Source organism: Camelus dromedarius, chromosome 5 (genome assembly GCF_036321535.1).
Source record: "Camelus dromedarius isolate mCamDro1 chromosome 5, mCamDro1.pat, whole genome shotgun sequence".
NCBI classification, from domain to species: domain Eukaryota; kingdom Metazoa; phylum Chordata; class Mammalia; order Artiodactyla; family Camelidae; genus Camelus; species Camelus dromedarius.
Window position 1 is genome coordinate 19,493,150 of NC_087440.1, and position 214,670 is coordinate 19,707,819.

A 214,670-nucleotide genomic window follows, 5' to 3' on the forward strand; every position below is an offset into this window, starting at 1 on the left:
GATTGAGATGCTGGACATTTGATTTGAAAAGCCTTATAATGTCCACTAGAAAATCACTTCTGAGAAGAGGTTCATGGGAAGGGGTTCACTGGGTGGCTTGGATCAGGACAAGAATTAAAAGCATTTGAGAAGGTGCAGGGAAGCAGGAACCAGCACCACCATGTGTAGTAGTATTCTTTATAGTCATGTTTATTTTTTTTTCTGCCCATAAAGTAATATATGCACATGATAGAAAACTGGAACAATCTAAAAACTATAAAGAAAAAAACTAAAACCATGGTGATCCTACAATCCAGGGAGAACTCTCGTAAAATGGTTTAATTTGTGGAGTTTGAAGATGGTTGCTTGCTTAGAAGTCTATCTTGGTTGGATCTGTTTGGAGCCTGGAAATCCTCAGTCTTTTGTGTTAAATACCATTAAATTCAGCCAGTATCAGTTGAGTGCAGGCTTTGTGGCAAATGTGCTGTAAGGCCAAAGCAGAAGTAGACGCCAGATGACCCACAAAGAGATTCCAAAGAGATTCCAATCTGGAGTTAAAAATCAGCCCAATAATTAATTAATTACCACCTAAGTTGTTCATGCTAACTGACTTCTCAGATTTGTGCTGTTACATAACAGGCAACAGACCCAAAGGAAATGGGACAAAGAAGGGCTAGTTGTTTTGTTTCCTGATAGTTACTAAGTCAGACACCATGTAAAGGAAGAAAACACCCCACAAGATCCCGATAAGGTAAGTACTGTTATCACTAACTGAGGGAGAATATGTGGGAAGACTAAAATTTGAGAGCGTTGCAATATCTGGTTGGTGGGGAATCTCTGCCTCACAGGCATGTGTGTAACTACCAGCCTTTTCCAATTGCTTTTATTGGGAAATTGTACAGACTTGGTATAAAAACATCAAGTAGTACAGAACTTCAAAATCCTAATGTCTTTCCAGTCCTCTTCCCAGTAGTAACCATAGTGTTTCAACTACTTTAAAAAAAATTATGAGTCCAATACTTGAATGTATGTCTGTAGTTAAAATGCAAAAATTATAAGTCTACAGAGTGACAGTAAAGTTCCCCTCCTGTGTCTCCTCCCATCTCTCTTCTCCCCTGGGAAACCATTGTTAAGCTTTCCTGCCTTTCCCTTCATGGGTATATATTGTATATAGTTTGGAAAGTGAAGAATTTTTAAATTATAGCCACAAAAATTATAATTATCTGTCTAGAACTCAGCACCCACTAAAAGCGTAAAAGGAATTAGAGGTAGCAGCAGTCCTCAGCTTAGATGGAGAGAGGAGTTAGGTAAATGCTGATACCAAGATTTCCTGACAGCGTGGGGGCAACAGGACACTCTAGGAGCATAAGGATTGGGCACTGTCTTTGGGGAATACTACACCCAGTGACAAAGTTACTGGCACAGCCTCCCTTCATGGGTATTTTTCCCTCACAGGTCTTTGGGTCTGCATCTCAGAACCTACCTAAAACTACAGAATTCTAACTTTGATTTTCTGTCCTACCTTGGATTCTATGCAACACTATCAAAAATTGACTTTCCTTCAAATACCCTTTATCCCTTTTTGCAAGTTCCTCTAAGCCCCACCTTCCCAGTTTCCAGCTTGCTTTGCTGACGCTTGCCTCTGGCCAGTTAGAGTGTGTGGTCATTCTGGCTGTCCCCTGCTATGCTGAACCTGCATCAGATCCTTTCCTCTCTATTCTCTGGTGTCCTAAACCTTTCTAAACTCTTCTCCTTAAAGAGGCCTGTGAGGAAACCAGGAAGAATTGTTTAGTAAAGAATCAGAAATTTAAAACAAAATAAACAACACGGAAATGTGAGGAGATATATATATATATATATATATATATATATAGGAGCCACCAAACACATAGCAGGGGCAGTCAAGGTTCAAAGGAAGTAACCAGTAAATAGGTTAGTGACTTTGTGATAATTGTTCCTTATTTCTTTACTTTTTATCATTGTTGTTATTGTTTTAGCTGTAGATCAACTTGCCACAAATGAGTCTGCTTATCATTTGTCAAATTAGCCAAAAATCTACTTACCTAATGACCAATGACAGCAAAATGTGAGGTGGGACCTCCCCCTCTGCCCATCCTATGCCCTGAGGGTGTGAATGGGTGAGGTGGGCTCCACCATCTCCTCTCAGAAGCCAGGACATGACAGGTGGGAGGTGGCTCAAAGAGCATTCATTCAGCATTTACTGGCAACAAGGGAGTTTCCACAAATTGAAGGTCATTCAAACAGTACATGTTTACTGAACTTGCTTATTTCCATTTCATAATATATCATAGATATTTTCCATGTCCTTATAGACAAACTGCCTACTTATCATTAACAATATTAGACTTCTCTCCATATCATACCTTGTAGTAGGGAGAATAATGCCTCTCCCCACCCAGAAAAGATGTTCATAGCCTATTCCCTGGAACCTATGAATATATAACCTTACATGGCCTAAAGAACTTTCCAGGTGTGATTAAGGTTAAGGACGTTGAGATCCAGAGTTTATCAGAGATGACTGGGGTCAGCCCAGTGTAACCACATAGATCCTTAAAAGCAGAGAACTTTCCTTGACAGAGGTCACAGAGATGCAGTGTGCTGGCTTTGGAGATGAAGAAGGGGCCATGAGTCAAGGAATGTGGGCAACTTCTAAAGCTGGAAAAGGCAATGATATGAATTTCCCCATAGTCTCCAGAAAGGAAAGCAGCCCTGCCTTAATTTTAAGCCCAAGAGACTTGTGTTGAACTTCTGACCTACAGAACTGTAGGATGATAAATGTATTGTTTTAAATCATTAGGTTTGCGGTAATTTGTAACAGCAGCAAGAAAAAAAATCCCATTTGTGCTGTTCCAGAATCATATACATTTGGGCCCTGGTTGCTAGGAGCCTAGCTCAGTATAAATGTTTGCCTTTTCATTGTTGGCTTTACCTGTTGGTTAACCCATATCTCACCACACGGCATATTTTGTGTGCTCTCATGTGTGAGGCAGAATTATCATCAGCTCAAAAGCCTAGGGGATAGGTGTTTTGCTGAAGCCTGACTGGGTCAGGAGCCTTGGTCCTTCCCCTCCTGTCACTGCTCCAGCTGTGCTAGGTCAGCCCCAGTGACATGGGCCTAGCTGGCACTGCCATTTCTGAACTATTTCTCCGGTACCATGGACCCAATGGGCCAAACCATTCCTGCTCTACTTGCCAATGCCAGTGTTGAACAGGGAATGAGAGTAAGAAGAGGAATCCTTTACTCCCCAAGACAAAGGTTCCCCAAAACTTTGGCTTCTTTCTTCTTAGCCTGGCCCAGCCTATCCATTAGTGCTCACAACAATCAGTCAGGTTCAGAAAACCTCTACTGTCTTCTTGCTAGATGCTGGTCATGGGGCTGGTCTGGGGAAAATTCTTTCCTCATGGAGACGGGCTTATATACCTCTAACAGATTATGATTACAAGAAAGCAACCTATTTCCAGGAAAGAGCCTGTAAAGGACTTTGGTGCCAAGAAAAAGAATGTGGACTTTTAACCTTTAGACTATGATGCTGATGCTAGCAGAGCTTGGGTTTTGTTTTTGTTTTTTCCTTGTGGTTTTCTTTTGGGAATTTTTTGTTTGATATTTTAAGAAGCTTTTCCATTTAGCTTAATTTTTTTCTAATTATAAAATTCATACCAATTATGAAAAGTTCACACAATATAGGTAAGAATAAAGATAAAAATTTAAATTGCCTATTATCCTACCAACCAAAATTAACCACTGCTAATGAACTGATGTTTGTTCCCAGACTTTGTCTATTCATGTACAAATATAAATATGGATGTAAATATTTTAAAAGATGTGATCATTCCCAAATGTTTCTTTGCAAACAGCTCTTGTTGTTGTTGTTGAGGGGGTAGGTAATTAGACAAACAGTTTTTTATTTAATGAGGTGTCATAGGCAGTATATTTCTATAATAAAAGAGATCTGTGTAGTTTTTCATACTTCATAATATTTCATTATATGAATATTTCATACTTTTACCCAATCCAGTACTGGAGACATTTCCACTTTTCCTCTATTATACTTCATCCTACTCACCATGAAAATGCCGTCTGAAGTCTTTATACCAGGTTACACTCCACCACTAAATAAGAGAGGGTGTTCATCTCCCCCCACCCTCCCCCAAGCTGGTTATCATCATGGAAAAATTTTACCTCCTTGTTTTAACTTGTATTTTTAAAGGCAGTTATGTTGAGCAGTTTTTCATGTTTACTTTTGTTATCTGTGCTTCTTGTTCTGTGAATTTCCTGTTCATAGTCTGTCAGCCAAAGTCTCTAGTCACTGGGGACAGAACACAGCCTGATGTAGCAGAGGAGTTTATTTTTAAAATATTGCTATGCAAAATGTTATCAACTGCTAAGTGAAGGATACATAGAAGTTAATTTTATCATTCTCTCAACTTTGTATAGGATTAAAAATTTTCAAAATGGGGGGAGGGTATAGCTCAGTGGTAGAGCTCATGCCTAGCCTGCACGAGATCATGGGTTCCATCCCATTACGTCAGTTAAGTAAAAAATAAAAATAATAAATAAATGAATAATACTCATATGTAGAATCTTAAAAAAAGACAAATGAACTTATTTACAAAACAGAAACAGACTCACAGACACAGACTATAAACTTATGGTTATGGGGAGCAGGGAGGAGGTAGAAAGGGGTAAATTGGAAGTTCGAGATTTGCAGATACTAATATATATATATATAGGAGATAAACAAGTTCATGTTGTACAGCACATTGAACTATATTCAATATGTTGTAGTAACTTATGGTGAAGAAGAATATGAAAACAAATATATGTATGTTCATATATAACTGAAGCATTAAGCTGTACACCAGAAATTGACACAACATTGTAAACTGACTATACTTCAATAAATATATGTATATATACAAAACAAGAGAGAAGATATTAAAGCTGCTGCATAAATTCTCCCAAGTATAGCACTGGCCTAGAGGCCCATTGACAATAGTGCTATCTCTGTACTTTAAGCTGCTGATGGTCTTCATGCCATCAGCTAACTCTGGTTTTGGAGAGCATGGGTAGGCCCACCCTGCCACCCTCAGGTGAGGGGCTTAGAGAACAAAGTACTAAGGGAACAGCTGATCATCTTCAGGCACAATAAACCAAGGCAAACCCACAAGCACAGATGTGAGTGTACTGTGGAGGTTTGCAGAGATAAGACCCTGAGAAGTATTGAGCCCCATAGCTACTTGGCTTAGGAAAGACCTCCTAGAACAAGTATCGAAGGACCAGGGTTAGAGATGATGGACTCCATCCAGTGGTGACAGGCCTGGTGGGTAACCTGACCAGGAAGGGGCCAGAGGCAGGTCAGCAAGGAAGGAGGATGAAGGTGAAGTTGTCCAGGAGCCCGAGAGAGGTGCTTACTGACCTCCTTGCAGGCCCTACAAATGTTATTCAAACCTCTGGGCAAATGTATCAGTCACCTGACCTTCCACGAACTCCTCCAAGGGCTTCAGGGACTCGTCCTGCTACCACCTGGCTCCTCGGAGCGTCCAGTCACTGTGGTGCTTCAGAATCAGGTAGCACAACTGGGAGGCTCTTCTCTTTCCACAGCTGGCCTCCAGGTGCTTTCGCTGGCAAGAACATGTCAAGGAATGTTCTCTCTCCTTCCTGCACTGCTTCTCTAGTGAGCACCAGGACCACCTGGAGAGCCTGTTGAACACCAGTACCATGCCCCCACCCCTAGAGGGGCTCACTCAGTGGACCAGGGTGGGCCCCCTGCTCTGCTCTTCACATAAGCTCCTTGATGATGGTGCTGGTGTCACCTCTAGAGCAGAAATCATCAATTTTTTGATAGTGAGTCCCTTTCCTTAAAAAAAAAAATTCTGAACCACAACACCTATGAGTTTATCTGTAAATCATGTACATGGAACACTATACTGATATATGAGGTACATAATAAATACGAGACTCGGCTCTAGATGTGAAAGGTCTGCTATCTTCTCATATCCCCGTGGATAATGACCATTTGCTTAGGTGATTGTGAACAATAACCGTCTAGAGTTGGATTAAGTGCTGTTTCCCTTTTCTTTTACCTGCTTGTGTGATGTTAACAGAATAAAATTTACCAACTGTAAACCTGTGACCATTGAGTTTGATATAATATCCTTTTGTTTTATAGGTATTCCCTTATTATCTCTGAGAATTCTGTCATTTCATAGTAACACATCGTTATTGTTCATCAACAAGTATATCCTCCTACATGTTATATTTCCTGAAAGAGATGCTGAGATTAGGTTACTCAACTGTTTCACATTACCCTTGCCTGCACAGGCAGTGGACAGGATTATTGACACGCAGCTCTGCAGAGGAATTCTTTTTGTGCTGAGTAGTGTAGGCAGTATCTGTGTCCTTGGATGTAAAGATGTTGATTGAGAGGGAGGAGAATACCAAAAAGATGAGACTTTTTAGGCTTCTAGCTATAAGGACTGGAGTATAGGCAGAATGGTCAGTTTTTCAGTAAAACGTTCAGGGAAAAATACATTCATGAACTTAATCAGCTATTTTCCTACATGTACATATTTACCATGTGTTAGACTTGCTTCTTATGTGGCACAGGGTGACTGCCTTAGGGATCACTTTTCTCTTAAAGGACTTTGACAACGTATTTAACCTAATTTTGTCTAACTGAGAAGATTTCATCAGGTGTTTGCCTTGGAGGGCCCACACTTGCGGCTTTCTAAGTAAAACTGAGTGCTCTTTGTGTTCCTTTTTGACTTAGAGCTTCTACTTACTTCTGACTTTTTTTTATGTTTGAGAGGAATAGGTGTGTATGTGAGTGTGCACACAAAAATACAGCAGCCTGTTCATCGCAACTTGCTTATTTTTTGTTGTTTTGTTTTGCTTTTTGGGAGTGGAGAGGAAGTAATTAGGTTCATTCATTTATTTACTTTATTTTAGTGGAGGTACTGGGGATTGAACCCAAGACCTCGTGCATGCACTCTACCACTAAGCTATATCCTCCACCCCAAAATTGCTTGTTTAAAAAATAAAGCAGTCTACATTTATGACTTTCACTTTTTAGGGCCATTGCAAACCATTATTACTTTTGGTTCTAACTTAACATTAATGAAATAAACAAATCCTTGAGTAACTGGGATGCACTTTGATGGGTTTATTGCTTATTATTTGGATCACCAAAAAAATGGTTAATTTCATCTTCACATATCAGCCAGAACTTATTCCTGTAATCTTTTCCTTTGTTTTAAATGTCCTTTTCACCTTTTTTTTTTTTTAAGCAGGGTACATAACACATTTTCAGATTGTGTGCTTGTGTATCAGTGGGCCATGTTTGCTGACTAAAGCATACCCTGTATGTGTAGAGTTACCTCCTAGTCATCTTCCTTGGAAAACGATTTGACAGGTCAGAAGGGAGAAAAGACTACTCAGCTACTCTGATCCTTGAGTGTAGGGTTCTATTCCTCTGGTTGTTTTTGCAACACCTCAGGATAACTCTGAGGAGAGCAGCAGGCACATTCCTTTGAACAAATTTCATTGAACTGAGCCCCTGTAACATCAGCCAATGAAAAGGTTCTGTTCTGTTCCAGGCAGTGAATTTAGGGATCTGTCCTGTCAACTAAATAAAGTGATCTCTATTTGTTGATTATTTTAAATGAATGCTCTTTGATTAGTATAACTTGTCTGGAGTTGACTGCATGTTTTATTTTCTAAGTGTGCTCTGAAATATAAAAGTGTTTTTATCTTTCCTGCCTCCTGACCCTGGTTCTTCTTTCCCTGGATACAGAATGACACCCCCTTTTCATTTTATCAAATCCTGTTCATCCTTTGAGATCTATCTCTTTCATGAAGCCTTTCCTTATTAAATCTCTTCTAGTTGTAAATTTATACTTATCTTTATTTTCCTCCTCTTTGAACTTGTGTAGCACTTCTGCTTTGCACTACAGTTTAGCACTTAATTGTATAGTCTTGTATTATTTCTCTAATTTTTTGTGTGTGTTTCCTGCAGAATCTGTAAGCCCCATGCAAGTTCCTCGTGGTTTGTTTGTTCAGTTTACCACTGTGAGTTTTCCTTCCAATTCAACTTCCCAGTCTATTCCCATAGTCATATACAGGGCTTTGTCATTATATGAAACTGCTCCTCTCCTGAATCACTATTCTACACAACCCACTCTGACCACAGTTTGCTTACTCAAGTACCCACACTTCTGTCATCTAAACTTAATGGAATTTCCAATTTCTTGACTTTACAAGTGAAGAGAGGGGTCCCTTCTTTCTTCACATCCCTCCTTTTGCAGCATAGATGCTGTGACACATCATTTTAGTCACTTTCTTGAATGAACTCTAACTCCTGCTCCTGCCCTATGGTACCAATTGGTCTGACAAATCTTTTTTTTTATTTTTACCTGCCTTTTTAGTCCCTGCACCCAAGTAACTGAGCACTTGTGAGAAAACTGCAAAGGAAAATGAATAGCACTATAAGTTCACACTCACTACTTTCAGTGGTCTCTCGTGTTGCCTGGAGATTTTGCAATGATTTTTCATGAGTCCGTTCTTTACAACAGTGTTTTTAAACCTCCATTTTCCTCAAATCTCTATTTATCTCTTTCTCCCCAGCTGTTCTTGGATGATTTTACCTCCTACTTTATAAATGAAGTAGAACCATCTAATGGGAGCTCGTTCAGTTTCTCACCTTAAATTTGCAAACCTACTTTCCTGACTCATCTTCTCCAGCTTCCCTGCTGTTACAGTGGCGGGATTCCCTTGTGTGTGCTCTGGATCCCATTCCTTCCCTCCTTCTCAGGGACTGGTCTCCCTTTCCTCTCTCATCTACATCTCCAACCTCTTTTAAGTATTAGATCCACATCCAGTTAATCACCAGGTCCAAGCCATTCTACCTCTTCAGTGTTTCTTGTATTGTCCACTTAACTCCGCTGTCATCACTGTGATCCATGCCGCTTTCATCACTTACCTGAACTAGCTTAACAGCCCCGACCTTGGTCTCACATGTCTGTTCTTCTCTCCTCACATCCATCTTCTGTAGGGCAGCCAGAAGGGTGATGCTAGAATGCACATCTTATCAGACTATAGCCAAGTATGAAGTCTGGGGACAGGATCTGTATCTTGTTGGTGGAGGAACTTCCTTCTCCATGGGTCATCTTTCTTTATTGTCACCTTCCCTTCTCTAACTTCTTTTCATCATCTCCTTGACAAATGAATATCAACCTGTTACCTTCAAATTGTCAAAAGGATTAATAGTTCATAATTTAACTAAGTGCTCAGGGGGGTTACGTGCTCCCTTTCTCCCGCCATCTACTCTTCTGCTTCTAATCAGATGGCTTCTGTGCTTAAACCATAATTTATCTTCCTTCCCACTGGCACACTCCCCTGACCACCACCACCATATAAAAGCTGAAACTCCATAAAGCCCACCCCCAACTGTCTCTGCTAACTTCTCCAGCCTCATCTCACACTGCCACGTTTCTCATTCCCTGTGTTTTGGCCATCCCAGTCTTCTTTGTGCTTCTGAAAAGTGACAGCCCTATTTCCACATGCACTCTCCATCTATGCCTGCATTCATACTTTGCTTTTCTAGTCCTTACTCATTCTCCTTGTCTCAAGCTAAGTCTTAAACTTTGTGTTAGTGGTATGGTGGGTAATTAAGAACCTGGGGTTTATGGTCAGGTAGACAGAAACAGCTGGTCTGTTTCTGTGTGTCTTAGTTTCCATATCTGCAAAAGCGGCTTACATTTACCTCAGGAGGTTGTTGAAAGGCTCAGATAAGTTAGTTTATATAAAGTTTTCAGCATAACATCTGCATTATAGTAATACAATAAATGGTCTTATCTCTTTATAAAGCTAACTGCCCTTAACATTCAGATTATTTTTAATTGAGCTATTGACATATGATATTAGTTTCAGGTGAGTACGTAATGATTCAATATATGTGCATATTGCACAGTGATCACTACAATAAATCTAGTTAGCATCCATCTCCACACATAGGTGCAAATCGGTCATATTCTCAAGGTTGACTTTATCACTCTGCCCTAAGCAATGGAGATAAGAAGTCCAGGTCAGGGAAGCTTATTGTCTGGACTCTTCCTACTCTGTGATACCTCCACCCCTTACACGCCCCCACCCCCATTTTCAACAGGAACGCGGGTTTGGGGTTGATCATCGGTTTTTGGCCATTGCTATTATTTTAAAACATAGGCAATACCCAGGACACCTACTGTGTGAAAGATCTCTAGAAGACGTTCCTGTTGAAGGCCCTGAAGGCATAGATGAAGATGATCCTGTTAATTCTGACTACAACATGAAACTGACCAAGTTTTCCTTCCAAGTTGATAGGTACAGAAACCTCCTTTTTGGATTTACTTTATTATTATGATTATGATTATTAATTATTTTGTCATTCTGACACAATACCTTTTCACTAAAGGTCTTTTCAGGGATAGACATGTTTATTTTCTTAAGTGCGTCTTTGCCCTGGTTTAGTGCTTTACTTAGTGCCCTTCACTGTAACAGATGTGAGTTCTGTCCTATCTTCCAGGTCTTGGAAAGCCCAGCTGTCATCACTGAATGAAAGCATAAAGAGCTCCAAACTGGAGGCTTCCTGTTGTGCTCCATGGTTCCAGGATATTCTGCACTTGGAGTCCCCCGAATCTGGTGACCAGAGTGCCAGTGTGCCAAGCTGGGCCTTCATTCCCCAAGGCCTGCCGCACAGGCAGTACAGTTTTCCATGGAAAAGTCCCGCCAAGACCAGGGATCCAGGAAGATTATGGAAAAGAATGCACATCAGTGAGCAGGAGGAGCCCCTTGAGCTCGCATGTGTGTCTGTGACAGGATTCACTGCACTGTTTACTTGGTCAGTAGAAAGGACGGGCTGTTCCATTGCCCTCTGGGATTTGGAGACCCAGGCCATGCAGTGTTTTTCCCTGGGCAAAAAATGCATCCCTGTAGACAGTGATGGAGACCAGCAGCTGTGCCTCGTTTTGACAGGTGAGAACGTCTTGCGTCAGGTTGGAATCCATCGCCGAGAGCACCTCTCTTACCTGTTTTACTACTGCTGCCCGGGTGATGTAGTGCCTACTCACTCCTCTAAGTGTAGTGTTTTATGGAGGAAATTTGGTGTTAACGTTGGTAATGTTGCCTCATATGTTTGATTTTTAATTAAGGTTATTTCTGCTCAGCTAAGTACTAAGATACTGAGTCAGAAAAAGTTTAAGTCTAAGAAGAGTTGGTTTTAACCCAGGGAGTCTTCACAGGACTTTGGTTTGTACAGAGTTCGTAAGCTGGCAGCTCATAGGCCATATGAGTTTGGATTTGCTTGGCTTGCGCTATGTAGGCTTTTAAAAAAGAGATTTGTGTCTCACAAGCCTGTAAAATTAGAGGGTTTCAGACAAAATCTGTATTTCCAGTTATTACTGTAAAATTAGAATATCTGGCAACACTGGCCCTCATTCCTGCATAGTAATTGATGGGTTGGAGCTGAATTTCAGTGCTCCTAGATGGGCTGCTTTCTTTCAGGTTTGGTTTTCTTGCACTTCTCTCACCACCTGTTTTGCCTGTAGGCATTTGGGTTTGATGTGTCAGATGCGCATTGGTTCAGCATAACCATGCCATAACCTCCTACAGAGCTACTGAGTTCTGATTGAACTAACCATGTGTTTCTTCTTCAGTGTCCTGATTTTGGTAATCATGTATTTCTATGTGTCAAGAGCATGCTATTAATGTTTCATTTTAGTAAACCAGAAATGTGACATCTCAATAGTTACAAGTTCCAAGTATTGATAGTACAAGACAGTACAAAGTAGCAAAGAGAGGTTTCCTGCTAGTCATAGGATACATTGTTCCTATGAGAATTTGCCTTGTGGTTAGTGTTTAAAAGATAAAGCTCTTCTTTGAAAAAATCATGATGAATTTATTAATTAATGTCATAATAGTTACTGGTACCCAATAAATCTATTTATACTTACAGTGCTGAAGTATTGCACAATTAGAGATTAATTCCTGTCATAATCCTAAAACCTACGTCCTAATAATTTACTAAAGTCAACTTTTGTTTTTCTTATAGAAAATGGACTCTGTCTGATTTTGTTTGGTCTGACCCAAGAGGAGTTTTTAAATCGACTAATGATCCATGGAAGCGCCAGAACTGTGGATTCTCTTTGCCATCTGAATGGTTGGGGGCGGTGCTCCATCCCCATGCACGCCCTAGAGGTAACGGAGTTAAATGTCTGGAGAATTCTGCTTGATAATCCTTCTGTCCTATACTCTGACTACAGATTATTGTAGTCGGTACAACTGGGAGAATTTATTTAACCTTGCACCAAAAGATCATCCATTTGCTTATTGTTGGCTATTTCATTACCCTAATCCTGCTTAGCAGTTTTTCGTTTTTGACATTAAAAGATATAAGGTTACAATAACTACTATTTAAAAAAGAGAAAGTTACAAGCACTGAAGCAACAATAAGCTGAGGAGAAGAAATGATGTGGAAACAAGCTGTGGGAACCTGAAACAGGAATGATCCCTTATTCCCACTTTGCAGTCCCCACACTTCTAATCCAGCTGTAGTAGTGTCAGAATGGAATTTATATAGCATTTTATAGTTTACAGATATGCATTATCTAAATTGTGCTAAAATAACCACATGAGAGTTCTTTATACATTCTGGATACGACCCTTACGAGGAACATAATTTGCAAGTATTTTCTCCTGTTCTATGGGTTGCCTTTTCACCTTCTCCATGGTGACCTTTGAAATACAAAAGTTTTTAATTTTGATTTAGTTGGTTTCCTCTCTTTTTCTTTTTGGTTACTTGTGCTTATGGTGTCCTAGCTAAGAAACCAGTGCCTATTCTTAGGTCACAAAGATTTACTTTTACAAGGGTTTTATAGCTTTAGCTCTTACATTTAGATCTTTGATGCACTCTGATTAATTTTTGTGTATGATAAGTGGAAGGGACCCAACCTCATTCTTTTGCATGTGGATATTCAGTTGTTCTAGCACCACTTGTTGGAAAACTTATCTTTATATACTACAGAATATCATTTTAGAAAATGTAGTAATAGGGAAAGAAAGAAAATTTATCACTCATAAATCTATTACCCAAAGTGATATTGTTTACTCTTAGGGTTATTTCCTTATAGTTGTTTTTCCCTATTTATCAATGTTAATAATCAGGTATTACTAATATTCTTATCCATTTTATAGGTAAATATTATTTCCATTTTATAGATGAGGAAACAGAGAGAGGTTAGGAATTTTATTCTAATTTAGCTATACTTGGGCAGTACGTGGTAGCACTAGATGTTTGAACCCAGGCAGTGTGACTACATAGCCTGTGCCTTACACAGTATGTGTATGTGTGTGTGTGTGTGTGTGTGTGTGTGTGTGTCTATGTAGTGAGTTTAATTAAGCTTGTGTGGAATATACTGCATTTTCTGGCCTTAGTCTCCCCCATATACAAATGATGAATATGTATGATTTAAGTGATAACAACAACAATAATAAAACACATACCCTTATTCCCACCATCCAGGCAAGAACTCGATTATCTTTGAATGTGCACCCCTCCTGTTGCATGTGTCCATCCCAGTCCTGTTCCCTTAACTCCCCCAGCCTCAGAGTTAACTACCATTCCGAAAATTTATACCATTCCCTTGCTTTTCTTTTTCTTACTCCATATAAAGATATACTCAAATAATGCTATTTAGTTTTAGCTACTGTACATATATTTGGGGGGGGGGGGCTTGCTGGGGTTTTTTTTTCATTCAAAATTTTTTTGTAATTCATCCATGTTAAATTTTATAACTACAGTTTGTTCAGTTTTACCCCTGTATAGCATTCCATTATCTGAATATGTCTTATTTATCCAACTTTAGATTGTTTCCAGTTGTTTGCTGATGTAAACAGTGTTGCAGTAAATAGTTTCTTACACATCTATTGTAGCACGTTTGGGAGAGTTTTCTTGGTAGTGGTAGAATTGCTGGGTCATAGCGCATGTGCATGTTTAACTTTACTAGAGTACTCTAGTTTTCCAAAGCTCTTTTATTAGTTTATGGTCTCACCAGCAATGTAATCATTTCTAATTGTGTTATGTTTGGCAACACTTGGCATATCCAGATATTTTGGCAATCTGATAGTATGATGGATTTTAACTTGCTTTAATGTTGAACACCGTACATATATATACATGTGGCTTATTTTTGTAAAGTGACTGTTCAAGTCTTTTGCCTTTTTTTCTCCAGTGGTGTTTGCCTTTTTCTTAGTGGTCTGTAGTGTTTCATATATTTTAGATACCTATCCTTTGTTAGAGGTGTGATGAATATATTCTAATCTGTGGCTAGTCTTTTTACTGTCATGGGGGTTCTTAATTTAACGTAGTTCTAAATTTTAATTAGTTTCATTAATCAGTTCTTTGCTTTATGAATGTAATTTGTGATTTCTCCTATGTTGAGGTCATAAAAATGGTTTTATATTTTTTCCTATGATTAAAATTTTTGAGTTTTGCATGTAAGTCCTTTTTCGTTGGAGCTTGTATTTTTGCACAGGGTGAGGTAGGGACCTACTTTTCCCCTACATATTGATAATTTGTCTCAGCATCTTTTTTTTTAAAAAAAAGTCCTTCCTTTACCACTGATCTGAAATGTCTCGTGTATGTATATATGCGTGAGTTTGTCTCTGGGCTGTACGCTGTTCCTTTGGTCTTTGTCCATCCCTGGGCCATTTCCATTCTGTTTTAATTATAAATCTCTCATTTTATTATTCTTCAGTAGTATCTGTCATTCTCCCTCCCTAAACCTCTTCCATATTTTAGGATCAGCTTGTCAAGTTTCATGAAAAACTATTCAAATTTTTAACTTCCCTATATATCAAGTAGGGAAGAATTGATATCTTTAGGATATTTAATCTTACTATCTATAAACACACTCTCCCCATTTTTTAAAGTTTTCATTGATTTCTTTCAATAAAACATTGTAATTTTTATCATTTTTCCTGTAAAAGCTTGACATCTTTTGTTAGCTTTATGTTTGGTGTGTATATTTACATTTAAATGCTGTATATATTTAAATCTGTATATATGTATATTTAAATACTATATATTTGAATATACATAGTATATTTTTACATATTTGAATACCATGTATATTGCTATTATAGATTATATATTTTTAGTTTACATTTGTTACCAGTATAAAGAAATACTTAACTTTTATATGTTGATATTTTTGTTCAGCAAATTTGTTAAATGCTTATTAATTCTAATAATTTTTTAGATTTTATTGAGGTTTCTATATAGTTAATCTATATGTGACATCAAATTAATACAATTTTGTTTCTTCTCTTCAAAACTTTATTCTCTTTACTTTTTTTCCATGTCTTAATTTTCTGCAGGGACCTCTAGTATAATATCACCCAGAAATAGCAATGGGCATCCTTATATTATTTCTGATCTTACCTGTAAAATACCTGTAATATCTCTCTATTAATGTGTGTCTATTTATGTATGTTAAGAAAACCTTTATATCTAAGTAAATTCCCATTTTTCCCCAGCTATGAGGTTTTTTAAATCATAAGTGGATGTTGAATTTTACTGAACACTTATTCTAAATATATTGAGATAATCATATGAACCATTTCCTTTAATCTGTTACTGTAGTTAAACCACATGAATCAATTTTATTATTTTTATTATGAAATATAACATTATTTTAAAATGTGAAGTACATATCATTTAACGAATAATTACAAAGCAAAATTTCTTGTAACCATCATTCAGGGCAAAAAATAAAACATTACTAGCACTCCAGAAGCTCCTGTGCCCTCTACTAGTTAGACAGTAAATATTCAGTTTATGTTTTTTTAAGAGGATACCCTAGGAAATATAATGTACATGTTTAAATTACCAAAAAAGTTTATAACTTTACCCTTCTGGGTAACAGAAGTCCACTGAATGCTTTAACATCACTTGCTCTTTCTATACTTACATAATTGTTCTGGGTGTTTTGTTTGTTTGTTTTTTACTACATTGGCATTCATTATACTTAAGTATTCAGGCTTCTTTCTTTTTACACAGAATTGATACATTTCCCTTGCTCTTCACTTCTCACATTGTAGGCCTTCCCTCTGCGTAAGGTGTATCATTTAGAATCTCCTTTAATGAGGATCTGACTGGTGCTGATCTCAGTTTTCATCTAAAGTGTCAATTTGCAGTCATTTTTGAAAGATATTTTTGTTGTGCATGGAATTCTAGGCAGGCAGTTGTTTCACCACATTCATGATCACTTTCTACTGTGTTCTGGATCCCACTGACATTGAGAAGTTAGCTATTGTTCCTCTGAGAAGCTGAACGTGTTTTACCATTTTTTTTAGTGAAACAAAAATATAATCAACATAGACACAACCATATTGCACTCTGACACATGTAAGAGGTAAATATGAATTTTATATGGCAGAATGTTTCACCCACTATCACAAATTTCCATAATTCTGATAAATATCTTTAAAAATTTTCCCAAAATTCTAAGCATAATTATAAATTGAAGGTTTCCTCTAAACATGCATAACTATCATATTATCCAGTTTTGTGTGCAGAAGAGACAGAAGAGTTCAGATTTGATGCAGATGTTGATGTTATACATGGAATTCCCTCCTCTACACCTCTAAGCTACCAGCGTCCCAAGTCAAACATGGAGACATAAAGTGGTATTTGTGATAACATCAATATAATGCCTGATTTATGTGTATAAAGCCTGAAAGTATATTAGTATTAAAAAGCAAGAAAACAGAATTTGGAATTAGTCCAATCCAAATGAGACATCTTCAAACCTAAAAAGGATAAAAAGGAATATTAGCAAATACATTTATTTTATTTGGATTACACATAGCACCACCAAACTTATCTAACTTGTGCTGTATATATCACTGTTGGTAAAAGAAGTAGCTGCAGACAATTTACCAGATCCATTAAAAAGACCATCTCCAAATATTTACCCCAGTGGCTTATCCCATTGGTTCTCCCACAACCTTAGAGGAAAGAACGCTGGTATTAAGGTTCAGATCCTGGCTCTATGACTTAGAGTAACTGTGTGACTCTGAGCAGGTCACTCAAACTCTCTGATGCTTTCTCAAATTAATTTCCAGGCTAGAATGTAAAGGAAATTTGAGAAGAATTTCCCAGAAAAGCTGGATTTTCTGCCTCTGGACTCCAACTGAAGATGCAGAGAAGTCCAGTTCCTCCCTGATTCATGCTGCTAGAGCTCCTTGCAAGCTACATCTGTCATAGAATGTTTACACTGAGTTACAACAATCAGCTTCCATTTCTCTCCTCTATTGGACTGTGAGCTATAGAGGCAAATACACTGCCCACACACAAAGGAACGGTATGTCTACAGAGCCATGTCACTCCTCTCTTCTGGCTGAATAATAAAGCAACTGCCACGCAGAGGAAGGGACAGTTCACTTTCGAAGGCCCAGAGATGCCCAATGTAGAAATAGCAGAAAAAAGAGCAAACTCTTGCAGGTGCCATGGGTAACCGCTGCCTCCGTCCTGTCAGCCACACCTGCAGCTCCTCTGTCCTCCCTTTAGAGGGTCAGAGCCACACACCTTCCTCATGCCACTCCACAGAAGGAATGTGACCCCATGAGTTTCTTCTTGCCTGCTGAATTGCTACCCTCATTAATGTCCTCCAGACAATGAGGGTGGTCATATTACAGCTGTCAGTATCAGTCCCCAGGATAGTGAAATTAAAGAGGATTTTCTTAAGGCTAGAAAGGCTAGAAACCCACCTCCATGCTGCTGCTTACTGGTCTCGATCTATAAAAAAGAAAAGGGAGAAAGAAGAAGAAAATCAGTAAGTTTTACCTTTAAATAAGGCAAGCAGAAGAGCCCTCCGTCCCTGCCCATGAATGTCTTGTTAAGAACAACCTGGTAGGACCTAACCTTGCCTGCTAGCCTCAGATCTTCCCCCAGCCAGAGAGTTCCACAGGAGTCCAGGATTGGACAGTGCTACCCTAACAAAGGCCTGTGCCTCCCTGGGACTCTCCTTGGTGCTAAGTATCCCTGAGGCTGTCAGGAAAGCCCAAGGAGGCCACAAGGGAAGAACAGTTCAGAGGGTGTGTGCATTTGTGCAAGTGCTGCTTCTGCTCCCTGCTCTTGCTGCAGGGAAAGCACTGTCTCAAGGACCATGCTGTGCAGAGGTCTCTCAGAAGGTGCCACCAATCAGAGCTTTACTAACATTCACTGATCCTCCTAGGATGCAGATATTTTTATATCAAAGCAGCTTTATTCTGTGGCTGTAATTCAGATACAACTGTCAGCAGCCAAGAAAAGCACTTGAACACTTACCCCACTTAACTATCTTGGGTTCCTGGAGAGTCACGTGATTCACGCGGCAGCTGTACTCATCTCTTGCGTTGGGCGTGAAGTTAGTGTGGACCAGGAGATAGAAAGACCAGTCCTTGCTGAAAGACAGGTCAGACTGCTCCGCTTTCATCTTCTGCCCGTTCTTCAGCAAATCAATTTCAATCTGTGGTGGGTGGAACCCAGACACATAGCAGTTCAAGAAATTTGGCTTCTCATTCTCCGCTGGGTGACGGGAGTAAACCTGAATCTTCGGAGTACCTGAGGAGTGTCAGGGAAAGAGAGATGAAACTGCAGAGTACTTCACTTGGGGCTGCCTTGCTCTAAAGCCAGATCGGGCACCAAGCATTTAAAGCTGATCATCTATTTCTCCCAGTTCCATTTCAAATTGGGCCCAGTGAGCTTCCACTTTTCCAAAAGGCAGCCTCGATTTTGAGGGATAAACCATGACTTAGTATCTTGCCCACATAATTTCCCTACACATGCCTTTGGGCTTTTCCTAGCAGATGTCTAGTGGGATCTTTTTCTGTCACTGGACATTGTGCTGAATCTTTAAGAAGCTTTCTCTGGAGGCTCTCAAGAACTTTTCATGGCTTCTCAGCCCCCACAGAATTCTTTATCACACATGAGTTTACATGATTTGGCTCCACTCTACTTGTCAAGCTGCATTTCTCACTTCGCACAGCTTCCATAATAACCATATCAAACAACTCACATTATTGTACCCCGTTCCAGCCCCATCCATTTTTTTTTTATGTTTACGCCTTTCTATTTTTGGCTCCTGCCTAGATCCACACCCATCAGACCTCTCAATATGTATTAAGTACCTCGTGCAGTGCCTGGCACACAGCATTTCTCTGCAAGTGTACGGTACTATTATTATTACCTCCTTGTTCAGAGACCTGAGAGTCAATTCAAAGTACGTTCCTACAAAACACAGCCTCTTTATCCTGCCCCGAGTTTATACACCAAACCCCTATCCGATTGTGTACCTCATTTCATGAGCTCAAAAACAAAGACACAAAACTGAAAAGTCTACAGAAGATGGCAGATACCTTAAATGAAGTAGTTGGGCTGGGTAAGATAAGAGGGAAGAGTGAGGACTGTGGCAAATGGGAGACAACTTACTCTCCATTAGGACCAAGGGGAGTAGTGCATGTGAGAATGGGATTCCTATTTCTAATTAGCGCTCTCACATGATTGCCATAATCTGCCAGGTTGAGAGTACACATAATGCTACAGAACAGTGGCTTCCAAAATGGGATGCATGACTAGACCATCCTCAGGGATGTGGAAAGAAAATGTTATAAGCTGTATTTCTGTATTTTTCTTCCAAAGTGAAGATAAGTGTTACTGCTACTAAATATACATACTGACTTGTGTATAATCCACCTTTAAATAGAAACACCTTCAAGGTACATGGTTATAAAGGGCAGCTCCTCCTCCATGTCTGGGAGGTGGTGGGGTTAGGAGGAGTACCAGGCCACTCTGACCATACGTATCTGTCTAGAAACATCCTATCATCACCAGTAAGTCACCAGTCCCACCAAGAACTGGACTGAGAATCCCAATGAACCCTACTTTTTAAAAATAAGCTTAAAAATGAAGATATATAGAAAGCTCTTTGCATTTGCACTTCTGATAATTCAAACATAAATGCCCCAGGAGTTAAAGCACAGGTCCATTCAGCCTGAAATTCTCTTTGAGGGACAGGCGAGTTTTTGCAAGAATATCACAGTAATCTCTTCCAAGAGCAAAAGGAGCATTATATATGCCTGGGTTTGAATCTGGCTGCAGCCAGGTACTGGTTCTGTGACTAAGGGAGTTATTTGAGTTTCTGTAACTTAACTGAAAAATTAATTTATGCCCGCCCAGAAATAAAACTCACACAGGGAAAAGAGGAGAAAATAGACCCTCAAAGGCAATCCGCAATTCTTGTATGTCTCCCAGACATGGTCTTGTGTATCTTCCTATCTTCTAGGCGTGTATTACTTCGGAAACTTTCAAAATAAGGTAGTTTTCAATGCTAGCTTGTTATTTTTTTGGAAAACTTTTATAGTCACCATCAAATACCAGTAATAGTGATGCTACATTATGCTTTATTTTGTAAATAAATTTTAAATTAAATTCCGTTTTTTCTATGTTCAAACCTGCTTCACAGAGGCTTTGTGAGAGAAAAATCTGAGGGTGCCATATATTGCGGGGGTATTTAGAACGTGCTCAAGATCCACAGTGTCCCCGACAGACTGCGTGGGTAAGCATGTTAATTACTCATCTCTAGTTTTACAAGCTTTCTCTTATTCAAAACTGAAAGTAGAGACTCAGTTCATCTTGGAAAGAACCAGGCAAGGAGCCAAAGAGGAAGGCCTCTGTGAAGAAAAGGCAACAGGGGCCCATGACCACCCAGCTTGCTCCCAAGAATCTCACCCCAGAAGGTAGGGACGCGGTTCTGAAAAACGCACAGATTAGAGACAACAAAGGGCGCACACCCTCTCCAAACTCTGGTCAGGCTCCATTGTCTGCCGTTTACCCCCTGTGTGATTATGTTACTTCAACTCTTCGTGCCTCAGTTTCCTCATCTGTGACACGCTATTAATAAGGCACCGTGTTTACAACCTAGACGCATTTCACAGTTAAATGGCATATAGCGCAGAGCGTCCCCCGCACACAGTGAGCTGTCAATAACGAGTAGTTCTTATGATAATTATTAAAAGCGACATGTAATGGGAACAAGAGAATTAACGATGTGAAGCGCTTTGTAGACACCTCAAGGCATTCCACAAATTTCCGGTGGGGATTCGTCGCCGTGGTTTGGGCCCATGTTTGGGGAGAGAACCGAGGGCAGGAGAACCTGGCGTAAGCCTGGGGTAAGCTCGAGGCCCTCAGGCTCCTAACTAGGCGGAGTTGCTCGGGACTAACTTACCCCGACAGTGCCTCCCCCAAAGCCCAGGTGTTGTCTCCACGCATTCACAGCCCCCAAACCCTCGCCTTTGGGGCCCGCCTACAAGCCCTCGGCTCCAGCTGTGCCCTGAGCCAAAGGTCCCGCGAAGGAGCGGAAGAGAACCCCTCCCCCACCTCGGTTGCTCTGAAGCGTGTCAACACCCGGAAACTGTCTGGACCCACCCGGCTCGAGCCTCCCAGAGGTTTCAACCACCAGCCCCCGTCCCAGAGCAGCTGGCCTCCCGGCCTCTCACCCCGTCCCCACTCCTCGGCCAGCCAACCGCTTCCCCATCCCAAGACAAGCCCGGGGGTAGTGCACCAAGCCGGGAAGGAAACCTCGGGGAGCGGAACCGAGGTGTACAGAGTTAGTGCCAATAGTGCCAAATGGGTTGGGTGGGACCCGATGGGCTGGAGGGAAAGGGAGGAGGGGAAACTTACGCTGGATGGCGTCCAGGCTGGACAGCGAGAGCAGTCCGAGCAGGACCAAGGGCACCAGACGAGCCATCGCTACAGCAGCAGCGCGGGCGGCAGAGTGAGCGCCGGGTTCCGCGCTCGCATTTATATTGCGCGTTCTCGCCGCCAATCAGAACCCTGCCCGCGCAGCCGTCACCCGTCTCCTAGCGAGCGATGCCAGAGCAGGTTAGACAAGGGACTTCCCCGTTTTCAGTTTCGTTTTCTGATTAGTCTTGTGATCTTTATGAAGGCATGGGTTGGACCGGGCAATTCGCTGTCTGTACATAGGCCCCCACCCAACCTGGGGTGCGCGCCCAAGCTCGGGGCACGGGCCGCCCATTGTAGAACCTCAGTCTGGACGCACCCTTGCTTTTCCAGGCAGCACCAGAAATGCTAAGGAACTTGCTGACCATGCCCCAGCTAGTTAGGAGCCTGCGATTTTCATTCAGTCACAACCCAAGAATAGGCAGTGGTTTCTGGATTCTTTGGTCAAGAAAAATAGTCCAGGAAACTCGAGGACTCCTGAGGACGGCTCAGAGAACCGTCCAAGGTGAAGGAGGACTTTCTTTCTGAATCCTTTCAGGGAAAACTTCCTTTTTTGGAAAGCCCTGTGTCAAGAAAGTCTGCACTGTATTTTACCGCTGTTGTTTAGGTAATTTTCACTGTTTTATTGATTTGTGGGGAAACGACCTCTGAGTATGAAAGCAGTAATTGCTTAGAGCATTAGAGATCATACCCGTTGAGGGACATCATTCCCTGCGAGTTACCGCCCTAGAATGGTGGTGGGCACGGTATTCGGTAAACTGAATTAATGATTGAATGAACAAGTAAGTGAATAGGTGAATAAACTTTTGGATGTAGGAATTACCCTGTTAATTTTTTAATACAGGAAAATAAAGGCTTAGTAGTAGGTTTCAAACTGGCTTGATTCCATTGTCGTTCATGCTTCAGACACGTGGGGGAAAAGGCTCAGCAATTTTAGTGAAAATTTGGGTTGCATATGCCACGGGCTCAGCCAAAGATGTTAAATCTACAGACTCTAAGACTATCAGTGTTAGAGAGACTCGTTAAGAAAACCTATACTCCAGAGATAACATAAAAAGTTGCTGCCATCCAGGAATCTTTTCTGAGTGAAACTGAAGAAGAGGAAGCGGACCACGGGGGCGAGAAGGGCAGAGATCATGGAAATCACCCTGGTTTGCAGTTAGGGAGTTGGGTTGTGCTTCCCCCAAAGATCACAACAAATGTCATCTGGATTTCTTTTACATATTTTTTTAGACCTTTTAATAATCCCTGTTGTGGAGTCTGCATCTAAACTAGAGAAAGTAGAACACTCTAAACAGGCTTAATGAAAGGAGATAAAGCACAGAAAGAGCCTCAGGAAGTCCCCAGCACATAGTGAGTGATCTGTAATATTTAACAAGTGTGCCTGTTAAACATTGATGATGATTGATGTTATTTACCTAGTTTTGCTACCAGCTCTACCTATAACTCTCTTGAAAATGTAAGAATAATTGTTAGGCATAAAACAGAGCTTGTATAAGTAAAGATACTCCTGGCCCCACCATTGTTATTTGTTTGTTTTTAGGAAGAATGGGGAGCCTTTACTACACCTGGTCCTCAAGAGACAGGAGGAGAGAGCAGATGCCAGGTCTCAGAGAGAAGGGCAATGGTTAGGAGAGGGCTGCCACACTGGAGCTCAGAGGACTCAGATGCTGAAGTTATCTGCCAGCCAGGCAGCCTCCTTTGTGTCCAGGTGCTGGTACCACTCCATCCTCTTGCTCTTGCCCTAAAGTGGTTACAACCAACTATTAACAGTCTAAGGGGGGTGTACTATTCCTTATGATCATACTGCATTCTTTTTATACATTTATAGATACCCTTTCATTAAAATTATATCTTAATAAATTTAATTTTAGTAAAATTCTCCAGTTTGAGTGTACTATCTATTTCCTGCAGAAACCCTCACTTATGTATGTTGTTTTAAAAAGACTAATAGGTAAACTCTGGAAAAAAAGGGGGAAAGGGGATAATATATAAATAAGGTTAGAAATAAAAGGGACAAAGTATAGATACAGCATGGATTTGAAAAATAGTCTTACACTATGAATGATTTTATGCCAATAAATTTGAAAACTTATATGAAATGGACAAATTCCTGAAAGATATATAATTGAACAGCTTCAAGAAGAAATTGAAAACCAGAACAGATCTGCAACCATCAAAAGAAACTGAAGTAAAGGATTAAAAATCTCCCCATGAAAGTGAATCAGTCCTTAGGTGTTTTATTCAGCAAATGTAAACATTTCTAGTGTATCTTTTATCTGATTCAACAACCCAGTTAAGCTGCCTGTACTACTTATTCTATTATGGGAAATTCTAAGAAGCTGTGGGTGACATTGCCTCATTCACTGCTGTGCCCCAAGACTAGAACAGGTTTGGCTTAAATTTAGCATGAACTATGGCAGAAAGCTAGAAAATCTAAAGGATCAGTAGACATATAAGACTTCAGGCAAAGGTAGGGGAATAAACATCTCTAGGTCCCAAGTGAAACTGCAAACAGCCAAGTGAGGGCTGTGATCTTGCAGACTGAGCCCTAGTCCACCCGCTCTGGTGCTGATTGGTATAGCAGGTCTCATCAGAATGAAGATCTGTATGCAGCAAGTGGCCTAATGAACATAACAATAACAGCCTAGTGAACCATCCCTGGAACACTGAAAGTTATCATTTGGCCCTTTGATAATAATACCAGGGTAAATTATTAGGAAGTTTTTGAGAGAAACAGCTGAATGGCATTACCAAAAAGGCCTGAACCCAATTCAGATATTTGAAAAGAGTTTCAGTAACTTTCAAGCTACTTAAAATTTTTCCCTCACCCCTGTAGTTCTGACCTACAGCAAAACTTCTGAAAAGAATTTTTTTCTTGAGAGGCACCAAGAATCAAGGCCATACAACCATGATGATGGGGCCCTAACTAGCATTTTTGATGTAGAAACATAAGCTTCATTTTTAGTTTTATTCACGAGTCCTACAAAGTCACATGTGGTTCAGCTGAACACAGGATGTGGGCACAGAACCCAGAATCGCTCAGGGGCTTGATGAGGCTCAGATGGGTCTTAGCTGTTGCTACCAGCAGTCCTGAAGTCCTGTTTTTTGTGGGGTTTTTTTTTTTTTTTTCCTTTTCTTTTACTGCTGAGCATCAGAACCAGTTTTCCATTACAGCATCCAAGAAGAGATGGGATTATCTGTGTAACTCATGCAAAAGTGTTTTTACCTTGAAGGTCTGGCTTCTACATTCACAGGGGTCCCTCGTCAGGAGGAATGGGTAGCAGACTTAAGCTCACAGGACCAAGTGAAGGTCAAGCATCACCAGGTGGACCTTAGATCTGGCCTGAAGTGCTGAGAACTCGGCTGCTAGGTAATCGACACAGGACCCACCCAGGGATTTCCTATCAATGTTATTGAGCAAAATTTAAGGGTTGAAGAGAACATAACCTCACATAGTTCCTATTAAGTGTATGAAAAACAGGGATCCTCTTTTTAAATATCTACTCCCAAATATCGATCCCATTAAACTGTATTCACAACCATGAATGGTTAAAAATGCAATTTCTTTCTTTTGCCCTTTCAAAGGTTTTCTTTACCATAAGATGATGTTCTTACATTTCTACCAAGATGCAGTGGTTGGGGATGCTGGCCCTTTAACAGGGGAGCAGGGGAGGGGCTGGGACTCTTAAAGCCAGGGGCAATGAGCCCACACTGGCCCAGGCTGCCATGACTAAGCTAAGGAGAAAGGACAGCCACAGTTCTGGGGTGGGTGTTGGAAGCAGGCAGCTGTGAGCCCCCTCACTGTACACAGATGGAGGCTGGTGGTGTTGTGTGGGAGTGTTTCCCCTCCAACTCCTAGCCTTGTCCCTCATTTCTGTTCCTCTGCAGGACAGCTCCCTGGAGCTGGACTAGTGAGGTCAGAGGGTGGGGGTTTGGGGCATTCTGAGAGCCCAGCATCCTACTCCTTGAGATCTGGGCCAAAACTTCTCTGACAATCTTGCTGGGGGAGACCTTGGCTATTTTGGGTGCAGGGCCATTCTTACTGAGGACAGTGTCTCAAGGTATCTTCACTATCCTAGGTTAAGCTTCTAGAGGCTGACAGTGCTCTCTCACCAGAGGAAACAGCCATGGAGCAAGTCCACCAGCCTGCAAGGATGAAGCACCTTCAAGGTAGTATCACCAAGCGGGCTCTGGTATATGGATAATTGCCCCAGAGGGCAGAGGCTTGCTGTTCTGGTTCAGTGGATGGACGTGGGTTTGAGTGTCCAGAATTGGGATTGATCCCAAACTCTTTTACTTACAAGCTACATCATGCTGGACGAGGGTGACTGGGATCGCTTTTGCAGGCCCTGTATTCCTCATGTTCAGAAAGAAATTATCAATACAGCCTTCTATGATTGCTGTTAGAGTTACATGAACATATACTTGTAAACTACCTGGCACACTAGGGTTAAATCGCCCTGAGTCAGGGCAGCTGGAACTCAGTTGATTAAAGAGGCACAGAAAAGGCTGCAGAAGTTGGTGAGCAGGTGAAGAAGCCTGCAGTATTAATGAGGCAATGAAAGAGGGGATGAGGAAACTGAAGATGAGTGACACCTGCCAGGTTGGGTTTGCTCTGGAAGGGGATGCTTAAGGGTCCTCTGGGGTAGCAAGGCTGAGTTGAACCCATAGAACAAGAGACAGTGTTCAAAGGTGGTGCTGGAGACGCCTTATGAACAGAAGTGCTACAGAGAAGCAGCCTCTCTAGAGCCCCTGTCTACTTCCTCCTCAGGCCCCCACTTAAACCAATGCCCAGGCAAGTCCTGTGACCCCTTGGCTCTTGAGGAAGAGCTGATGTCTGCTTCCCAATTGGAGGAGGAGGAAGAAAATGGAGAGGGGGGAGAGGAGCTGGATCCAGACCTAGCCCCAGAAGTGGAGGAGGAGGAGGGAGGGGAGCAGGAGGAGAATGATCTCGGGGATCCGGCTGTCCTCAGCGCTGTCCATAACACCCAGGTACCGGGGCAGGGGGTGGGTTGGGGGATGGTTGTCCTGAACGGTCTACATCTCACAGACTCCTGCTACACATCCCTCTCCTCTTCTCCACCCCTTTCTAGGTGGGTTCTGGATTAATATTTTCCATTTTAGACTTGAACCAGAATAGACTCTCTCTTTCCTTGTCTCTTTGCTCCTGTCTCCCACGTGTTTCTAGTGCTGCCTTCACCTTGAATCCAGGTCCTAGCGGGGCTGTGCATCAGCCATAGATGCTGGCCCTGCTTCTGGTAATGAAAGTGAGCCATCTCTGACCCTGGGCTGCTGTGTCTCTGCAGCTCATCCCCAGTATTTATTCCCTCAGATTCCCACAACCAGTGGAGAGACGCAAGGGATTTCCATGTAGAAATGGGGTTACTCAGACCCTGCTTCAGCTTGACTCCTGAGATGCCAGTCTGGCTTCCCTCCCATGGAAGGAGAAGGGTCCTGACCCTGCTGACCTTGAAATTAGGGGAGGGCCAGACTGCCTCTGTCCTGGGTTTTGGAAATGGTTGGTCTTGCTGTTCCCCTTCCCCCATGAACACAGGTGAATGTAGAAGATGCCACAGGGGCTCACTTGAGCCTGAGTTTTCCTCCCTCCCATTCCAGAAGGGTCTTCTTGGCTCCCCTGGATTCAAGGCCCCTGCTGTGCTGGGGATGTCACCTGCCTCCTTGCAGTTTCTGTGGCAGGTGAGTCACTCCAGTCTCCATCCTGTGAGAATGAGGCTGGATGCTGAGAAGCAGCATGTCACCAGTCCCTTATTTTCATGTTCAGCATGCCCTTGACATTGCTCTGGCGATGAAACACCCAAAGTGAGTTGTGGGCATGGAAGAGGGGAGATGCACACCATGCAGGGAAGCTTGGGAAATGACAGAGGTGGTGCTGGGGGAACAGGCCTTCCTGTGAAAAGGGCAAACTAGAGCCCTACTTGCATCTTACAGAATATTTCAGCAGATGAGCTGCACTGAGCTTAGGGCAAGAAAGAACACCTGCCCTTTAATTAACTGCATGAGGGGCACATGGTCTGGGGTAGAGGAATTGCATGAAATTCAGCAGGGAGAAGAGAAGGGAATTGCAGCCCTGAGAAGGGCTTCAGATGAGTCAGAAAAGGGACACAAGCATTGCCTCAGTACTGAAGACAAGACTGTCGGAGAGCAAAGGGGGGAGGAGCTGACTCACCACACCATGAGAAAAGCACAGGCCCCACCAGGTCAGGGACAGAGGAGCTGCTCCATAGGAGGCAACAGACCTGTTGGAAACAGGAACGGGGTCCACAGTCTAGCGTCCTCACAACTGGCTTGAGGGACCCCCAAGATGGCAAAATGGTGAGGGAGTTTCCTGAAGGAAAAGGCAGGTGAGACCATGGAGGCAGAAAGACAGCAGCAAAAGCAGGCTTGTGCTGGTGGAGGTGCCCTTCTCTCAGACCTGAGATTCCTTTCCCAGGCCCCGGACTACCTGGCACCACTTCCTTTCCGGCCTGCCTTTCCCAGCGCCCGCTCTCCAGCCCGGCACTTTGGACCTCGGCTGCCCTCCCCTGACCCATCTCTCCTCTGCAGCCCATCCACCTCCTGGCCCCTTAGGCTCAGGTACTGTTTCAGGGTGCTGGGCGCCCCAGAGTCCAGGACAGGCTGAGATCTTCTCCACAAGTCTCAAGAGGCAGTGGCTGAGGAGGCCTGGCAGCTACTCTACCAGCTGCCACAGAAAAATGCTTAGAGAAGTGTGAGGTAGAGTCCAATCCCTTCTCCCTCACAGACAAAGATATGGAGGCCCAGAGACTCTGAGTTCAGCTGACATGGCAGAACTGAGGCTATGGCTCAGAAGTCCTGAGAGCCAGGCCAAATGGTCTTCTATTGTGTCAGATATCCTGCAGCTAAATTCCAGGGCAATATGGAGGGGCTGTGAGCCTCGCTGAGCTGGGATGGTGATGCTCATGTGGCTGAAGCTGGGGAGCCACATAAGCAGGTAGGGTCCCTAGATGTCCAGCTGAGGTTCCCAGAGGCTAAAGGGATGGAAGGGTGGGGGCGCTGAGAGCTTCCTCCCACCCAGCCCAAGTTTCTTTCTAAGTCTTCCCAGTCATCTGACCCAGCTACACCCTCAGCACCAACGTATCCTGAAGCAGCAGCAGCAGCAGGAGCAGCTTGGTCGACCACCAAGGTAAAGCCTAGAGGAGGAGCTGTCTGAGGGGAGCCCTCTGCATGCCAGGTTCTCCCTTGTGAACAGATGCCTCCCTCAATGCCCTGCAGAGTTACGCCTCTCACATGAGGCGCCCCCTTTGCAGTCCCTCCCAACCTTCCCAGACTTCCTGCTCCTTGGGGAGTTCACTGTGGCAGGGGTGGTAGGTCTAAAGAGACACTCCTCCTGGCTTGAAGCCCCTCAGCCACGAAGCCTTGGTCTCAGCAGCCAGACCCCTATGCTAACCTCATGACCCGAAAAGAGAAGGACTGGGTGGTAAAAGTGCAGATGGTTCAGCTGCAGAGTGAGAACCCCTGCCTGGACGACTATTACTACCAGGTGAGCCCCAGGGGCTTGGCCCAGCCTCTGATCATGGGGACAAATGGGCCTGACTCCAAGGCCTTTTTCAGATTCTTCCTTCAGCTCAGAGGGCCATGCTCATTCAAGTGGGAAAGATGAGCTAAAGGGTGGGGGTCATATTTCTAAAGCTGACATTGAAACTCCTTCCCCTTATTCTCCAACACTTCAGGCAAATGGGATTATTTCCAAATCCCCAAATGCACACTTAGGTTTTGTCTCCTTCCTTTGTCAAGAACTTCCCCTATTCAGTCTGGAAATGAAGACTTTCTCATCTCTGTAGACTTTGGTGGGTCTTAGAAAAGACTTTGTGATAAGCATTCATCTAGTTATCTTTTACTTTTTTCCCATAACATTAATATCTATTGCTTTATATGAACACTGTTTTGAAAGCCCAAGCATTCAGTTTACACACAGGAAATTACACAATTATATACTGCTTCACAAAGGCAGTGAACACATTACATTCTACAAAACCTACTTTACATAAATTGAAAAATTCTAAATATCAAAAGGTACTGCTGAAGAAACAGGTATAAATTTGGCAGCCAGTAATTTAGACAGGGAAGTTGCAGCTTGCATGACTTTAAATATGTGAATTTGAAAATATTCAGTTTAGAAGTAATCATTGTGCTTTGTGTTGATCCTGAAAAATATAACACTAGCTATCAAAAAAGCATGTTCAAAAATATTCAATTCACTTTGAAACATCATCCAAATTATGGTGGTTTCTAGGCACCTCTAAAGCTTTAGTCATTTAGCTCTGGTACATTACTAACGTAAGATATTAATTCTTCCACTGTAGTGGTGTTTCATACCATTAACATTTGCATACTCTAGAATAATCTAGAAAGAAATATGTAATATTCAGTGTTCAGAAAAGCAAGCAAAAGTAAACTGCTGGGTTCTTCTGAGATGGTTTCATGTCAGCTTTATAAGCATTCATTCTACAAAAGAGTAAGCTAATGTTTGAACACAATTTCCAAGATAAACCACATTTTCTCATAAATAATGAAGTCTTTTTCTCAGGCACCTCAGAAGTATACAAGAGAATTTTAGTTTGAACCAGATCTCTTGGAATGTGTTTAACCTGGTATCTCAACAGACTTAAGATTTCCAGGGTTTCAAAGGGCCAGATTTTGTCTGAATTGGGAAAGAAAGAAACTGTCTTCTGAAAGAGGTGAGCTCAATCATTACCAATAGAAAAAGTATCCACGGTATTCACTTCTTAAAGAAGCAGAAAAATAGAACATTTTCCCCCTTAGAATTATATTTATATGTATATATGACTTAAAGTTCCATCAAACACAGTCAAACAATAAAACCTGGAAAACAACATGAAACCCTGTAATTCACATGTTAAAATGTGGACACTATGACCAAAATATGAAAACTGCTAGAGCTGTCAGAAAGAGACAAGACAAAAAGCGTTCTTGCATATGTATAAACTAAAAGTGATAATCTCCAAAAAAAAAAGTTTTCAAAATTATAATTATCTTCCAGTTTAAAATTTTTAATTCTAAATTTAAAAATATATATATACACAAACCACTGATTTGACCAGATCAAAAAAGTCAGCAGTAGGCAGGCCCCAGAGGAGTTGATATTCACAGTTCTTACATGTACAGCTCTTTGAGGAATTATCCCATAAAGTACTTTATTTTACAACCTGCTTCTCTTGTAAAACTAAAGGTCCACTTTATTACATAAAGTTTTATACAGTGTAAAACCAGAACTGTATGTAAAATATTGCATCTAAATGTTTCTGAATAGTTAGTCTTGTTCCATTGATTCATCTGTGACTTCTGTGGCTTCTTTATTTTCCATGTATGATTCTGAGAGAATCTCTCCAGTTTTACTGGAATTGTATGCTACTAATTCCTCTGTTTTATGGCAATCAAAACTACTACTTACAGGGCTTGTATTTTCACTGCCTTCAGAATGTAAATCTCTCTCAACTTGAGTCAGATCTGATTCCTCCATTTGATTATTTTCCTTAGAAGTCTCTTCATTCATAGTTAAGGCATCATCAGATTATTTTTCTTGATTTTTTTCCTTTCTGGGATCATTTTTTTAAACATTTTTTATTGATTTATAATCATTTTACAATGTTGTGTCAAATCCCAGTGTAGAGCACAATTTTTCAGTTATACATAAACATATATGGGATCATTTCTCTTGATGTCATAAAAGACTCTTCTTCATCCTCTTCATCCTCCTTTGTACAGTGATGCCTGGTACAAATACTTTCTTTGTCTTTCTCCTGAGATGAAGATGGAGCTGCTGTTTGCTCTACCATAACTGAAGAAATTTCACTGGAAGATGTTTGGCCATCTCTCTGACCACACTTTCTTTGTCAAACCTGTGTCTTTTTACTTTGTGCCCCTCAGCTTCTACAGCATCTTCATCTAGATGTTTATTTTTTATAGGGCTCACTGAGGAAACTTCTGATTCAAATGCTGAGGAGTCATTGTGATTTTTGTCCTTATTTTGCTTTAAGTTTAACTCTGCTGTCTGTGCTCTGAGGCAAGCCATTCGTTGTCATGGGGACTGACAAAGAAACCTTTGGTCGATTAAGTGCCCTGGGCGTTCCAGGTCCATTTATATTGGACCTCTCAGTGTAATTTGGTGAATTTCCAGGAAACATGACATCATTAATTCAATTTAAACTATTGGAATTATTCTTCTCTGAAGAAGGATAAACACAGCTGACAACCATCACAGTCTTATCTACTCCTCTGAGAAATTTGTTCCTGTATAGTTTCTCCTTGGATCTGTTAGCAATTCACATGGTCACTGAATAGTAAAAGGTATACCATTAAATTCAGTGATAATTTTCAGTGTTCTTTCCTTCATTTCATCAGAGGGATATCTTTTACTTTTTAAAATCTGAAACACAGGGAACTTTAAAATAGTGGGTCAACTTGGTGAATCGAGCAAATGCTGGCAGTGACTCTGAACTCCGTTCTGCCTGCTTCCTATTTGCCCTTTGTTCACCGGTTTTGGGTTGTCTAATTTGTTTTACTTTCTTTCCTCCATGAGCCCCATACCAAGGTTCCCACCTTTATCTCCTTCCCATTGATATTAGTTTCCTTCATTTCTTTGCATGAGTCTTTAAGAATCCTCTTCCTTATACCATGATCACCCGATTCGATTATTTTATACTCCTGTATTTTCAGCATTGCTCCTAAATGAAGGAGCTTTATTCAGATCTTTCTTTGACTGTCAGTCAGTGGCTTTATTTCAGTTTGGGATTTCAATTTTCTTTAAGAAGATATTAGAGCCGCTGCACAAATTCCCACAAGTGTAGAACTGGCCTAGAGGCCCACTGACATAGTTCCATCTCTGTATCTCAAACTACTGATGGTCTTGGTGCCATCAGCTAACTGATTGTGGCGAGCACAGGTAGGATCACCAAATTAAAACAGGGAGGGGGAGGATAAGGCTGTGTGTTGTGTACCTTGGAATAAGGAATGCAGGAAGGTGGCAGACACTGGGACAGGTTTGCTTCCTGGCTGTCTGCTTTGCTCTCTGCCTTTCCATTAGATCTGGAGGTGGTTCTATTTTTTCAAGTCCATAGTATGGAGCCCTCAAGACAGGTGGCATGAGGCCCAGCATGCTTAAGATGCTTTAGAATGGCTGCTAGAAGTGCCTAAGGTGCCAGGAGCATTTTTGGAACGAATGCTGTAGGAAAGGAGTATTAAGAGGTTGCACTGGAGAACCTTAACTCCAAGCTCAGTAGATGAGTATAGATATGTCTGTTCCCTGGACTCCCAGGAATATTATCAGAAATTAGAGAAGAAACAGGCAGATGAAGAGATACATGGACGAAGGAACAGGGTTGAGTCCCTCAAGCTGGTCACGCCTTACATTCAGAAGGCAGAGGCTTATGAGTCAGGTAGGACTGCGGCTGACCTGCTGGGTTGGGCTGGACATCTGGGTGGACAGAGGTGGAAGAGGGAGGGTCATGTGCCTCTCCCGACTTCTTTTGTGCAGTGGTTCGAATTGAGGGTTCCCTGGGCCAGGTAGCTGTATCGACGTGTTTTAGCCCTCGCCGAGCTATTGATGCTGTGCCCCACGGAACTCAAGAGCAGGTAGGAGCATTACCTTCCTAGAGCCTTTTTCTCTCCCTTGTTTTGGAGAAAGGTCTGGAGCACTCTCGTATTTGAGTTCAGATTGTGACCTGAGAATGAGGAAGAGGGTGGTCAGACTTTGTGTTCCAGCCTTTCCAGCTCACTTTCTAGGTGGCCTAGGCCTGGGCTGTGGCTGTGGAGGTGTGGCTGACAGCCAGGGACTTTCTTCCAGGAGACAGGAGCTGCAAGCAGTCAGAGGCTTCAGGTACTGGACTGGATTGAGAAGGTGAGGTATCAGCGACTTAGAGATGAGTTCCTTACCTCCCTTGAGAATAGACAATGCTCTCATTGACCCCTTGCTTCTCTCTCCCCACCCTCACGTTCCCAGATGTTTCTTCAGTTACTAGAGATAGAAGAGGGCCAGAAGGATGGGCCCCTACAGCCCTGCGACTCTGAGCAGCACAGCAACCAGGTGGAGAAGCTCTTCCAGGCCTTAAAGACCCACAAGCAGAATACTCAGGAGTGAGTGTGGGAGGGTCACACCAGGACTCAGGAAAGGAGGGCTCAGCAAAGACCTTGGCTTTGCTTCTGCCTCTCCTTTCTGGCATATAGCCCAGTCCTCTCTGCAGAGCCCTGCAGTGCTCTCCTGTCTCACCTGTAGGGAGGCAGCAGATGGCTTCCTGCAGGTGCTCTCCGTGAGGAAGGGGAAAGCCCTAGTGGCCCGGCTGCTCCCCTTCCTGCCCCAGGATCAGGCTGTCAGCCTCCTTCTGACCATCACCCACCACCTGCCCCTCCTGGTCCGGAGGGATGTGGCTGATCAGGTACTGTGGCAGTGAGTGGAGAAGAGGATGGGTTAGGGATGTTTCCTCCTCCTTTACTCCCCACCCCTAGAGATGCCAGAGAAGGTGCTGGGCAGTGAGGGGTGCCCACCCTGTGAGGGGGTTAGAGAACAAAGTACTAAGGGAACAGCTGATCATCTTCAGGCACAATAAGCCAAGGCAAACCCACAAGCACAGATGTGAGTGTACTCTGGAGGTTTGCAGAGATAAGACCCTGAGAAGTATTGAGCCCCATAGCTACTTGGCTTAGGAAAGACCTCCTAGAACAAGTATCGAAGGACCAGGGTTAGAGATGATGGACTCCATCCAGTGGTGACAGGCCTGGTGGGTAACCTGACCAGGAAGGGGCCAGAGGCAGGTCAGCAAGGAAGGAGGATGAAGGTGAAGTTGTCCAGGAGCCTGAAAGAGGTGCTTACTGACCTCCTTGCAGGCCCTACAAATGTTATTCAAACCTCTGGGCAAATGTATCAGTCACCTGACCTTCCATGAGCTCCTCCAAGGGCTTCAGGGACTCATCCTGCTACCACCTGGCTCCTCGGAGCGGCCAGTCACCGTGGTGCTTCAGAATCAGGTAACACAACTGGGAGGCTCTTCTCTTTCCACAGCTGGCCTCCAGGTGCTTTCGCTGGCAAGAACATGTCAAGGAGTGTTCTCTCTCCTTCCTGCACTGCTTCTCTAGTGAGCACCAGGACCACCTGGAGAGCCTGTTGAACACCAGTACCATGCCCCCACCCCTAGAGGGGCTCACTCAGTGGACCAGGGTGGGCCCCCTGCTCTGCTCTTCACATAAGCTCCCTGATGATGGTGCTGGTGTCACCTCTAGAGCAGAAATCATCAATTTTTTTGATAGTGAATCTCTTTCCTTAAAAAAAAAAATTCTGAACCACAACACCTATGAGTTTATCTGTAAATCATGTACATGGAACACTATACTGATATATGAGGTACATAATAAATACAAGACTCTACTCTAGATGTGAAAAGATTGCTATCTTCTCATATCCCAGTGTTATGCCTTGTGAAGATCTTTGCCTAAAGCAATGCCTCCTAAGTGGGGTCCATAGACTTTCCGCATCAGATTCCTGGATACATTTTGATCTACAGTCTGTGAGTCCCGGGGGTAGAGTCCTGTGCATTTAATCCACTCTGAGAGGAATGTTTTGGAATGTTGAGAGCATTGATTTCTTGGAAAGGGTTGAGAGTTTCTGGGCCAGCCCTTGTAAAACTTGATGGTTTTATGAGTGTTGGACTCTGTTTGTACCTGTGAACTTGCCCTTTTAGTTGGGGAACAGCAGAGCCAGGGAAGCGGTCAATGCCTAGGATGAACTCATTCTACTCAGACACTTTATCACTTGCAGTTTGGAATATCTTTGCTCTATGCCCTGCTGAGTCATGGAGAGCAGCTGATATCCCTGGATTCTTCCCTAGAGGAACACAACCGAGACCGTACAGCTTGGTAAGATCATAAAGGCCTTGTAAATACTATTTGAGTTCTCCTGTGGTGTGTAGGCTGAGCCAGATGTGTGTTTCCTGAGTGGTGTATTCAAGCATTGGACAGAGAAGGGATGACTAGCAGAGTTGTGGATGTTCTGCCTTTTTATTTCTATAGTGCTCTGGAATGTTGTCCCCACTCTGGGAGGCAGTGTAAGGTAGTAGTTAAGGGGCAAGCTTCAGAGTCAAAGACCTAGGTGTGAATTCTGCCCCTGTCACTTACCAGCAACATAATTTGGGGCATAAGAAATCATTTTCCTTAGCCTGTATCCTCATGTGTAAACTAGGGATCTAAGGAAGACGGTACCAACCAATTAGCAGTCACCAGATTAAACGAAATGGAAGATGTGACTAAACATTGCCTGGCACACCAAATATGCAGATGTTCGCTCTTAAATGCTACATGCACAGAGGGTGACAGTGGTGGGTAGCATGATAATGATAAACCTGAGGATTGAGTCTCTTTCCTGCATAAATACAAAGACTGATGTATTTCTTCTTCTCTGCCTTCCAGGACAGACATGGTCATTCTCACTGCCTGGGAGATAGCCCAAATGCCCACAGCCTCTCTGGCAGAACCCCTAGCCTTCCCCAGCAACCTTCTTCCCCTGTTCTGTCACCACGTGGACAAACAATTGGTTCAGCAGCTCGAGGCTAGGAGGGAGTAAGTGATGGAGAAAACAAAGTTATAGCACCCTGTTTAAGCCCAAATGAGGTTCTGTCTCTTAAATCTCTACTACTTTAAAACCAATAAGAATATGGAGTATAACTTGTTTTCCGGAGTATTTCTAGACACTGGCATGTACTGAGTAACCAGTCTGCTCCAATTTAGGGCCCTCTATCCTGTGTCTGCAGCCAAACCTTTCTGTTTATTTCCAGGTGCTTTGGTCATTTATCACACTATGTTATTTGAGGGAAAGAATTAATTTTAGAAGTTGGACTGTTCATTCAAGAAATATTTGAGGGAAAGCTCTTCCAGGATGTAAACACACAAACATCATCTAGATCATCTGTCTTCAAAATTTACCATCTGCTGGGAAGAAACATAATAATCACACCACACTTTAGAAAAAGGAGTTGTTTGGATTTAACATCTCTTCTCTTTGTAGGCTTGCCTTGATATACTGATCCAATTGTACTGGAACCCATACTTATGGGAAGAGTTTAATGATGAGACACTATCTGTGTATGGGCTCTGCCTACAAGGATCCAGAGAGTCTGAAGACAGTTCTTAGTATATTGGAGAACTCTTCCCAATATATTTTCTTATGCTTTCTTCCAGCATCTAAACTATGTGCCTAAAAAGGCATGGCAAAATGTGGTATAATTAAAAAGATAATAGAATGATGTGTTGCAGCTTTTTTGTAAGTTAGGGGGTATAATGAAAGCCTTTTTCTTATGTGTGAAGCTACACAAGTGTCTGAAATACAAGGGAGAAGGCCTTATGTCTAATGATCTTTGAATCTGTTCCGGTGTTGCCATTTTTTATAAGTATCCCTAGTTGAGCTAAGATAGTCAGGTATAAATCTCTCTTTTGAGATATGAAATGTTTGGTATACCTTAGCAAACAAGGCCATGGATTCATCCAAAAATACCAGAGTACCTTTTATGAACCAGCTACTATTTTTGGTGGTTGGGTAACAGTGATGACAAAAGCCCCTGCCCTTCTGAAGCTTATATTCTGGTTGGACAGGGACTGACAAAAGACATCAAGTAGTGGTGAATACCACGGTGAAATCAAAACTAGATGAGTGACTGGAATAGAATAGAGGGCTTGTCACTAGAGGTTACAATTAAGCTGGAATGAATGAAATATTCCAGGTAGAGTCTCTAATGAGCAGAAAGCCCCCAAAGTGAGACTGAACTTGGTGTGTTTCAGGAAAAGAAAGAAGGAAAGTGTGGCTGAAGTATACAGATAAGGGGGTGGTGATGAGGTAGGCAGGGTACATATCTGTAAGGCATAACCATTTTTTAATATGAATTTTTAACTGTGATGGTAAGTCAGAATTTTATCCTATTTAATAGAGGTACTGGGGATTGAACCCAGGATCTCCTCCATGCTAAGCATGCACTCTGTCACTGAGCTACACCCTTCCCCCACCCTCTCCCCAATCAGAATTTTAAACAGGGAAGTGAAGTGATGTATTTTGTTTTTGGAAGATCACTCTGCTGAACAAGAGAGAAAGCAGAGAAGAATGTTCAGAGGATTTTTTTCCCCCCAGTGCTCAGGAAAGAACTGAAGAGCTGTGGGGACAGAAAGCAGAGAAGAGATTTGGAATAGGTCTTGGAAGTTAGAGTTGACAAACATGCTGATGGGCTGGATGAAGGTGGTGGTGAAGAATCCAGGATGACTCCCGGGTAGAGTGAATGGTAGGTGCCCTGTACTGATGTGGGAGAAATTGCTTTTGGGAAGGCGACTATAATCAACATTTCATACACTTTAATACAAGCCCTGTTAGAAATCCAAGTAGATATATTGAGCAGGCAAAGAAGAGTCTTGGGTTGGAGCAGAAGGTCAGGGACAAAGTGCGGGCTATCATGTAGATGTATTAAAAAGTAGGAGAGAGGAAGAGATAATGTAGGAAGAAAAGCCAACAGAGGGGACTGAGGAGTTTAATGTCAAATAGGTAGAAAATTAGGGGAAGTGGTGTTACCAACTTTGTAAAGAAAGCACTTCAAGAAAGAAATGAGGAATGAGGAGAGAGAGTGATAGCTGGTTGTGGCAATAAGATCACTGACCTTGGAGGGACAGTATTGGTGGACATGGTAGCCTGAATACAAGGGCTGAAGGGAGGGAGGGACTTAATACAGAAAGAGTCAATTTGGAATCTTCTGAAAGGGAAGCACAGAAATTTGACAGCAGGTAGTGGTTCGTGCAAGTTGGAGGATTTTTTTTTTTTTTAATTTTAAGCAGTTACATTATAGCATGACTGCCTGATAATGAAAGCACCCCAGTAATGTGGGGCAGGAGAGTAAGGTAGGAGGAAATAGAAGTTTACAGACAAAAGTCCTTCAGCAAGAGGAGGATGGGAATTAAAGCACAAACCGACCTGTTGGCCTTTGATAGCTCTGTGACCCCATGTGATTGTGGAAGAGGTGTTAAGACAGGCACTGCTGTTTACTAGGAGACCTTTCCAAAACGCCTCTTCTCATCCTCCTGTGCTGCGGATCTTGAATCATACTTTTAGGGAGAAAAAAGTGGTAGGAAAGGGGAACTCTACCACCTCCACCCCTTACCCACCCTGCTCCCCTGCCTGTTGTTGTGGACATCATATGACTTCAGCATTCACATCAATTCTCTGATGATGGCTTCCAAGGAAATTGCACTACCCAGGGCCTATAAACCAAAAGAATCGCCCAATAAGAAATGGGAAGAAGAGAAGCAGGAACCGGCTCCAATAGGTAGGCAGCCGGAGTAGAAAGCAAAAGGTAACGCCACAGAGTGAGAACAGCTGCTAAGGCTCGCTTTGGCCGCTAATTGAGGCCCTCAACTATCTCAAGGTTGTTAAGCAAGAGAGTGGGCTTAAAGCAAAGGCAGAAGTGGCTCTGCTGGAGTGGGTGGTGTCGGCCTCCACAGGACGGGAATGTAACTCGGCAGCGACAATGCAGCTGTCCCTCCGGGAATCAGGAGCCTGAACGTGGTGAACACTGCGCATGCGCCTGACGCAGCGGAAGCGGGTGGGGGGAGGGCGCAGGACCGGAAATAACGCGAGAACCAGGATAGCTGCGGAGAAGGGGGCTGGAATCGCTGGAGCTATGGAGCGGGTTCTCCCCATTTTGTTGGTGCCTCTTCCCGCTGAGGCAACGGGGTGCCTCGGATGTCGGGCGCAGTTGCACAGAGAGCAGGAGGTTCTGGGAAGCCTGACGGCTGCAGGCAGCCTTCACGTGCTTTCCTTGGCGCCGGGCGGCCGGGGCGGGGGCGGCTGCCATCTAGACGGCCCGTTTCGGCAGTAAGTGCTGCGGGCGGGCCTGGCTGGTATTGTGGGGGTAGTCCGCAGCCTTGGTCGGTCCCTCTATTCCCCTTCTGGCATGGAGGTAGCAGGAGAGGAATGCCAGCGGCCGGCAGCGCCCTAGAGGCGGGCCTGGTTCCTTCTCAGAACGTTTTCCTCGCTTTGGCGCGTCCCTACAACCATCCTTTCCGGTTCTTCGTGGGTGGAGACTGTATCCTGATCCTTTGCTGCTGCGGAGAACCTGGAATGGGTCCCCGCTTTGGTCGCTGTCTTTTATTCATTCAACACAGGTTGATTAATCGTCACTGTTACGTGCACAGTGTCCATTTTCCAAAGTTAATTCTATCGAGGATGCCCGCTGGTGGGGAAAGGGGGGAGATCATCTCTTATTTGAATCATCTGTTTCCTTTTTCTTGTCTCCGAAACAAATGGCTGTTTCCTTCACATTTGGGCTTTCCCCCGCTTTTTCAGGGACTGAGCCTAGTTTTTCCACCCGCTTATTCGTTTATTCATTCAGCAAATACCTATTATGCACTTTCTGTTCGTTTCCTAAAGTAGCGCCTGAAAAGTTTAATAAGACCGTTCTTAACATGTGAGGGTTGTATGGTTGCGAAAACAGAAAAGAAACGTAATTTCAATCGTGTATTATTTTCCACATATGTAATTCTTAAAATTTGTATCATTAAGTTAAAGAGTGCCCTCTGAGTCTTTGACTGGACTCTTTAATACAGAAAACACATTACAAATGTTCTCTTTACGACTCTGAGTAGCCAGAGAGGAGTCTTACCTTGGAATCTTCAGATCCTGTAACAGTGCTTGACAGTAAATACTCGTTTGTTAAATTAGTGAATGCTTTAATCTGCTTTGTGTTTCTTTATTCCTGATCTCTAGTGCTAGGAAGAGAAATCTCTCTCTACTAGGAGTTAGATATTCAGCAGTATTAAGTACATATGAACACAGTGCCATAAAGAAAAGAATGAGGTAGGGAGAAAAGCAGAATTCTTAGTTGTTTGAGAACCCACATGAAAGTCGAATATACATGAAATAATGGGGCTTTCATAAACTATTGTATGAAATTAGTAGCAGGAGAGGATCAAGAAGTGCTTTTTAGCTTTTTAAGCTGAATTAAATTTTAATTCAATTAAAATACTTCGTAGGGTTAAAATAAGGACAGGTTTATAGTGTGCAGAATTTGCTTCCTACTTTTCTCAAATGGTTCTTTGTATATTGTTGAAATAATGTATTCTATTCACTGAAAGGTTTGCCTTTCCATGTGACAATATAGTCCTTGTGTTATGATGTTACTCGTTTCATACTATTCTGCCATTTACGTGTAGCTTAGTTTAACCTTTTCCATTGTTGACATCTAGATTTTCAGATTTTCATTGTAAATAGTCAGGACTTTGGTGTTTATGGAAAATTCTAGGTATAAAGCCATAAAGTGTCAGTATTTTTCTCTAATAAAATAATAGCACCAAGTCCACTGTTTTTAGATACAAAATTACTGCTTCTGTAGAAAAGAGCTTTTGTAAAAATATGAAACTTTATTAACATGGTAGCCTTATCTCTTTCTATTGATTTGTTTTCAGATTTGAGGCCCTTTAATTTTATTTTTTATATGTGACTTAATTTTATTATTTAATTTGAAGCTGTAGCATTATTAGTCTTTTTCCATCCTCATCAGCCATGTTTGTTTGTTGACTTTATACTGTTAAAAAAATGCTGCAACAGTACAGTCCATGAAAGTAGCCATTAGCCACATGTGGTTAAAATTAAAAATTTAGTTCTTCAGTTGCACTGCCCTCATTTAAAGTGCCCAGTAGCCACATGTGGCTGTTGGCTGCTATATTGGACCATGCAGATATGTTGAACACTTCATCATTACAGAGTTTTGCTGAACAGAGCTTCTGTAACATGCCATTTGAGTCATCGAAGTCTCTGAATACAAATAATCACTTTAAAAAATCATTGATAGCATTTAAGTGAACAGTCATTTTGTTAGTTGTGAGCACCACCTCTTATAAATATTAGATATATTTGGTTGTTGAAACTTATCCTTTGATCATGACAGTTCCATTAAATATATCATCAGTCAAGATTTAGGATGAAGGAATGAAAGCAACCACCATTTATTGCTCCTGGCCCCATTTTCACTAGCACTCCTATATACTAATATTTTTAAATGGAAGTGCTGGGGGTTGAACCCAGGACCTCAGGCATGCTAAGTATGCACTCTACCACTGAGCTATAACACCCCCCCCCCCCCCCCCCCGCCAACGCCTATATTCTTGTGTTGCTGTGAAAGGGGTTGAAGAGGAAGAAGAAAGTAAGGGAAGGGGGAAAAGGTGGGAAGTCCTGGAGCAGTTTGCATTTCCTTGGGTTGCATAAAGAATTAATGCTATTAGGTGAACTAATGAGTTGTTTGCTACTTACTTTGTCCTTTACCCTCACTATTGTGGGTAGGTAGTGTTGTGGGTACAGAATATAATAAATAGTCTAATCTTTTTTTTTTTTTAGGTTTATATGGGAGGATTCTCCCAACAGTGGGACACCAACAGATAAGCCCAGACTGCTTGCTCTTAGTGAAAATTGTGAACTGCTTATCTATGAATTTAATTTGAAGGATGAAAGTTGTGATGCAACCGTTTTGCATAGCTATAATGAGGAGACATTGCAAAAGCTCATTGAAGATCAAAATATCAGTAAGTATTTACAGGTGGTCTTTAGCATGTTTAAATCTGTAACATTACTATATAAATTTATATATTTCAGGAAGAATTCTTACAGAGGTGAAATCAGGGAGGGAGATACATCCAGTACACTAGACACTAGCTACATGGGGCTATTGAGCACTTAATATAATTAATAAGAATTAATATGTCTTTTAAATGTCAAATATACTATAGATTTGAATACTTAGTACTAAAAAAGTAAAATATCTCAGTAGTTTTTGTATTAATTACATGTTGATATATTTTGAGTGTGAGGTAAGTTATATTAAACTTAGTTTTACCTGTGTCTTTTTTCATTGCAGCCAGTAGAAAATTTGAAATTACATGTGTGTGTTTCACATTTGTGGCTGACAGTATATTTCAATTGGACAGTGCTGATCTAGACTGGTTACAAAGCTGTCTACTATGTTCCATCCTGAGGGTTGCAGGGAGCAGAAATGAAAGCACACAGGTTTCTGTTTTTAAGGCAGTAGCATACTCACAACCCTTGATTATAAGGTTCCCTCTTTTTCTTTCTAAAGAGTCTGTGATCATTCTTGTGAGGCCCCATGGATAAGCAGGCTTTTTTGATCTTCCAGTGTGCTCTCACACTCTGGCCATAAACAGAAGGCACAGGGACACCGTACACCATCTTCATTTATCACCTTACCCACCTTCCAATGACCATGTGGTTAGGTGATTTTGAACAACTGTCTAGAGTTGGATTAAGTGCTGTTTCCCTTTTCTTTTACCTGCATGTGTTATGTTAACAGAATCAAATTTACCAACTGTAAACCTGTGACCATTGAGTTTGATATAATATCCTTTTGTTTTATAGGTATTTCCTTATTATCTCTGAGAATTCTGTCATATCATAGTAACACATCGTTATTGTTCATCAACAAGTATATCCTCCTACATGTTATATTTCCTGAAAGAGATGCTGAGATTAGGTTACTCAACTGTTTCACATTACCCTTGCCTGCACAGGCAGTGGACAGGATTATTGACACGCAGCTCTGCAGAGGAATTCTTTTTGTGCTGAGTAGTTTAGGCTGGATCTGTATCCTTGTTGGTAAAGATGTTGATTGCGGGAAAGGAAAATACCAAAAAGATGAGTTTTTTTAGGCTTTTAGTTATAGGGAGTGGAGTATAGGCAGAATGGTCAGTTTTTCAGTAAAACTTTCAGGGAAAAAGATCTTCATGAGTTTAAAGTACTCAACTACATTGTTTTCTATTTCATTCAAATATTTTTCAGTTTATAAATACACATTTTTTCATAGCCATAATAGTGTTATCCAACTTTTTAATGTTTTTAAATTGTGTATGTTCTGCATTACCAATTTATTCAGAATATACTTATTAAATATCTACTTTGTGCTTGTTGCAGGAAGGATTTAGATGACTGCTTATGATATGATATACACATATTTTTCATGTATGAATATAATCTACCTCTTACCATCTCTAATGATACTTCGATCATATTAGTGAATCATTGTTTGCATAACAATTTTTAATTTGTTTTTGGAAACTATCACAGATTTTTTGTCTTTAGCAGATCCATAGGTCATCAGCAAAATTATTCTGAAAATTATTTGACAATTATTTGAAGAATGACCCCTTATTTGTTTTTGGAACTTTTATTTCAGCATTAAAGGAATAGTTTTCCTATTTTACATATATCATAGCCTATATTAAAATTTCTTTTGTAAAAAAAAAAATTCTTTTGTAAAAGATGTTATGTGGAATATGGACAGACCTGTGCTGTCCAACACTGTAGGCAGTAGGTATATGTGGCTGTTGAGCACTTGAAATTGGCTAGTGTGACTGAGGAACTGAATTCTTAATTATATTTAATGATTTTAGATTTAAAATCTGATTCTTGATTCAGTTATTGGAGAACTTTTGAGTATGTTTGGAACAACTTTGGCTGCTCCAAGTTCTTAAATATAAATTTTTGTAGTCTAAATACAGACCAGGTATTTCCAATGAAAATTTAGTGTTCAAATTGAGATGTGCTGTGACTGTAAAATAACCAAATTTGAACACTTACATGAAAAAATGATATAAAATATCTCAATTTTTATATTGATTACCTGTAGAGATGATAATGTTTTGGATATATTTGGTTAAATAAAATATATTCTTAAGGTTAGATTCAGGAATGTGGGCATAGCTCAGTGGTAGAGTGCATGCTTAGCATGCACGAGGTCCTGGATTCAATCCCCAGTACTGCTATTAAAAAAAAAAAAAAAGATTAGGTTCATTGGTTTCTTTTTACTGTAGTAAGGGCTACTAGAAAATTTACAATGACAAATGTGGCTCATATGTTTCTTTTGGATAGCACTGTTGTAGAACATCAGTGGAAAATACTATGTCTCAATATTATTAACATCATAATGTTAACAATATAATAATAATATTAAGTCTCAGGGCCTGGCACAGAGTGGATATTTAGCAAGTATTGTTGAGCGAATTCTCTATCAGGTTGTTTATTGGGTCACCAAACTCATAGTTACCTGGTTAATGTGATGGGGTTGTTTTAGTGCCATCTTCCTTCTGCTATTATACCTTCAAGGTTGGAGCAATGAGATCTTTAACTGTCTTGTCCTATGTTTTAAATGGTTCAGCATACTTCAGACTGGCATTTTCTTTAACTCTAACTCAAAGACATTTTTGACATTGTGGACGGTAGACGCATAGCTCATGTGGATTTAGCACTTCACCAAGAAGATGTGTGTAATGAGCAACAACAGGAGCCAGCCAAGATTTCTTCCTTTACTTCACTGAAAGTATCTCAAGACCTAGATGCTGTAGTGATTATCAGCTCCTCCAACACTGCAATTGCTCTTAACTTAAATTTGTATTTCAGGTATGTAGATTACTGCATTCTCTGATTTGAGGTAAATAATTAGAGCCATAAGAGGTTACAGGTGTGCTTGTTAGGTTCCCCCCCACCCCCCCTTAACCTTTAAACAGTTTTCTTTCTCTATTCAGTTAAATCAGGTTCTACCTGCTACATAGTGAGCTTGTTACTGTATAATAATGTGTAGAAATAACTACTGGCTACCTTTTTATTACTGGATACATCTCCAAGTTTTGATTTTGTTTTATGTGTATTTTGATATATATGGCTTATATCATCATGTAAGTAAAAAGTATCAAGCACAATTTTAGAAGCCCTTGGCTGTTATACATTGTATTATACATACATCATACATCTGCTCACCTCTTCCCCACATTAGAGTGAGGAGAAATAGGATTTACCCTGTGTTAGAATGAGGCTTCGGATCCTGGCTGCCTAGGGGATCACTTTTCACTTAAAGAACTTTAACAACATACATTGACCTAGCTTTCTCCAGTTGAGGATTTCCTCAGATGTTTCCCTTGGAGGGTCCACAATTGCAGCTTTCTAAATATATTAATAAAAATTGACTGCTTCTTTGTGTTGCTTTTTGATTTGGAGATTATAGTTGCTTCTGATTTTTTGATGTTTGAAAGGACTATGTGTATATGTGAGTGTGCACACACACAGCAGCCTGTTTATTGCAACTTGTTTATCTCAAAGTAGACCAGTCCACTTTTATGACTTTCAGTGTTAAGAGCTGTCCCAAACAATTAGGAATTTTGGTCCTAACTTAATATGAGTAAAATAAACAAATCCTTGAGTAATTAGGATGCACTTTGATGGGATTATTGCTTACTGTTTGGATCACAAAAAAGGGTTAATTTCATCTTCACATATCAGCCAGAACTTATAACTGTGATCTTTTCATTTGTTTTCAATGGTTTTTTAATACTTTTTTTTAAAAAAATCTTTGAGCAGGGATGATAAGAACATTTTCAGATTATGCGCTTATGTGTCAGTGGGCCATGTTTACTGACTAAAACATACTCTGTTCTTGTAGAGTTACCTCCTAGTCATCTTCCTTGGAAAACAATTTGACAGATCAGAAAGGAGGAAAGACTTCTCAGCTACTCTGATCCTTGAGTGTAGGATTCTGTTCCTCTGGTTGTTTTGGCAACACCTCAGGAGAACTCTGAGGAGAGCAGCAGGCACATTCCTTTGAATAAATTTCATTGAACTGAGCCCCTGTAACATCAGCCAATGAAGAGGTTTTGTTCTGTTCTGAGCAGTGAATTTAGGGATCTGTCCTGTCCAACTAAATGAGTGATCTCTGTTTGTTGATTATTAATTATTTACATGGATTTTTTTTATTAGTGTAACTTCTTGAGGGAATTGACTAGCACGTTTATTTTCTAAGTGTGCTGTTAGATGTGTTTTACCTTTCCTGTCTCCTGACCCTGGTTCTTCTTTTCCACAATACAGAATGTCAGTCTCCTCACTACTTTTCATTTTATCAAGTCCTGTTTATCCTTTGAGCTCTACCTCTTTCATGAAACCTTTTCTTACTAAAACCCCTTTCACTTGTAAATTTAGACTCATTTTATACCTTTTCTCCCCTTTGAATTTCTATAGCACTTCTGCTTTCAACTACAAGTTAGCACTTGATTTTATAGTCTTGTATTATTTCTCTGGTTCTTTTTTTTTGTAGAGTCTGTAAGCTCCATGTAAGCGCCTCATGATTTGTTTGTTCAGTTCACTGTCAATGACTTTTTTTTTTAACATTTTTTTATTGAGGAAGACTCATTTTACAATGTTGTAGCAAATTCCAGTGTAGAACACAATTTTTCAGTTATACATGAATATACGTATATTCATTGTCAGTTTTTTTTCCCACCGTGTGCTGCCACAAGATCTTGTATATATTTCTCTGTGCTATACAGTATAATCTTGTTTATCTATTTTACATTTAGAAATCCCAGTCTGTCCCTTCCCACCCCCCACCCCCTTGGCAACCACAAGTTTGTATTCTACGTCTATGAGTCTGTTTCTGTTTTGTATTTATGGTTTTGTTTTTTTTTTTTTGATTCCACATATGAGTGACCTCATATGGTATTTTTCTTTCTCTTTCTGGCTTACTTCACTTACAATGACATTCTCCAGGAACATCCATATTGCTGCAAATGTCGTTATGTTGTCGGTTTTTACGGATGAATAATATTCCATTGTATAAATATACCACATCTTCTTTATCCAGTCATCCGTTGATGGACATTTAGGCTGTTTCCATGTCTTGGTATTGTAAATAGTGCCACTATGAACATTGGAGTGCAGGTGTCTTTTTGAAGTAGGGTTCCTTCTGGATATATGCCCAGGAGTGGGATTCCTGGGTCATATGGTAAGTCTATTCCTAGTCTTTTGAGAAATCTCCATACTGTTTTCCACAGTGGCTGCACCAAACTGCATTCCCACCAGCAGTGTAGGAGGGTTCCCTTTTCTTCACAGCCTATCCAACATTTGTCATTTGTGGACTTTTGAATGATGGCCATTCTGCCTGGTGTGAGGTGATACCTCATTGTAGTTCTGATTTGCATTTCTCTGATAATTAGTGATATTGAGCATTTTTTCATGTGCCTATTGATCATTTGTATGTCTTCCTTGGAGAATTGCTTGTTTAGGTCTTTTGCCCATTTTTGGATTGGGTTGTTTGTTTTATTCTTATTAAGTCATATGAGCTGCTTATATATTCTGGAGATCAAGCCTTTGTTGGTTTCATTTGCAAAAATTTTCTCCCATTCCATAGGTTGTCGTTTTGTTTTACTTATGGTTTCCTTTGCTGTGCAGAAGCTTGTAAGTTTCATTAGGACCCATTTGTTTATTCTTGCTTTTGTTTATCTATTGCTTGAGTAGACTGTCCTAGGAGAACATTTTTGAGATGTGTGTGAGATAATGTTTTGCCTATATTTTCTTCTAGGAGGTTTATTGTATCTTGTCATATGTTTAAGTCTTTGATCCATTTTGAGTTTATTTTTGTGTATAGTGTAAGGGAGTGTTGTAGCTTCATTGATTTACATGCTGCTGTCCAGTTTTCCCAACACCATTTGCTGAAGAGACTCTTCATTCCATTGTATATTCTTGCCTCCTTTGTCAAATATTAGTTGATCAAAAGTTTGTGGGTTCATTTCTCGGTTCTGTATTGTGTTCCATTGGTCTATATGTCTTTTTTTTGTACCAATACCATGCTGTCTTGATTACTGTAGCCCTTTAGTATTGTCTGAAGTCTGGGAGAGTGATTCCTCCAGCCTCTTTCTTTTTCTTCAATAATGCTTTGGCAATTCTAGGTCTTTTGTGGCTCCATATAAATTTTATTATGATTTGTTCTAGTTCTGTGAAATATGTCCTGGGTAATTTGATAGGGATTGCATTAAATCTGTAGATTGCCTTGGGCAGTGTGACCATTTTAACAATATTGATTCTTCCAATCTAGGAGCATGGGATATCTTTCCATCTTTTTAAGTCTTCTTTAATTTCCTGAATCAGTGTTTTATAGTTTTCCATGTATAATTCTTTCACCTCCTTGGTTAGATTTATTCCTTGGTATTTTATTACTTTGGGTGCTATTTTACAGGGGATTGTTTCTTTACTTTCTTTTTCTATTGATTCATCATTAGTGTAAAGAAATGCAACTGATTTTTGAACATTAATCTTGTAACTTGCTACCTTGCTGACTTCTTCAATTATTTCTAGTGGTTTTTATGTGGACCTTTTAGGATTTTCTATATATAGTATCATGTCTGCATATAGTGACAATTTTACCTCTTCTTTTCCAATTTGGATCCCTTTTACTTCTTTGTATTGCCTGATTGCTGTGGCTAGGACTTCCAAGACTATGTTGAGTAGGAGTGGTGATAGTAGGCAGCCTTGTCTTGTCCCAGATTTTAGTGGGAAGCTTTTGAGTTTTTCACCATTGAGTACTATGCTGGCTGTAGGTTTGTCATATATAGCTTTTATTATGTTGAGATATGTTCCCTCTATACCCACTTTGGTGAGAGTTTTTATCATAAATGGGTGTTGAATTTTATCAAATGCTTTTTTTCATCTGTTGAGATGATCATGTGTTTTTTGTCCTTTCTCTTGTTGATGTGATGTATTACATTGATTGATTTGCATATGTTGAACCACCCTTGTGTCCCTGGGATGAACCCCACTTGGTCATGATGTATAATCTTTTTTATGTGTTGTTGGATTCTATTTGCTAAAATTTTGGTGAGGATTTTTGCATCTATGTTCATCAGTGATAATTGGCCTATAATTCTCTTTTTTGGTGGTGTCTTTGCCTGGTTTCGGTATCAGGGTGATGGTGGCTTCATGGAATGAGTTTGGGAGTATTCCCTCCTTTTCAACCTTCTGAAAGAGTTTGAGAAGGACCGGTATGAGTTCTTCTTTGTATGTTTGGTAGAATTCCCCAGTGAAGCCATCCGTTCCTGGACTTTTATTTGTAGGGAGGTTTTTTATTGCTAATTCGATTTCATTTCTAGTGATCAGTGTGTTCAAGTGGTCAGTTTCTTCTTGGTTCAGTCTTGGTGGACTGTATGTTTCCAGAAACTTGTCCATCTAGGTTACCCATTTTGGTTCCATATAGTCTTTCACAATATTCTTGTATGATATTCTGTATTTCTGTTATTTGTTGTAATTTCTCCATTTTTCTTTCTTATTTTGCTTATTTGTGCTCTCTTTTTTCTTTGTGAATTTGGCCAGAGGTTTGTCAATTTTGTTTACTTTTTCAAAAAACCAGCTTTTGGTTTGATTGATTTTTTTCTATTGTTTTATTAATCTCTATTTTATTTCCTCCCTGATCTTTATTATTTCCTTCCTTCTGCTGCCTTTTGGAGTTTTTTCTCTTCTTTTTCTAATTCTTTTAGCTGGTGGGTTAGATTGTTTGAGATTGTTCTTCTTTTTGAGGAAGACCTGTATCACTGTAAACTTCCCTCTTTGCACTGCCTTTGCTGCGTCCCATGAATTTTGTGTGGTTGTGTTTTCATTTTCATTTGTCTCAAGGTATTTTTTAATTTCAACTTTGATTTCATCATTGACCCATTGTTTTTTTAAAACCATATTGTTTAATCTCCAACTTTCCTTTTTTTCTCCTTTGTTTCTCTGTAGTTAATTTCTAGTTTCATGGCATTGTGTCAATAAAGATGTTTGAGATAATTTCTCTCTTAAAATTGTTGAGGCTTTTTTTGTGCCCAAGTACATGATCAATCCTAGGAAATGCTCCATGTGCACTTGAAAAGAATGTATGTCCTATTTTTTCGAGGTGTAATGCTCTGAAAATATCCACCAAATCTAATTTTTCTATTGTATCACACTGTCAGTGACTTTTACTTCCAATTTATCTTAGCTATCCATTCCCATAGTCATACCCTGGGCTTTGTCATTACATGAAACTGCTCGTCCCCAAATCACTATTCTGCACATCCTGCCCTGACCACAGCTTCCTAAATTTACAGCTTGCTTACTCAAGAGCCCCTCCTGTCTTCACTTCCCTCCCTCTGCAGCATAGATGCTGTGACACATAATTTAGTCACTTTCTTGAATGCACCCTAACTCCTACTCCTGCCCTATGGTACCACTTGGTCTGACAAATCATTTTTTATTTTTTTGTTTTTTTACCTGCCTTTTTAGTCCCTGCACCCAAGTAACTGAGCACTTGTGAGAAAACTGCAAAGGAAAATGAATAGCACTATAAGTTCACACTCACTACTTTCAGTGGTCTCTCGTGTTGCCTGGAGATTTTGCAATGATTTTTCATGAGTCCGTTCTTTACAACAGTGTTTTTAAACCTCCATTTTCCTCAAATCTCTATTTATCTCTTTCTCCCCAGCTGTTCTTGGATGATTTTACCTCCTACTTTATAAATGAAGTAGAACCATCCAATGGGAGCTCGTTCAGTTTCTCACCTTAAATTTGCAAACCTACTTTCCTGACTCATCTTCTCCAGCTTCCCTGCTGTTACAGTGGCGGGATTCCCTTGTGTGTGCTCTGGATCCCATTCCTTCCCTCCTTCTCAGGGACTGGTCTCCCTTTCCTCTCTCGTCTACATCTCCAACCTCTTTTAAGTATTAGATCCACATCCAGTTAATCACCAGGTCCAAGCCATTCTACCTCCTCAGTGTTTCTTGTATTGTCCACTTAACTCCGCTGTCATCACTGTGATCCATGCCACTTTCATCACTTACCTGAACTAGCTTAACAGCCCCGACCTTGGTCTCACATGTCTGTTCTCTCCTCACATCCATCTTCTGTGGGGCAGCCAGAAGGGTGATGCTAGAATGCACATCTTATCAGACTATAGCCAAGTATGAAGTCTGGGGACAGGATCTGTATCTTGTTGGTGGAGGAACTTCCTTCTCTATGGGTCATCTTTCTTTATTGTCACCTTCCCTTCTCTAACTTCTTTTCATCATCTCCTTGACAAATGAATATCAACCTGTTACCTTCAAATTGTCAAAAGGATAATAGTTCATAATTTAACTAAGTGCTCAGGGGGGTTACGTGCTCCCTTTCTCCCGCCATCTACTCTTCTGCTTCTAATCAGATGGCTTCTGTGCTTAAACCATAATTTATCTTCCTTCCCACTGGCACACTCCCCTGACCACCACCACCATATAAAAGCTGAAACTCCATAAAGCCCACCCCCAACTGTCTCTGCTAACTTCTCCAGCCTCATCTCACACTGCCACGTTTCTCATTCCCTGTGTTTTGGCCATCCCAGTCTTCTTTGTGCTTCTGAAAAGTGACAGCCCTATTTCCACATGCACTCTCCATCTATGCCTGCATTCATACTTTGCTTTTCTAGTCCTTACTCATTCTCCTTGTCTCAAGCTAAGTCTTAAACTTTGTGTTAGTGGTATGGTGGGTAATTAAGAACCTGGGGTTTATGGTCAGGTAGACAGAAACAGCTGGTCTGTTTCTGTGAGTCTTAGTTTCCATATCTGCAAAAGCGGCTTACATTTACCTCAGGAGGTTGTTGAAAGGCTCAGATAAGTTAGTTTATATAAAGTTTTCAGCATAACATCTGCATTATAGTAATACAATAAATGGTCTTATATTTTTATAAAGCTAACTGCCTTAAGATTCAGATTATTTTTAATTGAGCTATTGACATATGATATTAGTTTCAGGTGAGTACATAATGATTCAATATATGTGCATATTGCACAGTGATCACTACAATAAATCTAGTTAGCATCCATCTCCACACATAGGTGCAAATCGGTCATATTCTCAAGGTTGACTTGATCACTCTGCCCTAAGCAATGGAGATAAGAAGTCCAGGTCAGGGAAACTTATTGTCTGGACTCTTCCTACTCTGTGATACCTCCACCCCTTACACGCCCCCACCCCCATTTTCAACAGGAACATGGGTTTGGGGTTGATCATCGTTTTTTGGCCGTTGCTATTATTTTAAAACATAGGCAATACCCAGGACACCTACTGTGTGAAAGATCTCTAGAAGACGTTCCTGTTGAAGGCCCTGAAGGCATAGATGAAGATGATCCTGTTAATTCTGACTACAACATGAAACTGACCAAGTTTTCCTTCCAAGTTGATAGGTACAGAAACCTCCTTTTTGGATTTACTTTATTATTATGATTATGATTATTAATTATTTTGTCATTCTGACACAGTACCTTTTCACTAAAGGTCTTTTCAGGGGTAGACATGTTTATTTTCTTAAGTGCGTCTTTGCCCTGGTTTAGTGCTTTACTTAGTGCCCTTCACTGTAACAGATGTGAGTTCTGTCCTATCTTCCAGGTCTTGGAAAGCCCAGCTGTCATCACTGAATGAAGGCATAAAGAGCTCCAAACTGGAGGCTTCCTGTTGTGCTCCATGGTTCCAGGATATTCTGCACTTGGAGTCCCCCGAATCTGGTGACCAGAGTGCCAGTGTGCCAAGCTGGGCCTTCATTCCCCAAGGCCTGCCGCACAGGCAGTACAGTTTTCCATGGAAAAGTCCCACCAAGACCAGGGATCCAGGAAGATTATGGAAAAGAATGCACATCAGTGAGCAGGAGGAGCCCCTTGAGCTCACATGTGTGTCTGTGACAGGATTCACTGCACTGTTTACTTGGTCAGTAGAAAGGACGGGCTGTTCCATTGCCCTCTGGGATTTGGAGACCCAGGCCATGCAGTGTTTTTCCCTGGGCAAAAAATGCATCCCTGTAGACAGTGGTGGAGACCAGCAGCTGTGCCTCGTTTTGACAGGTGAGAACGTCTTGTGTCAGGTTGGAATCCATCGCCGAGAGCACCTCTCTTACCTGTTTTACTACTGCTGCCCGGGTGATGTAGTGCCTACTCACTCCTCTAAGTGTAGTGTTTTATGGAGGAAATTTGGTGTTAACGTTGGTAATGTTGCCTCATATGTTTGATTTTTAATTAAGGTTATTTCTGCTCAGCTAAGTACTAAGATACTGAGTCAGAAAAAGTTTAAGTCTAAGAAGAGTTGGTTTTAACCCAGGGAGTCTTCACAGGACTTTGGTTTGTACAGAGTTCGTAAGCTGGCAGCTCATAGGCCATATGAGTTTGGATTTGCTTGGCTTGCGCTATGTAGGCTTTTAAAAAAAAGATTTGTGTCTCACAAGCCTGTAAAATTAGAGGGTTTCAGACAAAATCTGTATTTCCAGTTATTACTGTAAAATTAGAATATCTGGCAACACTGGCCCTCATTCCTGCATAGTAATTGATGGGTTGGAGCTGAATTTCAGTGCTCCTAGATGGGCTGCTTTCTTTCAGGTTTGGTTTTCTTGCACTTCTCTCACCACCTGTTTTGCCTGTAGGCATTTGGGTTTGATGTGTCAGATGCGCATTGGTTCAGCATAACCATGCCATAACCTCCTACAGAGCTACTGAGTTCTGATTGAACTAACCATGTGTTTCTTCTTCAGTGTCCTGATTTTGGTAATCATGTATTTCTATGTGTCAAGAGCATGCTATTAATGTTTCATTTTAGTAAACCAGAAATGTGACATCTCAATAGTTACAAGTTCCAAGTATTGATAGTACAAGACAGTACAAAGTAGCAAAGAGAGGTTTCCTGCTAGTCATAGGATACATTGTTCCTATGAGAATTTGCCTTGTGGTTAGTGTTTAAAAGATAAAGCTCTTCTTTGAAAAAATCATGATGAATTTATTAATTAATGTCATAATAGTTACTGGTACCCAATAAATCTATTTATACTTACAGTGCTGAAGTATTGCACAATTAGAGATTAATTCCTGTCATAATCCTAAAACCTACGTCCTAATAATTTACTAAAGTCAACTTTTGTTTTTCTTATAGAAAATGGACTCTGTCTGATTTTGTTTGGTCTGACCCAAGAGGAGTTTTTAAATCGACTAATGATCCATGGAAGCGCCAGCACTGTGGACTCTCTTTGCCATCTGAATGGTTGGGGGCGGTGCTCCATCCCCATACACGCCCTAGAGGTAACAGAGTTAAATGTCTGGAGAATTCTGCTTGATAATCCCTCTGTCCTATATTCTGTTTGACTATAGATTATTTTAGTCAGTACAATACAGATTAGGAGAGTTCATTTAACCTTGCACCAAAAGATCATCCATTTGCTTACTATTGGCTATTTCGTTACCCTGATCCTGCTTAGCAGTTTACCATTTTTGACATTAAAAGATACAAGGTTATGATAACCACTATTTAAGAAAGAAAAACTCACAAGCAATGGAGGCAACATTAAACTGGGAGAAGAAATGATGTGGAAACAAGCTGTGGGAACCTGAAACAGGAATGATCCCTTATTCCCAGTTTGCAGTCCCCACACTTCTAATCCAGCTGTAGTAGTGTCAGAATGGAATTTATATAGCATTTTATAGTTTACAGATATGCATTATCTAAATTGTGCTAAAATAACCACGTGAGATGGGTTGGGTAGTTTTTATTCATTTCATTTTACAGATGAAAAATCTAAGGCTTAGAATGGTTGAGTGCCTTATAGCCATATTAATAAGGCAGGAGCCAGAGTTAATGGCAGGGCACTTTCTGCTGAACCACACAGCCGTGAAAGATTGAGAACTTGAAGTTATTACTGTTATGTGCTAGTCTCGTTTTAGTGACAGCTTTATTGAGATATAATTCACACATCACAATATTCACCCACCTATTGTACAATTCAGCGGGTTTTAGTATATTCAGTTACACAAACATTTTCATTGTCTTATTTCAGAACACTTTCTTCACCCCAAAGGGAAACACTATACCCATAAACAATCACTCCCAAGTTTTCACAAACCCTAGTTTTCAAACACTTACCTGCTTTCTGTCTCTGGATTTGCCTGTTGTATACATTTCATGTAAATAGATTATTGTGACTGGCCTTTGTGACTGGCTTCTTTCACTTAATGTGTTTTCAGGGTTCATCCATATAGAATGTATCAGTAGTTCATTTCTTTCTTTGGCTGAATAAACATTCCATTGTATGGATATAACAGTTATTTTTAATCCACTCACCAATTGATGGACATTTAGGTGGTTTCTTTTGGACTATTGTGAATTATCCTGCTATGAACAGTTGTGTACTAGTTTTTGTTATCATACTTTCATTTCTTTTGGATACACACTTGGCAGTGGAACTACGAGGTAATTCAACTTTTTGAAGAACGACCAAACTGCTTTCCACAGTGGCTGCACTACATTACTTTCCCACTAGCAATGTATGGGAGTTCCTGTAGCTCCATATCCTCACCAACACTTATTGTTCAGTTGTTTTATCAGAGACATCCTGGTGGCTCTGAAGTCAAAAATGAGATGGTATCTCATTGTCATTTTGACTTACGTTTTCTTAATGACCTATGTGTTGAGCATGTTTTTATGTGCTTATTGGTCATTTGTACATCTCTTTGGAGGAATGTCTGCTTAAATCCCTTGTCCATTTTGTAATTGGGTTATTTGTCTTTATTGTTGAGGTCTACAAGTTCTTTTTCTATTTTGGATACTAGACCCTTATGAGGAACATAATCTGAAAGTATTTTCTCCTGTCCTATGGGTTGTCTTCACCTTCTGCATGGTGACCTTTGAAATACAAAAGTTTTTCATTTTGATGAAGTCGATTTCCACACCCTTTCTTTCTGTTGTTGGTCACTTGTGCTTTTGGTGTCCTATCTAAGAAACCAGTGCCTGTTCTGAGGTCATGAAGATTTACTTTAACAAGAGTTTTATAGTTTTAGCTCTTACATTTAGGTCTTTGATGCATTATGATTAATTTTGTGTGTGATAAGGGGAAGTGACCCAACCTCATTCTTTTACATGTGCATATTCAGTTGTTCTTGCACCATTTGTTGGAAAATTTACCTTTATATCACTACAGAATATCATTGTAGGAAATGTAGTAATAGGGAAAGAAAATTTATCACTTATAAATCTATTATCCGAAAGTAATCACGTTTACTATTAGATTATTTCCTATAGTTATTTTTCCTAAATATTTATTTTAATAATCAGGTCTTATGTCATTAATCTTATCAACTCTATAGGTAAATAGTGTTATTATTTCCATTTTCTCAACGAGGGAATACAGAGAGGTTACATATTCTGATTCAGTTACACTTGGGCTGTGAGTGGTAGCACTAGATGTTTGAACCCAGGCAGTGTGACTACAGAGCCTCCGCCTTACACAGTGTGTGTGTGTGTGTGTGTGTGTGTGTAGCGAGTTTAATTAGGTGTGTGTGGAATATTCAGCATTTTCTGGCCTTAGTCTCCCCCACACACAAATAATAAATATGTATGACTTAAGTGGTAACAATAATAACAAAACACATACCCTTGTTCCCACCATCCAGGCAAGAACTCGATTGTCTTTCAATGTGCACCCCTCCTGTTGCATGTGTGTCCATCCCCATCCTGTTCCCTTACCTTCCCCAGTCTCCAAGTTAACTGCCATTCTGAAAATTTCTACTATTCCCTTGCTTTTCTTTGTCTTCCTCCATACAAATATTCCCTCAAATAAGGCTATTTAGTTTTGCTTACTGTTGAATTTTGTATAAAATAGAATTTCTGTATATATTCTTTTGGGACCTCCTGGGGTTTTTTTTCTCTAAACATTTTGTGTGTGTGTGACTTACCCATGTTAATTTGTATAACTATAATTCATTCAGTTTGACCCTTGTGTAGCATTCCATTGTCTGAGTATCTTATTTATCCAACCTAAGGTTGTTTCCAGTAGTTTCCTGTTATAAATAGTGTTGCAGTAAACAGTTTCTTACACATCTACTGCAGCATGTGTGCAAGAGTGTCTCTTTGGTGGTATCAGAATTGCTGGGCCGTAGGGACGTGCATTTTTTTTCTTTTTTAAATTATTTTAAATAGACTTTATTGTTTTAGATCAGTTTCAGGTTCACAACAGAATTTAGCAGAAAATACAGAGTTCGTACATAGCCCTTCCCACCCATACATATATACTCCCCTAACCTCAACATCTCTCATCAGTGTGGCATATTTGTTACACAATCAATGAACCAACATGGGCACATTATTATCAACCAAAGTCCGTAGTTAACATTAGGGTTCACTCTTGGTGTTGTACATTCTGTGGGTTTTGACAAATGCATAATGACATGTAGCCACCACTATAGTATCATATAGAATAATTTCATTGCCCTAAAAATCCCTTGTGCTCCATCTACTCATTCCTCCCTCCCTCCCTCCCCTCAAGCCCCTGGAAACCACAATCTTTTTATTGTTTCTGTAGCTGTGCCTTTTCCAGAATGTCATTTAGTTGGAATCATACAGTTTGTAGCCTTTTCAGACTGGCTTCTTTCATTTACTAGTATGTCTTGTAAGTGTTTTCTGTCTTTCATGGCTTGATAGATCTTTCTTTTTTTTTTTCCTACATCTTATATTTAAGAATTTACATATATGTACTGTTCATTGTTTCTAAGAATGTTTAGAGCTTTAGCTTTTTAAACTTACATGGTTATCAAAGGAATAAAGCCAACCACAAAATAAGAATTAACTCAAAAAGATACATACACCCTGCTGTTAACAGCAACATTATTTATAATTGCCAAGATATGGAAGCATCCTAAGTGCATGGGATGTGCATTATTAACTTTTCTAGAGAATACTCTAGTTTTCCAGAGTTCTTTTATCCATTATGGTCTCACCTACAGCGTATGTGGATTTTCATTGTGGTATGTCTTTGCCATATTTGACATATCTAGATTTTTAAAAATTTTGCCAGTCTGATGGTATGAGGAGTGTTAATTTGCATTTCCCTGATTAAGTTTATGCATCATTTTATATATATAAAAATATATATATGTGTGTGTGTCTATGTGTGTATATATATATATATATATATATATATATATATATATATATATATATATCTGACACATATATGACATTTAGAATTTTTTGGTAAAGTGACTAAGTTTTTTGCATATTTTACTCTCGGGGTATTTGCCTTTTCTTAGTGGTTTCTAGTGTTTAATATATTCTAGGTACCAATCCTTTTTTATAGGTGTGATAAATATGTTCTAATCTGTGGCTTGACTTTTTACTTTCTTCATGGGATCTCTAATTTTAATATAGTTCTAAATTTTAATGTTTCATTAATCAGTCTTTTAGGCATGTAATTTGTGATTTCTATACTCAGGTCATAAAGATATTTTTTATATTTTTTCCTAAGTTTAAAATTTTGACTTTCACATTTAAGTCCTCTGTTGTTGCAACTTATGTTTATGCATGGTGTGAGGTAGGAACAAATCTGCTGCCCGTTCCCCGATATTGATGACTTTGTCTCAGCACCATTTTTTCTGAAAATCCTTCCTTTTACCATTGAACTGAAACGTCTTCTGTGTCAAGTTTCCGTATATGCATGAGTTTGTTTCTGGGCTGTATTCTCTTCCATTGGTCTTTTGTCCATCCCTGGGCCTGTTCCATCCTGTTTTAATTATAAATCCCCTCACTTTATTATTCTTCAGGAGTGTCCTTGTTATTTTCACTCCCTTAATCCCTTCCATATTTTAGGATCAAGTTGAACAAAAAACTGTTACTATTTTTATTAGAATTACATTAAACCTATATATCAAGTTGGGAAGAACTGACATCTTTAGAATTGTTAATCTTCCTATTTATAAACGTAGTCTTTGTTCCCTGTTTTTTTTTTAAGGTCTTCATAACGTCTTTCAGTAAAACATTACAATTTTTACAGTTTTTTTCATTAAGAGCCTAACATTGTTAGCTTTATTTTTGGATGTGTGTGTGCATTTGTACTTAAATACCATATATATTTACATATATGTGAGTTATATATTTATATTTAACTATCATATATTTAAATATATGTAGTATCCATATTTCTATACATTTAAATATTACATATGGCTATTGTAAATGGTATATTTTAAAATTTAGTTACCAGTATAAAGAAATACAAAAGTCAACATATAAGTTAAATGTATTGCACATTTGCTAAATTCTCTTATTAATCCTAATTTATCTGTTAGATTTTATTGAAGTTTCTATATAGTTGATTTACATATAACTTCAAAATAATACAATTTGTTTCTTCTCTTCAAATCCTTGTTTTCTGTTTTTTTTTTTTTAATTCTAAAAAAAAGAATTTTGCTTCTGGGATCTCTAATATAATATCACTCAGAAGTAACAGTGAACATGCCTATCTTATTCCTGATTTTAAAAAAGAATACCTATGATATCTCACTAATAAGGTATGTGTGTTAAGATTAACTACATTTTCTTTTTTGCAGTTATGATTTTTTTTTAACATGAATGGATATTGAAATTTTATTAAATATTTATTCTGAATCTTTTGTAATAATTATATGGATCTTCTCCTTTAATCTGTTAACTGTAATAAACCACATTACAATTGTATTTATTTTTAGAGATTTTTATATAATTTTATTTTTATTATGAAATATGATGTATTAAAAAGTATGTATAGAATATATATAGTTTAACAAATAATTATGAAGCAAAACTCTTATAACCACCACCCAGGTCAAGAAATAAAACATTACTAGAACTTTAGAAGTTCTTGTGTCTTCTACTTGTTTGAGTAGTAAATATTCAGTTTATGTTCTTTTAGAGGATATCCTAGGAAATATAGTGTATGTATTTAAATTGTCCAATTCACAATTCATAACTTCACCCTTTGAATAATACAAGTCCATCAAATGTTTGTTTCATTTACTCTTTCCCTATTTATGTTATTGTTTTTTATTTTTTAACCATAATAGACATCATTTTTATGTATTTAGGTTCATTCATTTTTTAGTGGAATTGATATATTTTCTTTGTTCTTCATTTCTTCTTACATTTAAGGCCTTTTTTCTACCTGGACTGTGTCATTAAGAGTCTCCTTTAGTGAGGATCTGACTGGTGTGGAACTCCTAGGTTTTATGTGATGAATGCTGTTGATTTTGCTGTCATTTTTGAAAGATAATTTTGTTGGTTGTGGAATTCTGGGTCGGCAGTTACTTCTTTCAGCACGTTGATGATCATTTTCAGCTCTTTCTGGATCCAGTTGTCATTGAGAAGTCAGCTGTGTTCCCTTTGAAGGTGGTTTATTTTTTTCCCTTTCAGGCAGTTTTTACAATCTTTTTGTTTTTAGTGTTCTACAGTTTAGCTGTGATTTTATATCTTACTCTTGAGTCATGGTTCTCAATTGGAAAAATACTGATTTACACGATGCTAATTCTTTAATATTTGTTGAGACTCAGTTGTAGTTAGTAGGTACTTAGTTTCTGTAAACGTTCCACATGCTTGAAAATTGAATGTGTATTTTCTAGTTGTCACAAGGTACTAAAGTCAGTAGTAGTTAGTATTTTCACACTTTCTTCAATTTCTCTTGACCTGTATGAGTTTTTGGATAATTTCTTCATGTTGCTTTTTCAGCTCATTAATTCCCTTTTCAGCTATGTCTGACATGGTATTAAATGCATTCATTGAGTACCTAATTTCAATTTTTTTTTACTTCTATAATTACTATTTGGTCATTATTTTTAAAAATGTAATTTTGAAAAATTTCAAATTTATAGAAAAATTGTTTAAAACAGTAAAATGAGCATCCATTTACCTCTTTCCCATTCACCAGCTATTACATTTTGCTACATTTGTTTTGAATATATGTGTACTTCTTATTTTTGCTGAACTATGTGAAAGTTACAAACTTCGTAACTTTTTTCTACGTATTTTATCATATATCTCCTAAGAGCAATAATATTCTTATTTAATCATACATAATTCAGTTTTCCCTTTCACCACCAAGAGCAAAGGCATAGTTTGTTTATGGTCTCCCTCTGGTGGCAGTAATATTTCTAGTTCATCCTCTTTTGGAGAGTGTCACCATGCATAGACCCTAGGTTTATCCTCTCTTTTCTTCCTCCATACATAATTTCCACCAGTACCTCTCACACCAGCCTGCCTGGCCTAACGCCCAGAACATCAGCCCATTGGTTCTCAAAATGTGGTCTCCAGACCAGCAGCATCACCCCAGACTTACGGGGTCAGAATCTCTAGGGTCAGGGCTCAGCAATCCACATATTAACAAGCTCTCCAGGTGATTTTTAGGCACAATGTCTAAAGGCTAGGAGTGGTAAACTTTCTGTCAAGGGCCAGAGAGTAAATATTTTAGGCTTTCCAGGCAGGTTGCTATTGTAACTACTCAGATATGCTATTGTAGCCATTGACAATATGTAAACAATGGGTGTGGCTGTGTTCCCATAAAACTTCTTTTACAAAGACAGGCAGGACTGAATTTGGTTGGTGAGCCTTGTTTTTCAACCCCTGCTTTAGGCCATCAGAGATTTGCCGATTCTTTCTGACAGCAGCTGGCTTTAGAGCTTTACTTTTCTGAATTTGCCTTTCTTCTTGTTTTTATTCTCTGAGGATTTTTCTCACTTTCTTTCCAGTTCAACTGAGCATTTATAGACATGTGTCTGTGTTTATAGTTCATATATATATATACACAATTGGCCTTGAACAACATGGGTTTGAGCTGTGCAGGTCCACTTGTATGAAGATTTTTTTCCAATAATAAATACTACAGTACTATACAATCTGAGGTTGGTTGAATACGTGGATGTGTGTGGAACCTCTGGTTCAGAGGAATGATTGTAAAGTTATACTCTAGTTTTCAACTGCACAGGAGGGTTGATGTCCCTAACCCCTGAGTTGTTCAAGGGTTAACTGTATGTATATATTTTTTAATCTGTGATTTTTAAGTGTTCTGAACAGAAAGTTTCCTCAGATGTATAGCTAGGAATGGGAGCCTGTTTTTAGCCTGCTTTTTTAGTTTAACTTTGTATCATACTGCTTTAATGTTTTAATTCAGAGAGACTATAACTTAACTGTAACAGTGATCCCCAAGTACCTACCTTTGAATGGTTTTAGAATTACAGAATGGTAGAGCTAGAAGTGTTTTCTAGTCTAACCTCCTGTTTCTACTGAAGGAAAAACTGATGTTCAGAAAGGTTACAAAGACTTGCCCCAGATCACGTGGTCACTGTCAGAATCTTCCCTAGAACTCAGGTTCTCCTGCAAGATAAAGATAGCCTTGTGTTTCTTTCTGTTTCAGCACATGAAGTACTATAGTTTATTTTTTTAAATAAATTGTATCCTGATTTTTTTTTTCCTATTGTAATTTTTTTTCTGATTTTCTCCCATTTTAGGCAGGTATAGAAAATCGTCAGCTGGACACAGTAGATTTCTTTTTGAAGAGCAAGGAAAATCTTTTGAATCCATCCTCAAAATCTTCTGTACCTGATCAGTTTGATAACTCTCCATCCCATTTATATTTAAAAAGTAAGTGGAATAAAGACTTCTACGTTTGTATTTATCATTTTTCCTTTTTAATCACTTTAAAATTATTGTTGTGTTTTCTAACTATTTACTTGCCAAGACTTTGTCATGACATTTTATATACTATCTGGACTCTTGAGAGAGTGGTGAGAATCTATTAATGTTTTCATTCTACACTGGGTATTTATTGTTCATATCCTGAACTGTGTTTTGTATTTTTAGTACATGCAAAGAAGAGATGATCTGTCAAATTCAAGAGAATTTTATTCAAGAGAGAATAAAATTGATTTGCAAGATTCCCCACTCTTGCAACTGTATGAGAGGTATAGTGACAGTGCAGCTGGCTGAGTTGGGGATTGGAATTTGTTATAAGAATTTTCAGCCTGACTCTTCTGCTTTTTTGCTACATTACCAACACTTCTTTTCAAGATTTGGCTTTCATTTTTAATAAACGGGAGCTCTACTTTTATTCCTGGACCAGGTAGTCATGCAAACCTTCTCTTTTGAGAGATAGGGTAATAAAGTATGTTTTCCTTTGTACATAAAGTTTTATAATCTGCTTTTTTTCTCTTGATAATATACTGTAGATATCTTTCTTGATAAAAATGGATTTATTTATTATTTATGGTGGCATAGAATTTTGTTGTATGGTCTGTACGATAATTTACCCAAACTCCTATTACACATTTAGGTTGATTCACTTTTTACTATTATTGGCACTGTGTTATAAATGCTGTATATGTGTGTGTGTATAATTTCACATATGAACAATTGTTGGGATTAATTTTTCAATGTGGAATTCACAGGTCGAGGAAAAACACAATTTACATTTTTAAATGCTTTGACAAATTATCCTCCAGAAAAGTTTTAACAATTTGTACTTTAAAGTGGAGAAAATGACAACTTACTTTTTCCTTCAGTGTAACGCTAGTTCTCACTGACAATGTGGATTAGAAATTTTCTTTTTTAAAAACGTTCTCTTTTGTACCTGCCTAAATGAGTACAAAGTTGGTCTCCCTCTTGAATTGCTAACTTTTTTTATGCTCCACTGTTTTTAAAAGTGTGTTTGAATTGAAGAGAAAGGCCTGGTTTGTGGTATTGAGGGGAAGCCCATCAGCAGTCATGTGGCCATTACTCTCCTCTGTTTGGTGGTCAGTGATTTCTTCTCACTCCATTCTCACCTGCACTGCTCTGCCCTGAAGGGTGGGGACGGTTCTGGAAACAAGAAGCTTGAGACTAGCTTTACCTGCTTTCTCAAGGTAAAACCTATGTTTCCCATCACTCCTTACACAGATGCAATTCTAGAGGTGGAGCCAATGCTACGATAGATAGTAATCACTTTATGTATTTGAAGCTGGCAAATAGAGGATTTAAGGGCCTACATTCTTGCTTTCACCTGCATGTTTAAGAGAATGGTTTTGGAATCAGACAGGCTTAAGTTCAGATTTTTGCTGTGCCACTGTCTTTCAAATTAGCTTGGGCAAGTTATTTGTCCTCTCTGAACCTCAGTTTCCTCATCTATGGAAAAGGGGCTGTATAACACTTACCTCTCAGGTTGTTGAAGGGAATAAATGAGAGAGCATTTATAAAACACCAAGAACAAAACTTAAAACATAGTAGGTGGTCAGCAAAGTCATAGTTACTAGTAATACCAGTAAATAATCACTAGTAATCAGTAGATTCACTAAAATTTGCAGGTAGTAAGACCTCATGAAAGTTTTGTGAGCTTTTTGAGAATAAGACATTGGTTCTTATCTTATATTTTTAGATATTGCAGCATGGTATTTTTGGATAGGTTGATTTATTGGGAGTATCCTGGTGTTCTTAATGTTACTGTCTTTGGTTTTTCCTCAGATGTGGAAGAGCTGACACCAGCATTGGATTTACTTTGCTCGGCAATTAGAGAAAATGATTCTGAAACCCAAAGCAAACACTTTTCAGAACAGTTGCTTAATCTTGCACTGTCTTTCCTTAACAAACAAATAAAGGAGCTTTTTATTCACAATGAAGGTAAAAACAGCAGCAAAGAAAGGGCTAATTATCCCATTCTTATGTCAGGACAGAAATATAAGTGCATGAGAGAGCATAAGCCAGGGGAGTGCTGTTTGCTAAGATTGGGTAAAGTCAGAGTGAAATGGATTCTAATACCGGGAAAGTTGGCAGAAAGGACTAATCATTGTAAAGAGAATGAAAAGTGTTACATTAAAACACAGAAATACTTGTAAATAGGAGAAAGCTCAGAGATTTTTGTTTGATTTGAAAACACTGACTTTGAACTTTGCTGTTTTATAGAATTTTTTATAACAGCTCATGGTGTATTCTCTCTCCCCTCCCACCTGTATATATATATATTTCATATATATGTTTATACATATGAAATTGGTACATTGATATTTTCCACAGAGCTAGATGAACATCTACAGAAAGGAGTGAACATTTTGACCAGCTACATTAACGAACTTCGAACCTTCATGATAAAGTTTCCTTGGAAGCTGACAGATGCTGTAGATGAATATGATGTAAAGGAAAATGTCCCCAAAGTAAAGGAGAGCAATATGTGGGAGAAACTCAGCATTGAGGTAAATATGAGTAGTTATCACGTCTTTTATTTGCCTGATTCAAAAGCTCTGAGAAAGTGATAGAAGAAACAGAATTTAGAATCTATACACTTGGGGTGGGGTTCAGTGGTAGAGTGCATACTTACCTTGCACAAGGTCCTGGGTTCAATCCCCAGTGCCTCCATTAAAAAAGAAATGCATTTAGAATCTGTACATTTGTGTACACATAATGGAATACTACTCAGCCATAAAAATGAATGAAATAATGCCATTTGCAGCAACATGAATCAATAATCATTGATTTTTAATTTGAGGGAGGTTACAGTCCACTTTGAAAGCTGTGAATGTGCAAAACAAAAAAATGCATGTGATGTGTGCACATTCTTCCTAAAATATGTATATCTTCCTAAAACATATATATGATTATATCGCTCTTGCTTTTAGGATCCTTCAGTGGCTCTGCATAAGTTTCAGGATAAAATCCATGTCGCACACACAATTCCCTTTTCGATAGACCTCTGCTTTTCTTTCGAGTCTATCTGCTACTGTCTCCATCTTTTTCTCCAGTTGTATTAAGTAATTTGGAGTTCTCTGAAGGCCTGATACTGTGTCTTACCTTTATGCCTCTGCACATAATATTCCTTTCAGAACGTGTGTTCTTATCTCAATAAACGTATGTAACACTTACTTGTCTTTAAAACTTCACCAGTAATCTCTACTAGGAAGCTTTTTTTCCTCATCTCTCTTATCTGTCTGTCTGTCTGTCTGTCTATCTATCTATCAAAGTATAGTTGATTAACAGTATTGTCTTAGTTTCTGGTTTACAGCATAATGACTCAGTTATAAATACATATATTATTTTTCATTATAGATTATTACAAGCTACTGAGTATAGTTCCCTGTGCTGTATAGTAGGACCTTGTTTATCTCTTTTTGTATTCATCCCTCTCATTTAGATATTCCTCTTCTGGACCCTCCTCTCTGTAACCCTAGAATACCTGTATCATCACCCTTATACAGTACTATAATCAGGGCTTTTTTTTTTGTATTTCTTTCACTAGTCTAAAAAATCCTGGAGAACAGAGTCTATATTTTGGTCAACTTCATATCTCCTGTGCAAAGAGCCAAATCTGTTAGTAGGTTTTCAGTAAAAGTCCCTTGGTTAGGTGCTCAGTAAATGTGTAAGTCCCATGTTGATAATCACACTAATAAAAAAGAACTCAGAAGGCAAATGTTTTTCTTCCTTTTCCTAGGAAGTTGTTGCCAATGCCATTTTAAACAACAAAATACCAGAGGCACAGACTTTCTTCAGGATTAACAATCATTCTGCTCAAAGACTCAAGGAGTTGATTAAAATAGGCTTAGATTTGGTCTTTGACAGTTTGAAAAAGAACAATATAAAGGAAGCCTCTGAGCTTTTGAAGAATATGGTAAGTGGCATAATCTGTTTAATCATAAAGTCTTTAATGTAAGAGAAGCTCTCCATGTATTTAATACAATTTCTGGTTGATAATGAAAATTGATTCGTGTCCATAGTTATGTCACATACTAAGAAATTTGTGTAGCATTTACTAGGAAATGACAATAATACTGACAAACCTTCAGTACTAAGAACTTTCTTGAAAAGATTTTTTATTGCAATTTCTATCACTTGCTGTCTGTTAGACTTGGCACTTTGGTTTGAAGGAGACAGTGTTTCTCATAGAAGATTTCGCACATGTTAGAGCATGCCCAGGACCTCATTATTTGTTGGGGGACATTCTACATTGTTCATGCGACCTCTTACATCTCCATTTGAACTTTCTAATGGCTTATACCTTTGCTTTGTGCTCCATTTTACTTCATTTGAGACGGGAAAGCTCTAGAGGTAGACTTCCTGGACCAAGCTGAGATCTGGCCCTTATCTGCATGGTTCAGGTCTTGCCCGTGGTCACTTTCTGAAAGTTCAAAGGAGTGAAACTATGTAAGGGTTGTTATTTGCATTGACTTTTGTCTTCAGCAGAATTATAGCAGATACCTGTGGTTTTGGTCCTATAGTAGCCTGGCATTACCTTAAATTTTTCTATGTGCTGCTTTTTTTCTGGCAAAAATAAGCACTTTTGGACTGTAGGGATAGGCAGTAAATGTGTATGATAAATGTAAAAGTGAATGTTCATAAGAGCAGAAAAGCTGTGAAATTCTAACACAGCATATGTCTATATTAGACTACTTCTGTATTCAACATAAATTTATGTTCAAAATAGCTCCATTACAAAATTTAACTTTTCTTGATTTTCTGTATTTACAGGGCTTTAATGTAAAGGACCAGTTGCTCAAGATATGCTTTTATACCACTAATAAAAATATACGGGACTTTTTGGTAGGTAAAGGTGAGACTGTAGTTTACATTTTCTCATAAATGTTGGTGAAACTTCAAAAATGAATTATTTTAATATTCAACTAATATCTAGTAAGTAAAAGTATGACAGCTTCTTTGTCTCTTTAAATGACCATTTTGCACTTGTGGTAAAGGAAGATTTGGTAAATTACCACATTACCACAGATATTCAAAATACAATTCCTAAATGGCATTTAGTCTCATGACATTTGTTTTGCAAATGTTCTTGATTTTTGTGAGGTCACTGCTTTAATTACTTTTTATTCAAGGTTGAAATTTTAAAAGAGAAAAAATATTTTTCTGAAAAAGAAAAAAGAACTGTAGACTTCGTGCATCAAGTTGAGAAGTTTTATTCAGGACATTTCCAAGAAAATATGCAGATCCAGTCCTTTCCCAGGTAGTCTCATTAGCCCCCTTTTTATAACATGGGAAGAATATTGTGGACAGTGTTTATAATTGTTAGCACGGCCTTCTTATGTGGAACTGAGCTTACATTCCCTGGGAAGATAAAAGCTGTGTCATCCAGAGGGGACTGTGCATAATCAGATATATATATATTTAAGATAATAAATACAAAATTAAGATTATTGAATTATGTGTTCCCCAAAAGAGTAGAACTTCTTGAGGAGATAAAAATGAATGCTACTTTTTCTCCAAAACTAAAAAAGAAAACTTGTATTACTGGTTTTTTAGGTATTGGATAAAGGAACAAGATTTTTTCAAGCACAAGTCTGTTTTGGACTCGTTCCTGAAATATGATCATAAAGATAAACTTAACAAACAAGATCATAGAATTGTGTTAAATTGGGCTCAGTGGTGGAATCAACACACGCAAGAATCCATCCTTCTCCCCAGGATAAGTCCAGAAGGCAAGTGTGAAAAAGCCTAAAATCTGAACATACTGAATGAGGATTAAATTAGGCATTGGTATTTGAATATTTTGGTGTGTCTCCATTTTAAAATTCATTTTGGAGGGAAAATACTCAGTTGTTTTAAAATGCAAGTCATTCCATTAAGACCTGTTATCTCGAGGTTTTTATAAGGGATTTATAATGTAATAGTCAAAGAGAAAAGTCATGTGGTTCAGTGAATAGAGATTTCAGGGCTAAGAGTTCTCTTCCCAGGCTCAAAGTGACGTTTTGTTTTTTCAAATAGTCTTTGAGTTTCTTCTCTTGTACAAACTGAAGATCTGTATCACACCAGGGCTCTGGGGAATGACGGTGGTTGACAGTGGTAATTCATAGGGTGTCAAATTTGTGTTTGTTATTACAGCTGAAGTTTTTATTTATATTAAGGAAAAGAAAAGGAAAAAAGAGGGCTGCAAAGATAAATGAAACACACAGATAATTCACAAATTTCATTTAACCACTGGAGTAATGAGAAGCAACATTTAGTTCTTCCTTCAGCTGATGTATTAATTATAAAATGAACACTATCACAAAAGAGGAAAATAGCAAAAGAAGCAGAGGGCCTGAATAATTCTTCTGTTATTTAAATATTTGTCCAGATTGTCATATTTACTCAGTTGCTTAGTGTTGAGTTTTGTGTCAATAATCATAATTCATTGCTATTTTAGAATGTATTTTGTTCTTAATATAGAATACAAATCGTATTCTCCTGAAGCCCTCTGGAGATACCTCACAGCTCACCATGATTGGCTCAGCATTATCTCATGGATTGGAGAATTTCAGACCCAGAGTAGTTTCGCTTCACTTCAGCAGAACAAATGGCCCCCTCTGACTGTTGATGTTGTTGATCAGAATACTTGTTGCAGCAACTACATGAAGAATGAAATTTTAGATAAGCTGGCCAGGTATAGTAACTGTGGGGATGAGTAAAAAGAAGAACAATAAAATATAATGGTGTAATTTTTTTCCTTTGAAATGCCATGAATCTAATTCAACATTGTTTGATAGTATTTTAAAATTGAAAGGGCATTATCGTATAGTGAGGTTTTAAAATCACATGCATTTAACATCAGATAGTAAATAGCTCTCAAGTTCTAGATGAAGGTCCTTTCCAAAACATTGTATGTGCTTTGGTGTAGATATAGTAAGCTATCCATGGGGCTACAAGGACCAAGTGACAAGAGCTGAGATGAATTTACCTTAGTATCCTGTAATGTCTCCCACTCTTCTCAGTACTGTCACTGCACCTGTACGCCACACATGGCCTTAGACTAAAGAGGACTGCTCAGTTAAGAAATTAGTGAGGAGAAGTATCTCTTGAAGTGATAACTGAAGACTTTAAACTTTTAATTCATTTCTAAAAATAACTGTTAACTTGAACTATATGAACATGCCATTTGTGTGGGTCAGAAATGTTGAATATCAGCAATTTTCATATGGTTTAATCTAATCTTTCTCCCTAAGCTGTCAAAATAATATAAGGAGACTTTAATAACTTATGTTAATTTTTAAGTTTCCTAAAATTAGTTTCCATATATTATTTTGTATTTATACTTATTGGGGAAGTATAGCTGTACTGTCCTACCCAACTGAAAGATGTGAAGCATAAGATGCAAAGAAGTTAAGAGCTTCACCAAGCCAGTTACTTTCAGGCTTCAGCCATTTTAACCCTGGCTTTCTTCTACTCATTGTTCTTTTCATTGCAGTAAACCCTTTTCTTCCTGTTTACTGACAGTTAAATTCTGTATTACATTCTTGTCAGATACTTTGTTTAATACTTGATTGTTTAAAAAGCTAATATATGTATGACTTAACATGAATTATGACACTAATGAATTAATGAGATCTACTATACTAACGGATAAAAGGGAAAAATTGCATCACCCTGATAGATATAAAAAAGGATTTGATAAAATTCAATGTCTATTTATAATAAAAATTACTAACAAACTAAGAATAGATACAAACTTCCTTAACTTGAAAGAGTGTCTAAAAAAATCTTCAAACTAACATTGTACTTGATAGTGGAGCATCACAAGCATCCTCTTTAGATTTGGAGCAAGACAAACCTGCTATCAATTCTTCCCAAGTTGATTTTTAGATATAGTGCAATCTCAGTAAAAATCTCAGCAATGGACTTGACAAGCTGATATAAATATTTACATGGAAATTCAGAGGGTCAATAATAGCTCTGCTGAAAAAGAAGAACTTGCTCTACCAGATACTAAAACTTACTCTAAAGATACAGCAATTAAGACAGTGGGAGTGTCGGTGCAAGGGTAGACAAATAGACCCGTAGAACAGAATAGTGAGCATAGAAGCAGACATATAGGTATGCTCACTTTATATATGACAAAGGTGGCACTGCAGAACAGTCTTTCTGGATGGAAGAACAGTCTTTTAAACAAATGGGGATGGGATAACTGGGTAGCTATATGGGAGGAAATTAAATTGGACCATCTGCCTTATATCATGCATGAAATCAATTCTGGGTAGATTTTAAAACCTAGATGGCAAATGTAAAATTATAAAGCCTTTAGAAGATATAGAAGAATATCTTTATGACCTTGGGGGTAGGTTATGCTTTCTAAAATACCTGATGGGGCAAAGGAAGACAACAGTTACTGAGACCAAGGGAGCTGTCTGGCAGGAGTTGTGTCTCTCAGTGGAGAGTGTCAGCCAATCTTCTGTCATCCAGCACAGAGAGCACCGAGGTATCCCCATCCTTTTTTTTTTTTCTGATTCTTATCTCCCGATGGAGGTCTCCCATAGGGCGAACCAAAACAGGAGCCTGAGGGCACAGGAATCTTCTAGAATAACTCATATAGATGAGCCTTCAGGGACACAGAGCAGGAGAAGAGTAGAGCTTGGCTCTGGAGGGGAGAGATAACCAGTGCACACAGACATTTCACAAGAGAGGGAGTTCAGATGGCCAATAAACGTATGAAAAGATGCTCTTCCTTATTTGTAGTCATGGAACTGTAAATTTATTTTACCAAAAATCTAGGAACAATGACCATCAAAGGTAGAACAGATAAATAAAATAATCACACAGTAGAACACTTTCATTGAAAACTAACAAACTATAGCCATACATATCAACGTGGATAAATCACACAGTGTCGAGCAGAAGAAATAAGATAACAGTATATCCAGAATGTTCCATATATATATATGTAAAGTTTGAAACAGGCAAAACCAAACCATGTATTATTTGGGGTTACACATACGGGTTGTAAAATTATATGGGTGAATAAAAGTAAGGGAATTGCTTTCATGTAAGTCAGGATAGTGGTTACCTCTGAGAGCAAAGGACACAAAGAGGGAGGAATACATCTAGGACTTCCAGGTATAATGTTCTGTTATCTGGGTGTGGCTACATGGTGCTTCTCTAAACTCCACGTAATATGCTTTCTATACTCCTTTGATGGTATGTATGATGTATTTAACAGTAAATTTATAAAAAGTAATATTTAAATGCAAATTTCTATTCTTTCATGGTTGGTCCATTTAAATTATTCTGCTTTAATTTCTCATTGACTTTGTTTGGATATTTTAGTAACTTCCTAAGTGTTTAAAACATCAGCTTCAAAAGCTAACCACTGTTTCCACACTGTGTTGTACAGTTCCAGTCCAAAACAAACAAACAAAAATGGGGATAGCTTAGTTTAGGTTTTTGAATTATTTAAGGTAGCTTGAGACTGTCATTACTACCTTAAAATACTACAATGGTGCAGAAACCTTTATTGGAAACTAGCAAAATATGTGTCTCAACATATTTGTGGAGTAAGAGTTGGCAGTCTTAATTTGTAAATACTTATTTTTAACTAGTTGAGACTACTTAACAATGGGAAATATTTGGTCTGCTCTGAATCTAACATCTTTTTAACTTGCCATCTTTTATTTAAACTTGCCCAATAGGAATGGGATTTTTCTTACATCTGAACTAGAAGACTTTGAACTCTTTCTTCTAAGACTGAACCGTATTGGGGGTGTGATGCAAGATACCCTTCCTGTTCAAAACTATAGGTCCAAAGAAGGTTGGGATTTCCATTCTCGTTTCATCCTCTATTGTTTGGAGCACAGTCTGCATCATCTTCTTTATGTCTATCTCGACTATTACAAGTGAGTACCAAGAACTGACTTGTCCTTGAGCGTGATTTCACGTTCCTCTTTCCATACCAGTTCTAAATGTGACTTTTAGGAAAATATTCAGCATTCACATGAGGAATACTGCTCTTTTTGAAGTAGTTCCCCCACTCTAACATTTGATACATCTTTTAGTTCAATGAAACATTCAACTAAATGCTTATCATGTGTTTAAAAGAGGAAGATTCTAAAGGTTAACTTCAATTTCTTTGACACTTTATTACCAAGCAAATGCTAAAAACTTTGAATTGGTAACCACTGCAAGGTATCTTAGATATGCTCTAAAATTTATATTTAGATAGATGGACGTCAGTATATATACCTACCTAAGACCCACCTACAGAATCATATCTGTGGCCAGTATTAATTGCTGTTGGGTCAGTAATAATAATAGTAGTAGTCTCTAATCTATAAGTGCTTACAGTGTTCTTGGCACTAGGCTAAGTGTTTTTCATGCATTATCTTATTTAATCTTCACAAAAATCCTGTGAGGTTGTTACTCCCACCTCCATTTCACAGATGAGGAAACTGAAGCTTTGAGAGAGACTAAGTGTCTTACTTAAGGCACACAGCAAGTAAATGGTAAAGCCAGATTTAGTTCTACTTATGTTTGATTCCAGAGCCCATATTCATGCACTAATGAGAACATTTGTGTTTTATTTCGTGTAGTGAAGACTAGGAATTCAAGCAGAGAGTGTTTCTTCTTTATATTATTGAGGCTTACTTAGACATAGAAATGTTTTCCCCAAAGCTTCTGGCAAGTGAAGATTTAAAAGCTGTATTTTCAAATGAGCCTTAACTCCTTAGTTCTAGCTTCTCTGTATTTCTGTAAAGGTTTTTAAAAACCTCTTAAGTTTGAAAAAACTAAGGAGTTTTTGTTGTAAAAAAAAAAATACAAAGTATCTTAAAGTACAAGATGTCTGTCAGTCTTACACAGAGTTGGTAAAATTTCATCATGATAGGAAGCACTTTTTAAATATCTGTCTCTAAAATTTTCTCTATTTCCAGATCATAAGACATATGCAAAATACAACACACGAGTGGGAGTATATTGTGTTATATTTACTTTTTAATTATAAGGGTTTTTTTTTTAATGCTTGTCATCACCTGAGCAAACGTAGTTGTAACTATCGGTCTTATGCTGTATGTTAATTAGTGTTTTGTTTGTTTGTTTTATATACAGACTTAGTCCTATAAATTGTCCCTTTTTGGAAAAAAAAGAATTACATGAAGCTCACCCTTGGTTTGAATTTTTAGTTCAGTGTCGGCACGTTTCCAGTAATTTAACAGGTATGAGTGTACTGTATTAAATACAAAAATTACTTTGGATAAATAACTGGTCTGTTGAATGGAGTTGAAGTTGTGAGCTCTTTAAATAAATCATCTGGCTGTAGACAAATAGATTACATAGACCATAATCTAGACTCAAGCTTTATTTAAGAAGTGGAAGACTGAAAATGTTAGCCTCTTGACAGCCAAGAAAAGCAGACTTGGAGCAGACAGTGTATGTGTTTACATTCCCTCAACCTCGTGCTTTGGATATCTCTCATCTTACCAGTTCATCACAGGCTGAATTCCTGCACTTTGGTAGATTGATACCCTGTTTCCATGAGGAAGTGATCTATCTTCCAGGTGTCTGACCTGAAACTTCTAGTAAGAAACTCCAGTTGGAGTGAAAAGAAGTGCACAGTATATGTGGGATTGTCATGTCTTCTGTAGTGGAGCCATTGACTGAGAGCTTTGCCCAGTTACAATCAGGTAGAAAAGCCCTGTGACCCCAGAGGGCTGAATGGGTGTTATTCCAGAGGATCAGGAACGAGGACAGGCCGAGCCACAACATAGGCAAGGAATGTCAACAGCCAGTCTTCGCTTTCTGTAATGCTTGGTTTCCTTCCAAATGAGTAATATTTTTCATAATATGAGTTGACATTTTTTTTTAGTTGTATTTATTTATTTATTTTGGGGCTAATTATAAAGTAATATATGTTTATTGTATCAAAAAAAAAAAAAAAAGAGGAAGCCACAGACAACTATCAGGAAGATAACACCTCCACAGGCAGACAGCCTAAGTGGACAGGAAAATAAGTATCTGAGGTAACTCTTAGTATATTTTAACTCTTAATGTTTTGTTTTAGTTATTTTCTCTATACTTTTTTAAAACCTTGTCTATATTGTATTTCATTCATCCAACAAGTATTTATTGATCCCCTACCTTGTGATAGTCTGTAAATGTTAGGGATATAACCAGAAACATCCATGTATTTGTATACTGCTTTTTTCATATAATAATTATACCGTAAGAATTTTCCTGTGTCCTAGAGACAGTGACCATTTTATGACTACATAATATTTCATTGTATAAATATACTCTTATTTAGTTTATTGTCCTCTCATTTTTGACATTAAAGCTGTTTTCAGTCTTTTTCTGTTATAAATAATAGTCTTGAATATATTCAAACATAAAATTTTTGTCTCTGTTTCAGATTATTTCCTTTGTACGGGTAGGTTCCTGTATATAAAATTCCTGGGTCAAAGATTATACACATTTTGAAGGTTCTTGCTGTAAGGCTAGATTGCTTTTCAGGAGGGTTATGCCATCTTTTCCATAAGTCCCAGCTTCCTCACACACTGACCAGCTCTGTGCTTGAGGATGAATATTTTTAAAAATCATTGCTGATTTGATAAGTGATATGTGGCATCTAATTATCATTTTAATTTGCATTTCTTTATTGCTAATGAATTACATATATTTATGTGTTAGACATTTATATTTCTCCTTTGTAGAATGGTTACTTCTTTTGTCCATTTGTGTTAGAGTCAGTGTTTTGGGCTTTTTATGAACTCTTTGTTGAAGACGTTACTCTTTAGGTTGTCATCTGTTGTTGATTCTTCCCCTTGTTCATTACTACCTTTTCAGTTTTCATTGTTTGATTATAAGTTGTTTTTTTATTTTTATGTGGACAGGTCTTTATTTTTTCCCCTTTGTGATGTTTTCCCATTGCTTTTAAACTTAGTGCTTCTTACTATATAGATAGAGTTAAAATTTTTCTTTCTTAGAAGTATATAAATCTTTTTTTTTTTTTTAGAATTATATAATTCTTAATTTAGTATTTCTGTCTCTCAAGGAGAAAAATGTACTCTTTTATTTTCCAGATCCCAAACTGATCTTTCAGGCTAGCCTTGCAAATGCTCAGATACTGATTCCCAGCAACCAGGCCAGTGTAAGCAGTATGCTGTTGGAAGGACATACCCTCCTGGCCCTTGCTACCACAATGTATGCCCCTGGGGGTGTCAGCCAGGTATGGACAACACTGTTACCTGTTGTGGCAAAATAGTTTTAAATGTAACAGAGGTATCTATGGGTTTTCTTGATCTCAGTTGATAGTAAAATATAACCACTTACAAGTATTTTATTAAAGAGCATAAAGCAAGGGTGAATTTTTAAGCTTTATATCATATCCTCTTAAGTTGAAAGGGAACTGATAGAGTCAGCGCTCCATGTCCGCGGGTCCCACATCCACAGATACAGAGGGCTGACTGCACTACACAGTTTATGTAAGGGACTTGAGCATTCACGGACTTTGGTATATGTGGAGGTCCTAGGGCCAGTCTTCTGTGGATACCAAGGGATGACCGAATGCTGTGTAGAGATTTTTTCCCTTTATTTGTTTTCTGATACTCCAGGTTTGTTCTTAGGATAGAGTCAAGATCTAATTGCTCCTTGGAGTAAGAAAATACTTTAAATCTGTGACTTGGGAATTATTCTTTATTACTGTTCTCTTCAAGAGGTAAAAGGGAAATCATAATTTTTAGCTACCCTTAAAAACTTCTGAGGGACCCAGTGAAATTTTTCTCATCTCTGCTTTTTTGAAAGTATAGTGTGGCTGGTTTGGGGGAACTTAAGAGTGCTGTTAAACATCTGGTCTTCAAAAGTTTCTTAAAAATGCTAGCTTAATTTAATACTATCTCTTTTAGATTGTTGCATCTTAACTTCAAGGTTATTTATTCCTTTCTTTTTAATCACTGGTCAGAAATTATTCATAGAATAATTTGAGAGCTGAGAGGAAAGGACCTAATAGTCATCTAGTATAGTAGGTTTTTTCTTTTAAAATATTTACTATTTGATATCTAATTAAATAGTTCATATTTAAATAATAAAGATTGTAGTAGCAGAGCCTTTTTTCAAACAACTTTTCTTTATGCAGTTTGAAAACCACTTATCTAGCTGAACTTTGTAATTTCATGGATGAGGACACTGAGGTCTGCCTGATATTGAGTATCTAGCCCAAGGTCACACAGCTAGTTTGTCTTAGGAATCAGAACTAGAACTATTGGCTTCTGACTCCTTGTCTAGTGCTGTTTCACTACCATGTACTGTCTCAAGCTAATCCGGTTTCACAGGGTTCTTGTGGAAGAAGGACTTAAATTTGGAGAAGAGAAAAACATTACACCGTATTATCTGTCTTTCTATTTAGGTTGTTCAGAATGAAGAAAATGAGAACTGTTTGAAGAAAGTAGATCCCCAGCTACTGAAGATGGCATTAACTCCTTATCCCAAGCTTAGAACTGCTCTCTTCCCACAGTACACTGTTCCTGGTGTCCTGCCGCCCGATATTACACTCTACCACCTTATTCAGGTACAGTATTGAGGAGTATCGGGCAGGATTCAGCCAGGAAAACAGAGGCCACTCTGGATCTTTCAAATGGAGGCCATTTAACGTAAGGAGTTACTTACACAGAATGATAGCAAGATGGAGAAACCAAACATGCGATGGTAAGACAACCCAAAATAGGCAAAGAAGGAAGCCATCGGCACCCCTAAGGCTGCAGGAGTGTGGTGGTATCTGAACCCAGCAGCTGGAGCCTCTCTGAGAGCTAAACTCACAACCAAGGCTGCCTAATGGGAGCTGAGAACATAGAGGGTGGGGCTGGAACCTTGCAGGAGATGCCCCAGAAAACAGAGAAGGGGGAAAACACTTTGGTTTCTCCCCTCTTCCCACCTTTAATCTCCCAAGTTGTCTCTCATGGCTAAACCTACCTGGTAGCCAGAGGGCAAGTGAGCTTGGGATATGCAGTTCTCTGCAGTTCAGGGCCAAGCATGGAAAAGGTGGAAATGGATCTGAGAGCAAACAGGTAGTTGGTCAGCATACTTGTCTGCTACTTTCATCAAAAGCCACTTCATCCTACCACCGATAACTTCTAACTCTTTCTTGTCAGGGAATAGGGCTGTTTGGTTATTTAAGTCACTGCTGCTTAACCTTTTCAGGAGAAAGACCTCTTTAAGAATGTGAGGGAGCTATGAACCCTCTACCGAGAAAAATGGCGTGTAGTTTTGCTTATATTTCAAAGGAATTCACGGATTCCTTGAGCACTTTCTTTTCATTTCTCAAGTCAAAAGGCTTTTGCTTTTTCCCCTGGGTACACATATTCCCATAGTGTCTTCAGTTCAGTATAAACTTTATAATCCCTATAGGTACAAAATCTCTCTTACTCCAATGTGAAGAATTTTTAGGTATAGACTGAGGCTATTCATGATTGTGGTCCCCAGGCAAGTGCCAGTCCATGAACTGCTTGTTACTGATATGTGTCAGCAGGTGCTACTGTGTGTGTGTGTGTGGGTGTGTGTGCGCGCGCGCGTGTGTGTGTGCTCGTGCGTAGCAAGACTTTCTGGAAGAAGGAAGCAATAAGCTGGATTTGTATTTGTCACAAACTTCTTATCTCATTACAAATCAATGCTTTGAGTAGCACTTGTATATAAACTATATATAAATGGATTATATAAAAACATACCTAAAGTGGACTCAATCAGCCTAAAATACAAAGTGATTCCAGGTTGTTCTTTGTTCTGTTTTCAAGTTGACCGATGCAGTTTTTCAGTCTTTTGTTTTAGGAAAAGTAGTCCTTCCTTAATAGACCACAGATTTTCTTAGTTTAAAATTAAAGCTGCTCTTTTCTTAGCCATCCAAGTCTTGACTTAATAGTTCTGATGTCTCTTATATCCCTCCCACCATCTGTTTACGATCTTTGCTAAACCTTTGGCCTGCAGATTTCAAGCAGCCACTGCTCCCTGCTCTCAACCTTTTCTGCTGACTTGACCTTAGTCTCCTGTTTTTTCTTTGTTGTTGTCATTGATGGTTTGGTCGTCACATTCCTTGAACCCTTGATCTAGTTGGCTCACACTTTCCTTTCCTGACCTGCCTCAGTGCACCATGCCGTGTTAGAAATGGTAACATTTTCTAGCCTCTTAGTCCTCTTGCCTTTTGATTCCAAGGCATTTCTAAAGCCCGTTTTTACATTATGATTGATGCTGGTTCTACCAAAAGAGAGTACACTTTGCAGACATAGTTTGAAGTGAGGAGAGTCTTTAAAAGGAACATAGCCAGTTCTGTTTTTATTAAAATAGAAAAATGTCTCATATGCTCTTTTTTGTTTTTAGCTGTGTTCAAAGAACTTATGTCTAGAAAGATAAGTTTTTAGCTGTCCTGGAGAAGGGAAGCAGACTACCTGTGAAGCCCTTTCATATAATTTTGTTTACTTACTTTAAATTAATTAACTTTTAACTCTGATTTGACTTTTCTCCTTTTTCAGTCATTATTGCCCTTTGATCCTAGGAGACTGTTTGGCTGGCAGTCTGCCAACACACTGGCTATAGGAGGTAAGTCATTACGGATTCTTGCTTTAGAAGCATTTCAGCAGTGTTGATAGTAGAAATTCATTTTTGTAAAGCCAACCTAGTTTTTCCCCCTACTTTCTGTTTTAAAGATAAAGGCACATTCCAATGGAAACATTTTCTAGGAGACTGAATCGAAAACATATTGTGAGTTAAAAGTCATTATGTGAGGTCACTAGTAAGTGCTGTACTTGCTGGGAAATGTAATATGGACCTTCTGCTTAAATTGCTTCCTTTCCAAAAATCCTTATTCATTTGCAGTATAGTATTATAAAGGTTAAGAGCATAGGTGTTGGCATTAGATGAATTCTGGATCTGCCATATAATAGCTGTATACTTTGGGCAAGTGGCTTAACCTCTCTTCAATTCCCTATAAAATAATGTTAGTAACAGTGTCTACCTCACATGTTACATGAGCATGAAAGGGGACAGAGCATTTAAAAAGCTCGTGCAGCTCCTGTCACCTGGTAGGCCAGATGCTGCTACATTGCCATCCTCTCTAGACCATAAGAATTTCTCTGATTTTTTTTTTTTTTTTGGTGTGTGCTGTTCTTTTTTTTTTTTTTTTTAACTTTTTTTTATTGATTATAATCATTTTACAATGTTGTGTCAAATTCCAGCATAATTTTTCAGTTATACATGAACATGTATATATTCATTGTCACATTTTTTTCTCTGTGAGCTACCATAAGATCTTGTATATATTTCCCTGTGCTATACAGTATAATCTTGTTTATCTGTTCTACATTTTGAAATCCCAGTCTGTCCCTTCCCACCCCCTGTCCCTGGTGTGTGCTGTTCTTAAACTCTGCTTTTTCTATTTCTTTTTTACTTTCCCATTTAAAGTTAGCCTTTAATATCATATTACCTGCTGTGCCTCTGCCTCTGTTACTCTAAAATAGGCTTCAAATTAGTATTTTGCACACAATATGTGCCCTGTAATTACTAAGCTCAAATTTCAGTATATTGAATTTACCTAGTGCCCAGAGCTCAGTGTAGTGCCAGGCCTGTGATAGATATTCAGTCAGTGTTGTTGAATGCAGAATAAAGTAATGCTTGTTGCATTTTCAAGTGAAAATACCCTTTCTAATCTCAGCGAAGTTACTACAGAGTAGACAGTCTCCTGTCCTGTTCTAATGGTTCCAATTTCATGACTTAGCCAAAGTCCTGACCCCCTCGTGGAGATCAGGCACTCTACTGGGTATACTAGGGGAACAGGGAGGAAGCTGAAGGCATGTTCCCTGCCTGGATTTTAGAAGTTTAGAATATATTTGAGGAGATAAAATGCAAAGTAAATCAAACAGTTATCATGAAGGCATAATACCAATTTGTAAAATTGGAGAGTTATATTTAATTAGAATGTTTACTTCTTTTTCCATATGGTTTTACCACTGAGAGTGGCCATAAGGCAACTGCGTGGTGATTTGGCTTCTACAGCAGGCCATAGAAAAATTTCCTTTAGGTAGAATTTTTTTCTTAATCGTAATGGGAGGTACTGGCGATTGAACCCAGGACTTTGTGCATCCTAAGTATGTGCTCTACCACTGAGCTATACCCGTCCTTCTCGAATTTTCTCTTATACAGAATCTCCAGACTAGCCCCCAGACCACTGGAAAATCAAGGTCTTATCTGAATAAAAAACTCAAGTTTGTTCATTCAGCTTTATATTAAGTCAGCAAATATTGAATGAATGAATGGTTTTATATGCAATTATAAGTTAACCAGAGTCACTCTGATTTTATAAAGAATACAGATAAGACATATGGCAAGTTTTTAATCTAAAGGGGGTGTACTTTTAAGTAACAGCTTTGTAGGATGACAGACATCTCGAAAGTCTTCAAGTCTTTTTTTTTTTTTTTAATAAGGGCCAAGTCACAATGTTAAAAAGTCCTTGGAATTCTATGGGAGAATACAACTTTATTTCAGAAATAAACTTTGAACTTTTAAAATGAGAGCAGATGCACTGTTTTCCAGAACTGGTTCCTTAACAGTTCAAAATGTTATTTTATCTCATTTTTTAATAGGTAATAAGTGGTTAGGAAGCAAGTAAAGATTAGGGCTTGATAGGAATAGTTATTTCATACCAACTTTTCACACCCAAATATCTTTTGAATTCAAATTTCTCTAAAAGGAGAGAAAGGTTTTTTCTGCTATTTTCATGGGCACAGAGGAACATAAAATGAGCTACTCTGCTGGTCTTAGAAAGGTGGTATTACCATATAGATAATAAGGTGCTCTGGATACCACATCAAAAAAGTACGGGTAGTGATAACGAAAAGATCATAGGAGGATATTAATGTGGAGAAAAGGATGTCCTTCTCAAAGTATTCACTGGAGAAAGGTACAGTGAGTTGGCCTCAGTGAAGAGAGGACTGTTACAAATACGACACGAATGGATTTCATTGTGTAATGAGCTGCATGAATGGATTAAAATCTCCATTTGCAGATCATTAGCAGAGATTTTGTAGTTAAAGGGTTATTGCCAGTGTGAGCTTAAAGGATCATCAAATATAGAATTAAAGCATCTAAAATAACAAGTAAGTTCAGTTGGCGAAAAGCATAATTTATGTTTTATGTCACTTCTCAGGTACACATTTTTGTATAAAATGAGGGCTACCTCTACACATTAAAATAGAACTATTACATTTTGGTGGTTCAGTGTGATACACAGTGGTACAACATGATGATAATAACCAGTTTTCTTTTACCACTGTAAAGTTAAGTTTTCCATATGCAGATCTGAAATTAATTGTGGTGAGATACAGAAGATTAATATTGCTTCACTTTCCCCCTAGATGTAGCAAGTCAGCTTCCACATTTCTCTAGCCCCGACCTGGTGAATAAATATGCTATAGCAGAACGTCTGAATTTTGCTTATTATTTACATCACGGACGGCCATCATTTGCGTTTGGTACTTTTCTGGTTCAGGAATTAACCAAGAGCAAGAATCCCAAGCAGCTGTGAGTATTTAAAACATAATTTATACTCTTAATAAAAGGCATATCTGTATTTTTAACATGCATTTAAAAAAAAAAAGAAAACCCTGCTACAAACATACCACGGTTAAGTAATTATATTTGGCTGATAAATTAGATAAATTTTTTTCATTTGTGTTTTTCTGTGTATCTAAAGCTTTTTGGAATTTAGCATGTCTTACCTTTGTTAATAGGAAAAAGGATAAAAATATTTTTAAACAATAATATATTTTAAAATCATATTTAAAAAAATGATTTAGGAGCTTACCAAATGTTAGCAGTTATTATAAAGAGTGAATTCTATAATGAAATATAAACTCTGTATTTAAGATTTTGGTCTTTTATAATTCACTTTTTTATAGCATAGAACTGGAAGGAGTGTTTGATATAATCAGCTTCTAAATGTAGATTTACTGATTTACTTATTGGTTTACTTTATAGTTAACAAAGTAATGCATCTTTATGGTAAAATATCCAAGTAGTTCACAAGGGTGAAATGAAAGGTAAAAACCCCTCAGTCTCATCTTCATTCTACACAGAAAATAAACATGGTTAATTTCTTATATATCTTTCCTTGAAATTTTTCCATTCATGTAAAAGTATATATATGAGTCCTTTAAAATGTATGTACTTATGATGTCAAACTTTAGGTGGCATTAATTTTCTTGCTACTTTGTGTACCTACTGATAATTAATAAGATCACAAGTTGGCAGTCTTTGCTAAGTTCTATTCCATGTTTTCTGGATGGAGTTGGAAGCAAAAATAATTTGGACTGTGAGTAGGTAATTTAGGAGAAGATAAAATATAAGGGAATGGGGGCTGTGGAGCCAGAAGAGGACTAAAAGCTACTAAGAACCTAAATGGATGTGTACAAGGCACGAGAAAAGGGAAGAGGGAGGAAGTCATAAATCATGTGTCTGACGCTCCGTGTATCAGTAATGTACTTCCATCTGCTTTTCCTGATGAGAAACAATTTTCATGTGCTGATTTGATTTTGATTCCTTTCTTTTTCAGGATCCAGCAAGTAGGCAATGAAGCCTATGTTTTAGGGCTCTCCTCCTTCCACATACCTTCAATAGGAGCAGCCTGTATTTGTTTCTTAGAATTGCTTGGCCTCGACAGCCTCAAGCTCAGAGTTGATATGAAAGTGGCCAATATAATTTTGAGCTACAAGTGTAGAAATGAAGATGCTCAGTACAGCCTTATCAGAGAGTCTCTAGGTACAGCACCTTTTTTTTTTTCCTGTGGTTTGTTTAGAGGACAAAGGACAAGTAGGTCTAAGGCATTGAATTGTGAGTGGTTGAGGAGGAAACAGTTATCTTCTTGTTCATCCTTTCCCTGCAGAATGATTGTACTCTGTCTCACTTTCATGGGCCCTTTAATGGGTGGGTTTTTTTGTTTTGTTTTTTTTTTTACTTTTTTGGGGGGGAGAGATAGGAGGTAATTAGGTTTATTTATTTATTTACTCTTTTTTTTTAGAGGAAGCGCTAGGGATTGAACCCAGGACCTTGTGCATGCAAAGCATGTACTCTACCAGTGTGAGCTATACCCTCCCCCTTAATTGGTTTGTGAAATGACTCTGGGCCACCCTCTTCAAATAGAAATGCACAGTTCATGACCTTTTCTCTTTACTGTATTTTGTTGTCTATATTTCTTATAGCTGAAAAAATATCTAAACTGGCTGTGGGTGAAAAGGCAACCGTAGAAGAATTGCTTGTTCTCTTAGAAGAAGGTATATGGAACAGCATTGAGCAGCAGGAAATAAAGAGGTTTGTGAGTTACAATCGCAGTCTCTTTTCTAGCAGCTTTATTGTTCCAGTCTGTTTGCCTAGTCTTTCTTCAACACTAATCCCCCTAGACCTTATCTTCTTACTCATCCAGCACATAGCAAATACTCAGTAAATGGATAATGTGTTTTAATTGCATCTTGCCATCCATAAAGGAGTGTGAAGATAATGATTCCCTTTTTAGAGATGGAATTTTCCGAGAAGATGGGGAGGAGCTTTGTCTTCTCCACTACCTTGCTGGTTAGAGAAGTCTCTTAAGTGTTACATGTTGAAATCACTTCAGAAGGTGCAGGGTTGGATCTCATAAAATTTGACTCTAAGTGATGGCCTTAATTTTTTCTTGCTAATGTCCGTTGATAGTGGAAGTTGAGGGGACTGTCTGTCCACAAAAGCCCTTTTTTTTACACATTCATGTCATCTTTCCTCTGTGCTATCCACTGGGGCAGACCCAGGGAATTCATCATTCTCTTGTGCCTCCTGTCACTGACTGTCTCAACAGTTTCCTTCTCTTAGCAGGGAAGCCCAGGCATCTGTCAGGGCTCTGATACTCTAAAGTGAGTCTGCAGGAGAATTAAGCACTCAGAAAAATTCTTGAGTGACTAATTTCTCAGTTCTCCTAAAGATGGTACATAGCTAGTCTGACGGATGCTTGGTTGTTAAAGGAGTGAATTGTGCCAACATGCTAAGAAAGCAATTGTGCATTACGGGTGAAAGCAGCCCAATAAATAATTGGTATTCGTTGAAAGTCCTTTTAGAGACTATACTGTAGTTAAATTATTTATTTTTACTAATTTTCCAGTTTGAAGCTGTATTTTAACCACTTTTTTCCTCTGCTGCCCCCACTCCCAATTACAGGTTATCCAGTGAATCCAGCAGCCAGTGGGCATTAGTGGTACAGTTCTGCAGGCTCCACAAGATGAAACTGAGTACATCTTACCTTAGAGAATGTGCCAAAGCAAACGACTGGTTACAGTTTATTATTCACAGTCAGCTCCACAATTACCACCCAGAGGAGGTAAGCCACTGATTGCTGCCAGCTATCCAAGAAGAGGAAATAGGGACCCTTCTCAGACGAAAATGTTCTTTCTGTTGTATATACTTAGACTTTTGTTTGATATGATACTATTATTTTTACTAAGATTTCAGTAGGTCGGCTTCTGACAAAGAGCTAGTCGTTACTACTAAAAGGTGAAGGAGGAGATTTTGTGACTCCAGATTGAATATGGAAACTCACCCAAAAGCAACAAACAACTTTGTAAAATTATGTGGTCACTCTGACACAGCTCAGGGTGAGAAAGAACAATTCTGTGTATGCTTTTCTCCAATATTTTCAGGTCCAGCTGAAATTGGAAGTTGGTTTTTTTTAATCATTAACCATCTAATGTGTTTTCTAGGTGAAATCTCTTCTCCAGTATTTCAGCCCTGTCCTTCAAGACCACTTAAGACTGGCTTTTGAGAACTTACCCTCAGTGTCCTGCTCCACAATGGACAATGATCAAGTCTGCAACAAGTTCCCACAGGAACTCCAAAGAAACAAAGAAGAGATGACTGATTTCTTTGAAATTCTGCTCCAGTGCTCAGAGGTGCCAAACTCCTGGTGCTGGCTCCTGGCCGAAGCAGTGAAACAACAGGCCCCAATCCTTAGTGTCCTGGCCTCATGTCTCCAGGTGAGAATCATGAGAAGCCTAAGTTAAGGACTCAGAGAGCAGTAGAAAAAGTGGAAAGGGACAGGGAAGTCTGATAATCAGGGAGGAAGTAGGGTGTTGACAGTGAGTCTCCAGCATGTGTTTCCAAGGTCACTGCAACTTTTTGTGCTGCTCCAGCTTAGGCTCTAGCCATCTACTGCACTTCTTTGTGCCTTGACATTCAGTACGTAAGTGGTCAGAGCCTTGGTTCCCGGTTGGCAGACATAGAGAAGGATGCTTTGGTGGACTGACTTCCTCTGCCTCTTGAGCAGGAAGACAGATGCTCAGGACAGTCCCTTGATCAGCAGTTCTGTGGAGGACAGTCTTGTTTTCTTCCACTTAGTACTTCCCTGACCTCCACATATATCCCCTCAGTCTCTTGGCCTTTTGACCTACGATACTCTGCAGGATGGTTTGTAATAGTCCCATGTGGTTGTCCATTAGAGTTTGTTACATGTTTGAAGGGTTTTCAAGTCATTTTAACCAATCTAGTGAGGTGACTTGTCCTAAACAGGAAATACCCATCTGTAGTTGTAGCTTTGCTGGAAACTTCCTCTGTCAGGTAATCAAAGGCGCAGTTGTTACCGTATTTTGAAAAGTTCTTGTCCAATCGCAGGATGCCAGTGCTATTCCCTGTCTCTGTGTTTGGATCATCACTTCTGTGGAGGACAGTGTTGCAGCTGAAGCAATGGGACACATTAAGGGCTCAGTGGAGGGCCACATCTGGGACCTTGAGGACCTCTCAGTCATCTGGAGAACATTATTAACAAGGCAGAAGAGCAAAACTCTCATCAGAGGTTTCCACCTTTTCTTTAAGGTAGTTCATTTCTTTTCCTCAGTTATTTTGGAATATATCCCTATTGACTTTTTCAGTTACTCCTATCTGTGGTCTTTGGGGTTTCCTTTTTAGCCAACAACAGATAGTGATAATAAAACTACCATTTATTTAGCAAAGTGCTTTATAAACATTATTTTAGGCAATTCTCACGAGAATCCTATACCAAATAATATTATATGATAATTATCCTCATTTTACAGAGTGATATACCAAGGCTCACAGAACTTAAGTAACATGCCCACGGTCTCAGAGTGCTTTAGTAAGTGGTGTACTTATAGTTCAGGTCCATACTCTCTAATTCCAAAACTCCTATCCTCTGACCAAAAAGTACCCACCAAAGTGATGGAAATGTATGGACTGATGCCGCAGACAAGTAGTAGGTTGACTGATCAGCAGAGCCCATTATCCAGGGGTGTAGGTAGAGGTGTCTGCACCATCCAGTGGAACATCTCCTGCTCATGTGTAGTGGACCAAGTATAGAATAGACAAAAAAAAACAAAAACAAAAACAAAAACAAAAAACTGTTGAGTAGGTGTACCTGGCCTGAGTATATTTTTTTTCCAAAAGGAAATAGAAATATAAACTTAACTTCCTTGCTTTTAACATATATGATTTAATTTTACTATGAAGCCTTTTTGGTTTTTTTGCTTTAACTTCTCTTGTATTGGCATTATTCATTAATAAAATAGTATTAATTAAGTTTTGGGATTTTGTAACTTTATTCAAACTCTTCCTCAAAGGACTCCCCACTACTATTGATGATGGAGACGTATGAACTGTGTATGTTCTTCAAGAATTATAAGGAAGCCGAAGCTAAACTTCTGGAGTTCCAGAAGAGCCTTGAAACTGTAAGTTGAATTTATAGTACTCTTTCTCACTGATCTGAAATTGATTAAAGTGGCCTATTGTCTGCTCCTTGTCAGGATATGGCATCAGTTGCGTAGCTGTTATGTGGTGTAATTAAAGCTGAATCATTTGTGCTGATGAGAGGCAGAGCGGGAGTCGCAGTGGCCTTGCTTACAACACATCAGTTGCCAGGGATGGTAGAAAGGTTTCATCCAATGTGCTTGTTAACTCTGATCAGGATCCTGATGCTGCAGCCAAATTCAGTGGGAAGGGAGTAATGGTATTTGCTATGGGTACTGCAGAGGTATATAGGTCACATTTTGCCAATCCAGAATAACTCCAGCAGCATTCAGTGTGGAGGGTGTTTAATGCTGCTCTTCATTCACTGTGACAGAGCATGATGGCTTTTCTCAGTGTTCCTCGTGTCCAAATGATGCTGAACTTTATGGTCAGTTTCAGGCTTTACCTGTTCAGATGCTTGTTTCAGGCCTGTTTGTTATGTGGAGCTAATTAACCCTGTGGAAAAAAGAGGCAGCTGTAAGAAAGAAGAAGAAATATGCCTTAGTTCTGGTTGGAGTTTCAGCACTTTTGCCTTCTCTACCCTAAAAGAGCTCCATGAAAAATGAGACAAAACCATATACTGATTTTACCCAACAGATACATCACAGTGAAACCTCAGGATAGGCTTTTGCTCTCAATGATACTGGTTTTAACTGTAATGAAGATTTTAAAATTACATTATTTGAAAATATTGAATCAGTTATTCAAATATGCCTGAGGTTCCTAAATCACAGAAAACAAGGGCATTCATTTCCTTGGTCTGTCACTCTCCATGGCTGGGGCCCTACTAGGTATCTTCTTTTTTTTTTTTTTTTTTTTTTAATTATGACACAATACACGTAACATTTACCATCTTCACCATTTTCAAGTATGTAGTTCAGTGGCATTAAATACATTCAGTGTCGTGGAACCATCACCACCATGCATCCCAGTAGCTCTTTTCATGTTGTAAAACTGAAATTCTGTAGCCATTAAACAGTAACTCCACTTTCTCTCCTACCCCTAGCCCCTGTCAGTCACCAGTCCACTTTCTGTCTTTATGATTTCGGCTACTCTAAGTACTTCATGTGAGTAGAACTGTACAGTTGTCTTCTTGTGATTGGCTTATTTTGCTTAACTGGCTTGGGGATATAATGTCCTCAAGATCCATCCATGTTGTACCATGTGTCAGAATTTTCTTCCTTTTTAATGCTGAATAATATTCCATTGCATTTATATACCACATTTTGCTTATCCATTCATCCATTGATGTACATTTGGGTCGCTTCTACGTTTTAGCTGTTGTGAATAATACTGCTGTGAATATGGTGTACAAATATCTTGAGACCCTGCTTTCAGTTCATTTGGGCATCTACCCAGAAGTGAAATTGCTGGATGATATGTTAACTTTATTTTTAATATTTTGGGGAAACACCATACTGTTTTCCATAGTAGCTATACTATTCCTACCAAGAATGCAAAGCCTTCCAAATTCCCACATCCTTGCCAACACGTTTTCTTTTTTTTTTTTTTTTTTTTAGTAGTAGTCATCCTAATGGGTGTGAGGTGGTATCTCATTGTATATAGTTCTGATTTGCATTTCCCTAATGATTAGTGATGTTGAACATCCTTTCATGTGCTTATTGGCCATTTGTATATCTTCTTTGGAGAAATGTCTGTTCAAGTCTTTTGCCAGTTGTTGGTTGTTGAATTTTAGGAATTCTCTACATATTCTGGATATTAATCCCATATGAGAAGTATGATTTGCAAATATTTTGTCTCATTCTGTGGGTTGCCTTTCTACTCCATTGATAGTGTCTTTTGATGCACAAAATTTAAAATTTTTCATGAAGTCCAATTTGTACATTTTTTCTTTGTTACCCATGCCTGTGGTGTCCTATCCAAGAAATTATTGCCAAATCCGGTGTTGTGAATCTCTTGTCCTGTGTTTTCTTCTAAGAGTTATATTGTTTTAGATCTTAGACATTTTGAGTTAGTTTTTGTATATGTTTAAGGTAAGGGTCCAGCTTAATTTTTTTGCATGGGGATGTTGTTTTCCCAGCACGATTTGTGGAAAAGCCTGTTCTTTCCTCACTGAATAGTTTTGGCACCCTTGTCAAAATTCGTTTGACCATATATGTGAGGTTTATTTCTGGGCTTTTTATTTCTATTCCGTTGGTCTAGATATCTGTCTTTATGCTAATACTATGCTGTTTTTATTACTGTAGTAGCTTTCTAGTAAGTTGTGAAGTCAGGAAGAGTGAGTCCTCTAGTTTTCTGGTTCTTTTTCAAGATTGTTTTGGTTATTCAGGATCCCTTGAGATTCCATATGATTTTAGAATGAGTTTTTCTATTTCTTTAAAAAAACTGAATTTGTAGATCTTTGGGATAGTATTGAGATTTTAACTATAGTAAGACTTCCAATTCATAAACATGGGATGTTTCCATTTATTTATGTCTTCTTTAATTTCTTTCAGCAGTGCTTTGTAGTTTCATTGTACAAGTCTTTAACTCGTTGGTTAAGTTAATTCCTAAGTATTCTTTTTGATGCTGTGGGAAATGTTTTATAATTTCCTTTTTAGATTGCTCATTGTTTGTGTAGAAATGCAACTGATTTTTGTGTGTTGACTTTGTATCCTGCTACTTTGTTGAATTAATTTATTCTAAGTTTTTTGATGAAATCTTTAGGGTTTTCTACATATAAAATCATATCATCTATAAACAGAGGTAATTTTATTTCTTCTTTTCTGATCCTTGTATATTTTTTTCTTGCCTAAACACTCTGGCTAGAACTTTCAGAACTGTATTAAATAGAATTGGTGAAAGCAGGCATCCCTGCCTTGTTCCTACTCTTGTTCCTACTTAGAGGAATGCTCTGTCATTCACCATTGAGTATGATGTTTGTTGTGGATTTTTCACATATGAATTTTGTTATGTGGAGGTAGTTTCCTTCTATTCCTAGTCTGCTGAGTGTTTCTTTCTCTTTTTAAAATATCTTTATTGTGGTATGGTTCCTGTGCAGTAAACTACACATATTTCAGATGCACACTTTGATGAATTTTGATAGATGTATACACCAATGAAACTACTGCCACAATCAAGATAGCTGACATTTCCATCACTCACCAAAAGGTGCAATTTTCAAATTCCCAGTTTGTCCCTTCCCACTCCCTTTAACCGCTGGTAACCATAAGTTTGTTCTCCATGTCTATGAGTCTGTTTTTGTTTTGTAGATAAGTTCCGTTGTGTCTTTTTTTTTTTTTTTCAGATTCCCATGTATAAGTGATATCATATGGCATCTTTCTTTCTCTTTCTGGCATAATTCACTTAGAATGACAATCTCCAGGTCCATCCACGTTGCTGCAAATGGCATTATTTTATTCTTTTTATGGCTGAATAGTATTCCATTGTGTGTGTGTGTGTGTGTGTGTGTGTGTGTGTGTGTGTGTGTGTCACATCTTCTTTATCCAGTCATCTGTCGATGGACATTTGGGTTGTTTCCATGTCTTGGCTATTGTATATAATGCTGCTGTGAACACTGGGGTGCATGTGTCTTTTTGAATTATATTTTTCTCTGGATATATGCACAGGAATGGGATTGCTGGGTCATAAGGTAAGTCTATTTTTAGTTTTTTAAGGAACCTCCATACTATCCTCCATAGTGGCTGCACCAATTTACATTTCTACCAACAGTGTAGGAGGGTTCCTTTTTCTTCACATCCTCTCCAGCATTTATCATTTGTAGACTTTTTAATGATGGCCATTCTGACTGATGTGAGGTGATATCTCATTGTAGTTTTGATTTGCATTTCTTTAACAGTTAGTGATGTTGAGCATCTTTTCATGTGCCTATTGGCCATCTGGATGTCTTCTTTGGAGAGATGTCTATTTAGGTGTTCTGCCTATTTTTTGATTGGGTTGCTTGTTTTTTGACATTAAGCTGTATGAGCTATTTGTTTATTCTGGAAATTAGTCCCTTGTTAGTCATATTATTTGCAAATATTTTCTCTCATTCTGTGGGTTGTCATTTCATTTTGTTGATGGTATCTTTAGCTGTGCAAAAGCTTTTAAGTTTAATTAGATCCCTTTTGTTTATTTTTGCTTTTATGTCCACTACTCCAGGAGCTGGTTCAAAAAATATATTGCTGTAATTTATGTCCTAGAGTGTTCTGCCTGTGTTTTCCTCTAGGAGTTCTATAGTATCTGGTCTTACATTTAAGTCTTCAATCCATTTTGAGTTTATTTTTAGTTTTAGGGGGCCTTTTTTGTTTTGTTTTTTCATTTTTCAGTTTTATTAGGTAGAACTATTACAGTATGAATGCACATATACAATACATTGCATGTAAATACGTATACACAATGTACTGCACATATTTTTTAAATTTACATATATGTACTGTTCATTGTTTCTAAGAACGTTTAGAGCTTTACCTTTTAAACTTACATAGTTTTCAAAGGAATAAAGCCAAAAATAAGAATTAATTCAGAAAGATACACACCCCACTATTAATAGCAACATTATTTATAATTGCCAAGATCTGGAAGCACCCTAAGTGCACATCAGTAGATGAATGGATAAAGAAGATGCAGCATATATATATAATAGAATACAGCTCACCCACAAGAAAGGATATTTTGCCATTTGTGGCTCGTCATTCACTTTTTTTTTTCACTTCAAAAACCAGAATTTTATAACTGGCACAAACATTTCCATTGCATCAAAAACAACAAAATACCTAGAAATAAACTTACCCAAGGAGGTTACCTATACTCTGAAAATTGTAAGTTGATGAAGGAAATAGAGGATGATACAAAGAAATGGAAAGATACCTTGTGCTCTTGTATTGAAAGAATCAACACTATCAAAATGACTGTACTACCCAGAGCTATCTACAGATCCAGTGCAACCCGTGCCAAAATACTGACGACATTCTTCACAGAACTAGAACAAACAATTCCAAAATTTATATGGAACCATAAAAGAACCCGAACTGCCAAAGCAATCTTTTGTAGATTTTTTTTCCTCTTTCTTCATTTTGTTCTCTTTTCTTATGGTTTGATGACTAGAGAAGTTCCTTTAACATTTTTTGTAAAGCTGGTTTGGTGGTGCTGAATTCTTTTACCTTTTGTTTATCTGTGAAACTTTTGATTTGTCCATCAAATTTGAAAGGGAGTCTTGCAGGATAGAATATTCTTGGTTGTAAGATTTTCCTTTCATCACTTGAGATATATTGTGCCACTCCCTTCTGGCCCATAGAGTTTCTGCTGAAAAATCAGCTGATAACTTTATGGGAGTTCCCTTGTCTGTTATTTGTTGCTTTTCTCTTACTAATTTTAATATTTTCTCCTTATCCTTAATTTTTGTCAATTTGATTACTATGTGCCTTGGTGTGTTCCTCTTCAGGTTGATCCTGTGTGGAACTCTCTGCACTTCCTGGACTTAGGTGACTGTTTCCTTTCCCAAGTTAAGAAAGTGTTTAGTTATTATCTCTTCAAAACTTTTCTCAGGTGCTTTATCTCTTCTCTTTCTGAGACCCCTATAATGTGAATATTAGTGCATTTCTTGTTTTCCCAGAGTTTTCTTAAACTATCCTCATTTCTTTTCCTTCTTTTTTCTTTTTTCTGTTCTGCAGTAGTGATTTCCGTTAATCTGTCCTCTAGCTCACCGATCCATTCTTCTGCCTCATTTAGTCAATTTTTTGTTCCTTCTAATGTGTTATTCATTTCAGTGATTTTATTCTCAACTGTTTGGGTATTCTTTATCTTTTCCAACTCTTTGCTGTGCATCTTTACCCCTCTTGAGTTCTCTGAACATCTTCGCCATCATTACTCTAAACTCTTTCTCGGATAGATTGCCTGTATCCTCATCGCTTTTTTTTTTCTGGGATTTTATCTTGTGCCTTGGCATGGGAGATATTCCTCTGCTGCCTCATATTGTCCATCTTTCTATTTGTATTTTTAGGTAGGTTATGTTTCTTGACCTTGGAGAGGTAGCCCTCTGTAGGAGATGTCCTGTGTGTCCCAGCAGCACACTCCTCTCTTGTCACTGAAGGGCCAGGGTCCAGCCAGTTCCAGAGTAGAGTCTTGCCTGTGTTTGTGAATTCCTTCCATAAACTTTGGCATTGTTGTTTTCTTATTTCTGGTATCTGCCTCCTGGTGGATGAGGCTGGAGTAGAGGCTTCTGCAGGTTTCCTGGCAGGAAGAGTTGGTGCCTGCCCACTGCTGGGTGGAGCTTGGTCTTGGTCCTCTGGTGGGTAGAGCCATGTCTAGGGATGTGTCTAGAGGCATTTATGGCTCAGGAAGTCTGCTGATGGGTGGGGCTGCATTCTCACCAGTATGTTGTTTGGCCTGAAGCTTCCCAACACTTAAGCCTCAGGTGTTGGGTTTGGCTAGATCTTGGTGCTAATAATCCAATCAAGATGTCATCCTCCAGGAAAGCTCATGTAGGTGAACACTCCTGGAGTGTCCATCACCAGCTTTTATATCCCCAGAGTGAGCCGCAGCCATCCCCTACTTCCCCAGGAGACCTTTTAAAACCAACAAGTAGATCTGGCCCAGGTTCCTATGAAATCACTGCCTCTGCCCTTGGACCTGGTGCATGTGAGGTTCTGTGTACACTTCCCAAGAAAATGAAGTCTCTGTTAACCCCAGTCCCATGAGGCTCCTGGAGTTAAGTCCCACTGGCCTTCAAAACCAGATGTCCTGGGGCCTCCTCCTCCCAATGCCTGAACCCCATGCTGGGGAGCCTGATGTAGGGCTCAGAACTCTTACTCCTGTGGGAGGGTCCCTGTGACTTAATTATTCTTCAGCTTGTGGGTCACCCAACTGGGGGTATGGGGCCCAATTATATCATGAGCATGCCCCTCCTACCATCCCATTATGGTTCCTCTTTATGTTTCCAGTTGAAGATCTTTTTTTTTTTTTTTTTTTTTTGGCTAGGTTCCAGTCTTTTTTTTTGCCAAGGAGTTTAGCAGTCAGTTGTGGTTTTCTTGTAGTCATGAGGAGAGGTGAGCTCATGTTCCTGCTACTCCATCTTGACCAGCTCTATGTAAAGTCTGTTCAGATTTGTTCGCAGCTTAACATATAATCTCTCCTGGAAGATATCCCATATGAATTTGAAAGAATATGTTTTCTATTGTTACTGGGTAGTGTTCTATATATGCCTATTAGATCTAATTGGTTTATTGTGTGAAGTCTTCTATTTCTTTACTTATCTCCTGTCAGCTTATTCTATCTGTTATTGTGAGTGGAGTACAGGCATACCTCAGAGATATTGCAAGTTCAGTTCCAGACCACAATAAAGTGAATATTGCAATAATGTGAGTCACATGCATTTTTTGGTTTCCCAGTGCATATAAAAGGTATAGTTACACTATACTATAGTCTGTTAAGTGTGCAATAGCATTGTGTTTGAAACAAATATACATACCTTAATTTAAAACTCTTTATTGCTAAAAAATACAAACCATTATTACTCAGCCTTCAGTGAGTAATAATCTTTTTGCAATAGTAACATCAAAGATCACTGGTCCCAGAGCACCATAACAAATATAAAAATAAGGAAAAGTTTTGACATAGTATTTGAATAGAATTACCACAATGACAAAGACAAAAAATTTGTTTAAAAAAACAGTATTTGCAAAGCACAGTAAAGCAAAGTGCAGTAAATGAAGTATGCCTGTATTGAAGTCTCCAGCTATTGTATATTGCATTTCTCTCTTCAATGCCATCAGTTTTTGCTTCATATATTTTGATGGTCTGTCATTAGGTGTGTAAATGTTTATAATTGTTATGTTTTCTTGCTGTCCTGAAACTTTTATTAATAGATAACGTCCTTTGTCTTTTGTAACCTTTTTTGATTTAGTCTATTTTGTCTGATATTAGTATAGCCACTTCTGCTCTGTTTTGGTTACTATTTGCATGGAATACCTTTTCCCATCTTTTCACTTTCAAACTTTTTAAGTATTTGAATCTCAAGTTAAGTCTCTTGTAGACAGCATATAGTTGGACTGTGTTTTGTCTTTTTTTTTTTTTTTGCCAGTCTCTGTCTTTTAACTGGAGAGTTTAATCCATTTATATTTGATGTAATTTCTGATTAAAGAGAGATTTACTTCTGTCATTGTGCTATTTTTTTCTATAGGCCTTATGCTTTATTGTCTCTCATGTCCTGCTTTACTGCCTTTTGTATTTGATTTTTTTTTTTGTATTAAAATGTTTAAATTCCTTTCTCATTTCAATCTGTCTGTTCTATAGCTGTTTTCTTTGTGGTTACTGTGGGAATTATACATAGCGTCTCAAAGTTATAACACTGTAATTTGAATTTGTGCCAGCTTAACTTCAAAACATACAAAAACTGCTGCATTACAGCACTTTCCTCACATCTTCTGGTTGTTGATGTCACAAAATTACATCTTTTTACATTATATGTCCCAAAGTATAAAATAATAATTCTTTTCAATGTGTTAGTCTCTTAAATCATGAAGAAAATAAGATTAGGGGTTACAGATCAAAGTTGCAGTAATTAGATTTTACACTAATGTTCTTTTTTCTTTAAATGTGTTGGTTTCTTAAATCATATAGAAAACAAAGAACTATTGCTACAGTAATACCAACATCTATACTTGCCCATGTATTTACCTTTATTGAGCTCTTTATTCCTCTGTGTGGCTTTTAGGTACTTCCTAGTGTCATTTTTATTTTACCTTGTAGGACTTCCTTGAACATTGTTTGTAGGGCAAGTGTAGTGGTCCTCAAATCCCTCAGCTTTTGTTTACCTGGGAATATTTTAATTTTTTAGCACTTAATTTTTGTTTCACTTTTGATGGACAGTTTTGCCAGATATAAGATTGTTGGTTGACAGTTTCTTCTTTGAGCACTTTGAATATATTGACCCACTGTCTTCTGGCTTCCAAAGTTTCTGATGAGAAATCTGGTGATAATCTTATTGATAATCAGTTGCTTGTGTGTGATCAGTTGCTTCTCTCTCATTGCTTTCAATATTTTTGTGTCTTTTGAAAATTTGATTATATCTCAGTGTTTGTCTCTTTGAGTTCATCTTGGAGTTTGTTGAGCTTCTTGGATGTTTATATTCATAGTTTTCATCAAATTTAGGACATTTTCAGCATAATTTCTTCAAATAGTCTCTCAACTCTTTTTTCTCTCTCTTCTCTAGTACTCATGATACATACGTTGGTCCACTTGATGATGCCCCACAGGTCCTAAAAGAAATCTGTTTGATTTTCTTCAGTCTTTTTCTTTCTTCCTCAGACTTGATAATATCTTCAAGTTCACTGATTATTTCTTCTGTCTACTAAAATCTGCCTTTGAATCCTTTTAGTGAATTTTTCATTTCAATTATTGTACTTTTCAGCTTGTTTGTTTCTTTTTAGGTTTTCTGTTTCTTTATTGATATTTTCATTTATTCATCCATTGTTTTCTTCACTTCCTACACATCTTCCTTAGTTCTTTGAGCATCCTTAATAAAACAGTTGTTTTAAAGTCTTTGGTATATCTGCCATTAGCTCTTTTACAGGGACAGTTTCTGCTGATTTTTTCCCCCTTTGGATGGACCATACCTTCCAGTTTCTTTGTATGTCTTGTGATTTTTTGTTGAATGCTGGACATTTGAATCTAAAAATATGGTAACTTTGGAAATCAGGTTCTCACTCTTCCCAGGATTTGCTATTTTTGTTATTTTAGTTTATTATTTTTTGTTTTTGATTGTTGTAGGCTGTCTTTGTGCCAAGGATTAGCCTGAGCTGCAAACTTAAGGACTTCTCAGGTCTTTTCTGAGCGTTTTCCTGGGCATGCAGAGTCATTTTCTAAGTTTCATTGTCTATCCATTTGGTCTTTGATGTCCTAGTCTTTAATATCTGACTCCCAAAAGGGGAAAAAGAAAAAATGAATAGGGAAAGAAAAGGGTACCAGTCCTTCAAATCCCCTGAAAGTCACTTCAGGTAGAGGGGGAAGGGCTTGCAACAATGGGGGAGGTGATGTAACAATGGCTGCCTGCCTCTTTCTGTGGTCAGAAGCAGCAAACAGATTTCTGATATTTGAAGGATCCAGTGTCCTTTTTGTCACCTCCCCCTTCTCCTTACCCACTCTGCAAGATGTGTACAAGCTGCTCAAGGAACATTGCAAGCTGCCTGCCGCGTGGCTAGGAGTGAGAGCTGGATAGCTGCTACTGTGCTAAGGAATGAAATGGATGAAAATTATATGCAGTTTACCTTCCAAGTCCCCCTCTGGAAGTTGCAAGCCTTCAATCGACTCCAGAGTTCCAAAATAGTTACATGTTGGACAGATTCTGCCAGCACAGTTGTTGTCTATCTCTGGGCATCTCTAGAGTGACAGAATCCTGGTGATTTCTACTCTGCAATATTCTGCCATCCTCCTGCCCTCATCACACACGCACACTTTTTTTTTTTAAAGGAATTTATTTGTTAGAGCAGTTTTAGTTCACAACAAAATGGAAAAGAAGGTACACATATTTCCCGTGTACCCTCTGCCCACACACATGCATAGCCTTCCCCATTATCATCACTCACCAAATGATCCACTTGTCACAAAGGATGAACCTACACTGACACATCATAATCACTTGCTGACACATCATAATCACTCGAAGTCCATGGTTTACCTTGGGTTTCACTCTTGGTGGTGTACGTATTTGGACAAATGTATAGTGACGTATATCCATTATTATAATATACAAAGTACTTTCACTGTCCTAAAAATCCTCTGTGCTCCACCTAATCATCCCTCCCTGCCCCCAGCCCTTGGTAACCACTGATCTTTTTACTATCTCAGTAGTTTTGCCTTTTCCAGAATGGTAAATTGTAATCATACACAACGTGTAGACTTTTGAGATTGGCTTCTTTCACTTAGTAATATGCATTTAAGTTTTTCTTTTTCATGGCTTAATAGCTCATTTCTTTTTAGTGCTGAATAATATACTACATTGTCTGGATGTACCACCATCTGTTTATCCATTCACCCTCTGAAAGACATCTTGGTTGCTTCCAAGTTTTGGCAATTATGAATAAAGCTGCTCTAAACATCCGTGTGCAGGTTTTTGTATGGACATAAGTTTTAAGCTCATTTGGGTGAATACCAAGGAGTACTGGATCATATGTTTAGTTTTATAAGAAACACCAAACTGTCTTCCAAAGTGGCTGTACTATTTTGCATTCCCACTAGCAATGAATGAGAGTTTCTGTGGCTCCACATCCTTGGCAGCCTTTGGTGTTGTCAGAGTTCCAGATTTTGGCCATTCTAATTGGTATATTGTGGTATGTCATTGTTGCCATAATTTCTATTTCTTTGATAACATATGGTGTGGATCTTCTTTTCATATCCTTATTTGCCATCTGTATAGGTTTTTTTTTTTTTTTTTTTACTTTTTTTTTTACTTTTTTTTGGTGGAGGGGAGGGAGGTAATTAGGTTTATTTTATTTTTTAGAGGAGGTACAGTGGATTGAACCCAGGACCTCATGCGTGCTAAGCGTGCACTCTACCATTTGATCTATACCCTCCCCTCCTCTGTATATGTTCTTTGGTAAGATTTCTTTTAATGTCTTGGGCCTATTTTTTTAATAGAGTTGTTTGTTTCCTTACTGTTTAGTTTTAAGAGTTCTTTATGTATTCTGGATAGCAGTCCTTTATCAAATGTGTCTTTTGCAAATATTTTCTCCCAGTCTGTGGCTTGTCTTCTGATTCTCTTGATATTGTCTTTTGTAGGGCAGAAGTTTTTAATTTTAATGAAGTCTAGCTTATCAGTTATTTTTTTCATGGATTCTGTCTTTGGTATTTTCTCTAAAAAGGCATCACCATAGCCAGGGTCATCTAAGATTCCTCCTATGTTATCTCCTATGAGTTTTATAGTTTTTCATGTACATTTAGGTCCTCCCCGGTATCTTCTTATTCTTTCCTGACTGGCCCTGTTCCAGACGCCTGCCAAGGGGCAGTATAGGTGCTCCATCCTTGCCACAGCTCTTTACTTCCATGTATTTTTTCTCTCAACTAGTTCCATCATCTGCCTGCTGTAGACCCTCTTCTCAGAGCAGTAGAGGTAAACAAGTAAATAAAGACTAAGAACTAATGCTCTGATTACAGCTTTATGCAACTGCTTCTTGGGGTCATCTTCCTATTAGTATTTTTAGCATTTGGTTGAAATGACATAAATTCTGGCTTACTAATGGGATCCTTCTTTAATGATGGTATAAACTACAAGCAAACTAATAGAACCAGCTCAGCAATGTTAAGCAAGTCTTTTTAAGAGATTTCAAATCTTCTGGACTCTGGGGTGGGCCTAGGCCCCTCTTTAAAGAAGCTGCTAAGTGAAACATGTCTGGCTAATTACACAGCAACTCACAGGACTGTTAGTTTGGCAGTTACTAACTTGAGAGTATTTGCATTGGTTTACTGCATAGTTAGCATTCAGTCTTTAGGTCTCTTTTCCATTTTTGACTTTCACACACACGGCTCTCTACACCAGGACATGTCTCTGAGAGACAAGCTACAAAGCTGCCAAGGAGGACTTCCTTTTGCTGCTCCTATGAGCTGCAGTGCCAATTCCTGCTGCTTGGAAAGGACCTGAATAAGCATCCTCCTTTGTGACAGGAGATGCCTTGGATGATACTGTGGCTTTCTTAGACATTCCCAAGTTTGGAGGTTTTGATTTGCTGTTGCTGTAAAGCCGCTTTCCCTGACCCTGTCTTTTTCTCGTAGCTTGATACGGCAGCCACAAGGGTCCACGCGGTCATCCCTGCCCCATGGCTGAAGGAGCAGGTGTGTTTTCTTTTGAAGCTTATGCTGCAGCAGTGCAGGACCCAGTATGAGCTGGGGAAGCTTTTACAGCTGTTTGTGGGAATAGAGCATCTCTTCTCTGATGGTAAGACAATTCTTACAGTCAAGTGACTGTTAAGAAGTTAGCTTATTAATCTTGAAAATAGTTTAGAAGATCATTCAGGAAATTAAAATGCATATGATATGTAACATTACATTTACAGCCCAGAATGGGGTGTGAGAAGGTTACAGGAAACTTCAATCATGGTTAAAGCATTTAAGACATCACACAACAGGACAAAACACAAGTAATACAACTGTCTGCTCAGTCTAAGCAAATAGCCACGTTTACCCCTGGCATTACCCTGTCACTCTCATTCTTTTCTCTGACAGGTAACCCTAACGTATCATCATTGCTCAAGATCACAAACCTGTTTTCAGAACTGCCTAATTCCTTTTTAAAGTTTCAGAGACAAATTGTGCCTATTTTTTGCAGATTCCTACAGACGTGGGCAGTCTGTAAGCTTGCTGCTGATTGAGCAGGATTGCTTTACCCTCTTTTCTACTCGTTTGATAATTTCAAATTTTTGTTGAGTGATAATGTTATTCTTTTACTGTAGATTCTGGCATTTTCACTACCAGGGTTATTTTATCACATTAAAACTCACAGATGTTCAGCTGGAGAGCTCAAATTTGCACAGAGCAGTGACAGAGTGCTGGGCTCTGTGCCAGTTTTATAGGCTGTGGGCTGATGACTAGAAGGAAAGGGGGCTGTTTCCAAAATGTAGTGTATATAAGCTGGTACTGGTCAGTTACCATGTAAAGCAAACAGTAGATCCTCTTAATGTAAAATGTTTTCATTGATCTGTGGTAACTTTAATTTTTTTCAGAAATAAATTTCATGTTTTCTTGCTAGAATTACTCTATCCTTAAATTACAGATTGTCTACATTGTTAACCATTACTATAATGCTTTTATTCATATAATTAAATTATTTTATTTTTATGGAATATTTGTATGTATATACTGTATACGTGCTTAGAGAAAATACATGTTTTTTTTTAAACCTATGTTTTATATGGTGCCAGCAAAGAAATCTAGCATGCCCATACTGGTGTTACTGTGCTGAGTGTCTCACTGTCCTTGGAAATACCGGAATCAGATCACAGCCCAGCAGGTGGCATTGGGAGCAGACTTCTAGAGAATGTTTTCCACGCCCCCCCTTTGTGGTCGGGCACACGTAGGCCCCACACGTACTATTTGAGAGTAGGAGCAAACCCAGCCACATAAATTGTTGGCAGAGAATTCCTAATGTTACTGAGAATAAGAATTCCTTGAAGAGACAAATACTGTGTAATTCCACTTATATGAACATACATAACAAAACAGAAACAGACTTAGATCCCGAGAGCGAACTGGCTGGTGGCCGCAGGGCGAGGCAGGGGCAGGCAAAATAAGTGAAGGGGATTAAGAGGTACTGACTCCAGTTATACAGTAAGTCAGTCGTGGGGATGTAATGTACAGCATAGAGAGTATAGTCAGTAAAATTGTAATGACTTTGTATGGTGACAGATGGTAACTAGACATATGGTGATCATTTTGAAATGTATAAGAATATTGAATCACTATGTTATACACCTGAAACTAATATAATACCCTAAGTCAATTATACTTCAAATTTAAAAAAAGAATTTCCTGGGGACATCAGGAAATGCTCAGCTAGGTCTCCCTGGGTTTAGTTAGACAGGTGTCTGGCGGAGTAAGAGCTCCTCCATTCTGAATACCAGGTGCCGTGTTAGAGCTTTGGCTCTTGACCAGCTGCAAGTTTCAGCTGTCCTATAGGTTCTGTGTCTTGATCCACACCAAGCCTGCGTTGAGTGAACGATTGTACAAATTTGTTCAAGGTAGGAGAATAATCTGGGAAAAGATAGAACTAACCTGAATGAATGGCTAAGTCTTCCAAAGGTTAATTGAGTTGCTCCTCCGTGGTAGGCCATCAACGTCCGCCCTGTATATAAAGCCAGACACGTAGGCAGAGTCCTTGTGCTCATCTCTGATCTGTCAATTTTTACTCTATAAGAGCCTTTGGCTTCCTCTGCTAGCCAACTAGAGTAGAAAAATACGTTTTTGTTTCCCTTTAGCCACATTATTATGTTAAACCTACATAGTCTCCCATGATATTTAGTTACCCTGTAACGGTATTTTACTGATTATATGTTTATATCTGCTGCTCTTTGGCGCAGGTCCAGATGTAAAGAAGCTGTGTGTCCTTAGCCAGATTTTGAAGGATACATCCATAGACATTAATCGTGTAATTATTACCAGCTACAGCCTTGAGAATTTTCAGCATGAATGTAGATCAATTTTGGAAAAACTGGAGACAGAAGGACAGTTTGCTTTGGCCAGGAGGGTAGCAGAACTCGCCGAACTACCTGTGGACAACTTGGTTATTGAAGAGGTATCATCAGTCTTTTAAGTTATTTAAAATCTTAGCTTTTTGACTCAGTATTAAACTGAGAATCAAATGAGATATGTGATTTAATAGAGAGATGAGGCTTTTTCACTTCTCACACACACATTACTTTCAGAAATGGATGAGCCTAGAATGCCCGTTTTTGAAAAGTGTTTGCTTTAAATATAAGGTTAACTTGTAGGACATGCTACAACTATTTTACTTGAAATAGAATCAAATATAAGGGGGCTTCGTCTTGAACCTCGTTCAATTAGATGAATTTAGAATTGTTTTTCATACCTTAACTTTTCCAGATAACATGTCCAGGATCATCTGTAACCAAGTCCCATGTTCTCTGACTTGATTTGGGTTTTAACAAGCATGATACACTTAGGGAGCATTAGCATCTATGGTACTTCTTTATCCAAGAAAGGCTAAAATTTGCTTTGTTAAATTTCACAGATAACACAGGAAATGCAGACCTTAAAACACGTTGACCAGTGGTCCCTGAAACAAGCAAGAATTGACTTCTGGAAAAAATGTCATGAGAATTTTAAGAAAAATTGCATTTCAAGCAAAGCAGCATCTTCCTTTTTCTCAGCCCAGGCTCTGAAGGCACGTGAGTGCCCCACTGAGGAGGGATGGAGCTGCGCTGAGGAGCGCCATCTGCTGCTCACCCTGACGGGACACTGGCTTGCCCAGGAGGACCTGGTGCCGCTGGAGGAGCTGGAGGAGCTGGAGAAGCAGATCTGGCTCTGCCGCATCACCCAGCACACCCTCAGGGGAAACCAGCAGGAAATAGAGCCCAGGTGTTCTCAACAGATGTCAACTAGTGGTGAACTTACCTTTGATAGTTTAGCCAGAGAGTTTTCATTTTCTAAGTTGGCTGCTCTGAACACATCAAAATACTTAGAACTTAATGGCCTTCCTTCCAAAGACAATTGTGAGAACAGACTAGATTGGAAGGAGCAAGAGTCCCTAAACTTTTTGATTGGGCGCCTGCTGGATGATGGCTGTGTGCATGAAGCAAGTAGAGTGTGCCGCTATTTTCATTTCTACAACCAGGATGTCGCCGTGGTACTGCACTGCAGAGCACTGGCTTCAGGGGAGGCTAGTGTGGATGACCTGCACCCAGAGATCCATGCCCTCCTGCGAAGTGCTGAGCTGCCTGAGGAGGAAGAACCTGGCTTTCCTCTCAGGAAAGTCCAAAGCAGTAAGTGAAGGAGATCAGACTGCCCTGAGTCCTGTGAGGTGCTGTTGGCGTTCTCTCCAGGAAGAAAGGGGGAAATAGAACTGCCTCTGTCCACAGATATGACTGCCTCCATAGAAAATCCCAAGGAATCTATAAGAAAATTCCTAGGATAAGCGAGTTTAGTGAGGTCACAGGATTCATCAGGTTAACATTAAAAAAAATCAGTCATATTATATGTGATCAATGTACAATTGGAAACATGATTATTTGTATAGAATAAATTTCAGTGAACTAGTGACAAGTCAGATAGATCCCCTCTAATTTTGCTGCATAGCTAGTTAAAAGACATAGGTGCTTCTACTTCAGCGACTAGCTAATTACCTAGTTCATGGATTGCCCTTAACTTAGTGTAACTTGTGTACCAAAAGGGCAAAACTAACATCGTGCATTTTCCTGAGTGCTTGCCTCTAGGGCCAGCTTACTGCCCTCTTGGGATTAGAGCACCTGATCTGAAAAGAAGGTCCCTCTCTGAGTTTTGGCTCTTGCTGGCTGCAGACTCTCCCACCACAGCCAAGGGGTTGCTCAGGAGCCAGGACCAGAGAGAATGGGCAGTAGGACTTTCTTTTCTGCTCCTTGAGCCTGTGCCAGGGGACGTGTCCTGGAGCCCGCTCTCTCTCTGTGAGCCTTAGTGCTTGGTTCTGGGTTTCAGGTGGCATTGCATTCAGTCTGGACTTTACTAGATGAGAAGAAATGGTGACGTAGGTCATCAGTCCCCCTGCTTCTTGTTTACTTTTCAGAATCGTCGCATAGCGCTGCGTGCACTGTGTCCAGGTTTTATATTGAGTTCAGTGGGTGAGACCTAGAACTGGAAACCCCAGTGAAAGATTTTAAGGAGGGGAATAACATGATCTGAGTTGCTTTTTATTTTTTTTTCTTTAAAGCATATTTTTTAAGGAGTTATATCTTAAATGCAAAAGTATTACATGCTTAATGTAACAAACCACACAGTATAGAAGTGCATAAAGTAATAAATGAAAGTTATTTACCCATTCAACACCACCCCCACCAGATTCCCCAGAATAACACCTTTTACTTGCTTGGTGTGCATTATTTTCTATGTGTGGCTTTGCACATGCGCACACACACACAATATTTATTTATTTTCTATGAAAATGCAATTATTTTTTTCTACATTTTTTCCTGTCAGTACACATAGATTGATCTAATTGTTTTAATGGATGCAAAGTATTCCACGGTAGGAATGTACTATGATTTTTTTGAAACAATGATTTACTGATACTACACATTTAAATTTTTTTCAATTTTGTTCTTGCTATTGGAAACAATGCTATATAAATAATTCTTTTCTACTTTTATTCCCTAAAAGAAACCCTTTATCTAATTAAGAAAGTTTTGTTTTAGGCTAAGAGTTTTTTTAAAAATCAGAATGGATTTGAAGTTTACTATGCCTTTAAGATATCGATCCAGATGATCCTGCAAAGACTGGAAGATTGAGTTGGGGGAGAGGGGAGGCTGGCAGCAGGAGACAGTAAAGGCCTATTAGATGCAGGCATAAAGGTTGGAACTAAGGCAGTGATCGAGAGGTGTTCTGGAGGTAGAGTCAGGTAGGCCTGGTGACTTATTGGACATAAGGGGAAGTTGGGAGGGATGGAGTGTTGGGGAGAGCCTAGCAGGCATCATGGGTGACGATCTCTAGAGTGTTCAGTTAGGTGGCTTTGAGTCCTTTGTAGCCCATGAGGCCTTTGGAAGTATCTCAGGCTGGGAAATCCTGGAAGAAGGCAATGAAAGACGTTTAAGTGGGTATGAGCCCTGTCAGAAGTGGTCCCAGACCCAGGGGGAGTCACTGGGGTGCAGTGAGGGAAGCTGTGAGCCAAGATATAGAGTCATGGGGGGCTGGGGAGAGGTCTTAACTTACTAGCTTCGAGCCTCCCTCCAACCTCAATTTGCTTCCAGCATCAAGTTTGGATAGTCAGTCATTTGTGATGCTGCCCCCCATTGATGAAGTGGTGTCTAATCTGGAAACTCTGACAAGCAGATGCCTCCATGGGAAGAATTATTGCCGGCAGGTCCTCTGTCTGTATGAACTTGCCAAGGTACGTGCCAAAGGGTGGGGTCTCTACAGGAAGTTTCCTCTGAGAGGGAGGGAAGTGGGACTTTGGAGATAGATTTTGGACGTTGCCTTCAGATTATAGTCATGACCTGGGAGTGGAGCTCTTCTCAGGTTGTTGGTCCCGGTAAATCCATCCCTGAGGAATAGCCAGGAGTCTGTCAGGCCAAGGGCCAGGGCAGTTTGAGTTCTGGCTGCGGCTCACCCAGCCAGAAGCTAGGGCAGGACTAGCTTCTTCTCACTTCTCTCGGCCCCTATTCTTGATCTGTAAATGACTTGATGAGGGTCCCCTCCAGCCCTAAAATATCTTAGGTTTCCCATATGGCACTTTCGATGTGGAAAAGAGCCCAAAATAAGTTTTAAAATGAAATTAACTGGAATGTAATGACTATAAAGACACGCGCCAGAGCAGTCAGGAATCGTTTGTGGCTTTGTGCTGACTGAGGGAGAGCAGGAGTCGACTCCCAGGGTGGTGGGCGAGCACGAGGGAGGGCAACCCGAGCATCAACAGCCCCACCTTGCACGAGCCTCGGAGGCTTCTTTGGAAATTAAGGGTTTCCCGCTGCCATGGGAACAGTGAAGAAGGGGCTCTGCCTTTTACTCGATTTTCTCAGGTTTCATAACATTTGAAATGCTCAGTGTTCAATGAGAGATTAACCTGATGCTTTCTGAAGACAAGCCTTTCTCTTGCTAGGATTCAGCTCATTGGCGAAGCAGTAAAAAGGGCTAGAAAACAATGTGTGCTTCTTCTTAGGTTCCTGCTCAGGGTGAGGGATCTTTAAGCTCAGAAAACAATGGTGCCTGTCCACATCAGATTTCAGGAAGGGCTGTCTTCTGCTGGCTTTTTCCTGGCTCTTTATGATGGCTTGGATTGGCTTTGCCTTCCTCTCAGGAGCTGGGCTGTTCCTACACAGATGTCGCCGCTCAGGATGGCGAGGCCATGCTCCGGGCAATCTTGGCTTCTCAGCAGCCCGACCGATGCAGGCGAGCCCAAGCCTTCATCAGCACCCAGGGCCTCGAGCCAGACACAGTGGCTGAACTAGTGGCTGAAGAGGTGACCCGGGAGCTGCTGACCCCATCAGAGGGAACAGGTGCCCTATCCTCCAGATCTCCCCAGCCTTTCAGATCACATTCTCAAGTTCCCAGCATCAAGGATTTGACGTTATGCTCATACACATACATCTTGTATGTTGGTCCTTTCAAGTTGCCAGATTGTACTTGGAAGAGGAAAACACATTGTTCTTGTTACTTTTTGTGTATTGTTTTATGATTATATTTAGAGTAGCTGTGCCTTTCTCTGAGCTGATGAACTCCTGCTGCCTGTTAGACGGCAGCTTAGCCCAGGTATGTGAGCCCAGCAAGAGGAGAGCTGCCCGGGAGCTCCTTCGGCGTAGCCTCCTGGTGCCGGGCCTGGGCAGAGGGGGCCCCTGGCCTGGGGTGCTTCTGTTTCTCCCACCTCTCTCAAGGTGAGATAGCACCTTTCTCCACATCTTTCTGTACAGGACATAAGCTGATGTTCACTCCAGCAGAGGAAAGCCAGACGTTTCTTCAGCTGACCGCTTTGTGTCAAGACCGCACCTTGGTAGGCATGAAGTTGCTGGATAAGATTTCCTCTGTTCCCCACGGAGAATTGTCTTGCAGTAAGTTCTTGGCCATTTTCTGACATGTTTCGGGCTCAAGCAGGTCTCCAAGAAGTCTGGGATTAAGTCTTTTCACAACTCGGTTTGGATCCTTGTTCCTTCTCTGGATCCCTGCTCCTCCTAGATTGTTTCTAGGTTCTCAGTAGAAAGCCGTAGTTCGCTGAAGCAGATTAGAGCCTGCTCACTCTTTAGTGTCTAGTTCAGCGTACACGGTAGCATGTGTTCCTCTCATCTTTTTCCATGCAAGTCTGTAGGTTTTTATTTTTCAAAAATGGCCTTGTACTGCAGATACTGTTTATAATTATGAATATGCTGCCAGTATCTTTTCATGACATTGAATATTCTTCTATATCATTTTTAATGGTTACACAGTATTTCTCTTATATGTAATTTTAAAAAGTATACACTATTGTAGGACCTTTAGATTGCTTCCGATTTTATGCTGTTTTAAACACTGTGACAGACATGCTTATAGGCAAATATATGTGCCCATCCATGATTATTTCCCTAAGATAAATTCCTGATTCAGTAGTATGCCCATTTTTAAAACTTTATATATATATATTACCAAATTTTACCTCAGGGAAAAAAAATTCACTTCTCACTCCCTCTTAAGCAGTGTGTGAAAATATCATTTCCTGGAACCCGTTATACTCTGCAAATTCAATAGATGCAAAAAAGGCATTTTACTAATACTTAGTGAACAAAAATGAGGATTTTTAAGGGGTTGAACAGTTTTATTTTTCAAACAGCCTTCTGCCTCTTAGTCTGGTTCAGCAGTGTCTACTGAGCACCAGCTGTGTGCCGGGTACTCTAAAACCAGGGACACGGTGAGCAAGCTAAGCAGTAGCCCGGGTGTAATACACAGCGAGAACCAGACTGATAGGGTCGAGGAGTGTTTGGGGAGGAAATGTGCAAACCAAGGCCTGAAGGAGTAGTGGTCAGTAGGTTTGGAGAGGGCCCCACAGGTACAGAGGCCCAGAGGGCACCGCATGTATTAAGGCTGAGAACCGTTTTTCTATCTTCCAACACTGCAAATATTTTTCCATTTTGCCTTTTAGTTGTGCTCACAGTGATTGTATGTAATAGTTTTAAATTTCTATGTAGTCAGATCTTAATCTAGAAAGCCAGGAGAAGTACAGAGCATCAAATAGCACTTGATCCGGCCCTAAGACTCTCCACTGATAGAGAATGCCCTCGGACCCGTGTTGGCAGGTACTTCATCAGTTCGTCTGCAGAAAGTTTCTCCATCATTAGAAAGCAAGGGTTACTTGTTCTTTTGGGGGCCTTTTGCAAATGTGGTCACTATATGTGGACTGTCTTTGAGAAGGGAGTTAATCCCTGTGCCGTCACTGAGAGAATAATTGAATTCATCGGGGGGCTGTCCCAGAGCTAGAGCTGGTGAGGTCAGGGATCTGAGAGCCCTGGTGGGAGAGCCCTCTCCAGACAGGCCCTGACTGTACCAGGCCCCTTCACCCTCCTGCTGGGCACAAAGCTAGTAGGTGGCCGGGGTTGACAGTCCTGTCTCACCAGTGCCCAACCTACCCAGCCACAGAGCTGCTGATCCTGGCTCATCACTGCTTCACACTGACGTGCCACATGGAGGGCATCATCCGAGTCCTGCAGGCCGCCCGGCTGCTCACAGACAACCACTTGGCCCCCAATGAGGAGTACGGGCTGGTGGTACGTCACCCCCTCACCCCAACCCCTCATTCTGAGGAAACCTTTGATAGAGCAGATGGGCTGGAGACCAGTTCAGAGCTGACGTGGTCTTAGAGAATTTGCCCATCTGGATACCACTGCCTATTTGGTAGCTGGCTGGGCAGCTCAACCCTCTGCTCTAGGTTGACTTGTCAGAGTCAGAGATTGCTCCAAAGTAGCAGAAGTCAGGAGGAACCCTGCTGTTCCAGGACTGTCATACCCCCTTGCTGGGGCAGTTAGCTTTTCTAAAGGGCTAAGACAGCAGTCTTTCCTCCCAAAACAAGGTTCAGACCTGCTTCTTATATCTGAATTGAAATAAACTGACAACTTAAGCCTCCTGTACCTCCCCAAATTCTCTCGGCTTGAAACTAACCCCACATGGCTGAGCAAGCCACTGGGCGCTGTAATAGGGAGTGGTGGGGGGAGGAAGCGTGCCTGCCCAGGAGGGTGGCACTTCAGCACTTGGTAGTCACGTTTAGAGACAGCAGAGGAGGAAGCAGCCATCGGTGGCCCAGGGATTAGCATTCCTGAATCCTCCAGAGAAGGCCCTCTGTTGGGTACCTGGGATGGGAGGGAGACAGGCAAGGAGGAAAGGAGTGAAGCATGGCAGCATGGCCATTAGCCCTTCACCCCCCTGGAGCTTAGCACTTGAAAGCAACCAAACTGTTGAGGGTAATGGTCTGGCTCAGGGAACTGTGAGTGATGCTGATGCCAACTGCCCTCTCCCATTGCAGGTGCGTCTCCTCACTGGCATTGGAAGGTACAATGAGATGACATACATATTTGATTTGCTGCATAAAAAGCACTATTTTGAAGTGCTGATGAGGAAGAAGTTGGATCCGGTAGGTGTACAGTAGCGTTGAGCTCCAGTATGACACACAGTACTGACACTCAGGAGTCTCAGGTTTTCTCAGAAATGGTCCCAGTGAGGGTGGACCCCTGGGATATGGAGGGAGAGAATTAGGGACCTCCCTAGGACACATTCTGTAACCAGTTGCTTAAGGTTACAGAGCTCAGACAAGGTCACAATTTATGCTGACATATGCTAAATAATGAAGAAAGTGAGCTCCTGCACCTCCACCTCAGTCTCTGTTGCCTGCCTTACTGTCTCAGGGCTGCTTTGGCAATGGCAGAAACCCTTCCTGAGAGCCATGTGGAAATGGACTGACCAGCTTGTAAGGCTGTATCTGAGGGCTTCTGGACTGGAGAGGTTTCAGGGGACCATGAAGAAGTGTATTGCCAACCCCTGTTCAGAAGGGGATGCCAAGGCGTAGGCCTGGAAAGCTGTGGAGCTGTTTATGATGACAACCAGGAAGGAGGCTGGGAAGCAAAGGCCTGACTTGCCGTCCCTGGGTGCTCGTCTGTCCTTAGCATACTGTGTGACACCAGAGCCTCTGTTTCCAAGTTATCACTGGCTGATTCATTGCTTCAGCCCATTTCACTGTAAAGATTTAAAAACTGAAGTGCACTTTTAGCTTCTGGGAACTTGCGCCTAGCCAAGCAGGATTAAGAGACAAAGCAGAAAAACTCCCCAATCCCGGGCTGGTTTTAGGACAGACCAGTCCGATTATAAGGAGAGAAGCAAGTCCTGGACATAGGACCTTTAGGATTTTTAAAATTGTTTTTTGAGGCATTTTTGTTTCTTCATTTAAACATTCTTTTAATAACTTTGTTTCTAATTACAAAAGTAATGCATATTCAATGTTAAGACACTTGGAAAACAGAACACCACAGAAAAAAAGTCCTGTGTGTCTGGCCACCATCTGGAGACAGCCACTGCTAACAGTTCAGCATAGGCCCTTTCTTTGCACACATACCCACAAATATATATGCATCCACACTTACATGTTTTTAACAAACTTCTACCATGCTGTGCAGATAGGAAATAGCCTGCTTCTCACTAATAATAAGCATGAATATTTCTCAAATCAACATTGGTCTTAATGGCTACATGGTGTTCTCTTAGATCATATTCTGGACACCTGGATTATTTCTAATTGTTTGCTATTAAATATCCTTGTTGCATCCATCTTAGCACCTTTCTCTGCTTTAGGGATCGAATCCTAGAAGTGGAATTGTTAGAATAATGCGTCTGTGCACATTTTTAAGGCTTTTCCCTTCTGACAGGTGTTACCATTCACACTCCTACCAGCAGAAGGATGTGCCCGTTTCCTTATACTCAGGATAGCATAAACGTTTGTATTCATTTTTGCTTATTTTTTCCTTTTCCTTGGGAGTTTTTGAGGAACAGAATCAGAGGACTCCAGCAATCCTGGCTAACTCTCTGGTTGAGACCTTGGTATATCCCTTTCTTTTTTCTGGACAGAGCGGTACCCTCAAGACGGCCCTACTGGACTACATCAAACGCTGCCGCCCCGGGGACAGTGAGAAGCACAACATGATTGCCCTGTGCTTCAGCATGTGCCGGGAGATCGGGGAGAACCATGAGGCAGCCGCCTGCATCCAACTGAAGTTGATTGAGTCTCAGCCCTGGGGTGAGCAGAGGTCACACCAGGACCCCTGGGGCAGTGCTGCTGGCCAGAGAAGGTTCTTAGGGCTGAGGGCAGCAGCCCATGAGACTGACTAATACCCACCTCAGCTTCTGACATTCAGTGGGGCCCCAGCGGGGCAGACAGGAGGTGAAAGGGGCCTTGGAAGGCATCTACCTCTCTTGTGCATCCAGGGGTGTCATCTGTTAGGAACCAACGTGTATGTTGATGCCGTGAAAGCCTGCCTTGATGTTTCAGAGAGAAACGAGCTAGATGGGGTAGTGAATCCTACTCCAGAGTTGTGTGTACTTTTGGCCCAGTAGCCTTTACCTCAGTGAGACATGCCTGCCTCCCTGGGTACATGAGCTGGATGAGCTGGGAGGTTTCTACAGTCTAGCCCATCACTCAGTGGGATGGGAGTGAGTAGCCAGCTTTGGGTGAGTCATGGGTGAGTCAGACACACTAAGCAAGTTTCCTTTACTCTCCTGCAGAGGACAGCCTCAAGGACGGGCATCAGCTGAAGCAGCTGCTGCTGAAGGCCCTGACGCTGATGCTGGATGCAGCAGAGAGTTATGCCAAGGTAACCGTTAGAGTCCTATTCCAGACTGGCCTTGGGGCTTGGTGTCTGCAATAGGAATAACTTAATTTTGTTCTGATGCTGGAGGGTTTACAGAGATGATGGCAACAAAATCTTTACCTGTGCCTACCTCCGCCCTCATCTCTCAGGACTCCTGTGTGCGACAGGCCCTGCACTGTCACCGGCTCACCAAGTTGATAACACTGCAGATTCACTTTCTGAACACTGGCCAGAACACGATGCTCATCAACCTGGGCCGCCACAGGCTGATGGACTGTATCTTGGCCCTTCCTCGGTTCTACCAGGTGAGGAAGAAAAGCTAGCCAGTGCTGCCAGCATCCTCTCTCCTGCTGTCCCTCTCATGGGACTGAGAGGCTGAATAACTTGCCTAAGGTCTCAGGGCTAATGACAGAACAGTCCAGTCTGGCTCTCCTAACTTGGCTGATACACCAAACTGCCTTTTCAGGGTAGTATTTACCAGCGTCCTGTTCAGGCGGTGGCTAGAGAACAGAGACAGTACTGTCTCCTTTCCCCACATTGTTAGGCCAGCAGAGAAACAGACACCTTTGCACTTAGACAGCTGAGGTTCAGGCGAACATCCCTACCGGAGGCCCTGCGAGCGTCTTTTAGATCCAACATTCCTGGAGGGGTCAGCACACTGAGTCAGGACTTCTGGGCCGCTCGTTCTAGCCCTTTAACGAGGAGGGATGGTTACCAGGGAATCAGCCCTTCCAGTGTTCCTCAGAGCTGAGTTAGTGGGAAAAATACTCTTCCTCAGTAGTTCTTTTAACCCTTTGTGAGGAAAACTAAAAACACTGAAGGAAGGTGTTTGGTGTTTAAGAGGAGGGGAGATATCAGACTAACACCAACCCTGATACACGGAGGCTTTTAACATGATTGGTAATGATCACATTCACTCGCATGAGTATACAGTATTCAGTTTTCCAGAACAGTTTGCCTTCAGTTTTTCATCAGATAAACTCTAATGGTGTCCTTCCCCTTCATCCTTTTAAGGCTTCTATTGTGGCTGAGGCCTATGACTTTGTTCCTGATTGGGCTGAAATTCTATACCAACAAGTGATTCTTAAAGGAGACTTTAACTACCTGGAAGAATTTAAGCAACAAAGGTTATTGAGATCCAGTATATTTGAAGAGATTTCAATAAAGTAAGTATTAAAATGCCTCTGCTTTGAGCTGAGGCATGGGCAAGAATTTTATGGCTAAGTATAACATGCCTATAGGTACCCTTCTGCTTGAGGTGGCAAAGAGATGTCAAAGAGATGTCAAGAATCCCCAGGAGGGGATCTTTTTAACAGATTTATGCCAAAAATCCCCAGAAAGAAGGGATCTTTTTAAAAAATTTATGCAGATGAATGAGAGTAGTTGGCTTATAGTGCTCTGTACTTAAAATGGGAAGCCAGCTACTCAGCTTGCCTGAGATGCCAAAAACTAAACATCAGGGTACTGGAGTACTGAATTTATTCTAATTAAGGTGAGCATTCAGATACTCATTTTTAATGAAATAATTTCAATGTTTATCAAATACGTCTAATTAATAATAGTCTGAGATAATTTCCCAGACTCAAGCTCCCTCTCCTTACAGGTTGTGGTATGTGTCAGATGACAGTCCTTGCTCAAGATACAGTATCTTAACCTGTACATTCTTGTATTTCTTTGTCTAGATGTAAACATCATCAGCCTACTGACTTGGTTGTGAAAAATCTGAAGAAGTTATTCACGTATTGTGAAGATGTCTACTTATATTACAAGCTGGCATATGAACACAAATTTTGTGACGTTGTAAATGTGCTTCTGAAGGACCCTCAGACAGGTTGCTGTCTAAAGGATATGCTAGCAGGTTAGATGGATTCAGCTGACATGAATGGTTACTCCCAAGGATACACAAACTGTGTTATCTTGCACTGTAATCAGGTACTGACAGGTGATTGTGACCAAAGAGTAACGCATTGGGGATCTTTGATGTGTGATTGTAAAACCCCAGGAATGACCGTAGCAGTCCTTTGTGAATAGTGGGTAAAGAATGAGAAAATTTCCATAAAGAAATTCCCATTTAAAAATGATGTTCATCTATACCATTTTATATAGATATTGGTATTAAGCTCAAAAGCTCCAGCTTCCTCAGGATAGAGCCTGCTTTAGGAAATGATAACAATATTTAGTAAAGAATACCTGTGCCTGCAGATTCCAGTTTCAAAGGAATTTAATATTATTTACACAGTTAAGGAACAGATGATACATTTCCATTTGTTAGAAACTGATCTCTATAGTAAAATAGATTTTTTAATTCAGTGTATGTCATTATTACTGCTAAGGGAATCTTAGCCCTTTTCTGCCTTAAAACAATCTGTATTGGCTGTAATTATTGCTGTGTAGTCACTGCTTTCTGTTAATTCCTCAAATCATTTAGATGGTCCTATCTTCCACTTGGCGGTCTACAGAGCTTTGATTGATGCTCCTAGTTCCTAGATAAGAGAAATTTGAAATATTTTTTGCTCTGTCCCCACTTTTGAGTCTGTGATGGTTTCAAAAAGACTCCAACCACAGATATGGTTAAACTGCTTAAGAGAAAATATATAGTAGAGAAGAATCACCCAGTCCATGCTTACAGCCATAACCTGAGTTATAAGCTCAATTACTCCAAATAAATAATAGTTCTTCTAGGTACTTAATTAGGCCTTAGTATCTAAACAACCAAATTTCCCCCAAATAAATAAGAGAAAGGCAGCTCTATGCCTTTGTTGCTCTAGGGTGACACTATTAAGAACCTGACAGATCATTTCTGTTTTAAAGCTACATCCACTCATCAAGTACTTATTAAGCTTTGTAAGTACAGAGAGAACTCTAGTCCCAAGAGCTTTTGTTCTATACTCTCCAAAAATATCTCTTGGGAGGTAACACAAAATTTAAGTCCTCACAATAGTGACTTTATTAAATTAGTTGCTTTATAAAACATTGCAGATGTCATAATTGTTAACATAACAATTTACCAAACTGTAGTTAACTGGTGCAGTTTGCTGAGCATGTTTTATAAAGGAAAGGAAATGCCAAAACCCTGTTAAAGTTGTTCCATTGCAGCCTAGGAGAACAAAGGAGATTTGTTTCTCAGACACTTAAATCAGGCAAGTAGAACAGGTAAAGAGCTTCCCTCCCCCATCTGAAGCACTCCATCAGCAGAATAGTCTGATAAATAGAAACTAGACAGTCTGTGCATTCAAGAGATTCCACAACTTGCAATGCAATAATGGAAAGGTTTACCTTCTTCAGCTTCGAAGTTGGAGGGTTTTGGTCATTTAATTTTTAAGTATCAAACTAGTGCTTTTCAGCTTTTCAGCCGCCGTATCTTCACTCTGAGATAAGCAGTCTTCTTCACAATGTATTTTTAACATCCTCACGCTCAATTTTAAGACAAAGCAATTTTAATACTAGGTGCACACCACACGCCCTTGCTGCAGACTGCTTTTCTTGACAAGTTATGAAGTAGTTCAAGGAGGTATGGTTAAGGCTGTATTACTGAAATGGTGCTGGTAAATACTACACAATTTTTTTTGTCATGTTGCAACCTTTGTTTCCAATTTAGTGACTGCTGCTATGGAATCAGATAGCAACAATGACACCATTATTAGGCTTGTTGTTTTTTGTTTTTTTTTAACTATGATTTAGTAGCAACAGAGGTTCCCAATTTTAACCCCTTGGCAGCAAGATCCAAGTTCCCTCATTCGCACATTAGCACCTAAGTGTCGAGGGGTTAAATAACCAGCACAAAAGATACTGCACTTCTGATTGTAGCATTTGGCAGAACTGAAAGAAAAGGAAGTTGTGCTACATGTTGAAGGGATTGTGGGCAACAGAAAGAAGACACCGGGAGAAGATAAAATGTCACATGAAGTCTTCATAGTCTTGTACATATCCTCCATCATAACCACCATAATCTGCCAGATCGTCTTTCATGGTGGCCTTTAATCCCCCTCCAGGAACTACACCTTTCTTCTTCTTTTTGGCTTTGCTTTGCTGAAGATAAAACAAGAGTTAATTCATGAGACTTGATCTACCATGGGCATCTTATTTGGTATAGCAACCCTCACCAAGACACCAAAGCTTCTGGTCCCAGAAAAACCTTAGCTCTCTAGAGGGGAATTTCCCCAAAGCTAACTCAGGGCAACTTCTACTATTAATTCAGGGAAGAACATGAACATGTTCATAAACAAAAGGACGGTAATGGCACTCACACGGCTGTCCTAGTCCAATATAAATGGTACTGGTGAATTACTTGACTTCTGTCCAGTTTCTTAGGTCAGACTCCTACTACGCTTGTTGAGAATATTATGCCTACACCTTAATCCTCGTGTAATACACATTTCCCACACAGCTTGCTCTTACCTTTTCTTGCTTCTGTTTTTCACTGCAAAGCACAGTCAATGAATTGGTAATCTTTTTCAAGTCATCTATTTCCACTAAGAAGGAAAAAAAAACTAATTTTTAAGCATTCTGGGGAATACATAAAAGCAAAATATACATTTTTCCAGTGTTATGAGAAATCTAGTTTGTCCAACATTAACTTCAGTAACTTTGAAAAGGCTTTCTCTTGTTTAACATAACATGGTAGAGACTCATTCATTTCTATGGCTAGGCTTGCTAATGAGAACTGTTTAAAGTAAAATGGCAAACTCAGCAACAAAAATTTAACTTTATAATGACCTGTAATCACCTAGACACCACTGCTCAACCACAGAGAAACTGGAAGTGTCTTTATAGCTCACAATGCTCCCTTTTTCCTTATCCAGTCTAAACACGCAGAGAATAACCATCATGAGTTATGGAAATAACACATCCTTGATGCTCAGTGAGGACTGTGTGAATGAACATGGAATGACAATTCTTAAACCTCCCCATCCCTTGGGGTCTCCATTTTAGCACAGGAACGAGAATAAAAATCGTAGGTATCTCAGAAATCTACGTGCCCTACCAGGAAACGAAGCCTGTTTAGTGGACAACACATAAAAATACAAAGCTGGAAACAGATATGAATGAGATTTTAGCTACCAAAAAAAGCACTCAGTTTTGGTTAAAGAGCACCTTCAAGAAAAGGAAAAATAGTATATGGAAAATAAAATACCAACTATGTATATCACTGATCAAATCAGAACCCCTAGTTTAGCAATAATTTCTCAAAGAAAAACCCAATTTAAAATTCATTGTGTAGAATTTTTTTCCCTCAATCTTAAAAACAGTAAATACTAGCAAAACCAACCCCTTCCACCTTAATGCTATGCCACCCCTGGTTGTCACTCTCACATACCCTGCTCCTGAAATGTATGACTCTTCTCAGGGCATGAAACTAAACCCACGGACTCAGAATGGGTGCCAAGCAACTTGCACCTCGTCACAGGCTTCCTTGTTTATAAAATGAACAGACACTCGCTGTGGTCTCACTCAGCTCTAAAATTCTGTATGCTCAGAAATCATTTTCCCCCTAAAATACTTCCCTAGTCTCTTTCAATACATAATTAGATAAAGGAAGAAGTTGGTGTTTTATTAGCTGTTGTGCCAACAAACACAGATGTCTCTTTGGGAAGCCGTTGTAAAAAAACATTTAGAAGGCAGCCTCAAAAACCAAAAACAAACCCAGGACATATTTCACAGAACTAGAACAAATCATAATAAAATTTATACATTAAAAACAAAAACAAAACCACTCAAACTCACTGTATATTTGCACAACACTCCCAAGATAACTGCTAAAAAGCAAATCCTAAATATATTCTAGCACCCCCTGCCCTGCCCCAAGTCAATCTCCATCCTCATGTGTATGACATGCCCTTACTAAAAGCCATCCACAGGGGCAAAAGATTAGAATTACTTACATGAAATACACACATCTCGAACTAAGGCTTCCAAAAAACTGGCATAGTATAGTGACTTTTCATATTGTGTAATTTTATCTTTTAGTAACTTTCCAAACTCTGTGAAGTCATCTCTTGAAGATGGGTTCATAGCATCTATTCCATAAACTGTATTATTAACACCTGTAGGAGAAAGGGAACACTGAAAACATCAGAAAGATTTTTTTTTAATTTATAAACCAATTAGCTATCTGAATAACCCTGTTATTTCATTTTAAAGCAGAGGTTCTTGATCTGGATCCACTGAAATACTTGGACAAAAATTCAAGTGATCGGTACATAACTGCTGTATCATAGCTTATTTCAGTATTTTGATACTTATTTCAATATAACAAGTTTCCTCCATAAGCAAAATCCTGTGTATTTTATGTATTTAAGAAGGGGCCCAAAGACTTCCCAGACTGCCAAAGGAGTCCCTGGTGCAAAAGGGATGCTCTTAAAGCATTTGTCCAAGAACAGTCCACAGTAAAGTTGAGACAGAAGAATCAAAGTAAATAAAGATGGTTCCTGTGAAAGTTTCCAGCTAACTAACTCCAGAAGCTAAGCACAGATAAACCATGTGTTAAACCCCCCAGGGGTAAACCATGTATTAAATCCCAATAGAAAACTTTATCTGACCTAAAAGGATTCTAGGCTGCGACACTGTGCTTCCATATACTCCTAAATAGTCAAGTAAATCAGTTGTTAACAGTATTATTAATTCAGTGTTTTAGTATGAGAAACACAACATTAAAACCCTACTAACCAGGAAGCAGGGGAGGTGGTGTGAGGTATAGCTCAGTAGCAGAGTGCATGCTTAGCACTCATGAGGTTCTAGGTTCAATCCCTACTACCTCCATAAAAATAATAAGTAAATAAACCTAATTAACCCCCCAAAAATCCTATTAACCAAATGATGACTGTACGAATATATGTTTTTGCCTTTTAAGTGTAACTGGTGTCCTATCTTAGAATTTATGGGTACCACATAAGTCTTTCTCTTTAATAAACACATGGGTGGCTTCTACCATCCTATGAAGACAGGATAATGGCCAAGTGCCCTCTTTAATGAGGTAAGTGCAGTTAGGACAATGCCAAGCCCATGCCAGTTCACCAGTGACTCTTCAGACTCCAGAGACCCACCCACGAAAGATAAGGTCACATTTCCAATGGAAAAGAGAATGGACGGTCACTACAGTCAGCCTGCCTGATCCATTTTAAAGAAGAGAAAGTGGGGAGAATCAAGATAACTAGGTCTTTCTTGGCTCTAGGTTTCATTTCAAAGTTATTTAACTGTTTCAACAAGACACTCTATTCTGAAAAGTACTCAGGAAGTAATGACAACAACAAACTTGGTTAAATGAAGTGAGAGTTTTTAAACTATTTCTCTGACCATGTTTCTCACTTTACTCCCTATGCCATGTTAACTCTCCCCCTGGAACACTATGAACTTAACCACTTACAGAATCCTGAACATATCTTTTATCTCATGTACTGAGCACAGCTGCAGGCATGGCATACAGAAATGGAAGCCCTCTAAAGACAGGACATAGTGAAGGCCAAGAAGAGGTACCAAAAGAAATGACACTGAGCACATGAAGGCACAACCAAAGCTGAATGCCCCATGGGACCAGCATGCTACTGTCTTAAGTCCTGCCCAGACTTCAGACCACAAGACACGGTACACTCAGTTCAATATTGAAATCTCAAAGCTATAGACTTCACATTTCACCCAAATTTCACCCAGCTGATAAATATATTTATTTGGGTCCAATGACTTTTTATGTTAATAATCTTTTATATGATACTCAAAATGTAATTATCAAAAAGCTAAACATCTCACTCTACCTTAAGTAATGAAATCTCAAATATAAAGATATTAAAAACTGCTTTCTAATATCTAGATTAGCCAGTATCAGATTTCTTCAAAGATGTTTTTTGAATTTTCATAACCCTTAAGACTTTTTCACAATATTTACTTGGAACTTCAATACCACACTGTAATCACAACCCCACTTACCAAAAGTTTCCTTCGCTAATTCAAGGTCTGACTCCTCCTGTAACTTTTTTAGCCGCAGTTTATCTGCTAACTGTTCTTCCGGTGTTAGCACTTTAGGTTCTTCAGGTTCTTCTAACTAAAATCAGACAGAAAGTTTTATTTTTTTATTTTATTATTATTTTTTAACATTTTTTATTGATTTATAATCATTTTACAATGTTGTGTCAAATTCCAGTGTAGAGCACAATTTTTCAGTTATACATGAACATATATATATTCATTGTCACAAAAAGGACTGGGACTGTAATGGGCCCAGTATATTTCTGTGTGGTATGAACTTTTTTTCTAAATACACGTAATTATAAATAATAAGCAAACACTTAGAAAGTATTTACTGTATTTCAAGCATTCTTCTAAACACTTTAGATATTCATATCCCAATTTTACAGGAAAAAAACCTGAGGCGTGAAGCAACCTGCCCATGGTATCAGGTTAACATAGACGATAATGGGACAGAGTTGAGATTTGAAAGCTGGGTTTAATTTATGGTAATTTTTTTAAATTAAGGAAATGAGATTGTAGATAATGTAAAATGGCACTTTCATACACTTTGGCTAAGACTGTGTATTAAAACCACCTTTCTAGGGTAACTTGGTAGTATGCATCAAGTCTTGAAATAGTCCTATATGCTTTAATCAAATAATTCCACTTCTACATATTCATCTTAAGAAACCAAAGATCTGTACAAATATTTAACCAAAAGGATGTCAAATGGAATATTACTCATAATATCAAATAAATTTAGAGACAACCTAATTGCTCTGTAACAAAATGGTTAAATACAGTATGGCACGAGCCATATGACAGTGCAGACATAAAAAAAATGTTTTTTGTGGGGAGGGAGGGTGTAGCCTAGTGGCAGAGTGCCTGCCTAGCATGCACAAGGTCCTGGGTTCAATCCTCAGCACCTCCACTAAAATAAGTAAAATAAAAAACTTTTTTAAAAACATGTTTTCTCCCAAAGAATTGGAAAAACATTTCCCCCTTATTTATCTTATTCGTATTATATTTTAGTATTATAAAAATAACACATTATACTGTTCACATACAAAGGAAAAATTGTCACGTATTTCCCAACCCCACTTCTCTGAGATGACAGTTAACAGTTTAATGTATATCATTTTTATATCCTGATATAATTTTCTACAACAAATATGTATTACTTTTACTATGAGGGAATATATTTGATAATATTTATCAAAGTGGGAAAATGGTGAAGGGAATTTGTGCCACATGGTTATCCATGCCTGTGCAATTTGAAGATTTTGATTCAGAAGTCCACTTCTGAAATAGATCACATTTCTCACGGAGAAGATGAAATGAGAAAGATCATGCAGTTATGAAGTCTCAGAACACTTTTTACAAAGAAAAAAGGAAACTGTCTCAACTGTCTTAGACCTGAACATCATTACGTATTTCCTGCAAACAAAACTGAATATGTCTTTTATTTTTTTAACTGGAAATGTCTTGACTCAACAGTTGGCCTAAGATAAAATTAGTTCACTCAAAGTAAAGTTTCTTTATGTTGGAGACTAATATCAAGATACAACAAAGTAAGTGGTAATTCTAACCTCAATGACCAAGAAAGATCCAATCAATATAACTTCTTAGACTGAGCTGAAGGATCCATTGCTTGTTGTGATCATGTAAACACATATGCAGATATTTTTAGATATACAAATACAAATTATTAAAAAGCATCTAAAATGTTCCTGACTAGGGGGAAATATACACTCTCACCCATGGCTGGCCATTGCAAACTGATACAACCCAATCAGGAGGGCAATTTGGTAATATTTATCAAGACTACAAATGTGATTTGTCCTTTGACCCAGCAATCTCACATTTGGAAATTTATCCCTACAAATATGGCCACATCCATTACAAATGATACACACATATGGTTATTCATGGAAGCACTGTTTATCAATGAAAGGACTGAAGGAAAAACTCCATTCATCAACAGAAGATTGGTGAGATAAATTACGGTACATCAAGGATGGAATATCATACAGCTATTTTTTAAAATATGAGGACAAATAAACAAGAAACTAATGAAAATGCTTTCTTATGGGGGTGATAGCAAACATGGTAGAGAAAAGAGGGATGGATGTTTGAAACTTTTCTGAGTATACCATTTAATTCCATTCTTGTAGTTGTGTTTTCTGAATATATTTCATATTTAAAAGTTAAGTGAAAAGAAACCTTAAAATTGGAAACAAACGGAAATAAATGACTCTAAAATATGTATCAAAATAGATAAAATGACACAGGAAAAACGACTTTAGAACCCAGGACAAAATTATACATCCTCAGTAGGATATACTCTAAGTGCCCCAAGAACAGCAAGGAAATGCTAAATCTCACTCAGCAGCTGTACATTGTTCGTAGTACTGGTATTGTAGAAAAGCCAATAAACAATTATGTTAACATTATTAGAAACCAGGACTTTCAGAAGAGAAAATATCAAAATAAACTAATGATTATGTACGATTCATCAATGAAAAGGGATCTCGATGGCAAGGCCACTCCTATAATACTGAATACGACTGGCACCTAGATTTGGCCTCTAAATATCATTTCACACTAAAAGGATCCCTAGTAACTGATTCCAGGCTAAGAGATTTTACCAGGTGAGCTAGCACTTACTGTGCCATAACACAAGGAACCTTTCAAAGATTAAAAGCATTCTGTCAAAAGGATGAAGATGGAAAACAACTCAGAGGGACTCCTACTGTCCAAAGTTGGGACAATTTAAGCATCAAAAACACAAAAAAAAACTTGTATCTGAAAGAGTTTATAAAACTCTTTAAAAAAATCTTAGAAGTCCATAAATTTACTCAAAATGAAAAAAAAAAAAACCCTACAAACCCCTCATTTTTCACCACTTGAAGTTATTACACCCCCTCCTTACTCTGAAAATTGGTAACTAAAAGAATGAAGCTTTTACTCTGCCTTTCTAGTATTGACCATATCCAAAGTAACCAAACAGCAAAAGCAGCAGCAGCAGCAGCAGCAGCAGCAGCAGCAGCAGCACCAGCCTATAAAAAAAAATTTTTTTTTAAAGGAAGTGATAGAATGAGAAAAATCACCATTCTGCAATCCCTAAAGAAAGAATTAGGCAATGATCATCAGTGATACTAAAACTACTGGGTGAGAAGTTGACATGAAACTGCGTAACCTGTAAGGGGAAACATGTTATTTTACAACAGAAGTACCAGGCTGTCACCAACTTAACCCCGTGATCAATTTTAGCATCACTAACAATGGGACAGACATTACATGACTCCTGATGTGACATGATGCAATACGAAGCATGCAGCATTACCTTTAAAGTATTCCAACCAAAAATATTTAATTTGAATTCAATCAAAATTTTAGACTTTGCTGCCAAGGTACAGAAAACTCCAACTATAAGGAAGCAATAAGACAAATCCAGAAGGTGGGATGTTCTTACAAGACAACTGCCCTACTCTCTTCAATAAATCAACGTCATTTTAGAGAGAAAAACACTCTAGGATACATTAATAACCAAGTGCAATGTGAGGTCCTTGTCTGAACAAACCATATGTAAAACACACTTTGGGACAATTAAAGAAGTGCATACAAACTGAGTATTAGAGGATCTTAAAAAATTACTGTTCATTACATTAGGTATGTAATCATGTGAGAAATATCCTTGCTTTTTCAGAGATGCATACTAAAGTATTTAAAGGTAAAATGCGTAACATTTGTTATTTACTTGATTATATTTTAGCCAAAAAAGAACATATGAATCAAGTATGGCAAAATATTAACAACTGTTAAATTTAGGTGATGTGCATGATTGTGCATGATTGTATCTATTATGCTATTTTCTCCTTTAGGCTTGAAATTTTTCTTAATGAAAAGTCAAGAAAAATTAAAAAGCTCTCTATGATCTATGGAAAGATCTCTATGATAAATAAAGCAAGGTAAAAATTATTTTTAAAAAAGGGAGGAATATGACTATACAGTTATATCTAAATATATAAAGTCACCTCAGAGACATAAGAAGCCAGTATTTACTAATGGGATAGAGGGAGAGAAACAAGACAAATTAGTAGAGTTGGGAGTACTTCTTAATATTGTTTTGATTTTTAAATCATGTAAATGTGTTTTCTATTCAAAAACAAGTAAATTAATACAGTATTTCTGATCTTGCTCCAAATCAGTAACAAAAACATTTATATAATACATGGCAGAGAAATGGACACATCTTGTATGTCACTCAATAGGTACACTACAAATCACAACTAGAGAGAGCTGCAGGCACTGCCAAAAATCACTGACTAGGGTCACAACACAATCATGATTGTTCCCAAGTGTTTGTGGAAACTTAGAAGACATTCTAATACATAAAGCTTTTAAGTCTGGTTTCTGCAAAAACCACAAATTGTTTGTTCTGGGATCACCTTATCTGATGGTGTCCATTTACAGTCTTTACAAAGCTCTTCAAATGGTTAGGTATTATCTGCTGCCTGCTAAGATACTGCACCACTGCTAACGTGAGGAGTCCATGTTTTAGAAAATGAATAGTACTTACCCTTTTTTTAATTTCTTCTTGCCTTTTCTTCTGTTGCCGTTCTTTCTCTTTTATCTTCTCTGCTATTTTTTTCTTTTCTGAAATTTTTACTTCTGAAAGAAATGTTTTAATCACAGTTATCTTGACTATTTTCCAATTTATGGATGAGACAGACCTGATACTTATACTTCAAGAGACCAAATCTCTCCCAGCTCCAATTTCATATGATGATTTCCTGGCAAATATGAGGAAAGTTCTGGGATTCTTCCTTTCTCCTCTCTAATCTGACTCCTAAGACTCAAACAACTCCCTTCATATTTCCCCACAGTCCTTTAGGCAGGACTTAGATCATTTAACAGTGATGCCACATCCTCTACTCCCTCCTCTAACAAAAGCACTCAAACAGAAAAGTGCGAGCTATGTAATCTGATTATGTTTTGAGGAGAGAGAAGAGATGAAGGGAGATGAGAATGAAGTGGGAATGGAAGGATATTTGGTTACTGAAAATACTGAAATTTTCAATTTTGTAAGCATTTTGTTATTTGTCTTAACATAAGCAAGCAGATGTTCACTAAGATATAAAACCAAAAGTGGAGCAACTCCAGTGGCTCACCTGGTTTTACTTCTGCTTCCTCTTTTTTTTCATCATCATCATCATCCCAGTTATCCTAAAGAAAAAGACTGCCGTTACATTACATTCTTACATGGTTACTTTTCCATGTGATCTTTATTATCAGCTTGTCTAACTCCATAGAAATAAGCTTGTTGGTATTTTTTTGGTGTTGCATTAACCTTATAAATTAATTTTGGGAGAATTGACATCTTATAATGTTGAACTGCCTTAGGCAAGAAAAAGGGCTGTCTTTCCATCTGTTCAAGCCTACTTCTGTATATTTCAAGGAATGTTTTAAAGTTTCTCTCTTAGAAGTTTTGCACATTTCTCTCTAGGTTTATTCCTAAGTATTTCATCTTCTCTGTTGCTATTTTAGTTTTTTTTTTTTCTTTTAGGTCCTCTAACTGGTTATTTGTGCATAGAAAAGCTACTGATTTTTGTATATTAATTTTATATCCTGCTACCTTACTGAATTCACTTATTACTTAAATTAGTTTTATCATTGATTCTCTAGGGTTTTCCAGGTATATTGCCATATCATCTGCAAACAAGAGATAGCTTTATTTCTTTTTTACCAATTCATGCACCTCCACAATTGACTTCTCTTATCTAAATGCCCTGGTGAAACCTCTAGTACAGTGTGAACAAACAGTGGCAGAGATAAAGGCATCCTTGCCTTGTTCTTCTCTTAATGGAAATGCCTCTAGTGTTTCTCCATAAAGTGCTATGTTATGCATCCCACCACATTTATGCAGTAAAATTTATCAGTCTTTTATTGCCTCTGGATTCCAAGTCAGTTAGAAAATCTTTTCTTAAAGCAAGGAATTTTCTTCTAGAACATGTATTCTTTCAGTGTTTTTTTCATTTAGATCTCTGATCCACTGGAATTTTTTCTCTTGTAAAGTATGGATCTAATTTTAATGTTTTTTCCAAATGGTTACTCAGTTGTCACAGCACCATCTATTAAAAAGCTCACCCTCTCAATATTTTATAATAATTATAAGTGGAGTATAATCTTTAAAAATTGTGAATCACTATGTTGTACACCTGAAACATATAATACTGTAAATCAATTACACCCCAATTTTTAAAAAAAGTCTGTCTTTGTCCCTTGATTTACCATACACTAAATTTTCACAGGTACTTGGTATATTTCTTTTTTTTTTAATTGAGTAATAGTCAGTTTACAATGTTGTGTCAATTTCCAGTGTAGAGCACAATTTTTCAGTTATACATGAACATACATATATTCATTGTCACATTCTTTTCCGCTGTGAGCTACCACAAGATCCTGTATATATTTCCCTGTGCTATACTGTATAATCTTGTTTATGTATTCCACCTATGCCTGTCAGTATCTACAAATTTCGAACTCCCAGTCTGTCCCTTCCCACCCCCCTCCCCCTTGGCAACCACAAGTTTGTATTCTATGTCTATGAGTCTGTTTCTGTTTTGTATTTATGTTTTTTTTTTTTAAGATTCCACATATGAGTGATCTCATATGGTATTTTTCTTTCTCTTTCTGGCTTACTTCACTTAGAATGACCTTTTCCAGGAACATCTATGTTGCTGCAAATGGCATTATGCTGTCATTTTTATGGCTGAATAGTATTCCATTGTATAAATACACCACCTCTTCTTTATCCAGTCATCTGTCAATGGACATTTAGGCTGTTTTCATGTCTTGGCTATTGTAAATAGTGCTGCTATGAATACTGGGGTGCAGGTGTCTTTCTGAAGTAGGGTTCCTTCTGGATATATGCCCAGGAGCAGGATTACTGGGTCATATGGTAAGTCAATTCCTAGTCTTTTGAGGACTCTCCATACTGTTTTCCACAGTGGCTGCACGATACTTGGTATATTTCTGCTTTCTATTCTATCCCACTGATCTACTGTCTCTTCACATACCAGGGCCATACTGTTTTAATTACAGGCTTTATAGTATGCTTTTATGTAAGCTAGTGCTAGTCCCCCCCGTAGGCTTTCAGGTTTTCTACTGTTTTCCTGGCCATTCTTGCATGTTTGTTTTCCATATGAACTTTTATATCAACTTGTCTAACTCCACAAAAAAGCTTCTCCATTAACAAAACACAGGACAACCAAGCCAAAACTAATAACCTCTCTTAAATAATCCACTGTTATATTAAATAAAAATTTGAGAGGGCTTTATACTTCTTACTTTCCCAAATGTAAAAGCAACCAACATTTTAGCCAATAGTTTGATTATTTCAAGCAATATTCCATACAACACAACCCTGGTTAAGGAATTAAATTATGCAGGGCACTTTAAGGTAGATCTATACTTTGTCTCTTCTATGCCTGACAGTCACTGAGCTAAATAATAAACCACTATCAAACGATTTTTAAAGGCTCCACAGAATTGAGAAGGTTTAAATTTAACAGAGAAAGAAACAGCCCCGTGTTTAATTAACCAGGGCTTTAATCTATAGGTAGCCCGAGCACTGTCTCAGCAACCCCCAGGCACAACTATGACACGCTGTTTGAAGCTGAGCCACAGGATGACAAATGCAAAGCAGGAGGCCCTGACGCTACTGGAAGAGACACAGGCTGACTAATATGCCATAACTATGACACCAAGCTTCTGGCTTTATAACAAGACAGATCATAAAATCTGAATCAGTCTAGGTTTATAAATTAACCAAGGCACGATTCTTAATAAAAATCTGCAAATCCAAAGGAAAAAAAAAACCTGATTAAGGCTACTACAGGGTCTGCAAGCAGAGTGGGGAGAACTTGGTATAAAAGTGAAAATATTTTTATAGTTACCTTACCTTTGCAATTTAACCCACAGTTCAGTTAACAGATTGAAAGCAAAGCAGCTAGTCACTGGACACCTAAGATACTAGAGTTAGAAATTAGAGAGCAGATGTTTGCATTACCCCACTGGTTTGCTTAAGTGCTTGTATCATTACACCATCGTACAAAAGAACCAGAGAACTAAAAATAAAAGTTAACTACCAGGAGTTTGGGGGTTCTTGTTGTAATCTTCACAGAATATAGGAAAGCCGGGTCTGTGGGTGATATGCTGCTTAGGCAGTGCTTCAGATAGGACCATGTGCTTACTTCCAGCAGATGTTTATCTGTAACTCTCTACCAATAGCAGTGATGATAATAATAACAATAGATAGCATTTACTAAGTACTTACTTTGCACCAAGCACTGTGCAAAGAACTTTACATGTAGTAACACAGTTAACCCTCACTTAAGTCCTGTAAGGTGGTGTTATCCCCATTTTACCTATAAGGACACTAAGGCCCAAAGATAGCCATCCCACAAATCTCCCCCCCCCCCCCCCCCCCCCCCCCACCCCCCCCCCCCCCCCCCCCCCCCCTCCCCCCCCCACCCCCCCCCCCCCCCCCCCCCCCCCCCCCCCCCCCCCCCCCCCCCCCCCCCCCCCCCCCCCCCCCCCCCCCCCCCCCCCCCCCCCACAAATCTCAGTGAAAAATAATGAAGGAACCTATTTTGAACAAGCCAAAGTTCCTTTAAAGCATCATATTAAACATGACTTCTTACCTTAGTCCTGAAGTATAAAATAAATGTCTGGGAACTAGGTACCTCCAAACCAACAGTCATTCTTTTAATTAGTTCTGGAATGAGCTTCCTTAGAATTGCAGGGAATCTCATCAAAGAGGAGGGTTATAGCACATACTAAGATCTGCCCAGCTACAACTATGTCAGTTACTTATCTCAAATTGCCTATGATGGATTTTTACTAATTTTAGGAAAGGAGTCTGGTATGAGGAGGTCAAGAGGGGAGAAGTATGGCTGAAAATGTGCTCTATCTCAATAACGCCAACATAAACAGACACAATAGAGTGGTATTTTTGTTCATTGCTGACGTTCCTCAGTTCCCTTTATCAGGAAAACATCACCCCACACATATCACTGCTCCTTCAGTATCTCATTGACACCAACTCTACCCCATCCCTGGTTTCCCTATCAAAGCATAAACCTTATCCCAGATAGTCGTTAATTAAAGTGTCCCATCAGTGCAGCCATAAGGCTACCTAGAATTCCACCACAGGATAGTTGGAACAGTCATTCCTATCAACAAGTCCTGGAAATAACCATGGCATCTGCTCCTCAGTTCATAAAAGCATCACAAAAGGCAAGCCTTGTTTGTCGCCCTCATCCCAGAGTGCTTCAAACAAGTCTGCCCTGAAGTTAGTCCCATACTGGGAACAAGTCCCTGAAGAAGGCAGCATAGTGATGTCAGCAAAAAGAGACTGGTCAGTCTTCCAAATAGATGTAATCCCCAAAACAGAAGGCCAGGTAGCTTTCCCCAGGAACTTAAAAGAGTTTCTGCTTCCTTACTTGTAAAATTTGCAGGTGCCCCAAAAGTAAATGTAAAGTAAAATGTCTAAATCTGCCCAATTTTCCATAAACATCAGGACTTTGTAAATGTTGACAATAAGTTGAGAAAATGCAAGAAAGGTTCCTACAGAAACACCTCAAATTAACAGTTAAAATAGGGAGTATGTCTATAATTTAGTAAGCCCTAAACGGTTATCTGGTTCAAGAGACTACCTATCAATATCCAACTGAATATTTACCCAATTATTTCTGGTAGCCAATAAATCTTCCAGCTATAATAACCAAATTATCTTCAAAAGTACCAACCAGACTGCTCTCCTAAAATGGCTAGCTTCCTTAGAAGAGAGGCTGTTTATAAACTACTCGCTTATCTATTCTTGTTCTACAGATATACACCCAGCACCATTTGAGCCACTTCTCTGAAAGAGATGGCTGCTTTTCAAGTTTAAAACCAGCTTCCCTGTATAGCACAGGGAACTATATTCAATATCTTGTAGTAACTTATGTTGAAAGAGAATATGAAAACGAATACATGTATGTTCCTATATGAGTGAAGTGCTGTACACCAGAAACTGACACAACATTGTAAACTGACTATACTTCAATAAAATATATATATATATAAAAAACCAGCTTCCCAAATGAATACCACCAAGAATTGAAAACAAAACAGAAAAGCTTAAACCTTGCTTTCTTTTTATTTCTAATAATGCAGCCAATAGTTGGCTAATCTGTCATTTTTATAAAATACAACTCCAGAATGTCGCACGCAATGAGAGAACACATTTAGGCCTGAAAATGCTTTCCAACTTACGCAAGATATATTTATAGATTGTCAAACAGAAGTAGCTTCAAATGAGCAGTAAAATTCTGTCCCATAGCAATATGTTAACTAACATATATTTTTCCCCCTTCTAAAGTAGTTTGGTTTAGATAAAGCATAGTCTCTTGCAGGAAAAGAGCCTTTTATTGGTGTTCTATAAGCTGTACTGACCTGCTCTGAGAGGCCTCAGAACTCTGTAATGAGCTCCTGCCATGGCTATACCTCCCAGCAAAGTTTAGTTTTTAAAAGAAGACCAAATGTTCTTCTCAGAACTATGCTGGTCTCTGGAAGCCAAGGTAGCAGCCTCAAAAAATTCTACTTCGTTTATTTCAATTCACTAAGCTTTTTTAAATTGAAGATAATCAGTTTACAATATTGTCAATTTGTGGTGTACAGAATAATGGTTCAGTCAAACATATACATTTATTTTTCATATTCTTCTTCACTATAGGTTACTACAAGATATTGAATATAGTTCCCTGTGCTATACAGAAGAAACTTGTTTATCTATTTTATATATAGTAGTTTGTGTCTGTGAACAATTCACTCAGTTTTTAACATTCTACTGTGGCTCAGCACTCAGCTGAATTCCATCTCAATGCCTACCTGTATCATATTTAGAACTGTTATCAATCAATTCTACTTTAAATTCCTGGCTAAGCTAGATCAAGAACAAAACAATGAACACTGAACAAGTGGCTTCTTTATTTTCATTGGTCCAGCATGACAAGTACATTAGGTAAATATTATTCAATAACAAACATGCTTCCTAACTAAAAACTTAGTTTATAAAAATTGTCAGTGTACTGAAATGATATAATTGGTATTTTCAAGATAATCTGGTTGGGGGAGGAGAGCAGTATATGGGGATATAGAAAGAATAAGATTGTGGGTTTATTAAACTTTTCTTTCTACCTCTGTATATGGTAGGAATTTTTCATAAGAAGTTACACACACCTCAAGATACCCATTTCCTGGCAAAATGCCCACCTTCTGAAAATTTCCCAATAATCTCCCATGTCTCTGAAATATAGATTCCCTATTTCAGAGTGTCATTTCCATGCTTGAAAATCTCCTCACTCTGATAGATTTAAATTATTAACCATGACAGGATCCTAACAGTTGAATGAGTAGGATAAAGCAGGCAGTTTTCAACTAAGTCAGTTCTCTAGGTTCTTTTAAAGAAATTCTGTAATTACTTTATAAGAAGCAAATGCCTGAGATGCCTGATCACAGCCAACAGTTTTCTCAAAGAAAACTCTACACTTTCTGAATAAACCTAGCTTCTAATCTTTTTACTGAAATGATGGGAGACTAGTAAAACTGAGTAAAAGTTGTATTATTCCCACCTGTGGTGGGTGGGTACTCACTGCCTTCTGAATCAATACTGCCTTCTCAATCACTGCCCACACATCATTCTAGCCACAGGGAAGGAGTCCAGAGATATATGCCAAGCAAACAATTCCCACTGCCTCTGCATAACATCAAGATAGTAAGAAAAGGAAAATAAAGCCAATGTAGCAGGGAAGTATGCTCCCTAGTTCTCCCTAGTTCTTTTTAACTGGGAAGAAGTATATAGACTTCTACCCCCATGAACATTAACAATTCTACAGTTTCACTTAAATCCACCTCTGCACTTTCAGATGGCTATTTGAAAAGTCAAGGGCAGTAAAATGCTATAATGTCTACTGAAAGACAGTAAATTATTGGAGCAGGTTACTGTTACAAAGACCTCAGTTTTGCTTTCCTTTCTCAGGACATTACAAATGACATTAAACCTATATTCCTGAAGGTTAAACATTATTAGATGCTGACATAAACTGAAGAACTTACTGTTTCTACATACCTTACTTTTGAAGATTTTTTTAAAATTCACATACTGTATTATGTAAGAACAATGATTATTCAACCTCATTTAAATTAAGCCTTGTTTGCATCTCCTTGCCAAAGGATTAAGTGCTAAAACATTAGAATTCAGAAATTTGATATTACAGGTACACCTCGCTTTTTGAAAATTCACTTTATGCCATTCGCTTTTACAAAAAGACCTACATTAGTACCTTTTTGTTAACTGAAAGAAACCCAAAGAGGATTTTAGCTTTTATGACAAATGAAAATAGCATTCAGCATTTGTTTTGTAGCAAGCCATTACAGAGGCAGTGCCCAGTCCAAACAGTAACAGTGGCAAAGCCAAGCTCCTTCCCCAGGACCTACACTCAGCATCAAGCTGCCATAACTTTGAAGCTACGTCTGTGAGCATCTGTGCTTTATCTTGATTTACTTTGTGCATTCCTTAGCAAGATGTGTCCTAAAGGAACTGCTTCTTCTCTTTATGCCATTTCAGCTCTGGAAAAGTTTCATAGGAATGCTCTACTTTCGGATAGCGGGGGAAACCTGTACTATCATTCAAGGGGACAAATGTCAACTCTAGATTGGTAACCTCTGAGAAAGCAAACATTTTCTTGAAAACGACGGTCATTCCATTCAAAACAAAAAAATTCATGGTAAACAGCCACTGTGGAGAGAACTTACTCCTACTAAGCTTAGGAAACCACAAAATGTGGCACAAAAATAACCCCCAGCTACAAGATCTAAAGAGCCTAAGCATATGTTCCATTAGCCAGAAAAATTGATGTGATAGAATTAACATTTACTAAGTGCCTACCAAGTACCAGGTAAATCTGCTTTATGCTTGATATACTCTCTCACTATCTCATTGATAATATTGATATATTATCTCAAAATGCAAAATGATCTCCTGAGGTAGCTTCTGTAAGGACAAAATTGGGAAACAAACAAAAATGTTTAAACTGGCACATGACCACAAATACAGACAATGTCAAGGCAACAAAATAGACCTACATCTGTCTGAGTCCAAAGCCCAGGAATCAAACTACTCCACAGATAACTTTTGAGAATTTGGAGAAACTCAACAGAAATAAACCAACATTTCAACTCAAAAATAAAATGGACAAGTTTAGCTTTCTAATCCAAGATCAACTTCAAAGTTTATATATAAGAAATAAGCCATCTGTATAAACGAAAGAAATTCTGCACTGAAAGTGTGACAGGACAAAATGACCACTATGATCCCTTTCAACATGTAAATCTCCAAACTTAGTTCCAAGTGGTCAGAATTATATTTATCAGTATTGACACTATTTAGATCCACTTATCTCAGGCAGGCTACTACTTCATAATATCATTCCAGACACTCCATTCAAACTTCATTTTCTGGTTAATTCTTTCCTGATCTCTCTAATTGTTTCTTCTCATTTGCTAACTTATTCTCAATTTTCGTAACAGATGTCTTAACTCCTACATCCACTATGCATAGAAAAAAGGAAAGAACAAATCTGAACTAAAGGCTCAAAACAGAAAATCTGCTACAATGTAGGGAAGTAACTAATATCTTGCAATGAGGCTGATAACACAATCCATTCCCATGTCTATACTACCTGTAAATGAAGTATCTAAGTATCTTCACAATATTACTCATTTATTAACCCCAACGTGCACAAAGTTCACATCATTCTAGAACGTCAGGCTGTTCAATGAATTGGATATCCACCTCATCAGACTCAGGAGAAAAGGGTAAAATCCAAACAAAAGCAGTTATTAATATTAAGTTCATGGTGATTATCTAGCTTAAATTTTTTTCAAGCCAAGGAGAAGAATTTGTAGGGTTGTCAGCATAAGCTGAAGGGCAGAAGTTCACTAAATGAATCAAAACCATAAAAAAAAATTTCCAACTCATACAAAACTTTATCTGCACAAATATAGAAAGATTTTGAGAACTTTGTTAATAAGAGTCAACATTTTGCGCTTGCGACTTTTGTAGCTACTTAAACAAACGAAGCAGTCATAATGTCATCTGAAGCCATATGATTAGCCCCAGAAGTTTTCAAAAACAAACGACGACGGTAAATCAATCGGGTTCAAATCTATCTAAAAGGCATAGGAAAAACAAAAACAAAAACAAAAATCACACTGGATCCTTAGTCTTCTCCAACCACCAAATCTTCAATATTTCCTTACGCGTTTCTGTGTAGATGGATAATAACCCGCTCTGTCAACTCTCCATTTTTCAGGTCGCCGTGTGGACTACCCAGGTTCTGACCACTAACTGCTGGCTATCTCAGTACTCAGTTCATGCTTTTACCACAGGGTGGGAGAAGGGAGGCTAAAAGTTGTTTCACTTTACTGTTTCTATTTGTCTTGCGTGGAGGAAAAAAGGTGGCTGAAATTAAACCACAATATTTCACTCATCTAACAGCTCGAACAAACCCTACAAATGGGCCTTTAGAGATAATGGCCCTGAGGAGACGTGAGCTCGAAAAGGCAGATGGGTTGCAAGGCTTTCCATATGGGGCTTTCCATGGGGCTCCATCTTCAACTTCCCAGCCTCATCCCTGCGAGCAGCTCGGGACCGCGAAGTGTGCACGTGGGCCGGGCCGGCTGCTGCTGTCACCTCCCGTCGCCAGTTGGCGGGTGGGATCCAGGCCGGGGCGCGGACCTTCAAAGAAGGGCTAGGGCCGGGGCCGTCACCCTTGCCAAGGAAGTCCGAGAGACCACGCTGCCCGCGTCCGGCCCATATGGCCGGCGAGCGGAGGGAACAGGGCTCCGCCGGGCCCTACGCTCGCGCCTGTACCCACGGCCCGCAGGCCCGGGCGGAGCCCCTGGGCCCAGACTCCGTCGGCCCGCCCTTTGGCGGGCAACCCGGCCCGCGACGGCGCCAGCCGGCTCCCGCGCTGCCCAGAGCCCCGGCCCGCACCCACCTTGACGTCCTCGTCCTCGTCCTCGCCTTCCCAGCGGTCCCCGCTGGCGGTGCCACCGCCCCCGACCTTCCGCACCGGGTCTTCCACGGAGAACGTGTCCGCGTCTACGGAAGAGAGCAAGCCGCATTAATGCCTGCCTGGGCGGGGGCCAGCGCCAGCCCAGGCCCTGCCCCCGGAACTTCTCCTCACCCCAGGAGTCGGAGTCCCCCGCCGCCGCCGCCGCCGCCGCCGCCATCTCGCGCCGGTGTGAGCGTGTGTGAGGGGAGAGAGAGCGAGGAGTTACCGCGGCGGAGGTGAGTCACTCGATCTGCTCTCGTTAGCCCGCGCAGGGCAGGCTGGGACCGTGGCTGACTGAACGCCCGGATCCAGGCCCCGCCCCTCTGGCAGCGGCGGCGGCGACGCGCGCACGGGCCGGAAGGGGGCGTGGAATAAGGTGGGAGAGGCGGAGCCTCCAGTGCCCCACCACGCGGGGAGGTCCTAGGGGCTAGTGGGTGGAGGTAGAGGTAGCGGCTAGGAGACGGCCACCCTACCCTGGGCCTGCAGAGGACGTGTAAGTGCAGGAAAGTTAGCAGGGCGGTCCCTTGCCTGGCGCTCGGCTAACGCCTGTCCTCGACACTCTTGTTCTGCCAACCTCAGCCCGTCCCTGATCTGTGGGGTGCGCCCTCCCTCTGGTCAGCATGGATCGCCACCCGTGGCTGCTGGCTGATACCAAGGAGACCCCCAGCCTCTCCACGCGGCACACAGAAGTGGGCTCTGCACGCCACGCCTGCCTGTGGGGGCGGTGGACTGGCCTCCCCGACCCCGGGAGGGCCCAGTCGCGTGCTCGGCCAGGCAGGATCCTCTGGAAGCCTGGGTGCGCAGGGCGCCCGGGAAGGAGCGAGTAGAGAGGGCCGAGTTCCTGGTAGCCTTCCCAGCCAGGGTACTCAGAGTCAACTCCTGGCACGTTTGCTTCGAATTAGTCAGGAAGGGATCGGAGAAAGCCCCAGTGTTCAAGGCTTTTCCCTTCCTGTGAGCCTCTTGAAGCCAATACATGATACATTCTTTCGCAGAATTATTTCGGAAGTTGGTCTGCGCTAAGCTTAAACTCTAGCTTTGTCCTCAAGGAGCGCACAATCAAGTAGCAAAAATACACATGTAAACAAATCTCGGCGCAGTGCGATGACTGCAACAAAAAGGAGCATTGTGAGGTTAAATGTAAAATGGTAACATTAACGGCGGGCAAAGGGGAGAGCAGTAGGATGCGTGAAAGGCTTCCTGAGGGTAAACGCTGAGGAGATGAGTTTTACAGACCAAGTGAAATTTGCTCCAGTGTTTTTCCCGTAGAAAGAATCGTGTGGTCCCTCATCTGACTGAATGGCGCGATCAGAGATGAACTGAACAGGTAAACTGATCATTAGTAAAGGGCTTAAGATGGGCTAAGCTGCACTCTGCCCTTTGGACCGCTAGGCTCCACTACAGGATTTTAAGAAGCGAGCAGTTTCGGATATTCTTGTTTGTTTTTTATTGTTTTCTTAATTTATTTTCGAATATGTAGCACACGTGCTTTGTACAACATTCAAGTTATAAAAGGGTACATGCAATGATCAGCCATTCTGTTCTTTGTAGTGGCAACCATTGTTACCCATTTCGTGTGTATCTTCAGAGAGTCTACACCTAGTACACATTTTGTAAGGATGGTCCTCAAAAGCTACTCTGCAGACCACTTATTCAAAGTTTCTATTTGATCAGCAGCAACACTTGAGAGCTTAATAGAACTGCAGAATCTCAGGCCCTATCCCAGACCTATTGAATCAGAATTTGCCTTTTCAACAAGATCCTCAGATGACATTTAAGTGTGAGAGGCAGTGCTATACAGGCATCAATTTTTATAAAGAGGAATTGGAAGGAGGCAAAACAGAAGGCAAGGAAAGGCTAGAATGTAAGGTCCTTAGGGCACAATCTACCTTTTATTCACAGTTGTCTATCTAGTATTTGGCACAGTATGTAATACATAAGTAAATATTTTATGAATTAATTAAGAACACAACCTTAGAGTAAGGCAACGGCAGCAGAGAGGAAGGAACCAATCTGAGAAATATGTAAGGGTCAAAATCAACAGAATTTAGTGACTGTGATGGTTAATTTTATGGGTCAACTTGGCTAGGCCATGATACCCAGTTTTTGGTCAAACGCTAGTCTAGTTGTTGCTGTGAATGTATTTTTTGTTTGTGATTAACCTTTAAATCATCATGCTTTGAGTAAGGCAGATTACCCTCCATAATGTGGATGGTTCTCATCCAGTCAATTGAAGGCATTAAGAAAACACACCTGGGTTCAATCCTCAGTACCTTCACTGAAAAATAAATAAACCTAATTACCTCCCACCCTCCAAATTAAAAAAGAAAAGAAAACACAGAGGAAAAAGGAATTCTGCTGTCTTTGGACTCTGTAGCATCAGCTCTTCCCTGGGTCTCCAGCCTGCTGACCTGCCTTGCAGATTTCAGACTAGTCAGCTCCCACAATTATGTGAGCCAATTTATTTAAGTAAGTCTCTTTCTCTCTCTCTCCATACACATATCCTATTCATTCTTTTTCTCTGAATAACCCTGACTAATACAGTGACTGACTGGATATAGTGGAGGAGGGGAAGGGAGCAGTAGAGAATGATGCCTTTGGAGACTGAGTGTAGGTAACATCCATCTATAGGTGTCCAAGTCAAAAACCTGGGAGGTATCCCTGCTTTCTTCCTCTTACTTACCCCTTAAATTCAACCCATCACCAACGTCTGTGATTTCTTCCAATATTAATCCATTTAATTACCCCCATGTCTCTTGCTACCACCTTCATCCAAGTTTCTTTAGATTGTTTTACTATAATAACCTTCCAGTTGGCTTTCCTTTTTCTATTCACCAGGCCGTTTGCTTATTTAAAAATGTAAATCAGATCATGACACCCCTTCCTCCAGGATGAAATCCCTTTAGTAGCTTCTTGGTGTTTTTGTTTTGGGGTTTGTTTTTTTTTTTTTTTTTTTTTGGATTAAAATTCAACTCCTTACTATGGCCTACAAGGCTCTGTATAGTCTGACTCCTACCTCCCACCAACCCTCTTCTATGTCCTTCTCTCTCATTAACATCATTGCTACGGGCTTTCTGAGGCTACTAAGTCTTTTCCTATTTTTGGACTTTGTACTTGCTGTTCTTTCTGCTTACAGTGCTCTTTCCACACCTCTTTACATGGTTGGCTTTTTTTCCTCCTTCAACTTAAAATTCAAATGTTACCTTTGCAGAAAGCTCTTTTGGGGTCTCTCTCCAGCAAGGAACCTCCCCCAGTTACTCTTTCTCATCATTCTGTTTTTGTCATAGCATTTATCACAATCTCTAGTGACCCTGTTTACTTATTCAGTATCTGTTTGCAGCACAGGGACCTTGTCTGTGTTTTTGCTACTGTATTCCTAGTGTCTGGCATGGAGTAAATGTTCAATAAATGTTTCCAAAAATGACAGAATAGTGCCTCTCATCATAATAAGGAGTGAGGATAAATTAAATTTTGGCCACACAGATCTTGTCCCTCATTCTTGTGGGACATCCAAATAGAAATGTCTAGTACACATTTGGAATTAGAGAGGTCTTAGCTACAGATAGAGGATTAGGAGTTATTTGATGATAGTAGTAGATGGAATCCTGTAAAAGTAGAGGCCATCTGAAGATAGGATAGAATGAGAAGAAACCTTGAAGGACATCAACATTTAGCCAAAGGGAAAAGGTACAGAAGGGATAGTAAGTTTCAAAAAAAAAAAAGTCGTTTTGTATCCTTCCAATTATACCACATTTCAGGGTTTTTTTTTTAATATAAATTTTAAAATACTATGAAATATGGTTTATTTGAAAGTTCACTGTTGGAAGTCAGGATCTGGGTTCTAGTCATTCAAATGATCAGATTATACTGAATTGAACACTGTGTACTTCTGGTGAGGGGTGGGGAAAGCTCACAGTGATTCTTCCTTTTCTGGAAGTTGACCTTGTACACAAGAATAGGTGGGCTCCCCAAGCCACATTGACTCCCTAGAGCTGATTTGGGAAGGGGGTTCAGAAACAGATTAACTATGAAGCCAATGAAGCTGTAGCTTCAGGGCCCCTCATTGCATAGGCCTCTTCTATTCTTCAAGAAAGCCCTTCAAATTATATTTGTATAAAATCTGGGTCTGCCCCTAGGTGGGGGTATAAGTAACCCAGAGGAACCATCAAAGTCTCTGCTAGTCTCCAAAGATGGCCCTTCAATGAATAGTATCCAAGCCTTTATGTAATTTTTCTCTTTTTTATTATGGGCTAGCCCTATGATTCATTTTTGACCAGTAGAATAGGACAGAAGTGACACCCACGGCTAGGTAACGGAGTCATCTGTATTAACTTGCCTGAAGAAGTTCTAGGACAATGTATCTGCAAATAAACAAACAAAAAATGTTAACAGAAAGAAGGTGAAAATATAGGAAAGGTGAAACCAAAGAACAAGATTTTGATAGTCCCCAGAGAAAAGGCTAAGCTGACCTGCAGACTTCTGGCAACCATCTAGTAGAGACGAAGGTGAGGGCATCCTGCTGACTTGATTTTAACCATTATGATTCTCTTTCAGCAGATGTTCTCGCTGGTTCTGCCATTACCAAGCAGGCATCTGATTGTGATTTAGTTTCACAGGGAGGAAACTTGCTGACAGTGAATGAATGAAATTGAAATTTGGCCTAAAAATTAATGTTTTGTGAGTTTAATTAGTGTGAACCACTGAATCTCATAAATTCTGAGTTGCACATTCAAAATCAATTTGTGGACTTATAAGTCCGAACTTTGAGATGTGAACTCATTCATTCTTTCATTTATTCAATAAATAATTGAGTGCCTACCCTGTACCAAATTCTAAATTCTGGGGATATTAACTACAAAGTATTAAACCACATGCGATAGCTCTCTCTATCCCCCTTGCCTTCTGAGATGGCCCGCACTGTATGGAGAGTGTATCTACTTTTACTTTAAACTGAACAGCCCTACACCTCAGTCTCTCTTCCTCTCGAAACTTTTGAGATGGACTGGGTATCTCCTAAGCTGCTCTCCCTTCTGAGTGAGACAGCCTGCACTCTATGGAGTGTGTTATCTCCCTAATAAACTGAATTTCACTTTAAAATAAATAAATAAAATAAACCATATGCAATTGAAAACGAGGCATGGGTTGGAGGTGCTATGGAAAAATACATAGGCTATGTGTATGCTGCATTGATAAATGTTTGAGTAAAAATTCACAGTATTGTACATACTGCTTTCTAAAATAAGGAAGCTGGGAAACAATTGTCTAGAACTATGTGCTGGGGACTTCATTTACTCCTTAAAACTAACCTGTAACTGACATGATAGTCTCTAGGGAAACTCTATAATCACACATAAGGATATTCGTATTTTACAGATGGGCAGAATAATTGATCAGTATTTGTTGAAGAAATTAGCATTAAAACCTCTACCTTCAAAAGCTTCGTCATTAAAGCCATAGAAGAGTAAATAACAGCAGAAGAGAAGCAGGGCTGATTTTTAAGTGAAGTGCCTTAAGCACCTGACCCAAAATCTCTTAAAGATGGAATAAGGCAAGGCTAAGGAGGTGATTTGAACTGAAAATAGCACCAGGTTAAAACTCATTTATAAAATACCAAAATCACTGATTTGATTTATTTAATTTGATGTAGAAACAACTTTTCTTTTTACCCTCCTCCCCTAAAGAGCCTACCTAAGACATGAAATGACAGCATCTGTGTCCATTCAACTCCTATACATTTCTCCCTACTTACTTTTATATGGTGCCATAAAATCCTATTCCTTCCTATTCCTCTCAGTTAACTGGACATACTCTCCCTAGAATTTTACCAGTCAGCAACCTCAGATTGTCCATTATGATGCTAGCACCCAATGCATTAACCATTTGTTGTCGTGGAGAAAGGGAATTTGTTGCATGGAGAATTAGGTCAACTATATAATTCTTCAAACTGGTCTCCCATCCACCCAATCTATTCCCTATTCAGTAGCCAAAGTGATCTTTTAAAGACAAATCTGATTATTTACCCCTTTGCTTAACTTTAGGCCTCCTCCCTGTACCCCACCCCCAAGCCTGGCATAACATTCTTTCAATAAATGTGTCCTACAGATCTCAACTTAAACAATACTTCTTCAGACAACCCAGATCTGACTTCAGATTAGACTGTTATTAGCACTCTCAAAGCCAGTCTTTCTTCATGATCCTTTTCCCAACAAATAATGTCAGTCTCCACTGCTGCCAGATTGTTAGCTTGAGGGCAGTGTCAGGTTTGCTTTCTCTGCTGTTTAGAGCCTAGTGTACTAAGGCAGTGTTTTTAAGTAACTTTTACAGTCACTAGGAAGCTACTTACTCCTACCTTCGGCAACTATTATCATACATCAAATATAACATTGAAGCTCATTATATGGGAACTACTAAAAGCTCATTTATTTGGTTCACCCATTACTAATAGAGTCTAACTTGCTGTCATTTACATGAACCTGCTATCCAGACTACTTGCCAGATTTCTCAAGCCATTCAGTAATCACTCTTTAATTTCATCATCCATTTCTTCCTTAACACTCAGCATTATTTTCATCAAACATGTTCTTAACAGGCATAGATGATCTCTCCATTTTCACTTCTCCAGCCTTTCCTTCCAGACCGCTGCTTACTGCTCATGTCTTTCTTAAAAACTCTCCCTGACAACCGTGGTGTCACAATACTAGTTCTACTGCCCATTCCTGCCCCTGCCCCCCAGGTTCAGACATCTCTCAAACCCTGTATGTACCTCACATACCCTTAAGAGAATTTCCTGCCTTAATTATTTCTATCCTCTTACCTGTATATTACTTTATAGTTTATAATGTGCTTTGACATGTTTCATCACCCCTTTCACAGGTGAACAAATTGAGGCTCAGAGAACTGCTTTGTCTAGTAAGTGGATGAGTTAAGTTCTTGAATTCAGGTCTTTTGACTCTGAACTTTTTGCTCCTTGTATTAACCATACTCCTAAGGCGTCACCTCAAGTCATTTATTTCTAAAGGTCTCCTGCAGTGACTCTCAAACCCATCTGTATGCATTAGACTCCTTTGAAGCTTAGGGGAAATAGTTATCAAAAGCCTCATCACAGCCAGGAACTGGGGAGGTGGGGAGAATGGAGACATTAGTCAAAGGGTAAGACTTCTGGCTGCAGGAAGACCTATGTTCCAGGGATCTAATGTAAGCATGACTATGGTTAATTCTATATTGCACACTTTAGTTGCTGTGGGAGTAATTTAATGTCCTCACCATAGCAAAAAAGGCTAATTATGTGAAGGTGAAGGATGTGTTTACCAGCCTCATGGTGGTAAACAAGTATTTCACAGTATGTGTATCAAATCATCACATTGTACACCTTAAATTTACACAATGTCATATGCCAATTTTACTCAATAAAACTACAGGAAAAAGTCTCACCACAGACTAAGGTGAGACCAGCATGCTATTTTGTAGTTATATTGGTTTAAGTTATTTAGCCTATTACATCAAATATAATTTCCTCAATTTAGCTCCTTAATCTGGTTCTTTCTTGCCATTTTCTCTCTTTCAAAACTAACTCCTTTATTCAAATGTTTTATTCCATTTTTGCACTTCTGGTAGTTACAGAAATTAAGAATGCCATTCATCCTAACGTCATTACTTTGAGTAATGGTAATTAAGAAACCTAGGTTCTAATCTCAGCTTTGTCATCTTGGGCAGACACTTTTCTAGACACATTTCCTTATCTGTAAAATAAAAAGGTACACTCAGAAGACAGAATTTCCTTCTAGTTTAAAAATTGCTTTGCTCAGGACTAGGGAGGTGTATAGCTCAGTGGTAGAGCATGTGCCTAGCAAGCACAAGGTCCTGGGTTCAATCCCTAGTACCTCCATTAAGAAACAAACAAAACAAAAAACCCAAAATGTAAGAATATCTTGTTGGCTAAATTGATTTTATAAACTTGAGAAAGCTTTGTATTTATGTACTAACATGATTACATAAGAATGCCAAGGCCTTGGAAATAGCATGTTGTAGTGAGGTCTTGGGTCATAGCCCTCCCTGAACTTCAGTTTCCTTATCTGTTTTTCCTTATTTGTAACCTCCTCTATGTTCCTTATAACATGTCTATTCTGAAGATCAAAAAGGAAAGCAATGTGAAAAAATTTGTGTACTTGTAAACAAAAAAAAAAGCTCTTTACAAATATAGATTAGATACTATAGTTTCTAATGGCTGACAAAATATCACCAAAGAAGAGTGCTTCCATAAAAGTTTTATTTATCCCCACAACAACCCTGTGAGGTAGGGTGATCAGGGCATTTGAAAATGAGAAAACTAAATCTACATTACTTGTTCACGGCTATACTGCATAGTAAATATGTAGAAATTAAATTGAAAATTTTAAATGTCTATGACTTTATATTGATTCATGTGGAAAAAGGCAGAGAGAATATTATCTCCCCTCTACCTTAATGCCAAAAGGACACTGCCTTGAAAAATCCCATTTCAAAAGATGAAAGTATTTAATTGCTTATTTCTACAAAGATTTATAAAATAAAAAAATAGTGAAGTATTTTACAGTTATATATATAATGGTCTCATTCAGGGATATGTCCTTCAGCTGTGTATATGATCAACTATTCCAAGTGCTAGAAATGCAAACTCTTAAAAAGTATGAAAGACAAGAATGATAATGAGCAGTAGCCTCAATCTTCTTTATTATTCCTCCATGTATCTTGAATAAGTTCTGTGAAATATGGTCCCAGTTAAAAAAAAGAAAACTGTACCACAAAGAGATGTCTGATAAACTTTATTTTGTTACCTACTCTCAACTTTCAAACCACTGTCACATTATTTAAAGCAGTGATTTCTCAAACCTGGCCGTTAGAATCACTTGGAGAGCTTTTAAAAAACATAGAACTCTCAGGCCCCACTCTATACCCAGTGAGATAATTTTGCAGAGGCCAGGCCTCAGGAATCTGTATTTCAAAAGCTCCAGAGTCATTCTAATGAAGAGTCAAGTTTGGGACCCACTGATGTATTTTAAAATACTAATAACTAATATCAAAACCATAAAGTAACTAAGTATAAACTTGTTGCTCTCATCCCCCTTTAAAAATTTTCTCAAAATGCATTATAATCCTGGAACTCTTGCCTCTGGGCAAGTAATTTCAATTCAAGATACAGAGAAACATTTTATAAAAATGTATCCTAGTGAGTGAGACTTGGATTCCAATAATAATTTAAAAGTAGCATTTAAATATAAGATATTGAGTTCTGTGATTCTTATTCTGAAATTTTAAAATGTATTTTATACAGGTTCCTAGCAAGCTTTTAACTCAGGGGAAGACATGAAAAGTAATGACATAATCAAGCACAACAGCACTGAAAAAATACTATTCTCAAATGTAGCTCATGAGAGGAATAAGAAAGTGAATGAATGACAACCTAAGGCCTTTTGGCCCATACATTTTTGTTCCCAGTCCACTCTTCCCCTATAAGGGGAAATAAAATAAACATTCTTTCCTAGTTGCTTGGCATAGTTATTCGGTGGGTAACTATTAACACTAAGTTAATTTAGATACACAAGATTAAAAGAGGTAACAAATAAATACCTAGGAAGACAAAGAGAAGTCAGGTCAGAAAACCTTAACTAGCTAATGATGCAGTATATAACACCATCATGTTAGTACAATTAAATGAAGGCTTCAGTGTCCTTTACATTTCAGCTTTATGTGACTGACACAAGATGTGGAAGAGATCTGGTCCTCATGAAGAAGTCTGTGCTCGCTGTAAAGATTTGTAGGAATAATGAAATGCTTTCTTCATTGATGAGATGAAGTCTCTCAGTTTTTCAGGCAACAAGCTGACTGAACAAAACAATGAAAAACAAACTTCTTTAGATGGTTGAATGAAAGTAGTATCTAGCTGAGAAAGTCATTGGCCAAAGACAACTTTTTTTAAACGATTCTATGTTTAACCAGCTCCCCCCCGAAAAGAACCCCCAAAAATAAACAAACCAGAAAACCAGAGAAATATAAAAAAACAATGTACACATCCATTTCCACTGACAGTTACAAGAAAATAGCCATTTATAGGAGTTACAATGCTTTCAACAAATTCCCCCCAAATTTTGGGAAACAAGATAAAGCCATCGGGTAAATAAATATACATACTAACTAATATAAAACAATTTATGCTTTCAAATTGTTACCGACTCTCTTTTAAGACCCAAGGAGACATATGGTGATATAAATCCGATTAGGGCTACATATATTACATGGAATTAAAAAACACAACTGATTAAAACATCCTAACAATAATACAAATATTTAAAAGAATGTCTTAAAAGTCAGACATTTATTACTGGAAATATCACAATTATAGTCTGTACTTCAGAGTTGTAATGTGTATATAGGTCACTTTTTCTGTGTCTTATCAGGTAACCATCTCTCCTGCATTTACTATAGTCAGTTTTTAAAAGTTCAAGTTTCCTGTGTGAACTGAAGGGGCTGGGCACACCTCAATTCATAAACACCTCCATTTAACTAATGGAAGTGTTTAAGATAACATCTACCAACAGATAAAGGAAAAGAAGGGGTAATAAAACATTAGGATGGAAGGAAGCTGGATAAGTCTTTATAAGTTATTTTAAATTTTGTATTAACAACAAATTTTAAGTGACTCAAATAAAGTAATGAAAAATATATTAAATTGATCTCAAGAAATTTTCTCAGGCTATATAAAATTTTCCTTAGTTTATTTCTTTACAGAATCCTGTTTGGTTTAATTCACCTGTCAGTTGACTTAAAGGAACTCTTCTATCAGGGGATCAAAAACAACTTTATCAATAATAAAAGATGGTAAAAGTTGGTGTTATTTAAATGCCCACAGGTGCAGTGGTATATACAGGTGCTTACATTTTCCTTTTAGTTATGGGAAAGCCCTTTGAGACAGTATTTAATCAGAAAAGCTTTCAGCAATTATAATGCATGCTGAAAGTTTGGATCTGGTATAGGTTTTGGGTTCTGCTGTTTGAACATAAAAAGGGAGCAAAGAGAAATGTAACTAGGTTCACAATTTTGAGCAAGAGCATATGTAAAGGTAACGTATGTACATTTTATTTCAAGAAAGACAGAAGACAAACAGCATAAAGATGCCCAGATGCCCTAAAGATAAATACATTTCAAAGATTCTCATTAAAATGAATCTGTAGTATTTTTTCCTGCAAGCAAAATACCTTTCTTTAAATTAAAACAAAAACAAACAAAAAACCCCCAGTATTCTGAATTGCAAATGCTTCTGCTTTTTTTTTGCAGAAAATCTGCCATGATTATTTTTTTAATGAATAAAGATTTTCCACAAAACAGGCTTGCTCTACATGCTAGATTTTTAAACAGTTCAGTGACACAATATGCTAACTACATACACAACAGATAATATAGTAAGAAAACACTCAACCTGATGAAAAGTTAAAATCTTCATTAATACACTGAAAACTGACATAACTCATGCCTTTAAAATCAAAAATACAAAAATTAAATGTTTTCCTAAAAAGATTTCCTTATTTTAAGGATTCATTTGAAAATGAAGCTGCATGTAATTTGTACAATAAGTTGTACAAGTAAACAGGTAATATACATAAAAAATTAAGTGACATACTCCTCAATTATCAGTTGTCCACCTTTAATTTCCAATACTGTACTTTCTTAACAAGCATACAAAATATCAAACTTCTCTTTAGAAAAAGTGCCGTTCTTTGACATCCTTTACACGAAAACAGTCTGAGCCTGTGGCATGTTAATGCAGTCGAGAGGCAAAGCATACTAACTTTTACAAATTCTACCTTCCATAAAAAGCCTCCCGAAAAGGAGATTACACACCACTATAAAAATATCAACCTCTTGTGGTAGCTGCATTAGAGAACCAAGGCTTGAAGACTATTTTTATATAGCATAGAAAACCACTATGAGAGCATATTAACTGCATTGGTGGCTTGGGAGTTTACTGTGCCACAGGATAATGCATAGCTACTGTAATGTACCAAGACTGTTACACAGTTTTAAATTGATTGTAACCGAGAGCATAACAGAGGTACTACCAGCCCATGCAAAATAACTAAAAATACTGAATCACTGTGCTGAATACTTCATTCCTGGAGAAAACCAAAGGCAACAGTAACCAAATCAAGCCCAACAGGTGACCAAACCCATTCTCCTCAAAGATTGGTGAGCACAGTGAAGTCTGAGGTATACCTTTATCCATTACATCTGTGTGCCACTGCAAGATATTACCACTTGGGAACACATGCCATCACAATGGTTTAAATCTTTTGAATATTAGTCATTCATATATTCTTATCTACCCAGTCTCTTGATTTTTGAAAAGATTTCACCTACAGTAGGATATTACAGAAACAAAATATAAATGCATGTCTTTCTAAATGAAACTTACATGGACTAAAAGTAGAGAATATTTTTAAACAAATATACAATATGCAGGCAGACAAAGCAGGAAAACGGCCATTCAAATGTATAATAAAAAAACTAAAAATTGACTATTTCCAGAAAACTATGAAGCGCCTCAACTAAAAGGAATGCATAATGAAATTCTAATCTAATACAGGTCAAAAATGTAAAAAGGTTATAAACCTTAACAGGAAAAATAAAACAACTTTTACTGGCCATTCCTGTTGAAATGAGAATTTTAAAGTAACAGAAAAGTGGCTACAAACCCACTTAGAGCACCAAACAGAGAGAAAATAAAAGTCCATTTTCATCTCTGTTATTATCATAAAATCCTGTGTGACTACAGGTCAAACTGCTGGTGGCAGAAACAGAATTCTTTATAAACTGCAGATGTCCTGTACATAAAAAAATTCACTGGAGTTGCACTAGTTCTAAAGACTCTTCTGTTTTAGCCTACCTACTGTATGTATTCAATCTGAGATAAAGTCTCTTTCTGTAACCCTTGATTATTATTGGGCACCAAAGATAAGAAAAGCAAGACGGGGTACAAAAATGCAAAATTTCAACAGTAATGGCAATGTTTTAGTCTTAGTCCAAAAGGGTCCTGCATTCTCTCCCCCTTCAGTGATTTGACAAGTCTTTGTACTTAATCTGGGGGCAGCAAATCATGCAAGCGAAATCTGTCTCTGATGTGAGGTCGAACATCTTCATTCTGTGTGGAGAAACAAACATTTTAAAAGTCACGTAATTTCAAAGACATAATCCAAAACCTTATGAACATTCTTACTCTGCAGAGAAAATATATCACCATTTATTTTACAACTTACATTATTTTGTTTGCCAAATAAAAAGATACTATGTCGAAGAAGTTAAATTTAGATTAAAAAAAAAAGAAGCCGGACATTAATGTTTTAATTTTGTAAAAAAATTACACAATAAGAGGCCAAACCAAAAGGTAAGTAAAGTCATTAAGCCACTAAATTCTACTTTATACAGTAGTTTTAAAGTTAATCCATGGGTCCGGGGGAAAAATCCCAGAATAAAGTTTAAGTAGCATAAACATTAATTCTAGATCTGAACGATGAAATCAATTTAATACAACTAGTTAGTGACTTGCAAGAGGACGTCCAGAGAAATGAAACATTCAAAGTATATATTTAAAAATACTGCTAAACATAATTTAAATATAATTTATAAGATTCAAAAATGCTTGTAATCTTTTTCCAACTTCTGCCCTAATCTTCCATGTTGACTTAAAAAGTCAGTACACATAAAGGAGTTAAAAAGATTAATTTCAATAGAGCTGAGGCAACAAAAACACTAACAAAAGGATAAATGTAAGATACACTTACCAGTTCTACAAGCTTCTCCAGAAATGGAATCAATTTTAGAAGTTCATTGTCATTTTTATCCATAAACCAGCTTTCTATAGGGATTCCATTAGATAGCTAAAATGATAAATAAGTAATTAAATCCTATTTTTATGTACATTTGGTCTACTTTGGAAAAGCTTAAAAAAGAAATAACAGATTTAAGCAAACATTAATCCACAAGTTCCTTTAAAAAGGAATGCCACCAGAGTTTATGCTTGTCATGTTATTTGACAATTTAATAGTGCAAGAGACAGATGTTAAGGAATAAATTGAAGCCTAATTGGTTTTTCAGCGTAATTTCTTAGTGTATATAAAACTTCACAAAAGGAGTCATTAAAACAAGTTTTGCATTAACATCACTAAAAACATAACTTTATTCATTCAAGAAATAGTTACTATTAGTCAATGCTAGGCATTTTGAATGAAGGACTATTGACAATCTAAACAGAGAACACTATCAGAAAACATATACTCTTATGCAGGGACTGTGTCCCATTCATTGTTTTATTCCCAACAATTAGCAAGATAACCTGAAATATAGTAGGAATGTAACAAATTGACTCAATGGTATATGGTTGATAAGAAGTCTAAAAACAAAAATACAAATCATATTTATTTTATAGTAAATAATCTCTAGGATAAAATATCTTTCTTTTAACATTTACACAGAACATTATGTTTGAGATGGAGAATGACAAATTATTTTACCTAGGAACTAGGATGAAATTCTTAAAAACATATTTTAAAATGCAAGCAAATAAAAGTAGTGACCTAAACTGAACATATTTCAATACCGTATGCAAATTTTCCCCTTTTATTCTTTTTTTTACATTTTATTATGGACATTTTGAAACACAGACGTTAAGGGCAAATCTTGTTTCATCTACATCCAACCCACTTTCCACCATCCCCATTCTGTACTGATTAACTGTGAAGGAAATCTCAGACATATCACATGAACATATTCATAATGTAAATACATCTTGCAAGGATAGCTCATCTCTAGTTGAAATTATATTTCAAAGAATCACTGACAAAGGTACAAATATACTGACAAAATAGTCTAAGAAAATATTTCAGAATTTTCAAACAGACCAGAAGAATATGGTTAAGCTATCTGTAATTCTTAAAACATATTTACAATTAAATCATTTCCTTAACAACTGATAAGAACACTATTAAATGATACATATCTTACAGTCCCTTCTTATTCAGATTTATTACTTAGATTTTTATTTATGTTGTACTTCATTTAGAAGAAAAATTTCCACAAGGAATATACCAATTTGGCATTTCTAATTCTAAAAGATGACACTGAATAGGGAAATTCCAGCAGTGAAAATTAAAATTCTGTTGTCCCATCATATTGTTTGGCAGCATTTGTCTCAGTCTGTTTAGTAATCCTCTTCCTACCTGATATGCAAAGGCTTGTGGTGAGTTGTCAATTATTATAGTTTTTGAAAGATCTCTTCCAAGGATATTTAAGTCCTTTATATAGTTTCCTTGTACACAAACACAATGTTCACGGAAAAGCCGGTGCCTAAATATAAAAAAAAAACCGAATTAACTAAAAAAAAACCCAAAAACCCACCACCAAAAACAGCAACAAAAACAAACCCTCTAAAAAGCACATCATATACTGAAACATATATAGACATACACATACCATAGGCTTTACAAGTTAAGCCTTATCATTTTCTCTCACAAAGAAAATTCAAATAAGAGTGTGGGCCTAAGCTCTGAGCTACAGTTCTATTACAAAAATTCTTAACAATTATTGAAACCTTACAACCAAATATTACCATGCCTTAAAGAACTTCTGTTTATTCTAAAATGTTATATTAAATGATAAAGAGGGATTAAAAACTCTGTAAATTGTTTTTGTAATTTATTTACCCAAGAAAGCTCAGTTCAGATGCAGCATCTGGTTGTCAGCGAGGTCCTGCTTTTTAACCAATTTTCCAGATGGTTGACTGAGGCACAAGGAGGTCAAGTGACTTGCCCAAGGTCACACAGTAAGTCAGTGGTTAGCCCCGCATTGGAACCCAGGATCCTCCTGGCTCCCAGTCCTTTGCTCTAACCAGAAGACCACACAGCCTCCCTATCCCTGTACATGCCAGAATAGAAAATATAAGAAGGAATGTCCGTGTTGGCATTTAAAAAAATGTTTTTAGTTTCTCTTATAGTTTTTGAGAAAAGGTGCAGAGGCCAAAACATTCCATCATTTCAACTTTTCCCAAACACCCACCTTTCTTTTAATTTTGTGTGTGTGTGTTTATGGTCACTTGAAAAAACAAGGATTGAATGAAATGATGAATTCAGATTTAGGTATTACAAATGTAAACTGATCTTTCACTGGTGAAACTGACAAAATGATGTATCATTTAAAAAAGCTACTAAAAGTTTTATAATAATACTTATAGCCTTGTAATAATTATATAATCTCCATTTACCACTCAAAATATTAGTCTCTGAATATTCCTAATAACTGATACAGATTACTGTGAAATAATACTCCATCTGTATATATTAATAATTTGGTAGTTTGGCTTCCTTGTGTCTTAATCCCAAGAAACAATTTTTCAGGAGCTACAGCTTACAAATATCTAATTTTTAATTATGCAATTTCAAGAAGGGCATTTTCTACCAACAAAACCTGTCATAGCTCTAATAACAAAACTCAACCTTAAAAATATCAGTGCCAGTAGTGATGGTAAAGAGGAAGAATTTTACAACCAGACAAAAGGTAGCATAAAAGGTTCTTTCAAAGAATACTTTTAATTAGTTAAATGATCATCTACCTCTGAAAGGTTTAAAGGCAGTCCTATTGTGAAAAAGTAAGACTAGACAAAAGAATTTAAGTCCTGGTTAGATCTAAGTAAGATTACATATTTTATTTGTATAAACATTTAGATATGAGGAAATTGGAGAGGCAGGTACTACTGCATATACATGCAAGTCACTATTGGTAACTTTTCTCCAATGCAGCAAACTCGCTAGAGATAGGAAACAACTGAATATGTATGTAGATACAATTAGTTTAATTAAATTATACTAACCTCCTTTCAGTTTATTCAGGAATCTGAGGATCACTAGCATATATTTGCAGTTTGAGAAACTACTTTTGCTAGTCATCAAATCTGCCTTTGGACTCATGAGATTCAGAGATCATAGAAATTTCTGTGTCTACCTTATCACCAGCATAGATAACTCCCTATAGTGCTCTAATGAATTCTATATACTGTTCAATAAGTTTTTTCTGTTTTAAGTTTTTCAAAATACAACTAGATAAAACAAAGTTAAATTCCCAAAGGTGTGGATTTTATAAAACTAGTTTAAAAGAGGAGTGTTAATTAGTAACATTATAGTTGCATGACTATGATCTGTCCCCTAGTAAAATGAAAGCTCCAAGAGGGAAGGGTTGGTGTTGCTCACCACTGTTCCCTGGAACATTTGAGGTGCTGAACAGAAATCTTCAGAATGAATGAAGTCATCAGAGCAAAATCATTTGTATACTTTTATTAAGGTTTGGTAAAATGAGCATTAAGTTACACTTTTATGAAAAGAAAGTAACATTTTCATTTGTGGGTCTGAAGCTTGCTTATATATATGGAAGATAAAATGGAAACCGACTACAGGACAAATTTTGATCCTCTAGATTAAAAAAGTCAGTTCTATTTATAAGGAAAAAAGTCTTCTGAATGTGGACACTAGGAAAAGCCTTTCACCACAGTTGAAATTACTTAGTAATACTATTAACAGTAGAAATTAAATTTAAGGTTTTCCACTAAGACAATATGAGAGAAAGTATTTAAGAAATGAATACCCAGCTAGTAAAGCCTTTATGAGCCTTTTGTGGCATCTCTCTCAACTCTTGATCAAAACTCAAAGATTAACTCCTACATCTAAGAGGATGCAGCAAGACTGCTGAGTCTTATTATCTTACCTCACTTGACAGAAATAATGAAACTAATTTTCAAATAGTTTTAAATAAGTTACCCAAGGCACTCCCACCTAACCAGGAACACACTGCATCTGCTGGCTCAGGACACACACAAGGAACTGAGTCCAGATCAGGATAACCCGAGTGACTAAACCAACTGCAATTTCCAATTAGATTCATGTAACATTTTCTTTCTAAGGAAGATAAATTTGCTCTTTAAAAAAGCAAAAGAGTTTGATCCTTTTTGTTAAAATTAATGTATTTCTCTATGCTTAAAAAGGTGACATAACATGCATTATCTCAGAGACATAACGAAGTGAAAACATCATGCACACAGTGAAAAATTCCACATACCACCAATCTACCCCCAAACCCAAAAGAAGTAAGGATACAGATGTACAAGTGAATAAATATATTTGATCTTTGTATCCTTTAAAGAACGTCTGTCTGGAGTTAAATAATTAGGAACTCTTAAAGAGTTTGGGGGCTTTAAAAAAATTCACTTTTTTTTACCATTTAACACAACAAATCTCTATATATGCAGCCAACTGAAAATGGCTATCAAAATTAAATAGAATCATAGTAATTTCAGAGATAAGTGTGACAGACATTTCCACTATTTCTTAATTAAATTTACCTGACCAGTTGCTTTTTAGGGTCTAGTATGTTCAGTAACTTGTCTGCATACACCTTCTTAGAAGCAGTAAAAAGAATGATCTATAAATTCAGGGGAAAAGAAGTAATCATTATACATGATCTAAATATGGGTACTACATTGAATAAAATAAAAATACTTAGGTAATTAGCTTAAGTATGTTTACCTCATACATTTGAGACATTCGTTCCAGGAATTCCCTGAAGAATGGCCTTAATCTCACATAAACCTGAAGAAATAACAAAGACAGGCTTCAGCAAATAAACAGAAACAGAAACAACTTATTTATAAGATAGGTTCTAACTTTGGATATAATTTAAAAGTTCGTATGTTAAAATAATACAAAAGTTTACGAAGCACCACTCAACCAAATATATTTCACACACCAAAAGTCACTTAAAACAATCTTCTGGTAGAGCAGTAATAATCACTGGTGATCATTTGACTTTTTAATAGTTAAATAGCAGCATACAATATAGTCCTTCATGGAATATAATTTTAAGAAACATTTAAACTAAAAATGGCAGGTTTCCTCTGAGATTTTGATCCACCAATCAGCTCCATCTTCCAGCCAGGTAGCATCCATCCAATTATTAGGCAGGCTGTGTATCCACTTCTGGCTGACCTGTCTCAATGACCTTCCTCAATAATTACTCAGAATTTCTTTTCAACAATCACCTGCTAAGAATACCTTTATTTTAAATTTCTATTAAGGTAATTAATATTCAAGAAAGAAATGTATGGATTGGTGGGTTTAAATAACTGGAATTTTTCAGAAATCAATCTTGTTGTTCTACATTTACTGATTCAGATGTGGTATCTAAGTACTACTGGGTTACCTGAGATTAAAAATGTAATAGTCAAACACACCAGTTATCAAAACCAACTAGCAATACCAGGAAAGACTACAGTACCCAAAGAACTGCCTTATATACGTTATTTTCTTGTTTCTGTGTCTGTCTTCTTGCCTACATTTAATGTAGCTCTTATAATATACTCAATATTTAAAAACCACAGAGATGTAAGCCATGAACCACTAAAACTGATTTACAAAAGATTTTGACTCCTTTAAATTACATTTATTCTGTACTCTACTCAAAGGTGATAATTATCGTCAAATACCATGAACAACACATACTTACAGAACACCTATGCACCAGATTCACTCAATTCAGATAAAGAACTGAAAAAAACTGACGGCAATAAATTAAAAAATCTAGGCTACATGGAATTTAACTTTGTCATCAATACACATCTAAACAAAAATGCCCTCATGATAAAAACCTAGATCTGGGAATATGTGAGGGCCGACCAGGGGAATCAGGCAAAGGATTCTAGGAGGTAGGGACTACATTCTACCAATCTTTGTAATTTCCAAAGCCCAAAGGGCATAAGACAATGCCAAATACATAGCAAGTACTTGATAAAAATCTGTTGACTAAATTAAATAGTATTGCCTCAAGTTAAGCAATATAAACAACAGAGAGAAAGAGAGGCAACCCTACTTACTACCCGAGGACCAACTGAATTTCCTTAAGAACTGATGACTTGTAGAAGAAAAATTTAAAACAATTATTAACATGCTAATAATAGCACTCTATCCCTGCCTACAGGCTATAATAATAAAGGTTTACTCACTTAAAATCCTTTCAGTCAGTCGTTTTATCTCAAATTCTTGACTAATCAAAATCAAAATAAGCCACATACCCTCATCTCTAGCAAATAAAAATAACAAAATCCTCAGTATCCAGTCACTATTATTTAGGATGAGGTACAAATTTTTTAACTAGGGGTTACTCTTCTAATTAATTTTAACATTTTCATCCTGAAATATTGGTATACTTTGGTATACTTTTCAACACATCTTATTTGTTTGGTAATCCAAGTAACTAATAGATTTAGAGATAGTACTACCTTAACTGGCAAAATCAATTTTTTTTAATTATGGAACTTCTCAAAAGACTTGTGATGGTTAAGGAGAAAAACAAATTCTGCCAGTATTTTTTTTCAATTAACTTATCTCATGGAAGATGATAAACTGTGCACCATCAGAGCCTTCTGTTTGTTGCTTAAAAGGCTTCAGTTAAAGGCATTTAATAATTACAAATATTTAATCTTTTTATACGTTTAAATCTTTTTTCATTTGCTTTCAATATCCGTGCTATCACTTGCTCAATACTGTATGCTAAGATCAGCAGGGCCTCTATAATTTGGGATTTGTTTCCTCTGAACACTAACACACGTCACCATTGTAGAGGAATACTTCTATTTAAATAATATTATCTAAGCAGAATAAGTGGAACACTATACAAAGATGACATTTTCCAATTTCTTACATAGTGACTTCCAGATTAGGTCAAAATTATAATTATGCATTCTACTACTTTGACTATACTTAAATATAAATCTCAAAATTTAATGACTTTCTTAATATGCTTGTTCACTGGTGAAAAGTGGCACTGAGACAGAGGAATATAATGCTAGAGTGTTTCCTCACCGTGAGAAAAGAGTAACTATTGATGGTAAAAGTTCCTATACTCAGATCAGATTTCACCATTTGAACAGGAAGGTGTTTCAGGATTAAAAGACAGACAGAAACTGAGGTGGTTAGTTGAAAAAAAAAGAAAAAAGAATGTAGAAAGGTACAGTGAGCAAGGGTGGGGGTGGGGTTGGGACCACATGGGGTTCTGCCATATGCTATAAAGGCAAAATGTCAGAAAGAAAAACAGAAATAGGGACAAAAGGCCAGTAGGGTCTAAGTCATTTAGATATATATATTAAACCAGAAATATATAGAAGTCAAGAAGCACTAAGCACTGTCCAGTAGGAAACATAAAGAACAACTGTATGGTATGTATAATACAATGAGACTACAATCACTTACTGTGTTAGGTCAGAGATACACAAACATACAGATACACACATATACATGCTGCCAAATGCTTCAAAATCTATTCCACAAGTGCTCTTAACTCCATTTTTCTTCTCCTAACCTTCTCATAACAAAGATTCTTGTCCCAAGCTGCCTATTTCCTATTTTCTTCATTTCTCCACTACTTAGTACTTCAGCAACTATCCTTCTTCAAACTTGCAACTCTTAAAAACCATGTAGTCTCCCAAATATAAGTACTAGGTCAAAAGTTTCACTTCAGCTGGTATACCTATGTTCCTCCAAATATATAGCAATTATTCTATCTACACAACAAATATAGTAGTTTTAATCTATCACTAAATGAAATATATTTCACTAAATGAAATATATTTTGAATAAAATCAAAAGTTTAAAACCATGCATAATGGTATAATAAGGAAAAATTATTATATTAAAATACCATACACAAAGACATGTCTTAAATAAGACTGACTACTACCCAAAGACTGGGATTTATGAATATGTCCATTATGTAAAACTTTTTTTGGTACATTTCATATCCACGACTCAACTTATTTTGTAACTGGAAGTTTGTATCTCTTAATCTCCCTTACTTATTTCTTTATATGTCCATGATGTAAAAGTCCAAAACCAAAATCTACTAGAATAGTATCTGCAAAATAGTGATAATGGAACTAATCTTGTATAATGTTGTGGGATGATTTTACCAGAACTTAAATTTTATACAGAAAAGAGATACATACATTACAGGGGAATAAATTACATTTAACAGTACATTGACACTTCTTGATATGAACAATATCTGACAGTCAGCCTGTATTTTCTTTAGTACTAAGACAAAAGAATGTCCTATAATTGTGAATATTAGATGATCCTAATAGGCCATAAATGGTTAAGAGAACTAGATTTAATAAAAATAGCCATTAAAATAGCAATCCAGTTATGAAATGATTATAAATATTTTGTGACAATCTGTCTAAATTCAAGTTCATGTCTAAGTATGCAATGTTAAGTTATATATACTAATACCTATTATTTTACCAAACCGCTATCTAATATCATAAAGTTATACATGACAAAAAAAAAAAAAAAAAAAAAAAGAGGCAGTTTCAATTTGTGGGCAAGTGATTAACAAAAGAATTTCATAAAGGTGAATCTTTTAAGGAAAAGTATTTCTAAATAATTTTAAGTACAAATATGACTAACATATTAAAAAAGAAACATCTTTAACAGTTTTTCCATGAAATCCTTTGAACTAACTGCTACACTGTTGTAGAAAGAAGGAAAAACAAGATAAAATCAGTGGTATTCTCCCACTTAGAGTATGGTACCTCTAAATTAAAAGATGATCGGTGAATGCTATTTATTTAATCAGCAGTAAGAATTTAAGCAGTAGAAAACTAATGCTAAAGAATATAAAGAATGATATGCTACAGGTATTAAGTAGATATCACAGGTATAGGGGCTCTCCCAATTTTTTCAACACTCCTGTATACCTCAGTTTCTTTATAAAATGGGTATAACAGTACCTACATAGAGTTGTATTAATAAGTTAACACGTGTTAAGCACCTAGAATAGTGCCTGGCACATTGAGATTGCCAATACTATTTTTTAAAAGTAATTAGCCGTAAGAGGAATAGCTGGAATGAGTAGGATTTCATGGGGGCAGAACTGGGTAACCTCAACCCAAAGAGAAAGCCGTATCTGTATTTTTAGAAGAGGTAAAGTCAGTTGATTACCTAACTATTTAATTTAGTTAATATTGTCTTAGCATCAATACCAGAGCATAGAGACAAAGCCCAAACTTTCTCCATAGAAAGAGGGTTGCTCAGGTAGGCCCTGTGAAGGCCTCAACTTCATAACCCATTGGGTGATTTTACAAGTCATCTTTTGCTTCATACAATTCCAATAAGAGGTAGATGGCTGCTGGGGATAGTATCTGTAGGTGGGTCAATCTGAGGATAAATAGGTAAATACTAAAATATCAGAACCAGTAAAAATAAAAAACAAAACCCTCAAACTAAAGCTTCTGCAAAACTTTACACTGCATTAAACAGAAATAAATTTGAAAAGGAATTTTCCTATATAGTCCAAATGGGGTAACGTGAAGCTTAATGAATTCATATAGAAGGTATATTAAAAACAGCAATGAAGCATTAGTTTTTAAGTCATCGCCATTTTATATATATATATTTTAAATTTAAATATGTATGTATACATATTAATATATATATTAACTACTGTTGTGTTTATATTATCAAGTCTACTCATTTTAAAAGCAAAAAAAAAAAAGCCATTTAGTGAAACACAAAGTTGTCTTTAAAAACAAATTCTAAATTTTGATGCCTCCAATTTAATATCCTTAGTAATCAACTGTCACCTCTCCTACATTTGCAGAATATTCTCAGCTTTCAACAAGAATTTTTTGTGTATTTTTTAAAAGGACTACTTCTAATTTAGACACATTTACAAAGGATACAAAGAATTCCCCATGAAATACATTTTCTTATTTTTGAGAAGTAGGTAACTGTAAGTTTCAGCTATATCTTTCTTTTTTTAACCTAAAAATTAACCTAAAAAACAGCCATGATGAAAAAATTATTTCCAATGACTAAGTATACTAATAAGGATGGGAAAGTTACTTAAAATTTATTTTTAATATTGACTTACAATTATCAAAATATTGTTTCCTACCAGTTATAAAATATTACTTTTATCCTCAATACTAAGTAATACTAAATGTCTATGACCCCAGATATTTTATTTAAGGCACAAATATATATACTGCTTGTCTACAACAAAATTATGCTTTATAAATGTCAAAATAAAATGCTTCGGTTAGTATCAATTTAAGTCAGAGTTGGAATGGAGGAAAAACTTGATTAGGTATTTACTGACAAAACTCCTCATTTAAATGATTGCTTTTTTCTTCATGAAGCAAAAACAATACCAACTTTTTTAGGAAAGACTGTGGAAAAGAAACAGATGCCACCGACCCTCTACCTCTATTGTTCTGTGGTACAAAATACTTGAGATCCTTATGAAAATCACCCCAGACTGTAAGTTTCCCAAGAAAACAGACAAGCTATAATAATGGGGATGAGGTTGGGCTTTGCTAAACATGGGGTTTCCCACCCATCTCTCCCCCCAACTTTTCCCATAAAAGCAATCTCTACTAATAAAACAAAGCATCCTTTAGCAAGTAACTCCCTACAGGATCCTATCTCTCCTTGAGTGCTTACCACAATCTGATTTCTGGACAGCTGACCCAAAGTTTGTTGATTTTACTGATCTTCAGAAAGCCACTGACTGGCTAAAGTCTTATTGGTGAACAGAGTCAAAAATCAGATGCCCCTGCCATACTTTACAGAATGAGGAGTTGGACAACACAGTTACGTTTGGTTGCACTGTGGTGAAACATATGAGGCATCTTCTTTTTGTCTTCAATTAGCCACGTTTGGGCTGAGTAGCTCTATTACATCTTCAAAAAACTGAGCTCCAGTTCTTGATGGAGACAGAGGAAGGTCATTGAGGAGGTGGTTCAGCTCAAGAGCTAAGTGAAAAATCTGTCTTTTGATTCAGTCCTGCTTGTGGATAGAAGTCATCTTCTGGATGGAAGAGGGAGTGAGATGACCTAGAGTCTTGAATTGGTGGATCTGCAGGAACAGAAACTAAATACAGTGGAGACCTCTTAACTGAGTAACACCACGAGATGGATTTCCTGACAATGTGTCAATATAAGCTAAATATAGAGTTTAAAACATGTGCATTGGAACTGATCATGCACTTGTTTTTCCAGATATCAAATGCATTTGTACCATTCTATGAATAAATACGTTTCCCAATATCTAATTGTAAAACAATTCATGGAAGAACTACCAATTAATGGGGGAGAAAAGACCCATTCAAACAAAAATCTATAACTTTGCCTTTGTGAATGCCATACTCTTGCTTTAAAAACTCAATTCTTCTTTCAAATGACTTTTCTCCATATACACAAACTACATAATCTGTCTATCCATATAGTGTCAGTAGTAACATATCAAATTTTGAGTTGGATCTTTCATGTTTCTCTATCTCCTAGAGAAATGGAAATTCCAGTACACTCAAGGTACTAAATTGAGCCTTGAATAATCTACCTCCTGGTATATTCTAAAACTTGCATTAACTAAGTCGAGTCCTACTTATCAAAAGAAGAGGATGTATCATGAAGTAAGGTAATCTTTAAATGTGAGTAGTGACCACCTTAAATTTCCCTCAAACTTTCATCTGAAAGAAAAAAAAAAAAAACCAAGAAAGCCCATAACCAGATTGCAGTGGACCTAATTTTAAACTGCCCTATATATTAACAAGAATTTTCATGAATATTTGGTTACTTATTTCCATTTAGAATCTGAATATGTAAATTTACTGCATATACTCTCATAATTAGACCAAGGGCCAGCAAACTATACGACCTGTGGCCAAATCCAAACCATCATTTATTTTTGTAGATAAAGTTTTATTGGGACATGCTTATTCGATTATGTACTATCTGTGACTACTTTCGTGCTACAATGGCAGAAAAAGTAGCTGCAACATACACTGTAAAATCTAAAATATTAACAACTGGCTGTTTATAGGAAAAAGTCTGCCAACCCCTGTTATAGACAATTATTAAAACATACATAAGGTAATTTACATTTTAAACTGTTTTAAAAGAAAGAAGAACAACAAACAGAATTAAAATTAGATATAGATCTACCATAACAAACTTACCACAAAAAGAAAGCAAAAGTAAACCAATCCCAAGAGGACACTTTATCTGGCTTTGACTCAGATGAAGAATTTGACCCTATCTTAACATTACCAATTATTTTTAAGAGTATATACATGAATATTATGGAATTAACATATTCAAGAATATATAGATAAATGCCATGAAACTGTTGCCTTAAAAACGTTTAATTTTAGATTGTGAATTTCATCTCAGTAAGTTATTTTTTAAGAGTATATACAGTATTTTACAGGTTTCTACCTTTAAGTGGGCCACATTATATTGCAGTGGTTAAATATGTAAGTTACATCTTACCTAATAATGTGGTTTCTCCAAAATCTCTTAGATCATCCCAGACCCTTGTGTATATTTCTTCTTTGCCAGTAGATGGAGACAACACCACTGAAAGTTTAAAAGACATCATTCCCTGTTTAAAGGGAGCTTGCTGGTCTGAAAACTGGGGGAACCCTAACCCAAGATTTCTTCAGTTATTTTTTAAAAAGCAGATAGAATGGCTATGCCAAAACCAGAAATCCAAGGGCATGTACCCAATATTAACTATGGACACCATCAGAAACTTACTGAAAGGGAACTAAACTGCACAGGATGTGTAACTAAATAATAGTATCAAAATGCAATCATCTTTATAACTTTTAAGATTCAAACTTCCTACTCACTGCACTTGATTTAGGCCAGCTCATTTAATTTTTCTGGAAAGTATAACTCAGATATACAAGCAAAAGTGTTATTTGAATTTCACAGAGGTAGATGCAGTACATACGAAGTTTTTAAAAAAAGTATCATCAAATGAGCTGCTAGAAGCCTTTCATTCAAAACAACTGCCCTGATCCATATGAAGTAATAAGAATTTTAAAAAGAAAAGAATTAAAGAAGAAATGGTGGAAGCAGTAAGAAAAAATTTAATTTTATGGTCATACTGAAAAGAAATACTCATGAAGAAGAAGAATCAACTCGTCTACTTTCCAAGTTTCCTATTTTACTACTAAAAATTAAATAAACAGACCAAAACCATCTGCAAGAAATAAATTTCAAATCTGGAAGTTTAATAAGTCAACTTAAAATAATTACCTATATTTTTCAATAATGGCTTTCCTTTCCAAATTAAGTACAATTTTGAACATAAAAACAAGATTATCAAGCTAAAAAGAGAGAACATATTGCCACAAGTCCTTGAAGTGTGCTAAACAAAAACAACCTATTTGGCAGAAAACGTCGCCTTTAAGAAAAAGATTTATCTTAAATAATATCCAGTTAAAAAGTAATAAAAAATCTTATAATCCCTTATTCTTATGTATATTTTGCTCATCCTCTAATCACATATTATAACTAAAATACTGTTTACATCAATGGGAAATAAATATAGTATTCAGATACTACCATGCCTACAATACCTTTTCTAGGTTAAACAAGAACTGACAGTAACTGCTTAAATAAATCCTCCTATCACTTATTACGAGATGAGGTAGGTAAAGTAGACCATGAACCACAAACTTCTATTTAACTCTAAAATTTTATGACTCCCAACAGATAATAACTATTACTTGCCAAGAAAACTATACCCACATTCTAACTGCCTATTAAGAGTACATACACAACCATAAAAACCCTTTCATCATTCACACGGTTAAGTGTTCTATGGCTTTATTTAGTTAATCCTTGGGTTGGCTTCCTCTTGACAAACAACAAAGTTTTTGACCCTTTCCCAATCCAACAACTGGTATATATGAAGATAATGCTAATTAAATAACAACCAAGACAGAAAGACACTGCAATTTTCAAAGTATATTCACGTACATTAATTAAAACTTTACGACAGGAAAATCTCAAATGTAAAAGACTATGGCCAACACACAGAATCCACAACGAAATGTAAATGATATTTTGCACTGTTAGCAGTCCATCAACACAGATAAGGGAGAAATGCTTATACTCCCATTTTTTTTAAGTAAAGCAGCAACTAGAAGAGTACCCTGGAATTCTGTGATTAATATAAAGTAGATCTAGCACACTGCAACCTACAGACCATGTTACTACAAAGAGGCAATAAAAATGATCAACAAGGAATTAGTTTTCTTGATATTAATTGGATTTTGAAAAAAACAAAAAACAACAAGAAAAAAACCCCACCACCACCACCACCACCACCACCACAAGGTGTTAACCTAACAAGTTCTTGGGGATCTAAGATGTCAGTGCTCCTGCCTCCACCTGCTGGCAAACAGATTTCGAAACTAACACAGATCACTGGGTGAAAAAAGTTCATTTTTTGAGTAACAAATTAGTGTTGTTTTATGTAGTTAATACTTTGTGTTAATAAATCATTAAAATATCGATGAAATCCATCAATAATAAACATATTAAACTTCAGCAAAAAAAACTTTTACAAAATATTTCTTGGTTCAGAATATCTAATAGGACAAAACTGAAGTTAAAAAGTTTTAATTACCTGATAAATGACATCTTGGAAAAGGACTGGAAAAGTAAGTGCTGCATCTTCTAGCTCATTTAAACTACAGTGTACTAGTGTTTCATCCTTAAAATAAAAAGCACATATTGAATGAACCAAGCTATTAAAAGGCATTTCAAATGATAAATTTTTGTATCATGATCACCTAAAACCATTTATTAAAGCACTCATTCACACGTGGAATTTTGTATTTATAATACATTACTGTGTGTGGCACAGCAATTTGGGATAGAATTTTCTAAGTCACTGGTTCTCAGGTGTGGTCCCTAATAGCAAGAGCATTAGCATCATCTGGGAACTACTAGTTAGAAATGCAGAATCTCCAGCTCCACTTCTGATAATTCAAACTCAGCAAGGAGTACAGAGGAGCCCAGCAATCTATGTTTTAATAAGCTCTTCAGGTGATTCGATGCATGCCCAAGTTTAATAACCACTGTACTGAGTCCTGCAATTGCCAACTTTCTGTTAAGTAAACATATACTCTCTTATTTGTTTTTTTACAGTTTGCCAATGGAAGTTTTGAATCTAATTATCTAAAAATTACATCTTCTATTCATTTATAACTCATCTTTAAACCTTTTAAAAGATTTTCACTTCAAATGAATTATTTTAGTATCTGCTGAGAATGTTTCACAGACATAAACATTGTTTAACTAAATCAGCAGTCAATCAAGACTTGTCATCTTTGATTACAACCCTGTTTTCTAATTAAGACGATAAGAAAGTAAGGATAATTCAATCTAAGATATATGCAAATATTTCTATTTCTCAAATCTTGAATGATTAACAAACAAGACTTCTATTTGTAGAAAGTGACAACACACACACAAAAAATAAAGGCTGCTAATTAACTACCCCCCAAAATTTTCAATGAGTTTAAGATGAATTAAAATGAAACACAAATGTTCATACCTTGTGATTCCACATCTTATTAGCTGGAGTGTTTCTTTTAACCTAAAGTTAAACTCTGGGGAGGCAAAGAGCAAAAAATACTCTAGATATGCCTCATTTTCTTTTAATAGCAATCAGACTACACAATTCAACGTATTCTCTTAGTGGTTAAAAAAAAAGCATTCTCTTTCCTATAATTGAATCATAACTAATTCTACTACTTCTTCATTTACAGCCTATCTAAATTTTGATTGTTCTTCTTTATCCAATTCTGTAAACTTATTCATTTATGCTCTCAGTTTATTTCCTTCTCAATTTACCTTCACACTGGATTAAAAATTTTATGGTCAAACTTGTTATCATGCCATCAACTGCTAACATAAAAATCTAGCCAAATCTCTTTTTCAGTTTCTCCACTAACTTGTACATCAAATTTAAACTACTCATAATCAGTTTCAAAATTTTTCCTCTTTTTCTACTCATCCTCTAATAAACATCTGAAATACTTAAGAATTCTGGACACCTATCTTACATCTCTTTGGCTAGGAAAAGGCTAGGTGCTGAACTTTCAAAAGAGAACTACACCTGCTAGTCAAGATTTAAAAAGGTATGCATTTCCTCAAGATAATTTATTTCATGAGGTTATAAATGGTACATATTTTTGTTAATATCAAGAAATTATAGGCATATGATAAATAATGGTGACCATATATTAAATTTGGTTAGCAAAAGATATGAAATATTCAGTTTTCAAAGCTCTCCCAGTATGCTAAAATATAAATTTTTAAATCACACCAAGAGAGCATATTAAAGGTTTTATCAGTCAGCATTAAGAAGTCATGATTCTATCTTATAATAACCTTTAATGAAACAGAATATAAAAATAAATATATGTATGTATATGTATGACTCGGAAATTATGCTGTATACCAGAAATCGATACACTGTAACTGACTATACTTCAATTTAAAAAAAGTCATAATTTGAGTCTATTAATATAGTTATTGATATTAAATAATATTAAAAATAAGAACAGAAAAAGGAGTATGGTCTTGCATAAGGTTAACTCATTGAGACCCAAGTTATATTTGGTCCTTCAGGGAAACATGATCTTGACATACACACAAAAGTGACATCTAGGTATGAAATGAAATTAAAATTTATCGGGAGATTAAAAAAAAATCACAAGGGTATAGGAATAAGGGGGAAATAATTAACTTATTTTAAATAGAAAAATAAAACCCAATTTATTGTCAAAGGGTATTGGATACCAATAAAATGGGAGGGTCCTGGCATTAAACTGTGCTTTAATTAAAAACATTTCTAAACACCTAAGTCATGTTTACAGTAAATGTATGCATGAAGCTATTCATTCTCTTGTATTCTTTTAGGTATCTGGGCTAGCATTTTTTAGAAAGAATTTAACTTCTTTATTTTCCCTAACACTACAGAAAATATACTTACCAAGTCTAAAACTAGGGAGAATTCTGGTGTGCTTCTCGTTTTCAATGGAAGAGCAGGTTTCCTATTTAGTTGTTCTTCTGTCAGTGGTGGAACATGTTTGATGAAATAATAGCTATAAATCAAATTTTAAGAAAATTTCAACATTTCTACTTTTCATAAATGTAAAATTTATTACTAAATTCAGTCCATCTTTAAGTCTGTAATTAAATAATGCACATTTAATCTAGTAAACCAAACTTACAAAACATGTAAGTAAAAGTGAAAATATACAAATCAGTATTTCAGTAACTCAGTAAAAGTATTAATACCTACAGGTCAAATGCTCTCTGCAATCTAGCATTCAGCCACCCTACACACATGTACTTGCATTCTGTTCCAAATGGGAGAGGGGAAGGAAAAAAAAAAACAAAAAACAAAAAAAACTCACGGGTCAAATACTTCCCAGTCTTCTTCATAGGTGGCCTCTGCGTGGGCTGATGAATAACCACTATCTGGAGTTACTGGTGCTATTTAATAAAGTGAAAAACAAAATGTTGCTTTTACTCACTTAATGCTTCCAAGAAGTATACAATTTTATTGCCTTTATTAAGTCTTCCTGAAGCCCTGTGTATTTTAGGTTAAAGATAAGATAGAAATAATTCATAAATAATATTTAAAAGCAAATTTATGAACACATAGATCTAACTCTGGATCCAAAAGTGAAAAATTAACCATTACAGACAAAATGGCAAGCTATATCAAAATTTAAATCCCTAACAGCTCAGAAAAAATTTACTACCTATTACTAGAAAAACATACTCCACAAAAATTCCTAACTGGAAGATGTTTGTATGTGTTAACCATAAAAATTTCACGGTTCTCTTATAGCAGTAATATGTCACAAAGTACACTGCACATACAGTCAATTTATATGGGCTAACAATGGATTCAAAGGTAGTTTTTAACCTAAGGTCCATGAACCCCTGAAAACTTATGAAAATAATGTTTTATGTACATTTTCCCAGGAATCTCAAGGTTGTCTATGATCTTAAAAGTTAAGAAATGCTCCTCTATATAGAAATCATTGCTTTAGAAGACACACTGTTTTATTTTTCATTTACAACCAGCTTAAAAATAATCAAGAAGCAATTCTATATTCCATGACACATAGTCCATTCTACATTCCAGCTAAAACTCTATCAATTGATAGAGCTTTAGAAATTATGTTGGGAATTTTCTAAAACAATATTTACAACTTAAATTCAAAGACAGGACAAAGATAACTTACAAACTAAACAGGTAATGTCTCAGAAATGAAAGTTTAAGGTGGATGCTAGAGACTGAATGTTTGTGTTCCCCCAAAATTCATGTGTTGAAACCCAATCCCCAATGTGATGGTATCTGGAGATGAAGCGTTTGGGGGGTCATGTGGTCATGAGGGTGGAGCCTTCATGAATGAGATTAATGACCTTATTAAAAAAGACCCCAAATAGGTCACATAGCTTCTGCCATATGAAGACACAGAGAAAAGACAACTGTATGAACCAGAAAGCAGGTCCTCAGCAGACACTGAAACTGCTGGGCTTTGATCTTAAGATTTCCTAGCCTCCCAAAGTATGAGAAATAAAGTTTCTGTTGTTTATATGCCACCTAGTCTATGGTAACTTCTTACAGTAGCCTGAAAGGACTTCAATAAAAATTGCTGTAATCTGTGTATAGGAATGGAAAATTGGTGGATAACAGTCTTTCAGGACAAAAAAATACCTTATTTTTGCTATTATCATGTATTAATACATTCTGAGACAGAGCTAATACAATGTATATGTTCAATAAATGACAAAGATGTAAAGCTGAACTTCTGTTCACCTCTAACAACTTCATGCCAATTGACGGTTCATCAGCACAAGGGGACAAATGTTAAAATAAATCTTCCTACCAGTTTACTGTTTTAAATTCCTATTAACCTCAGAAAATGGGGGAAAGAAATTAATGAGTATTTGAGCACCACCATGCTAAGCACTATTTGTATTTTAATCTCATTTAGTCTTAAAAATTCTAAATTATTAGTATCATTTAGTCTTTAAAATTCTAAATTAGTACCATTTTAAAGGTAAGAAAACTGTCTCAGAGAGCTTAAACTGTCTCAGAGAGCTTAAATAAGCCACCTAAAATCACACAACTAGGTAAATGGTAGAGCAAGCCTCCTCCTTTCTTGTTCTCTTTGGCTGTATTCTTGAAGTCAAGGAAAAGTAACACTTTTGTCACATATTCATCTGTTAAAATCAGCAAAACTTTTACTTCTTTTCTCTCATGATTCTCCCAATCAGAGTAACTACAATGTACCACCTCATCATTATGGTCATTTATGTGTAACAGCACTAACCATACTGTACAGTAATTTTTGTGTATGCTTGGCTCAACAATTAGATCATATACTCTTCAGGATCAAGAAGTATATCTTATTCACCTTTATAAACAGAGCTCACAAAAAATAGGTGTTCAATTAAAAGTTAGGGGAATAAATGAATGAATGAGACAAACAGATTAAGTCTTACTTTTCCCCTCTAGAAACTAAAGTTATAGAAATCCCTTTTCCATCTTTACAGTTACCAGAAAAAAAAATACAAAGGTTTACAGAAAAGCACAAAAACAGAAAAAACATCAGACAGGAAGCCAAGAGCTCTGGCTTTAATCTATAATTTACCATTCACTAGTCTGTAACATAGGGCAAAGTAATCAGCATTAAATGACAGGTCAACAGTAGGTTCATTTCCAAGTCTTATCCACCCAAGAAGGAACTATGTATGTAATTTATGTTGATTTGCTTGTTAGATTCAGTATTACTCTTAAATTATAATATTATAATTTAACATTATAGATATTAACATTTTATTTGATGAATTTAAAATAAATCAACGCTATTATGCTGTTTTTCTCTTCATACTGGTATAGGGTTGCACTACATAAAAGTTTCATAATTGTATGCATTTAAAAACTGTTTTCTGCTGTTTCAATTATTTTTTTTAAAGTCTCCCCTTTATATTAGCAAGAACATCATCATTTTTCCCGATGCCATCATACTTCCTTATGCCAAACTGTATTTCTTAACCAATACATATACTAGGCTCTCTCAGATATCTGGCATCACGAGGAATGAATAAATAAATCTAAAATAAAGGTCTAAGATCTTATCCTTCTGGGAAAAGATGTCCATCCTCAGTTTTATTTCTGCTTTTAAGCATAATGGAACACAATATCATCTTTTAGCCTTATATGTCTATCTACCACAATCCCTAGAGGTAATAAATTCTGATCTTACAATGTTTCTGCATTTCCATGACAACTGGCTCAAGGATCCAACAATTATGTTAGGCCTTTAAAAGGGTCCAGGAGGGGTGGGGAGGGTACAGCTCAGTGGTAGAGCACATACTTAGCATGCAACAAGGTCCTCAGTTCAATCCCCGATACCTCCACATAAACAAATAAATACCTAAGTACCCTACCCCACCCCCAAAATAATAAAGTAAAAGGGTCCAGGAATAGGTTGCAAAGTTTGAGTATAAGGAGAGATCCAGGAACAGATGCTTCTTCTTTAGGAATTTCATCTATGTACGAAACAAATATGAAGGAATGAAACTACTTCTAAGCAGGGACTCCAGACCTTAAGGATTTACGACTGGTGTAATTATAATAAATGTTCATAAATGAAAGCATATTATTTTGTTAGCTGTGTTAAATTCCCAAGTACTAAGATTAGTACAAATAATTAAACTGTAAAATGACTAATATGCAGTCAAAATATGCAAACCTTTTAAAAATTTTAAAATTAAAATTAAAATTAAAAATTTAAATTAATGACTGGATTTTGTGGAGAAAGTTGTTTTTTCCCACACCAACATGCAATTTTATTAAAGTGAGAAAAAAGTATACACTATGTTATTTTTTAAATATAAATTGTTTTCACTAACTTCTTAGCAAACCAGCACTGAATTATTACTTTTTCTTTCAAATAGCTAAACTCATTCTTTATTAGCTTTCTCATAAATTCTTTCTACTTGCTATTTCCCCTATAAAATCTAGAGATTATCTGCTTCAATCCTGGCATTTTACAGAGGATGTACTCAAGCCCTGAGGGATGAAAGGTCTTGCTAAGCACCCCCAAGGGGGAGGGGTAGCAGAATGTCATCTTCAGAATCTTTCTTGTCCATTGCATTCCTTCTCTTCTGCCCAAACCAATTTTATTTCCAATTTTAATTTTCTTAATTTTGAGGAAGAAAAACTTACGTATTTAATCTGCCTATTTAAGGAAAAATATCCAATACTATAGTTTTATAAACTATTCATGAAGATGTAGAAGAAGGAAAAAGGAATCTTCTTTACCTGTAAGGGGTGGGATATCACGATTAACTGTTTCTTCTGCTTCTTCTAAACCATTATTTATCGATGGCCTCACTTGAACTGCTTGATTTGAGTAAGCTGCTCCATTAGTTGATGTAGTAGTACTAGTAGTGATCTCATCCACTTGTTCCATATCAAGCTGTTTTACTATCTCTTCAGCTTCCACAGCCTGTCCTGGGGAATCAGATCCAGATGTTCCTGAAATTCAGGGTTTTTTAAAAAACATATTTAAAATCATTCAGTTTTATTAATAAACATATATTAAGTTCACATATAGTCTAAATAAAGCCTTCCACAATCCACTGTATGATCCTCAATCAAAATTCAGGTTGTAAGAATTCAGAAACATTCCTGTTCTTCTAATGTAATGATCATTTAAAAGCTTATAATGGATGGGGACAGATGGGAACAAACTTAAAATGAGTAGGAAATAAGCCTCAGAGATCTAACGCACAGTATAGTGAATACAGACAACATTGTATTATAATTATCAAATTTGCTAAGAGACTAGAACTTAATTATTCCAACTACTAAAAATAAAGAATTATGTAACAATGATGATCATATTACAATATATAAATTATCAAATCAACATGTTGTACACTTTAAATTTACATAAGGTTATATGTCTAAAAACTACGTAATATGTAGAAAAACTAAAGGTAACAGAAACAAAACAACAGAAATAAATACCATTATTTAGTGTTTGTACGTGTTGATTTAATACCTTTATATACTGAAATATAATTACCAACTGAGCATTAGCTATGTATTATTGCTACATAACTATTTCTTTTTTCTGTGGTGAGAACATTTAAAATCTATAGTCTCTCAGCAACTCTGAAGTATATACAGTTGACCCTAGAACGGTATGAGGGTTGGGATGCTGACTCCCATGCAGTCAGAAACCCAAGAATAACTTTACAGTCAGCCCTCCGTATTCACAATTCCACATCCGTGGATTCAACCAACCATGGATCCGGTACTACTATATAGAGTTTATTGAAAAAAATCCTGTATGAGTGGACACGTGCAGTCCAAATCCATGTTGTTCAAGGGTCAACTGTAATACAGTACTGATGACCAAAGAACTTCTTTTCATTAAAGCAAATACCACTTATTAAGTATCTACTATGTGCTGGGCAATACCCACATACATACACACACCTGTTTTCTTCCATTATCCTCAAACAGCTCCTGATCTTTCCAATACTAAGCAACCTAGACATTTTGGGCAGTTGTAATTTTTAAACCAGAGGTAGTTATCTAAAAATAAGCTAATTGTCCTTCTAACCACAAGAACCTCCTAATTCAGAGACACAAGAACAATTTATCAACAAGATTCCATCTCAATAACAAAAATAGAAGTTAGTTTCCTCATTATATTCAGCTAACACCTAGATGAACCTGCTGCCCAATTTTTCTTCCACTATGGACCCCAACTCTCCATTTCTTAATGGAATCCTCCAAATGTCATTTTCAACAACAAAGTCAACCTCCAAAAACTCTCAACTTCCTCACGGAATATTGCTTTTCCCTTATTGCTTTAAATTTAACCAATCCTACAAAACAGAAACAGACTCATAGACATAGAATACAAACTTGGGGTTGCCAAGGGGGCGGGGAGTGGGAAGGACAGACTGGGATTTCAAAATGTAGAATAGATAAACAAGATTATACTGTATAGTACAGGAAAATATACACAAGATCTTATGGTAACTCACAGTGAAAAACAATGTGACAATGAATATATATATGTTCATGTATAACTGAAAAATTGTGCTCTACACTGGAATTTGACACAACATTGTAAAATGACTATAACTCAATTAAAAAAGTTAAAAAATTAAAAAATAAAAAATAAATTTAACCACTCCAAAAAACATCTCTTTTCCTGATACCTTCCCTCAAAGCTCTTTGTTCTCCCATACTCAGTGTACATACTCAATCAGAATTCATTTACCTCCACTGCTACTAGATCATTAGCTTTCTACTAGTGTGCAAAAATGTCTGTTCCTTTGAGATTGTCATCTGGCTACATAATTCTTTGCTTATCCCTTCTGCTATCATCTACCACCTATTGCCAGCAACTTCTCTCAATCACAGAGGAATTTAACATTTAGTTACCAGTTTACTGCTCTATTAAATGTCTATATAGTTGTTTTTATAGGTGATGTCAATGACCCATCCAATAACCAACCCTCAAAGGTCTTTCCCTCTTTAGATCCATCTATATTTGTACTGCTCTTTAGCAGTTATTACCGTGGCCATAACATGGACACTAACACTGAAAAACTGTTTACCTCTGAAACCTAAAACTCAAATATACTACTCCCCTATCACAAGCTCCTAATATTTTTATTATCTATCTACCTGTCTATCTATCTCATATTTCTACTACATGTGATCTTCATGTTTGATAAAAGCCAGTCTCTTATCAAAATATATCCCTCAATAGCTTCTTCCCCACCCTTTTCATCTAGTTAGACTTCATGGTGTATCATTGAAACCACTCTCAATACAACACCCTCAGTGTCCTTGCTTCCTCGTCTTTCCACTGTCATTCATCATAGAAATCCCCATTGAATCAATCTAACTAACAGGATTCTCAAACACTAGTCCCAGGCTACTAAAGAAAACAATACAATTATAAAGACTGGTTGTACTCCAAATAAAACCCTCTAATCTTAGCTAGGCCTATAGCAGCCCTCTCAGTATTTTTGTGTGAGTTTTTTATTTTTGTGAGAGTCCTTCAGCTTCTTTTACTTATACCCAAATAGCAAACATTCTAAACTTTCACCATTCTCTTCAAATCCTGCCACCAGGACCATCTCAACAAATGACACCATCTCCTCCTTCAAAGAAAAAATTGTAACTATCAAACATCTACTTCTGCCCAAACATCTATTTCTACACACACCTTTCTTCTAGCATCAAAGAAAAATGTCTATTCTCTTTTTGATTCTGACCCTTCTAGTTGTTTTCTTGATCACATCCCTGTGAATAGTTCGAGAAACTTTTCATTAGTTAATCTCTTTCTTCTAGACCCTTCACTGAGGCTTAAAAACATGCTTGTTTCTCACAAATACAAACCATCCCTTGAGACTTTATGATCTCTCTAGTTTTTTTCAAATTTGAGTTCCTCACAAAAATAATTTATATATGCTGATTCTTCTCTTACTCTCCATTTTACTCTTTTAACTTGTGGATATTAGAAGTTTACAACTCTAACCACTGCTCTGAAACTATTCTGGCAAAAGAAACCAATGACCAGTTAATTACCAAGTTCAGTAATGTCTTTTCAATGATCAATTCCTTTTCTTCTATCGTTACAATTGTTTGACCCTGGATTTTGACAGTCTCTCTTCTTTTGGATTCTATGACACAAAGTCTCTCCTGGCTTCCTCCATTTCTCCTTTGTTGGCTTCTTTTACTTTGTCCAGTCCTTAAATGTTTTCCCTCAAGATTCTGGTCTTTGTGTGATGAACCAAATGGACGATTTACTCCACTGGTTTAGATTAATATTTATAAGCTGATAACACCATGCTAAATCAAGATTTCTAAGCTCCATACCTGAATGACAAATTGTTACTCGACACATTTACTTGGTTGTTTCATCACATCTCAAACTCAGCATGGCCTGAATTAAATCCAATTATCTATCTCCCAGGAACTTACTTCTCTCTCTTGAAAATCTAATACTGTGTACACCTTACTGTCTCTCTTCTTTCACTACCAATCTATACCCCAAATTTGTCCATTCTGTATCTCTTATCTGTCTTTCCTCCTCTAATACTCCAATTAAGGTTGTATGAAGTCTCACATGGACTACAATTCTAATTGTTCTCCCTGCATCCAACCTCCTTGAAATTTAGCCTACACACTACTGCCAAAGAGACTTAGAAAACACAAATCTGTTCATATTATTCACAATTTAAAACCTTTCAATCATTCCCCATTGACTAAGGATAAAGTTCAAATACCTTTCCAGGTTAGCTCTATAATCTGACTCCTTTATAATTCTCCTGTCTTATCCCTTCCTGTACACTCTTCAAACGCAATGCTCCATCTGTGACAAACTGATTTCCATGTCTGAAATACATTATACTTTGCTCATGCTGCTCCTTCTACCTGGAGGCCCCTTACTATCTTTCAAGATTCAGCTTTTCTATGAAGCCTTTTGTGAACCACCAACACCATCCAGAATACAGGACCATTCCATTCTTTGACTACCCCACTGTTCCATAACTCTATCAATGCACCCATAAAAATTTATAATATTTATTTACATATATTTCTCCCTCATGTAAAGACTAAGAAGCTCCCTGAGGACAGGGACCGTGTTAATCAATTTTGAATCTCCAGTGATGAACACAATGGCTGGAACACAGTAGATGGTCAATATTCATTGAATAAACTGAAATCTTTGCCTCTTACATTTTTAAGTATAATTATCCTTTCTCATGGATTAAGAGGCTCAAGAATTTAAAGAACTGGTCCAAGGTAACATAACTAAAGAGTGGCAGAGCTAGAAAAATATTTTAAACAAGTCTGTCTATCTCCAAAACCTGTTCTTCTTCCACTACACCAGCACTTCCAAAGATGTTTTAGGAGGCCATTAGTTCTACAAGATGTTAATAGATGTTCCATAGAAAAGGGTTCTTGGTCAATTATGTCCAGGAAATACTAGGTTAAAAAAAGTTAAAGGTAGTTTTTTGTTTTGTTTCTATTCTACTTTACAGTCCTTTAATGTGCTAATATATATTATTTTCACCCCCAGAGCATCTTGAATTTATAGTGCACCATTCTGCCTTTTAAAAATTGCTTTACTATCCAGAAACGTAATTCAAATTAGAATTTAAAAAATCAGGCAACAAGTATCTAATGGCTATTTCCCATTTGCCTAATCCTATCAAGCAACATGGTAGATACAAAAATAGTCATAACCTCTTGCCCTCAGATAATCTAGAGACTAAATTATCATGCACAAAATTAGGTATTATCAGAAAAGATAGGACACCAGCTATTTTTTTAAAAAAATATGTTGTGAAAGAGGCCAATTTTAATGCTTTGCAAAGGCATTATATAATGGAAACCTTCAATTTGTATAAATTAGGGTAGTTTTACTACTTGTCCAAAACTGAAAATCTCTAAGGGAGGAAAACCAAACAAATGATAATAAAAATACATTGTATTACAAAAAATAACTTATTTAAGTTTCAGCTCACTTAAAATATTCAATAAATTCTACTTTATTGATCTAAAATATTGACAATGCTTCTTAATTCTTTCCTATACACACTCTAAAGATTACAGAAACCATCCCAACATAGAAAAATACTTTCCCTCCAGCCTGAAGTATATATTCTAGCTTTTCAAATAGTTAAAACAGAGTTCATTCACTTGAACAGAATTAACATAACATACATTTCTTTCAGTCACTTAAAACAATGCCTTTTGGAAGCTGTGTTTTTAATGAGGCTGAAAACAAACATTAGACACTAACAAAAATATGCCAGTAAAATCAAATAGATCTTTCAAAAAACCAGGAAAATGATTAATTTTTCAAACCCAAATTGTACTTAATGATTTATATTTACCATTTTTATTTGCTGGTGAAAAAAAGTTGAAGACAGGAGAAAATATGGTCCCCAACAATGTAGTCCTTGGAGGACTGCCAGAGGAAGGATTATCTTCTAATTTTCCATTTTGTTTTACATGTTGATTTGTCATTTCATAACTACCAGCTTCTAAGAAAGAAACAAAAAAAAGTTGCAATCTAGAAAACATGACTTTCATAAATGTGTTCTAAACCATTTATTACAAAAATAACTCTTTTCCCTCAAAATACATAATGAAACCTGATTAACATGTTAAAAAAGGTTTTTACTTACAGAAATCCTGAGGTAAATCACTTGTAAATCGAATGATCCTTATAACAAATTTATTTATAATGCTTTATAAATGCTAAAATTTACTGAGTTTTTTTGCAAAGTAGGTTTATATCTGGAATTATATGGACTGAAAGGCTTCAAATCAACATAGTATAACAGAAAATGAAATAAACTCTTTGTAAGTAAAGCAAGCAAGTTACAATATGAAAAACACAAATGCAGATTTTGTATTTGTTTATGTACATTTTGGGATGCTGCCTACTTCACAAAACTTACCCTCCAATCTATTCCTAACAAATAACAGCTAAATAAATAGAGGCAACATAGCTCTATTGAAGCAGAAGACTATGTACACAACAGTGTCAAAAATTACATATGGATGTGCATATGTGATAAATCATCCTTGATCCTCCAAAACTTTGCCACACTTCTTTCTTTGCTATAGCTCTTTAAACTTGTTTAATTTAATCCTTTTCTCCCTGATGGTCAGTTCTAACAAGAGATACATTACTGCAAAGAGGAAAGAAGTAAGGAATTATTATTGCTGTTGTGTTTAAAATAGCATTGGTTAAAAGGCAGCAGCATTCCATGCTCTAAAGTGCTGTTCTTTATAGCTTTCTCTGCATGTACATCTTGTTTTTCTGCTTTCTAACTTTGAGGAGCTTCACAACAATACAATAAGGTACTGACCAAGAACAGGGTTTACAGACAGCAAAACTACTGGTTTTTGGTTTGGATAATTCTTTGTTATGGGAGGATGTCCTGTGCAGGATCTCTGATCTCTACCTGCTAGATCCAAGTAGCAAGCCCTTCACAGGTTGTGACAAACCAAAAAGGTCTCCATACACTGAAAAATGTCCACTGAGGGACATACACACACCCAGTTAAGAACCACTGACCTGAGAGCCCCAAGTCCCCTCTAAATGCTGAAATTCCATGACCAAGAAACAAATTCTTTGTATATGAGTTTATAAGAAGTAAAAAAAGTTGCTTCATATACATTTTCATGCTAACTAGTATAAAGCTAGTTGCTTTGCCTTGTCATTTTAATTCATCAAAATAGACATATTAGAAAGGTAAATTTTTATTCACTCCATGCTACTAACATTTAATACAAAGGAGATTACAAAAAAGGGCAGATATTGTTCAAAACAGACTTTCAAAAACAGAAAAGATAACATGTCCAGTGAGAGCTCTGCTTATACCTAATAAAGCAGTATCTAAACATTAACAAACCTCCATTTACTTGACTTTTCCGTCTTACTCGAGATATCTGTTTGTTAGGTTTTTCTCCTGCTCTTGGTGTTGATGTGATCAAATTGTTATCTATATCACGTTCAATTCTACTCCGTTTCGAAGGATTTTCTCTCTCTTCCTTAAGATATGAGAGGAGAAAACACGCATTTAACAGTCATTCCGCTTTACAGGTTGCAGTTTTAAAATGATAAAATATGATATGCACCCCCACGTTCACTGCATTATTTACAATAGCCAAGACATGGCAACAACCTAAATGTCCATCAATTGATGAATGGACAAAAAAGGTAATATACACACACAATGGAATATTATTCAGCCATTAAAGAAGAATGAAATTTTGCTATTTGCAACAAATAGATGGACCTTGAGGGCATTACACTAAGTGAAAAAGTCAGAGGACAGACTGGTGATTGTCAAGGGCAGAGAGGTGGGGATAGGTGAAATGGGTAATGGGAATCAAAAGGTACAAAATTCCAGTTATAAGTCACAGAGATGTAATGTACAGCATGGTGACTACAGGTAATAATACTGCATATGTGAAAGTAAATCTTAAAAGTTCTCATCACAAGAAAAAATTCTGTAACTATGTATGGTGACAGATGTGAAACAGATTTACTGTGGTGATCATTTTGCAATATATAAAAATATTTAATCATGCTGTAAACCTGAAACTAATATAAAGTTGTATGTCAATTACACTTAGTTTTTTAAAAGATAAAATATGTTATAATACGCTTTATACTATTTTTCATATCCAAGAGAAACAATAGAATATCTAACAGAAGTAGAAACCACAGTAAATCAGTGTCATAAGAGTATTTATTAATGCAATCATAATATACAAATGTAATTATAGCATCCTCACAATTCAGATCCTTTCCCCAGGATCCATTAAATTTTCGTGCTACAGAAATACTGAATTTTACAATGTGCTCTAACTTTTCAGCAATTTTCCTTATTTTTACAATTACCTGGAAGAAAAGGAATTATTTCCTTGAGAACCCTACTGGAATTTGCTGGCATATCACACATTACCAAAAACGATACAAAAATAATAAGGCCTGCCACTGCCACACACCTAACGTCAACCTCAGTTCTTTAAACGTCCAAATCTACACCTAACAGAGCTCTCTACTCATTTCCTTACATGGGGCAAATCTATATGATCAGTTTACTCTATTTTTGCAATACAGATGGGTCCAGACTTACGATGGCTTGAACTCATGATTTTTTGACTTTATAATGGTGTGAAAGCAATACATACTCAGCAGAAAGTATACTTTGAATTTTTAATTTTAATCTTTTCCAGGCTAGCAATATGTGGGTACAATACTTTCTTGTGGTGCTGGGTGGTGGCAGTGACTTACAGGTCCCAGTCAGCCACTTGATCATGAGGATAAACAACTGATACGCTTATAACCACTGTTTTTTACTTTCACTACAGTAGTCAATAAATTATATGAGATATTCAACACTTTATTACAAAATGGATTTTACGTTAAATGTTTTTGCCCAACTGTAGGCTAATGTAAGTGCTGAGCATTGTTTAAGGTAGGCTACCTTAAGCCATAATGTCTGCTAGGTTAGGTACATTCAATGCATTTTCAACTTACAATATTTGCAACTTACAATGGGTTTGTTAGGACATAACCCTATCATAAATTGAGGAAAATCTATATAACTGACCAAAATAGTATACTCCATGCAATACCCTGATTTTTCTCCATTTATACATCTATTTTCCTCATTTGTAAAATTTTTCTAGAGTCATCTACCACGTGAGCAACTTTCTTACATTACTATAATATTGGCCTATAATTCCTTGCTGTTTTAATGAAAGTACCTGAAATCTTTTGATAAGTATTAATTTTTAAATCTATATTGTACATAATTTATACATAAAATCAACATTCTTATTCAACAGGAATAACTTCTCTTTTTTTGTACTCCAAACTGTTACACCACAGCAAATAATAATATAATATACTACTGTGCATTTCCTAAAGGTTGAATATGACTTCATTATTTCTAAAACAAATCTTGGTATTGTAAATGGCCAAAATCACAATTTCCTACTTGGATCAAAATAGAAAAAAGATAATATTGCAAATATCATTTAATACAGAATTTATTCAGCAGTTTCTTTGATTTTAGGTAGATTCATCAAAACAATGTATCATTATAGCACAAAATAATGCCTTAGTGATCCACAACATAATTCCTCAATTTTTACTGTTTATCATCCCCCTGCATTTAAAAATGATGAACAGGAAGGCTCATATCTCAAACATTGGATCTCTATTACAGGAAAATACAGGAGCTATTTTTATAAAGTCCTTTAAGAAAAGAAATAATGCTGCAAAGCCTTACTATACTAAGCTCTAGGATTTTCTTGAAGAAGTCTTTTAGTACATCTGCTATAACATAAATACATATATACATTCCTGGAAACCTTGTATTCTGCAATGCTAAAAATAACAAGGGGGAGAAATGGGTCCAGGAGGGTAAAAGTAGGGTACACTGGGGCAGCCAATACCCCTGCAGCTCTGCAAACACAGAACTAAGAAAATCAGTGACTGAGACTGCCAGAGATAACCTCAACGTTCACTCCAGTTAGGCAGCTAAGAGCAGCTGAAATGCTACCTTAGAGCTTAATACAAGGTATTAAAAACAGGGAAGCAGAAATAAGGTCTTATGGGTTCTGGAAAGTTGGAGCTTTAAACCAGGAGGACTGCTAAAATGGACACAAAAGGAAATGCAAATTGCCACACAAGAAGAGTCCCTGCTAAACCAGGACAAAACCCCTCTGGTTACAACTTTTAATTAAAAACTCTGTGTGTGTATGTGGGGGGGTAGTATAAAATTCAACCCCCATTACTCAGTATCCCCTAAATTGGTATAAGCCAAAATCCATCCATGTTATACTGAAATTACCTCTTTACCAATAGTATATAAGCTAACTGATAATGTCAAGGTACCACATATGGCAAAAAAGGCTATACTCTGCTCAACTGAGAAAACATTCAAATACTTTAGCTTGTATCTATAAAAAGGAAGAGGAAGCTATTAAGATCAGGGTTAAAGGTCTGCAGTCATTGACAATAAAATCCTTCAGAATAATGCATTCAAATGTCTGTTAATGCTCCAATTCTGAAAGATAATTCGTCACCAAATCCTATTCTTAAACCTTCAAGTATATAATTTCGGGACATTTTTGGATATAGTATAATTTTTAGGAGAGAAACTAGGAAAAACAAAAACAGGTTATTTTAATAAATCTAATAACCCTACAAAGTCTTCTCTGGAATTTGTATTTTTCATTTTCACTAAGATAGAGTTTTAAGGGGAAAATCTTGGGAATTTCGTGTTCTTAAATTTCTGAATCCAAAAGAAAACACAGAGAACAAAAATCCAAGAGCAAATTTACAACAAAAACCATGAAACAAAACTCCTCACCCAAACTCCAAGATGAGGAAAAACCAATAGCCCTTAACACTGGAGTAACCATATGTACCAGTGTAGAAGAAAGCAAAAGGATGCAAAAAGAGGGGTGTGACACATTTGAGAACAGGAAGAGCCCAAAATAGCTAATAGGTAGGTATTCAACGGAAAGTATGGAAGGCCAATTTGATGACAGTAGATGAAACAGGGCAGAGGAAGCTGCTGCCCAATCCAATAGCAAAGGGGCCTATTGTGAGACTGAAACAGGAACAATTTAGCTCCTATGAACCCTTGAAATTGACCAACTTTGGCTTCCTGGTAGAATAGAGCTCCACATGAGGGGAAACTGTTGGGAATGGAATCAAAATTCCACTGTAGGAAAGGCACAACAGGAGGAGACCGAAGTTTCAGTTAACATTTGGGTAGGGATAAAGAGACAGGAAAACTCAAAAAGCAATCACTATATTTTTAAACACTACACAAAACCAACAAAGTTAGTTAGAAAAGATACCCTGAAGTATACAACCTTCTAAAAATTCAGAAAAACTCATCTCAAAGAATGAGCAAAAATAAAGTACAGATCTCAAACCCCACACAAAATTATTATACTAAAACATACAACGAGTAAAATAACATCTCTACAGGTAAAGAAAGCATATCAGAAAATTCTAACAAGCATAAGAGACTATATAAAAATTGTAACTTTTATTTCAAAAAAGACAAAAGACACTAAGGGAAAAAAAGAGAAAAATTTAAGGGAGGTGGGGTTATAGCTCAGTGGCAGAGCTGCGTGCTTAGCAAGCACGAGGTCCAGGGTTCAATCCTCAAGACCTCCATTAGAAAATAAAAAACCAAAAAACAAACAAAAGACATTAAGACAGTGATATTGCACATACATCGGAGTTAGAAAAACTCAGAAATGAAGAGACATAACTAACAAAATCATTAGAAATAAAAGAAAATTCTGGAAATAAAGACTAAACTGGGACATAAAAGTGAGTAACTAGATTAGATTATGCCTTTAAGATAAGCAGAAGGTAAAATGGGGGAAAGAATTTTAAGACACTAAAATGTAACAAACATTGAATGCAGACACAGTAGATCGAGGTGGAAACTAAAACAAGAACGAGGCAACAGAACGAGTATCAGAAAATATTCCTCAAATAAAAGATCTGAAATTACATAATGAATACATTGTTTAACTAAACCTATCAACCCAGAAAAACAAATATAAAGATAGAGTCTAAACTTAACAGAATTTAAAGAAAAAAATCCTTTGAAAAACAAGGCAAAAATCAATTTATTTTTAAAGGGAAAAATAAGAGCATCATCAAACTTTGACAGCAATGCTTTTTACACCAGAAGAAAATGGAATAACATTTAACCAAGAAGAGAAACTGGAAGCCAAGGATTTTACATGCAGCAAAACTGATTTTCAAGTATAAAACTTAGAACGCTGTTCCCATGAGTGCTTCACGTGGCATCTACCAGAAAATGAGCTTCAGAAAAAAAAAATCAACTGCAGACAATAACCTGAGGACTCAGGATAAGCATTAAACATACCAAACATATATAGAATCTGTATAAGATAAATGAGGATTAAAAGATAGTATGTAATGACTACAGGCTCAGAATACATACATACACTGTAAGAGAAATCGGTAAGAGATAATGTTCACTTTAAAGACATTCTGAGACAGAAAAGTTGACAAAATTCATTTCCAGTTGATCAACATAAGAAATATCAAATGAAGTTCTTTAGGCATAAATTAAATAATACCAGATAGGATCCTAAATCTACAGTAAGGAATGAACACCAATAAGACAAATACATGAGTAAATACAAAAGATCTTTGTGTTCAATACTTTTTTTTTGTTTGCTTGTTTGTTTGGTTTTTTTTTTTTTTTTGGCAGGGGGAGGTGATTAGGTTTATTTATTTTTAGAGGAGGTACTGGGGATTGAACCCAGGACCTCATGAATGCTAAGCATAAGCTATACCCTCCCTGCTGTGTTCAATATTTCTACTGTGCACTTACTAGCTATCTTACACCTGCTACAATCTCTGTATCCTCATTATGATTTAGTAAATTATTCTGTAGTCTCATATACATGGAAACAGAGTAAGAGTACTCTTGCTTTGATTTACAATAAAGTTAAATTTGGTTTTGAAAGTTTTATCTAAACGTTACTTTAGAATTTAGTAATTTTATAAATAAAAGAAAACTTATAATTAAGAACAGATTGTTGGATTGAAAAAGAGAAGATTTGGTGATTTGTGATTTCAATCCATTGCTGCAAGTGATGAAAAGAAACTGACATAGAATTCTCTGACTCACAAAAGGGGGAAATCTATTCCAAAGAAACTAAATGAAACTGTATATTACAAATGAAACTATGATAAAGCTATTTCCCCTCTGGCTTCAAAAGTATTAAGTTGGCTTACTGTGTCTTATGCAATAGAACATATTCAAATAGAATTATGGTGCCAATTCAGTTGCACTGTCATTTGAGAACAATCATTCAGTTATTGTTGGTGGTGAATGTAAACTGGCGCAGCCACTATGGACAAAAGTATAATGGTTCTTTAAAAAACTAAAAACGGAGTTTTTCAGATATATGCACTCCTGGGCATATATCTGGAAAATACGAAAACTCTTAATTCGAAAAGATTCATACATGCATGCACCCCAGTGTTCACAGCAGCACTATTTACAATAGCCAAGACATGGAAGCAACCTAAGTGTCCACTGACAGATGAATGGATAAAGATGTGAATGTTACTCAGCCATAAAAAAGAATGCAATAATGTCATTTGCAGCAACATGGATGGACCTGGAAATTATACTAAGTGAAGTAAGTCAGACAGAGAAAGACAAATGTCATATGACAGCATTTATATGTGGAATCTAAAAAAAAGGAATACAAATGAACTTATTTACAAACAGAAAACAGACTCGCGAACATAGAAAACAAACTTATGGTTACCAGAGAGAAAAGGGTTGGGGAAGGGATAAATTAGGAGCCTGGAATTAACACATACACACTACTATATATAAAATAGATAAGCAACAAGGTCCTACTGTATAGCACAGGGAACTCTATTCAGTATCTTATAATAATCTATAATAGAAAATAATCTAAAAAAATATATATAATATATATGTACATGCACAAACTGAATCACTCTGCTGTACACCTGAAACTAACACAACATTGTAAATCAACTATACTTCAATTAAAAAACTCAGTATTTCAGATCTGTAAAAGCCAAAAACAGTTACAAGCTTTCAAATTAAAATGACAAAACCCAATGAAGTATCTTAAAAAATTATAATGCATTGTTTGAAAAAGTGTATATGACATGGTCAACTTACAAACCCTTATACAGTAAATTGTGCTGAAAGTCTGTTGGATAAAAAGTCAATTAAAAAAACAAGCACTTCCACTTTCCAATGATAAATCACTGAATTAAAGACCTAGCTGCAAACACAGAAAATGAGTTAATATCTGGTCTGCAGAATTGGACTTTAGCCTTACTAATGTGGCTGGGACTTTCTGTTTTGACTATACTTATCTGATATCAGTATCAACAAATCATCAAAAATTTTCTTTACTGTGAATGCATGGTAACCAACACAATTTTTAAAAAAATATCTCAGTTTATCCTGGAACAACTTGTGCTGACATTTGTGATGTCTGTGCAAAAAAGCAATGGTTTATAATTACTGCCACCTTAGCACAAATCAAGGTGCTGACAGCCAAAAGTCATTGTATTTTTCACTGCCATGTACTTGCAGGGGGTGGGGGGAGCCAGTTCTACTTAAGAATGTCCTTGATGAAGCTTAAAATTAAGTAAATCTTAACCCTTAAATATGTGTTAACATTCTATGTAAGATGGGAAGTACCCATAAAGCACTTCTATTGCAAACTGCTTCCATAATTGTCTTGAGTAAAAGCATTTGAATGACTGTTGGAGTTGTAAGCTGAATGAGACCACTTTTTCAGATGGAAAACTATTTTTACTTGAAGTAGATTATTTTCTGAAAAGTGAACAAAGCAAGCCTGTCACTTCAGGAAAAACTGATACCTTTTGTTGCCAACAAAAAATCTGAGCTTTCAAGCAAAACTTGGGATTTTAGAAAACTTGGACAAAGCACTATGAGCTTGACAGCTTCACTGAGTTCAGTGGAGTTGTTCACAAATGTGATTTTTAAATGCTGACTAATTAAGTATGTCAATATGGACACATGTGGAAGATCTACATTATTTAGTGAACCAGTAGGTCCCAAATAATCAGTGTATGATGTTACAAAGTCATATACAGATAAAAGATCCATTCCAAATGCAAGACAGACCAATGAAAAGATCATAGCAGTGCTTTCAAATTCAATCGTAGAACAAGAACCTAAGATACTACACCATTTATCAAGTTTTGGTATAGTACCTGAAATTATCTAAAAAGCATATTTCAATACTCCTTTTCTAAATACATGTGAGTATGATTTTCTTTATAGTCTTCAATGATAACAACTACCCTCTATGAAGCCATTAAAGAGATCCGTAAAACTGCAAATGTCATACTTCCCATTAATTTCCTTTTTGTTTTTAGAAAAATATTATTTGTATTAAAATGTAATGCGTTTAAAATTGTAATTATAAATGAATAGGTATTTTTTAAATTCCTCATTTTAATATCTAATGAGATATACTGACAGATATAACCCACATAAATAAGTGTTCTTTAGGATTTCCAATAATTTGTAAGAATGTAAAGGATTCTGAGTTCAAAAAGTTTAAGGACCACTTGCTCAAGAGGGACTACCAATGAATTCACAAGAGAAAAGTTAAAGTCCCTCCCAACAAATGGGAAAAAATTTTAACTGAAAGGGGGTATTGACAGGTGATAACCAAGGAGTATAACATTTCTTTGGGGGATGATATTGATGGTCTAAAACTGACTGCAGTAATGGCTGCACAACTCTGTGCATAGTACTAAAAGCTACTTGCTACATTTATACCTTAAATGGATGTATTTTACAGTATGTGAATTATATCTCAATAAAGAGAACACAAAAAAACAAACATACATCTATCATAATACAACAATGCCAATCTTAGTTATTTATCCAAACTTAAATATATGCCAATTCACGGATTCAAAACAGAAATGTTCATAGCAACTTCAGTCACCACAGCCAAAAAATGGAAATACTACAAATGGATTAACAAATTATACAACAGAATACTACCTGAGGTGCAGGGAAGGTGGGGGATAAATTACAGATACATGCAGGAACACAAATGAATCCAAAATTTTATGCTGAGTGGAGGAAGCATGACAAGTTGTATTCACATGTAACACCAGGAAAGATTTATATGCTCTATAATGATAGAAAGTAGATCCATGGTTGTCTAAGATAATGCTGTGACACTGTCTGCAAAAACTCTAACGGTACTCTTTGGTCATGAATGTGTAATTATGTTAAAATTCATGAAAACATATATTTAAATCAGTGTGTCTTATTGTGTTTAATTTAAAAAAAAGTCAACATAGGAGATAAAGTGGAATTCTAAAAGATAACTATTTTACCAAAAAGAAGGCAGGAGAAGAACAGAATAACAAATAACAAATGGGATAAATACAGAATAAATAAGATGGGAGATTTTAAACTCAACCATATTATTACACTAAATGTAAAAAGACTAACTCTGCCAATTTAAATATAAATACACAGGGTGGAAAAAGGTATAGCATGTAAACGGTAAGCAAGAAAGCTGTGTGGCTATATCAATATTAGGCCAAGTAAACCTCAAGGCAAATAAAATTACTAGAGATAATGAGAGACATTTCACAGCAGTAACAAGAATAATTTACACCCAACAATCATAAATGTGTATGCACCTAACAATGGAGCTTCAAAATACATGTAGAAAAAACTGATAGAACTGAAAGACAAAGCAGACAAATTCACAATTAAGAGTTGAGTATTTAAAATAAGATACAGAAGACTAGAATATTATCAACCAACTTGATCTAACATATTTACAGAACTACACTAAACAATTGCAGAATATGCATATTTTTTTCAAGTACACATGCGCCATTCACCAAAATAGACTATATGTTACAAAATAACAAAAAACACCAAAGAAATGAAATCATAGAGTATATTCTTGGATCACAATCAAAAGGTATCTAAGGAATGCCCAAATATATGGAAATTAAATAACACATTTCTAAATAATTCATGGGTCAAATTAAATCACAAATAAGGTAATAAAAATATAATCAGAACGTGTGGGAAAGCAGTACTTCTAAATACCTACATTAGGAAAAAAAAAGTGCAGTACTGATGATCTCGGCAAGGGCCAGCATACTACAGTCCAGATGCTAGGTTTAGCACACTGTTTTTATATGGTCAGCAAGCCAAGAATAGTCTTTATATTTTTAAATGGTTGAAGGGGGAAATCAAAAGAATGGTAATATTTCATGATTCATGAAAATTACAGGAAATTCAAATGCCAGTCCAAAGTCACACTCTCATTTATGTACTATGTACGAAGGAAGAGTTGAGCAGCAGCTACAATGGAAACAATACAGTCCACAAAGCCTAAAATATTTCTTATCTGAAACATTTATAGATGAAGTTGACTGATTCCTGTTCTAAGCTCCCATTTCTATAAGTTAGAAAGGTAGAAGTAAATCAAACAGAAAGTAGAAGAAAAAAACTAAAAATAATAAGCAGAAATCAATTAAATAGATAATGGAAACAAAAAAAGAAAATGAACAAAGACAGATGTTGGTTCCTTCAAAGAGTAATGAAACTGATAAAGCTCTAGCAAGACAGAACAAAACAAAGATAAATCATAAATTATTCACATCAGGAATGAAAAGAGGAACATCATTATAGATCCTACATACATTACTAGGTCAACACAGAAATAAAACTTTTCACCAAATAATTTGATAACTTAGATGAACAAAGTCCTCGAAAAACACACATGACCAAAACCAAAACAGAAATAGAAAAACTAAACAACCCCAAATATATTAAAGAAATCAAATTTATATTAAAAGCTATCCCACAAGCAATTCCAATTATATTCCAGAAATCCCTCTCTAGAATTCACCAGAGATTTCTACTAATAATTTAAGGATGAGGTAATACTAAGCCAACACAAGCTCTCTGAGAAACAAGAAGCAGAGGAACAGTTCTTGACTTGTTTTATGATACCAGTATAATTCTAATCTCCAAATTTTAAAGTTTTCAGATCAAAATTACAGACCAAAACCCTTATGAACACAGATACAAAAAATCCTTAAAAACAAAAAAAAGCAGCAAATCATATACAGCCATACACATTTGGTTTTCCATTAAAAAAAATTTAAGTTCTATTCCATATTAAAAGACTAAAAGAGGAAAATCTGAAGAACATCTCCATAGATGCAGAAAAGTCTTTGACAAAACTCAACAACATGATAAAAACTTACAGTAAACTAGGAACAGAAAGGAACTTCCTAAACTGATAAAAGATTATGGAAAATATTTAGCTAATATCATACCTAGTGTAAACAAACTCTTATGTCCTAAGATCAGCAACAAGACAAGGTGTTTGCTCTCTCACCACTTTTACTAATCAATGTATGAGAAGTCCTAATCAATGCAATAAGTGAAGAAAAAGAAATAAAAGGCCTAGCAATCAGAAAAGAAAAAGTAAAACACTAGTTATCTGGTATATGATATGTATGTATAAAACCCCATGAAATCTTGTAGTACTAGGTCAATACTAAACAATAATATTTACATATATTAGCAACAAACAACTAGAAAGTAAAAACTTTAAATTGAAGACTCAATACTGTTAAGATGTCCATTCTCATTAAATGACCTACATATTTGTTAACAATTTCTATGATCATTCCAGTAGGCTTTTTTTGAGAAACAGACAAGCTAATTCTATAATTTATATGTAAGTATAAAGGATCTGAAATAATAAAGCAAACTTGAAAAAAAAAGTTGAAATACTTACCTATCTTGTTTCAAGACTCACTACAAGGTGGGTGAGGTAATAGCTCAGTGGTAGAGTATGTGCCTACTAGCGAGCACAAGGTCCTGGGTTCAGTCCCCAATACCTCCATTAAAAAAATAAACAAAACCTAATTGCTCATGTATACAAAAAAGTATATAGTGCTATATGTCAATTATATCTCAATAAAACTGGGGGGAAAAAAGACTCACAACAAAAACTGTAGTAATAAAGACAGTACAGTACAGATGTAACGATAGATCTATAAATCAATGGAAAAGAATAATTTCAGAAACAGACTGAAATATAGCCTTTGACTTTCAAGCAATTAATCTAATGTGGAAAGGAAAGTTTCTAACAGATGTTAACCAACTAGATATCCACAGGGGGGAAGGGGAAAGAGGAAGAACTTTTCCTTTATTCATTCATCTATGTATTTATTGTGGTCTCATGGGTTATTTCATTCTAGAAATGTAGAGGTTATAATCTGTTAATACCAAAGGTTTAGAATGAGACATTTCTTCAAGGAGCCTTTATTTCTTTTAGTGAAAGGTGGTATTTAGAAACTAAGATCTGGATGCTAAGTGCTCACAGTTCTGCAGATCAAGCAAGGAAATATATGAATGTATGCATGTATGCTAGTTGATGTGTGTGTGTGTGTGTGTGTGTGTGTGCAAGGAAATTATGAATGTATGCATGTATGCTAGTTGATTGTGTGTGTGTGTGTGTGTGCAAGGAAATATATGAATGTATGCATGTATGCTAGTTGATGTGTGTGTGTGTGTGTGTGCGTGTGTGTGTGTGTAAAAGGAGGGAGGGGAAAAAAAGGGAGAGAGAGAGAAAGGAAGAGAGAATATAAATATGACTGAATCTGAAAACCAGTTAGGTTTTCCTTCATTAAATTCAACTGGTTAGCCCAAACTTATTTTTTCATTCCATAATAAATGTAAATTACTTAGTTAATCTGGTTGTTAAATAACTTATCTACAAAGATACATGAACAAGTGGGATTTAACTCTGGAAGGAGGAAAATTTCCAAATAAAGCTATGAAATTTGGTAATACAAAGGTTAAAGAGTTAGAATAAAGTTTTCATCTAATCATGTTTTTCAAACTAAGCACAATCCACTAGTGGATCACAAAGTCAATTTATAGTATGAAAAAATCACCTTTAAAAGGGGAATAAGAAAACAACAGAATAGAAAAGAAAAATCAGAGCATATCAAGTATATTAAGGGAGAGTTTTATTTCATATATATGAATGTGGTATACAAGATGCTATTCCTTTTTGTGGATCATAGTTAAAAGACCTAAAAACACTGATTTAATATAACAGGTACTACTTTATTAGAATTATAACCATATGGAAACTGACAACCCTTAACTATGACAGCATAACAGTATTTAGTTATAAACAGAGAAAAAGACCATTTTGTTATGGGAAAATTCAACCACCTATTTAGAAAGGTACAGAGAGACTGTTGGTATAAAGGAAATATATTTTAACTGTGAGCTCTTCCTTCACTTCAAGTATATATCAGAAATCTCACTATGCTAAAAGCAGAAAGACTGCATATGAACAATTGCTGAGCACTCTTACTGACAATTACATAATTCTGTAATGAGAGAAGTGGTAAATCCTTGAATTATAAAATCAGAATTTGAAAGAGACCAGAGATTTCATTCACTGTTATGGTCTGAGTTGTGTACCTCAAAACTCCTATGTTGAAGCCTAACCTCAATCAGAAACCAAGAATGTAATCATATTTGGAGATACGGCCTTCAAAGAGGTAATTAAAGTTAAAAAGTGGGGACATTAGGGTGGGCCCTAATCCAAATATGACTGGTGTACTTGTAAGATGAGGAGATTACGACACAGATAACACAGGGCGATGATATAAGGACACAGCAAGAAGGTGGTCATCTGCAAGACAAGGAAAAAAGCCTCAGGAAAAAAATCAACCAGGCAACACCTTGACTTTAGACCTCTAGCTGCCACAACTGTAAGAAAACAAATTTCTGTTGTTTAAACTACCCACTCTGTGATATTTCATTATGGCAGACTATTATATACCTACTAAACTAGTACACACCTCTTATATGAACAACATATGTTTAAATTACGTAAATACTCTCATGGCTAATTTATGCCAAGTTATGACTAGAATACAGATTAAAACTTATTAGCAACATAAAAATGGGTCAGTAGCCATTCAAACTAGAAATCATAATAGTAAAGAAGAGCAAAAAAGTTGGCTATAATGTAGAGACCAAGTTTCAAAAAGTCAGACTCATAAGACATAAGACAGACAATGTCAAAAACCTTAGAAGGAAAACAGCTCAAAAAAGAAAGCAAGGAAGTTTATCTAAAAAGTTAAATTCTAACCACATAAATTTAAAAGTCCAAAAGAAGAAAGAAAAGGTATACAAGAAACCAGAAGCAGTATAGGGAGTTACCTACTAACCTGGTTTTGAAAAGGACACTTGTGGAAATAAGTAATCTATCATCCAATCGGGAAACTAAAGACAGAGAAGGATGATATGTGCAAACAATATTAGGGGAAAAAGTTTCCTAGAAAGAGAACGTTTCAAGCTATGAGCTGATGATACAAGAAAATGATAAAGTTAGGAGCACAGGAAGACTCAATTCTTATTTATTTTCATTAAGAAAATTTTCAATCCTTACACAAGATAGGTGATGTTATAAAGACAGTATCTAGCTACTTTGAGATAGAATGATACAGAAAAAAGAGCACAGGTATCACAGTCAAATTGTACCTGGGTTTAAATCCCAGCACTGTCACTTACTGGAAAGGCAGTAGTGGAAAGAGGTTAAGAATGTAGGCTCTGAAACCAGAGTATCTGGGTTTCAATTCCAGTGTTGCTACTTAAAGTTAAGTAACCCTGCAAAGTTATCCCTGTGCTTCAGTTTCCTCATCTGTAATATGGAGATGATAGAACCTACTTCATATGGTTTGAAGAACTTACACAGGGCACATAGTAAATGCTCAATAATTTATTAACTATCATCATATTTGTTCTTCATTATTATTTTTATTTACCCTGGGCAAGTTATTTATTATAATTATTACTGCTGTTAGAATAATTATAATTAACATTATAATAATTATAATTAACACTGTATAAGTTGCAACTGTACAATTAACTAAGCCTCAGTTTTTCTATTCTATAAAATACCAGTTATAAGCATTAAGGAGATACTGGATATAAAGCACCTAACAGATATTCAATAAATATTAGCTTCTAACTCCTATCCAAATTTTGAAAAAGACAATAATGTTGTATTTAAGACACTAAACATAAAAGCAAGCACTGGAAACTCAGTAAAATTTTAGAATGTATTATCAAGAAGATGGTTTAAGGACAACGCAGATAAGAAACAACAATTAGAAGCCAGTATAAGCTCATTAGGAATAATACATGACAAGCTAATCTTTTAATATACTTCTTACATAGGGTTAGTAGACTGGGAAAACAAACAGTGTACCTTGATTTCAGTAAAGTAAATACTAATTTTCAAAATAACCTTACAGAATATAATAATGAAAATGGGGTGAATAACAGTATAATTAAATAAGTTTGCAGCTGTATGAAAATCTTGCTTAAAAATATTAATTAATAAGACGTTAGTCTGTAAACAAGTTTTTAGTGGCCGTATCCTATTTAAGTAGGTAGTAATGAAAAATCCTAGGTTTAAGTTTAAAAGAAAAGAAAAAGGAAACTGACAGCAATTTCTATAGAAATCCCTGAGTGTTCTAACTGGCACAGGCAAAAATTTGCTAATGAACAAAGACAGATCTAAGACTACTAAAGGAGAAAAAAGAAGGCATGATATGATATGATGCCACATTAATAGAAGAATGTCCAGCTCAAAGGAAACAAAAATGAACAGAAGTCAGAAGACGTAAGAAAAACCCACCTTCACTTCTGGTTGTTTTTACCTTTCATGAATAACAGAAGCGGGTGACCAAGAGGGTGATATATATTATATATTATATAATGTCATATAATGAAACTAGAAATATTTCGCCAGGACAGTGATTGAGGGTTTGCACTTGCACATGGAGAAAAAGAACAAATGAAAAAGTAAAGGGGAGATCTATTTTCTTCAAGATGAGGAAAAACTCTACATTTATAGAGTTGTTCAGAGAATGAACTAACATCGAGTAACGTTCTCATCAGAGGCTAATGACAACCCACTAGGAATTTATAGATTCAGAAATCCATGTTTCTGGAAGGAATTTGATCTTTTATACAATAATACTAAAATACTTCTAGTACTACATAAATTAACTCAAAGAAACTTTTAAAAATTCTATTTAAAATTAACAAAAATAATTTTTACTTATATTATTAGTAAAATGAAACAAAATAAAACTACCAAAACAAAAAGAAAAATTCTACAACCACAGAATATTTCTAAATCTTGGCCAATGGTTCACAGTAACCAGATTTTGTTAATTCTATGACTATCACTATAAATAAATCACCATGCTGATTTATTTTTCTAGTTATCAAAGTGATAAACTTACATTATAATAAGATTTATCATATATATGTATACATATATAAATAATAAATATATTATAAATTATAAAACAAAATTATAAATATAAAAAATAAATTAAAATAATCCCAGGAAAGAACACAAGAGTAGTCAACAGTGATAACAAAATATATATACAATGAATGATAATAACCCTATCCATTTATGGAGTTCATTAACATTTCTCAAGCTGCTTTTCTACCTATTTGCCATTTATCTGAAAGAAACTCTGAGGCAGCTCTAAAGCTGTTAGTATTAGTCCCATTTTACTGTCTTCCGGAGGCTCACGGGGGCAAACAACTTTCTTCAGATCATTCAAGTTAGTCCAGAGTATGAATCTGAATCATGACTCCTGGTCAGTGTCTATTCTTTAATAACTTTGTTTTCTCTTTAATGAATAATACATTTTCATTTTACAAATGTTAGAATTCAGGTAGATAAGGGAAATCATCTTCCCAATTAGATAATGTACTAATATTAACAAGAAACTTTAACTTATCCTTGAGATGAAAAAAATGGAAGTAAAAGAAAATAATGTAAGTAAAGGAATAAGAAAAAATTTCTTTTACTTCCCATAATACTATGTTGAAAAAAATGCAAGGCTAAGAGAATCAGTTAAGTAGAAGAAATAATGTTTTCTTGAATGGCCATTAAACATTTTATATGTAAATATTCTTTTAACACCAAAATGTAGACATATTCCTTTAAAGTAAACTCTAGCAATATTAGATTTCTCATCTTTACACACTTAGAGAAAACAACCTAAACTTCACTTTTAATGATAAAAGTAAAAGGTAAAGACAAAACCATTACCTTGGGTGTGCTTCCTTTAATGAATTTTTTAATTGAAGACAACAAGCCGGTTTCATTCTTCGGTGGTTTTTCTCCTCCTGAAGGCAGGCTATCATCAACCTCCGAATATTTCCTCTTTGCTCTGGCAGTGCGTTGTGTTTGGATTTGATTTGATTGCTGAGAAGCTTTCCGTGTTCTCAGCCTCATCTTTTACAGGTGCCACATGTAAAACTCTAAGAGAAAAATAATAAGGATTATTAAAATTAAAATTAAACCTAGTGTGCCCACATGTGCCCAGCTTATATAACAAAAAAAAAAAAACCTCTTGATTAAAAAGAAGTCTGAGTCTCCAGAAGACTGAAATAAGAAGCTAACATTTTAATTGAAAGGCTTAGTGCTTTGAACTTTATATACATTCTCCCAAATAACCTTCCCACAACTTCTGAATTATCTCTCATGATCTAATAAAGTAGGAGTAACACCAAAGAGTGTGCATGTTCCTTCCAGAGCACTATGCTGCCTCCAGCCATGCCGCATTATCACTCATTCATTCAAGTATTTATTGGGCATTCACCACATTTCAGGCACTGGGTTATATAAGCGCCTAGTAAAACGAGATAGAGAAGGTTTTTAGTCTCTGGAGCTCACATTGTACTAGAAAAAGTCCTTAGTCAATGAATTAATTCCATGAGCACAATTCTAATAATCAATAAGCATACAAGAAGAACAAGAATGGCTGGATCATTTTGTGGGATCTGATTTTACCATACATAATGGTACTTTAAAAACTGAATTCATATATCAGAAAGAAAATATGAGACCATCTACTTGAACTTTCTCATTTTTGGATGAGAAATTAATGGCTGGTAAAATTGTCCCAAGACTTAGAAGTAGTTGAGAACATACCCTGAATTAGAATCTGTGAAATAAAATACAAAAATTACTACACTAAGAATTAAGAGATATTACCTCTAATCCTACTTCAATCACAGCTAAGCTATAGCCACTTAACTATTTTTTCCAGCTGTATAATGAATACATTCATCATACCATCTTGAGGCTCAAAATGAAAAAGGAATTAGAAAAAGCTATGAGGTGCAGAGGACCATAAAGCTACTCATAACAGTGAATGAATTCAGAGAGTCTAACTCCACTTAAGCACTCTAAACTCCTAAAGGTGCAGAAATTCTTGGCAGAGGGTAGGGTGTTCACAGACAAATTAGGAAGTTTAAGAAGTCATGCCTTCCTACAATGAAAAAGAACATGAAAAGAAAAAAAAAAAGAATATGAAAAGAATATACGTATAACTGAATCAATATGCTCTGTACACCAGAAACTAACACAAACTGCTTTACAAACTGATTGTAAATCAGCTATATTTCAATTAAAAAAAAAAACAAAAACGCATGTCTTCAGTAATTCAATACTATAGTCACAGAAAAAAGTTAGAACCCTCTCCTCTTTTTAAAATACAGAGACTGCCTTGTGTGCACACACACAAGCACACAATCTACTCCAACAAAAAACCCAACTCGAAGGCTTTACCAGAGTCCTAAAATATTTTTCCAAATAACAATTTAGTTTTTCATTACTAAATGGTGCTCAGTTTTAAGTTGTCATCCTCAAATATTGCCTTTTTTCCTAAAAAGTCAAAGTTAACTTTTAGAGGGATTTACCCAATGCATGTATTATTTACTTAATAACTCTATAACAGTGCATAAATTTTTTCTTCATTCTTGTGTTCTTTAGCACAGAATTCCTTAGAAATGGAGAATTCCCATATAGCAAATGCATGGAGTAATTTTTCAAGAAGAACATTATTTTCAATTCAATATCTGTTAAATAAAAAAAAAATTTCCCCAAAATATCTAACGGTGAACCTATCTTAAATCCAGAATCATTAAATTTAATGAAATTAAATCATGAAATTTAAAAATTTATGAAATAATACACTGATATAAAGTAGGTCTTATAAGACTAAAGACATAGCTAGTCCAGTCTTACGAGGTTCAGCTCACTAAAATTTAAATATTTATTAGTCAACGGCTACCAAAATGGTGATAAAGGATAAAAGTGATAATCCGTTCCCATGAGAATCAAAATCTAGCATATCTATATGATATGTATATCATATAGTGTATAAAATGCTAGGTCAATGCACATGAGAGAGTGAAGAAGGTTCTGGGAAAGCTTAAGAGAAAGGTCCTTTGAACTTAAAAATAACCAGTGGATACACACTGGAAAGAAAGACAAGAACATTTAAAGGAAGCTAAAATGTAGAGGGGTTTGGCCCATTCCAACAGTGAGCTGTAAAAGGTATACTTAATAAGTCTAAATGGGCTGGAGCAATCAAGCCCTCATAAACTTTCAACACTAACCACTCACAAAACAGATGAAGAAAACACATACTTTTCAATCCCACAAGGAATGCTCACCAAGATAGACCATATGCTGAGCCATAAAACAAGTCTTAATAAACGTCAAGACTAAAATCTTACAAAGTAATGTTCTTCAACCACAATTATACACCAAAAACAAATAAACAAAAAACTTGACAGTACCACATACACTTGGAAATTTTTAAATATATTTATAAATAAATCATGGGTCAAAAAGAACTCACAAGGGAAATACAAAATACTTTGAAATGAAGAATAACAAAAAGAGAGCATATCAAAATTTCTGGGATGTAATAAGCAGCATTTAAGAGGAAAACCGTAAACATACACGCATCTAACAACAGAGTCCCCAAAATATATAAAGCTGAAACTATCAATCTAAAGTGAAAAATAGGCAATTCACAATAATAGATGGAGACATTAATATTCCACTTACAGTAAAAGACAGAACAACTACAAAAGATCAACAAGGTAACAGAAGACCTGAACAATTCTCAAGATCTCAGTCATATGTATATAGAACATTCTAAGCAACAACTGAACAATGAAGCCAAAAGTTGGTTCTTTGAAAAGGTCAACAAAATTGACAAACCTTTAGACTAGCCAAGAAAAGAGAAAATTCAACTTCCCAAAACCAGGAATAGAAGAAGGGACATTAATACTAACCTTACAGAAATAAAATGGATTGTAAAAGGAATACTATAAAAAATTATATGCCAACAAATTAGGTAACTAGACTCAATGGACACATTTCTATGAAGACACAACTAAGATAGACTCACGAATAAATCTGAAAGACTCGTAACAAGTAAAGAGAATGAATTAGTAAGAAAAAATACCACAAAAAAAAATTCCAGGACCAGATGGCTTCACTGGTAAATTTTACCAAATGTTTAAAGAAGAACTAACACCAATCTTTCTCAAACTCTTACAAAAAATCGAGGAACACCTCCCAACTCAGTCTATGAGGCCAGCATTATTACCCTGATACCAAAGTCAAACAAAGAACCTCAGAAAAAAAAAAAAAAAGAAAAAGAAAAAGAAATCTACAGGTCAGTACCCCTTGGAAACATAGACACAATTATCCTCAACAAAATACCAGCAAGCTGAATCCAACAGCTTAATAAAAAGACTATATACCATGACCAAGTGGGATTTATCCCAGGAATGGAAGTGTGGTTTAACATGAAAACCAATCAAATACACCATATTAAAAGAATAAAGGAAAAACTCCACGTGATCATCTCAACTGATGCACGAAAAGTATCTGACCACATCTGACACCCTTTAACAATAAAAAAAAACTCAACAAACCAGAACAGAAGGGAATTTTTTCAATCCAATAAAAGGCATCTACAAAAAACCCCACAACATCATACTTCATAGTGAAAAGCTAAATGCCTTCCTTCTAAGATCAAGAGTAAGACAAGGATACTTACTCTCACTACTTTTATTCAACATTTTACTAGAAGTTCTAGGCAATGAAGCAAGAAAAAGAAGGAAAAGAAACCCAAGTTACAAAGGAAAAGGTAAAACTATCTCTTTGTAGATGACATGTTCTTGTATAAAGAATAACCATAAAAGCAGTTACCATAAAAAGAAAAAATGAATAAACTAGACTTGAAAAAAATTAAAAATATTGTGTTCACCAAAAGACATCAGTAAGAAAATCAGAAGGCAAGCAACAAACTGAGAAGATATTCACAAAACACATATCTTGAAAGCACTTATATGCAGAATATAAAGAAATCCTAAAGCACAATAATAAAGACAAACAAGCCAATAGAAAAAACTGGCAAGAGATTTGAGAAGACATTTCTTTCTTTCTTTCTTTCTTTTTTTTTTTTTTGGTGGAGGTACTGCGGATTGAACTCAGGACCTTGTGCATGCTAAGCACACACTCTATCACTGAACTATACTCTCCCCCTAGAAGATACTTCATAAAAGTATGATTGGCCACAAGCATATGAAATGACACTCAGTATTACTCATCATCAGAAGTGCAAGTTATAGTTATAATAGCATACTAATCCACCTCTACTCAAATTGCAAAAAGTAAAAAGATTGACAAGGGTATGGAACAATGAGGGCTCTCATATTCTTCTGGTGGGAATCTAAGGTTTCGATAACAGTTGAGCAATTTCTAATAAATAACACACAGCCCTTCGATTCAATAATTTCATGTGTAAGTTTTTTATCCAAGGGAAATGTAAACATGTCCACAAATGTACTTTCACAAAAATGTTCCTGGAGGCTTTATTTACAGTAGCCCCAAACTGGGAACAACAAAAAGCCTAGCAACAGAAAGATGAATATTGTGGGCTTTGTGTTTGTCTGCTTGTTTTTTTTTTTACAGTGGAATAATAATCAGAAACAGAAAGCAACAATTACTAATATAGTCAACAACATGAAATAATCTCACACTGAGCAATGGCAGACACAAAAGAGTACATATTTGGTGACACCATTAAAAAGAAATTCTATCAGAGGCAAAAATAATCTAAGGAGAAAAAAATTGCCTTGAGGAAAGGAGATGTCCAGTACTGTGATAGGGATATGGGTCTATTTGTCAAAACTTACATCTAAGACCTATATATTTCAAAGTATAGGTATTTTACCTAAATAAACACACATATAAAGTTCTTATGAATAACAACCAATCAGGTAGGAAGAAACTGGGAACAGGTTGGGTAGATTCAACAAGAAAGATAAAATGTTAGTAACTAAAGAAATTGAGAGATGGGTATATGGGGAGTCATAATACCTTTATTTACTTTGTGTATATATCTGACATTTTCCATTAAAAAATAACAATAATCCTGAGTACCAGATTTACTGACAGGGTTCAACACCAAGAAACTGTTGAATAAAGTCAAAATAGAGTAGGACAGGATCAAATGAGAAAAGCAAAGAGAATGCCTAGAAAAAGTGGGAAAAAGGAACATAAACTAAGCAATCTCAGACAGCAATCCTCCATATTTTCAAAGATGATTAGAAAATAAGAGAAAGCTCCACTTAAGTCAAAACCTATCTTGAAACAAACCTTCTAAAAGTTCAGGAAAACAAACATCACATTAAAAAGTAACAAATTAGATCAGAGCCCACAAAGTTCTCATAAAAAAAAAAAGAGAGAGAAGCAGAATAAAATCACTAACTTCCTACAGATAATAAAATTATAGAAAGATAATTCCCAAAGCCCCCTAAACATATTACAACTATAAACATCTTCCAAGCAAACTTAAAAACACTAATACAAGAACAAATTTAACCAGAATTGGGGAAAGAGGGGGATGGATCAAGTAGCAGAACTCAGAAAAAATTAAAAAGCAAAGAAAAAAAACTATTCCAGAAATGAAGACTAAAAGAACAACATACAGAAAAATGTTCCGTAATTTATATGATCACTAACCTGTTGGAAAATTAAATTTGTCATAATTACTAACATCACCTCAAATGTAATAACTTTGTACACAAATATCAATTTACATTTCTGATTCTTTCCTTAAGACAACCTCTTAGAAGGGAATTTATGAGCTCAAAAATTCTTAACATTAGGTAGTACCTCTAGAAATACCAACAAACTGCTTTTTGGAAAGATGATTTCAACTAACAAGATAAGAAGAGTGCCTATATGACTGAATGCACATCAGAATTTACTTTTAATTTTAAAAATGTTTGCTAATTAAATGTTATTTTAAATTATAATTGTAACTAGTAAAACTATTTTAATTCTAGGGTACCTGTATGTCCCATTTCGTTAAATGCCTGTGCATGCCCTTTTTCATTTTTTCCCTAAGAATCTAAAACACTAAAATTGAAAAAGACTTAAAGTTCAAACTCCCAACCAAAGCAGAAATTTCTCAGGTACCATTCCTGTGTCTAAAGGTAACCTAGAATCTGCCTGAATGCTTAAGGAGACATAAAGCTCACTACTTCATAATGCAAATACTAATAAATGTTAAATGAATTCTAAGCAAAAAAATTTTTAAACTGAACTGAATGAAACCTGCAAATATGTACTGTCAATTCCCTTATTTAACACATTTCTAAGAATTTCTAAGAATTTAACTCTAGCAACTTGGTTAAGTATAATTTTTCTTGTTTTAAACACAAAGTTTAAAAAAACTTTCATTTTAATACTTAAAAACAGGTACTAGTCATAACTTTTTTAGTTTACAGATTATGGCTTAATTTAGAGGAATTTAGATATTTGCATTATTTCCTCCCCAACTCTTCAAAATAACAGAACTACATTTCACACTTTAAAAATAATCTATTTCCAAGGATCTCAATAAATATTTGCTATCTCTTGGCATTTCCTGCAAATTACTAAAATCTTTAAATGTCAATGCTTACCTGAACACAGAAACATAATCCAGCCAAGTATATTACCAAAGCAATGTGTAAAATGGTATCGTGCTGGTTTTCTAGAAGGGTTCCTGCCTGTCGACTTCAGAAAAACCCTCAACCTATTCTTTTCCAAAACAAAGTACCTATTTTGGCTACATTTATCTGAACATGGAAAAGTTTAAAGTGATATATAATCAATACTTGTCCTTTATTAACCACTATGTGCAAGGCACTGTCCTAGGCTGTTTCTAATACATTATTTCACTTAAATTTAACAACATAGTGTCCATTATTTCCATTTCACTTTATTTTTCTCATGATTTCCATTTTATGACTGAGAAAAATGAGATGAGGCAATGGAAGAAGTGTTCTAACTTCCGGATAATTTCAATAAAATAACCAGCAATGTAAAAACAGTGTAATTTATAATCAACAAAAAATTTTAATTAATTAAAAACTTATCAAAAATTTCTATTTCTCATTACACTCAAAGTTTTTTTTACTTCTACCTCTTTTCTAAATAGTCATTTACAATGGGTGATTTTCCTGCGTGCAAAGTGTTAAGCAGGATTAAGAGAAAGATAAATTCTGGGAAAAGATAACAAAAATTGTAGAGGAGGTGCTGACCACAAGATAGTTTTGGGGTAACCACAGTGTTTAGGGAAGAGGAAAAAGCAATCCAGGGCCAATTGGGGAATTATTCTTTCTTTACTATCAATTTAGCCAATTCAAACCCTCTCCTTTGGTTTAAACCAAGGAGAAGGCAAGGGAGTTTATCCCAAGCAACCTGAAGCCAAAGACACGGAATTACAAACTACAGCCCCAGAAAAGAGAGGAGAGCTTCTCTGATTAGTAACTGGAGTTTTGCCTAAAGGTTCATTGTTATACATTAATTGGGTTCTGCCTGTAAGAAAAGCTGGGGGCGGAATGCCATTACCAGCATAACAACCAGAAGAAAAAGAAAACTAAATAAACTACAGAATTAAACTTTTTTTTGAACCCACCAGAGATCTGAGGACTCAGGGCTGCCAAATAAAGATCCTAAATGTCCATCGACAAATGACTGGATAAAGAAGCTGTGGTATATTTATACAATGGAATACTACTCAGCCATGAAGAATAATAAAATAATGCCATTTGCAACAACATGGATGGACCTGGAGATTGTCATTCTAAGTGAAGTAAGCCAGAAAGAGAAAGAAATATACCATAGATATCACTTATATGTAGAATCTAAAAAAAAAAAAAAAAAAAACAAACGAACTTATTTACAAAACAGAAACAGACTCACAGACACAGAAAACAGATTTATGGTTACCAGGGCGGGAAGGGAGATGGGAAGGGATAAATTGGGAGTTTGAGATTTGCAGATACTAATATACATAAAACAGATAAACAACAAGTTCATACTGTACAGCACAGGGAACTATATTCAATATCTTGTAGTAACTTATGGTGAAAAAGAATATAAAAACGAATATATGTATGTTCATATATGACTGAAGCATTATTCCGTACACCAGAAATTGACACAATGTTGTAAACTGACTATACTTTAATAAAAATATATATATACAACCCCCTACAGAAAACTCAATAAAACCAAAAGTTGATTTTTTAAAAAGATCAGTAAAATGATAAACCTCCAGCAAGAATGAGGAAAGAAAAGGAAGACACAAATTACCAGTATTAGGAATACTAGCGTGAACATCACTATACATCCCACAGACATTAAAATAAAAGTAATGGAATATTACTAACAATTTTATGCCCATACGTTCAACAATTTAGATAAAACGGTCAAACTCCTCAAAAAATTTGTACCACCAAAGCTCACACAATAGTTAACCTGATCATCAGCCCTATATCTATTTTTAAAAATTGAAATTGTAGGAAAAGGTCTCCAACAGAAAATTCCAGACCCAGATGGCTTCACTGGAGAATCTTACCAAATGTCTTTAAAAATAAAATAAAATAAAACCCTACACAAACTCTTTCAGAAAACAGAAGAGAAGGGAACACTTCCCAACTCATTTAACGAGGCCAGCACTATTAACTGAGCCAAGTATAGGTCAGAAATTGCCTACATAATACTTACAATAATCAAATTACCTAAACTTAAAAGATAAAAGGAAGAGTTTTAAACACATATACAGCCCCATCTTGGTAATTCTACTATGCATGTTAGAATTTAACCATCTTTGAGGTTTTTTAGAGTGCCATTATCAGATGAGTTCTTTTCTATTACCAGTAATAATAGAATAAAACAAGTAAAGACAGGGAGATGAGTACACTAGGGAAATAATTCTACTACTAATGAACGAAAAGGATACAATTTAAGATTACATCACAAAACAAACATAGCAATAGGGAAATAACATTTTAAGCCTAAGCACTCACGACATTGGGGGGGGGCATATAATGTGAAACACTTTCACTTTTTCAACATTTGAACCAGGTCTTATTTCAGGAATAGAAAAAGCTGATTGTTCAGCAATCTAAAACTGGGCATGAAGTTTACTTTCCATGTACTTGCAGCCCAGCTAACATGATTGGGAGTGGGGAGTGGGGATTCTTCCAAATTGCAACATTAATTCTTTTAGCTTCTCTGTATCTCTAAATTTCAGACTCTCATCCCAAAAGTGAATTCACTTTCCCCATCTCATCCCTAGTCTCAAAACCTGCTTTTCCTTTTGTATTTTTCCTACTATATTCTTGATTATAAGTAATCCACCTTATCATCAAGCTGGAAACCATCCTCAGCATCCTAGTCATTCTTCCTTCTCTGTTGTTCTCTACAGTCAGTCACCAAATCCTGATGATTTGAAATCTAAAATATTTCTCAGTTTTGTCCCCTTTAAATCCATCCTCTGCACTCCACAAATCTGCCTGTTCCTTCAAAATAAAGATTAAACTCTGACATTATATATAAAACCCTACAAGATCTACCTCTTTTTTCATTGCTATTTGCTGCCTCACTTTTGCACTCCAGTAATAAGTTTCCTGCCAACAATGCTGTACCATGCTTCTGCTTTTCTCTTTACCCCAAACATTCCTTCCTTTCAACTAATTCTTAACCTCATCATTTAAAGCTCAGCCGAAGTATCATGCACCCCCAAAAGTAACGACTTCCACATACCCATACCTGTGTAAACCTATGATTATCTCTCCCTAGCTCTTAACAAATCATACTGAAACAATTTGTTTATGTACCTTTAATTGCACTAAACTGTAAGAGTCTTGAAGGCAGAGATCTTATCTGTAATTCCAACAACCTGGCATACAAGATAACTCAATCTTTGTTGAACTGAACCATAATTTTTCTCATTTCCCTCAGACACCAGAGAATGGGGGAAAAACTATGTCACTGAAACACAAACAATCCTCACTGCGGTAATCAATTCTTGCCCACAAAAAGAGACCTACAAATAAAACTAAAAATATTCCTTCCTCTTAAGATTTCCTTCCTCTTCACAAAATCCCTGACCCTAAGCAATATTTGAAGCCAACAATTACGGCTGCAAACTGTCTTGTGTTAACAAGATTAAAATAATGATAGAAGCATAAACTCAGTTGATAATTTGCTATTGAGGTCTTGAACACACAAATTTCTATTAGAACAACAAAATAGCGCATTGTATATGAAGGATTCTTAACAAATTATCTAGGACTAACATAATGTATATTTTTCCAAACAAATTTTTGCTAAATGAAAGAGAGAAGAAGGAAACCAAAGTGGGTAAAAAATACAAATAAAGAAAATTGTAAAGATCACAAATCAAACTAAAGGCAACAAAGTCTGCACTTCCCCAAAATTTAGGTATATATAAATCATAAACTGGCTATATATATGTAGCAACCTATAATGAAAAAGAATATGAAAACAAGTATATGTAGGTATTATGTATGACTGGAACATTATGCTGTACACCAGAAACTGACACATTATAAACTGACTATAATTCAATAAAAAATAAATAAATAAAAAATAAATTGGCTATATAAATAAAATATGCATGCAAGTTCTGGAGTAGGCTGCCAAGGGAGTTACTAGAGGAATAACCTCTGGACTAGGAAGTTATCAGTCCTGAATCTATCATTAGTTAGCTGGAACACTGATTAAGTCATGCAATCATTCTAGCACTTTCCTCAACAGTAGAAGTAGCTACTGGACATCAGAATATTGCATTTTACTACATGTAAATTTTACCTTAAAAAAAAAAAGAGCTGTCAAAATGGATGATGAGTCATTAATTAATCTGAGCTTTTTTCATCCTTCTATCACATACAACTCATCTCGAAGCACCCTAATTAAGACAAACATTTACTACATGGTAAAAAGTCTTCAAATCATTCATTATTAAGGAAACAAAGACTAGAGGATACTTTTGGTCTCCTCTAGCTCTAAATTTCTAAAGGTTTGTTAATTTATTATAAATGGTATCACTCAATTTATATTTATGAAAGAAAAAGTAGGTCCTTCCCACCTACTACCTAATAAAAGTCAAAAGCCAACTACCTCCGAAGGATTAAGTAGACGAGTAATATAGAGTATTCCATTAAGCATCAACTCCAAGACAGGGAGATTCTTTTCACTGCACCCCTCCCACCAAAGTGCGTGATAAAGTGGTCTTTTGGGTGCTTATTACCTGATGTATGACTTTTCTTTTTTACCAGCTAATATTACAGAATTCTTCAAAAACTACTAAAAATAAAATACTTATAATTAAAAACATCTGAAAAATACAGAAAATATACAAAAAATAAAACAGCTGCTGAATTAGGTTGATAAAATTAAGCATCTTTTTCCTTTTAGTTTTCTTCAGTGAACCAAAAAAATAAATAAATAAAGCATTTTCCAAAACCATGATCAATTAATTTTCTCTACAGAAATGAAACATGTAGGTTGTTAGATTACTGATGATTAAATTGCTCAATGAAAATATGAACTGAATTTTGTTTGTATTTTTACTTTTATGAACAGCTTTTTTAAAGGTGGTATTATTGCATTTGTTGATCACTGATAATATCTATTGAGGCACAACTACTCTCATATGTTTTAAAACACTATCATCAGCACCTCAACCAAAAACTCTGTACATACTCAGCAGAAATACCATTAGAGCAAAATCAGTATTTGTTATATACAGGGTGAGATTATATATCCTGCTGAGGACATCCTTGTATTTCTTTCACCTAAGCTTTAAGGGAACAGTAATTTGGAGACTTTTAATTTTAATTACCCACAGTAAATATAATTTATACATCTTATAAAAAGGGCATTCTATTATATGGCATGAAAGAAATTCATATCAAAAAACTTTATAATACAATGTTTATTGCATTATGTTAATTTTAGCAAAAATATAACTTATGAGTTCATAAGAACTAAGTACTTATAATATTCATGAAAACTTGCCAAAAGCACATGGGAAACTTGTCGTTTCAGTCTATCACTTTTCATCATATTATTACTCTTTCTATGGAATATATATATTCCAACTATGTAATTTTTAAAATTTACTGGGGTCACCTGAATGCATGCAAGTTACAATGTACTTAACAGATAAATTAACAAAGAAAATTTGAAGACAAAAAAAAGTGAAGCTAATTTTGGCAGAATTTTCCTAAGAGTGCTTTTTATTTAAGCAGGTCTCACCAAAACTGGGGAAGGGGAGAGATAACTACTTATTTATACTCGTTGAATAAAAACATCTATTTAAAGAAAAAAAATTATATTCAACTTACTCTCAGGTCAGTAGAAACGTAAAACCCTCAGAAAAACACTAATTTGATATTAAGAAAAGAATCAATAAGATGTTGACAAAAAGGAAAAAGAGTTATGAAGTCTTTGAGTATCTGAAGTAACTTCCTACTATCCTTATTACTATCTACCATGGAAAAACTAGTCATTATGATTGAGATAAACTTTAGTTTTAAGGGAATTTTTATTTAAATTACTAGTCAAAATGAGGTATAACCATAACTCTGTAACAGAAGTGCTCTCGTTTGTTACTACCAACATAAATAAATAAATAAAATAAAAATGTGTATTACCAACGAGGGAAAAATGCATGACTGTCTGAAATGTGGCTGTGAATATTTTTCAAATAACTTTTACCAGTACATCAGAAAATTAAAGGATTGTACTGTACAATTATCTTATTTAACAAAATACACTAAAGAGGTACTTGTAAGGTCAGTGAGAGGTTAATCATTTTCAACTCACCAGGATATTCACATATATTTGGGAAACACCAGAAAGAAAGCAATTATTACTAAAACAATCATAATTTTTCTCAAAGATACTTACTCTGCATATTTTTCTTTAAACAATAAAATTCTCTTCTTTTAATAAAATAAACTACTTCAGCATTACTTTAACTGATCAACACAAGAAACCTAAAATATCATTTTATGATGCTAACAGTCTTTATCTTCCTTTCTTATTTATTTTTAGGCTCTGCTTTTTCAGTTCCCAATTTCTCTGTATAGAAGCATTTAGTCCAAAGAAAGAAAAACATTCTTCCTAAACTATATATAAGCCACTATTACTAAATGTAATCCCAATTATTTCTGAAGAATTCTAGTGTCTTCTAATAGTTTTGTTTCTTTAATCAAAGTAATAAACAAATTTCCTTGCCCTAAATTGTAACTATTATGAAAACCTTACTGCTAGAACCTCACGTCAAAGTACTGTTGATGATTCATGTTTAATCTAAATATACTTCCTTTTCTATAACCTCTCTAAATTAATACAGGAGAGCCTATGATTACCAATAAAATATGGGGTCCCTAATATAATCAACTGGCCTACTATGAACTTATACTAAAGGTAAAAGACTTCTTTTGTAAATATTTTACAACACTTATTTTCAATGGCATTTTAGTGTTTCTCTTCACCCTTTTCTAAAAATACCATACTAACTGGGGGACCTGCAGATGAGGTCAACAAACAAAAGTCCTGGCCAACTTAAACCATGTTTGTCCGTAAGGTCTTACAATTCTTCTTGGGACCACACTTAGTCTAACTCCTCATTATTGTCAGATTCCCAAGATTCCCAAAGGATTCCAAGAAGCCCAAGCTTCTCACTATAATTCTACCCCCGCCATGCCTTTCTTCCTCAGACAACGTTCCTATGACACACCTCTCTTGATCACAGCTAGTGCTTAAAAGCTTACTTCTATATTCCACTGCCTCTGAACCCTCACCTGTTTCTGGTATCAACGAATTTATCTGATAAACTAATCTGTGCTAATATTGTCAATAAAAGGCAATAGTTTAAACTTCCTCTTCCAGAGAACTTGTGATTTTAAATAAAACACTTTAGGAAGAATTCCTAACAGAGGAGAGACACAAAGTTTGGCAATGGCAATTCTCAAATTATACTGCATAGTCAACCACCTAGTCTACCTATTTGTAATGCAGATCCAATTACAATTTAATACACTTTAAATTAAAAATTAATACACAACATTGTAAATCAACTACACTTCAATAAAAAAAAAGTTAATGCAGTCATACAACCAGTAAAGAATATATGCCTGTCTCAGGTATATGCCTCATGGCAAATGTCAAGTAAGTGAAAACTAAAAGTACTTAACTATATGGTTTTATCTTAAATCCCATCTCTGTTAAATCTCATCTTCAAAGTAGAGTAAATGACCCCTGTAGCCAATCCAGTTAAAATGGTCAGGTAACTTTTTAACCTACCCAGAAGAATTACTTGAAGCATAGCATGTATGAGGTCCTCGCAGCACATTTGATATTTATGACTTAAAGTGTATTTTCCACTTTATGCTTTCACAGCTTGGTAAATTATAAATATAGTTAGATATTGTTTAGTCTCAATTCTGACAAACCACTTTGTTCCAAAATCTATGACTGAGATAATTTAATACCATTTTTATTCAACCTGCAATTAATCCTATAGTTACAAGTCTAGTGTCTAGTACCTCCTTTCTGAACAACAGGTCCGAGGTTTTTTTGACCAGAACTGGATGGATTCTGCTATATAGTAATCTTGTTAAGAGACCTCTTGACCAGAAATTTCAAACTTGAGATCAGCTAGATGAATCTGGAAAGATAAAACACTTTATTCGGAATTTCTTAACAGTGGGAAAAGAATAACATTACTAGCTCAAATGAAATACCCGAGAGAGACTACGTAGACTACAGTATTGTAAAACATACCAATCCTATTTTGGTTTTTCTTGCAATCCTATCTGGAATTTCTATACAGCTACAAGTCCACAAAGGTTAAGGACTATACCACTTACAGCTTTCACAGCCTTTCAACCTACACTGAAAAGAGTATTCGAAGAGCTGAATGAATGAAGAATTAAAACAGTTTAGGCGAATTCTTGAAGACAAAGTCTATATACAATGTTCATTCCGCTACCTATAAAACACATTTTATTAAAAACAATGTTTTATAAACTACACAAAGGTCACTAATGTGCAGATAAAGCCTACATAGGCCAATAATCTATTTTACATCCTTTAAAGTCACATATTTGGCCCTATTTCTTAAACAAATTAACTCAGCAAGTATCTGACATGCCTTCACCTCCACTTCCCACCCCCATTCTTTTGCTTTAGAAGATAAGTATGAAGTCCAGCTCAATCCTAAAAGAATGCTTCACCTAAGAGCTACATTTTGCCTTGACTTTCTTTATGACCTTGGGGGGAAATCTACCAAATGACGGCTATAATAATGTTTGTGTGTTCCCATTTATTAAAGAAATTTAATCCTAATATGCTAACAATAGTTAAGTCTTTTAAACTGAACCTACAGAGCTGAGAGCCTTTGAATTACAAACATCAAATGATGTGTAATGTAAACCACATTTAAAAAACTTAATTTGACTAGTTTAAAAAAACAAACTACAAAGGCCCCAAATTTAACAAGATTAAAAAACAAATTCTAAAAAACACCAACAGCCTCTTTATGGACAACTGGTCTGCAATGTGAAAAAAGGAGAGGAAGAAGAAATAAAAGTAGCCTTGACTAGCTATTTCCTTGCTTTTATAAGGCTAACAGCTAGGCAACAAATGAAAAATTTAAATTTGTCAAAGAATAGGGAGATGGTATACAGAGAAACCTACAATCTGAAAATTACGAAGATAAATCTACCTTTTAAGTCACTAATTTGTATACCTTTGTTGGGCAGTAATCTTGACATTGCTTTATTAGCATTAGAAAGATAAAGCCCTGCCTTGGGGGAACATCTACGAAGTACATTTCATTTTAGGATCTTAGAACAGTTTACGAGCAGTATCTCTGTAGGTTTCCCTAGGGTACTCTAAAGTGCTTACCATCATTCACATATTCAGCCACCACTAGGGTGAAAAGTAAATAAACACGGTTTACTTATGCGATTATTTACCACGTAATTCTAGTCAAGAATGCACAGGTACACATCTATACAGATATTTAATACCCAAAGAAAGCGTATAATACTACAGACGGTAAGATTCACCCTTAATTGACCACTATAGAAACCAGAGGCCTTCCACATGGGTTGTTCTCTACCACTACTCTTGATCTGAAAAAGTAACAGTGTCAACTCAGCATTCTAACAGTACAGAAGACAAACAGAACTTAGTGAAATCTCTTCTTCCAAACACTCAAAAGGTGTTCATAAAAACTGAGATAGAGCAACGCCCTCCCCCCTAAAAGCACCCTACTAGAAAGAATGAAACATCGAAAACACCGGGTGGGTCAAGATTAGAAAAGCTGATCTACCCAATTACTCGGAGGGACTACACGGTTTGGGACTAGGAACGAGATCGGGGTGGGGGTGGGTAGCAAAGTGAAATCTAACCCCAGAAATCACAACACAGGCCGCAGCCGGAGAGCTGAAGCTGGCGGGAAGTGAGCTCCCTTTCTGTTCCCAGGGGAAAGTCCAGAGAAGAGCGGCTCCACACAGCGGACGTACGAGGCGCCAGCAGTGCATGCCTACCAAGGCGCCAGAGCCGCTGGAGAACCCGGTTTAGAAGGGGAGGAGATCCCGGCAGACGGCCCTGGAAGAGGAGGAGGACTAAGGTTGAGAGCAGCGGCAGCGTCTGGAGGGGGGGGATTACCTAACTGTGACGACAGAGAAGTGTCCTCAGACTCCGGCGATGGTCCCGACTGCGCAATGTGTGGTGTCTTTCCCGCTTAGCCAGCAGCAGCAACAGAACCAGCTCCTTCAGCCAGTCGCCATTTCCCGCCTACCGACCTGCTGCACCGCACGGACAGGGACCCGGATGGAAAGCGGCCTCTCCGCGCAGGCGCTTTGGCTTCCTCCTCCCCCTCCCGCCACAATTCCGCGAGGTGGGAGGGAAGGAATGCGGGCGGCCACAACGGCAAAGAAAAAAAAAAGCCAAAAAAACAACTCTACTTCCGTGAAGAGCGTTAGAGTTCCTGCCGCCGGAAGAAACTCGCGAGCCCGAACTCCTGACAAAAACTGAACGCAGGGCCAAAAACCGGATGGAGTAACAAGGACAAAACCTATGAGGCTACGCCAGTGCCTGGGGGATATTTGTACTTCAGGGGCCTCCGTAGCTGGTTGTGTAGTGGTCGCAGGGGGAGTAGGGAGTAAAGCGTTGGGAGTGGAGAGGCGGGGACCCGACGGACGGTTTTTCCTCCCGCTGCTAACGGAACTGCTTAGGCACAGCTGGGAGGGGGAGCGCGCCCTCGCCCCGGGGGGCGGGGCTTAGGAACGCGTCGCTCAACCTGGCGGCTAGGGTTTAGTAACCCGGGCGCGCCAGGTGGGTGGAGCCGAGTGAGACCGGGTGGTACCAATCGCTTGGCGCGGTGGAGGAGGTAGTGTGCGGAGAGCGCCTGCCTGAGGCCGGGATAAGACGAATGCTTCGTCTCTCCTGGGATCCCGGTGGCCCCTGAAGGTCCTCTTTGCACATCACCTAGAGGGCATAGCAGTTGCTCGTGGATTATACAAACCTACCCCACAAGTGTCCGGGGCGGTTCGCAACGAAGCGAGACCATTAGGACAAATGGGTTCCTACCTGCAGGCCTGGGTCAAAGGACTGCCGACCTCACGGGGTGAGAATGTGTCAATCCGGAGCGTCCAGACCTAGTGGAATGGCAAAAAAATCCTTAAGCGTAGTGGTTGGAAGAGCATCATCTATTTACTAAAACTCCGGGCCACTCTAATTATTAAGTCAATAAATATTTATCGAAAAACCATAATGTGTCAGGTCTGTACTAGATGCTAGGGGTATAACAGTGAACTAGGCAGATACGGACACTGTCTTCCCAGAGTTCACAATCTATTGAAGAAGGCAGACAAACAGGATTTAAATACCGTGTGATAAAGTGGCTACAAGTTCTTGGCAGGCGTTATAAGAGCACAGGAGGGCTACCGATAAGGAGGTCTGGGAAGGCTTTCATGAGATGACATCTAAATGAGACAGGATGAGTTGATGTTACAGTGTTTAGGTAAAGGAAACTAGAGATGGAAAAGTCCAAAGATCAGATCTCGTTGAGCACTGGGGAAGTTTTTCTGTGCACGGGGTATAGATGAGTTGCGGGGCATATAGTGGAGAGAGATGAGGCTGAGATGTAAGCACGGAACCCTTGTGAATATGGTTGTTGCTGTTTCAAAGTGTGGAATAGGTGCTTTGTCTTCTGAGAGACTTCTATACTACAGATTCTGTCAGAGCTCAAAATTCGTTTGGATCCTAAATCTTCCTGGTATAGAAATAGTCTGAATGTGACATTTATGGAGAGCCCGTGGTATACAGTGTGCAGAACTGGTAATAGTTCACAAAATAATAGATTCCTGAAAAACTAATTCAAAATCAACAATTACTGATTATCATGGAAATTACTGTGTATCATGGAAAGCAATAGAATATAAATTACTGAACAATTTCCTCAACTGATTAGTGAAATAATTTTTGAATCAAGTAACATTGGAAATATTTTTGAAAAAAGATGTTTCAAGAAGTGGTTATTTCAAAATGTCCCTCCTAGAACTTAAGTAAAATATGCCATTTACAAAGCACATTTATATGTGTTTTGAATCCCCCCAACCCCTGTGAGATAGGTAGGTGATATTAGTACCCGATTCTTTAGTTGAAGACACCGAAATTTTTTTAAAGGGAGACAGAAAAAGTGAAAAACAGATCCTTATCCAAAGACACCTAGTAAGAAATACAATCAAGATTCAAGTCCCTCTGCTCAATACACCACATCCTCCTGTGTCCTATGGCAATTTTACTACTGTTAGATGTTAAGATTAGAAAGATTGCTGATAGTAAGCCTAAATGCTTTTGCAAATTATTTAACATTTTAACACCATTTACATCCAGTGGTCTCTTTCTACTAGCTTCTTTTCTGCAGTATCTAAAGATCACATGAGATTATTTATGGAAAACACTTAGCAAGGTGTTTTCCATACTCCTTAAATCGTAGTTGTTAATGTCATTAAGCTTCAGTAACAACCCTGTGCAAGATTTAAAATAAAATCAAGTTTTAAAAATACTAACTTAAAGAGTGTGAAGTATATTTAGATGCAAATCATTAGCCACAAGAAAAAAAATGTAATGTAAAAAAACTATTGGCATTATGTGCTTTTTGAACTATTCAAAACTATGCTATATGAAAACATTAATGAAATAGG

The 214,670-nt window shown here is 37.2% G+C and overlaps 6 protein-coding genes and 1 pseudogene across 11 annotated transcripts; 3 read left to right on the forward strand and 4 right to left on the reverse strand.

The window, feature by feature from the left end:
- Nucleotides 1-589: 589 nt before the first annotated feature.
- LOC116153459 (spatacsin) lies at nucleotides 590-20,600 on the forward strand. 2 transcript variants are annotated; one of them, XM_064485645.1, is made up of 5 exons: nucleotides 590-730; nucleotides 10,223-10,360; nucleotides 10,563-11,011; nucleotides 12,087-12,232; nucleotides 20,542-20,600. In XM_064485645.1, the coding sequence occupies exons 2-5, from the start codon at nucleotides 10,326-10,328 to the stop codon at nucleotides 20,563-20,565; spliced, it is 654 nt and encodes a 217-aa protein (XP_064341715.1). In that variant the 5' UTR covers nucleotides 590-730; nucleotides 10,223-10,325; the 3' UTR covers nucleotides 20,566-20,600. The 2 variants fall into 2 exon arrangements, with proteins under 2 accessions (XP_064341715.1, XP_031309017.2); XM_031453157.2 differs by lacking the exon at nucleotides 20,542-20,600 and having other exon boundaries at nucleotides 12,087-14,534.
- LOC105101700 (beta-2-microglobulin) lies at nucleotides 15,692-21,909 on the reverse strand. Its single transcript, XM_031453162.2, has 4 exons — nucleotides 21,759-21,909; nucleotides 18,366-18,641; nucleotides 17,807-17,834; nucleotides 15,692-16,846 (listed from the first exon to the last, which is right to left on the reverse strand). Exons 1-3 carry the CDS (start codon nucleotides 21,823-21,825, stop codon nucleotides 17,821-17,823), a joined length of 357 nt encoding a protein of 118 aa, XP_031309022.1. The 5' UTR covers nucleotides 21,826-21,909; the 3' UTR covers nucleotides 15,692-16,846; nucleotides 17,807-17,820.
- Nucleotides 21,910-22,114: 205 nt separating this feature from the next.
- PATL2 (PAT1 homolog 2) lies at nucleotides 22,115-37,108 on the forward strand. Its single transcript, XM_064485644.1, has 18 exons — nucleotides 22,115-22,425; nucleotides 23,362-23,529; nucleotides 25,076-25,191; nucleotides 25,901-25,991; nucleotides 26,593-26,813; nucleotides 27,438-27,518; nucleotides 28,273-28,415; nucleotides 28,894-28,983; nucleotides 29,199-29,340; nucleotides 33,136-33,256; nucleotides 33,355-33,452; nucleotides 33,664-33,717; nucleotides 33,820-33,953; nucleotides 34,093-34,252; nucleotides 34,701-34,841; nucleotides 35,629-35,726; nucleotides 36,276-36,425; nucleotides 36,871-37,108. The coding sequence occupies exons 4-18, from the start codon at nucleotides 25,949-25,951 to the stop codon at nucleotides 36,887-36,889; spliced, it is 1,695 nt and encodes a 564-aa protein (XP_064341714.1). The 5' UTR covers nucleotides 22,115-22,425; nucleotides 23,362-23,529; nucleotides 25,076-25,191; nucleotides 25,901-25,948; the 3' UTR covers nucleotides 36,890-37,108.
- Nucleotides 31,502-32,540, reverse strand: LOC116153322 (serine/threonine-protein phosphatase 4 regulatory subunit 2-like; annotated as a pseudogene).
- A 2,292-nt stretch (nucleotides 37,109-39,400) lies between the features above and the next one.
- Nucleotides 39,401-115,213, forward strand: SPG11 (SPG11 vesicle trafficking associated, spatacsin). Its single transcript, XM_031453159.2, has 40 exons — nucleotides 39,401-39,711; nucleotides 42,229-42,413; nucleotides 43,261-43,485; nucleotides 45,096-45,297; nucleotides 52,749-52,886; nucleotides 53,089-53,537; nucleotides 54,613-54,758; nucleotides 62,979-63,111; nucleotides 64,963-65,118; nucleotides 65,512-65,687; nucleotides 66,920-67,096; nucleotides 67,954-68,025; nucleotides 68,313-68,440; nucleotides 68,737-68,912; nucleotides 69,643-69,856; nucleotides 72,873-73,076; nucleotides 74,284-74,390; nucleotides 76,254-76,399; nucleotides 77,576-77,737; nucleotides 79,689-79,755; nucleotides 82,566-82,731; nucleotides 83,762-83,967; nucleotides 84,408-84,516; nucleotides 85,390-85,549; nucleotides 85,929-86,201; nucleotides 86,836-87,036; nucleotides 87,798-87,905; nucleotides 100,669-100,831; nucleotides 102,969-103,183; nucleotides 103,640-104,390; nucleotides 106,344-106,483; nucleotides 107,390-107,588; nucleotides 108,000-108,137; nucleotides 109,687-109,820; nucleotides 110,573-110,680; nucleotides 112,165-112,333; nucleotides 112,819-112,907; nucleotides 113,054-113,209; nucleotides 113,919-114,070; nucleotides 114,587-115,213. The coding sequence occupies exons 1-40, from the start codon at nucleotides 39,416-39,418 to the stop codon at nucleotides 114,765-114,767; spliced, it is 7,377 nt and encodes a 2,458-aa protein (XP_031309019.2). The 5' UTR covers nucleotides 39,401-39,415; the 3' UTR covers nucleotides 114,768-115,213.
- A 614-nt stretch (nucleotides 115,214-115,827) lies between these two features.
- Nucleotides 115,828-136,306, reverse strand: EIF3J (eukaryotic translation initiation factor 3 subunit J). Its single transcript, XM_031453161.2, has 8 exons — nucleotides 136,145-136,306; nucleotides 135,956-136,059; nucleotides 126,020-126,074; nucleotides 125,428-125,519; nucleotides 120,825-120,939; nucleotides 118,787-118,948; nucleotides 117,303-117,376; nucleotides 115,828-116,933 (listed from the first exon to the last, which is right to left on the reverse strand). Exons 1-8 carry the CDS (start codon nucleotides 136,188-136,190, stop codon nucleotides 116,802-116,804), a joined length of 780 nt encoding a protein of 259 aa, XP_031309021.1. The 5' UTR covers nucleotides 136,191-136,306; the 3' UTR covers nucleotides 115,828-116,801.
- A 7,952-nt stretch (nucleotides 136,307-144,258) lies between these two features.
- CTDSPL2 (CTD small phosphatase like 2) lies at nucleotides 144,259-213,120 on the reverse strand. 5 transcript variants are annotated; one of them, XM_010994917.3, is made up of 13 exons: nucleotides 212,128-212,504; nucleotides 195,313-195,524; nucleotides 178,440-178,578; nucleotides 176,910-177,059; nucleotides 171,292-171,507; nucleotides 167,360-167,438; nucleotides 166,933-167,044; nucleotides 164,557-164,643; nucleotides 154,606-154,668; nucleotides 154,422-154,501; nucleotides 151,255-151,381; nucleotides 149,821-149,916; nucleotides 144,259-149,180 (listed from the first exon to the last, which is right to left on the reverse strand). In XM_010994917.3, exons 2-13 carry the CDS (start codon nucleotides 195,496-195,498, stop codon nucleotides 149,115-149,117), a joined length of 1,401 nt encoding a protein of 466 aa, XP_010993219.1. In that variant the 5' UTR covers nucleotides 195,499-195,524; nucleotides 212,128-212,504; the 3' UTR covers nucleotides 144,259-149,114. The 5 variants fall into 5 exon arrangements, with proteins under 5 accessions (XP_010993219.1, XP_010993220.2, XP_064341717.1 ...); XM_010994918.3 differs by lacking the exons at nucleotides 144,259-149,180; nucleotides 149,821-149,916 and having other exon boundaries at nucleotides 149,947-151,381; nucleotides 176,910-177,056; nucleotides 212,128-212,512; XM_064485647.1 differs by lacking the exons at nucleotides 144,259-149,180; nucleotides 149,821-149,916; nucleotides 212,128-212,504 and adding an exon at nucleotides 213,052-213,120 and having other exon boundaries at nucleotides 149,948-151,381.
- Nucleotides 213,121-214,670: the final 1,550 nt, after the last annotated feature.

What these genes read in the sequence shown, in the direction of transcription:
- PATL2 (XM_064485644.1), top strand. Translation starts at nt 25,949, where the DNA reads ATGGAGCAAGTCCACCAGCCTGCAAGGATGAAGCACCTTCAAG. An exon ending in TGGACGACTATTACTACCAG is followed by an intron (nt 29,341 to 33,135) that starts GTGAGCCCCAGG and finishes CTGGACTCCCAG; the next exon opens with GAATATTATCAGAAATTAGA. An exon ending in CCCACGGAACTCAAGAGCAG is followed by an intron (nt 33,453 to 33,663) that starts GTAGGAGCATTA and finishes ACTTTCTTCCAG; the next exon opens with GAGACAGGAGCTGCAAGCAG.
- LOC105101700 (XM_031453162.2), bottom strand. Translation starts at nt 21,825, where the DNA reads ATGGCTCGTCTGGTGCCCTTGGTCCTGCTCGGACTGCTCTCGCTGTCC. An exon ending in CAGCCTGGACGCCATCCAGC is followed by an intron (nt 18,642 to 21,758) that starts GTAAGTTTCCCC and finishes GACACTCCTCAG; the next exon opens with GTACTCCGAAGATTCAGGTT.
- LOC116153459 (XM_031453157.2), top strand. Translation starts at nt 10,326, where the DNA reads ATGAAACTGACCAAGTTTTCCTTCCAAGTTGATAG. An exon ending in TTTTCCTTCCAAGTTGATAG is followed by an intron (nt 10,361 to 10,562) that starts GTACAGAAACCT and finishes CCTATCTTCCAG; the next exon opens with GTCTTGGAAAGCCCAGCTGT. An exon ending in GCTGTGCCTCGTTTTGACAG is followed by an intron (nt 11,012 to 12,086) that starts GTGAGAACGTCT and finishes TTTTTCTTATAG; the next exon opens with AAAATGGACTCTGTCTGATT.
- SPG11 (XM_031453159.2), top strand. Translation starts at nt 39,416, where the DNA reads ATGCGCCTGACGCAGCGGAAGCGGGTGGGGGGAGGGCGCAGGACCGGA. An exon ending in CTAGACGGCCCGTTTCGGCA is followed by an intron (nt 39,712 to 42,228) that starts GTAAGTGCTGCG and finishes TTTTTTTTTTAG; the next exon opens with GTTTATATGGGAGGATTCTC. An exon ending in CACTCTACCACCTTATTCAG is followed by an intron (nt 77,738 to 79,688) that starts GTACAGTATTGA and finishes CTCCTTTTTCAG; the next exon opens with TCATTATTGCCCTTTGATCC.
- EIF3J (XM_031453161.2), bottom strand. Translation starts at nt 136,190, where the DNA reads ATGGCGGCGGCGGCGGCGGCGGCGGCGGGGGACTCCGACTCCTGGG. An exon ending in ACGAGGACGAGGACGTCAAG is followed by an intron (nt 126,075 to 135,955) that starts GTGGGTGCGGGC and finishes CTTTTTCTTTAG; the next exon opens with GATAACTGGGATGATGATGA. An exon ending in GGAAGCAGAAGTAAAACCAG is followed by an intron (nt 125,520 to 126,019) that starts GTGAGCCACTGG and finishes CATTTCTTTCAG; the next exon opens with AAGTAAAAATTTCAGAAAAG.
- CTDSPL2 (XM_064485647.1), bottom strand. Translation starts at nt 195,498, where the DNA reads ATGAGGCTGAGAACACGGAAAGCTTCTCAGCAATCAAATCAAATCCAA. An exon ending in GAAAAGTCAAGTAAATGGAG is followed by an intron (nt 177,060 to 178,439) that starts GTTTGTTAATGT and finishes TTTCTTTCTTAG; the next exon opens with AAGCTGGTAGTTATGAAATG. An exon ending in CCTAAAAAGCAACTGGTCAG is followed by an intron (nt 151,382 to 154,421) that starts GTAAATTTAATT and finishes TTTTATATTTAG; the next exon opens with GCACCGGCTTTTCCGTGAAC.